Source organism: Armigeres subalbatus, chromosome 3 (genome assembly GCF_024139115.2).
Source record: "Armigeres subalbatus isolate Guangzhou_Male chromosome 3, GZ_Asu_2, whole genome shotgun sequence".
Lineage (NCBI taxonomy): Eukaryota > Metazoa > Arthropoda > Insecta > Diptera > Culicidae > Armigeres > Armigeres subalbatus.
Window position 1 is genome coordinate 63,745,371 of NC_085141.1, and position 268,435 is coordinate 64,013,805.

Here is a 268,435-nt window from a genome sequence, read left to right on the forward strand (position 1 = left end):
CGGGCTCCAGAAGAAACTGCAGTCAAAAAAGATTCACCACCATCAAAGAGACCTTTTACTATAGTAACGGCTTTTCAACTTAGTATTCTATTAGCATTTCCTTAGTTATTAATTGAAAACTTTTCTACGCCCGCCATTATACGAGTATGTATTGTGTGTGGTAAGTACAAAGGATACACTACACAAGCTCCCGGAGCTTGGCAGAAGGAAGGTCGTGTGATATGTGCCATCACAAATATTTGCCCTCCGCTCGCTTTCAAATCGACTTCTATTAAAACATTATTCATGCCTGCCGTATCCTAACGGAACTATCAATTCTATACTTTCGCCTCTAATTCTATCATAAACATGTACGTCTAAGTTTGGAAGATGATATTAGCATTTCCATATCACTGTAAATCGTTTAACTTCACGTAGAAGTAACACACACAAAATCATCAATTTAGGTTACCATATTCATTTTTTCGGATTCTGTGCAATTGAAAATTACAAAAAAAATAATGGAAGTATCTCATCTGAAGGCAAGCTTGGACATCAGAAGAATAACTGAAAGTTGAATACATTCATTTGAAAGAATTCATATTTCGATATTCGATTCTATGCTTGCCTCATAGCACACTATTTATAATATATGTCACTCGAAAATGAAATAAAAATGATCTAGTGACAACACAAATTGGATCAGAAAAAAGATCTTCTTAATGTTTGTACCTCACACACCCCACGTACTAAAAGTTAGAATACGACTAAGTAATAAACATTAAAGAGATTTCCTTATATCAACTTCATAAAAACTTTGAAGAATTTTAAATTTAACTCGGCGAAAAATTTGTTTTCCACGGTACAGGTCCTGAATTCCCGTTTTTCCGTTTTTTTTCGGAAACTTATTTTTCCCGCTTTTCCCGTTTATCCCGGTTCGATGGCTACCCTGAGAACTATATAATTCATGGTCTAAAATATATTCTGGATAGGATGGTGTCAATAAAGGAAACTCACATTGTACTCTTTTTTATACTTTATTAAAATTGTACTCCACTTGAATAGTGTGCCAAATATAGCCAACGACTCATCAAAAAGAGCTCTGTTTGAAGATAGTTCCCTTTTCTATTTACTTTGAGGTAAGTTATGTGCGAAATTATAAGAATAGAAATATGGCACCATACACCACTTGATAATTCTCTGCTCAACATCAGGGAGGGCAATTAGGTACAGAGCCGTAAAAATGGTAGCATCTGATCATGTTGTAAGATATGCATAATTAAAGTGGAAAAACCATATCGGAATGGGTGAACAAAGGGATCCGTTTTGCTCATCTTGTCAACATGGATAAAATAGTGTAAACATGTTTGTTATTTGCTGCATTTAGGGGGAGATCCCCAGTGCCCAATCACTACATCTCGCAGGGACTTGAAATTTTATAATTCTTTTATCTTTTTACTTTCGAAAGAAAAAAATAAAGAAAAAATATTAATGAAAGTTTAATTTTTGGTTATTGGTACCCCCGAATCCCCAAACATGGCATACAAAATTGGTTTTAGCAACTTTATGTAACCCTTTACATTTACTTATCCGTGTACGTTTTTGTGTACATTGATTAGTATATACATTGAAAATAATATTTCGTGACACCATCCTTCTGTGAGCATTTATATCAAAAATCATATCTTTTTCTTTTGAATATTGATATAGGAGGAAAGACGGCTTTGGCAGGTTTTGTTCTATTATTGGCAGGGGGGTTTTTGTCGACCAAATTTTATGAAATTTGGCCACAATATTCTTTGATATGCAAAGAATGTTTAGCCCAAATTTGAGCCTAAACAGTCATAAAAAACCCCCTGCCAATAATAGAATAAAACCTGCCAAAGCCGTCATTACCCCTATTGAATATTGAAAAATTGCATCTCAAACAATTTATTTCAATATTTTTTCTTCGGTCATTATATTATTAATAATAATTACTTTTCCACATATGATTTATTCTAACAAAAAATGTAAACATAAGGTCAAAACTAAGTTTAATGATTATGTAAAAACAAATGAGAGAAGAACTGTTCATTTGCTCGGAATAATAACTATTGTGTAGTTGCTTAGACAAAAAAAAATTACTTACACTCAGGCACCAAAATATAGCAATCTTCATAAAAGCCGCAGCATAAAGACTTTATACTCCGTTTGGCTTGATGGTCTTTTGGGCTGATTCTTTTGATGTTCGGCTTAATCCTTTTTAATATCAGCTTAGCAACACAAAACTTCTTTTGATTGGCACTGTTCTTTTATTTTCGCTTCTCCTTCGCAAAATCACTGCACTTTTTTCAGTAATAATATCTTCTTTGACTCGACACTTAGCACGGACCATCCAAACCTCCTTGGCCTCTTTCCGGATAATGCTCTGAGCAACTGATGATTTTTTCACACTGTACACATGACTACGATGCTGCTGATTTCTGTGGAGAAAAAAAAAACACCCTAAAAACCTCAAGAAATCTCGCAGGTCACAGAAATTTCGAACCACAACGTAAAACAGAAGTACCAGAGAGATCAGTCGTTGCCACACGAAAGAGAGCAGCATAAAATAAACATAAAAACAAATCGTACATATGTGTATGCTGGTGCACTATTCTGATACACCACGACTTCTGCTGCCGTGCTATGCACCGAATGTCTCCACATTCAAAAATAAAAACACTCCTGAAAAACCGCACAAAACTAGCTCTCTCCCGTATCGCGACAGCGCTCGACAGGCGATGCAGATCTTGAAACAAATCCCGAAGCAGTCGAAAACTGCACCATAAGAAGCAAGTTGAAGTTCTGCTTTCCTCCCGCGCCAGCTCCACTTTGCGACGACATCAAATATGCTGAGATTTTCCTTTCTGGTCACGTCGTTCGCCAACAGCAGCACTTAGTCAATGCCGAGAACACTGTTTCTTCGAAGCATAGACTGAGATTTTTCCACCACCGTACGATCATATACATTTCTTTTGGGCACCAACTGTTTCACCGATCTGACTAGCAGTTAACTGATAAGAACAATCAGGAACTAAGAGCTTCGAATCGTGCACACTAAGCTTCCAAAAACTTCTCCCTGGTCTATTCTGCGCATTCCACATGTGAGAAAATTAAGAATTCGAATGGACGATTTATGTGATAATTTTCCTTATGATTTCTTGGACTACTAGCAGACTCAAGAGCTTCTTCTTCGTATTACCACATTCAACCATCCCGTAATCCAATAACACTACCAGTGGAGATGATGCCCTCTCCTTGTCACACTCACGGACCCTTATGGCACCAACTGGCCACTTTTAGCACCAGAACGACCGGCCAATGCGTACGTCCACCCGATACGACCGATTCCACTCGACTGCGAGAGGACTGGGCCGACGTCTGTAGATCGCGAGCACGTACCCACCCAACCATTCCAACCAGGACAGCAAGGTGCTGAACTGCACGTACTCGTTCTGCGTTTGATCCGATGTACGCTATTCATCAAAATCGTGTAAACTAACACTCTATGTTGAACTAGGCACAAAAGTTGATTCAAAAAAATCTATTCTTATGATAAATTTTTATGGCACCCTGAATTAGATTTATTTTACCTTTTAGAAAAAACCTACCATATATATAGAAGAACGATAGAAAAGAATTTCTACAATGCAATATTAAACGCATAAGAACCGCAAAATGGAATGCAATATCACGATACAAGCGCTCGTATACCTCAGCATAGTTTTATTTTTAATATTAATTTCAAATAAATAATTTGTTTTTACAGATTTCATTTATCACACTTTTAAGAATACACCCATTATTAAGCTACCGCCCAATTTGTGTTGCAACTGTAACCGGAACGTATCTCAGTGTGAGTATGCAAGATCACTGCCCGTCTGTCGTCGGCGGCAGCCCTGTCTGAGTTAGCATATATTTAATGCGGCATGCTCTCTCGCTATCGCTGTTATGAGCGCAGCACTACGCCCAACATGATCATGGAGGCATCAATGTATTATTGCTGTGCTACGTAAGTAAAACCATGTGCGGCTTTGAATACGGAAAGATCAATGCGCTTGACGACAGGATGGGACTCAGGAGACCATTTCATGATTTTTTTTTATTATACAAATAAAATTTGGATACCGGTAGTAACTAGAACTGAACATAAAGAGACGAACCCCTAAATTTATATATCGCTTTTGACGTAAACATTTTTTTCACAGCTACCGCACTTCTGATACGTAAGTGCAGTGTTGTAATAAACGTATCCTATCCAGATTTTTACGCTAGCTATAAATTAACAAGGGGTGAATCGATTTTGGCACATACTATGTGCAGAATATTTTAGTTTGGCTCAGTAGTCATGAATGATAAAGATATCAATTTTTTCACTTGGAAATGTTTCAACATCACGCGTGCAAGTTTTTCAGGATTACTTAGATTTCATTGTGAATTCATTTACTTAGTTTACATTTAAACAGATAACACTGAATCAACAATTTGACGCCACAATACACGGTTCGAGGCCGCATCTCTCCATCCTCGAATGCGCCCCACGATCGCCAAGTCGTTTTGCATCTGGTATGCCCATTTTGGTCGTTGTGCTCCACGCCGTCTCGTACCTGCCGGATCGGAAGCAAACACCATCTTTACAGGGTTGCTGTCCGGCATTCTTGCAACATGCCCTGCGCATCGTGCCCTTCCGGCTTTAGCTACCTTCTGGATACTGGGTTCTCCGTAGAGCTGGGCTAGCTCGTGATTCATTCTTAGCCGCCACACACCGTCTTCTTGCACACCGCCAAAGATGGTCCTAAGCACCCGGCTCTCGAATACTCCGAGTGCTTGCAAGTCCTCCTCGAGCATTGTCCATGTTTCATGTCCGTAGAGGACAACCGGTCTTACCAGCGTCTTGTACATGACACATTTGGTGCAGTGGTGAATCTTTTTTGACCGCAGTTTCTTCTGGAGCCCGTAGTAGACCCGACTTCCACAGATGATGCGCCTTCGTATTTCAGGATCACGACTAACATTGTTATCAGCCGTTAGCAAAGATCCAAGGTAGACGAATTCCTCGACCACCTCGAAGGTATCCCCGTTTATCGTAACACTGCTTCCCAGGCGGGCCCTGTCGCACGCGGTTCCACCCACAGGCATGTACTTTGTCTTCGATGCATTCACCACCACTCCAACTTTTGTTGCTTCACGTTTCAGGCGGGTGTACAGTTCTACCACCTTTGCAAATGTCCATTTTATCCGCGAAACAAAAAAAATTGACTGGATCTGTTGAAAATCGTACTCCGGCTGTTACACCCTGCACTTCGCATGACTTCTAGCACAATGTTGAACAATAGGCACGAAAGTCCATCACCTTGTCGCAGTCCCCGGCGCGATTCGAACGAACTGGAGTGTTCGCCCGAAATCTTCACACAGTTTTACACATCATCCACCGTTGTTTTGATCAGTCTGGTAAGCTCCGATATCATCCTTACCAGCTGCTTTATTGGTCTTTAGCTATTGGATGGCATCCTAAACTTCCCTCAAGGTGAGGGCTGCTGGTTGACTTCCATCGTCCCCTGAACTGACGTAGTCATCTCCTCCGCTGCGAAAAAAGCGTCAGCAGGTAGATCGAGACCGTGAAGAGACGGAGCAACTGTACCGCACTAATAACACACGAAAGTTCTATGAGAAGTTGAACCGTTCACGTGAGGGCCACGTGCCGCAGCCTGATATGTGTAAGGACATAAGCGGGAACCTTCTTACGAACAGGTGTTCGCCATTCGCCAAGTACTGCAGAAGTGCCGCGAATACAACGTGCCCACACATCATCTATTCATCGACTTCAAAGCCGCATATGATACAATCGATCGGGACCGGCTATGGCAGCTAATGCACGAAAACGGATTTCCGGATAAACTGACACGGTTGATCAAAGCGACGATGGATCGGGTAATGTGTGTAGTTCGAGTTTCAGGAGCATTCTCGAGCCCCTTCGAAACCCGCAGAGGGTTACGACAAGGTGATGGTCTTTCGTGTCTGCTATTCAACATCGCTTTGGAAGGGGTAATACGAAGAGCAGGGATTAACACGAGTGGTACAATTTTCAATAAGTCCGTCCAGCTATTTGGCTTCGCCGACGACATAGATATTATGGCACGTAACTTTGAGAAGATGGAGGTAGCCTACATCAGACTGAAGAGGGAAGCCAAGCGGATCGGACTAGTCATCAACACGAAGTACATGACGAAGTACATGATAGGAAGAGGTTCAAGAGAAGAAAATGTAAGCCACCCACCGCGAGTTGGCATCGGTGGTGACGAAATCGAGGTGGTAGAAGAATTTGTGTACTTGGGCTCACTGGTGACTGCCGAAAATGATACCAGCTTGAGCTTGAGCTTGATTGACTGCTCGTAGTTGCTACTCCGTTATGACCAGATCAGCTGTTCTTGCACAGGGAACCAACAGATGTTTGCTTGGGACTAGCACACATCTTCAATGTACAAGTACTGATGATCTCATTTCTCATTTGTTAGGTCATACTGGCGCCTGCCACGTCAGAATGCAAGTTAATGTAGGGAAGGGGGAGGAAATGGTGATGCAATCACTCGCCCACTGCAAGCCGAATATACCTCTGCACTTGCCACGAGTTCATGCGGAATTTGTTGGAATTTCTGGGTTAGGTTGGAGAGGCAGAGGTCCGTCTTGGTTAACGAGCTGCAAATGTGATAGATAGGAGAAGGTAATTAATGGAATTTCTAATTGGATGTAGTAAACAGATGAAGGAAGCAGATTACTATTAGAATACTCAAGTTGAAGGTATAGGAATAGTAATGTAAACGGTGTGGAAGTCCATTTCCAGTTCTAGCGATCGCTAGAACATGAGAAATAAAGAGAAAGATACAAAGTAGGGGAATGGAGCGGACCTAGGATTGAACCCACGACCTCCTGCGTATGAGGCAGATGCAGTAGCCTTATGACTACCAAGCCCGCTTCAAAAATGATACCAGCAGAGAAATTCGGAGACGTATAGTGGCTGGAAATCGTACATACTTTGGACTCCGCAAGACGCTCCGATCGAATAGAGTTCGCCGCCGTACCAAACTGACAATCTATAAAACGCTCATTAGACCGGTAGTCCTCTACGGACACGAGACCTGGACGATGCTCGTGGAGGACCAATGCGCACTCGGAGTTTTCGAAAGGAAAGTGCTGCGTACCATCTATGGTGGGGTGCAGATGGCGGACGGTATGTGGAGGAGGCGAATGAACCACGAGTTGCATCAGCTGTTGGGAGAACCATCCATCGTTCACACCGCGAAAATCTGACGACTGCGGTGGGCCGGGCACGTAGCCAGAATGTCGGACAATAACCCGGTGAAAATGGTTCTCGACAACGATCCGTCGGGCACAAGAAGGCGAGGTGCACAGCGGGCAAGGTGGATCGATCAGGTGGAAGATGACGTGCGGACCCTCCGTAGACTGCGTGGCTGGCGACGTGTTCCTCGTAGTGCTGCTTCCACCTTTCGATCACCACACGTTCGTCCGTCAAGATGCTCCCTGCTCATTTCGGCTCGCGGCACGAAGCCTTTGTGGAATGCGAATGCTTCTGATAGAACTTGCGTGTTTCTTGAGAACGGTACAGCAGTTCCATCTCCTCGCACTCCGCTTCTTTCAGGCGGTGTTTCTTCTCCTGAAAAAGGCGAGTCTGCTGTCTCCGCTTTCGTCTATAACGTTCCACGTTCTGCCGGGTACCTTGCTGCAGCGCCCGCGCTGCGTCCTTCTCCTCCTGAATCTGCCTGTACTCTTCGTCGAACCAATCGTTCCTACGACTTCCCACATACCCGACGTTGCTCTCCGCTGCTTCCAGCAGTCCTCAAGAGGGGCCCCATCGAGCTCACCCTCTTCCGGCAACGCTGCCTCGAGATACTGCGCGTATGCAGTGGCGACATCAGGTTGCTTCAGTCGCTCTAGATCGTACCGCGGCGGTCGTCAATACCGAACATTGTTGATGACGGATATTTTTGGGCGCAGTTTAACCGTCGCCAGATAGTGGTCAGAGTCGATGTTAGCCTCACGATATGTCCTGACGTCGATAATGTCGGAGAAGTGCCATCCATCAATCAGAACGTGGTCGATTTGTGATTCTGTCTGCAGTGGTGATCTCTAGGTGTACCGATACGGGAGGCTGTGTTGGAAGTAGGTGCTGCGTATGGCCAGATTCTTGGAGGCGGCGAAATCACTTAGTCGTAGGCCGTTTTCGTTCATCAGCCAATGAGCGCTGAACTTCCCAATAGTCGTTCTAAACTTCTCCTCTTGGCCAACCTGGGCGTTCAAATCTCCTATGATGATTTTGACGTCGTGGCTTGGGCAGCTATCGTACTCACGTTCCAGCTGCGCGTAGAATGCGTCCTTATCAACATCAGTGCTTCCGGACGTTGGACGTTGATTATGCTGAAGTTGAAGAACCGGCCTTTGATCCTCAACCTGCACATTCTTTCATTGATCGGCCACCACCAGATCACGCGCCTTTGCATATCGCCCATCACTATGAAAGCTGTTCCCAGCTCGTGTGTGTTGCCGCAGCTCTGGAGGTAAGAATAGGAGTTGCTGGGTAAGAGGATAAAGACCGCGAGATGGTATCTATTTTATTCCTTCAAGTACACGAAGTACCAATGGTACGCTTTACCCAGCATTTGCCAACAATTTGATATCCATGTAGTTATCTTATAAGTCTGCTAGATGTTTGAATGAATTTGACGAACATTAGATATTATGACTAAGAATGTTGTACGGGCTTTAGATTTACCATATGTCTGCCTCGCCAATTCATGGAATCCATTGAGTATTGAACATTTTGTAGGATCGTCACGCTTCTTGCAACTTCCATCCATCCTCAAGCGTTACGTAATTTATTTATGTTCTTTGTCGCACAATCAATACGAGACATTAAGGTAAAATGGTAGATCACACATTTACCACACTATTACATAGTTTCCCGCTAAAGAAGCAACAATCGAAATTATAAAATAGCTTCCTTCTGATTCGCTCATCAATACTCATCACGTTGATTTTATTATAAACAGTACTGCTATACTAACAAAACCGAATAAAAATAAATCACTCATTTTATCGTATAATAACAAAATTCTTTTTCATCTTGAAAAAATAAGTATATCAGAAATAAATTTTATTTATTATGCATCACGTCCAAGACCACGACAGCACGTCAGCTATGACCAGTCTTCCAGACTTCAGTCGAACTTCCAGTCAAACTTAGGTCAAGTAGAACACCAATGAAAAGGACATCTTATTAAATTTGCTAAATTGTTGTGACCATGAACAAAAAACAGAATAACAAATCGCCAACCTTCTCATGCGAATCAGAGTTTCAGTAGGTGCGCGTTCGTTTGTCTAACATTAACGTAAGACCTAAAACGCCTGAAAAGTAACCCCGATCGATCCTCCGAGCAGAGATAGCTATTCCATTACCGGTCGACCTTGAGAACTGTAATCAATTGGTAATTATGTATTAGAATTAAGATGAAAATGTTGAAAACATATTATTAGCAATATTGCTATCCAATAAACAGCTTGAAGAAGTTCGAAGTTTCTTCCGTTCTGCTCATTTTTTTTGTCAACAAATGGACATGAGCAGGATGGGAATAACTTTGAGCTACTTTCAACTTCTTCTTGGTCAGCATTAATATGAAATAATCAACACCAATCGTGAACTTTTTGACGTTTATGTAAATACACAACTTTTGCACACTTCGGTACAATCATGAACAAGGCAAATGTTAGAGGCATGATGACTTAAGCACATTTTGCCCGACGTTTCGGCATTTTATTTTGGCCTTTTTGAAGGGTGAAAATGTCTACCGTATAAAAAACGAAAAACGGTAGACAGTATCACCCTTGATAAAGGCCAAAATAAAAGGCCAAAACGTCGGGCAAAACAAAACACATCGTTTTGAATACATAAGACTGAGAAGGCCAAAAAGTTCCAGAAATACTGAACACTTTGATTCAAATTGCGAACACAACCTTAAATGCACTAAAATTCAACATTTCAACGTTACGGAAGTTCCTCCAGGAGTCCGTCCGTAAGTTCCTCCAGGGATTGCTCCGTAAATTCCTCCAGGAATTCCTCTGGAAGTTGTTACAGGAGTTTCTCCGGAAGTTTCTCCAGGAATTCCTCCGAAAGTTTTTCCGGAAATTCCTCCGAAAGTTCTTCCGGAAGTTCCTCCAGGAGTTTCTCCGGAAATTTCTCCAGGACCTCCTTCGGAAGTTTCTGCAGGAGTTCCTTTTGAATTTCTTCTAGGAATTGCTTCGGAAAATTCTCCATGAATTCCTCCGGAAGTTCCTCCAAAAATTCCTCCGGAAGTTCCTCCAGGAATTCCTCCGGAAGTTCCTCCAGGAATTCCTCCGGAAGTTCCTCCAGGAATTCCTCCGGAAGTTCCTCCAGGAATTCCACTGGAAGTTCCTCCAGGAATTCCCCGGAAGTACCTCCAGGAATTCCTCCGGAAGATCCTCCAGGAATTCCTCCGAAAGTTCCTCCAGGAATTCCTTTGGAAGTTCCTCCAGGAATTCATCCGGAAGATCCTCCAGGAATTCCTTTGGAAGCTCCTCCAGGAATTCCTCGGATGTTGCTCCAGGAATTCCTCGGAGGTTGCTCCAGGGGTTTCTCCGGAAGTTTCTCCAGGAGTTATTCCGAAAGTTTCTCCATGAGTTATTCCGAAAGTTTCTCCAGGAGCTTCTTCGGAATTTTCTCCAGGAATTCCTCCGGAAATTTGTCTAGAAATTCCTCTGGAAGTTCCTCCAGGAATTCTTACGGAAGTTCCTCCAGGAATTCTTACGGAAGTTCCTCTGAGAGTGGTCGTACAGACTGAACATTCAACACCTACATGAGACAACGGACACACACCCAGTGGACCAGTGGAGAATTTTTCGATCACGAGATGTTTCCTCCTTACCGGGGCGGAAATCGAAAACACACCCCGGAGGAATTTCTCAGGAAGTTCATCCAGAAATTCTTCCGGTAATTTCTCCAAAAAGTCTTCAGGAATTCATCCGGAAGTTCCTATATGTATACTTCAGGATGTTTGCTCAGGAAATCCCCGAGGACTCTTTGGATATTACTTCTGAATTCCTTCTAAAATTCACATGGAATTCCACTAAACCCACTTCAGGTATTTTTTCTGGAAAATTGTCCAGAAATTGAAGAACTTCTTATGGGAAAATAATTGCGAAATCTAGATCTAGAAAATATTACACGCATTCCTATGGGAATTCTTCCAGAAATTCCTACCCCAAAATTCCTCCAAGGACTCTCCTGACTTTCCACAAATAAATTATTCTGCAAATTATTTCTCCAGATATTTGTTTAGGAATTCTTCCGATTTTTTTTTTCCATGAACTACTTCACAAATTCCACCAAGTCTCCCCGGCAATGATCACGGATACTTCTCCAGAACAAGCATTCACCCCGAAATTAGTAGAAATTTCAAACACATTAAATTCGCGTGATATCAAATACCCGACGTGATTCCTTGAAATTAACATGGACCCCCTGAGGGTCCATAATAGGAAATTGCTTCTCTATAGTCGATACTACATTTGATTTTCATGTTCCGTATCGGGATGTTCTTGTTCCTTAACCCCCAACATATTCCTTTAATAGACACTCTCGTGTTTATTTTTTACAACATTGTGAAAAATAATCTATTTTTACTTTCTATATAAATTGCAATCCATGTAATCAAATCACTAGGGTAGTCATGTAAGGTAGTTTGTCCCGATGGAATTTCCGAGAAAAAAGTTTATATTATGCTGTAATAATGAAAGTATGGTTTGACGGTCCACTATTGGTAGTGGGCCTCTCTATATGTTCTCCAGGAAATTTCTCTAGAAAGTTCTTCAAGGAACTGCTCCGGAAAATTCTTCTTTCAGGAAGAATTCACGACGGATTTTTTGTAGGAGTATCCGAAGGAGTTCATAAAAGATTTCGATGATCATGCATGAAGTATTTCTTGAAGAAATTCGCAAAGTAAATTCTGATTTGAAACTCAGAAGAACTTTTATATAAATTCTTGAATGATTGTCGTGTGGATTTCCCGAAGGATTTACAGAAGGAGTTTTCGAAGGAATTCCTAAACGAGTTTCTGTAGAAATTCTAGAAGTAGACGTATTAGTCGATAAAGAATTTTTTAAAAAATAGTCTAGTTGGCACACAATTTTTCAATGAAATTCTGAAATATTATCAGACCAAAATATTCTAGTAAGTTCTGTCGAAGAAGTTCTAGAAGCGATTCCTTGAATTAGAACAATTTCCTTATTTTCTAAATAATTATTGTATGTGTATTGTTTCTCAACAAATATTGTTTTGTTTGATACGTTGTACAACAAGCAATCTAGTGGTTCTCCATCAAACAATTCGGGCTGAATAAGCTACTTTTTAGCTAAAAAGGCCTATTTTTAATGAAATAAGCCCTTCGTCAGCTTCCAATTTTGTTGGGTCTAGACTTTATTGGAAATGAGAATAAATGCAGCATAATTTTAAAGAAGATAATTGTCATATGAACTTGGCTGAAAATATGTATTTTTGACAGTAGCTAGATAAGTCTAGACTTAACAGTAAAAATGCCATCGGCGTGGTAAAAAATATTCGGCGGCGTGGTCAATTTTCATATCGCGGCGCGCCGATTCAATTTTGACGGTGAAAGAAAATCGTCGGCGGCGGCGTGGCGCGGCACACAGGTCTGAAAAAAATCACAAAAATGAGAAACAAACCAAATACTTTTTCATTGCTTTGTTTTTATGGGATGGAAATAGGAGCTATGATTTAAAAGTTACAATCGATCTTACATCAATAGTTCCTGAGAGTGTTAGTCTTTCGCAGCAGGACCACGGTGAAGTCGGCTGGGTTCAATTCCCGATCTGGGTTAGGAAATTTTCTTTAACTTTCCTAGGCATAAGAGTTTCAATTCAACGTGTTAGCCTCAAAGTATATGCATGCAAAAATAATATATTGGCTTTGAAGTCGCAGTCAATAACCACAGAAGTGCCTAATAAACACTGAGATGCTATCCGGAAATGCAATTGAAAAAAAAAAAATAAACGTTCAAAATTCTTGTAAATTTTCAAAAGACAATATTTTGAGAATATGGGACTGAGTGAAAATTTGGAATTCTGTACGAAATTCCAGGATTTAAAAGTATTTTATTAGGTATCAATTTTTGACATTTTTTTGTATTCCAAGATATGATAGAAGTGTTGATCTTTGATGGAGTTTTTAAAAATTGCGTTACTTGGGTTTGTAATTGAGAAACTAATATTATAATACAGCGTCGTGCATCTTGAACGGTTCAAGTTGAACCTTCCATAACTCAGTCAAAACATGAATTGCTACAAAGCAGATCATGCTAAATGTGACTGGATTCAAGAGGAGACACGGATTGGGCTAGTCATTTTTCATGCCTAGAGAAGTCAAATATGTAGGTATTTCGACTGTTCAAATTATTTTCATTCACAAACCGATGTAGCAGTAATCTGATACGGAAGCTATGAAATAATAGTTTCAAATGGTTTGAAAATGGTGGTGTTCTGTTGGTTGAGTGGTAAGTATGCCTGCTTCTCATACGAGTGTGCCTGGGCTTAATCTCAGTCTCCGTTGTTGGTAGTTTAGGAGACGAAAAACGTTAGATCATGCCTGCTTTTGGATAAAAATGGATCACAATCATAGACTTTTGACCTCGGTCATCTATTGTACGGTATGGTACGGTACGGAAGTGTAAGAAAATGACAAATCCTTTCGTATTTACCGCATGGTCTCTACACACTTATTTTTTTTTACCGGGATCTCAGCAAAATGTTAAACTTTTACCGAGTTTCGCACAGCCGTGCCCCAGCAAACATGTTTTTTGCCGAGATTTCTGTCAAAGATGCTGAAAATCAGCAAACAATTGTCCGAAAATCAGCTAACAAGCCTCATTTTTGCAGGGATATCAGTTTTTATTTTGCTGGACAGACGGCTGTGCGGATTTTTGCTGAGCGGCAGAAATAAAAACTGAGTGTGTATAAACTCCAAAATTCCAATTTTTAAGAGAATTTGCGTTGAACTCCTATTTAATAGTATGTCAAATTTAGTGCTCGGTTTGTCCCAAACTTCACTGAGGAGAACTTCTTTTTGCTAATACGAAGTAAAAATTATGAATCAGTCAAGATACCGTCGTGCAGGACTTCTTTTGACTCCGAGAGCTACTTTGGATTCTTGATTTTCTAAAAAAAAATTAAACGTAAAAAATACCAAATTTAAAACAAAAAGTTGCCATCCAACTATCAACAAAACACCCGAATGATGATAATGGCAATTTGATATTAATTTTCGTTGTAATTATTGTTTCAAAATGTCCAAAGTGATCCCCAATTTTTCAAAAGAAGCACCGCACGACGCTACTTGTTATGTGATAGCTATGTTAAGTTTAGTTGAGACTGATTCCAAAATTCGACTGCAGTAGCTCACCGCATGGACATGAATCCCACTTTGTTTAAGCAAAGAAGGGTGCTTTATGTATTGACGCCTAACGTCGCGCACTCTCGCGCATAAATATGCTCAACAGTAAGTATTGAAGCTGTTATATTTGGCAACTTAACGGAATAGGCTGAAAAATTACAGTCGTTAAGCGTATTCGAAAAATGTTCCTACATTAGTATTCTTTGCAATTTTAATACAACGTCCGCCATTACGCATTTTTGCCTCAGGGACCCCCAGGGGCACATGTACCCCAGGTTGAGAACCGCTGCCCTAAAGTACCCTCTTATGTGTTTTATGCCTTCTTGGACTTTTCATTTTTATAATGAGTGAGAAAGGCACCACCAATGCTAGGAGGATTAATCTATTGTTATGTTCGTAAGGCAATTTGCTTTTTTTACATACATGAATCTTTAAATCTTAGAGGTTTACCCTACCGAATAGAATAGGTGTTTCAAATAACCAAAGCGGCAAAAATCCAATATACTTATACTCAAATATAACGAGTAAGTTAAAAATGCCTTAAAAGAAGCGGTACGGCACTCACTTTACAATTGTAATGAAATTCCTTCTCTTTATGCTGATCACCGAACAGTTCAATGAATGACGCAAAACCCTTTCATCATTCTCTTTCTGTCCGATAACACAATCTAACGGTCATGATCCTTCCGGTCAGTCGTTGGTGGTTTATTGAGCCAGTACTCCCCATTTGGACAAGCAGGAAGAAATCGAAAAACTACGGCACCGCGCTTATGCCCATCGTTCAAACTCCTGCGATTGGCTCATGTACTGCGATTGGCCTATGTACAGAGATTCCTTGAACGAAGCCACCCAAGCGGAAAGGTTACTCGGGTCTTCACTTCTCTGTTGAGCCTTTGCGATAAGCCCCGCCATGTAGACTGACCCGAGTGATCGTTATAACGGATTCACCGCGGTCGACGATTAGAAAAAGGGAGAATGGAGCAACTTCTACTTGGGTGATGATCCACAATCATCTTTCCGAAATTCCTTAGTATTTCAACTTAGTGAGTTATTTCGATAATTCTCGATGACTGACGCCTGATGATATAACGGTCAAATCCGATCCTCATATTCGGAATATTATCTCTTGTGAACTAGATTCGTCTCGTTTCCTGTTATTCACTCTAACTTTCACCTACTCAGTGACTGAGTAAAATTGTATTGCCATCTCTTTTCTTCCCATGGAAATTTTACTCAATTTCCGTCAAAAGCAGGATTACTCATAGTTTTGAGTTGTCCTGCTTTTGACGGAAAATGAGTAAAATTTCCGTGGGATAGAAAGAGACAGCAATACAATTTTACTCAGTCACTGAGTAGGTGAAAGTTAGCGTGTTCGCTGTATGTACAATTAATGGGTACCGTGAAACGACGAAAATTTGATTACGTTTCAATATGTGAGTACAAATATTGATTCTAGTATAAACATATTTCCAATACACGATAATGGTTGTTTCAAGCTAACTTGAGTGAGTCAAAAAAAATGTCTAATGCAAATGGTGGTTATTTGGCGAAGAGTGATCCCTTGCTTTCTAACACGTTAGGGATGGAATTTATTCTAAATGAGAAATTTGAGAACCGGATGCAATTGACTATTAACAGCTGTGAAAGAAACTTAAGTCTTAATCCCGATAGTCAATTTGTCTCTAGATTACGGTACGGAACAGTTCAAAAGCTTCTCTACCGATAAGAACGACATAGAATCAATGGAATGTTCGATTTGAACAAATGAAACACTTTTCAACGGTGATGTCGTAATTATAAACCGAAAAAAAACTCGTTAATTTGATTGCATATCACAGTATAAGATTCGAAATAGAACGGAAAGTTCATATACAAATTGATGTGACTTGAAACGAGCGATCAACTGTTCTAATCTGCTAATGACAATGAATGAGGACGCCTTATCATATTGAAAAATATTCTTGAATGGATTTTTACATAACATGAAAAATAAGTCAAATACTGATGAATACCAAGAACCCGAGTCGGACCCGTATTCAATTACTACATGGTCCAGTATCCAAAAAAAAAAAAAACATCGTTCAAGTTTCAAATATAGCGAAAAAACGATGTATGTGTCTCTTATCAGTCACCCACCAAGTATATAAATGTTTCAGTCTCAGATCGAGTTGCTAGAATCAGAAAGAAAAGAAAGTATGGTGGTTGACTGTATTAAATGAGAATATGATAACAAAACCGTCTTATCGGTACACGCACTGGTTGTCCGGTGCTTTCGCGTGGTAAAGTGGGAAGATGTTGATTCGTCATTTTAAAACTAGCATAAGGACTAAAATTCGCTTTAATATTACTGCTCTAACATTATATTGCCTCCGTATTAGCCTACAAATATTTGATATTCGTATCATTCTCACACAATTCACCAGTTGTAAGGAAGAACAAAGAAACAATATCTCATTAAACCTTACTCGTGTTCAGGTATTTGTCGCTAAAATAATAAAAAATAGAAAAAGTCGTATCGTTGATAGTTCCTTTTTATCATGCATAATAAATGTTAGTATCATATTATTGTTTTCTATAAAGAATTAGAAAAGTTTCAAAGAAAATATAGAAAGGAGGGAGGAAGCAATAAATCTTCCTTTGTTTTGACATTTTTCATAAACCTAAAACAATATTCCTATAACCAGTAGCGCCGTCACGTCCTGAGACGTGAGTAGGACAGACTGGATTATCATATCTATTGAATACTTTTAGAGACTTTCCGGAGATCCCCAGGAAACATTTCTAGAGATTTTTTCGGACATCCTCAGATAAGTTATAAATTCCCTGTTAAGACAGTCTTTAAATTTTATAAAATATTTGATGGTCTCAGGCAATTATCACTAACTTCTAAGAACTCGAACCCTTAGAAAAATTCGGAAACAGCTACGATCTATCAGTGAAGCTTATGATTGTCCAAAAATCTCTAAGGGAGTTCAATACTATTTCCAGTTTTCAATACTAGTGTTCCAGTTTTCTTTCTAACTTCGAAGATTTTATGCAAACGTGGGTATATTCGTGATTTCTGCAGATTTCAATAAACTCTTAGAAGCTTTCAACATTTTTCTCTCTCATAGGCCTACGACCAGACATCCGCATGGGCTACAATCATTATAAAATGCTTCATATTCGCATATTTCAGCGATTGTTCTCTCATATCTTTGCTTCTTTTTTAAACTTTTGGAGACGAGCTCGGCAGTCTATTGACTAACGCTTCTGCCTTATAGACAGGTGGTTTGGCGAAGACTAAACAACTACATCACATAATGTGAAATAGGCTACATATTTTTTTAAGTGAATCCTCGATCCATATTTTTGGTCATCTACCTTATCAAGATAACTAAATTTCCTTTCCGTGCTAATGTTCGGATTCTAAGGTTTTCTCGGTCTCTAGTAGCAACAATAACCACACTAACATTTCTCTCCTTTCCCAACTGGGTGGACCCGTATGTAGTGAATACCAACCTTTATTCACTTGGATTGTAGCACAATTTACACAAGTTATGACCAGTCACGGAGAAGCAACCATTGAAAAATACAGTCAGTCTTAGCTAAGTTAAGCTAAGCTATATTATTATTTAGATATTCATCTTTTGATTACTTCATCTGTCAGTCTGTCAATTCTTATAAAAATTCAGAAATTTTCTGAGCCTTCCTGAACTAGCAAAAATAATTACGTACTTCCAGAAAACGTTCAACAAATAGTTCCATATATCAGAAACTATTAGAAACTTGAAGACTCTTGGAAAATCTCAATACATCATTAAGAACTTTTTAAAATGGAAAGATTTCTTCATAGACTTTAAGAAGTTTTTCGGAAAAGATTTCCCGGGAACTTCCACGACTGTCAGTTTTACCACTGATTAACTGTGAAACGTTCAATGATATTTTTAGATCTAGAAATTAAAACAGTATAGATAGTATAAGATCTTTTAATCATCCATCTGGTATTTTCTTACCATAATCATGGGTAGGACAATGCTTTGACTGTCCTACCCAGGTATTTTCATGCGTAGGACATGTCCTACTTGTCCCACCCACTCCCGGCGCCACTGCCTATAATCAACACGATATATTTCTAATGTAAAAGTTGCAATTATAAAAGTAAAATTTTCTATAAAAATACATATTAATCCACTTACCCGGTAGGTGGATTAATATGGATTTTTATAGAAACTTTACTTGAATCTACTAATTCAAATGAGTGAATCGGCTTATTCTCCCAAAATGGGTAATTTTCTCAGCGGAGAGAAGAGATAGAAGAGAAAAAGTACCCATTTATGAGTAAACGATTTTTACCGGGTAGGGGCGATGGTGGTGTGTTATAAAATGCGTTATCTCGTGCGTTATAAAATGTAACCAGCTGTATGTACCGGCTTTGCTCGGAATTGCCGGAATTCGCTGTTTTTTCACAATCGGAAAATGAATAAACCAATTGGTCAACAGGATAATTCAAGATTGCTTTGAGAATAGGTCGTATGTGCAAAAGAGAGACTAGAATTGTGCTTTCTTATTAATACTTCATCCACAGACAAACAGACATAACACTCGTCAAATTTTCATCGTTCACTGATTTACTGGTCAATTCAAATAATCATTAGTTGGCCAATCGATCACTCGTGGCGCGCGCATCGCTTTTGCTCCAGTTTGACGTTTGCTCACTACCGTCATCTGGTTCGTGATTTGCCTAACTAACTGAAATCAACAGATGTCGTTAGTGTTTGCATGACGATGAATTTGATGAGTATATGTTCTATGTGTTATGTCTGTTTGTCTGTGCTTCATCATTTGTTTGAAAGAAGGCAGATTTTATTTGAAAACATTGATTGATTTTGAAGAAGGGATCAAACCCATAATTGCTTTGTTCCGGGCAAACGTCTATTTCTAAAGAAGGCAAAACATCCACCGATGCCTTATTCTGGGCAAACGTCTATTTTTAAAGAAGGGATCACATTCACCATTCCAGAAGGAAACACATCAATAATTGCTTTTCACTGGACGGACAAACTATGATTTCACTAAAGGGATGAGGGTTAACTAAACAATACCCCTCCCTTCACACCCTCCCCCTTTTACGAAAAGCATACTTAACCCCCTTATCGTCGTTTCCTTAAGACAAAGATTATGTGTTCCGAATTTGCTGGGAATCGGTCAAGGTGTTCATAAGTTAAACATAAATTGCTCGTTTTCTTATGAATACATGGATGGTCCGCAAATCGTCCTCCACCTGATCGATCCACCTTGCCCGCTGTGCATCTCGCCTTCTTATTCCCGTCGGATCCATTTTCACCGGATTACTGTCCGACATTCTGGCTACGTGCCCGGTCCACCACAGTCGTCCGGTTTTCACGGTGTGAACGATGCAGCTTTTTATAGAAGTTTAACAGGGCCCACTGTTAAACCCCACCACATCCAAGTCAGGCACCACAACTCACAGATGGCCTGGGGCGGGATCGTCAAGCTCTTGGACATAGTCCCTGCTGCTCACGCAATTCAATCTTTCCTATTTATGTGTGTGACTTGAACTTAAATAAACATATTAGAATACATTTAAAACTGTATCCTAAACCGAACAACAAATTAATCACCTCGGCCCAAGAACTTCTAGCCGCACCGTGCTGCCAAATTTTCCAGCAGCCTTTCTAGTAGGTATGAAAATAATCCTTCATCGTTAATTAAATATTAAACAGCCAATGCCACATGAAACACTTTGATCTTTCCGTTGATTTTTTTGTTTTTGGATTTTTTTTTTCAAATTTGGAGTTTTTAAATGAAAATTTTCCGGAATACTTTTTTACGCTGTTTGTGAATTCTATCACATTTTTTAAATTTTCCAAGTATTTTTTTTTTATTCTAGGCATTATTTAGAATTTCCACGGAAAAGTCTGTCTTCAAAAAAAATCTTTGGATTTTCAAAGAATAAATTTTAAGATTTCTCAAGGTTTATGTTTTTTGAATTTGCACCACAAATTCTTCCAAAATTGCATTCTTCTTCGGGAAGTCATTTTTATTTCTTTGCAGGTTCCATGGAACTATTTTGGCATATTCCGAAAAATTTCTTTTGGAAAATAAAAAACTGAATAAACTACTGAAAATTTCTGAAGTTCCCCAGGATTTAAAAAAAAAAATCTTTAGAGATTCTGTAAAAAAAGTCAGCTGGAATTTTTTTTCTAATTTATACTGGGAATTCTTCGGAATTTGATGTTCATTGGAATTTTCATCGTAAATATGCATTTTGGATCCTTCTACGGATTTTTCTAGTTCCTCAAAATTTCTACCGAACATTTTTCGGAACTCTTCGGAATATCGGAAAAAAATGTCGGTGAAATTCTAAAAATATTTCCGTGGAGGCTCCTCAGAATTTATTGTCAATATTCCGAAGGGTTTCTCCCTTGCAACTCCAGAATAATTATTCTTGAAAATTCAGAAGATCTTGGAATTTAAAATTAATCCAAGCAATAAATGTAGGCAATAATTTAGGCTTAAGAAGTTTAGTTTTTATGATATTGAACAATTAGAATAATTGATCGAAAAATTAATTAATGCACCTAAATGTTCTAAATGCACAAAATTGTAGTAGTGCGTATGAAAAAGGTTATGACATAGAGAAGCCTGCATTTAATAAATCAACATAAAATTCTGATAAATATTAATGTTTTTTAAATTCATAAAAGGGTCTTAGAACTAAGGATATTCCTGCGATATTAAAAAAAGTTGCAGTGTTTCAGTACTCCAATTCCTAAAACAATAAAGGTTCAAAAATAATGTAATAATAACGATTAAAACTGAATTCCAAAACAAATCTCAACCCTTTCAGGACTGATGGGTCATATATGCCTAACGTTTTAGATTGTCTATAAAATCACAAAAGAGAGCTAGGACACCATTTTTTTCAGCAAAATTGTTCATCTAGATATTGGCTTTACAGAAAAAATATAGGAGCTCAAATTTGACTGACCCTGAAAACTCAGATATCCGAAACCTTGGGAAGATTTCAATTCTAAGAGCATGCAAATGAAGTTGGAATGTTTGAATCATTCTGAACACTCAGATAAGATGGGTCATCCTGAACTTTAATCTAGTGATTAATATTCAGGAATACGAGATGCTGAAGGTGTGTGTGTTTCCATTCTATCTCCCACTGTCTGGCAGTGCTTTTATGGAAGAAACATGTCTACATCTATTATTTGATATTTTTAGCCCTGGAGATAGAAGGTGATAGCTCTACTGTGCATCCAAAGACCCTATAACAAGAAGCTACAGACCACATCTTGAGGTAATTTTCAGCACAGTAAGCCCCACATAAATACATTCAGATATCAAATGGATGTATGCAATGTATTTACACTTCCGGGATCAAACATTTATACTAGGAATGAACATCAAAGATATAGGGGAACGATTCGCCACTTCATCTCATAGCTCCTATTTCCATCCCATCAAAAACAAAGCAATGGAAAGGGATTTGGTTTGTTTATTATTATTTATTTTTTTTAGCAGTGAGCACGCATCTTGACAAAAAGAAGCAACGAATTTGGTGCCGTATTTCTTTGTTTAGCGATGAGATGGATATATGTACAGTGAGATGGAGATCGGAACAGTTCCCCTATATGTTTAATCCTAGCGCGTATTTAGTAAAATCAGTTTAATCTTCTATATAATAAAAATGAAATCACCTGTCATAAGACGAGTTTATACAATCCCATTGAATTCCACCACTTAATTGTATCTTGACAGATACGTATTTCGACCTCAAAGGTAAGGCCGTCTTCAGTGTCTCGTACTTGACTCGACTTAAAATATAAAAAGATATAAAAATGAAATGGTCTGTGTTCGTATCCGCATAACTCGAAAACGGATGGATGGATTTTATTCATTTCTTCGGCATTTATGTTCGTTATCGTTTCCGACGGGTTTATATCATATTTCCTCATACCAAAATCACGGGTAGGGTTGAGTAAATCGTGAAAATCTAAAATAATGATTCATTTGGAAATTTTGCATGGGCAGTTCACAACGCGCATTTTCGCCTACTATGCAGGACAACGTCTGCGGAATTTCTCAGAAACGAGTTCGGAGAATAAGACGTGGTTTGATTATAGTGTTTGTGAATTAGTGACGATTGAGCGTGTCGGAAAATATCAATACAAACCGGTGAGAAAGTTCCATCTCTACACTGTAGTTTCTGCATTACGGTTGGCGGCGAGTAGTTTCAGACTTGGTTCATGTCTTTCAAAACAAATGGCTTGAGCCTGGTTTCGTACTACCCGTTGCTGATATAAGTAGAGGCGCGATATCGATTTTTCCTATATAAATATGTTTATTTATTTATCTTTACATTTATATATGTATTTTGAATTTTCTCCTTATTATTTGTGGTACGTGTAACCATATAAATAATAGTAAAAACAAATTTCGCTCACTGACAATTAAACTATAATCAGTACCATTCCATATTTTTTTTACTTTTAAAACAGAAATCTTATTAGAAAACCATTACCTATGATGTATCCTGTAACGTACAGTTCGATAATTACACTTTAGCGTGTAAGTGAATTGACAGGTCTGCGCTGCGCGCAACACTGTCTGAGTTCTCGTTAAACAATAAACGAACCGACAGGTTCTTTCTAATCGATCACTCGAACACGACACAAGTCTTTTTTATTATCTCCCGCGAAAACCCCATTAGTCTCGGTACGTTTCGGTAGTTTAACAGGATATATTAGTGGCGACGAGGAAAAATTTTGTATTCGGTGCGGCAGCAGTTATACGGATAGTGAAACATTTCCGAATTTTGCTCCAATCACCGTCGGAAACACCATCGCTATTAATGACGGGCGGACTGTTTCGCCGCTCGCTTAACAGATATAGTGAAAAAAGGTGTAATCGAAGTGCTAATTAATGGGCGTCGTTTCAGTAGTGACAAAAGCACATTTGCTAACTGAACCACCATTTGGGTTTTTGGCGTGGTTTTTCCCGCAACAATAGAACCAAATTCTTAAAACTTAATACGGTTTCTTTCTTTAGAAAGTGGTGTAAAGTTCAGCAATTATATTCTAAACTATTAAGAGTGTTTCTTTTTATTTAAAACAGAAGTTCATCGTTCTGCACGGCGGAAGAATTGTGCCGCGAAAATCGGATTAATTAAGGGTCCACTTCTCGATTGATCGATTTATCGGGCACACTACGGACAGCAGGAGAAATTGAACAGCAGCCAAACCTTTGTTGCTGCGGCTTTTGTTTCACCCCGTCCGGGAGGTTTGATGTTTGTTCGTGGCAACAGGTAAAAGTAGCGGATCAAAAGGGTGAGTGAAAACTTTTTGGTTTATGCCAAAATTATAGTAATTAGAATTAATTGAGAAAAGTGATTCCGTGAAATATTGATGATCGATTTTCTTTTATGACTTGTTTTGATTAATTGGTGATTTTACTTTTCGCTATTGCCAAAGAATAGGCGCGTAATCAAAGGTAATTAAAACGTAATAAATTTGCGCAAGAGAAGTGGCGTATTGAATGTAACAACTTGGTAAATATTCTTTTTGGTGATTTTATTTTTCGCTTATTCTAAGAAAAGCTGTGTAATTAATTAAAACTAAATTGGTGATTTAGCGCGTTTATTTTTATCAATTCGAAGCGCAGTGAACAATGATGCTTTTTGGCTTTATTTACTAGAACAAAAGAAAAAGAACACAATAGGAAAACAATATATTATTTATCCTGGTAATTTGTCAGTGAACATATTGAATGTATTGAAGCATTTCACTTATTGCAATTTTGTGTTGTATTACGACCTTGCGTGAACTTGTATTGTTTTTTAGTTTTTGCTAAAATTTTGACAAATATGTCTTACATAGTAGCTCCCAATATTGAGCCCTACCGTAAGGGTCAATCATTTGCTTCTTGGATTAAACGTTTATCATGCCATTTCCGAGTGAATAAGGTGAAAGAAAATGAGAAAAAATACCAGATGTTACTTTTGGGAGGCGATTTTTTGTTCAATATGGCAGACAAACTCTTTCCTACAGATGAATTGTTGGAAGAACTTTCCTATGAAGTATTAGTTCAAAAGCTTAAGGAGAGACTTGACAATAATGATTCAGTCTTACTCCACAGATATAATTTCAGTAGAATGGTGCAACAACCTGGCGAATCAGCCGGTGATTACATATTTTCGTTGAAAGTTCTGGCGGAAAATTGTGAGTTCGGTGATCAAAAGGATTACCTCATATTGGATCGCATTCTTGTTGGTCTACAAGATGGCTCACTTAAACACCACCTTTTGACTGAAAATAACTTAACATTAGAACAGACTGAAAGGATTATCGCTTCTTGGGAAATGGCGACTTATCATACAAAAATGTTGGCTAACAATAATGTTGACTTTGTGGCTTCAATAAATACCAAGCATCCATTTTGTTATCTGGATAATAAGGATTATAAACATAACTCGCAACTTGACTTCCAACAGTTTAGGTACCGTGATGAGTCTGCTAGTACATCTCATAGCCGAAGGAAAATTGATGGAAACCAACGGATGGTAGACCAGCGTATCTGTAATTACTGCGGACAGCGAGGACACGTGCGAAGAAGGTGCTTCAACATTAAGCGAGAGAAGAGCGATGAAGTCAAACATGTCGACATCCGAAAAACTGGTGTGATTCCGGATAGCTTGTCCCACCAACTGGATAGTTTGAGGACAATGGATTGTGTGTTTATTGGATGTATCTGTTGAACGTAATGTCATTCAAATGCAGATTGATAGTGGTTCTCCGGTAACAGTAATGGGAACAAATTTGTTCAACTCAAAACTCAACCTTTCCTTATGTAGAATGTCTAATCAACTGACTGTGATAAATGATTCCACACAAAACAAATCTGGTGAAATTGAGGTTGCAGTTGAATTGGATGGGGGACAAAAGAATTCAAATTTATTAGTGCCTTTTTGTGATGACCAGTTTATTCCTTTGCTGGATAAAACATGGCTGGATGATTTTTTCTCCAACTGGAGAAATGTTTTTGGCAATTCAATGCCATTTAACAACTATTACAAAATTTTGGAAAAACAAAATGAAGCACTAATTGCAGTTGATCAAATTAAAATTGTTGATGTATTTGTCAATTATTTGAGTAAAGCTGTGTGTAATGCTGATAGTGAAGGAGATGATTTTACAATTACTAAAAAAGATTGTGACATTCCCTACAGTTGGAGGGAGAACATTTTTAAATTGTCGGTGTTTGATTCCAAAATTCAGTATACTCTTTCGTTGGTGATGAATTTTGGGAACCTTTTTTCGCGAATGGCTTCTAATATGTCAGCTCCCACAGCATATAATGAATATTGGAATAGTGAAATAAAGAATTTTCCTGATAAATCTTTGGTCAATGCCAGGGTAAACAAAAATAATATTATGCAAGAAATGATTTATTCTGATTGGCTTGGGAGAACTTATGAAGATAGAATTTTGGCGAATCGACAAATTTTGAGACTTTTTGACGTGTGTTCTTTGTTCCATGACAAAGTGAATATTCCGCAGACAATTCAAGAATTTTTCAAACCTTTACATGGCATCCAAGTTGGTGTCTTTGAAATAAAACGATCAGTAAAACACTCTGTGCACTTTGTTGGAATAAACGCAAATTTTATTGTTGCTTGTGACGTCTATGCAAGTGTGGCAATAAATCCAAAACAACACATTATTATTAAAATTTTAAAACGTAAACCTGCTACAAAACTTTTGGCAGTGAATAAATTCTCCAAAAGGGTGGAGGTAAAGTGGTTGATGGTAAACTGGTTAGTGATTTTTGCAAAGTGTACTAAACTTATTGCTAGTTTTAGAATGCCAGGCGTTATGTTGCTTGACAATGGTCTTCTATGCAAAAGATACAAGTTGAGCTTTCAAGACCTAACAAATTCATGTTTGTTTCCTTATAACTTGACATTGGAGGACAGTTTTCCTTCAGAAAAATCATATTATCATAAGTGTATGTTAGTCTGTTTGATTAACTTTAAGAGGCATAACTTGCAGCATGTACGCAAAAAGCTGAGTAAAGCATTTTTCTGTAAACATGTCTCTAATAACTCATTACAGATCATGATTGAAAGCGAAGCGACAACCACCGTCCATCTCACTCAACTACGACTCGCTAATGATGGACGCGGCATGCCAAGGCGATCGATGCGTGTGGTCGAGACTGGTCGGCCGCTACTGACTGACGACGACACATCCGTGGCTGGTCGGCCGTTACTGACTACTGCAGAATCCACGAGGGCATCCGTACATGACGACACTTTCTGGCAGTTACCAGATCTGAGCGCGAGACAGACCCCAACGCTATCGGAAGTGATTCAGTTATTAAATAGAAATATGAGTAGGAAAAGAAAATTTCCATCAGAACTGGTAGCGCTTTCTGGCCTACCTTGGCGGTCTAAGAGACCTAGAGTAGAAGTAAGTTCGAATATGTTACATAATGAATATTTGTTCATTCTGAATTATTGTTCTTTCCGAAGGGGGAAGAGCTATTGTATATTGTAAATACATATCTGATTAGCTTAAGCTAAGCGTGCGTGACAGCAGTGTGCGCTGTGCGCTACACTGCTGTCAATTTCATTAAATCAATAAAACAGACCAGAAGGTCTTTCTAATCTATCACTCGAACACGACACAAGTCTTTTTTATTATCTCCCGCGAAAACCCCATTAGTCTCGGTACGTTTCGGTAGTAGTTTAACCGGATATATTAACCTACTTGACATTTTATACAGTAGAAAAGTAAAATTGTAGTGTTGTCAGTAACGAACGAAATTTTAGATGTGCCACATTGTATGTATGTTTTATAAGTGCGTGTTTTCTCTTGTTTCGGACAGTAGATCGATCGCGCGATCTGCCGAAATATTGTGATCTGCATTACGCGGCCGGTAATTAAGTTAATCAGTTCAGTGCGTGTTTTTTTCGGAGTAGCTATCGAGCAAGCGTTGTGTAGTGCGTGTCTTAGTCGTCGCGAAGTAGTTAAGATATCGATTCAGTCTTCGGGAAAATTTGTAAGACACGCGTTGCTTTTCCGTTTTTGTATCATCATCAATATGGTTTCGTTGAGTGTATGTATGATGCATATTGCATAAAAAGTGTTTCAGACACGCGCATGTTTGAGTAAGCATAGAGTGATCGATTATAAGCAAGGGCAATGCCCTTGCCAATAATTTGAGGCTATATGAATGCACAAATATGTTCAGCGTCAGGATAAATTGGAACAAATGGTAAGCCGATCTCCATAACCTGTGCAACAATAATGATATTTTTACCACTATATGCCAGAATCAAACGGATTTAGTTTTGATTCAGGAAGTTTGAATACACTTCAGATATCTCTATGATATGTGGGTGAACTCATGCGGGGCATGGGCTTATTGTAAACGACTATTGCTTCGGAATGCTCGCGTTCTTGAAATGGGCTATAGGAGTTGCGATAGAGCTATCACCTTCCAGCTCCGGGATCTAAGATTCTTGCAATTATATACATAAAATGGTTGCACGAATATTCTATCCATAATGCCACTGCCAGACAGTGGGGGTTAGATTGTAATAACACACACACACACACTATGCAGGACAACGTCTGCCGGGTCGACTAAATGGACTCACCATACTTTTCGATTTTTTTAAGAACTGAGCCGTTCAAATCAGCAATTCTATTCGTCAGCATACCTGGACTTCAGGGAACCTCAAAAAGCTCACATATTCCCGGGATAAACATCTGCCCGTCTTCAACGGCTGGTTGTATGCAAACGATTGATCCTCTTTTTGCCTTTCTCGTACAACTAAGTTGTACCGAAAGGCTATCATTTCACTCCGAAAACGAACTTTTTATAGAAGCCTCTGAGACCCATAGTACTATATACCAATCGACTCAGTTCGACAAGCTGAGCACATGTCTGTCTGTCCGTGTGTATGTATGTGTGTATGTGTGTGCACAAAAGCTATAAAAAACATTAGATAACTTTTCGTGTAGTAATCCGTAACCGATTTTCTCGCAACAAGTTTCATTCGACAGGGGACAAAGCCTTGTTGATCACTATTGAAATTTATAACGATCGGTTGATGCGTTTAAAAGTTATGAAGAAAATGGTACATCGGATCATATAAACCTCATATAAGGTTGGTGTCTTAACTAAATGCGAGAAAGGCACCACCAACGCTAGGTGGATTAATCTGGTTTTGAAGTTCAGGTTCGCGTTCTAATTGTTCATAAAATTTTCCGACCTTAAAGTACATTAATCGGAAAACACATCACCACTCCACTTTCAAAACTTCATGAAATCTCGGATCCAATTTTCTTCTTTCAAAAATTATGGCGCAAAAGTTCGAAAATTTATAAAACATTTCTATGGGGAGTCCATTGGGGACAGAAAAAACACTGGGTTCACGGACTTGAATGATTAAGTAGTTCAAACATTACGACTTCCAGGACGTTTTGTATAACCTAAAAAGTCTGTAGTAGCTTGTAAAAATAATAATTGAAGTCATATCAACCCAATGGACCTCCTGGGATATTATATCATACATCATTCATAAGTTGGTTAATTGGATAAATCGAATGATCCGAACTCCAAAATAATAATTGGTCTATAATACATTCATTCCTCTATGAGTTGCTTATGAAAGAACCATTGATTGAAGCATATTCGAGATGTGGAATAGAAGTTCCTTGGAAGATTATTCGAAAGAAGCATCAGGAAATATTTTCAGAATGGCATCATTGGCTTCCCCGAGTCGATATCAAAATAAAATTTCAATGATGAATTAGAAATTTTGAGAGATGAGCCAGGTCTGGACTGAAAATCTCTTTAATAACACAAAAAATTAGAAATTTTCCATAATAAAATAGGAAATTGCCAATAAACAAACCAGGGCATGAGTATTAAATAAATATAGAATTACTACAAATAAAGAAAAATTTCCATAAACAGCTGAAATTTTTTCACAAAACAATAATAAATTAGCACTTGTAAAAGCAAAAATTGCAATTATGAAATAAGAACTATCCATAAAGAAATCAAAATGTTCCACGAAAAATGCAAAATTTCCATGAATAAATCAATATTAGCAATAAACAATAACGAAATTTTTCACAAAATAAATATTTTTTTCCACAAAAAAGTATTTTTTTCCACAAAATCTCTATATACAGTCGACTCTCCACATCTCGATGTTCTATATCTCGATATCTCTCTCTATGTCGATGGTTTCCACAGTCCCTTGAATCTACATACATTTAGGCTTTCTACATCTCGATAACCTCCCTATCTCGATGGGTTCTGATCATAATTCGTTCAGGATTCACTCTCCTTATGTCGATATGGTCAGATTTCTAGGCTACTAGACCATCTTTGGACAATAACAAACACATCAACAACAGGAAACGACATTTGTTTTGTTGTCGTTTTTCATAGCTACGAACTTTTTTGGGTCTAGTACCCATTTCAATTTTCCTTCTATTCCTCGATCTCTCCCTATGTCGATGGTCCCTTCAATATCGAGATGTGTAGAGGCGACTGTAATAAAAATGAGTTGAGATTTCCTTCCTGACGATTTAACTCGCAAACAAGATTTTTTCCCTAATCGATTCGTTTTGGGATCCGCAAGGTTTGTATCTACAAAAAGTTGGTGACTTTAACGGCGAAATGTAAAAAGTCATTAAAATACAATTTTGGGTCAACTGTTGAGGAAAACAAAACAAACGCACGGAAATTGGTCTAGAGTACGGTGCTGCAAATAGTTCATTGTGACATTTGCAACACGTGGGCAATGCTGGGTTTATTTTACATCAATAAAGAGCAATAAAAAATAAGAAAATTTCCATTAAAAACATACTAAAAAGCAATCAAATTGATAAAATTTTCCATGAACTTCAAACGCTTTTAAAGAAGGAAAAAATGCTCAATTTTATTGTTTTTTTATATTTTTTAATGGAAAATTTACTTTTTTTCAATGCTCTTTATTGATTTTCTCGTGGAAAGGTTTTAATTTTTGGTAAAAAAAATATTTATCTTGTGGAAAAGTTTATAACTATTGATTGCTAATATTGATTTATTTATGGAATGTTTGTATTTTTTCCGTGGAACATTTTGATTTCTTTATGGAAAATTCTCGCTTAACTTTTCAAAAGGACCTAAGTAACATTTTTTTCATGAATTAATTTGAATAGCGCAATCAACAGAACAACATGAAAGCTTTTGATTGCAGTACTCAAATTAATTCATGAAAAAAATGTTACTTAGGTCCTTTTGAAAAGTTAAGCGAGAATTCTTCTTTTATTATTGCAATTTTTGGTTTAAAAAGTCTTAATTTATTTTTGTTTTGTGGAAAATTCTTAAGATTAATGAAAAGATCCAGTGGAAAACCCTATATATCCGTCCTGAAAGGGTTAAATACCAAAATATAACAATAAATTCTCGAATACCAAAAGAAACCCAAAGATATTAAAGACTGTAGATTTAAAATGGGCCCTCCTTAGCCGTGCGGTAAGACGCGCGGCTACAAAGCAAGACCATGCTGAGGGTGGCTGGGTTCGATTCCCGGTGCCGGTCTAGACAATTTTAGGATTGGAAATTGTCTCGACTTCCCTGGGCATAAAAGTATCATCGTGTTAGCCTCATGATATACGAATGCAAAAATGGTAACTTGGCTTAGAAACCTCGCAGTTAATAATTGTGGAAGTGCTTAATGAACACTAAGCTGCGAGGCGGCTCTGTCCCAGTATGGGGATGTAATGCCAACAAGAAGAAGAAGATTTTAAATAAAAACTTGCATTTTAACCCAAATCTGTATAATTCAGGCAAAGGAATATAAAGGACATTGTGTTACGGTTCTAATTAGAATCATAGAATCTTGGCATAATGAAGAGAGTTTTGAGATTCTGAATAAAACTTGTATGGCCTCAGCAAAACCTATTAATATTGGAAGGTAAACTAATTTGATGATAATGAAAACAATACTGGACAGGAATGCTACTCAAAAGAAACAACAGTAGGAGGTTTTATTGGCATCTCTTCTTCTTCTTCTTCTTCTTATTGGCATTACGTCCCCACACTGGGACAGAGCCGCCTCGCAGCTTAGTGTTCATTAAGCACTTCCACAGTTATTAACTGCGAGGTTTCTAAGCCAGGTTACCATTTTTGCATTTGTATATCATGAGGCTAACACGATGATACTTTTATGCCCAGGGAAGTCGAGACAATTTCCAATCCGAAAATTGCCTAGACCGGCACCGGGAATCGAACCCAGCCACCCTCAGCATGGTCTTGCTTTGTAGCCGCGCGTCTTACCATACGGCTAAGGAGGGCCCCTTATTGGCATATTATCTTTGTGATTCTCTGATAAACTTTTTGTTGTAAGAGTTCAGTTCAGATGCTTCGCTAAGGTTAATACATCTTAAGAATTTCCAGTACCTCCAGAGGTACGGAAGGTTCCAAATACTTTTAGGAATCTATAGGGATATTCAGTGATGAACTTTATAATTATTTAAAAAAAAAAAAAAAAAAAAAAAAATCACTAAAAAAGAAATTAAAAAATATATATAAATAAAAAAAAAAATATAACATATTCGCGAGTCCACATTTTTTTGTATCCTCCTGATGCATCGAAGGTGTGCGAGTTCTAGATATCCTAATACCTGATACACATTACAACATGATAACATCATCAAAATGTTCGAATTCATGAAAATTTATAATTTCCATGCTGGGTTTAGATTGATTTTGAATCAATTGAAATTGACCATCTTCAAAATTGATGGGATTATGTGGAGGGCGAGTCTGCCAAATGACCACGATACACCTCATGGGGGAAAGGGGAGGTTGAAAATCTTCAAAAATATGACCAGGTGGTTTCTGGATGGCCCCTATGTGAATATGACTAGGGTGGTTCAAAAAATCGATTTTGCTCCACAGCGCTCATCTGATTCTTTATCATATTCTGGATGTCCTCTGAAAATTAGAGCTCATTGGATTAAAACTGATTTACCACAAGTCATTTCAAGTTTGCATGCAAATTAGTATGGGGAAATTCATTTTTTCATTATACTGTTAATGAAGCTTCCCAATTAAGCGCGGGTTAAAAGAAAACCTAAAAAGCCAAAAGGAATACTTAAGAGCTTTCACTCAGCGAAAATCGCATCTTAATTTATCGTTACAATAATTAGTAATTGAATTTAATCTATACCGTCATTTTCTGGAGCTAATTGCATAACTCCTCAACAGGCAACATAGCTGCTCGTGGTGCAAACGAAAGATAGCACATACAAATTCAGGCTACTATGTTGCACTGCACATTTCAGTGATGCCCTCAAAGAAGTTTAACGATCATGACTAAAGATTCGCAACTTGTCTTAAAATCGATTATTAATTACTGGGGCTATTAATCAACCGCATGTTTTCGTTGGGTGAAAGCTGTTGAGTATTCCTTCTAGCTATGTAGGTTTTCTTTTAACCTGTGCTTAATGGGGAAGCGTCATGAACAGTATAATGAAAACCCAAATTTATCCACCAGTGGTGATTATGCCTTTCTCGATTCAACGTGTTGAATTCGAATTAGTATGGTAAATGCAACGTAAATTGCCTACATTTAGGCGGTTCATAGCTTTGATGCGATTATATCACGCTGCTTAAAAATAACTCAACTATGAGAGTAATGGATTGCGTCACGGCTAAATTGATTAATGATTTAAAATGTGCATGTACACAGCGTATTTGATAAAAGAAAAATAGAAATATTATTCAAACCGCATGAGATATTAGCAAACAAAAACAATAGTGTCCAACTAGGAAAGTTTCTCCGTCGAATGAAACTAGTTGAACTCGAATCGGTCAAGTCCTTCTATATGAAACGTGTTTAACAATAAAAAATTCCCGGGGCTACACACACACAAACACACACACACAGTCAGACATGTGCTCAGTTTTTCGAGCTGAGTCGATTGGTATATAACACTATGGGTCTCCGAGCCTTCTATCAAAATTTGGCTTTTGGAGTGAAATTATAGCCTTCTGGTACAACTTTGTTGTACGAGAAAGGCAAAAAAACCCATACTAATTTGCATGCAAACTTGAAACGGCTTGTGCTACATCAGTTTTAATCCAAATGAGCTCAAATTTTAAGAGGACACTCAGAACATGATAAAGAATCAGATGAGTACTGTGGAGCAAAATCGGTGTTTTGATGTTTTGCCTAACTGACTGGGGCGATTTGACCAGTGAAACATATTTTTGAAAAACTCATCATTTTTGAAGATGGAATCAATTTTATATCATACTAGCTTTATGTACCCGGCCTTGCTCGGAGTTGCCAGTTTAATTCGCAGTTTTTTTCACCATCGGAATTGGAATAGGTCAAAAGGATAATTGTGTTTTCTTATTGATATTTCATCATTTGATTAAAAGAAGGTAGATTACATTTGAAAACATTGACTGATTTTGAAAATGGGATCAAACCCAAAATCGCTTTATTCCGGGCAAACGTCTATTTCTAAAGAAGGAAAAACATACACCGATGCCTTATTCCGGAAAAACGTCTATTTTTAAAGAAATGATCACATTTACCGTCCAGAAGGAAACACTTTAATCATTGCTTTTCTCTGGGCAAACCATGATTTCGATGAAGTGTTGAGTTGATCGATCCCTGTCATCTTCGCCTTCTTAAGAAAAAGAATGTTTGTTCCAAATTTGGTTGAAATCGGCAAGGGGTACAGAAGTTATGCTGGAACATTGGATCATTGCATACCTTGCTTTTATTTATTAATCTTGAATCATTATCATATAATTATCATACCTTTTAAAATTTGGAATAAAGGTTACTCGATTATGGATCACTATGCAATTTGATCATTCATAATCATCAATCATTAATCATATCGATCGTTAATCATTAACCATACACATAGTGTGTCAACATTTAATCACGATCGGTAATCGTTAATCATAATCCAACTGTTTTTTCATCTATTATTCATAATCGTTAATTATTGTCAAAAATGAATTTAATCATTAATCATTATCAGTCATCATTTTCAAAAATTATAATTCATTAATCATAATCTTTAATCATAGAGTTGAATGATTTAATCATTTAATCTGCTTAGAATTGGTCCTGGGGTCAGGAGTTACACTGAATTGCCCGTTTTCTAAAGACAACCGCTTTCCCTTTACCCTTCCTCTTTTCTCAACGGCCATTTCACCCCTTTGTTATCTTCTCCTTGGGATAGAGAATGTGTATACAAAATTTGGTTGAAATCGGTACAGGGGTTCAGAAGTTACACTAAATTGCCCGTTTTCTGAACAATACCCCTCCTTTCAGACCCCTCCCCCCTTGTCCAAATTACCCTCCCGTACGATTGGCTCCTCATAGTGAATATATGTACAAAATTTGATTGAAATCGGCCCTGGGGTTGGGAGTTACACTGAGTTGCTCGTTTTCCAAAGACAACACCTCCCCTATACCCTCCCTTTTTTCCAATGACCATCCCATCCCCTTTGTTATCTTTTTCCTTATGATGTAGAATGTGTGTACCAAATTTGGTTGAAATCGGTACAGGGGTTCATGATTTACTTTGAATTGCCCGTTTTCTAAACAAAACCCCTCCTCCAGACCCCTCCCCTTTCCCAAATCCTCCCATATGATTACCTCCTCGTAGTGAATATGTGTACAAAATTTGGTTGAAATCGGTCCTGGGAGTTGAAAGTTACACAGAATTGTTCGTTTTCTGAACAAAACCCTCCCACCACCCTCCCCCTTTTCTACATGACCATCCCACCCCTTTGTTAACTTCCTCTGAGGATAGAGAATGTCTGTACCAAATTTGGTTGAAATCGGCCAAGTGGTTCAGAAGTAGTTAGCGAACATACATACATAGATTGGTTTTTATATATATATAGAAGAATAGAAGATAATAGATAAGAAGAATAGATAGATAGATAGATAGATGAGGAAAGTTATTTTGTTGCCAAACTATGTGCTCTAGGTAGGGCAAGCTTGGTGGACAGTATAGCAGCGTCGCTCCATAATGTTGAGTTCACAAACATTGAAAGTTACTTCAAATGTCTTACGAATATATAAAGGTTCCAACTGATTATAAAACCTAAGTTTGTTATAGCTTTCTAGAAATCACATAGGGGCGTTTTGACCAGGGGTGGGGCACATTATACCGCCTTACCCTTTTCAAAGATAGCTACAAAATTTAAACTTTTTTTTAATATTCTACACCTATACAATACAATACACCGTTAGTTAAATATCTCCTCTTCATCGAGTTCAATTCAGTGATTCCTCTATCCGAACACAGATGTCTCATTCTGTAATACGAATAACCATTTCTATGTTATGTCTATGTCAAAGTATAATGCACTCACTGTCATAAGTAACTCGTAACATCAGGGCAATGCTCGATGTTGAAATGGTTGAAACGTAGAACAACACATGCCTATCGAAAAGCTTATACGCCTCAAGTTTACAATGGCTTACCTATAGAAGAAAGAACGACAGTCTTGCTGTACGAGTTACTTCCTTCCATCGTGTCACTGCCGTTGTCGGTGGCGCTCCAATTCATTCACGTGATTTATATGTATTCATAAATACTGTTTGGTACCACTTTCTGGAAACTCATAGTTTTATTAATCGGATCAGAAATGTATTCATAATTAAACTAGTAGATTAATTGGTTTGTAAGAGAACATGGAACTAGTCTCGTTAGGGTAGAATACGCTTTTCCTTACACCCATCCCTCACTTTAGGCACATTCACATATCCAAAAATCAATTAACAGTATAGCACCAATAACATGAATTCTAATTTTTGTCAAAGCATATAATAATTGTTCTACGTATTTCTACGACCCAGGCCAATAAAATGACTGTCCGTTTAGCGGAACCAGAACGGTAGTCTTTGTGTTGATGTTCATATTAACCGGCATGAATCGGTGGCTCAGTATCCGTTTTAATACAACAACATTAAACCAACCGGCGGCGCGGTGGCGATGTTGATGACCGCCCATCGACGCGCGCGGTGGGTCGAGGCTGTTCGCGTAGCGCTAGTCATTGAGTGGTTCTCGTCGGATTCGGACGCGTTTCTCCGAGCTATCAGCCCGTTAACGGAATTCGCGATTGCGCACACTGTGTTCTTATTCTGGATCACACTGTTTGACTCATAGCGTGTGCATATAAATAGGTCGGTGCTCGTCGTTTACTTCAGGGGATAAAGTTTTAGCGTAGCTTCACTTCTCGCGATGCAGGAATCGGGAATGACGCGAGCGTATTTTTGATGATACACGCTTCTATAGGTTCTATTTGAGCAGGAAAACAGCTGGTCGTGATGTTTTGATTTTTGTTTTGTTTTGTGGTTAAAGTGTGTTGGATGATAGCAATATCACAACTGATCGATAAAGTGATACTAGCTTGTATGACTCGTTTTCTCAGGAAAATGTTTTACTTGCAAGTGCATGAAATACGACAACCAGAACAAGTTTAGTGGAGAAGACGGACTTACTTATGTGTAATTACATAATCGGATACTTGTACAAGCTTTCGTTAACTAGTGCTGATCGTAAGCGGTCTCAGTACATGCAAGTCGTTGCAATTCATCCTAATTGCAAGTTATACATCATTCTGGCTCACGAACGGTTGAAATGTGGAACGTAATTATAAGCAGATAATTGAAAGCAAACCAGAAATCGTGGCCCTTGAACTACAGCACAGAACAGTAAAACAACTCTTTATCAATTATTGACAATAATGATGATTATTATTGACTACGTCCTTGGTTGGCTGTTGAAATCGACGCAATGAATTGAGTTCCCTGATCTTATCAGTGTTGTTGAATGCAATGTGAAAATGTCTTGGTATATCGTTTAGTGACATGTTCTGAATACGCTGTTGATAATACGATACCAAAAAGCAAGTGCAAGTCTTTTACTAAGTTCAATTTATTGGACTGTAACAACAAAAAGTTGCAAACAGTTGCTAAATTTTATCTTTAGTGTTAACACTTACAGACAATTAAAAACATTATTAAATAGAGTTGATCGAAATTTTTAGATAATAAATTTTACGCATGCTGCGACGGAGCAAAGCTGAAATAGTGAAATTTTGCGTTGCTTCTGTATTGAGTGGTGTTCCCTTGAAAACGAGAGTAGATTTAAATTTTAATTCCGAGAGGCTTGTCCTTAACCTTTTATAAGGCAGACGAATCTAAACAATAAATTAACAAAAACAATAATCAGACAAATTGTGAAGAAAATTATTTTGAGACAAATTGTTTACATTGTATTGAACTCAAATTATTTAACTTATATAAAATATAAAATGTAGCTTGGCCTGCTTTCCAACTTAGGTCTCTATCAACATTTCCACAGTTATTTCAATTATAAGGCTGCCTGCCATTTCAAGTATGTGTTTTCTGGGTGACAAACAAAATGATCACACCTATTCCCACGATGTTGTACAAGTTTCTCACTAGAAAACATCCTGGGCTAGACCGAGAATCGAATATACCGAGCCTACGCCTTTGTTCGCAAGGTTAACTGGAGACCTTGTTAGGCGTCCATAACAACAAGTTTTAAAAAAAATGCTTTTGTTTGAAAAATCCTTAGAAATTTTCATTGGATGTTCATTAATATAGCGATGATCTGAGATCCAGTATGTAGTACTTTTCAATAATTCCGTTTTGTAAAAAGTATGTAGATCTTCAACCAAGTTGGCCTCACAAATGGAATGAAATCGTTATATAGGGACAGAAAACAATCACACCTAATCTGTCCATGATTTCATAGTTGACGTATCAACCATTCAAAATTTCAGCGAATTTAGTTTATTACACCTTTACTAGGTTATTAAAACCGCTGTAATATCGATACGTTGCATGTTGCAAGTCTCATTTAGGTGCTTACTTGATGAAATCAGAACGTAAAATATCCATTTTCATGAAGCTACTTCAGTCCGAATTTTGACAAACATCGCATGATTATTCAAAACATAGAATGAAATAGTCAGACGACTACTCCACGAACTCATTCATTCGACTGTCACTGAGTCTGTTTACTATGTGCAGAACAAAATATAATTAGCATTGTTTATATTGATGTTTACCATTGAAAGTGCCTCACGGAACGGATGCAAATCGGATTCAGTTCTATATGATAAATTACTTCACTAATTTAAAACGTGTTTAGATTTCAGATAATTTATCAGTTTGTAGAATGTGCATAAATATTCAATGACCAATATTCAATCGAATATTGACAGTCCAGTGCTGACTATGAATGCGTCTGATAGTGAGCTGACAAGTGAAGAAAGGTGGACTTCACCAAAAAAATTTGATTATTTTACACTCTGGTTGAAATGCTTTTAATCTGATGTTTGTCCTTAAATTATTCGAAATTCACGCGCAAGTGCAATGGTTGATACGTCAACTATGAAATCATGGGCAGTAATCCAGCGCTAGCATATTAAAATGTGAATACACAGGATTCTTTTTTTACACTATTATTTTCCGCTCGTTTTTTTTTTGATCGTGTGACTTCAATTGAATACCAAAATCTTCGCAACTTGTTTCAAAAAATCCTGAATAAATCAAAGAAAAATCACATCAGTTATCAAGTAGCAACATTAGTACTGCAATACATTCTCAATAATTTCTTGAATATTCTTCTTCTTATTATTTTTGACATTACATCCCCCAGTGTTCATTAGGCACTTCCACAGTTGTTAACTGCGATATTTCAAAGCCGAGTTTCCATTTTTTCATTCTGATATCATGAGGCTAACTCGATGATAAATTTATGTTCCCATTCAGCATGGTATTGCCTTGTAGCCGCGCATCTTACCGCACGGCTAAGGAAGGCCCCTCTCAATGACTTATACATTTTTCCAATTTATCTGGACCAGACAACAGTTGATCTGTATGTCTGTACGTCTGTACTATGCAAAAAAAAAAATCTGGCATCCCTTTACAGCTTATAAAATAATTAAAGTACGATCTATTACATTTTTCCATACAAAGTAAACGCGTAGGTACAGAAATGCAGATTTTTTGAGATGCCATAAATCAATTAGGGGCTATGCACAAACCACGTAGACCGATTTCACTTTTTCAAACCCCCCGTCCCCCCTAGTAGATTTTCGTAGACTTTTCCGAAACCCCTTCCCCCTCCCCATGAAGTCTACGTAGACTTTTCCAAATTTTACAAAACATCATAGGGGAAGTGCACCGGTTTTGACCAACCCTGAAAAATACATTTTTTTTTTTTCAAAATAATCTATCAGTTAATAGCAGCGTTGAAGCGTGAGGGATATATCTCTTATTGGAACTAATAAAACCCTTACGAATTGGTTTATTTTTGGAGTTATTCGCAAAATTTGCCAAATTAGGAACATGGCCAAAACCGGTACAGTTCCCCTATGTGATTGGAAAAATATTGAAATAAACCGCGTTTTAAAAAATTCAACTATTCCATTCCATTTCCATTTCCATGTAAACATTACAACAAAACTCGAATTTCAAACAGAACAAAATCCAACAAAACAGAAATTTAATTGAAGAGATGTCATATTTGATCCTCTCTCCATAACTCCTGCAATCAAATCTCAAAGCCAATTAATTTAATTACCGTTGAATTCAGTTCCTCATAGAGCTGTGCGCCACCATCGCCGACACTTTTGCATCGGCACGCCACTGATAAAATCTGTCACGCATCTGACCTATAATTCTCAACGTCGGTTCAAAATTGTGAAAACCGAAGAATTTTCAGAATTTCGAAAAATTTCGAGTTGAAATTCCGAGAATGTCAAGTCTACATTCCAAAAAGTTTTGCGTGAAAAAATCGTAAAATTTCCCAATTGATAACCTTCCCAAGTACCTAATATTTTATATTTTATAACGCTCTTGAAGACCATGATTTACTCTTCAAGAGTATTATAAAACCAGCATAAAATCAAAATGTTACTAGGGTTGAAAGCTCCCAGGTAATACTACAATGAACTCTTCGTGGTAATTCCGTTGCTTTTCTTGGAAATTCCATGCAATATCCCGCTGAATAATCATCGGTTGACATCCCAAGATTTTTCTTCTAAATTCCAAAAGTTTCCCCGTTAAAAAACCACGAGTAATTTTCTGTGAAAATTTAGAATTATTTCCCGAGGTAATTTTAAGTTTAAACGGACATTCTGAAATATTTCCCGTGGAAATTTAGAATGGTTTCCTACGAGTTTTTTTTGCAAATTTGGAGCCATTTCTTGAGGAAATTTAAATAAATCTTATGGGCATTGGAAACAATTTTCTGAATAATTTTCGGTGGAAGTTATGAAGAATTTTTAATTGAAATTTTTGTGAACTTCTCGTAAAAAAATCGAAAAAAATTCCATGAAAATTAGAAATTTTACAAAAATTGCAATTTTTATTTGTGGCAACTCAAACTGTTTTTGGTAGGAAATTGAAACAATTTCTCGTAGTTGGTTTAAACAATTTATTTTGAAATTCGGAAAATTTTCCATCGATAATTCCAAAGAATTTGCATTAGAACTGCCGAAGGAATTTACGAAGAATTTTTCACGGGCATTTCGAATAATTTTGCTTATATGTCCATAGAATTCCTAGCGAAAAATCTGAAGAATTTCCGAAATTAAGAAATTTCAAAAGAGTCCGTTGAAGTACGACATAATTTCCATAGTTTGCAAAAAAGTTTCTGCCGAAAATCAAAAGAAATTCTAATAGAATCTGTAATAAAATCCAAGTGAAGATTTTGAAAAACTTTCGATCGTTTTTATAGAATACTTTGGAAAATTTTCCTGTCCAACAGAGAAGAATTTCCTGGTGAAATTCATGATTGTCTTAAGCCGTAGTTCAGACTTTTACTTCAGTGAAATTCATAACATTTTTATGTAGAAATGCAAGAGATTATTTTTGTAAAGTCATCCAAAGAAAACCGGATGTATAAATGCTGTATAAATCGTTTTAAAAAAAATAAAATAAAAAAGTCTACGTAGACTTCTGGTATATCCCCCCGTCCCCCTTCGTAGACTATCTTAGACTTCATCATTTCTTTGTTAGGGCTGCCTATTCGATTCTGTATACAAGTTGTGTGCAAGTCACTTGTATACAAGTTTGACAAATTTTTTATCATCAGGGTTGGTAGGGGAACTGGGGGTAGGACGCCCACGTTAAGGAAAATGCCATTTTTATCAATGAAAACCACCATTTCAGACAGTTTTCATCAGCGCATACTGAAGAACAGCATATCTGCGACTGACTACCGATAACAGATATCTAATTGTCCATTTTATTGCACAGAAATTTGATTTTTAAAAAGCACCCGAAAAAAAATGATTTTGAAACCATGCGGGGTGAGATGCGCCAGTGGATGGGTTAAAACGCGCATGTGCTTATCGTACTGATTTTCATTTTAATTGCCTACATTAAGGCAATTAACCGAATGTTTCAGCTGTTTCGGTCATACGAAATGAGCATGGGCGTAATGCCCCACACCGACCTCAGAAGTTTGAAGGCCCATAAAATCGTTTTAAAACCATTTTTGACGAAGATTTCGTGTGGAACATAAAGAACACGAGTAAGCAGCATGGCTCATGGCTCAATTATTAATTTATCAATGTATAACAGCGACAGAAAGACTAAATTCCACCGAGCTAGAATTGCATCAAAACACGCAAAAATCGTTTTTTCGAGTATAACTAGAGAAAAATCATGAAATATATGTATCCAATGGCAATATTTTTCATTGCTTTATCGTATAGACTATTGAAAATAATCAAAATGGGGATATTTAACCTTATTCAGGGGTGGCGCGTTTTAACCCCTATGGGCGTGCTACCCCCACTTCCCCTACTTTTCATTTCGGTGAGACGAAAACAAGCGATTTTCGGGCCGAAAGAGAATATTTTTTCTAAGTCTGTATGGCGGAGAAACACCTTTCACTCGTTATTTTTAAACTAAGATAAACGAAAATCGTGCCTACTTAATGACATTCTTTTTTCGTTCCATCATTCTTACGTCCCACTTATCTTTCGCAAAAATTTTCAGGATAACAATAGGGTTAAAGATAAGCGCCTGAAAATTGAGTGACACTTTTGCTTCATTTTGTTGGCTGGGTGCACACAAACACACATCACCTCAATTCGTCGAACTGAGTGGATCGGTTTGTTTGTTTGTTTGTTTATTAATGACACTTTACACCAGAAAGGTGCTTTCGTGTCAGGCAGCGGGGTTTTGAAATACAATTTAGTTTACAATGGCATTACGATCACATTTGAGAGAGAGTTTGTAGAGGACGAACGTAAAACAAAAAAAGTGTTCTTCGATCACTAAGGAAGTCCAACAAGTCTGTCTGGCCTGTCCATCAAAGTCGTTAGTTCGCCAAAGTCGTTAGTCCGTCAAGGTCGTCTAGTCCATCAAGCTCTGATGTTCTGGTGTTCGAAGTCCGGATCCGTCACAACAAGTTCTTCCAGTTCGTCTATTCCGTCCAGTCCGTCCATTCCGTCCAGTCCGTCCAGTCCGTCCATTCCGTCCAGTCCGTCAAGTCCGCTAGTTCATCAAACTCGTTATTCAAGCATTCATTCTGTGTGAAAATCCGGATCGTCAGTCTGAGTCGTCCAGTTAGTCCCACCAAGTCCGCCAAATTGTCACGTCATGGAAGATAGTTGCCTGAACAGCCCAGTTTGGTGCAGGAATGCCAGCAGCTTCGTCGAACTTTCTTCCTCGTTTCCCAGGGCATCGGTCAAGCTGGTAGTGCTGATATTGTTTCTGCGTCGCTCTTGCTCGTACTTCCGGCAATGTAGGATAGTGTGTCGTACGTTCACTTCAGAACCGCAGCATTCGCAAGTGGGTGGCGGGTCTTTTTTTTAGTAAAAATGTGTGGGTAAGCCGAGTGTGGCCGATCCTAAGTCGCGTGAGCGCACGTTGGTCAGCTGCACTACCTCGGTCTACCCATCTTTTTGTGTCGGACTTCACTTCCCTCAGTTTCGAGTCCCTTGTTTCGTGCCATCCCCATCATGCCGAGGGGCCCTCCTTAGCCGTGCGGTAAGACGCGCGGCTACAAAGCAAGACCATGCTGAGGGTGGCTAGGTTCGATTTCCGGTGCCGGTCTAGGCAATTTTCGGATTGGAAATTGTCTCGACTTCCCTGGGCATAAAAGTATCATCGTGTTAGCCTCATGATATACGAATGCAAAAATGGTAACATGGCTTAGAAACCTCACAGTTAATAACTGTGGAAGTGCTTAGTGAACACTAAGCTGCGAGGCGGCTCTGTCCCAGTGTGGGGATGTAATGCCGATAAGAAGAAAAAGAAGAAGTTTCGTGCCACTGGTGATCCTATCGGAGTCGAATTGCCTGCTTTACCGCTCTTAACGCGTCTTCACCCGGAATGGGCATATCTATGGCCGGTTGTCTCCTCTCCTCGTTCGCTAATCGATCAGCCTCGGTATTTCCAATCACGCCGGCATGTCCAGGGATCCAGCAGAATCGAACTCGTTTGATGCGGACCCTCTCTTCGACTTCCTGGATCCATGGGTGTTTTGATTTCCCGGACTGTAGTGCCAACAGGCAACTGGCCGAGTCCGTGAGAACCACGATCTCACCACCGACATTGGGAATTGATACCGCTTTCTTTAAGGCATACGCCTCCGCTGAGAAAATGCTGCATGCCTTTGGAAGGCTGAATATTCCTGCGAGGCGGCTCCAACAGTATCTTCACATTTCGAGGCGTCGGTGTAGACTACTGTCGACCTATGGAACCGGGTCGAAAGCAGCTGTCGGTCGGGCTGTTGTTGCTGTTTTTAGATAAAATCCGGATGGTCATCCTAGCGATGATTTGAACTGCCAGTAGTTCCAATGGAAGGATTCCAGCTTCGGCCATGACCGAGATGATCGGGCTGGTCACGAACGCTCCGGAAGCGTAACGAACCATTTTGTTGTATACAGGAGCGAGTGTCTGTAGTGAGTCTGGCCCTCCTCGGCTCACTAGTCCCACTCCGTACGTCAGCTTCGAAGTGACTAGCGCCGAGCCGACCTGCAGTAACTTTGAACGATTGCCACGCGGCAGTTTTGTTCCGATTATCTGGAGAATCCGTAACCGGGAGTCGCATGCTTTCTTTACCGCTGTACAGTGCGGCTTGAAGGAGGAACCAACGCTTTTCGCCCGATGTATATAACACTATGGGTCTCCGGACCTTCTATAAATAAAATGTTTTTGGAGCAATCATATAGCCACATATAGCCTTTACGTATACTTAGTATACGAAGAAGGGGAAAAATCTATTAGGAAATTTATGTTTTCCGAAAATTGAGAAATTTTGTCAAAAAGCACAACTTCGTTTTTTCAAATAAAAATTTTGTTAAACAGTTTTATATCATACAAAAATGATAGTTGATTGATAATGTAATATAATACACGATAAAGAAATTTCTATCAGTGCATTTCAGTCTGTATTATATTGCCGTGGAAAAGTGTATTTACAATTTTCGAGAATTGTATTTATTGAATTATCAAAATTGTCACAAGTAAATGTTTTCTATACACAAATCGTAGCTTACCATCCATAAATTATTGCAGGCAGCAATCAAGCCTACATGTGGCATTGTGGTTATATTACTCAATTATTCATAGGAATGGGTCAATATTATTCATATTCTGGAAAAAATTTCAACAAAGTAAGATTTTTTTTCGCACAGACAAACACTATCTCGTGGTCCTTTCTCAATAATTTATTTTCGGAGTGAACTCTCCACTATACATTGGTGTGCTCAAAAGGCAAAACTTAGAACCACACCAAAAGACAGCCTTGCAAAACAAGTCCGTGAATTATAGATTTGCCCACATTTTCAGTTGACACCAGAATGAACTGGAAACACAGTTAGTTTGGCTGATCCAATGGAGGATGAAGGAGTGCAGGTTTAGTTTAGCCGTTCGGTTGGCATCCGATTTTTCCGTTACCTTCGAAGGTGAGCGGTGGTTTTACGTCAGCAGCGCCAGCGGTGGTAGTATTAGTTTATAATTTATAGCCCACCTGTCGATTTAGTTCAACTATCTTGATCGCTACATCATAGTGGAAGGATTTTTAGAAAATGGCAAAGCCATTCTAAACTGGTTTTCTGTTCTTTCCATTTATTTTGTGCAGTGGCCTAAAAGGTGACGTAGAAGTAAGATCAATCTTTGAATTCCATCTTTACCGCATTCACCTTGTCTTGTACGCTTTACATTTTCAACGCAACTCACAATTCGATTAACATTTCCATAGAACCATAAATGTTGACAAACATACATAGACTTTAAAAGTTGGTAAAATTACTCAAAATGTTTACACAAACAATTTCTTGAAGATCTGAATTGAAAATATTCGGAGCAAACAAAAAAAAAACTATTTTGATAAAACATTGGGAAATAATTCTCCCAAAGGATCAAGTTCATGATGTCTTTCTATGAAGCCCACAACAAACGAGATTCAACAGTTTTATGCATGACACAGGCAAAATTTTACCTTAATTAGTTCCTTTTTAATTTAGTTTTTCATAGTCTTAACAAAAATAAATTCCATCCCAGGTGCTGTATATTTTTTTTATGATCGAATCCAGAAGATGCCCATTGCATCCTATTATCACGAATTGTTGAAAACCAAAATTATTTTCTGCCTTGCGTATCATAATCACAAACCACAATCTTATTCAACGAACTGGTTTCTTGGCAGAGTCCGCAATCGGAACTAAGCACACTGGGTCGAGGCCGCTGATCAATGATCATTGTCACTAATGTTCGCGTGACCAATATCTACTTCATTGTCAGTGCCGGCGCTGCTACTAGGTGCCGGTAGTCAACGCGTCGCACTAATGTTCCGAACGCTGCATCACGCCGCACATCGTCTGCTACTAAGTTTTATAATAAAGAGAATACAAGTGAACAATGATTCAGCAGAACTGCCGACTATAAACATTTACTCCAGTACTCGGTAATATTATTTACATTTTATTTATAATTTAGTAGTTTATGTGAATCATTATTTATAATGAATATTTTTTTACGATAGTTGCAGTTCCTCGAATATCATTGGAATTTCACACTAGATTGCTAAACATTTCTTGCACTTTATGATGAATTTAGTATGATGCATTTACCAAGCACCAAAAGATCAAATCTCGCGTGATTTTTGAAAATGTCGTAAGTCCAAATGAGAGACTCTTTTCCATTATGCTCTCTTTTGCTAATATCTATGCTAGTTTAAAATGTGTTGCAATATTTTCACCTCAGCATACTAGACAAAGCTATTTTCTTCAGATCAGTGCTGGAAAATCCAATGTAAATGTTAGCATGGCTTTGTAATAATCGAAAGAGAAAGTAAACAAATAGAGCCTCTCTTTTGGACTTACGACGTTTTCAAAAATCACACGAGAAATAAATGTTGATGTTTTTATGGGAATTCGATTTCCTACTAAATAGTAAAAACCTGGAAAATCTGAGAATATATGAAATTAATTAATGCCCCAGCTACATGCTAAGGTACTAGTTTAACTAGAAATAGCGGATGTCGACACGAACGGATCAATACATTGCGTTTGAAAACGGCCCAGCTATACTGTTCCGTAATGATGGGAAAACAAGGGCTTGCTTACTTTTAGTGCTGGAATTTCTCATTTTCATTGGGAGATGTCACGCGATATCTACATAATATAGGTTCCTCATCCTCATACTCACATGATGAAAGCTGTTCTTCTAAATTTTCATCGATTTTTAAGTCATGCAAAGGTATAAAAAGACGGGTTATCCGCCTAACGTATATATCATATAATGATATTTCAATCAAATGCTCTTCTGTTATAGTATAACAGAAATTGCATTTAATTCAAGTGACAACGACAAGCAGATAACAAGCTTAAGATAGTTCAGAAGGTAATAATGCATTTTAAGATGGACACCTGTTGCAAGGATTGATAAACGTGTTTAAAAAAACGTTTTGGAAATCTTTCTGATTGCTAAATTAGTTGGTGTAGATTTGGAATTGGTCAGACAAACTACCCAATCTAGTGGTAATGATTTATTGTGCAATGCAGAGGAAGATATTCGAATGATCCAAGTTCAGTGAAGTTTTCAAGTAAATTCACTGTTAGGACTCTACAATTTCAACTTTTGGCTATTTTTCTCAATTCATGCAAGGGCAAAACAAATTGAATACAGATTCATATACTGCAACGAATGCCAAAGGGTTAAAAATGCACAAGGCGTTTCCTCTACTATTGGCCAATGATAGTCTATGCTTCCTTTTTATCGTAATTTTGTAATTTTCAAATTTATTTCCTATATTTGTCTATCACTTGTCCATCCTGATCCACCTTCAATACTGAATATAAGTCTTCCGTTTAATGATATACCAAAAATTATTAAGGTTGAAAGATTCGGATTAGGTTTTTTTCTAAGTAAAGAATGTTTTATCCACCATCTCATACTATGAAAATGGCCAACTCCTACTACTTCTTCTTCTTCAATAGCTCTACATTCCAACTGGAACATGGCATGCTTTTCAGATTAGTGTTGTATTAACTTAACATTTCCACAGTTATTAATTGAGAGCTCTTATATGTCCTATGCATGAGTATGTATCTTGTGTGGCAGGAACAATGGATACACGATGCCCAGGGAGTCGAGAATGCTTCCCACCCGAAAACATCCTAGACCGGACCGAGAATCGAACTCGTCATCTCTGGAATGGCAATCCTACGCCTTTGCTCGCAAGGCTACTGGAGACCCCAGTAGACCGTAACCACTACTACATCACTAGCATTTGTCAATAAACATCAACGGCTCAGTAAAATTGATTCTAGGATGAATAGAATCGAAAAACATTATAAAAATCGCTATATTTTATCTTAGCAGGAACGGTAGCATTTAGAAAAAAAAAATACTGTACACCAATGGAAATTTTACGTACTTTCATAAAATCGAGTCAACAAAAGCATAATAAAAATATTTCGACCATTTTTGAAAAACCAACTTTAAAAAAATAATAACTTTTTTTTCCATCATTTCATCCATTATGGATATGACCCATAGTGCAAAAAAGTACATATATAATCTGCTACAACATAAATAACATTACAAAAAACAAATCAATCCCTTCACTATGTAAATCAGCGAGTCTGTAGAAGTTTGCAATGCAGTTGTCATAGCAAGGATATTTAATTTTGAAAGAGAAACAAAGGTGAAGCGCAAGGATGTTATCGATCATTAAGAAATTCGCGTTCGATCATTTAGTAGTTTGTCAATAACTCATTCCCCAGAAGCTGAATTTCAAAATGTGTTGTATGGTGGACTTCTAGTGCGAAGGTTTTTCTACAACTCTGCCTTGTGGTTCGTTGTTTGAATTCTAGTAGTAATGGAGTTATAGCGCTAGTTGCGGTAGCTTAAACTAAATAATTGGAATTTTGTTATCATTTAGTCTAAGTTACTGAAACTTTAGTTATAACTCCGTTACTAGTGGAATTCTAACAACGAACCATAAGGCAGAGTTGCAGAAAAACCTTCGCACTAGAAGTCCACCATACAACATATTTTGAAATTCAGTTTCTGGAATGAGTTATTGACAAACTACTAAATGATCGAACGCGAATTACTAAATGATCGATAACATCCTTGGGTGAAGGATCAAAAACAACTTGTAAAATATGAAAAACTGCAAAAAATTTAAAATTAAAATAATTTGATTACTACTAGAAGTGTCTTCCAGAGTCCAAAGTAAGATCGATTTCCGATCGAGCCCAAGTACGCGAACTCACCAACCACCACCATAATGACACAAACTTCTGATTGGTGGCTAACATCCTGTCTCTTGAACTTATTTCTATCATAAACCTACTTGTCTTTGACGTGTTGATAAACAGTCCGATCCGATTAGCTCTCCTTTTCAGTAATCACTGAATAATCATTCAAAAATAAATGGAAATTTGGTATACTATGTTTATTTGGTGTATTTCGGTCGGTACAAAAATTTACCTGCTTTAAGGGAGCTAGTGGCCATTAGATCCAAAAAGATCCAAATCCAAAAATGGTAACTGGGCTTTTTAGTACGGTATAGAACTACTGCGTCCACTGTTCAATGTACGTGTCGCTTATTACTAACCACAACTTAATATATGGTCAGTTATAACCCACGACACGTTACCAGTCCGACATGATGTGGTTTATGAAACCAATCACTTTCCCTGAATGAGCAGACCAAATTTCTCAGGGCGAGGAATTTCGATCCGCGTCTATGTAATATTACCCATGGCTACTGAAATAAATACTGCAGGCCCAGAGATTCCTGCACCAGGTTTCGTACCGATTTTTGAGCCGTCAGTGAAGAATACAATTGTACCTCGACGAACTATAGGACCACCGGCATCCCAATCCGTACGAGTCGTTGTCTCGTAGTTGTCTTCCGCATTCATTCAATCTCCGATCATGTTCAACACCGGCCCTCTTTTAAAGTGTTGTAGAATGCTCAAGCGATCAACGATAAGGTCTCCTGGTAGAACATTCATAGACAGGGTTTGCAAAAATCTTTCTCAATAGATAACGAACAACGATAAAAGAGAGGCAAAAACTGTTCCGAATCATAACCAGCCATGATAACAAATTTATCAAACTTGTATACAAGTGCGAAAAAAACAGAATCGGATAGGAAGCCCGTATAGAAAAATGGTGATTCTCGCTTTGTTTTCGCTCATTTCGTGTTGGTTATTGCACAGCTGTTTAGAACAAGTTGAAATGCATCGTCAGAGCTAGTGCTCCCCGCATTCGGAGCTTTCTAAAAGAAATTTATCATGGGGTATAGCCTCCCGAATCAGTTCTCTATCATGACAGCTTGCGAAAAAAGTCTCTCGTGGTATGCTACATATCGTATATGTATGCAGAGATGATAAGTGAGAGACTAGTTCATTCTCTTTAGGATTCAATCCCTGTCATCATAGATCTTTTAAACCTCAGTGCACTCTTATCCGCTTCCAGTTGCACGTGTTCATGTAGCGGTAGCAGATTTAGGATTGCTCCTAGTGGCTTCGATGGGGTACTGTGCAACGGTCGCGTAATAGCCATACACCCAAAACGTCCTGGAGTTCAAAACATGCGAAATACCCGATAAACCAACTGCTAAACATCCCTGGTCCATTGAGCCAAAAGAGTTTTACTCATTATATTTACTAGCAACTAGAGACCTTTCAGGTTCTCTAAAACGCCCGGGAGTTTAAAAGATGCGATCTACCCGATCAACCAAGTCCTGGACTATGTATCCGGTTAGCGCTAAACATCACAAAAGGTTCATTGAGCGACTCATAGAGGATCAGCTGTATTATGGACCCTTTTTGGAGCTCAGATCATGTGATCTATCCAATGAATGGTGTATGATATGATATCTCAGTAGGTTCATTGAGTAGATATGACTTCAAACATTATCCTTACAGACCTTTTAGGTTCACCCAAACGTCCTGGAAACCATAACGATTGAACTACTTGATCATCCAAGTCCGAATACGCAGAACAAATCGCAGGTTAACCTCATTGTCGGTGTGCATCTTAAGATTATTTAGAGCACCTTGGACATTCAATCTCATGTTCATGGAAATGAGGATCATGAATTTATTACACCGGATTCGGTAAATACCGATGTTATAGATATTGCAAAAGTTTTGATTGATCTGGAAGATTTATTTATTTATTTATTGAACTTCATCTTCAACTTATAAATTGCACACACTGATTGTTTGACTTTTCCTATTTTTAAAAACTAATTTGAAAAAAAAACACACTTCATTGAATAGTCTGCAGCATAAGTCTAATGACCGTAATGTGTGCGGTGGCCACGGATGTTTTTTCCTCTTCTTCTTCTTGTTAGATATAAAAATGAATTGGTCTGTATTCCGCATAACTAAGAAACGGCTGGGTTCAAATTTCTTCATAACAACTTCCGATGGATTTACATGATATTTTCTTATGTAAAAGTCACGACTTAAACTGAAAAAATATGAAAAATTTAAATTAGAATTTGTATGGGTATTTTGTATAGGCAGATCACAACACGCATTCTCACTGTGATCTGTACAAGACAACGTCTGCCGGGTCATCTAGTTCATGATAATCTGATTATAACACTTACGCCAGACCTATGTCTTGTCTTAATGTCCAAATTTTGAAAATGATTATTGAATCGATGGATGTTTTACAGTGAAATACCAATCACCCTTATTCTTGTTTACGTACGAACGCGCTTTCGAACGAAAGCTGATGCACATTCTCGTTTACGTCAGCAAAATCAAATGGGGAAACGATTCGAACGAACTGCATTCGTTCGAAAGTTTCGTTCGTCCGTAAACAAGAATAGAGGTGAATATATCGACATATTGGTATTTCTAGAGAATTCCAAATGAAAAAAAAATTAACTAAAATTTTTGGAACATCTGTTTGAAATATTAATCTGTTTTGCAATACCTATTGTGATGTTTTAGACGTGGCAACCGGCTTTTTATTATTCCGGGATATTTCGAAAAGTAAATACGCAACAAGTTGCATTCGACGGGGAATGTGGTCCCATTGTTTGCTATTGAAAATTGGCCCAATCGGACATTCCATTTCGGAATGAATCCCCCTTGGAAAAAAAAATTCAATATCGAAAAAAAAAAATTGTTTCTAGGATGGTGGCAATGTATAGTAATTAATGCAAAAACATGCAAAATGATATAAAATATGCGATCTATTCCCCTAAAGTGCTTTTTTTACCTTTCTTATGTGATTTTTTCAGTACATGCACGAGAAAGGCATCATCGCCGCTAAGTGGATTAATCTGGGTTTTTTTAATTACACGTTGTTTCTTCCCGCGGAATTTGAAATTCATGTCATTTCTGTAAAACATCCATCAATAATCATTTAGAAAATTTTGTAATTGGCTAAATCATAGGTCTGGCCTAAGTGTAAAGATGACCCTGCAGACGTTGCCCTGCACAGTAGGCGAGAAAGCGTGTTATGATCTACCTTTTTGAAATTTCCATACAAATTTTAATTTAAATTCTTCATTTTTTTTCCAATTTTAGTCGAGATTTTTACATAAGAAAATATTCTATAAAATTTACATAAAAATATTCCGTCAGACATGTTGATAAACAAATTTGCTGAAAGAATAAAGAAAATCTATCCAGCCGTTTCTTAGTTATGCACAATACAGACCAAATCATTTTTATATATAACAAGAAGAAGAAGAAAAAGATGTTCATACGGCACTTATGTCAAGCTATGTCACATATATGTTGCAATGCACCCATTAGTACATGAGATATACTTTCCATTGCCTAAATAAAATTCTCCTCCATTTTGCCCCTAAATGTATGCAGTTAATGTTAGAATGCTCATTTTTTAACCAAAAATCATCAATAACTTCGTCAATATTGAAAATAAAATGAAACTGTCTTCGAAAGGTTCATGTTTTTAATCGCGACGGAAATCTTTTTAAACATTTGAAAAATCTAAAAAAATATATTGACGAAAGTATCGTGAAAAACCTGATTTTTGGTGGTCGTTCATAAATAACGACCCATATCTCGACTTCTATAGCAGATAGAAATAAAGTTTCGTAGAAACTTTTTCTACAACTTTCTCGAAGACACCAATAATGTATCTTCATAATTGGAGGAAACAGAATTTCCATCTCACTTTTAGGGGGATTAGCCAAAAAAAATTTGTTTCCAAATTATGGAGCTTAACATACTGAAGATTTCTCCGAAGTCACTGAGCCTCTAAAATCAACTTTTCATGGCCAAAACATTTTCGATCACGAATTCCTGGGTTAGAAAACACTGTGACCGAATGATCCAAGTAGGTAAGCCAAGTCGATCAAGTTTTCTATCGCTAGTGCATGTGGCACCTTGTCAAACGCCTTTGAAAAGTCAAAATAAATAGCGTCGACCTGGCTATGGTTCTCAAATTCGTCTAGCACTGTATAAGTGAATGCCATTAGGTTGGATGTCGTCGAGCGCTTTTCCATGAACCCATGTTGATACTCGGATATGATAGACTGTACTGCTGGGTATAACACTTCGTGCAAAAGACTCTCAAAAACTTTGGCGAAACAGTTCAAAATTGATAACGGACGGTAGTTCTCTACTATGTACTTTACCGGATTTGTACACGGGAACGATCGAAGCAAGCTTCCAAGCTTCCGGGAAAATAATATCGCTTATAGATCGTTTGTAAATTGAAGTAATCGGCATTGCGATGAAGCACATTGTTTGGTGAAGGTGGGCGGTAAGTGATCGGGTCCCGGTCCTTTCGATGTGTCAAGCGAGCTGATAGCTTCAAAAATATCCGCATTGCCTAAAAGTGACTTGAGGAAGCCGGACGGAATACGACGGAAGGCTTTCGATGTAGCTTTGATCCAATGGAGGAGGATTGTCGTCATGTACTGAGCGGAAGAAGCTGGCAAACAAATTTGCTGTTGCGTCAGGTGGTCGGGAGGAAAGCGTACGATAAGTGACGCCAACAGGGATATTGTTCGACCCCTTCCGTTTTTTAATGTAGGCCCAGAACGATGAAGGATCATTTTTCAAATTTGCTTGCAGGCTTTCCATGTACTCACGGAACCGACAATGTTGCATACGAGTATATTCTTCTTCAGCTAACCGCAGATTAGCCGCGTTCACTTCAATCCTGTTTCGAAAGAACTTCTTCCTACATTTCCGCAGACGATTGCGAAGATTCCGGAGCTGTGGCGTCCACCATGGTTGATTGTACTTCTCAGATGGTCGGCAAATTTTGACCGGCACGTTTTCTCGGTTGATCTGTTCGATGGTGCGATAGAACGCGGTAACAGAATCGTCGATTGAGGCATAATTCATAACATGATTCCAGTCCAGGGCAGCAATCCGTGCATTGACGATTTGATAATCACACCTGTTGAAGTCGTAGTCAACGGCACTGATCTTTCATCGCGAGAACGGACGTCAACGGTTAAAACTAATGGCTTGTGATGAGGGTCAATTTTTAAAAGAGCAGATGGCGACTCGAAGAGATCTATGATGCATGGATCGCTTACGAAACAAACAATGACGTCGGAATCGGCAGAAGATCCTACGAATTAAACTCAACAATATTTTGGAGTACCTTGCAGATCCCATATTTACGAAAATTGGGTTTGCATGATGCGTATATACCTATTGAACCAGATAGGGTGAATATCGACGATGAGGACATTGAAAAAACCTTGATTGATCTGATAGATACCGTGGGCTGGACTCTTGAACGTTTCGGAATACCATGAGCATCTCGTATTCTAAAAATAGGCTTTGCATGATGCGTATATGATTATTGAACCAGATTGGGTGTATACTGACGATGAGTACATTGCACAAGCCTTGATTGATCTGATAGATGACGTAGGCTGAACTCCAGAACGTTTTGGAGTACCTTGAGAATCCCGTATTCGAGAAAATTGGATATGCATGATGCGTATATGATTATTGAACCAGATTGGGTGAATACCGACGATGAGGACATTGCAAAAGTCTTGATTGATCTGATAGATACCGTGGGCTGAACTCCAGAACGTTTTGGAGTACCTTGAACATCTCGTATCATCACAGGCATAACGTTCAGGATGGCTCAACTTGTCTGAGTATTCAGAACTATTAAACAATGTGATTTAGAATTCAAGAAGCGAAATCTTCCCAAGGTTTCGGTTACCTAAGTCTTCAGGGTATAGTCAAACTTGACCCCTGATATTTTTCCTGCAAAGCCAACATCCTGGTGAACAGTTTGGTGACCTATCTCTCATCTGTGATTTTACACAGCCAACCTAAAACACTGGGCATGTATGACGTCCTGGTAGGGATTTCGAAGGAATTATTCTTATCCTAATATTTAGAGTCAACAAGGATTCAATATTAGGAGCGATCAAGTATGCTAAACGTTTCCATCTAATTATGAATATGAAGGGTTTTTTGGTGTACCGAAAAGATATTAAAGATTATCTAATTACCTCAATTATCTAATTACCAATAATTATCTCAATAGAATTATTGAACTCCTATAAGATTTCTTTGACCGGCAGTTAAATCAATCTGTAAAAAATAAATCGTTGAAATCTACCGAGCAACACAATTTGACCACACCTATGTGGTCGCAACAACTCAAATAGGGTATTTGTTCCATTATTAAATACATGTAGGAACATCAATAACATTCGCAGAAGCGACGATTACAATTCAATCAGTATTTTTTGGAGGATTAGAAAGGGAAGATATGTTTTGAAGCACCTCCCCCTTCTGGAAATGAAAATGAAACAGAAATTTCTGCATAACTCAAGCACTAATCAGAGAATAACTCAATTTTAAGCGAAACGAAGTTCGTCGGGTCTACTAGTAATAAACGCTGAAATGGGAATGGTTGTCCTCAAAATCGTAGAATTGAGGGGGTCAAACGCAAGTGTATGTGTATGTGACAAAAACTTTGTTTTGAGAAAAATTAGTGTAAAGTTTTTCGATATTTTTTCTTTTCATGCAAATTGTATGGAAGTTAAAAAAAATACAAATTTTCCGTAACAATATCAACATTTGCGGCAAAGCTCTAAAACCAAAGCATTTTTTACTGTAGCTTCTAACCCCCTCAATTGCAAGTCATTTCTGCCAAATATGTCATCTGCCCGATTTATTAATCCTCTTTTCCCCACCCACGTTTTGGAACGTGGACCCACCTCTGGAGTCCATAATAGGAATATCTCATTTCTACACACTCTTTTATTTTCACTCAAAATCACTATTATGATCTCTGACCTCTTTATTCACGATTTTACCAATTTAATATTTTTATTTATTAGTGTTACTTTACAAGGTAAAAAAATTTCAAACTTCCATTTACTTCCACTATAATCACTAATGTATCATCAGATACGTATTTCGTTTTCTACTTGAAAACTTTTTCAGTGTTTTGTTAGTCGATAACAAAACACTGAAGAAGTTTTCAAGTAGAAAACGAAATACGTATCTGATGATACATTAGTGATTATAGTGGAAGTAAATGGAAGTTTGAATTTTTTAACCTTGTAACATTTTCCCCTATTAATTATTTCAGTGTTTCTTTAGTTTTTCACCCATTGAAATTATTTCTTAAATCTGTTTATCATTGGCGATGTTTCGCTAAGTCATATTCAAAGTTTCAAAATTCAACACACAATACAGAAAACAACATTCGCGTCCTTAACTTTTATTACCCAATCAATTCGCTTGATTTTTGTTTTCTTTTAACATCCCTACAAATCATATACTAATGCTACTAATGAGTATCACTTTGTGTTGGTAGGATTATTCTGAAATCTCAATCATCTAGCCTTCACGCGCGAGCAAACTCGTTCGAAATTTAAAAGAAAAGCATCACGTTTTAGTTTTTCATGCGAAACCGCACCGTTGCGTTGATGCCAAAAAATCAATTCGCGTTTTCAAAGCGCAATAAATCGGGTCGCAATTATTTGCTTACAGATGCAGTTTAACTCACTGAAAAACACTGAAATTTTTAAAATGATTCAAACGAATGAGTCCGCATGATTTTTTTAGAGATGAGTTCGTTTTGTTCAACTTATGGTTGATTTGAATAAAACATAAGTTTTGAGATGTTGAGTATTTCCTAACACTGACTGGTATCACTAATCACTGGTATCACCAATCTACGGAATATACCGTCACAATCCCATGCTGTGCTATGATCTAGCTCATAGTCTGAATGAATAGCCCATTAGAGACCGATAGGTATAACTAGTTTCGTCGTGCCAGACAGAACTTGCCGACACGTGCTGCAGCCAAATGATTACATTGTTCTTGTGAAGGTAGACGGGAAGGATGAATGGGGTGGTTGGCCGTAACGAAGTTGTTGGCTGCTCTATAATCGCACTCCAATGTTACTCGCAGCATAAAATGTATAAGGTCTTATTTAAATGAAACATAATAAATTCGAGTATTGGTTAATTTTTTCAAGCATTAAGGACATAAATTGTTTTTTTATGAGCGAATGTCAATATTTATTCCAACTTACTTATTTCACACTTACTATTTTTTCCTCTTCTGGTTTGTTTATATGTTTATTAAATAAGAAATTGAAGTTTCGTTGCAAAGATATCAACGCACACGCATACTAAGGACTGTATCGAAAATAAGTTATCCACTTTCAAAGTGTTACTACTCAGAAGCTCATGAAGGTATTGGTTCGATTTGCTCTGCATTCGATGTTTTCATATGTTAAGTTTCAAATCAGTATTTGTTTATTTGTTGAAAATTTGTTGTTTCCGATGTATCTCAAATTGAAAGTGATATTGCAATTCGAGTTTTGGACACATGGCTCCGTAAGAAGGGCATCGTGATGGATAATTTGACCAAACGTTTCGCTATGCACCCCCAAAGGTAAAAATTCATGGTCAACAAGCTTGGGGAATACTACACGTTTGCTAATCTGTCGGAAAAGGAAGAAAATCAAAATCAAGTGACCGGAATTTGGACCAGAAAGTAATCATGTTATAAAACGAGGCAATTTTATGCCGATTTGTGACCAGGAAGAAAAATGCTTGAATAAATGTTGGAATAGTGTGATATTTATTCATTATTATATTTTTTCATAAAACTTAACATACAGAATTAACATATATTGCTAGACAAAGTTTAATAAATTTTTAAAATCCATCCGATTTTATTCGAATAAAATAATGTGGATAACTTATTCTCGATACAGTCCTTATATGTTGGGTTTATCATCGAACTTTTCGTCATCGAAGATGACGACGTATTTTTGTAGTCCCCTGCCCCTCACAATCATGGTTACACACTATTTATTATTGTATTGTAATTGTATTTATTATTCATAAAGCTAACTAATTAGAAAGGTTTGGACTATTCGTTTTGACTTTTTATTTCGGGTCCAGGAAGAATTTGTTTTTATTTTTTGTTAAACATCTTGGCTGTACATATGCGCAGCACATGTTTCGAAATCCACGTGTCTTTTTTGCAAATTGAATATCTTTCGGATGCTTGATTTGTCCACTCTCACATGACATGTGCTTTACTGTTGTATATCCACAGTAGACTGGCCCAGGATATAAAAAGTTGTCCGAATCCACGGGGCACCCCCCAGGATTTTGCCTTTGGGTAAGAAAATCATTCTCTGAAAATTTCAGCCTGATCGGTTATTGCATAAGCTGGCGCAATTGATTTGAAGTTAATATGGGGGTTTCAGCCGAAATATATGGGAAAATACACCTCTGTTACTATTTCGTACAGGAAATTGGATGGAAAAGCCCGATTGAGCCCAGATTTGCAGGAAATGAAGTTAACATGCCAATGAACAATTCGACATAAAATTCTACTATGATTAAATAAACTTTAAATTAGTTTTTAGCTGATTTATTTGGAGTTTGGTTGAGCACTTTGAAATTCATTAATTGCCATGAAAACAAGTTTGTGGCGCGCGTGCAGTTACTTATGTTTTAGTGCGCGATCGCAGGCACCTTTGATTGCATGCATATGTTTTCATGGTTCGTATCGCTCACTCAATCTCAGGAGCACAGGATGCTCCCTCACGATAATTTTCGGGGAGAAATCACTTTTCGGGAAAACAAAACAGCCTGGAGAGTGATAACCATTTTTCGCTCACTTCGATTGCCGCCAAACGTTGGTTTGCTCTTTTTCTTTCATATACGAGTCTTTTCGTGGCATCTTCAATGCAAATGGTAGTAGCTTATGTAGAACAAATAACCTAATGCTTTCATACAGATAGCGTGGTGGTGTGGCTAGAGTAAGCGCATCCATGCGGCTATTATTGTTACTATTCTGGGTTCGAATCCCGGCGCGGCCATACAATTTTGTAATTGTTCTGCGATAATTCTCGCGAAAAGTGAGTGAGTGGGAAAAATTGATGAAACGAAAAAGGATTTTCATCTAATAGGCAAGATTTTCGTTTATCATCCAAGGGTAATTGTAGAGAAAGATTGATAGGTGAAAGATGATCTTCAACATAAACAACGAAAAAAGATTCTCCCTTGGCCCGAGAAACGCTTGCCTTGGTCTCATTCAAACGAAAAGTTGAAACCCTGCAATTAATGATTTTCAAAGTGCTCAACCAAACTCCAAATAAATCAGCTAAAAACTAATTTAAAGTTTATTTAATCATTTTATATCGAATTGTTCATTGGCATGTTAACTTCATTTCCTGCAAATCTGGGCTCAATCGGGCTTTTTCATTCAATTTCCTGTAATGTCTAATGTCCTGTCTAATGCTTGTTTGCATATTTCGTTTCCGCCCCTCCATGAAGTATGGCCGACCCAGCCCCACTTCCGATACCGAGTTTCCGTTACTATCGGCCTCGGCCTTACTATCGGACGATGGAGCTCGTTGTTTGAGATCCAGTTGTGAGGCCAGCAGGCACAAATTATGTACCGTAGGCATCTGTTGATAAACAACCGCATAACAGTACAGATTTCACGTTTGAGTTGAAAAATTTTATTTTGATGCATTATATCTGCCTGTTCTTCCAGATATTACTTAAACTCGCAAAGGCAGCCTTACTTACTTACTTACTTACTTGACCCGTGCGTCTATGTTGATCTTGGTACCGCCGTCTGACGCCACTTGGCTTCCAAAATATTGGAAGTTTTCAACATTCTCCACTTATTGCCCAGCTACTGTACTGGAAGAGGTTGCCGTGGTTACGTCCTACGATTTGGTTTTGTTGACGTTGATGACTAAACCTGCGGAAGAGGAGTCGGCAAAGTCGTTGAGCTTACTCTGCATATCAGAGCGCAGTTGAGCGAGAAGTTCAACATCATCTGCCAATTCAAGTCGTTTAGATTCTCCATGGTTAAATGATGCCATAGGTTTGGCACATACCAGAATCTCGTCGATTACAATAAGGAACACTAACGGTGATAGAATACATCCTTGTCTCACACCAGCTACGACCCGGATAGGGCCAATTGTGCAGTACTCTGCACAAAAAGGCCTCGTACTCGATGAGGCCGATGATTTTCTCAGGAACCCCCTTGCGTCTCAGGGTCCCCACACATTCTCGTGATTGAGACAGTCAAAAGCTTTTTCGTAGTCAATGAATACCAAGTAAAGGGACTCTTGGAATTCGTTGACCTGCTCCAGAATCATAGGGAGCGTGACAATAAGGTCCACACAGGATCTTCCGACACGGAACCTGGTCTGCTACCGCCTGAAAGTCGCATCGATATTTTCCTGAATCCGGGCTAGGATAACTTTGCATAGAACTTTGAGGACGGTACACATATCTCGTCAGTTATCGCACACAGTCAGGGCACCTTTACTAAGATACTTATGATATATGATAGATATGCAACTAGTCGACCGGAATAGTTGCGGTGTCTTATATATTACGAAATAAACGATGCAGAAGTTGAGCAGATGTCATGGGGTCTGCTTTGAGCATCTCGGCTGATATGCGATCGACTCCTGGTACTTTGTTCTATTGCATGCATTGGATGGCTGTTTGAACCTCTTAATTGAAGAGTGCATTGCTTCCATCTAGTCCCAAATCAATATCCAGGTTTGTACCACCTACGAATTTGTGCATATTGCTCAATGCTAATGGATGGCTGTTTGAATCTCTAGCAGTGATGGCGCTCCGGTGTTGACGCGCGTTACACGTCGAATCCTGGGCAGATCATGCTGAGGTTGTGGTGGCCTGGTTGGCACTTGAAAAAGTTGTTCGAAGTGCTCGAACCAGCGTTTCAGCTGGACAGTTGGGTCGGTCAATAACTGATCATTCGCGTCTTTCACAGGCATCGTTGCATTCATCTTCGCCTCGCTTAAGCGTCGTGAGATATCGTAGAGGTGGCGAATGTCCCTGGTTGCTGTGGCTCTCTCTCCCCTTCGTCGGCAAGCGAGTCCGCCCACGCATGCTTGTCCCGTCGACAAGCATAATGAAGAAAAAAATTAATATTTATTAGAAGCTTGAATTCTTAGCGTTTTTTTTTTAATTTCTAGTTTTTTGTAGTAGGTAAGGAGGGATTTCAGCAGGAATCATCGGAGGAATTTCTGGAAGGAATTCTTGAAAAGTGTCTGGAGAACCTTCTAGAGGATTTCCTGGAGGTACTTCAGATAAATCTCCTGTGGAGCTTTCGGAAAAAAAAACTCATTGAGGAACTTCCGCTTGAATTCTTGGATGAATTTCTGAAAAAAAACCCGGGAAATTCCTTTGTGGAACTACTGGAGGACTTTTTTACTCATATATTTATCTAGTAGGCACTCCGTGTTCTTAAGCGCTACTGAACCGTTATCTACTGTAGTATTCTGCTGTACAGAATCTATGGATACCGGTAGTTCGATATTGTTGTCGTTGCCGATATCATAGTGAGTACCTTGATGGGCTACAGCTCTTCGATGAACCTACGCCGAATGGAGTATCCTTCTCGACTGGACTCGATCCTGGGCCAATCGCTTCCAGTCGCCTTGAACATTGAGCGCCCTCAGGTCCTCTTCAACTGCAAAAAGCCATCGTGTACGCGACCTTCCACGAAGCCTGCGGCCTCTTCCGGATTCTCTACTAAATATTATCTTCGCTTGACGTTCTTCCGGCATACGAATAACGTGACCAGCCCACCGTAGTCTGCCGTGTCGTATAAACTTAATAATATCCACCCCTTTATACACCTGGTACAATTAGTGATTCATGCGACGCCGCCAGATACAGTTCTCCTGTTTACCGCCGATTATTGTCCGCAGCACCTTACGCTTAAACACTCCGAGAGCTCTCCGATCCGCCTCCTTTAACGTCCATGTCTCATGGCCGTATAAAGCCACCGGAAGAATCAGAGTAGTATACAGCGCGAGTTTTGTTTTCGTTTGCAGACTACGGGACATAAGCTGGTTACGAAGCCCGTAATAAGCCCTATTTGCAGCTGCAATACGCCTTTTCACCTCGCGAGTAACATCATTATCGCACGTCACTAATGTTCCAAGATACACAAATTCTTCCACCACTTCAAATTTTTCACCATCCAGCACCATTTCGCTACCACCACCACTAATGAACCCACGTTGATTGCCAGCGACCATGTACTTCGTTTTGCTGGCATTGATCGTGAGTCCAATCCTCGCTGTCTCCCTCTTAAAAGGCACAAAAGCCTCTTCCACGGCACGGCGATCAATTCCGATAATATCGATATCGTCCGCAAATCCCAGGAGCATATGCGATTTTGTGATAATGGTACCGCTCCTTTGCACACCAGCTCTCCTAATCGCTCCCTCGAGCGCTATATTGAACAGTAGATTCGAGAGTGCACCATCCTACTTTAATCCATCTAAAGTAACAAATGACGTCGATATTTCATCCGCAACCCTTACACTTGATTTCGATCCGTCCAACGTTATACGAATCAGCCGTATCAGTTTCGCCGGAAAACCATGTTCAAGCATAATTTGCTATAATTCATTCCGTTTCACTGAATCGTACGCCGCCTTGAAATCAATAAACAGATGATGTGTCTGCAAGTTGTACTCCCGGAATTTATCAAGGATTTGTCTCAGGGTAAACATTTGATCCGTCGTTGATCGGCCCTCACGAAAACCTGCTTGGTATTCGCCGACGAAGGACTCTTCAAGCGGTCTCAATCTGTTGAACAGAATACGGGACATAATTTTGTACGCCGAATTAAGGAGGGTTATTCCTCGGCAATTGGCGCACTCCAGTCTGTGCCCTTTCTTAAAGAGAGGGCAAATGAGGCCGTCCAACCAGCTAGCAGGCATTTCCTCGTCTTCCCATATTTTCGACATAATATGGTGCAGAACTTCATAAAGCTGCTCACTGCCATGTTTGAGAAGTTCAGCCGGGAGCTGGTCCTTCCCCGCAGCCTTATTGTTTTTCAGCTCTTTAACAGCTTTTTTAACTTCATCTAGTGTAGGTGGCTCCACAGCTTGTCCATCGTCGCTAATATTTATTCTGTTCACCGATGCATCGTCACTTCCTCCATTCAACAAAGTCTTGAAGTGTTGCTTCCACCTGGCAGCCACTTCAGTTTTATCTGTCAGCAAATTCCCTTGTTGGTCGTTGCACATGACGGGAGATGGCGCTGTCTTTCTCCGCACGCCATTGACAGACTCATAAAACCTCCGCATATCGTTCTGCTCAATTTTTTCCTGCGCCTCACTAATAACTTGTTCTTCGTACTCTTTTTTCTTCCTGCGGTGGGTTCGTTTTTCAGCTGCTCTTGCTTCCCTGTACCGATCTCTATTCGATCGGGTACCCGACACCAAAATCCGGCTTCTGGCAACGTTCTTCTCGTCTGTCACTCTCTGACACTCCACATCGAACCAACCCGTCCTGGGTCGCCTCTGTGCAGTGCCTACCACTTCTCGTGCTGTTGTGCTCACCGCTCCATGGATCGACTCCCATAGATCGTTGATGTTGTCGCTAACGTTGATTGCACTTATCCGTTCGTCGAGCTTCTGGCGGTACTTAGCCGATACTCCTTCCGCCGACAATCGCTGGATATTGTAACGCATCGTTCGCTGTGATCTTTCGTTCGATACAGTTGACAACCGTGATCGAATTTTACTGACAACGAGGTAGTGATCATAGTCAATGTTCGGACCTCTGAATGTCCACACATCGATAACATCCGAGAAATGGCGCCCATCCACCAGAACATGGTCTATCTGGTTGCAAGTTTCACCATTTGGGTGTCTCCAGGTGTGCTTTCGGATGTTCTTTCGTGCAAAGTAGGTGCTACTGATGGCCATCCCTCTGGCAGCAGCAGAATTTACTAGCCGTAGGCCGTTGTCATTGGTAGCGGAGTGAAGGCTCTCCCTACCGATTATGGGACGGAAAAAGTCCTCTCTACCGACCTGAGCGTTAGCGTCTCCGATAACAATTTTCACGTCATGCTTTGGGCACTCTCCATAGGCTTTATCAAGACAATCATAAAACGTGTCCTTCACGTCGTCGGATTTATCGTAAATCAGCGTAAACGTTGATTAGGCTGTAATTGAAGAATTTCTCATTCTCTTTACAATACCTCATAATCGTATGGGGTCATGCTAGCAAGTCCAATATAAGAAAACTACAAGTCCTACAGAATAGATGCCTAAAATTATAATTCAACTGCCGCAATTATATCCCACCAGTCAACTATATACAAACGGTTATCATAGTATCCTTCCACTTCGCGGATTATGCAAGTTACATACTTGTTTATTTGTGTATGACATGCTAAAAGATCAAAATATGCACTACAATATCACGCTTACTACTATGAATCACGGGCATAATACTCGATCCGCAAATAATGTATTACGTTCGAGAGCATCAACTTGTCTGGGTCAAATGCGTATCTCTTTCTACGGTCCATCTTCATATAATATACTACCAGAATTTTTGAAAACATAAATAGTCGTCTCTTATTCAAAACCAAATTAAAATTATATTTCAAATCAATAATAAATGATTTCTTATTATAACTTGCCAGTCATAAATATGAAAATACACTTTTATTTAAATTTGTTTTACACTATATCGGCTTATTTTTATTATTTTTGCTACTCTAATAGGGATCCCTTAAAAGGAATTTAATTCCACTGGGTACACCCTGATAAACTTATTGCTGTAATTGCTCATCACACATACCTTAGCATTTTAATTAATTTGTATTATTTGTTAGTCTTTTTTGTTTGTTTAAAATATTAGATGCGTCCATTTCCAGGAAGCTCTCTGTGCGAGTTTTTTGGTGTGGGGGAAGTGGTGGGCCATAAAAAAAAAAGAAAAAGAAAAATAAATTTGTTGAGTTTCTAGTTACGACGATGTCGGTACCAAGGTACGGTGGTTGCGGCAAAAGAATGGGGTGGTGGCTTTTTTCCGCCATCTTGCGCGCGAACGCTTTTTTCTTCCTGCGGTGGGTTCGTTTTTCAGCTGCTCTTGCTTCCCTGTACCGATCTCTATTCGATCGGGTACCCGACACCAAAATCCGGCTTCTGGCAACGTTCTTCTCGTCTGTCACTCTCTGACACTCCACATCGAACCAACCCGTCCTGGGTCGCCTCTGTGCAGTGCCTACCACTTCTCGTGCTGTTGTGCTCACCGCTCCATGGATCGACTCCCATAGATCGTTGATGTTGTCGCTAACGTTGATTGCACTTATCCGTTCGTCGAGCTTCTGGCGGTACTTAGCCGATACTCCTTCCGCCGACAATCGCTGGATATTGTAACGCATCGTTCGCTGTGATCTTTCGTTCGATACAGTTGACAACCGTGATCGAATTTTACTGACAACGAGGTAGTGATCATAGTCAATGTTCGGACCTCTGAATGTCCACACATCGATAACATCCGAGAAATGGCGCCCATCCACCAGAACATGGTCTATCTGGTTGCAAGTTTCACCATTTGGGTGTCTCCAGGTGTGCTTTCGGATGTTCTTTCGTGCAAAGTAGGTGCTACTGATGGCCATCCCTCTGGCAGCAGCAGAATTTACTAGCCGTAGGCCGTTGTCATTGGTAGCGGAGTGAAGGCTCTCCCTACCGATTATGGGACGGAAAAAGTCCTCTCTACCGACCTGAGCGTTAGCGTCTCCGATAACAATTTTCACGTCATGCTTTGGGCACTCTCCATAGGCTTTATCAAGACAATCATAAAACGTGTCCTTCACGTCGTCGGATTTATCGTAAATCAGCGTAAACGTTGATTAGGCTGTAATTGAAGAATTTCTCATTCTCTTTTACAATACCTCATAATCGTATGGGGTCATGCTAGCAAGTCCAATATAAGAAAACTACAAGTCCTACAGAATAGATGCCTAAAAATTATAATTCAACTGCCGCAATTATATCCCACCAGTCAACTATATACAAACGGTTATCATAGTATCCTTCCACTTCGCGGATTATGCAAGTTACATACTTGTTTATTTGTGTATGACATGCTAAAAGATCAAAATATGCACTACAATATCACGCTTACTACTATGAATCACGGGCATAATACTCGATCCGCAAATAATGTATTACGTTCGAGAGCATCAACTTGTCTGGGTCAAATGCGTATCTCTTTCTACGGTCCATCTTCATATAATATACTACCAGAATTTTTGAAAAACATAAATAGTCGTCTCTTATTCAAAACCAAATTAAAATTATATTTCAAATCAATAATAAATGATTTCTTATTATAACTTGCCAGTCATAAATATGAAAATACACTCTTTTATTTAAATTTGTTTTACACTATATCGGCTTATTTTTATTATTTTTGCTACTCTAATAGGGATCCCTTAAAAGGAATTTAATTCCACTGGGTACACCCTGATAAACTTATTGCTGTAATTGCTCATCACACATACCTTAGCATTTTAATTAATTTGTATTATTTGTTAGTCTTTTTTGTTTGTTTAAAATATTAGATGCGTCCATTTCCAGGAAGCTCTCTGTGCGAGTTTTTTGGTGTGGGGGAAGTGGTGGGCCATAAAAAAAAAGAAAAAGAAAAATAAATTTGTTGAGTTTCTAGTTACGACGATGTCGGTACCAAGGTACGGTGGTTGCGGCAAAAGAATGGGGTGGTGGCTTTTTTCCGCCATCTTGCGCGCGAACGCTGTTTTCGCTGCTTGAATGTATTTACAAAGTTTCTGCAGTTCGTGGTTTGAAATTTGTAGTGAATCTAACTATGTGTAAATTTCATTGTGAAGTTATTGAGCACTGGTGCATTATTGTAAACGCTCTGAATTTGAAACTACTATACTGTCGCTGCCAGCATAACAGTCCCATCTTTGCTTTATTTCCTATCCATATGGGATAGTTATGCTTTTATGGACAGTATAGTAAGAACAAAGCATAAAGGATATATCAGAATACCAGAACCTGTTTTCACGGGATCAATCTCCAATATTTATCAATTTTTAACCATCCATTTAATGTTTGTGCATTGTTTACCTAGTGGCAGGCATGAATGCATTATTCCCTACCGGAAATTCGAATAACTTAAATATAAAAACTCTGGGTGCTTCTCAAACATATTTTCCTCGGACACATCAGGAAAAATACCTGTTTGGTAATGTAGGGTCACTTACGCAGTCCGCTCAAATATAGTGCAAATGAAAGCTTTCTATTTGTTATACACCAAGGGTGCCTACATTTAGGCGAGTTTGGTCGACGGTAACCGGTATGGATTTACACAATAATGGAGAAGCACTATACTTTATGACAAATAAAAAAAATACCTTGAAGCAGCTGGGTACAGTTTGTAATCTTTCCAGATAGTCAATGTTAGTGCCGTGAAATCTCAATGTAAATTGAGCTTTTTGACCTGAATGTGAAAATAGACCACGTAGATTTCAATTGAATACAGAGATGTCAATTGAGTAGCACCGATCTATTCAATTGATAGCAGCAAACGAATTCATTCAATTGATCTTTAGTACATATCATGTCAGTTTGAACATTTGCCGTTAATCAATTTATGGAGCAATCTTTACCTCAATTGGCTTCAATAATACATTTGAAATCGGAAATAAAAAATATGTTTTTCGTGCGTCCCACTCTGGACGAAACTCCTGTAATGTTGTTTGTATGCCCAATTTGATTCACGAATCGTTAGGAGTATTGATATATAGGCCGTAAGATATTAGTTTACGCTTGGAGATCTGAAATTCTTGGAACACCTGAAACATGTGGCGATAACATATTTAATTAATTAATTAAACTTGGGTTCGTGGATTGCTTTGTTTCATATTTAAAGAAATTCGAAGATCAATTAAATGAAAAATCTGAACAAAAATTATACCAAAGTGACATAAAAACAGGTTTGAGTGTATTTTCTCAGCGTCGCAAACGACATTTTTCAAATGCTTAAGGGTTTGAACGGAATTTTTCTTCTAACAAATTGCGGAAGGAGGATGAATTCCCAAAACCACCCCCAGGCTACGGCGCCTAAATTATTTCAACGGCGCGCCTTAAATTCACCGGCGGCGCGGTCAAAAAATTGCAGCGGCGCGCTGGTCAAAAATGATGGCGACGGCGGCGCATAAAAATCGTCGGCGCATAGCTAAAGTCTCTAGAGTGGAATATGATTTTATAAAAATACTTAAGTTACACTGGGAAAAGTGGAAAACGAAAATCAATAGTTCAAATTTACTTTATTGTAATACCAGTTTATATGATAAAAATGCAATAATTAAATTTATTATGGGGTATCAAAAACAGTCAATTTTAAACCAAATGGTAATTCATACCATTTTGATTGCTTGAAATTTATGGAAATATTGTATCTGTTCCATTATTATTAACATGCTCCAATATCAATAAAAAAAAAAATTGCCCCGTATCCTCAACACACAGATTCGTTCGCTAATGGGTTTCCACCGCATCACTCGCTTCATCTGCTTGCCCATCACTACGAAACCAACTCCATGCTCTGCTTTTTCACCGCCGCTGTGATAGATATTATACTTGAATGCAGTGTTGGTCGTGGGGTCCACGGCTCGGAATTCACGTTCTCCGGAGCTAGGCCATCGGACTTCTTGAATAGCAGCCACGTTCACTCCAACCTTCTGCAGTTCACGAGCCAGAAGGCTCACTCGTCCAGGTTCATTTAGGGTCCTGACATTCCAGGTACCGAGGTTCCAATCATAGTCCTTATTTCGTTGCCGGGTCGGTTGCCAAAAATAACGTTCTCTTTTTCTTCTATCTCCATTTTTCGTGGTACTTGAGAGGCTTCAGTAAGCTACCTTACCGGGGTCGCGTTACCTACATCGCGATGGTGGGGCTGCCACCTTAGGTATAGCTGACGCGATACAGCATTTCGTTAATCAGCCGCTGGGTACCAGGCAGACACTGTTTGAGCCGCACCTCCTGGTGAACAGACGCTCGAGGCGTACCTTCTCACTCTAGCTGATGTCAGAAGGACAACAGTGCCCAGGCTGCACTACCAGCTAAGTACACAACCCTTAGCTGGCGGTCTTTTGTCATCGGACGACCCGTGGAAGCGTGAGATAGGGACTTGTGGGGACCAGAGCTCTGTTGGGTGCTCCTTCCTTGATGTCAACCCACCATTTTGCAGCCCTCTAACTCATAGTGAGTTATTATGTCCATTTGTCCATATGGTAAATCCAATGACCGTTGCTTTGTTCGGTTGCCATTTATCGAAGTACGTTGGAGGAATGCCTTCAAGATCAGTTTTATCAGTTGTTTTCAGGCAGACGTGTCCGTGAGGCGTGACCCCAAACGCCACCGTAAGGACTGCGCTACCGGTGACTGACGAGGGTTTGGTGGAGGGGATGGGAATCGAGCCCATGTTCATTCGCTTATAAGGCGAACGTGTAGCCTACTACGCTACGGGATCCCCTGCCTGAAGAATTCCTTTGAGGATCTTCCGGAGGAATAACTTTGAGGAACTTTTGGCGAAATTCCTTTGTAGAACTTCAGGAGGAATTCCTTTGAGGAGCTTCCGGAAAAAATCCTTCGAGCCACTTCCGGAGGAAGTTCTCTGAGAAACTTCCGAGGAAATTTCTTCGAGAAATGTCTGGAGGAATTTCTCGCTTAACTTTTCAAAAGGACCTAAGTAAATTGTTTAAATGAATTAATTTGAGTACTGCAATCAAAAGTTTTCATATTGGTCTGTGGATTGCAATATTTAAATTATTTCATGAAAAAAATGTTACTCAGGTCCTTTTGAAAAGTTAAGCTAGATTTCTTTGAGGAACACTCGGAGCAACTCTCGGAGGAAATTTTGGAGGAACTCCCGGTGGAATTTCAGGAGGAATTTCCAGGGGAGTTCTTGGAGGAACTCATGGAGGAATTCCTGGAGGAACTTATGAAGAAATTTCAAGAAGAATTTCTGGATCATTTTCTGGAGGAACTTCTGGAGGATTTTCTGGTGGAACTTCTGGAGGAATTTCTGGTGGAACTGGTGGAGGAATTTCTAGTGGAACTTTCGAAGGAATTCCTGGTGGAACTTCCGGAGGGATTCCTGGGGGAACTTCTGTAGGAATTCCTGGAGGAACTTCTGTAGGAATTCCTGGAGGAACTTCCGGAGGAATTCCTGGAAAAACTTCCGGAGGAATTCCTGGAGGAACTTCTGGAGGAATTCCTGGAGGAACTTTCGGAGGAACTTTCGGATTATTTCTCGGAGGAATTCCTAGAGAAACTTTCGGAGATATTCCTAGAGAAACTTTCGGAGGAATTGCTGGAGAAACTTCAGGAGGAATTCCTGGAGAAACTTCCGGAGGAATTCCTAGAGGAACTTCTGGAGGAACTTCTGGAGGAACTTCCGGAGGAATTCCTGGAGGAACTTCTGGAGGAAATTTTCAGCTGGGTACCGCGTTAATTCGAAAATCCGTGTAAAAAAACGTGCAAAAAAAACCTCGCAAAAAAAACGTGTAAAAAAAACCTGGGTGTAATTGCATTTTATTCGGCAACTCGGCCGTACGAAAACCATTTTTTTGTTAAATATCTTGGCTGTACATATGCACAGCACATGTTTCGAAATTGACAAATTGATATGGAATTTGCGAAAAAGAATTGATTCTAGTTCGATTCTGGGTCCGCTCTAGGATGTTTTCGAGATGGAAACTTTCTCGACACCCTGGGCATAGTGTCTCCATTGTACTTGTCACAAATTATACATATTCATGCAATGGCGGGCATGGAAAAGCTTGCAATTAATCACTGAGGAAATGTTGATAGAATACTAATTTGAAAAGCCGGCCATGTTCCAGTTGAAATGTAGAGCCATTGAAGAAGAAGAATAAAAAATGCCATAAGGAATCGCTCAGACTAGTCACACCACCACGCTAGCTGCATGTATCTACTAGGTTATTTGTTCCACTATTTAAAGCTACTACCGTTATCATTGCACCGAAAAAGCTCGGATATGAAAAAACAAGCAAACCAGCTTCCCACGATGAGCGCTTCCCCGAAAGTTTTCGTGAAGGAACATCCTGTGCTATGGAGATTGAGTGAGCATTACGAACCCTGTAATTAATATACACTTTATATCGGATCAAGGAAGGTTCAAAAAATATTTTACTAAAAAATCACTGTTTTTTTCCACCTCCGCCTAGTATAAGTGACTCATAGTGACCCATATTTGTGCGTTTCAATTCGTGTAGCATTTACATTTAATTTCTCTCGGCAACCAATCTGATCTGGAAATATCTCCTGCAACTGATGCTACGTAATGCTACGAGACTGCCATCAGTCGAAAAAAAAAGACCAATAAGAACACACCGCGAGCGCGTTAGATCACTCGTGGCTCATTTGTACGATCACAAAGCCTAATGATTTATGACCAACGTCTGACGTACGCGCTCTTGGGTAGTTTCCTATCCACAATAATTGCGCTTCCCATGTTCCATCAAACCAGTTAGTTAGCCTGTGCTGAGGTCACAGTCGGACCTAGTGCTGGACAAGTTCTAGCTGCAGCCGTTGATTGTTCGTTGTTCGTTGATTACCCTGTGAACGTAAACGCCTCGTACTCATTGGATCAGAATCAGCTCCTTCATGGAAGCGAATCTATAGTGAATCTGCTTTAGCACTTCCAGTAGCTATGTGATATTCATCGCCAATTTGCAATATTAGCGCGTAGGTTACGGTCAATATTTTCGAAACCATTAAAAAGTTGTTTGATTTCCGCATACTTTGAAAGGGCTATCCACGCTTTCGTTTGGTTTGTGCGTGGCGGGACGACAGACGCGTATATTTGTTCATGTAAATTTCGGTGATCAAAACCATCCGAGTCAAGGATGGTCATTTGAGGCTTAGAAAAATAACAGAAAAAATCGCGCAAGATTGAAGCATTGTGAGCTGGATTGACGTTAAAAACTAACAATTATAAACAACATCCACTCCTATCTAACTCTCACGATTCATGAGAGGGCTGTGGAATCGCAACGACTTTGTAGCGCCCATTAGCAAATAGTGTAAAGTAATTATAGAGATCAATGGCATGGCAAACTTTTCTACGGTTAGATTCTGACACTTAAGTGCTAATCGTTATGAGATAAGTCAATTAGCCGGTAAACTCCAGATCCGTTCGACATCAGACAAAACGACAACAGGTAATACAGAATTGGAATAGGTTGTGCTCAACAGCTATGAGATATGCATATCAACTATTTAAATTACATTTCTAGATTTTATTCGAGGTTATTGATTAGAAGATTGGGATTAGAATCTAATTAACGATTCATTTCAAACGATTGGAAAAAGTGTATCGATTCAATGATTCGAATAACTTTAGGTATTATATATTTGTTTTTTATTCGATTGTCATCGGATTTAAATAAATCTTTTTATCTGCGGTTTAAAAAAATCTGATGTCTTCCTTTTACTTTCACTAATTCGGGTTAGTGGAAGTAAAAGGAAGACAACAGATTTTAAAACCGTGTAACATTTCCCCTAAGACGCTCGCAAATAATTATTTACTTTTTATCTGGTCTAATGGTAGGGCAATAGTTCGATTTTCCTTCTCATGGACACAAATCCATCTCATCTTGATCAAAATAACAGAGTAGTAATAAGTAAGGGAGAATTGTGCAAAATGTATACCCTTAGGGAAAAATGGCACAACACATAAAATCATTCATAAAATTGTTTTTAACTACATTTCTGATCAAATATTTTCATTACAATTCAATATTGATTATTCATTATTGAGCCGCTACGAAAAAAAACTTTTTTTTCACAGGAATTCAACAATGAATAATTATTGGCAATGGCTGATTTCCTACTCGCCGCTACCAGTATCCAGGTGCTAACATATATGCTCAAATAGCCAGCATGAGTTAACCGCCAGAAATTTGTATGGCGAAAGACATCTAACGCGGGTTTTCTCAAAATTAGGAACTTTTTATGAAAAACTATTTATTACCGGTTAGGTAGGAATGTGTCCGACTACGCCTACCAAATACTTTTTCGATAAAGGTGTTCAATTTCAAGAAATTCAACCTTAGATGTGTTTCGCCAAACTGATTTAAGAAAGTTTACTCCTAGTGTGCAGCTGTAAGCAGACGTTCCGACTTTATTTCGACCGAACCAAATTTCCTGGGGTTGTTCAACATGTCGGAACGTGTATGGGGCCCTTAAGGCCGGAGTGGCCTGTGCAATGTATAGAAGACATCTATTCAGCTCGGTCCTAGGCTGCATGTCGCCAATCGCAGTTTGCGGAGGTTCTGCAAATCGTCTTCCACCTGATTGATCCACATTTCTAGCTGCGCACCTCGCCTTATTGTTCCTGTCGGATTGTTGTCACGAACCATCTTCACCGGATTACTGTCGTTCCATTTTCGCAATGTAAACGAACAACCAACAGCTGCAACTGGTGGTTCATTCACCTCCTCCACGTACCGTCCGCCATGTGCACCTCTTAATAAATGGTTCGCAACACTTTCCGTTCAAATACTCCAAGTTCGCGTTGACCTTCACTGAGCGTTGTCCAAGTCTCGTGTACGTAGTAAGCATATGCGGTATTTCGAAAAATTTCGTTTCAGTTAGTTCGAAACGAAATTCCGCGGAATTTCGCGGAATTTTAGCATGGCGAAATCACATAGAAATCACTTATGATTTCGTTTCGTTTCGTAAAATTACAAAAATTTCGCTAAAAAAAACTAGCTTCTAACGAAATTTAACGGAATTTCGAAACAAATTTAAACTTAAACCATTCTTTATGTTATCAAAAATTTTGGCTGCGCCGCTGAACAAAATCGTTAAATTGTTTTCAAAACTTTAGGTTGTTTATTCTATTAACGCTTACTACATAACCCCATTCTTAGTCGACAAATACGTATGTAGTTTGCTTCTATAAAACGTCTTCAGTGTTTCCAAGTTCCAAATTTATATGTTGTGATATTTTTTACTATTTGTACAATATTAATGCGGAATCGATCGTGTTGCTGCTGGTCATGGGACGGCAGCTAGTCCGGGAGAACGCGAAGTGAAAATAATCTCCCTCGCGTTGCAGAGCACAGAATTATTTAGTGCAGAATCGATCGTATTGTAGAAGCTTATTAAACGAAGCACATTGAATTGTGTTGGATTGATTTGAAAAACAGTTTTCGTCTTCTTGTTTTCAAATAATTTTGGTTACAATAAATATTCAGTCGCTTACCCAGGGGCAAGAGGTTCGGAAGCCTCCTTTCAAGAGGCTCGAAAGTCTCCTTTCAAGAGGCTCGAAAGTCTCCTTTCAAGAGGCTCGAAAGTCTCCTTTCAAGAGGCTCGAAAGCCTCCTTTCAAGAGGCTCGAAAGCCTCCTTTCAAGAGGCTCGAAAGCCTCCTTTCAAGAGGCTCGGAAGCCTTCTTTCAAGAGGTTCGGAAGCCTCCTTTCAAGAGGCTCGGGAACCCCCTTTCAAGAGGCTCGGAAGCCTCCTTTCAAGAGGTACGGAAGCCTCCTTTCAAGAGGTTCGGAAGCCTCCTTTCAAGAGGCTCGAAAGCCTCCTTTCAAGAGGTTTGGAAGCCTCCTTTCAAGAGGCTCGGAAGCCTGCTTTCAAGAGGCTCGGAAGCCCCCTTTCAAGAAGCTCGGAAGCCTCCTTTCGAGAGGCTCGGAAGCCTCCTTTCAAGAGGCTCGAAAGCCTCCTTTCAAGAGGTTTGGAAGCTTCCTTTCAAGAGGCTCGGAAGCCTCCTTTCAAGAGGCTCGGAAGCCTCCTTTCAAGAGGCTCGGAAGCCTCCTTTCAAGAGGCTCAGAAGCCTCCTTCAAGAGGCCTGGTAGCCTCCTTTCGAGAGGCTCGGAGGCCTCCATTCAAGAGGCTCGGACGCCTCCTTTCAAGAGGCTCGGAAGCCTCCTTTCAAGAGGCTCGGAAGCCTCCTTTCAAGAGGCTCGGAAGCCTCCTTTCAAGAGGCTCGGAAGCCTCCTTTCAAGAGGCTCGGAAGCCTCCTTTCAAGAGACTCGGAAGCCTCCTTTCAAGAGGTTCGGAAGCCTCCTTTCAAGAGGCTTGGAGGCTCGAAAGCCTCCTTTCAAGAGGCTCGGAAGCCTCCTTTCAAGAGGCTCGGAAGCCTCCTTTCAAGTTGCTCGGAAGCATCCTTTCAAGAGGTTCGGAAGCCTCCTTTCAAGAGGCTCGGAAATCTCCTTTCAAGAGGCTCGAAAGCCACTTTTCAAGAGGCTCTGAAGCCTTCAATAGTCAAAACATTTCGTACAGTAAGTCCCTTGATGTAAAAACTTAATTTTAATTTAAAAGTTTAAAAAAAAATGAAAATTTCATAAAAGTTTATGGAGAGTCATATATTTCGTTAGATTTCAGGTCAATTTTTGATATACTTCAACGGCTACGATTATTTTCATTTACAGCAAAAAAATCATAGAGTACCTCAATTAATGCAAAAGTTCGAAGGGTACCTCTCAAGAAAAAGGTTAAGAACCGCTGTTTTATAACAATGAGTGTTAAACTAATTTTCCTCTTCTAATCCTAAATTGACCGTAAGGACGTGACCAGTATCGTTATTGGTCATGATTTGGAAACTCCGAAGCAAGTATACAATAATAATAACTTTTTTGTATCCCAAGAATATTATTTAATAGGTGAGCTGTGCATATTTGCTGTTTTCCGGACAATCATGATTAGCAATTACGATGTGTACAGTTCATCAAGCTAAGCTCTTCTTTGACTTTTTCCACAATATGTAAGGAACATTGAAGATTTGTGGGCATTTCTAGATCGTCGCATGGAAATTGCAAAAATAAAAATCCAGAACGGGTTGAGAGATTATTAAAATTGCTGAAAGTTCTTTACTTATGATTGCTTTTAGCTCATACTGACCATAACAGCTGTTCTCATGTGCCAAGGACACACAGGCAATAGCTCAGTTCGTCGAACTGATTGTATATAAGACTATGGGTCTGTGAAATTCAATCTGAAGTGCATATCTTTGTGCATTTTAGAAAGGTGCACAGGATTCTTTTAGTGAGCAAATGTATGCTATATATATGTGCACGAATAATAAGAAGGAATAAGTTTTGGCTGTTACGCCCTTTTCAAATATCAATTCTCTATCTGTGTATGCGCCTGGCAGATGTGGATACATAATTGAGTATCCCACTAAATAAAAAAATAAATTTAGGCATTAATTTTCTGATTTTGAGTTAGCTCAATACTATAAAACCTATAAAACCACGCTGACAAGACAATATGAAGTATGCTTCAGCATAATTACATTATTCTTAAGTGAACTAAGGTTTTAAACGAAATTTGAATCCGTATATGAAAAATCCCACAATATCTATATTTTTTATACTTTCTGATATGAAAGCGGCATAAATGCTGGGTTATTGCCTTATCGTCAATGGTGTATGCGGCAAGAATTCGGTGATTTATCACAGACTGCCTCTTCTGTTATTATAACTCTTTTGGTCGTAAAACAGTTATTTGACTTCGAATTAGTGAAGTCCGAATTGCGTACATAATGTAAAACCAATTTAATCAAAATTCCGCGGAAAAAAAATTGTAATTTCGTTTCGTTTCGAAAAATTTCGAATCAAATGAACCTTAATTTTGTTTCGTTTCGAAGTTTCGAAAGTAAATCCATATTTCGTTTCGTTTCGATCCGAATCAACATAGACATTTTAAATTTCGTTTCGTTTCGTTAGGAAAAAGTGTGTTATCGCATACCCTTAGTCCGTAGACAACTACCGGTCTAAAGAACATTTTATAGATAGTTAGTTTGATACTGCGATACGTACGATTTCATGCTACACTTCGGCTCCTAATTTCTCTGCTGGTATCGTTATTGGAGGCCACCTTCAACCACCTCGATTTCGTCACCACCGATACAAACTCGTGGTGAATGGCCAATCTCTCTTGAGCCTCTTCCTATCATATTCTTCGTCTTCGACATATTGATGGCTGCCCGATCGCTTTTGCTTCTCTCTTCAGTCTGATGTAGATTCCTTCCATCTTCTCAAAGTTACTTGCCGTAATATCAATGTCGTCGACGAAATCAAATAGGGTAACGGTACCAATAGTGCAGGTATTAGTAGATCCACAAAAGAAAATATTTTTTTTAAAACTAATAATTCTAGATTGCTTTGAGAATAGGTCGTATGTGCAAAAGAGAGATTCTCTTTGTTCACGCTCTCTTTCGCTAATAGATCGGCAAGTTTAGCATTTTCTGCTACATTTTCACTTTAGCAAGCTAGACAAAGTTATTGTCTTTAGATATCTGCCAAAAAATCCAACATAAATTTGTGTATAGCTTTGTAATAATCGAAAGAGAATGTAAACGAAGAGAGGCTCTCTTTTGCACATACGACCTATTCTCAAAGCACTCTAGAATTATGGGAAATTTACAGCTTTAATATCTTAGTCAATAGAAAAACTAATAAATTTGCTAACAAAAATGCGATAGATGTCATTTAACATCAACAATTACCAAATATTGCTTGCACCACTATGGGTACACTGTTCCTTTAGTGGAGGTAAAAATTAATTTTGGTTCCCATAGTGGTGCTATACATTGGTTTCTTATGAGACTCGCCACTATTGGTACAGTTGCACCACTATAGGTGCAAGGGAGTCAATTTTGTTAAGGAAAATCATTGTTTACAATAGTTTTCCAAGCGAAATATTAGGATAAGTTGCAAGTCGAATCAAGTACGAGACACTGAAGACGGCCTTACTGCCTCAAAAGATCTTGTTCCATTTATTTTTTTGGCGATCTCATAAGGATCATCGAAAAACTCTTTTCCTTTTTAGGATAAAAAAAAATAGATTTAGAAACCAGTTCGTATCAGAAAACATTTCTTTTGCAGCACAATTCAGATCGATTTGGTTGCTTCTCAAGTCTCTTTGATTTTTGCAGAGAAATCTCTCACCTATTCAGAAAACCATAATAAAGCCTCTTCCTAACGTCAGTAACTACAAAAACCCTATGTTATTCTGGAATTTGATTTATGACTCATAATTTTATGACTCATGGAATTAATGACTCATAAAAAACACTTTAGGATTCCAAATTTGTGTTCATCGGTACTTAACTATTTCAGCTCATAGCATACATTTTGGAATTGCATGAATACTTATATTGATTATGACAAAATTTCGTGGAATTTATTCCACATCTAAAGAGTTTCAAAAATTTCAAGTTTCAACAAAATCGAGATCTTTATGCATTAAGTAATCATGGAAATGCTTGAAAACTTTCAGAAATATACTCATATCAAATTTCATTTATAGATAATTCGGAGAAGATTCTTGAATCTTAGATTACACACTTATCCACATTTAGTAACATGGAGAAGACAAGTTGACTCAGACACAGCGTTTTGAAGCAATCACAGCATCATTGGAAATCAATTGTATTATTCGCGATTTTTTTATGTTAGTTCTAGGACGAATGAGCGATAAACTTAGTCAAACAATTTCTATTGCAATTCATGCGCACAGTGCTTTAAATCGCCTTTGAAAATTACATCCCACCAGCTGGTGCCATGGCCCCCCTAGACCGAGACTCTAGTTACGCCTATGGTTTTAACTTAGTTAACCTAATATTTTGGCGATAACTTTTAAGATCAATACAAAATAATGAGCCAACATCGTCAAATGCAACTTGTTGCAATAAATCGGTTAAGGATAAATGTCTGTCAAATTGAAGAGTTTTCGAAACGTATTTTGATTAACAGAAAAATTGGTGAAACTTGCGTAAAAAATGTATTTTGTACATAACTTCTGAGTCCATGGTCCGATTAGCCCAATTTTCAATAGGAAATAATGGAACAAGACTCTCCGTTGAATGCAATTTGCTGCGATTAAATCGGGTTAGGGTAAGTGCCTGAAAAATCGGCTAGACTTTTTTACGTTTTTTATTGTAAAAATGTATTTTGGCTATAACCTCTGATCTCGTAGTCCGATCAACACAATTTTGAATAGGAAACAATGGAACATGATTCTGCGTCGAATGCAACAAATCGAGCGAACGAGCAAATTGGTTAAGGATTAGTGCCTGAAAAATTGGCGAGACTTTTTGCGCACATACACACACACACGCGGACAGACATCACCTCAATTTGTAAAATTGAGCCGATTGGTATATAACAGTATGGGTCTCTGAGCTTCCTATGGAAAGTTTGTTTTTGGAGCGAATATATAACCATTACTCGTACTTAGTGTACGAGAAAGGCAAAAAGTCAAAAGATTCATCCTACTTCTTGCATTTTTCATGAAACAATGTTGTTAAATTTCAAATTAAATGGTTTAGAAACTAAAATACAAATGATAAAAATACATATTTTTATTCTTTGATAAATAGTATATGCGCCCTGGATGTTGAGATTTACTCAAAAACCACCAAGTTTATTTTTATAAATTGTCAATATAGGTTTATCCAGAAATACCGTTTTTCTTAGATGAAAATCTTTCGATTACTTTTCACCAAGGTAAGAAAACACATTTTCTTGGCATCGATCAGCTTCTCAGCACTGGGAATTGCTTTTTATTGCAATAAAATTCACCAACCCCCTTCTGTGTGGTATAGCCAAATCAGGACATGAAAATTGCTGAAACATTCTTAGCTTCAAGACTTGTTTATGTCATGGACCATGGTGCAATATCAAAGAGCAGAAGCATCCAGTTGAAGCCAGCCAAAACCAGCCAAAAATTGCTTATGTCGCCTCTGTTCGCGTGACCAATATCTAGTTTGCCACGGCCCCACGGTCTAACCATAGACAAACAGACCTAACCATCGCGAAATTGCCATCGTTTCACAACTAGTGGCGCTAGTCCTTCTAGTTCGACATTTCACTCCAGCGCCTTTTGGTGACAATGTCATACGAAACATTGTTTCGTGTAACATGCTCGCAAGATGGTGGTAGAGGAGTTGAGCGATGGATTTTGTTTGTCTATGATCGAATATTCAAAGTATAAAGTCAGCTCCATTTTTTTACCACAGCATAAATATTTTAAAATCGAGCCAACAGATTTCAATAATTCCCTTTTATTCATTGCTACAAATTAATGAAGCATATATGTAAAACTGGAACTGGTCGTTCTGGAACCTGTTTTTTACCACATGATCAGCGAAAATCCGCATGGACTTATACCCAAGTGTTCCACAAATCGCTTTCTCCCATCACGGACGGGTTCTCCGCGGGATTATAGATGGAAGTGTTCTGCTTGGGCTTATTCGTAGCTTTTGTTATGATCATCATGACATCGCTGTTTCCAGACTTGAAAGACTGTGGACTTCGGTCGCTCCTTTACGTCTTTGGTTCCAATAATATTTTTTGTTGAATCCTGAAGGGTATCCAAAAAAATTCAGTCGTGCTTTAATGAAAGAGTGGACCAGGAGTGGACTATCTACATTTCGATATCGATGGACCCATTGAGTTAAGGAGAATTCGCTTAATGGAAGGAGCATTTAAATGATCGAAAAATCGGAAAGGGTATGTAGGAGACACGACCGACAGACGTAAACTACGGTCAATAGTTTGGAGCTTTGAGGAATATAGTTTTCCTCCAAAATACGTAGTTTTCTAGACTTACTGTGTGTATTCAGAAACGATTTTTTTTATATGGAATTCGACATCGCATGCAATCTTAGAACTTGGGGAGACTTGATTCCCTTTCTAATCAGGTAGCGAAATAATAGAACTTTTATATAAGTGCTTGTTAATCATATATTATTGATTGCAACTATCAACACTTAATAATTTTATTCTCCTAAATTTTGCCTCAAATGCCTAACACCCATAGTAAAAGTTGTCTCAAATTGAGAAAACTTTGATTCATATTCCGAACACCACAATGCACTAGAATGCAAAATTTCAACGTTATCTCATTGCTGTACAATGTCCTTGATCTGTACTGCCGTCCCAAGCATAGTTGTCCCATATTGATGGCCTTCTGGTCTCGCTTCTGGTGGCCAACAAAAGAATCCATCAAAGGATTTAAGAACTACAAAGGATTGCTGGCAAACCTAGTCATGATGACTGATAGAGAAATAACTTGTCTGAGCTAATGCTACACCGCCACAGTGGGAATGGCATCGTAAAAAAACGACATGGGACAACAGTTGTTACTATGCTTGGCACGGCAGGGTACGCCTACCGATATAATTCGTTTGTTTATGCAATAATAACAAAATGTTTCTCTATGTAAAGAGTGTTCGGAATATGAACTTGTTCGTTATTTGAGTCAAAACGGTACTCAATAAATATTTTTTCGGGCCAACCTTTCATCAAATCTGTCAAAGGAATTTTGCTGCATGGAAATTCCGCATGCAAGTGCAAGTACTATGTACTCGAAGAGCGAGAGTTGTCGGAGTGTGTGCAGAATAATGTAGTGGATGTGCAAGAACTAAAAGAAGAACCAGCAGACTCGGAAGCAGAGAAAGTCCGGAAGAAGAAAGGAAGGGAGAACCGAAAGAAAAATGGACCGTCGCTGCAAATCGTTGCTTATATCGAGAATCCACGGCTCGCAGCGGTTCTCCAGCGGTTGGAATATGTCCAGGAAAAGAAATCCCCGAAAGATATTTGGGACGCTTTGCACCGGGTATTCGAGCGCAGGAGCACCGCCAGCAGGATGCACCTGAAGCGGCAAATGTTATCGATACGGTATGCGGGCGGAGCATTACAACAACATTTTTAAAAGTTTGACAAATTGGTTCATGAATATCGTGCGACTGATGCGCAACTAGACGATCTGTAACGGTGGTAACTGCACTAGAAACTATGCCCGAAGAAAATTCTTCTTCCAAGAACAAGCTCATGGGGTGATTCATCCAAATTGACCTCTCTAGTCCCCGAAGAACCTGTACTGAAGAGGTACTGTTTGAGCTTCTCAATTTGACACCATATTTTCCAGTTTCGTGTTATGAAACATGAAATTGCTTGCAAATATGTGCCCTGATGATCCCAACTGTGTTTGCTATCTTGTATATGCCATTTCTGGGCAAATTTGTCCCTCTGGTGGTCATCGGAGAGCCCGCTGGTAAATTCTAAAAGTTAATCCCAGAGCTTCGCGATTTATTCGTAATCATTCATTCTGGCAAATTGTGGGTGCAATCAATACTGAAGTCTTCAGTGACCTCTAAATGCCCCAGGAACGGTCATCCGGATATTCCGGAAAATTCGTAAAATGGCTAATTCCAAAAGTTTGCGATGACCTGGGACGAACTTTTGGAAATGGCCAATTTACGGATGTTCCGGATCTTCTGAAGAACCATTTCTGGGGCATTTAAAGGTCACATAAGACATTTACTATTGATTACACCCACAATTTTCCAGAAGACCTTCCAGAGGACCGTTTCTGGGACATGTATGGGTCACATGAGAATTTAACTATTGATTGCACCCACAATTTGCCATAATGGATGATTATCAGAGAATCGCGAAGCTCTGGGATGAACTTTTGAGATTGGCCATTTTACAGATATTCCGGATCTTCCAGAGGGCTACCCGTAACGCTGGGTAGACACCTTTACGTGGTGTATTACGGGGTAAGATCTACCACGGTCACATTGCCAGCTACAGGCAAATCCTGACCCAACGAATACCTTCCCAATATCCAACTCCGTGGTACTTATGAGGGTGTCGCTAAGGGAAGAGCCTCTCTTTAAGTATCTCATCAACATTTCCTTTCCCTCCCCTAGTTGCGATACAGATGGGCGTAGTACGGAGTAGTGATCCTCACGCTTTTGTAATTTCTGTCTTAGATTGAAATCAAGGACTACACCTACCTTGATTTCTGATAGCAATCTGGACAGTAATTTCAAAAGAAACATGAGTTTTACTCCACTTTCATTTTTCATTAATTTGGGATTTGAATAATTTCTTATTTTCGTATATTTATTTCCTCACTTTTTCATATTTATATGTTCTATATTTAATTAACTTCAAAATGTCATATTTTTATACTCCCATATTTTAAAATTTGCTATTTTTTTGTCTCTATATATTTTTTTATTTTTATGCTTTCATAATTTCATTATGTTGTATTTTTATGCTGCCATACACTGCTGATACGGAACTATATTTTTGATTTATATATTTTCATATTTGTATTTATATATTTTTCAAATATGTATTCATACTATCACGTTCTCATTTTATCATTTATGCATATCTTCCTTTGTTCAAATTTTTATATTTCCATTTTATCTTATTTTCATATTTTCGTTTCTTCGTGCGTTCATATTTTTATATGTTTATGTTTTCATTTATTTATATTTTCATATATCTTTATTTTCATTTATTTTTATTTTCATATATTATTTTTTCATATACATTTATATTTTCATACTTTTGTATTTTCATATTTTTATTTTTATAGCATGCAAATATAATAGTGTGAAAGTGTAAAGTTATTTTCATATTTCACACTTTCTTATTCTTATGCTTTCATGTGTTATATTCTCATAATTTTGCTTGTTTCAATGTTTACTTCTTATATTTCATATTTCAGTTATATAACATATTTCCATATATTCATGATTTATATTTTCATATATCTATATTATCATATTTTGATATTTTTATTTACTATCATATTCATTATTATTTATATTTTCAAATGTTCATATTTTTTTTTTTAATATATTTTCATATTCTCATATTTTCATATATACATATTCTGATCCCTTCATATTGTCACATTTTCTAATATCTATTTTTCCACATTTTCATTAAAATATTTATTAAAAATTTACTAAAAAATACGGGAAGATCGAGAGGGCATCATTTGCCTAAGACGTTATTATCTGACAAAATTTTAATACGTTCGATGATCAAACTTTAGAAAAAGGGGAGATGCTTACAAGATACAAAGAAAAGGTAACATTTCCAATACAATAGAAGAAACATATTTATTTTAATAATTTTTACCATTTGTATTTTTATAATTTTTGACACACGGTGATCTAGTGACACTGATTTCTTGAACCTGAGGTCCTTCGGTCAGGGACACTGTAAACTATTTTTCAAATAATGTAATCCCAATCTAAATATTTATATTTCCTTTTCAGCTGACACAAGTGTTGCTGGTGAAGTTTGTTTCACACCAAGGAACAATTTGCTCTCCTTTGGTTTTCATAAATTTCAATGTTTTTTATACACTTATTCTTAGGATTCCCATACATTTTCTCAAATGACCATGGAGCTCCATATATTGTAAATAATCTCGCATAAACATTTATAAACAATCATCTTGTCATAAACGATTTACCTAACCAAATGACAATTATCTTCACTTTCAGAAACATTGGGTGCTGACGTAGATTCTGAAGACGCATCACACTACATCACACTCTAATATTACTGCAATTTATTATTTCAGAAATATGCTGCAGAATGCAAAATCAATGGAATTGTTTTGCCAAAATCTATTCATTCATATTACATTCAAGAACAAAACACCACCTTTTACAATATCAATACCAATAAAAATATAATATTTACGCTTTTTCGCCAAGAAAAGCACCCCTTAATAGCCCATCCAAATTCCAACTCCAGATACCTATGAAGGTCGCGCGAGTTCTCCGCATCTTCTTAAGTAGGTATCTAATCAACACTTCCCACCCAACTCCCCACTGATCGTAAGGACCTGGCCAGGTGTTGAACAAAGGGATCGTTGAATGAAAAACATGCCAAGCCCCAGGCTGTTTTTCTGGCGCATCTAACGTCCCTATCGACAGCCAACCCAGGATAGTGTGCGGTCAGATATGCTATGCTATGCTATGCTATGCTAACCTTTCATCAAATCTGTCAAATCCACACAAGAATAACCGCTTGAGAACAAATTTACATTTTTTGTATTTTTTCGCACACATTTTTGTATGGGTGACAAATGGGGGATCAAGTGTCCCCAAATTGACGCAACAACTTGAATTCCAAATATCCTAAAATTGAAAAGGAATGTTGTCATTTTGACCAGTACAGATCATGTAGCATATGTATGGTTTTGTACTGTGAAAAAGTTGCATTTGATTATTATTATTGTCTTTATTAGCGAGGTTTTCGGCCCTAGATCGGTTCACCTTGATATAGCATTTGGTCATTGTTAGGAGAAGTTGTTCAAATTTTGCGTGACCACTAAAAAATATTTAGGAGGGTCAATACAAACAAACCATCCTGCAGAATCAACACGGTTGAAAATCCACATAACGATCATTTATCTAGGGCAGCGGTTCTCAACCTGGGGCTCATGTACCCCTGGGGCTGGGTGCTGCGGATAGAGCCGCTTTTGTGCTCTCAAGCGAGTAGCGGGATATTTTGAAATCAATCCCATAGGCAAAATTATTTTTCAGTTACTTGACTGTCAAACATTTCCCGCTCTTCGAATTTCTCTTTCCATGCTGCATGAAGGCACACAAATGCGCGAGACTCTACATGACTTTACGATGGTTTACGTACATTCCGGCTCCAATCAGCTGTTGTATCTCGTGAAATCTCGTAACGAGTGCATTTCAGTTGCATTCCTACTATTTTTCCACTCGAAATATAATGTGAATATATTTGTTAAAAAAAATGCAAAACTCAAACTAAGTTTATTTTTATTTTTTCCTCAAATGATAACAATACTTCTCAATATACGATTCAAAACGAACATAACCACAATCTTCAATGTTTGGGTCCGGCACAATAGAAAATTTTGGCTTCACTTTGACAACCAAATCGATTCTATCCGCACCACCCAGCCCTGGGGGTACCTTTGCTAGCCCCAGGGGGTACCTCGAATAAAAATGTGTAATGGCGGACTAACTACAATTCCAATCAAACCACATTGATAATTGTGTATTTTCTAATTTCAAAACTTTGTCTTGTACATAATATGCGTAGCGATCAGTAAATCAAAGCGAATTGAATCCTGACTTCCACAACCAAAGGCTACGGTTACTAAAGATCGGACTAATGAACAAATTAAAAAAAAAACTTCTATGCAATCTGCCCGATGGAAATTTTTTTTTTGAAGAATATGTTACGAATATGCTTCTCAACTAAAATCTAAAATTTGAAGGTTCGGAAGCCTTCGTTTGAAACGCATCAAGGTTTTTTTTCCGAAAAGCTCGGTTGTTTCGTTGCAAGAGGATTAAAAGCATCTTTCTACGCTTCTCGGAAGCGTTCTTTCAAGCTGCTCGAAGGCCGCCTTTGAAGAGGCCTGGATGACTCCTTTCAAGAGATCTGGAAGCCTCGTTTTAAGAGGCTCAGAGGCCTCTTTTCAAGAGGCTAGGAAGGTTCCTATCAAAAGGCTGGGAAGCCACTCTTTAAGAGACTTGCTAGCCTACTTCTAAGATTCTTCTCTCAAGACGCCCGCAAGCCTCCTTTCGAAAGACCCGGAAGCCTCCTTTCAAGAGGCCCGGAAGCCCTTCTTTCAAGAGGCCCGGAAGCCTTCTTTCAAGAGGCCCGGAAGCGTCATTTCAAGAGGCCCAAATGACCGTCTAAGACGAATTATTCTTAGACGGTTGAATACATTCCACTAAAAGAGCTTTATATATTTTTTTCGGGAGACTCAAATGCCCCCTTCCTAGCAGCACACATGTTCCACATAGTTTACTGTAACTCATAGGTGAGCACATTTGGTCGCAATCAAGTTGATGCAACCAATTTTGTCGGACTTGTGCTGCTCGGGCTCCTTTCAAGAGTCCCGAAATCCTCCATTCAAGAGGCCCGGAAGCCTCGTTATAAGGGGCCCGGACGCCTCCTATCAAGAGGCTTGGAATCCTCCTATCAAGAGGCTTGAAAGCCTCCTTTCAAGAGGCTTGAAAGCCGCCTTTCAAGAGGTTTGGAAGCCTCCTTTCAAGAATCCCGGAAGTCTTCTTTAAAGAGGCCCGGAGGCCCTTTATCAAGAAGCCCGGATGCCTCGTTTTAAGTGACCTGGCATCCTTCGTTCAATAAGCTTGGGAGCCCTTTTTAAGAGGTCGAAAACCTTTTTGCGAAAAGCTCAAGAGGCTTGGAATGTTCTCTTTAAGAGGCTCGGAAAAAACTTCTTTCAAGGGGCTCGAAAGTTTTTTTTTTTTCAAGTGAATTCGAAGCTTCCTTGCAACAGGCTCAGAAGCCTCCTTTCAAAAGGCTCGGAAGAGGTTAGGATACGTCTTTCAAGAGGCTCGGAAAGCTCCTTTGAAGAAGCTCAGAAGCCTCCTTTCAAGAGACTCGAAAGTCTCCTTCCAAAAGCAAAAATAGGGGGTACCTCAATTAATGCAGAAGTTCGAATGGGTATCTGTCATGAAAAAAGTTGAGAACCGCTGATCTAGGGGATCTATAGTAAAAAATACGCTAGAAAAAAACAATTTTGGTTCGCGGTTAAACAAGGAAGATCAAGTCTCCCGAGGCATCAAGTCTCCCTTCCCCTTCCCCTATTATGTTATCGCTTGGACAAAATTATTAAATTGAATTCATCCGTAACTGTCCACAGAAGGTAATTTGGCTTGGTTACAAGTTTTCGAATGTAGTTTGCATAAAACATATTATTATATAACATTAAAAAAAATCTAGTAGAAAAATATGATTAAATCGTTCGAAATTTATCACATTTCGAAAGATAAGGATGTGCAGTGCATGTGTGTGTACCGTTTTGATTGACTTGACTAAATTGGTCTAAATCATTGATGTCGCCAACAATCAATATGCAACTTGAGATTTTTCGTGGTTCCAGTTTCGTAAGCTATAAACGGTCTTCGATACTCATACTAATTTGCTCTGACTTCAACATCTTGATTATTATACCTATGGTGTTGCGATATTGATTGAGGTGTATCTCAAAATATTGACGTGTTGGAGCAAATCTAAAGTCAGACTCGGGCTCAGCGAACCAAAATCAACTAGGGACACATTATTTGGTCTTGAGCTAGCTTAGCTTAGCTTAGCTTTGACTGACTACACATATCAATGGTTGCTATTCCGTGATTGACCAGAATCAGTGAAATTGCACAAAGAATCAACTGAATGATTGACTGGGATTGTTCAAGCATTCTCAGTGTGTAAGTTTCAGTGACTCTAAAATTCAAATGATCAATAACGGCGCCGGCCACGTCCTTGTAGTCAGTTAGGAAGAAGGAAGGAATCTTAGTAGGTGGTTTTTGCTATTTGAAGACCGTGTTTACCTCTGCGTCTCCACAAAAACCACAGGACCTTGCCATTCTTTATACACAGTGATTTTACCTAGCCATGAATCGGGCGCTAAAAGTAGAACAAACTAACTACCGGCCTACCGGGCGCGCAATGCAGAATACAATATTTCGGCCGATTGCGCGATCGTACTGCTGTTCGAAACAAGAGAAATCACGCACTGAACTGATTTTTATTACCGGCCGCGCAAAGCAGAACACAATATTTCGGCCGATCGCGCCATCGTTCTGCTGTCCGAAACAAGAGAAATCTCGCACTGAACTCTAGGGACACATTATTTGGTCTTGAGGACAAAAAGTTGAGGGTCTCCAATTAGCCTGTGTCAGTGGCGTAGCGAAAAAAAAATTGTTCAGAAAACCCCACCCCCCGCCACCAGACCAATTTTCTGGCTACGCCACTGGCCTTGTGTACAAAGGCGCGCGTAAGATTGCCAATCCGGAGATGGTGAATTTGATTCTCGGTCCGGTCTAGGATGTTTTCGGGTTGGAAACATTTTCTACTCCCCGGGCATAGTGTATCCATTTCCATTGTCATGCAATTCTATCATGCAATGGCGGTCATAGAAAGCTTCCAATTAATAACTGAGTAAATGGTAATAGAATAATAAGTTGAAAAGCAATCCAACTTCCAGTATGAATGTAGAACCATAAAAGAATAATACAAAAGGTTGAAACACAAAAGTTCGAAGGGATAAAAGGCTGAGAGACAAAAGGTCGAAGGACAAAAGATTGAAGAGAACGACATGTAAAATAGGACGAAAACGATTGACCATTTTTCCCCTGTGAAATGGCCGAAACGTCGGGTAGAGTAAAACGCTAATCGTTTAATGGTTTTATAAGACTGAGATTGCCGAAATCTCTACATACGGTTGAAGAGACAAATGGTAGAAAAAAACAATAGGTCGAAAGGGACAAAAGGTCGAAAGGACAAAAAATAAAAAATGGGAAACGTCGAAAGGGACAAAAGGTTGAAAATGATTTCTTTCTTCCATTCCATCTTCTGTTTTTTTCTTTTTTCTTCCTCTTTTCATTTTCCCCCTTATTTCGTCTCACTTTTTCCTTTTTTTCTTATTCCTCCTTATTTTTTTCTTTTTTCCTTTTACTTCCTTTTTCTTCGTCTTTCTTCCTTCTACCTTCTGCCATCCATTCTTTCTTCTTCCTTCATCCTTTTTTGTTCTTCCTTCTTCCTTTTTCTTTTTTCTTCCTCCTCTCTTCTTTTTCTTTTTCCTTCTTTCACCCTTTTCCCTTCTCCCAACCTCCTTCTTTCTTCTTCCTTTTTTCCGCTCTCCTTTCCCCTTTCTCATTCCTACATTTTTGTCCTATCGACCTTCTGTACCTTTCGACGTGTTGCCTTTTCGACCTATCATCCTCTCGACCTTGCCCCTTCGATCTTTTGTCCTTTCAACTCCCAGCTTTCAACATTTTGTCATAGATTCGTGTACCTTAGCGCAATCATGGAACCGTTATCTCGATTCTCTAAACGCTCCATAAATCGAAAAATGTTCAAAGCTAATGAACTTTGATGTATAATCAAACCATATCCCTATGGCATTTTTTTCAATTCATTAACATGTACTTATATTATATAGAACCAGACCTAAGAACTAAAAGATGTTTATTCCTGGGAGGTAAGAGCAGGCATAATCCTCTAAATATTGTATGTAAATTTGTATGCATAATACTTAAATTATCACATACTTCATGTAAAAGTGCTTGAGCTTCAAGTATACTTCCATACAATGGAAAAGAACAACATCTGTTTCTCCTAGAAGTACCTGCCTTTTTTGCTACTGCTGAGAGGAATTGAGCCATGAGTTGGCATGGAGATGAAAATATTCTCAATTTATCAATGGTGCTTATGTTTTACTTCTTACTGCTACTGTTATGGCACTAAAACTTTTCATACTTAACTCATTTAAGTGAATGACTTGCCAAGGTACATAATGACTCAATCATGGTGATTCACTCATTCCATATTAACCTGGAAATACTGAGCACGCAATTCTTCTGTGTGTGCTTTATCGTCTATCACTCACCCAGCTGGGGGCGTTAGACAAACAGTACTGCGAATAATTTGATCTTATCTCATGCACTGAAATGGTGCCCTTCTTGTTATGAACGCTAGTAAAACAAAAAGGATTAACTTCTGGAGCAAGAAAGTGTCTTCAGAATGCGGAATGTACTAGCTGTTCACAAGTGTACCTCTTGCAAAGCATCACAAGGTTGCATTTATTCGTAATAACTACTCAGGGCATAGAAGGTTGAGGAGAGCCACCGCTGCCAAATAAAGCGTGAGTTGGATACCTGATAGGACTTCCACAATATCCGTGGCTAGAGCAGCGAGCCCTGTGCGTATTTAATTATTATTAATGTTTAGGTCAATAGGCATTTAAAGGAAGCGTGAGAAAATAATTAGAACATGCTCACCAATTTCGTCTGTCTCTTATCGGATCCGCTAATATCTAACTACAACAACGCTTGCCATGAAATATCAAAAAGTCACAATCATCAGCGGTAGCAAGCAGCAATGGGATGTCCATTACAGGGTTGATATTTTCGCTTTCTTTTTTCAATCTGCTACTTACTCGGACGATATGGGTATTGCTGTGGTTTGTGCATTTTTCACGCCGGACAAGGAGGTTCTTCCGATAGCGATCCTCGTTTAATTCCATAGTATCAGACTTGGCTGGGGACGATTACTGGCTGCTGGTTTGTTCTTCCACTTTCCTCTTCGGTACTAGGCGCTGCGCTGCCGTTCAGAAGGTGGTGTCTGGATACTTCCACTTCATGACTATTGACCGGTTTATCAAAAGGACACGTTTTTGTTTTCGACAGCATTGTCATTACCCACTTGTTACTCAGCACAACAATTCGTTACATATAAATTTAAATTATACTTAATATTGCTTGCGTAACATGCAATTCTTCTGAACATAAAAAGATCAGCTGTACCAGGTCCGATCGAAATTGTTTGCGTCATTACTGATTCTGCCTAACAAAAGTGAAAGTGAAATTGAAAAAGATATAGTGACTATAATTCTCCCGTATACAAGTGGAAAATTAGAATTACAATTGAAATTTACATTTACAGCGCATGTGCCCGTCGTCATTCTTCATAAACGAGAGCCTTGACTTTGCTGCCCTACCGTATCGACACAGCATACCGTCCCTAATGCGCCCCTAAAGCAAAATCAGATCAAGCGATTCTATTCCAAAGTTTCAAACAGAAAAAAAATATGCCACCAACGGAAGCTACCGTTCCCCTGACCGATGGTATCCGGACCAAACGATTTCCGAGCGTGATTGCTTCCAAGGAGGCCAACCAAGGAGAATCGGCAACGGAGAAGGCAACGGTACTAGCAGCAATGGCGGTCAATGAGAATGGAAAATTGCCAGCCGGAGCGAAGCAGCAGCAACTCAGTTGTCTGGGCCGGTTGTCATACCACGTGTCTCTTTCGATCGGGCAGTCATTCTACAGGTGAGTTAATTATACGCTGTTGTCGTTTATAGGTTGTTTATTTTGTTCGTCGATGATGAGCTTGGCATCGATCAGTATCTGATTTAAGCTGTTAACTTCTTTATTTCACAATATTCCTACTTGAACCTTCAACTAACCTTTACAAATTAATTAATCACGAGGTCCTGAAAGGGGCTTTCAGTCAGGTTTTCTCGTAATGTTTTAATTTATTTATTTATATATGTAGGGTAAGACGGTATAATGTGACCAAAACGCCCCCCTTTGATTTCTAGCAAACTATAACAAACTAAGGTTAAATATGAGTTGGTACCTTTAAATATTTGTAAGACCATCATACTATGCAAATATGTTAGGTTGCTGAACACTATGGTACGACGCTACTATATTGTCCGCAAAACTTGCACTGGAGTACTCATTTAGACAAAAAAAACTTTTCTCGGTGTGAGACGAGTTTAGTACTCTCCATTTAATTCCACCAATTATTAATAATTGGTGGTTAGGATTTGTATGGAAATTTCGCATTGGCAGATCACAACGCGCATTTTCGCCTACTATGCAGGACAACGTCTGCCGGGTCGACTAGTATGATATAAAATTGCTTCCATCTTCACTTGTCAAAACGACCCAGTGAAGGCAGGACGGTATGCCCTTACCAAGTAGACACAAGCGTGGCGAGCTCAGCATCAGTTGCTTCCAAATTATATGGAAACTATCGAAATCTAATTCAAACCTGCTTAAAAGAGCTTATGTTAGTTTTTAAATATCAAGCACATACAAATTTGTAACCTTTTTATTATGGGATGGATAAAATACTAATTAGCCAGACTTGTTGAAATCCATTTTTTTCACGACTTTTCAAACAAGCTTTATTATGTGTTCTCCGTAATATTTTTATGTTAACTAACAACAGGTAATGCATTTGCGACTTTTTGGACTACCAAATAACACAAAAATTGCATAAATTGCGTTGAAAAGTAAAAAGTTATTTAGGTATTGCCCTATAGGGGAGGCATATTATACCGTCTTACCCTATGCTTAACCATTGACGGCGCCAGAGTTCTGGTAAAGGTGGGACACCAGCATTTTTGGTGTAATTGGTTCATTGGCGTGGTAGTAAGAATTATGATTGGAGCCGTGGAGTCAAGCGATGTCTATTTTCTAGCAAGCAATTCCAGAGTCAAAACCGGGTTTTACTACTGATCTGAATTTTTTCGGATGTTCTCAAGAATTCGTGGGGAATTAACTTCTAGCATTTTTCCGAAAATAACTCAAATAATTCTTCAGGAAATACCTCCAGGATTTTAAAAAAAATACTTTCAGAAATTCCTATAGAAACTTTTTTGAAAATTATTCCAAGTATTCCTTCGAATACTATCTGAAATTCCGTTCTATCGGTAATTTCTCCAATTTCCAGCAAGAATTCCTTTCACAATTCTTGGACAAAATTTTGCTCTTAGGATTTCTCCAGAAAATCCCCCGGAAATTACTTCGTAAATATTCGTAAATTTCTCTTGAAATGCAGAGAAGGTAATCTAAGAAAATTTCGAAAATTTCTTCGTTCTTCCGAGTTTCTTTAGGAATTTCTTCGGAAATTCTTTTAGAAATTCTTCTAAGAATTCCTTTGGAATTCGTTTAAAATTTCTTTGGAATTCATTTTTTTTTTCGGAAATGCGTAAGGAAAATCTTTCGGATATTTCTTCAGAAATTGTTAAAATTGTTCCTTTACTTTACCTTCCTTTACCAACATTACTTTAGGGGAAATCCTTCCGAAATTTCATTAAGAAATCCTTCCGAAATTTCATTAAGAAATTCTTTGGAAATTTCTATAGCATTTCTTGTGTAAATTGATTTAGGAATTTCTTCGGGTTATTAAGGAAATCCGTCAGGAATAATTTTGAGAAATCCTTCAGCAAATTACGCCAGGAATTCCTTTTAACACTCTTTCGAAAAATATCTGGAAAGGCCTTTATAAATTTATCCGGAAATTCCTTGGAAACTTCCTCAGATAAATCCTGCGGAAATCATTTTAGTAAAACCATACGAGAGTTCTTCCAAAATTCCCGCAGAAATTATTCCATAAATTTAGTTGGAAGAATTTTTCCGGAAGAAAAACATTAAAAAATGAAATCGGTACCAACATTCCAAAAGGGTGAAACTGCTTTTGTAAACGAGAGCTTCTCACGTCGCTTGTGGGCTATCTTGTGGACACCCACGCAATACAGCGCCATTTAATGAAAGAAGAGGATTTGCGGCTTCCATCGCTGGTATTGGATTACGTGGGCGGCCTTTGAAATGTTGGTGCCGAAATGGGAAGTACTTTCTTCTTGATGGGCTACAGCTCTTCGATGAACCTACGCCGAATGGAGTATCCTTCTTCACTGGACTCGATCCTGGGCCAATCGCTTCCAGTCGCCCTGAACATTGAGCGCCCTCAGGTCCTCTTCAACTGCAAAAAGTCATCGTGTACGCGGCCTCTTCCGGGTTCTCTACTAAATATTATCTTCGCTTGACGTTCTTCCGGCATACGCACAACGTGACCAGCCCACCATAGTCTGCCGTGTTGAATAAGCCTAATAATATCCAGCCCTGTATACACCTGGTACAATACGTGATTCATGCGGCGTCGCCAGATACCGTTCTCCTATTTACCGCCGAGTATTGTCCGCAGCACCTTACGCTCAACCACTCCCAAAGCTCTCCGATCAGCCTCCTTTAACGTCCATGTTTCTGGCCGTATAAAACCACCGGAAGAATCAGAGTAGTATACAGCGCGAGTTTTGTTTTCGTTTGCAGACTACGAGACTTAAACTGTTTACGAAGTCCGTAATAAGCCCTTTTTGCAGCTGCAATACGCCTTTTCACCTCGCGGGTAACATCATTATCGCACGCCACTAATGTTCCAAGATACACAAATTCTTCTACCACTTCAAACTTTTCACTATCCAGCACCATTTCGCTACCACCACCACTAATGAACCCACGTTGATTGCCAGCGACCATGTACTTCGTTTTGCTGGTATTGATCGTGAGTCCAATCCTCGCTGTCTCCCTCTTAAAAGGCACAAAAGCCTCTTCCACAGCACGGCGATCAATCCCGATAATATCGATATCGTCCGCAAATCCCAGGAGCATATACGATTTTGTGATAAGGGTACCGCTTCTTTGCACACCAGCTCTCCTAATCGCTCCTCCTCGCTCCTCGAGCGATTGAAGATTCGAGAGTGCATTTCCCTGCTTTAATCCATCTAAGGTAACAAATGACGTCGATGTTGCATCCGCAACCCTTACACTTGATTTCGATCCGTCCAACGTTATACGAATCAGTCGTATCAGTTTCGCCGGAAAACCATGTTCAAGCAAATTTTCCATAATTCATTCCGTTTCACTGAATCGTACGTTGCCTTGAAATCAATAAACAGATGATGTGTCTGCAAGTTGTACTCCCGGAATTTATCAAGGATTTGTTTCAGGGTAAACATTTGATCCTTCGTTGATCGGCCCTCACGAAAACCTGCTTGGTATTCGCCGACGAAGGAATCTTCAAACGGTCTCAATCTGTTGAACAGAATACGGGACATAATTTTGTACGCCGAATTAAGGAGGGTTATTCCTCGGTAATTGGCGCACTCCAGTCTGTGCCCTTTCTTAAAGAGAGGGCAAATGAAGCCGTCCAACCAGCTAGCAGGCATTTTCTAGAAAAATGGAGATAGAAGAAAAAGAGAACGTTACTTTTGGCAACCGACCCGGCAACGAAATAAGGACTATGATTGGAAACTCGGTACCTGGAATGTCAGTACCCTAAATGAACCTGGACAAGTGAGCCTTCTGGCTCGTGTACTGCAGAAGGTTGGAGTGAACGTAGCAGCTATTCAAGAAGTCCGATGGCCTAGATTCGAAGAACGTGAAATGGGAGGTACTAAAAGAATTTACCGAAGAGATTTTAAAAGAAATTTCGAGATGAACTTTCGAAACGAGCTCTTAAAGATTCTTAAAAGAATTTATGAAGGGATTTCCGAAATATCCGAGGGTCTCAAAGAATATCTAACTGAATTTACGAAGGAATGTCCAAGGATTTCCTGAATAAAATCGAAAGAGTTCCTGGATGAAGTTTTGAAGAAATTCTGAAGGATTTCCAAGAGTTTCTTTCTAGAGGGATCTCTTAAGGAATTACTGGAAGAGTTTCCTGAAATGATTACTGAAGCAATTTCTTTAAAAAGGTCAAAGGAACTACTAAACCAATTCCTGCAGGATATTCTAAAGCAACATTTCGAATGAATTCTCCTAAGGGAATTCCGGGAGGTTACCCTGAAACAATTTCTGTAGGTATTTGCGAATAATTTTTCGTAGGAATTCCTACCAAATTTCCAAAGGAGCTCCCGAAGAAATTCTTTTAAAAAAAATCGTTACAAAAATTACGAAGAAATCTCTTGATGCGTTCTTGAGGAATTCTCAAGATGAAAGTATACTTTAAGGATTTTTTTTAAAAAGATTTTATCATAGCAATTTTCGAAGGAATTCCTAAGGTAAAACCTGAAGGAATTTCTAGAATTTCTTTGAATTTTCTTCTTTTAATTTGTTATAGAATATCTTGATGCGTTCCAAAAAAATGTATGTATCCATCCCCAAGGTGATTTACCGAGAATATGCCGAAAGAATGCCTGGAGGAAGTTCCGAAGGAATTCTTGGAGGAATCTACAGAGAAATTCAAGTTCCTATGGAAACTCCTTTAGGAATTCGTTTGGTAATTCCTGGAAGTAATGCCGGCGGAATTACGGGAGCCAAGGGAATGGAATACCTGAAAGAGTTTCTGAATGTATTGCTAAAGGAATTCGTTAAGAAAATTCCGAAGGATTTTCACATTTTAGACATTTTCGAAAGAATTCCTGAAGAAATGCCTTTAGATAAACAATGTAATATTCCTTTCAAAATTCCTACAGGAATTATTTAAGAAATGTTGTTGAAAGAATTCTTCCGGAAAACTATTGAAGAATGAAATAGGAAGTCCTGAGGGAGTTTTCGTGGGAGTTTCTAACGGAAATTCAAAAGGATTCTCGAAGGAATTCCCAAAAGAATTTCCAAATGAAATTTTCGAAGGACTCCTAAAACAATTTCTGAAGAATTTATTAAGAGATTTCCGAAAGACTGCTCAAAGGAAATCTCCGAAGGCCTAAAGGAATTTCTCGAAGAGTTGCAAAAAAAACCTGAAGGGATTCCTATAAGAATTTTCGAAATAATTCTCTGAAGAAATTCCTGAGGGAATTTTCAAAGGTATTCCAAAAATTTCTTCCAATAGTTTTCGAAGAGATTTCTTGTTAAAGTACTAGCAGAATTCCTAAAAATTCCTAATAAGTTCCTAAATCAATTTCCGAAAAAAATGTCAAGTCAATTTCCGAAGAAACTCCCAAAGAAATTTCCAAAGGCATTCCTTAAAAAAATATCGGAAGAACTAGAGGAATTTCCGGAGGTATTCCTAAACCCTTTTCCGTAGGTAATCCTGAAAGAACTTCAGAAGGATTTTCCAAAAAAAATCTGAAGAAATTTCTAAAAGAATTGCCGAATGTCTTTCAATATTTCTTATAATTCCTTCTTCGAATTTTCGAGGAATTTTTAAAGCAATTTTCCAATTACCTTTCTAAATTTCCTCGAAAATTCCCTCAGAAAATCCTTCGGAATTCTTTATAGGGATTCCTTCATGAATTCCGTTACAAATTCTTCTAGAAATTTCTTAGGAAATTCATTTAGAAATTCCTTCGTAAAATCCTTTAGGAATTCTTTTATGAGATCCATTAGATATTTTTTGGGGTTCCCACGGGAAACCATTCAGAAAATCCTTTACCTACAACCTACAACCTTTATTCAATACGGATTTTTTTTTCGTCGTGTTTCAATACTGCATCAAATACGGACGCAATCCATAAAAAAGTAGAAATATGGGGGAAAATATTTTTTTTAGGTCTTCTAGGGCTTCCAAATCATCCTTGAGTTCAGATCTTGTTGATCTGGGCCCTCCCTAGCCGTGCGGTAAGTCGCGCGGCTACAAAGCAAGACCATGCTGAGGGTAGCTGGGTTCGATTACCGGTGCCGGTCTAAGCAATTCTCGACTTCCCTGGGCATAAAAGTATCATCGTGTTCAGAGGCGCATCCACGTTACGAGTCGTGGGTAGGACAAATAGAAAATGCCGATTTGGGCAACAGTTCTGGTATTAACATTAGCATTAAGCGATTCGCAGGCGTTACAAGACTATTTTGTCACTTACATCTGTTAAATCAAATAATAATTTTGGACTGATCACTGGAAGCAAGACACAGTCGATATCTATTCTGGCCCCGTTCTTGTGAATGCTGAAGGGAAAAGAATGGTTAGTTTGGATACCTATACTTAATAAGGGAACAGAGAACTCTACGTCTTCCCATTGGTGCCATAGTTTTTGGAACTGTTAGTGTGAAAACTGTAACGGTAGGAATCGTTTTGGTAGAACGTGAAACACAGAAAGAACTAAGGCATACAGAATAGGAAAGGGCAAAGCATGTAATCGAACCCATGATCTCCTGCTCATAGGCAGAAACGATTGCCGCTAGCCCACCGATAATGTCACCGATTTGGGCAACAGCTCTGGTATTGAGAAATCGATGCAAATTTTACCGATACTGCCGCTGAAAGCATAACTGTACCATGTTGATATGAAATCCATTTCAAAATGGAAAAGTTATGCTTGCAATATAATACAATTCTTAAAATAATCAGAACGAAAAAAGTTCTTGCGGCCTAAATATTTATATAATTTGATAAAATTTCCTCTATTTTTAGGGAAAATAATGCTTTTCTATTATCGATTATCGAATATATCTAGACCAACATTTAAAAAGGGCGTTACAGCCAAAATTTATTCCTTCTTATTCTTTGTCCACATATATAGCTATATATGTAGGCGAAGAACTAGAAGGAATAAATTTTGGCTGTTACGCCCTTTTCAAATGTTGGTCTAGATATTTACAAGCTTCAAGAAGAGGTACTGGTCACAGAAATTTAAAAAATTCAATGGATTTCAATCAATTATTTCTAACTGCTAGGATTTCATATTACCTCCAGGAATTAGCGATCCAAAGCAAACTACCAAAAAATCACATGATTGTCAAAGAATCTGTTTTCGGAGCTCAGAACCCTTTACGAGCGGTCTTCGGTATGTTTCTGGATCCTCAGATTTCAATCTTGAGGTTTGAAGAAAGCTTTTTTCGTGGGCTTTTAATAATTCATTCAATTGTGCTTTATCATAATTTCTAAAATATTTAAATAATCGCATTTGCCGATTTCACTAACTTCTATTTCACCTCTGTAAAGCCTAGACATCTTTGAGCGCTTTAGGGATTTAAAAGTACCTGAAGTCCTAAACAACAATCAGTAGTCCATTGCTTTAGGGTCCCAAAAACATCTATGATTATTGTTTGGACTCTGATTAGCTTTAAAATCATATTCTGCTGCTAACACACAAATTCTTGCCATTCAATGACTTCATATGTTCTTACCATAATCATGGGTAGGACAATGCTTTGACTGTCCCACCCAGGAAAATTCATGCGTAGGACATGTCCTACCTGTCCCACCCACTCCCGGCGCCACTGATCGTGTTAGCCTCATGATATACGAATGCAAACATGGTAACCTGGCTAAGAAACCTCGCAGTTAATAACTGTGGAAGTGCTTAATGAACACTAAGCTGCGAGGCGGCTCTATCCCAGTGTGGGAATGTAATGCCAATAAGAAGAAGAAGATGATCTACATAAACAACAAAACGTTTAACGGGGCCTCAATCCTAATTTTTTAAGTTGTCAATGGTACATGAGACATAATGAAACTATTTTTATCAAATCGCAGTGTTACCAGAACATCAACGGTACTAAAACTATTCTTCAGTTCAGATCTCGAGGGTCTACAAGATCAACAAAGTAATTTATATTGTAGAAACCCCATGGAACATCATTACATCAGTATACAAAAAATCAACATTCCCAGAAAAGCTATGGTACTGCAAACCATTCTTGAGTTCAAATATTATCCCGTCACTGACCTGACCTGTGCAATATTTTTCCTGGATGGAACAGTCAATTTTGAACATTTTTGCTGAAGAAAGCTATATCTTAAAACTGATTTTTAACAGCTGATTTTCATCTTGGGTCTTGGGTCATATATGACCCAACCGTATTGAATCGGTTTATTTTTTTTAGGAATTGCATCAGCAATTATTTCAGAATATTCTCAAATAAATGCTTCCAGTAATTCCTCAAAAATCCCTTCCAAAACTCTAGAAAGAAATTCTTGGAATTCTTTTGAAATTTCGCTTAGGATTTTTTTCAGAAATACATTCAGAAATTATTTTAGGAATCCTTTGGAAATTGCCTCAAGGAACTGCTTCGAAAACTTCATCCGGAAATTTTTTTGATATTTCCCTTAGAAACCCATCCGAAAATTCTTTTAAGATTTTTCATTTTATTTTTTAATAAATATCCGGAAAAAAAAATTCCAACAAAATATCCGGAATAATTCCTGTAGAAATTTTATATGCTTTTATTAGAAGGAAAAGGAAATTCCGAAGGGATTTCTGGATGAATTTACGAAGGACTTTCCAGAGGATTTTCCGAAGGAATCTCAGGAGGAATGTCAAAAAATTAAAGGCGTAGTATTCTGAATTAACTCTGGAGGGAATTCATGACGTAGAAACAATTTGTAAAAGATTTTTAGAAGAAATTTTCCAAGAAATTTCTAAAGTATTAAAGATTTTTGGATAGATTTTGCAAAAGAATTGCTAAACAGCTAAAGGTATATCCGAAGGAATTCTTACTGGAATTTACGATGGAATTTCCAATAAAGTACCAGAGAAATACCTATTTTAATTTCCAAAGTAATTCCTAGATTTCTCCAAAAAATATTTTGAAAATAAATTTAAGAAATCCTTTTCAAGTTTTTTTCAGAATTAATCAAAATTCTAGGATGGAGATGCGCAAAAATTTCGTAAGGAATGCAAGTTAGAGAAACTTTCTATCATGATTGAATAATAAATAAAAGATGCCCACAAACTAATCCGCAAATTCAATTCCGCAATCGAATTGAAATCTACTTTAATAAGATGGCAATGCAAACAAGCACTTCAGACCAATTTACCGGTCGGATAATTTACCGCACATACGCAAGCAACGAGTTTTTGGTTGGAAATTCCTCCATACCATACGTGTCTTGCCTAAATATTTATCTGATCATTGACCGTTGAAACCCGACGTCATATATTTCAATAGAAATTGAAGACAACAGCAGCCCAGCACCTCTCCATTTATGATCCAATCCATGACATTGAACTTGACTTGGCTTTCTGTTTTGAACTTCGCGCGAAATCGTTTCCTGCACTTTGTACAGAGAAGTGTTTGTGGTTGTCACGCATGGATTGGACCATGGCCTCACCGCGATTGGCATAACGGACTATAACCGGCGCGAACCTGTACGAACTCGGTGGCAAGCCATTGTGACGTCGATCGTCGGAAATTAAAGTCAGCTTTGGCCCAACACGGAGTAACTAATGTTTAAGTTGGGTGTCATACAACACCTCCGAATAATAAGCGAATGATATATCTACAAGTTTTTTGTACTGTCATCTGACATTGCTGCTCATGTTGCGTGACTGAAAGCTAAAAAATATTCGGTGATCACGTTTTATCGAATTCGCCAGTCATTGTTCTGATCTGACTCATCATAATATCTAAATATTTAAAAATAGGCATGCATCAGCCATCCATTAAGCCCCTTTTTGTCGCATTCCCTTTTCCAGGTTGGGCCGGCTCGTAGGCAACAACCCATGGCGTACGATCATCGCCTGCTGGTTGGTGGTCGCCATTTGTAGCTTGGGATTTCTGCGGTTTCACCAGGAAAAGAGTCCCATGAAGCTGTGGATTCCTCAAGATTCAAAGTTCCTTCACGACACCAACTGGGTAATCGATAATTTCAAAGAGGGAAACCGCATCGAAACGGTCATGCTGACTGCACCGGATGTGCTGACACCGGAAGTATTACAAAAGGTAGTTGTTTAAATGATGGTACATAGCTTGCTCTAATCTACATTTATGAATCTTAAAGCTCGCCGATATTACGGACAAAATCATGAATCTGACGGTCATCAACAGCCATGGAAAAACGATTGGATGGAACGAAGTTTGTTTCAAGTAAGAATCTTAACGGCTAAAGCTCTCCTAAAAATCATTAAATCATTCCGTTTGTTTTTTTTCTCATGATAGAGTTCCTCTGATAGCGGAGTACACTGCGAATGAGCGACGAAAGCGGGAAGACGCCCTTTCGCTTATAACTACCAAACGACCGAGAAAGCAGAAAGCTTTCTTCAACCCAAGCGTTGATCTACCGAGTTTTATGTATTGTCCGCTGATCAACAGATTGCCGGTAGGATGTCTAGAGCGTAGTATTCTGGAACTGTGGAAGTACGATCGTGCGGTGATTGCAAATCTCACAAAAGAACAGATCGTGGAGAAACTGAACAACACAAAAATCAGTCCCGTCACGGGACACACAGTTGACTTCGCCGAGCTGCTCGGAGGAATACAGCGCGATTGGACCGGACGGATTGTGTCCGCTACGGCTCTAAACTCCAACTGGATGATACATGTAAACTTTTCTGAGGTGAACTCGGACATCAGTGGTAATGCTGCAGGTACCGAGGATTGGGTTACTGAGGAAGCCATGCTGTGGGAAGGACAATTTTTAGAGGCGCTTGAAGAAATTCATGAGAATTTTTCGGATAATGAAACGCAGTTGTTTTATGCAGCGGGTCGCAGTTATGGAGATATCAGTGCCGATTCGATGTTCAAAGATATTGACAAGCTGATGATCGGAGGTGTTGTCATGTTCATCTACATGCAACTGGTGCTATCGAAATTCAGCTGGACTGAATTCAGAGTGGGTGTTATTTATGTTTCTCTAAGGATCTGAATACTCATATATCCTTTTTCTCCCCAGGTAATATTAGGAACCATTGGTTTACTGAGTATTGTAATGGGTTTCGCTGCAGGAAGCGGAATAGTTTCAATGTTGGGTGTCTCGTACGGTCCCGTTCACACGTGTCTTCCGTTTCTACTTATGGGGCTTGGCGTAGACGACATGTTTGTTATGATGGCTTGCTACAGAAAGATTCGAGAAACTCATGCAAATCTTCCATTAGCGGAACGAATGGGACTCATGATGAAGCATGCCGGCGCTTCGATCACGGTTACGTCTCTCACCGACATCGTCGCATTCGGAGTTGGTTCAATCACCGTTCTTCCCTCGCTACAGTCTTTCTGCATATACGCAGCTTTCGGCGTTCTTATGATGTTCATATTCGTCATCACTTTCTACGTTGCCATATTCACGTTGGATGAGCGTCGAATAGTTTCACGGAGGAATTCGTTCATTCCCTGGAAAATACATGACGAGAAATCAACTCAACTATGGTGCCAATTAAACCTGATGCACCGATTCATTGATTTTGTTTATTCCAAAATAATTCTGACGCCTGTAGGAAAAATTCTCGTAATTGTTGCAGTCATCTCCATGACGGGACTCAACATTGAAAGCTTGATGAAACTTCGTCAAAAATTTGATCCAAACTGGTTTATCCCGGAAGAGACATATTACAGCAAGTTCATAGTTAAAAGTCGAGAACAATACCCAAACAATGGGTACGAAGCGATGCTGCTATTCGGAAATTACAACTACACGGCTGAACTGAAAGAATTGCTGAAAATAACTCACGAACTGGAAAAAAGGACCGATATTCTACACAGCGTAGATTCATGGGTCGAACAATTCCAAGACTTTGTGCACACTAATTATGACACAGGTAAAACTCTTTCAGGTTTATCGTACTTTTATATTAATGATCTCTCCCTTTTTCAGATATTGGAGAAGTCGTGCTTAGTGATGTAGATTTTCGCAAATACCTGTCCAAATTTCTATACAGCCATGAAGGTGGGCGCTATCAAATGAACTTCAAATTCGCTACAAAGTTGCAGTGTGGAGAGCCCGCACCAAACATTACTGTCACTACAATCGACTTTAAGTTCCGTCCTTTCAGTGAGCGTGAAGATTACATTCCTTCCAAGCATGCCGTCGAAGTCCTGCTCGCCGAAAGTCGTTTTTCATCGAAAGACAAATTCAATACACTCTGGGCGAAAATTTTTGGTAATTGGGTCACTGACGAAATAATCGATACGGAAATCTACCGAAACATAGCGTTGGCTATGATCGGTGTGATGTTCTGTTCAGTTGTACTAATTGTCAATCCGCAGATCTGCTTCTGGATCTTCATATGCGTGGTTTTAACGTTAGTAAACGTTGGTGGATTTATGCAACGGTGGGGTCTTACTCTCGACATATGCTCTTGCATTGCTCTGCAATTGGCCGTCGGCCTTTGCGTAGACTACGCAGCCCACATAGGTCATACGTTCCTAACTATTAGTCATGGTAACCGCAATCGACGCTCGCTAGATACCGTATTGCACATCGGTGCCGCCGTACTTTATGGAGGAGGATCGACTATCCTAGCTCTTAGTATTCTATCTGGATCTCAAGCATACACCTATCGGACATTTTTCAAAATATTCCTTCTAGTTATTGTAATTGGTTTGTTCCATGGACTGGTCCTTTTGCCTGTCATCCTAAGCATAGTAGGACCTCCGCCTTACAGTGGTTTCATAGATGATCATGACAGGCTTTCCAGTGACATAGAAAAAGAAATGATGCCCATCAGCGATGATCAGAAGCGTCATAATGGGAAGTTCGCCCAAAACGAAGAGGAGAAACAGCCAATGCAAACAGATTGATCCCAGAATTTGAACAATTGAAAACGCAACAAAACATTGGAATCGTTCCATGACTTAACACGTAAAATACAAAGAATAGATACCCAAAATCAAATCAAAACGTGTTTAAAAAAATCGGCATACAAAACTACTCGTACAGTAGTAATAGCATGCATGGTGATAGATTGTATATGAGGTGACGCGCTTTGTTTGAACATATGGTATTTGATTTGAGCTTTCAAGTGCGCTCCGGCACACCCTAGTAGTCATACCGTTTACCGGGTATAAACCTTAACAAGGTGCATTGTTACTTCTTGAATAAGCACAAAAAAGACGTTGATATTTTTACTATTTATTCGTTTTTGAAATATTTGGCAAAAAAAATTGCCAGTCTGGGTATCTGTTCTTTGTGTTGCAATAAGGCTCAATGCGATCGGATTGGTATAAAGTCAAAAAAAACTTTCTACAATTCTGCATACATGAGCCTTATTATGTGGTCAAATTTATTATAGGCCACGTGATGCCATTGTGATCCTTGTATTATTAAGCTGAGAAAGGTATTTTTAAACAAAGTCATTACATGTGTAAGTGCTAAGAGGTGTTGTAGTTGAAGAACAATAAAATCATTCAAAACATTGCAGTTAGATCTTGACAGAATAAAAGATCCGAAATTCCTAAATCATTTTATTAGACCAGATAATACTTACTTGATACTTGATGGGCTACACTGCCCCTATTCGCATAAGCGTCCCATGTCAGTTTTCTTCAACTTGAGTAATATGCCGTTGAATTTTTCAAACTCGTTTTACATGGAGAAATACAAAAAAATCTAATAAATTGATAAAACCTGCTATCTTTCTGAAAAATTGGCATAATATTCTTGATCTGTATACATCGCTATGGAACTATTGAATGGACCATAATTATATTTATTTTTTGTTCGAAAGTGTATCAAAATCAGGAATGTGACTGTTGTGCGAATAAATAACAAGATGGGACAACACAAGTGGTTTTTGATTTTCATATTTCTAGAATTAGTCAATTATTTTATTAGTTTTTCTCAAATATGAGGGCATTTTAAGCTTATTTCTGGAAGAAAATCAAAATCGTCAAAAATCGACATGGGACTCTTATGCGAATCGCGGTAGTACAGCTCTTCGATGAACCTACGCCGAATGGAGTATCCATCTCCACTGGACTCGATCCTGAGCCAATCGCTTCCAGTCGCCCTGAACATTGAGCGCCCTCAGGTGAAATAGTTTTGCATACAAAATGTGTGGATTTAAACAACGCGGAAGCAACAGCCTTACGTGAGAATTTCTATATATATGTGCCACGACTGCCGAAAAAAGCAAACTACTTAAACACAATAATTAGCAAGCGCGGTAAATTATTGGAAGCAATCAAAAGTATTGAAGTCCTTGTTAAGAAAAGGTTTTGGAGGAAAAGTCATCAGCTGGGTTGAAACGTATCTTAAAACTCATTGTAAATACAACGATGCTATTACTGTGCCTAATATTGTTACACAAACTAAATGGCTAACATTTAAAAAGTTGAAATTGAATATTCAAAAGACTGAATTGATGATTTGAAATCTAGTAAGTTGATGAGTTTGAATATTTACATTTATTTATTTGCATGATCCCCTTCATCTGACCTATGTCTTAATGAAGTAAAAAACTAAACCAAAATAAATTACAAAAATATTCGTATAATCACAAATTATGAAATCAGTCTAAATACATCGTCATTAAAAACAAACAGTTAAGCCAATAATGTTGTCAGAAAGATCATTATACAAATAGCACAAAACATTCATGATCAATATATGGTAACCTAAAGAGGCTGCACTCATAACAAAGAGATGAAGTGTCAAAATTGGAACAGCGCATTTGCTGTCAAATCGGTTGTTCCAATCGAGCACAAGGTTGTTAAAGGTAGGAGTATTGCGTTGTTGTGAAACGACCTTTCCGTGATAAAAGGGGATTAGTCGGCCGGGCTAGTCAACTACAAACGCCACAAAACAAGACTTAGTGTGCAAACATTTTATTATTGTGCTTCATACCCTCCATGCTTCTTTCTGCGGCCCTACTCTCCTGCTCACTATGCATGCTTCTCTTCTTCCCTTTTACATGTTCTTAATCCTAGCACTCACGTCTGCTGCTACCTTTGCTTCGTGCATCTCTCCGCATACCTGTCATCAACCAGACCTGCCCGTCGAAGGTGAGTTGGGGACCCCTGTCTGTGTCAAGGGCTCGTCGATCCACAGGTACCTCGCAGATGGGGCGCTATGTCGGCCGAAGAGGAATTAGATTTACCTCGCCCCCGCTGCTAGGAGCTGACCGAGTGTGATCCCTGCACACCGCCTCTCGAATGAGCTGGTTTACGCCACTCGAACGCTTTTCGCCTCCTACCTCTCACGCAGTGTGGTCCTTACTCGGATCCCTCGGTAGTCCCTCACCTCAATCGTCGTCGCTCTTTGCTTCTCGTTCGGGGAGCCGTTGCTCTTGATCAGCGTGTCTAGCTGCAGAAAGCACAAAAGAAAGAGCCTTCCTGGGAAGGCTCTTCTGTTGCTCAAATGTGGACCACGTTCCGAAAGAGTGATGGCGTGCGGGATCCCGTCAGTTTGCTTCTCCGAACGCCAACAATGTGTGTTCACTTTAGCTTCCTGGGAAAGCACTTCTGTTGGTCGGATGTGGACCGTGTCCGGAAAGAACGACGCCGTGCGAGATCCCCTCAGTGCGCTCCCCCAGTCGATCGATCGTGTGGTAATCGACACTGGTGCTGGATGTCTGGCCCCCCGGAATTTCGATGCTTGCGCCAAACCAACACACGTTGTGTGGTTGTTCCAGGACTTTGCCGCGCTAATTCTGTGTTCTGTCACGCTTCTTCTGTGCACCTTTGATGATGCCGGTCAATGCGTTCCGGTTCACCTTTTTTTTTGCGAGAATGCAACGGTAACACACGCAATGAGCCACAGGTCAGCCCGATTTTCACTTAGTCCATCGGCTTTCGTTCACTCTTGCAGCGGATGTGGTCGCTGTCACTCTCGTGTGACAGAAAATTTATGTGGGTTTCTTATTTTCAAGTTTATGCCCTTTAGCATTTCTGAGTGTTTACATTCAATCGGGTTTACACTGGGTTTTGTGCACGGAACATATTTGCACACTAGATTATTATTAGTCAACATAGCGCAAAATCATAACTTACGTAACAGCGTCTCTTTGTTTTTAATCCAGGCTCGTTATGGTAACCTAGCCTAGGTAACAAAGTCGAATGTCTGGAACCTTTCGTTGAACCTGGATACCATAAATCTAATTGTAAATATTCAAATATTTCAATCCGTAAAACACATGCGATGCATCTGCTGACCAAAGGACACGTCTGGCTTTCACTGAACTTCACAACACAATGAAGATCGGGAAAACGCCGGCCGGCAACGTCGGCAACATCATCATGCTGATGGTTGACTCTTGTCACACAGTGATGTCAGGAGAATGCGATTGACTTTGTGTTGTATAGCGCAAGGCAACGAAACTGATGCAATAAGACTGGTATACACCTCACATCCTAAGTGAAAATGTGCACCACGGTCCAGGAGGAATGGTCCTCCGGAAATTTAGGGGTTTTGGTGTCAGGCGCTGCAAGTCAGCCATAAAAACTCACGCAACGAACAATCAACAAGAGAGTACCGACCGGAACCATCGGCGAAGACCTTACTTACTTTACTTATGGATCCTGTACACCTCCGGTGGATCCCACAAGGGATGCCAGAGGGAGTGTTAGGTCGAATGACTCGAGTAGTATGTGTCAGCGCGAACTGAATGAAAGAGGTGAGCAGTCTCACATGGTACGATAAAGGTGGGCAGGGCATACAAGTTAGTCCCACATGGCATGAGAAGGGTGGGCACACAAGTCAGACCCATAGGAGCGTTAGCGTGTGTGCAAGCATGGAGTGCATGAGCATGAATCAAGGGTTTGGGTGGGCATACAAGTTGGACCCACATGGCATGAGAAGGGTGGGCACACAAGTTAGACCCACACGGCATGACAGAGGTGCAACAGAGTATGTAGGGTGTGTTTGAGGGTGCGATAGAGCGAGCACCCAAGTCAGTCTCGCATGGGACGGGTGCCTGTGTGAGCGAGAATGAGCGAGTACGTTTAGTACTGCCATCCCCCAGAAGTAGTACTGGGAGGTAGTTCCTGGGGGAAACGATGGGAGTTTAGTCGGTATTACCGGTATGGTCGAGTCCGACACTCCAGTACACTTCCGTGTGGTAGTTTGGCAACTACAATGCACGTGTACTGGGTTAGTGTGTAAATGCATTCTCCCTTGTAAAAAAACACCGGTGGTGCAAAGGGCCGACTTGAAAGATCTCCATCCTGTGCGTTGCCCGGCTATCGCTTTAACCTGTTGCCAGGTTAGATTTCGGTCGACTTCTTTTATTTCTTTATAGAGGCTTCGCTGCCATGAGCCTCTGGGTCTGCCTCTGCTGCGATGTCCCGCTGGGTTCCAGTCTAATGCTTGTTTACAGATTTCGTTTCCGCCCCTACGTAGAGTGTGGCCGACCCAGCCCCACTTCCGATCCCGAATTTCTGTTGCTATCGGCCTCTGGTGACAACGACGATGGAGCTCGTTGTTTGAGATCCACCAGGCCCGAATTATATACCGCAGGCATCTGTTAATGAACACCTGCAGCCGTTGAGTGTTCTCCACTGATACACACCATGTTTCGCTAGCGTATAACAGCACAGATTTCACGTTAGAGTTGAAAATTTGTATTTTGGTGCGTTCACTTATCTGCCTGTTTTTCCAGATATTTCTTAAACTAGCAAAGGCCGCCCTTGCTTTCTTGATTCGTGCGCCTATGTCGATCTTGGTACCGCCGTCTGACGCCATTTGGCTACCAAGATATTGGAAGCTTTCAACATTCTCCACTGGTTGCCCGGCTACTGTGAAACTGGAAGGAGTCACCGTGTTTAGATCCAACGATTTGGTTTTGTTGACGTTGATGACTAAACCTGCCGAGGAGGAGCGCTCGGCAAGGTCGTTGAGCTTACTCTGCATATCAGAGCGTCGTTGCGCGAGGAGTGCAACGTCATCAGCCAATTCGAAGTCGTTTAAGTGCTCCATGGTTATAGGCTGCCATAACAGCCCGCGGTTTGGTTCACGGTCAATCGCATCTACCAGAATCTCATCTATTACGATGAGGAACAGTAACGGTGATAGAATACATCCTTGCTTCACACCAGCTACGACCCGGATAGGGTCGGACAGGACCCCATTGTGCAACACTCTACACGAAAAGGCCTCGTACTGTGCTTCGATGAGTCCGATGATTTTCTCAGGAACCCCCTTGCGTCTCAGGGCGCCCCACATATTCTCGAGATTGAGACGGTCGAAAGCTTTTCCTAGTCAATGAATACCAAGTAAAGGGACTCTTGGAATTCGTTGACCTGCTCCAGAATGATGCACGGAATCCGGCTTGCTGCCGCCGGAGAGTCGCATCGATCTTCTCCTGAATCCGGGCTAGGATAATTTGGCACAGAACTTTGAGAACGGTACACAGCAACATAATGCCTCGCCAGTTATCGCATACAGTCAGGTCACCCTTTTTGGGCACCTTCACTAAGATACCTTGCATCCAGTCGACCGGGAAAGTTGCGGTGTCCCAGATATTTCGAAATAAACGATGTAGTAGTTGAGCGGATGTCATGCGGATGTTATTACCACAAAATTCTGCGAACAGCTCTCCGTTTTTGCTCAATTCTCCGAGACCATGGCGTCCCATAATGCGATCATGGTTCAAGTTGTCGGATCCGATCTTCGCATTGAAGTCGCCCAAACAGATCTTGATATCACCCTTCGGAGTTCTATCTACGACGGCATTGAGTTGACTGTAGAAGTTCTCTTTGTCTTGCAGATCGGCAGCATCGGTTGGCGCATAACATTGGATTATAGTTAGGTTTCGGACCCGTGCTCTAAATCTGGCAACAATTATCCTTTCACTTATAGGTACCCACTGCCTGAGCGCTTAGTAGGAAGCCAACTCCGCGATGCCGGGGAGCGTGTTCACCTCGTAAACCAGAGTATAGCAGAACTTGTCGCGACGGCGTTCTGTGTTCTCCAAAGTTTGGCCAACGGACTTCACTCAGTCCCAGGATCTCAAGCTTCATGCGGCGTGCCTCATTGGCAAGTTGTGCTAATTTACCCTGCTGGGCTAGGGTTAAAACGTTCCATGTTCCTATTCGTGTCCGTTGTTTCGCGCTTAGAGTCGTCGCCGTAAAATCAGTCCGTATTCTTTCATTATCGGATTCTCGAACAAATTGATGTTTCGGGAACAGTAGGTTGTTGGCCCAATAGATGTTGTATCCACCGGAATGGGGCTGCCATCTTAGGTATAGCTTCCGGGGAATAGCATTTCATACTCAGCCGCTGGATGCCAGAACAGACGCTGTTGGAGCCGCACCTCCTTGGTGGACAGACGCTCGATAGGTCAGGTCAAATTTGTTTAAAGTCCCACCCAACACCAGGACTAGGCTAGTGCGCTTTGAGCGGCACACGGTCGCTTTGATAGGGCCTGCTTGGGGACACATGCAGCTTTTTATAGAAGTTCAACAGAGCCCACTGTAGAACCCCACCACATCCTAGGCAGACCCCACAGGACGCACCCTCTCACTCTAGCTGATGTCAGAAGGACAACAGTGCCCAGGCTGCACTACCAGCTAAGTACGCAACCCTTAGCTGGCGGTCAATTGTCATCGGAAGACCCGTGGAAGCGTGAGTATTGGAACTTGTGAGGACCAGAGCTATGTTAGGCGCCCCTTCCCGGATGTCAACTCACCATTTCGCAGCCCGGCGAAGACCACTGCGACGAAAAGGGACTAGCAATTGGAAACTCGGTTCGTGGAACTGCAAATCTCTCAACTTCATCGGGAGCACACGCATACTCGCAGATGTGCTCAAGGACCATGGATTCGGCATCGTAGCGCTGCAGGTGGTTTGTTGTAAGGGATCAATGGTGCGAAACGGTTAGAGGTAATCATACCATCTACGGCAACACACACGAGCTGGGAACAGCTTTCATCTTGGCATTATCACTAAAATAAAAGTGCAATACAAATAGACAAAACACAATACATAAACTAGATTACTTCTACTCGCGAAAGTAAAACAAATTGTTTATTCGATGAAACTTTTCTTAAAATCTATCTCAATACCTCTCAACCTCGTCTGACGGTTCTCAATGCTCGATTGGCTTACAATGGCCGCTTTCGCATATCTCTCATTAAAGGATCCCTACTGGAGACTATAGTCCTGGTAAAAAACTTCGCTTATAAGTCTTGGTGAAAGATCTCTGTGAATTGTCAATCTAAACGCCCGAATAGAATGATATTATACATCTATTTTTCTAGTTATCGTTTTTTGATTACAGCGAATTATAATGGAATTTTTAATGGAATCATCAAAAGTATCAAACAATAACTATACTACGAATAATATTTATGATAGCGTCTATAATAATTTGATTTTAGATGATACACTCAATGGGTCGTTAAGTATCGTTACCATTCAAAAAGGCCAATTTTTTCATATATTTTTATTGGGCGATTTTACCAGATATCATTAGATTATCATCATTTCTTTTTCTTACAATGATTCGGAGTATAATCGATTTTTACAAAGAAGATTAGTAGAATGAGATTTCGTAAAACGAATTCCGGACCAAATAATATTCAGTGTTCAATCCAGATTGAAAAGCGTGTAATAATTATTTAATTATATGATAACCGTATTATAGGATGTGTTACGACCCCCTGGTCGACGCGGTCCACCAGAACGATTCGCTTTCTAACCCCTCGCATCTAAACGATCATTCTTCAAACCCGGATCAGTCAAACGATGACAGACACTGAACGTCAGTTGAGGATAAGGGAACGATGAATGAGAGCAAGAAGAAAAAGTAGTGGGATATTCTAGCCAAAACAAGAGTTTATGCGATCTCAATTCCTAAAATTATATATTTCTATATTATTGTTAATCATTACTACAATCTTGAGGTAATTAGATCTCTAACTTGTAAAGCCTCGATGTTTAGCGTTTGCTTGAATTTCTATGTTAGTTTCTTGAATTTCTTTATAGTTTTCTGAATTCTAGAACGGTGACCCGACCAACCAATTATAACCCTAGTTTACACACATGTTGGATACATGAATTCAATGTAAGCCTTATGAATAATTCGGTCAAAAACAATTAAAGCTAATCAAGCTTCTGTATAGTTACTAGGTTTATAGCTAACGAATAGTTGAGGGAAATAGGACGGTAGAAAAGCGTGACGTTATATACTAAACGTAAGTAAGACCAACTCAATGTGGCCTGTATGAAACTGATTTATCCAATTATAGGAATTTTTTAACAACCGTCAATAAATCGTTAAAAAATTGGAATTATCCGTCTCTTCAATTATTCCGCTCCGTTGGCCGGACAGACCACAGGATGTATAATATTATTCTACGAACTACGATACTGGATATGATAGTTAAGAAGGTGTTTTCTCAGTTTATAAATAATAAATAAATGATCATCAAACAAGTTTTATTTATATTTAATTTACCATCTTATATAATTATTATTTACATACCATATTATATTGAAATTATGTTATTATCATCAGTGCCTCTTCGCAGATTTCGATGGTGCTGCATGTTCCTATAAGAAATCAAAGAAAACAATGAATAACAGCTTGAAATCAATCCTGGATGTGTATTTTTCATGCCCCGATTTCTTGATAAGCATGCCCCATGGAATATTTAGAACGCCAGCGCTGATTTTTATATAAAATGGTTATTAAGCCAAGCCCATCATAAATTATTCTCACCTTCGCAAGCGTTTTTTCGCTGCTCAACCACATCCGCATGGCGTAAAGGCGTACTGTTTCCCGGTAGCTCAACTCCTCGATCCACACTCGATGCAAAATGCAACACTTGATCAGGTCTCACATACATGCGAACCAGCGCACCTATGCATGTGTATAAACAGTGTCAACAGATCATCCGAGGGAGCTCACACTCGTGCCTGTTCTGTGCTTTCAATATAACCGTTACAGGTATGAGGTTGATATTTCTGGAATTAAACAATTAATATATATTATTCATGTTTTGCATAGTTGAGTTTATACTTACATGCATTATAATCCGTTATTTTTTTTTCTTTCGCACAAACACAATGCACACCGCCATTGACTTCAATAAAACTTGGATGGCAGTTGGATCTGTTTCCGATGCGATTGTCACTATCACACTGAAAAAGAAACAACTTCATTTCTGTGTTGGTGAATATCTAAATTATTTATGGTTAGATACGTATACAATAGTATGATATCAGGTAATCCTTATTATAACATGTATAATCTGCAAATTATTATATACGATCGTGGTTTTATTTCTGTCAATCATATAATTGTACAAGTATCATACAGTTTAAAATGATTACAAGTGGAATGGAATGCCAATAATATCAACCATTCGGCGTACCATTTATTTCTATTCGGGCGTTATCATGCACTATGGTCAATGGGAAAACGAAAATTTCCGTGTAGGTCTATTTCAAAATTGGGTGAAAAGAACTAACTTTTGAGCACTTTGTTTCTTCCGTGTACACCTCTCAAAAAAGATAACGGCCTATTTCGTAACACGTCTCTGCAAGAAAATTCCAACAACTAGCGGCACCGATCAAGATTCGCACATCAGACGTCCATCTTGGATGGCGGCTTGGAAACAGTGATGGCAAATATTTTCCAGTGAAACCATTTAGGTCGTATTAAAAATATTAAATTGAAATTAATCAACTCCTAAAAGATTTGCCATTTTTTACATCATTTTCTTATTAATTAAACTCGTAAACAAATAATAGTTGATCTGCAAAGAAGTTGAGATAATTATTCTTTTTAGTAAGGGCTATAAGAATATTAGAGTAGGAACTTATTATGCCTATGAAAAGGTAACGCTTCCATAGCTTTTCACCGTTTCGAGCTGTCGATTTTTTGCCAAACGTCCGCTCTTGGCAACGCTGGCTCGCGTGCATTAAAAAGTACAGCGACTCGATCGGGCTCGGCGAAACGGAAATTGGTCGTGTTTTTCGCGTATAATCAGCCTCAAACTGGTGGAAAACTGTAGAATCGTTCGTTACGCGTTCGATCAAAGTGAAAAGTGCCCATTCAAAGCGGAATTTGTAGGTGAAAAGTGTGCGGGAAAGTTTTCGCGATCACAACTTCGACGACGACGAAGAAGAGGAGCTGCTGCTGGACATCTTTCTCTTTTGTTGGTTGGGATTTGCTGCTTTCGGGTGAGACGGTGGAGTGGGTGAAGTAAAGCGGTGGAGGAAGAGTGTGGCAACGGAGAAGGCATCAAAAGCAACGCACTGTGTTGGCCAGCGAGTGTATAAAGTGGAAACGGGACGAACGGCCACCGGGAGTAAGTGAGACGGCAACACGCGGCGGCAGCGGCATTACACGGAGGAAAGTAGCAAAGGGAAGGCGAAAAGTTGTGTAGAGCGTTTTAGCGGAGAAAAATGGAAGCGGAATCAAACCTGGCGGAGGTCGCTGTCTCCAATAATGGTGAGTACCGATAGGAAGAGCTTCAGTACTTGGGGGCATTTGATTGAGTTTTTATTTGGGCTGCAAACTCGGATGTAAATCTTTTCGAAAGTCCAGTTTGGATAAGGATGAAATCGGGTTGTGGGTGAAGTGGGGGTCAACAGGTAATATTTTTTCAGCAAACACCTTTTCTACATCGGTGAGCATTTTTCTTGTTCTTCGATGTAGCAGAGCAAGAGTCAGCTTCTGCAGAAATCATGACAGATGAGTTTGTGTGCGGTTTGGCATTCTCTACTCATCTTCGCGACTTGGGATGTTCTTTTCTATGAAATAAATTTTGTATTATAATGCAAATATTAAGTGAACACAATTTTTTGACACTACATAAGAGTGTAAACGGGAATCAGTTTGTTGGCCGTTTTTTATGCGCGTGATTTTTGAGTCGTTTTTTACGTGATGTTTTACCGTGATGAACTTTTAAAATTCATAAAAAATCGCGCTAATAAAGTACCCAATTGAAAAAAAAACGGGATGTTTTACGTTATTTTTGTGACTCTGGCTTTTTTTTTTACTACGCGGCACCTACGCAAAAACCTTTGACTCGGTGAATTTACATACTTTTAGGGTTTGTAAAATTTGATCTAGTGATATTTAAGGCGGAACAAATGCCAGATTCTTATTTTGCTAAAATCATAAAAATAATCTGCTTTTTTAAATGAAGGGGTTCAATACCAGAAACGACCCCATATAAGAAGTTGGGCAAAGTACCGTTTAGGATGGTTTATGGAAATTAACCAATCAACTGATTGACAATTTCCTATCTAAATGCTACTGTTTTTAACTCCAATGTTGATGATCATTTATAGGAAATTGTTGCCTACCTCACGGCTTCAGAGTCAAAGATTTCCGCTAGTTTTGCCAATTTTAATTTTCAACAGTTGGACAATATTTATCAATAGTTTCTGTTGTGATGTTAATCATGTTAATCATAGTAAGCCGTTCATTAATGCCAACAATGACAAATAATAAATTAAAATCATTCTGTTATCAACCACCATACAAGCAAGTCGTTTTATTGCGCTGCTCTAATAGGTTATGGGCCTATTCGCAAACCATTATTGAAAAAAACTTATGATATTTAAGATGCCGTCTCGTACCTGGTAGTAGGTAGTAGCATAGTCGGTACAAATCTTCCTGGAATCGAACGTTTAACCGGTAGAGATAACTGGGCCACCTGGAAGTTCGCTGTACAAACTTTTTTAGAGCTCGAGGATATCTGGTGCGTTGTGAAACCGAAGAAGAAGGACGACGGAACCTACGAAGACGTAAACGCAAACAAGGATCGTATGGCAAGAGCGAAGATCATCTTACTTCTTGATCCCATCAATTATATTCATGTGAAAGAAGCATCGACGGCGCGTGAAGTCTGGGTAAAACTAGAGAAAGCTTTCGAAGATTCAGGTTTGACTAGGCAAGTCGCTTTACTTCACAAATTGATCAAGACTGAACTGTCATCTTGTGAATCTCTGGAAGTTTACGTAAATCAAATCATATCGACTGCACATCAACTCAACGGGCAATCGGCGAAGAATGGATTGGAACCCTGTTGTTGGCTGGTTTACCTGACAATTATCGTCCAATGATCATGGCGCTGGAGAACTCGGGCATAGCCATCACTGGCGACATTATCAAAACGAAACTTCAAGAGGTGCGTATTTTGTCAAGTGAATCGGCGTTCGCAACGAATAAAAGATATGGTAACCCCGGTAAGCAAATAAAGAAACCGAATCCACCTAAAGGACCAAAGTGTCGAAAATGTGCGAAGTATGGTCATATGTATAGCTAAGGATTGCCGAAGTTTGAAAAAGGAGAACGCATTCTGTGCCGTATTGCAGGGCTGGTAGCAAGTCACTTTTTAGTGACTTGGTCACTATTTTGAGCCTAGTCACTAAAAAGTCACTATTTACATCCAAAAGTCACTAAAGTCACTATTTTTCGAAAAATGGTCACTAAAGTCACTTTTTTCGCACTACCGTTTGCAAAAAAAAAGTTCAAAATAAAAATCATTTGTGCCTACCATTATCATCAACCAAATCAAATGTAAATCTGTTAGCAAAATATATAAAGTTTGAGAAATTGCTCCAAGGCCGTCTTATGAAAGGCAGAGTGGATTCGAACCATGGACTTCGGGATCGAGAGGCCCGTATGCAGACCACACAGCAAAGCTTGGGTTTACGTTTAGGCAACTCCGTTTGTAAAGCGCAGGATTGTTACGACTACGCGGATTTCGAGATTTTCGCGGTTTTTGCTGTTTTCGCGGATTTGATGCGGATTTACATAACGGTTTTGAGGCTTCGCGCGGATTTAGTTTTGGGTGGAAATTTAATAAATAAGGAGCGTAGGCTTTTGTTTTCGATAGCAAAATGGCGTTGAGAAGGGACTCCACATTTGATGTCTATGCTTACACATTTTTTTTTTTTTTGATATTTCCAAGCCATTATTGAATGCATTATACTCTTGAGCACTCGTTTAACAAGTATTATAAGGGTAAGAACTTTGTTGACGCGCGAGACAGATAGACCCTTTTTTGATGTACGGCGCCTCCGTAACCTACCACTACATTCAGCATCAAACGTCGTCGTATAGATGAACCTGTCAAAAGGATACGACAACCCGGGATGACTAGCAGAATATTGTTGATCGAAACAGCAAGCATTGTAATCACGTGAAACAAATTATTGCTAAATTATTCAACAGTTTATATTAGTGCCTAAATCGTAGAAAATACCATACCAATTGAACTCCAGCAACCTCAGAGTTCATTAGAAGGTGAAGTGTAATTAAATAGTCCTATAAATATTCTTACGTCTAATAGTGCGATTACTATTCAATATTCCTAGATAGATTTCCGCACGTATTATATTCTCCAGAAGTGAATTTAGGATGAACAGAATTTTCTTATAGTGAAAAAACCGTGAGTAATAGTATTGAATTAGTCCACTCAATGAGGTACTGTAATTCACCTTGTATAATAATAACAGGCTTTCAACGATAACCCCGAAGCAAGTGTAGGTTTAACAGCTACTCGCTCTATATCAGAAAACTTAATTGTAAGTGAACCGAATTTGTACCTATTAATGTGATTGAACATTCGATTAATCTTAAATATAATTTCAGTCGAGCCGCGCTACGCCCGGGCTACGAAAAAGTTTAACAAACTCGAAATTAACGAGTCACGATGAGCGTGACCAACCCTAACCTCACTCTTCGAGATGGAACAATCAGTTGCAAGAGTTGCAATCGTCCGGATGCGGCCGAGGACATGGTGGCATGTGATAATTGCAACGGTTGGTGGCATTTTGGATGCGCAGGCGTACAATCTTCAATATGTGATCGTTCCTGGCGTTGTCCGAACTGTTCTACGTATTGCGGATCCGAACTATCGACGGCTTCGAGCGCCCAATTGCGGCTAAGACAGCTTGCGGAAGCCAAAGCCCTTGATGACAAAATCCGGAAAGAACAAGCCGACAAAGAACGTGAATTTCTGTTGGCGAAACACCAATTGGAAGCAGAGATCGAAGCTAGGAGATCGGTAGCTGGAAGTCTGCGAAGCCATCAAAGCCGACATAGTCGTCATAGCAGAGTTGGAGACTGGGTAGCAGAACAGGATTTTGCGACGGAAAATAAGGTTATTGAGAAACTACAGCCAGAAACCGGCCAAACCTCTACCCCAATAATCTCGGGTCAGGTAGAAACCGGAGCCAAGGCAACGCCGTACGAACGTCCACAAATGGCCACCCAGGATCAGCAGCAATACACGACTACTCAGCATGAACAGCCAAGAGTCACAGCTTCCTCGGAAAAAGTAGATCTATCTCTTTCTAATACACCGGTCGGATTACCAAAACAGCTGCTTCCTCCAACGAAATCATCGAGGCCTACTGAACCCTTAAATTTCTCAGAAAAACCAACAAAAATTATGGAAAATCTTTTCACGCTAAGCGGAGCAGTGCCAGCAAACACAAACGACCAAACTCTTCCCCCACCTGAATGTACGCGTGTCATGGAACCAATCCAGAGCAATTTCTCCAACATGAAACTAGCATCGTCAGTGCCGATTTACACCGCAGCATCGATGAACCTGGCTGGATGTTCAATGGAGCCTTTCTCCACCAGCCAAATTTTGAGCACAACGGCACTCCCTACATTGTCTTCTTCGAGAATAAGGATGTCACAACTTCCTGCGGCAGGACATTCGGCCACAATGGCGCCAATTGTGGTATGCAAAGCACCTCTCACAATTCCTACGACAACACAAGTATCAACACTTTTCGCAAACGAAGCGGTGGGTACGAGAAAGCCGGTCAATGTCATCGGACAAACTGTATCTACGGCGCGTCAGCCGGTTCTACACAGAAGTAGTGATACAGTAATGACTTCTACGGTAACGGCCAACAACAATGAACCCCTTCTCTTTACGCATCCCCCCGTGAATCAAGAGTTCCGTGAAAGTATGGCAGGGTTAGCCGTGGGAGTGCCCGCGTCGAATCACTACATTCCACACCAAGCGTTTCCTTCTACGACAGGCAACGAAATTCCGTCCCTGCCACCACAAGCGCATCTACCATATCCTTCGTGGTACCAGCAACCAATACCACCGTACTGGCCACCGCCGTACTATCTGCAACAGTATCCGACACCAAGCCAAGCCCATGTGACACTTCTTGAAAACAGTATTGCGGAAAAACTCGGCGTAGAAGGGGAAAAAAGCTCGCTATGTCTACAATGCTATGTCAAACAATGTAACGCGAAATGAACCCACATCCAAACGTGTACAAGTTATAATATCTGGGGATGGTGTGAAAGCGCAGTATGTCTTAACACAAGTACAGACGGTTGCCAGTCTAGGACTTCCGCGGCAAAGCTTGGATTACTCTGAACTCGTAAGTAATTATCCACATCTACGAGGACTGCCAATCAAAAGTTATTCGAAAGCAGTTCCGACGATCTTGATTGGGGCTGATAACGCCCGATTGAAGTTGCAACTCAGCAAGCGTGAGAGACGAGATGAAGAGCCAGTTGCAATCAAGACAAAACTGGGTTGGACGATATTCGGTGGACGACGGGGGACAGTGAAAGGCCAAACTATGATGCACGTTTGTGACTGCTCTCAGGATCAGGAACTTCATAATTTAGTGAAGGCGTTTTTTGAAATGGAACAACTAGGTGTAACAGTTACACCTGCGCAAGAATCAGAGGAGGAGTTACGAGCTAGACGAATACTCAAAGAGACTACTAGGCGAACAGAATCCGGACGGTTTGAAACCGGGTTATTATGGAAAAGCGAAGAAATACAGTTCCCCGACAGCTATCCGATGGCGGTAAGGAGGCTTAAATGCCTTGAACGACGACTGCAAACTGATCCAGAACTCCGAAGAAATGTGGAAGCACAGATACGGGATTATCAGGAACAGGGATACGCTCATAAAGCAACTAAAGACGAGTTGCGACAGCTCAACAACCCTCGAGTGTGGTACCTACCACTTGGAATCGTTCGCAACCCACGTAAACCTGATAAAGTGCGCATCGTATGGGATGCTGCCGCGCGCGTAGGTGGTGTCTCATTAAACACCATGCTACTAACTGGACCAGATCTGTTGACGCCACTCATGTCTGTGCTCTGCCAGTTCCGCCAAAAGCAGTTTGCTGTAGCTGGTGACATAAAACAGATGTTTCATCAGTTGCGTATCAAACAAGAGGACAAACAATCACAAAGATTTCTCTGGCGGGCGGACCCCACCTCAAACCCGGACATTTATATCATGGACGTGGCGACGTTTGGGGCAACCTGTTCGCCCTGTTCGGCTCAATATGCGAAAAATCTGAATGCATTGGAGTACCAAGAAGAATACCCGGAGGCAGCAAGGGCTATTAAGGAGAACACATATGTAGACGACTACTTGGATAGTCGAGACACTATCGAAGAAGCGGTCAAGCTGGCGGTCGAAGTTCGCGAAATACATAGCAAAGCCGGATTCGAGATCCGCAACTGGCAGTCGAACGATCAAGAAATCCTGAGACGCATCGGGGCGGAATACACCACGGTGCAAGCAGCAAAGAATTTCATCGCCGAAAAGTCCAAAATTGCCGAACGTGTCCTAGGGATGCTCTGGAAACCGGATGAAGATCTGTTTGTATTCTCGGCTGAGTTCCATAAGGATCTCCTTCCACTATTATCTGGTAAAATGGTGCCTACTAAAAGGCAAGTTTTGCGTGTGGTAATGAGTCTTTTCGACCCGCTTGGCCTGATAGCTTCCTTTACAATTCACGGTAAAATCCTTATCCAGAACATATGGAGATCTGGAATTAATTGGGACGATCCTATAACCGATCGTGACTTCTTAAATTGGAAACGGTGGATAAAACTGGTTCCCGAGCTGAGCAAACTACAGATTCCCCGCTGTTATTTCCCCAACTATGAACGGGAAAGTTATCGCTCTTTACAGCTACACGTGTTTGTGGACGCGAGTGAGCTCGCTTATTGCAGCGTTGCCTATTTCCGCATTATTGATCGCGGAATCCCCCGGTGTTCTCTGGTAGCTGCCAAGGCAAAGGTTACGCCATTACGACCGCAATCCATACCACGCAACGAATTGAACGCAGGTGTGATTGGCGTACGGCTCATGAAAACCATATCGGAAAACCATTCGCTGCAGATCACCAGACGGTACTTCCACACTGATTCAACAGTTCTTCTGTCATGGCTACGTGCCGATCCTCGCAAGTATCGACCGTATGTGCAGTTCAGAACAACGGAAATCCTAGAAGAAACAACAGTAGAAGATTGGCGATGGGTATCTACTCGGTTCAACATCGCAGATGCAGCAACTAAGTGGGGCAACGGTCCATGTTTCGACTCGCAAAGCAAATGGTATCGTGGACCAGATTTTCTCTGGTTACCAGAAGAAGAATGGCCAGTGAAGAAACTACAACTGGATGAACCGATGGAAGAAATGAGGGCAACGAACCTACACCACAAAATCATGACCGACTCAGTACTAGATTGGACTAAATTCTCACGGTATGAAGATATTATTAGATCTTTGGCCTATATCTACCATTTCGTTAATTGCTGCTCAACAAAACAACAAGTTCGGTCCCGATCAGGCACGGTTACGTTAACTAGTCGAGACTACGTGATGGCCGAAAAGAGCTTATGGCGATTAGTTCAAGCAGAGGAGTATGGAGAGGAGATTTCCATTTTGAAAAACAGCGTATCAACCAAGGTGAAAGAAATAAGGCTACCCAAAACTAGCTCATTGTCAAAACTATCGGCATTCATAGACGACGACGGAGTGCTGCGGATGGAAAGCCGAATTGATCCAAAGGCAGCTTACTATCCCTACAGTTTCCGGAATCCGATAATTGTTCCCCGAAAGCACTACGTTACCGAGTTACTAGTGCTACGCTTTCATCAAAGATACGCTCACGCCAGCATCGAGACTGTCGTTAACGAGCTTCGACAGCTCTACTATATTTCTAAGCTACGTTTAGTGGCGAAGAAGGTCAGTAAGCAGTGTATGTGGTGCCGCGTATACAGAGCCAAACCGGATGCACCAAAAATGGCTCCATTGCCGGAGCCACGAGTTACTCCATTTGTTCGTCCATTTACGCACACCGGCATTGACTATTTTGGTCCACTCATCATTAAACAAGGGCGTAGTAATGCGAAAAGATGGGTGGCGATCTTCACATGCCTGTCTATACGTGCTGTACACTTAGAGGTAGTGCATACCTTGACGATCCAGTCATGTAAAATGGCTATTCGCCGTTTTGTTGACAAAAGGGGAGCTCCACAGAACATTTTCAGCGACAACGGAACCTATTTTCGAGGTGCCGCCAGAGAATTAGCTACAGAAATAAAATCTATCAACTTCGCCATCGCCAGTAGCTTTACTAACGCTGCAACAGAGTGGCATTTTAACCCACCATCCGCTCCGCATATGGGTGGTGTGTGGGAACGGAAAGTCCGTTCAATCAAGGACGCCTTGAAGGTGCTTGCACACCGTGAAAAGCTAGATGACGAAGGACTGACTACATTACTCTCAGAGGCCACCATGATTGTTAATTCACGACCGCTTACATTCGTGCCACTTGAATTTCCTGGCCAGGAAGTTCTCACTCCCAATAACTTCCTCTTGATGAGCTCCAGTGGAGTGAATAGTCCCGTGAAAATTCCCATCAGTGAGCCAGTGTCTCTACATACCAACTGGAAAGTAATGCAGCATTTGCTGGATCAGTTTTGGACAAGTTGGATTAAGTCCTATCTACCAACTATTGCTCGACGAACTAAATGGTTCTTCAATGTTCGTCCACTTCAAAAAGGTGATCTCGTAGTAATCGTCGACGAAACTGTACGTAACGGCTGGCTCAGAGGTCGAATAATTAAAACCTATCCAGCAAACGATGGCCAGGTACGCAAGGTGGATATCCAGACAGATTCGGGAATACTTCAACGACCTTCGATCAAAGTGGCTCTACTGGACGTATTAGAAGGTGGTAAGACCATGTAACGGTTAGGCCTCACGGGTCGGGGTGTTGACGCGCGAGACAGATAGACCCTTTTTTGATGTACGGCGCCTCCGTAACCTACCACTACATTCAGCATCAAACGTCGTCGTATAGATGAACCTGTCAAAAGGATACGACAACCCGGGATGACTAGCAGAATATTGTTGATCGAAACAGCAAGCATTGTAATCACGTGAAACAAATTATTGCTAAATTATTCAACAGTTTATATTAGTGCCTAAATCGTAGAAAATACCATACCAATTGAACTCCAGCAACCTCAGAGTTCATTAGAAGGTGAAGTGTAATTAAATAGTCCTATAAATATTCTTATGTCTAATAGTGCGATTACTATTCAATATTCCTAGATAGATTTCCGCACGTATTATATTCTCCAGAAGTGAATTTAGGATGAACAGAATTTTCTTATAGTGAAAAAACCGTGAGTAATAGTATTGAATTAGTCCACTCAATGAGGTACTGTAATTCACCTTGTATAATAATAACAGGCTTTCAACGATAACCTCGAAGCAAGTATAGGTTTAACAGCTACTCGCTCTATATCAGAAAACTTAATTGTAAGTGAACCGAATTTGTACCTATTAATGTGATTGAACATTCGATTAATCTTAAATATAATTTCAGTCGAGCCGCGCTACGCCCGGGCTACGAAAAAGTTTAACAAACTTTTTGTTGTAATTTTTCATCGTTTCTGAATATCCATTTTTTGTCACGTCCATTTTGACATAATTCCGAGATATTTCTCAGTTTCTAATTGATTAACCCCTCTACGACGAACCACACAGCATGATATTGTTGACGTAGCACCACATTAGAATTCGGATTTCCGAACCGAACTTTCTTCCGAAGTTTTATCTGTCGAACTAATTGATGTGTTGTTTAGCGCATTATTAGGCGAATCCGGCGCACTACTTTCTAAGTTGGGAAAGCTGCCTGTATCTGGAGAAAAATCCACCTTTGTTATAAAAAGCTTCCTAACTTTGGAGGAACTTTAACTGTAATTTCTGTAGCGATGACCGCAAAATCTTCCTGTAAAATTCCGTAAATAATTTTCGGAAGGTTTTACTTAGGAATTCACCAAACAATATCTACAGGAATTCCCAAAAAGATTTCTACCGAAATTCATAAAAAAATCTGCTTGTATTTGAAAGAGATTTTTTTTCAGGAATTCGTGGAGATATTTTTACAATAATTGACGTGCAGTTCCCGCGGAAATTCCTGAAAGACAGCAGGAATGTCTACAAAATATTTTGCCTTGAATTTATGGTATGAAAGAATTTCCGGAAGTTTTTGTGCTGACCTTTGGCATCGGATTTCTGTTGAAATCTCCGTTTGAACTCCTGGAGAAAGATTTCACAAGAATTTTACGCAAAATTTTTGAAAAAAAAATCCTCACATTTTCCGCACAATTTCTGAAAAAAAAATTCCACAAGGTTTTCCACAAAAAAAAACAACTTCCGCTGAAATTTCTAAAAAAAATTCAGAGTTTTCTAAAGTAATTTCTGCATCAACTTTTTTAACAATTTGTCCTAATAAAGATTCATAAGCTTTGTGATTTCAAATAATTCTCTGTCTAGTAATTGATTAGATCATTTTATTGCTTTTTTACCGAAGAACCGAATTTTTAACGTGCCAAAACGAATGTTCACACGTCTAACTACATAAAAATTAGCGAAAGCCTTTTGGATTGGGCTTCGTTCTAGCACTTTTTCACACTGTCTTGCAGCTGAATCATCTATATATGATGAAACATTTGGGAATATATTTTGACGAGACAATATTTTTTGAACGGCAGTACAAGCGCAAAATTTGTTATAGGCTAGATGTACCAGTTGTGGCTATAGCACCAGTTGTCGCACTAGTGCTTTATATGCCAAATGGCCAATCAAATCACCGCAATATATTTATCGATAAAGCATATTCATATGATACGATAACACCTTTGATCTCATTCAAAACAAGCAATGCATAATTGTAAAAATTAATTTTGCTTAATTTTTGACGTCCTTTGCACCAGTTGTCGCACTAGTGGTCTCAATTTGGCCAGTCCCATAAAAAAAAACAATGGGATTTGCCAAATAAGGAACCAAAATTAAGAATAGTGCCACAACTGGTGCATGCGTTCCTATTATGGATTAATCAATTTTAAGGATAATAACAAATTTTATTGTGGTTTTCACAGCTGTTCTGAGGAGCAGGAAATAAAACCTTTCGCTTGATATATAAAGTCCACCCATATGCCTTTTTTTAAAATAATTGTTCTTATGTATGGCGACAATTGGTACACCCACCCTATTTCATTCTGCCTTTTCATACACAAACTGCAGTTTCACGAAAAACTTCGAGCTCATGTTAAACTTCATTACCACAATGCCGTAGAACTTGCTTTACCCGTGACGCTGGGTAAATACCATTAGGTGGTGTGTTACGGAATAAGGTTTACCATGGTCATATTGCTAGCCTCTGGATGTCCCAACTTATATCTTCCTCAATATCCAACTTCGTGGTATTTATGATGGTGTCGCCAAGTCGGTTGCCCCCTGCTAAGATCCATCCTCTCCCTAGTTACGGTGAAGATGCACACGGCCAGCAGTAGTAATCCTCTTGCTTTCGTAATTTTTGTCTTTTCTTGATTTCTGATAGCATTCTAATAAGGATTTGAAAAAAAAAACATGATATCCCTAGTTTCCGGTCTACTACGAGTTACACAGTGACAATACGAATGCACCTCAGCTCATACAAAAGTCACTATTTGGTCACTTTTTCTGCTTCTGAAAGTCACTATTTGGTCACTTTTTTCGTCATCGTTGGTCACTAAGTCACTATTTTGAACGGCATTTATCGCTACCAGCCCTGCGTATTGTCTACTTTCGGGCCGATGGAAGATGAAGCATGGTTTTTCGACTCCAGTGCTAGCATACATATGACGCGAAACAGTAACCTGTTGACAAACGCAAAGCCTTCAAGTGGTACTGTAGTAGGAGCGAACGGAGGTACTATGCAAATAGCAGCAACTGGATCAATATTACTGAAGCCTAGATGTAGTGACGACGAGATTCCTGTTCGCGAAGTTCAGTACTTGCCGGATCTATCAGCGAATCTATTGTCGGTCAACCAGATTGTGAATAAGGGCCACTCTGTCATCTTCAACAATGAAGGATGCAAGGTGATAAATCAAGACGGCGACATCATAGCCACTGGTAGTCATCAACATGATCTGTTCAAGCTAGTAGAACGAAAACAATCTAAGAATTGCGTTATGGTATGCTCATCAGCAGCAAGCTTGAAAGTCTGGCATCAACGTTTGTGACATCTCAATATTAATGGCGTGCGTAGCCTGGCCAATGGATTGGTGACCGTAGTCAATATTGTTGGAGGTAATATGACGGACTGCAAGGTATGCCCAATGGGCAAGCATAGTCGACATCCTTTCTGCAAGCAAGGTTCTCGTGCTGATGGGATACTTGATCTAGTTCATTCTGACATTTGTGGGCCAATGGAGGTCAAGTCGCTAGGAGGAAGCCGCTACTACATTGTTTTCATCGATGACAAGTCGCGTAGAATGTGGACGTATTTTTTGAAAACGAAGTCGGAAGCTGAGGTCATTCAAACTTTTCGGGATTTCCACGCTATGGCAGACAGACAATCTGGAAGAAAGATGAAGATGCTCAGAACAGACAACGGAAAAGAATACGTCAATGCTGGTTTCAAAAATTATTTGAAGCAACACGGAATCATTCATCAGACGACAAATGCTTATACTCCTGAGCAAAATGGTATGGCGGAACGTGCAAACAGGTCGATCACGGAACGTGCTAGGTGCATGTTGCACATGGCAAAGGTACCCAAAGAATTTTGGGCAGAAGCTGTGGCCACGGCAGTGTACTTGTTAAATGGTTCTCCAACTAAAGGTCACAATGTTACACCTCAAGAAGCATGGACGGGTAGGAAACCTAATCTGTCTCATGTTCGGATTTTCGGAACAAATGCAATGGTTTTCGCTCCGAAGCAAAAGCGCAAGAAGTGGGATGCCAAGTCTGAAGAATGCATCTTGACTGGTTTCGACGAAGAATCAAAGGGATATAGATTGTACAATCTGCAGTCCAAGAAAATCGTAATAAGTCATGAAGTAAATTTTATTAACGAAGGCGTTGATGCTGCTGTCCCAATTCATGAAACTTCAAACCGGAAAACGATTATTCTCCTAGAGCACGAGGAAGCGATTTCTTTATCTCCGCAAGAGTGTATTCAAAATGAAGCAGTATTAAGCGATGACGACGATGACGAGTTGTTTACCGACGTCAATGATGAAACTTCCGATGACACGTTCGATGAGGATAGTGCTGATATTGCTAATGACACTGTAATAGACATGACCTCTGTGCTTCCACCGCGACAATTCTCATATCCACCTAGGTCACAGGTGTCGAGGCGCAGCGGTCGGGAGCACAAACTCCCAGGTACAACGATTTTATAGTACCACCAAAAGGTCTTCCCAGTTGCATTCCTTCTCAGAATCAAACTGACTCACAGCTAAAATAACTATTCATCCACGGAGTCGCAGAGCAATGACCAACCCAATGTTGCCGAAACATTCCAACAAGAAACCGGCAGTTCACAAGCGTTTATGGAACTTTTGAGCCAGGGTCAGTTTAGTGGAATCACAGCACCCAAGTTTGACAATAGAAGTTCAACAGTTGATGATCCATACACTCATCAAGATGCACTGTCACGGAACGATTCCGAACGCTGGAAGAAAGCAATGCAAGAGGAATACCAGGCGTTACTGGATAACAATACATGGTCACTGACGAATCTCCCTGAAGGAAGGAAGGCTATAAAATGTAAATGGGTTTTCAAAACAAAAGTTGATGCTGCCGGGAACATCGATCGCTATAAGGCAAGACTCGTTATCAAAGGCTACTCTCAGCGAAAGGGGGTGGACTACGATGAAACCTACTCGCCAGTGGTTCGTCACAGTTCGCTTTGGTATTTATTTGCGCTCGCTGCTAAGCATAATCTTCTGGTCGATCAAATGGATGCTGTCACCGCTTTTCTGCAAGGTGATCTGGAAGAAGAAATATATATGGAGCAGCCTCCGTGTTTTGAGCAACCTGGAAAGCGACCGTTAGTATGCCGATTGAAGAAAGCTTTATACGGGTTAAAGCAGACAAGCCGCGTATGGAATGCAAAACTAGATGCAGCACTCAAGAAGTTAGGCTTGAAGGCATCAAATTACGATCCATGCTTATATTACAAGACCTGCAACGGCAAGATTCTGTTTGTTGCAATTTATGTAGATGATCTAATGTTGTTTTCCAACGACGAAGAAATAAAAAATGAAGTAAAGGTAAAGCTGAGCAGTTCCGCATAAAGGATCTTGGACCAGCGAAAAGTTGCTTGGGGATCCGGATTACGCAAACCGAAGATGGTATAACAATAGATCAAGAAGTCTATATTGAATCGATTTTAGTCCGTTTCAACATGCAAGATTCAAAAGCCGCTACAACACCAATGAACAATACTATCAAGCTAACTAAAGAAATGTCACCGAAGAATGTGGAAGAAGCTAAACAAACGGCAACGGTGCCGTATCAAGAGGCAGTTGGGTGCCTAATGTACCTTGCCCAGTGCACACGACCTGATATCCTGTTTGCTGTAAACCACTTGAGCAGATACAATACAAATCCTGGATCTAATCATTGGCAGGCAGTGAAACACTTGATGCGCTATCTGAGAGGAACTTCAAAAATGAAACTTCAATATTCAGCATCAGGAAACAAAAAGATCATTGGTTTTTCTGACGCAGACTGGGCCGCTGACACAGATGACCGGAAATCAACTAGTGGATATATATTTCTGCTACAAGGCGGTGCGGTATCTTGGTCTTGTAAAAGGCAGTCAACCGTAGCATTATCTACTTGCGAAGCAGAATATATGGCGTTGTCTGCAGCGGTACAGGAAGCATCATGGTGGCAAGGACTCCTATCACAGTTCGGCCCAAAGCAGTCAATAGATTTGTTTTGTGATAATCAAAGCACTATATGTATTGCACAAAATGGCGGCTACACTCCAAGGACAAAACACATCGACATTCGGCACCATTATATTCGTGATGCTCTGGATCGAAAGATAGTAAATATAAACTATGTTAGCACTGACGAACAGGTGGCAGATGGACTGACAAAAGCTCTACAACGAATCAAACTGGATCGAAATCGACAAGCTATGGGAGTTTCCCAATAATCGTCTTAAGGAGGAGTGTTGTGATGTTAATCATAGTAAGCCGTTAATTAATGCCAATAATGACAAATATGTCATAAATTCAATTCATTCTGTTTTCAACCACCATACGAGCAAGTCGTTTTATTGCGCTGCTCTAATAGTTTCAAATAATCATAATAATGCTGGATAGTTTCTGTCGATTGCTATTAAAATTTAAAATATGCATGGCCAAATAGAATGTGAATCCTACATCAAATCAAGCTATAAATACAACTACTTGGCTGTTGTAGTAAAAATGCAAAACGCAATGAAAGCGCATTTGCGGGATTTGACTGATGGACAAAACCTTTAATGGAACTCGTCATATCTCGCAATGGGCAACACATTGGACCTTTTCCTCGGGGCACAGAGAGATCGTCAGTTATTTTAATTTGTTGAATCAATGTGTTCTTAAGTGTTTATTTTTAATGTTTGTAAAAATGATTTTATTGTAATATGACTTTACCCTTTATGCTGTTGTTAGAGCATATGAGATTGTAAGTTCTACTAACGTTCAAAATTTTAGATAATTTCGTAACGCTTTTTCAGAATGCCCAAACGCCCAATTATGGACTCTTCCAGCAATGCATCTCCCCTTTTTATACATAATGGCCATTTGGCATAAGGGCCGTTTGGAATAAAGGCCATTTGACATGATTTGTATGCGGTATCAAATTGAAGGCTGTTTGGAATAATGACCTTTTGGCATAACTATTATGCGGTGTCAAATTGACGGCTGTTTAACATAAAGGCCATTTGGCATAATTCATATAAGTTGATCAATTAATAGCCATTTGGCACAATTCACATCATATTTGTATTGCTATATTACGGTAAAGCGCCCATAATAAAGATTGTACGACAATTTGCGGTATTGGTGTACTACATGGTGTACAATATATAATTGCGCAGTATTCCACTCATTTGTATCATTTGGCGGTATATACACTCTGAAAAATCTTCACGTCACGTTTACCTGAAAACAAATGTGGTTCTCATCCACCATACTTTTCACGTAAGAGTGACCTGAATGACATGTAACCTGAACGAAATTTAGTTTCCTTGAGTTACGTGATTTATCAGGTGAACCTTACTGGATCTTCCAGTACTAATGACGTGAAGCTTGAAAGTAGTTACGTGTTTGCTCAGATGAAACTGAATTGATTTGTACGTACTAGTTACGTGAACTTTTAGTGAAAGCTACATGGCAGCAGATAACCACTACATGTTTTGAAATGTATTGGCAATATAGTGATATTGTAATAAATGCAAAACTGATCAGCGACTGTCCATAAATATGAGACCTTTTCGCCCTGTTGATTTATTGATGCAAAATGATGTTTTGATCATTGGAAAGGAACGCCGTCATTTAGTGCACTTCGGAGTATCCGCAGAAACACTGTTGAAGAAAAAATCAAATATACCGGCGAATGTCGAATATAGTTTATCAGATTTCTGGAGAAATGATGTCAATGAGTATCGCTGAGAATTTGCAACCACTTTCTTGTTAAAAAATTGCTACTATTATTGCTGTTAATTAAACGAAAAGTAATTTTATACTAACGCTATCGGAAAACTGTAATTCTAGATGTCCATGCAGCTTCCTCTGCTTTCACGCCATTTCTCAACGAATCTAATAAGTTTCATCCGACCTTCGTTGACATTTTTTTCCAAGGAGAGAAGATGCAGGCACGGAAAATCTCCGCCTAGATGCATCTGAAATATGACTTACCTCCGAAAAGCCAAATTATGTTTAGGTTATGTGTCATTCATTCTTACGTGAATGCCAAGTCACTCTTACGTGAAAAGTATGGTGGATGAGAACCATATTAGTTTTCAGGTAAATCTGACATGAAGATTGTTTACTATTCAGGTCTTCCGCAAATGCCGAAGCTGCAATCACACTAACACAATCTTACTTAAAATGTTTACGTGGATATACAGTCATGTTCACCAAGATTTTTAGTAAAAGTTACGTGAATTTAAGGTGAGCATTACTAACGTCACGTAACAATCGTCATTTGTTCAAGACAGATCAGTTATGTGATTTTTCACGTGAATATGACGTGATGATTTTTTAGAGTGTACCATTCCGCAGTTAGTATTGTAGGCTGCCAACAATGTGATACACCACTCGCCTGTTGTAATGTTTCCAAAAGCGCATTTGCACAAAATTCCACGCGGCATTCTATATTCGAAAGAAACAACCGCACCTTAGAAAACGCCGCAATGTTATCACCCACTAAGAATTGGCTATACTGGTAGTAAAAAAACACGGTGCGTCGTTCTCATGAGGACCGCCGCGTGTAATTTTTGGCAACTGCGTGAATACTATTTCGCGGTGAACCGTTTTGCGGCCAATACCCGAGCAAATGCGAGTATTCAAAGAAGGCAAAATAGCTAATTTGGCCTTATACCGGGCAAATGCGAGCAGTTAAAGAAAGGAAAATAACACATTTTTGCCTTATACCAGACTGACCCTTACATATACCGTAAAACCGTATAGAGCAAAATTGTGAATATACCCTGCTGAAGACGTATTTCTCCCAATTCACTTTATCACCTTATCGTTTTCACTAGAGGCCTGAATAAGAGAAACGCGGATAGAAAATATGAGTCTGCCAACACTGCATTCAATCTTCTTCATCAAAGAACAACACATGAAAAGGAAGAAATGGTTTATGTAGATAAAGTCTCTCAATCCGCTATTTTATGTGTCCACATTATATAACAATAGAATCCAATAAACAATGGAATTTCATTTCATAATCTATAATTGACTTGCATTTATTATTGCAAACTAATGTAAAATATGTTCAATTTTGTTTATTTAAAAATGGCATAAAATCAAAATTGGCCGTTTTCAGTATATGAGCCAACATTTTGGCTGCTTGACAGGTCTCCTGCTCGATTGGCTGCTGTTTTTTGACGGTTCGATTGGCGGCACATACCTATCCGCGTTTCTCTTATTCAGGCCTCTAGTTTTCACTACCTATAATATCCTAGCCTATAATATACCCTTCTTTGAAACGCGAGCAATGGATTTTCGAACCGGCTATTTGTTAATAGAAAAAAGCTTTTATAATTTTTCCTGTCATTTACCCTCATTTATTGCATGTACAGTTATTTGACTTTCAACTTTCTATTTAATCATCAACCTTGATGCAAAATGGCATAAGTGTTTTCAAGATTAGATTAACGACGTTGAATTTGGTATTGCAAATGAATTATGCCAAACGGCATTCAATTTGACATCGCATACAAATTATTAGCAGGCCTTAGTACACTCTAAAAAATCATCACGTCATATTCACGTGAAAAATCACATAACTGATCTGTCTTGAACAAATGACGATTGTTACGTGACGTTAGTAATGCTCACCTTAAATTCACGTAACTTTTACTAAAAATCTTGGTGAACATGACTGTATATCCACGTAAACATTTTAAGTAAGATTGTGTTAGTGTGATTGCAGCTTCGGCATTTGCGGAAGACCTGAATAGTAAACAATCTTCATGTCAGATTTACCTGAAAACTAATATGGTTCTCATCCACCATACTTTTCACGTAAGAGTGACTTGGCATTCACGTAAGAATGAATGACACATAACCTAAACATAATTTGGCTTTGCGGAGGTAAGTCATATTTCAGATGCATCTAGGCGGAGATTTTCCGTGCCTGCATCTTCTCTCCTTGGAAAAAATGTCAACGAAGGTCGGATGAAACTTATTAGATTCGTTGAGAAATGGCGTGAAAGCAGAGGAAGCTGCATGGACATCTAGAATTACAGTTTTCCGATAGCGTTAGTATAAAATTACTTTTCGTTTAATTAACAGCAATAATAGTAGCAATTTTTTAACAAGAAAGTGGTTGCAAATTCTCAGCGATACTCATTGACATCATTTCTCCAGAAATCTGATAAACTATATTCGACATTCGCCGGTATATTTGATTTTTTCTTCAACAGTGTTTCTGCGGATACTCCGAAGTGCACTAAATGACGGCGTTCCTTTCCAATGATCAAAACATCATTTTGCATCAATAAATCAACAGGGCGAAAAGGTCTCATATTTATGGACAGTCGCTGATCAGTTTTGCATTTATTCCAATATCACTATATTGCCAATACATTTCAAAACATGTAGTGGTTATCTGCTGCCATGTAGCTTTCACTAAAAGTTCACGTAACTAGTACGTACAAATCAATTCAGTTTCATCTGAGCAAACACGTAACTACTTTCAAGCTTCACGTCATTAGTACTGGAAGATCCAGTAAGGTTCACCTGATAAATCACGTAACTCAAGGAAACTAAATTTCGTTCAGGTTACATGTCATTCAGGTCACTCTTACGTGAAAAGTATGGTGGATGAGAACCACATTTGTTTTCAGGTAAACGTGACGTGAAGATTTTTCAGAGTGTAGGCTTAGCAGGCCAAATTCCAGTTGGAATACAGTGTTGACCCGATTTTGTCTACCCCCGATTTTATTACGTTTTCGACCCGATTTTGTCACGTTTTCGACCCGATTTTGTCATTCTTTTTATTTTCGTAAATAATACCAAAAACAACATTGATTTTCATGAAATAACTTTCACCACCTGTAGTTTATTACGAACGACTTCTGAGTATCTGGGAAATATTCTGTAAGCAATTTCGACAATAAATAACGGGTACCGTTCACGCATTTGGCCTTTCCAAGGCATAAAATGTTTCATATTTGTGAAACGAATTAAAAAAATGAAAATATTTTTTTCCAATTTTGTCACATACCCTGTTTTATCACCCAAAAATTCATCAGGGGGTGATAAAATCGGGATATTACTGTATATAGAGCCATTGAAGAAGAAGAAGTTCAGACTATGACGGGAGATGTCTCTACAGTACATCACAGTCGTCTCCTTTCAGCTCGGTTCATGGCTGCACGTCATCAATCACGAAGTCTACGATGGATCCGCAAATCATCTTCCACCTGGTCGATCCACCTTGCTCGCTATGAATTAAACCTTTTTGTGCCCGTCGCATATCGAGACCCCTTTTCAGCTGGTTATCGTCCGACATTCCGGATACGTGCCGGCCCACCGTATTAGTCGGATTTTCGTGGTGTGAACGAAGGATGATTCTTCCAGCAGCTGATACAACTCGTGATTCATTCGCCTCCTCCGGTCAAATAAGCGTTTCGTAGATAGTACGGAGTCGAACCGTTTTCAATCCGTCTTGTGGGGATCAGTATTTTGCGCTCAATAATGGCGGTCTAGTGAGTTCCAAAGAGTTACTTTTTGACATTTAAGATGTAGAAAATATTTACATATTTTGATCAATTTAGGCTTTGATCTTTAAAAAATATTGGCACTCATCATAATTCCTAAAAACAAACGTCTAACAAGTTGACGGAACAAAAGTCTAAAACAGATGAAATTCCTAGAGTGCAAAGTCCGTACTGGAGCGTAGATTCCAAGATGTCTCCATTCAAAACTTTAGCGGGGAAAGTCGCCTGACAGGCAACGCGCCTGTTTTCGAGGGTAGCAAGGCGTAGCTGTCGACACCGGTCGGCATATGGAGGAAGTCCGATCCGCTTAGCTTCCTTCTTCAGTCTGATGTGGACTTTCTTTATGTTCACAAGTTACGTGCCATAACATGAATGTCTTCGGCAAAACTAAATATCCGAACGCACTTCGTAAAAATCATACCACTCGTGCCAATCCTTGCCTTTCATATTACTCCCTCCGAAGCGATGTTGAACGAAAGGCACGAAAGACTATCAGGGAAGATCCAATAATTACGTAACGCAAAAATTGGACACTTTCAACCCCCCCTACCCCCTATGTCACATTTTTTGTATGAAACATCTAAAATTTTTGTTTGGATCGTTACACTTCGCTCAACATTTGTGGACGCTCCCTCATTTTGCCACAACCCTCTTCGCGTTCCAAAAAGACTGGCTGCTAAACTCAAACTAAGCACATCATGCGATCTATGGTTGCATTGACCAACCATGGCAGTGAGTTTATCCGGAAATTCTTATGGTACTATCACTAGGTTCGATTCCCAGTCCGATCTAGGAAATTTTTGGTTTGGAAATTGGGCATGAAAGTATCACCGTCTTAGCCTCATGAAATACAAATACAAAAAAAAAACAATATGGCTTAGAAACCTCAGATAAGTATCATAAAACAAACTGCAAATTTCAAAGTAGGTATAGGCTCTTTGTACATCAACAATAATAGACGAACGGCGATCCCGTATATCCAAGGTGGAAGACATGAGCTCCTGCTCTGTCTTATGCTCGTTGTTTAATAAAGCTTGCCTTCCACCGCTATGTTCGCTAACGTTTCAAAATCATGGAAGGATCACATTCCACGACAAAGATGCCTATATGTTATGTGCTCGTAATTTAGAACTGTGGAAGTGCTTAGGGAACAGTAAGCTGCGAGGCGGTAATGTCCCAGTGGACGATGTATGATCCACCTTATTTTTAATAATTATTTGTGTGAAAAGTTTTCTGAAATATTCTGGCAGAAAAAATGGGAATTTGAAAATCAATTGTGTCACATAGAACCGTTTTTTCAGATACCTAATGTGGAAGTAGAGACTGTGTTTAAGACGCCTTTTCTTACAAATGTTGCAAATGTTGATAGCATCAACTTGGTACTACCTACCAGTGATTATATTCCATTTGTTAGAATTCCCTGCTGAACACTGATACTTGTCGTAGCGTAAATAACTTTTTGTTTTTCATTTTCAACAGGTGCAACTTCCGGAGAACCACAAGATCCAACTGTTCTGAAAGAGAAATTGGCGGACGAATTGAAATCGGCCGCTTCTCTCAAAGGAGGCGGAGATGGGTCAGCATTGGATGTTCCGCTGGAAAAGGATGATCTGTTGGAACGATTGGAGAAGATTGAAACCGATTCTAGCGAAGCAGTAAATAAACCAGCCGGTGGCGGAACTGCCGCATCAGTAAACGATGCCGACATGGAAAACGATGACCTCATCCAGAGGTTGGAGGCCATAGAAAAAGGCGAGGAAGAAGCTGCCAGTGATGCCACTGTCGAACAGAAGAAGCAAGAAGCAGCTGCCGGTGCAACTGAGGCTGCTGGTACAAATCACCAAAATGGCTTGGATAAAGATAATGAGGAGCAATTGCTGCAGGACGACGACTCGCGAGAAAAAGAGGGTGAAACAATGGAGGTGGATTCCGTTGACGACAAGAAAGATGAAGTTTCTTCGACGGCACCTACATCGAATGGTGCTTCGAGCTTTGAGCAAACAGAATCCCCTACAAGCTCGATAAAGCGTCGTCACTCGCAGGATGAAGAATCACAGACCACCGAACCATCTTCAAAGAAGGTTCATGTTGACGAGGAAGTTGATTCTGCTAAACAGTTGGATGCCAACGAAGAGAAATCGGACGAAAAGGCTGTTGAACCATCAGGAACGGAAACAAAAGAAGAAGTAGTCAAAGATGCAGTCGACAAGGTGGAAGAATCTACTAAACCTGAGGAAGTGGTTGAAGAGTCGACTGCGGTTCAAAAAGAAACAAAACAACCAGAAATTGTCGAGTCTGTAGATGACATAGAAAAAGAATCGGAACAAACAGTCACCGATGATACCACTTTACCTGATGAAAAGCATTTGGAGGAAAAGAGTTCACCCGAAGTAAAGTCGAACGAAAAGGAAGATGTAGTAAAGGCAGCAGAAGTTTTGAAAAGTGGCAAAGACACCGAGCCAGACACAAAAGAAGTAGAGAATACTACAGCTGCTGAGAAAAAGGAAAGTGGTGAATCTTCTGCCACACCACTGGCAGAGTGTTCCGAGGCAACGGTCGAATCAGAGAAACCCTTGGAACCGAAAACTAAATCCGATGCAGACAAGAAACAGGAAGAAACTAACGCTAAGGAAATAGTAGAAAGCGTGTCAGAGGAAAAATCTGCTGAGCCAAAGCTGAGTGGTGGATCGGCTACGGCGGTTGTCGGCGAAGAGCAGGAAAAAAATGAAGATGCCAAGTAAGTTTCCAGCAATCATCGGTTAATGCCTAGGCTAGAATAAAGCCTGTTCACGTTATATCTCGGACACCCATCTTCTAACGCAAATTTTGAAAAAATCACAAACCACTGACACGATCCATTTTCATAACAGATGAATCTTTACACTTTGTGTAAGCATGCTTCAGCTCTCATCCAAATTGATGAAACGGCGACAATTTACTTGGACATTATCTAAGTGTCCGAAATTTGACGTTGACAGGCCTTAAATACTATTCTTATTTTTTCTAAACCCATATCCTTGTAGTTGTAGTATTATCTGATCTATGACTGATTCCGGATCGGACGTTGTTGCTATCCTTCTTTCTATTCTACTGGAAAATCAATTTTATTGTCGTTTGTTCCATTCCATTTGTTCCAACAATTTTATTGTTGCTGAGATTCTCTCTAACAGGTTCCTAGTTTCAGTTTGAAAAATAACTGGGAAAGATATTTTGATTACCATGAAATATTCTGCCTTGGTTGGAACACTATTCCTATTTGTAAGAATTCGAGGCCTAAAAATTAGCATTCATATCATCGGTTTTACTAACTTATTTAACTTATTTAAATCTATTTTCCCACAGGGAAACAGTTGTTAAGTTAGCAGAAGAACCTACTACATCGGATCCGGTAACGGAAAATCCTAAATCATCTGAGGAATCACAATCAGTTCCAGAATCATTGACTGAACAGCCAACAAAAGAAGCTGAATCCAAAGGTGAAACCGATCCTGATACTGAGCCGAACACCGAATCACCACTAGAAGAACAACCGACAAGTTCTTCTCCAGCTGTTGTCGAAGAAAGATCCGATGAAGCCATAAGTTCATCATCTGAACAAAAAGAAGAACAGGTAGTTCCGTCTTCTACTGAAGTTGATTCAGCGGTTCCCGAACAAATCGCCCAAAAACCTAGCGAAATTGAGACTGTCACAAGTTCAGACGAAAAACCTCCAGCAGAGCCCACTGTATCGCAGGCCGTTGATTCAACACCGGAGGTTGATGCTACCACCGCTGAAGCGAGCAAACCTGCCGAAGACGATGAACCAATGGAAGTTGATAGTGAACCTGTTGTCGGAGAATCATCTCAAGTTGATGCTTCAGAGCCACCATGCACCAAGAAAGAAGCATATGAATGCACCGACAAAAGTGAAAAAGAATCTCCTGAGGCCAAACCACAAGAGCCAGCAGTAGAACTAGCTTCCGAGTCAACTTCTGCCCCAGTTCCAGAAAAAGAATCAAGTCAGAAACTTCCCGAACAGGAAGTTGAAAAAATGGACGTTGATTCTGCTGCTCCTAGTCAGAGTAAAGCCGATCTGGATGTCACAGAAAGTCTGAACACCACCAGCGAAGAGTTAATCGAATCCCTGGCTAAGGATGACACATCCACGGCCGCCGACAGTCAGAGCGACACCGCAGCCACTGTATCTGAGCACAATAAGAACATGGATGCAGGTGAAGCTACTGCCGAAGACTCTAAAGTGGATGCATCCAAAACATTGGACGACAGTATTGAATGTTCTTTGCCGACTTCCAGTTCGGACAAAATGGCAGATCGGTTAAAGCAGCGACTAGATCTCATTTCTAATGGAAGTAGTACGCCCAATGCAGCAGTCAGCTCCAGCAATGTTTACAACTCGACTCCCATTCAAAAACAGTTTGAAATCAGCTCGGAAAATGTAAGCAAAATTTCTCGACACTCGGACAGCCATCAGACTGAAGAGGACCACAGCGCTATTACAGTGGGTGATCAATCTATTGCAGACGAGAAAGAAGCAGCTGTTGCCTCGACTTCAGGAGTTTCAAAACCTCCAGCAGTAATCACAAAGCAATCGACCGATACAAGTGACGATACAAGCGTTACTGTAAAAGATGAAAGCAGCTCCAAAACGGAATCATCGGAAGTCGATTCTTGTACAGGTAAGATGCTAATAACCAAAAAAATGCGCCTTTTTTTAAATATGTAACGTGTTTTTGTGTTTGTTTCAGCTTCTTCTGCCCTCAACACTGCTGATGAGATCAACATGTATGCAGCTAATGCGCGAAAGTTCAACGGAATTTCTTCTACTTCCGGTTCCGAGCTGGAAGAAAAAGCCACTGTCACGCAAACCAACGTCTCCACAACGGATACCCCCTCCACGGTGGTCCACAAATTAGATCTTTCAACTGCCGTAACATCGGAGGAGACATTGTATGAAGTTAGTGTTTGGTTTGATGGTTCAGAATTGCAATTTCTATCCGTTGAAAAGCTGGACAACAAATCTCCGGCATCGATTGTCACCGCGGGTTCCACTCAAGACCTCACCGGAATTGATTCCTCTAAACAGTCCTCCAATGGCAGCGTCGGTAGCCTAGGACCTTTCTCGCTTCCTCCGGCACGCCCGGCTACAGATTCTGCCATGTCGCATTCAACCGCCACCGAGTCATCCTCCGGAAACAGTCAAATAAAAACGTCGCTACCGAAAATGAAACACACTGTACGAGGTGCGAAGGCGTTGGCAACTCTAATGATCGATGAGTTCACCAAGATCAAGAGGGCACTTAGCAAGGAAGACGATGTTTCCGATGCCGAACCTGCGACGCCGATGAAAACGCCTAGGGGACGACCGCCTGCTTCTGCTAAAAAAGCCACCACTGCAACACCTGCTTCCGCAAGAGGTCAAAAGCGATCACGCACTGATTCAGAAACCACAGAGGAAGAACCTCCGAAATCTAAACAACCCGCAAAACAAGCAAAGAAGGGGGCAAAAACAGAAGCTGAAGTACCCGAAACAGCTGAACCACCTGTCAAAAAAGAAGACGAACAATGCTGTCTTGCTCGATGGTCCGATCGAAAGTACTACGCGGGTAAGGTTGCCGGATTCAAGGGAGACAACAAGTACATGATTATTTTCGAGGATGGCGCTTCCAAGGCTCTATCGAAGGATGTTATAGTCTTTGGCGAAAAGGACACCTTGCCAATAGTGGGCCATCCAGTCCATGCCCTCACTGGGGACGATACTTACGAAACGGGCATTGTCCAGGAATTCAAGCGAAATGATTCAAACGAAGTGGTCTACAGTGTGAAGGTGGAGAGCGATGTAGTCGAGGTAACGGCCTCCGATTTATATCTAACAGAGGAGCAGGCCAGAATCATCAACAAGGCATGTAAAGCGGCCGAGAGCGCCGCCGACGAGAAGAACACCTCAATGCAGTCTCCTCAGACCACTGGCAGGCGGGGCGCCAACACACCAGTCATGCAAACACCGGAGGAAGCGACCGCGACAAGCGCCGAAAAAGGGTCCAGGTCGTCGCGCAGACGGGGCGCGGACAAACCACAGACACCTGTCACACCGGAGGCTGGCTACTCGGGCGGTGTTGGCAAAAAAGGAGGACGCCGGGGTCGAAGGTAAGTTAATTGGTGGAAGGAAGCGTATTGCTTCAAGCGTTCTCTGGAAATGCTTAAATACTGTAGAAACATCATTGTCATTGGCATTTATTTGTTTAATGATCCTGGTAACGAACCTATGGCGCTCAAATGTGCTTACAACTTTGTCGAACAAAGAAATCTGTAATCTGAGGCGTTTAGAGCAATAGTTGTCCACAAAAATGTAGGACTGCTCAAGCGTCATCAGTACCTAACCTACATAAAAAAAATTATAAGTGAATTGGGCTTCTAGGAAAAGTTTTTATCAAATTAGTCAAATGACACGCACATGACGTTTTACAACATTTGTAGGGAAAATCTGATGTCCTACAAAAGGCTGAAACGCAACACCTGAATACTCCTAAGACTGAAATGTATCAAAAAGCTGTAATGTAACGAAAGGCTGAAATGATTCACCAACCATACGTTGGAGTGGTCAAATGAATATAGAATAAAAAAATTGTTTTAGCAAGAATTTGTAACCAAGAACCTATATATACAAAAACTGATGAAACAGAGCTTTGTTTTCGGTAATTTAGCAGAAATGGGTCGATGGCAGCATCTTTCTTCGCAATAGATGGTAAAAATGAAATCCTACAATGATGCATGTCTCTTTATTAGAGAAATCGATCCTGAGGAAAATGAGGAAGTAGAAGCAAGCTTACAGCAAAATATGACTGAAGAAATTTTAAAGAAACAGAGAAAAATAAGAGCAAATCATACCAAAGTCGGGCAGAATTGCAATATTGAATGACAACAATATCTTCTTCTTCAATGGCTCTACATTCCAACTGGAACTTGACCAGCTGTTCAATCAAAGAATCGAGAATCGAGAATCAAACTCGCCATCTCCGGATTGGCAATCCTACGCCTTTGCTCGCAAGGCTACCGGAGACAACAATATATGTGAGCCTAATTCTGCCAAGTAGTGTTGTAAAATTTCATCTGCATATCATTTGACTAATTTGTTCACAACTTTTTTTGAAGCCAAATTCAGTTCATAATTTTTGTTGTACTCTTAACGCTTGAGTAGCCCTATATTTTTGTCTAAAGGTACTACATTGCTTTAAATAAAACACCTGAGGCTAGAGAATGACATAATTTCATTTGAATGACATTTTGCCTCCCACGCTTCAGGTTACATATTTAGTAATATTAATAGTAATATTAATATTATTTACAGCAAAGTCTTGTCTGAGTTGTAGGCTCGTTCAAGCGCTATAAGTTTGTCATACTTCATGAAGGATATCTTGGTCCTGAAAAAAGCTCTGGGAAAATTATACAAACGAATGCCAATCACATTTTACACCACTGCTGCCAATAAACGAGGAAGTGGCACAAAAGCCTCGGCAAGCCCTATTTTATATGGGCTCAAAAATATAATAGCCTAAATTTCGATGAGATCTACTACGCATAAGCGTCCCATGTCGATTTTGATTTTATTTCAGAGATAAGCTTAAAATTGCCTCCTGTTTATGAATAACTAATCGAATAAAAGGCTTCGTACAAGAAATTTAAAAATTTAAACCCTTTTGGGTTGTCCCATCTTGATATTCATTCGCATAACAGTCACATTCCAGATTTTGATGCTGTTTTACAAACAAAATAAACATAATGATGGTCCATTTAATAGTTTCATAACAATGTAGGGGAACTGTTCCGTTTTCCAACTCACAGAACATATATTAATCTTATCGCAAAACAGAGAAATACAACACTAATCTTGTTGCTTTTTTTTGTTGCTAACATGCGTGCTCACTGTTGAAAAAAAATCACAAAAATAAAAAACAAATCAAATTCCTTTTTTGTGCCAAATGGTCGTTATGCCAAATGGCCTGAAATTAGAATGTTTTTATAGAACAGCGAGCGGAAAGGCAATATTTATGATGGTATAAATCTCACGACCTTCCTTCTGCCAAGCTCCCGTATGAAGAGGGAGGGAAGAGTATCAGTGTGGAAACTGATATCTCTCCACTGGCAAAAGGCAGGTGGTTTGATTTGCTCATATACCATCGCGTCCGAAGGGTTTAAATCGACGAGTACTGTCTCTAAAATTCTAATATTAAACTGTTAAAAAAAAACGCTAAACAGCAAACTGGTTGTCTAAGGTTGTCACTGGTTTTTTTCTGCATTTGATAAAAAAAAGAATTGAAGTGTCAAATCAAGCATAATTTTTCATAACGACGTATGTAACAAAAGTAAACAAAACGGGGTTTTTAATACAACGTGACAATCACACGCGGCTTTATATAATACGCATCGATTTTACTGATTTCAGATCTTAAAATTCTTTGATTCAATCTTTTTGCGAATCGACGTATGTAAAAATTTCTATTTTTGAAGTCTCACTGTTACATACGTCGCTTTAACATATGGGAACTATGAGCGACCTATGTAACAAAAAAACCAAAACAAAACAAAACTGCAGTTGCGTCAATCGTGCACTATGGAAAACCGACCAATGTACACCGACGTGCGTGTAGCATACCGGTGTATGTATAATTTTATTGTTTTTCACAGTGAATTTGAATGAACTGAACTTTGCTGTGAAGCACGCTTATTACGTGTCATGTAATGATGCATGCCAGCGGAAAAAAGTATTGAAAAAAGATTTAGTTTTAAAACAGTTTTAGAAAAAGTTTTGCCAACTTTCTGCAAAGGATTTCTCGAATCCTCATAATTGTTACATACGTCGTTATGAAAAATTATGCTTGAAATATTTTATTTTTTGTGAGAATTTCCTCGCGTGCTGCGTCTGGTTGGGTAGTCACCGGACAGACAAACAGGGCTATTATATCTGAAAAAATGAAAAAAATAAGTTGCTAATGATAAAACAGTTGCTCACTTCCAAGTTTGGGAAGCTCGACAGGGATTTATCAATCCATTTAAGACTTCCTTAATCTTATTCAGCGTTGATGGTTCCACAGCTACTGTCATTGCTTGCGTGAAATACAAATAATAATATGTGTTGTTCTACGAGAGGCCCGTTTTTCTTTGGCCCGAATAGAGCACAAAATGGTGATATGATACACTCGGCGATAATTTCATAAGGGTGAAAGTCGCAGCCGTAAAAAATGTATTTTCTGACAAATTTCTTAACAACAACTATCTTAGCTGGGGTCTCCAGTAGCATTGCGAACAAAAGCGTAGGATTGCCAATCCGGAGATGACGAGCTCGATTCTCGGTCCGGTCTAGGATGTTTTCGGGTTGAAAGCATTCTCGACACCCTGTTAGCTTTTATTCTCAAATCCCAATGAAGTAACAAGCAAATGAACCGTTACTTATCTCAAAAACATGTTTATTGCGTTTATCGCTTTCTCACTTGGTCTCTATTTAGCCTCCTGTCTTTCCTTAGACAGGGTGTCGACTACCTGGAAAAACCTGGAAAGTCAGGGAAAGTCAGGGAATTTCGTTTTGGACCTGGAAAGTCAGGGAATTTTGATTAAGGTCAGGGAAAAAATCACAAATCCAAAAATTGAAAATTTATAGTGATTTTTTTTTAATTCGAGCAATATACTAATCCAAGGACACACACCATTTATAACGATTAATAAAGGTACTGAAACGTTGGATCAGAATTAATATTGCGTTTTATCTGGTCATCAGACTGCATAGCCGATAAGCAATACTCAGAGCAGCTACAGTCGACAACCACCTCCACTATCAAGCTATAAAGCTTATTTTTTGTGTGGCCGTTAGCAGTATTTAGACTAAAAGTCTACTCCGGGCCCTTTTAATGTTCCCCATGGTAATCGAGTTTGTTTCTATTAATCTTGAAGACATAACAGAGGTTCCAAAGTCGTGTTACTCAAATGGTCACTGTTGAGACCTGATCCAAATAGTCCCCCTTCATATTTTAGATTATTTAGTTTGAGTGGTTTTGTGCCGGAGTCGTTTTGATTTTTTTTTTGCAGTTTCCTTATTAGTAGAGTTTGAGTTATGGCCCAAAGTTCAGAACTGTTCAACAATCAATCATCAAACATGTTTAACCTACAACCAATAACTGGATATTTGCAAGTTTGTTGAAATAAAATGCTGAATAGTAACTTTGTGGACCTGTGTCGACCCTCCACTGCATCAGCATCATCTCCAAACAAAATTATGTAGGTAATGTTTTAACCCTATTTCCGCCCACGACATTTTTTGAAGATTTCATTAGGAAGGAATCATCTTTGAAAAAAATGCTAGAACAAAAGTTATTCGGCATAGATAAAATTGGTGGAAAACAAAAAAATGATTGTAAATCAATATTCAACCGATTGTTTTCAATAGTTCAACTATTTGTACTCAAAATTGATTATATTTGCAGTCTAATGAAACCATAAAGATGTGCCTAATATTACTTTTTGTTGTTGGAACAATACGATGAAGGTTAGAAGGTGCAAAGTTTGATAATGATTCACAGACACCATGGGCGGAGATAGGTTTAAAAACATTCATGAACTTCCATTTGGTGATGGGCTTCTAAAATCGATTCTCACATCCTTAGGTGGTCATGTAGAGAGAATGCTAGTGGATAAACGCATCATATGGTCTAACTCGTGTACGTAGGTGGCGATGGTCTCAATTAAACGTTACTCGATACTGCATAATCATGCTCGGATGCAAGAGGAGGATAATGTTGTTGTCAATGGTAATGTTTCAATATTACATTCGCTGCTTTAGATGATTATAAAACAATTTCATCAGGAAATATTCAGGTTGATCTTCGAGAATTTTGTCCAGAAATTACTTCAGAATTCTCACTGAAACATAAAAAAATCCCATGGGATTTAAAAAAGCTGTCTCGATAGGTTTTATCCTGGAGCTCCTCAATGGATGTTCAGTTGATTTTTTTTTTCAAAAGCTCCGCTCCAAAAACTTTGTATATTGTATGGTATTCACTCAAATTTTAACTAAATGTCTTCGTGAAGGGATTCATATAAAAAATATATAAAGGAATCTTCAAACATATTTCCACGAGTTCTTCAAAAAACTATTAGATGTTCCTTATTAAGTTTCATTGCTTGTTGCAGTTGTCTCACATCTAGTTGATAGTAGTTAAACTTTCTATAAATAAAACAATGCTGGAACTCCAAGACCATTTTTGAAAAAAAAAAACAAACTGAAAATCGATCAAATTACTGGAGTAGGTGAAGCTCCCCTCAGCATTTGAGACTAGTTATGGCACTTCTTCACAAACATTCCCTATTTTTGATATTTTTCCATGGTTTATTTCCATGGTTTTCCATTGATTTATTTAAACAGAAATTAAACGACCTGAGTGTATTCAGACCAAATTATTTAAATTATTGCAGTGGTTAAAATGTTTTGCTGGGCTTAATGTAAGTGCTGCATATAGATTTATTCGAGCTTGTAGGGATTGCATTCTTGATTATCTGGATGATACCAAGCAACCCGTAACTATTTTTGGAAGTCCATAAACTCTACAGAATAAGAATTCTTACTCCGTAAGTATACTTGAGAGCCATTAAGGTTTCTCGATGTTCACGAAAATAACTTATCCGGAAGATTTTTTAACGGCATTAGAACGATCGCTAGAAGCTTTCACCGATGTGAATTTTGAAAATCTTTCAGGAGTTCTGCGCATTTACTTAGATCTTTGCGAACGACTTGAATTACCTATCGATATTCTACGAATCCTTAATGTTCTATTTCTAGAAGTGATTAGACTTCCAGTAGCTCAGGAATTCATATGGACTTCAAGGATTCACACATGCAGAGATTTTCATACGCTTTAAAAAAAAAACATTTTTCATACCTGGAATTTTTCGAGGAATGGTCTGGAAAGTCAGGGAAAGTCAGGGAATTTTATTCTCAAATTTGAGTCGACACCCTGTTAGACTAACATTGTTATTACTCACAGGACCTCGTTGCATCGCTCCACCCTAAACGACTCCAGCACCGACATCAGCACGCAGCTAACTTCAGTCAAGGCTACCGAGGTGTCCACCGATCCCCCGCTTAGCTGGCCTCCCGCCCTAGAGCCCGAACCACTGTCCTCCGATTGGGCTTTGCCCTCTATGCTCTCAGTCATCCGTCAACCAAAGTAATTCACACTGCCTACGTGCGTGTAGGTAGACGTGGTGATCTCTCGAGCGTTGATGCTTAGCTGTAACGACAAAGCCCTGAGGCGAGTCATAAGTTAATTAGCGCTCGACATTCTCGACAGGCCAAATCATACTTCTTGTGAAGGCTTTGTTCCGTTTTCCTGAATGCGGGTGAGAGACTTTGTAGGCGTGCTAATCCTTTGCCAGCTTTCCCGGTGTGCGAGCTTCCCAGTCTAGGATGAAAGAGTACCTGATCTACAATCCATTATTTAGGTGTGTACGACAGTCTTACCTCGCCTTCCAACCAATTGTCGACTCGGGCTGCGCTTCTCGTGGCGATTTATTTCCCAGGCTGCTAAACCGAAGATCGAGGCTTGTGAGCTAACGTTTGCCGCGACGGTTCCCTCGACTCTGCATGAGGAACATGTAGGTTAGGTAATTTCACCTGGGGATGCTTTACATTTACCTTTTGGGTTTCCCACCGTGTCGTCAGCGGGAATGCTATCAGCGTCTCACCGAGGACTGCGTGTCTTGACTCCGGTTGCCGCTTGGCCTAGGGACTGTTACAAGCTTCGAGCTTCGAAACACCGATTCTGCACGTGAGGAACTTGGGTTAGGAGTTTGTTTCTTCTACAAATGTTACGATCGATGATTACCTCGGAAATACTCAGTTTCTTTCAACGTGCGACAACGGACGAAACGGATTACTGGGTTCAAGCATGCAGTAGTGAGCGCCCAGTCAGTGAGCAATCTGTATCACTTACACTTCACCGTATTCTATACTCTCGAATTTCACGACCACGCGATTTTGGAACGTCTTTGCTTCCCTACGACTGACCGGAGCATTTTTCTCTGCTCCACTCCTCGCTGTCATTGTATACCAGTGGAAGCCAGTTTTTCCGATGTGTACACGGTTGGAAAAAAGTACCTAATATTAGGTACTTTTCACTCAAATCGGAGGTTCATTGTGGGAACCCAAAATTAAGTAATATTTCTTTGAAATTAAGTTAAATTCACTTATTATTAAGTAAAATATACTTAATTTTAAATAGAAACTAACTAAAAGTTAGGTAAATTTCATTCAACTTTTGTAAACATGAGATAACTCAACGTTGGGTTCCCGCACTTTAATGTCCTTGTTGAGTGGTTTTGCTCTTCATTTTATGACAATACAGGAAAGAGGGAGGGAGATGCAAGAGAAAAAAAGTACTTAAAATTAGGTACTTTTTTTAACTGTGTATGTGTAGTCGGAGTGGGGGGCAATGCGATGATTGTTTGGCGATCAAGTTACACGGAGAACAATTTCTTGTTGTTCTTATAATTATTAGGTTTATTTATAATTCGGTTTATTCACAAACTACTTTGTACAAACAACATATTGTTATGCTACAACCCTGGGCATAGTACTTGCCCATACTTGCCACACAAGATACATATTCATGCATTGGCGGGCATAGAAAAGCTTTCAATTAATAACTGACGAAATGCTAATAGAATACTAAGTTGAAAAGCAGGCCAAGTTCCAGTTGGAATGTAGAGCTTCTTTCTACAAGGTAGTGGTTCGAGTCAATGTTCGGGCCTCTGAAGGATTTGACATCTACAACGTTCAAGAAATACAAATGAAGGCAAAAGTCACAAGTCGCTGACCATATCGTTGGTAGCGGAACGAAGGCTTTCCGTAACAAAGAAACTTTCTTTCCTGATCTGCACATTTGCTTCTTCTTTTTCATTGGCACTACATCCACCACTGGGACATTGCCGCCTCGCAAGTAGTGTTCATTCAGCACTTCCACAATTATTAACTGCAGGGTTTCTAAGCCAAGTTACCATTTTTGCATTCGTATGTATATCATGTGGGTAACACGATGATACTGTATGCCCAGGGAAGACAAGAACTCGAAAATTTACTAGACCGGACCAGGAATCGAACCGATCCACCCTCAGCATGGTCTTGCTTTGTAGTCGCGTATCTTACCGCACGGCTAAGGAAGGCCCCCGATGAAAATGTTCACATCGTCTGTGCAATTTCAGTAGGCTTTATCATGTGTGTCATAGAACGCATCCGTCACGTCGTCAGTCTTATCGATTGTAAAGGCCAATAAGATGCTGATCTGACTGTAGTTGGAGAATGTGCCCTTCATTTTCAACATCCATACACGGTCACTTATCATCACTAAGCAAACCCAGGCAACACCGCTATTATAGTAGATGTGGTACTTGAACAAAGTGATTGCGGGGAAGTCCACCGCTCGGAATTCACGTCATCCGCTTTTTGGCTCACCGATACCACACTCATGCCGATCTTCTTGCAACACATGCGGGTCTATTTAGAATACTCCCGTTCCAAGATGCGACATTTGCTGTTGAATTCTCGGTTTGCTCTATTTCTCCCATTCTTGACATACAGTATTACGACCTATATTTGATACATTTTTATTGAAATTTCCTTAGGTTTAAGCTTTTAGTGTCTGTGTCATTCGACATATTCAAAATTTATGACTAACCTCCTACTAATATGTTTTCTGTATATTTTTAGGCTCTCGTAAACTTATTTCGACATACATCCTGCGTTTTTAAAAACAGAGCAAGTAGTTGATAAACGCTATAAATAAACATTATGCAGATATAACAGTAACAGCAAACAACAGCAGTACACTTTATAGTCAATAGGGCAAAATAACTTTGAGCTATCTTCCAATCATTATCAGAGTCGAGAGGCGACGAAAAGAGAATATGTGGACAAAACAAAAGGAACCATGATGTGTCGACATCACCTGCCTGGAAGTCACCGCAACCAATCGAATATTTAGTATTACCGAGTCAAAAGAAAATGTTCAAAATTCAGTACGTGACGTAACTATCCATGGTAGCCGAGACGTTGAAGTAGTATCAAAAGCAAATGCATGAAACGTTCCAGCTTACTATCACTCCATGCATTTCTAATGTTGCATTTGCGATAAGTGGTTCAGAAAAAAAAACGATGTTTGACCGCCTAGAATCACGCGAAATGAATTTGGTCAAAATTTTTGGCATTCCTTCAAATCAACAAATTATAACTGCTAAAAACTAGGAACTCCCAGACTTATTGAGATAGTTTCTTGCTAACTCTTATTTTACAGTATAGATTATAGTTTTATTCAATTAATGGATAGTTTCTTTCGGGCTGCTAGGAAGTTTGAAGTGTTCTCGTATTTATCATTGACGGAAGAAAACATACCGTCTTCTAAATGTGTACCATTTATAGTGCTAGGTTTGACGACAGGTAACGAGAGTATTAGATTTTAGAAATCTAGAATTGTTTAGTAAGAACAAAATTATGCTTATTACTCTGTGTTTTCGAGAATAAACTACAATACGGAAGCGAGCGTCTAGGTTGTACCTACATTAAATCTCTTCATTTCTTCCGCATTGCCAACGTAAATTTTAGACCTTCAAGGCGAATGTGTTAGACCAAATCGGTAAGATGTGGCAAACGGCACAAGTGTCCCACAATCGATTATCGCGAACCGACCGATCATCGTCTGAGCAACTCAGTATCGTCTAAACTATCAAAAGGTGCACGGATAGGTAACGTTGAATATCTCCAATTGTCAGAGCTACAATCTCAACACAACTTATCCATCGTATAATGCAATTTAATTGTGTATTAGCATTTAAAACATAAAAAAGATTCAATTAATGCACTCGTTCGAATAGCAGAACGAGCAGAGATCCACCCGAATACAGAATTGTAATTATGCTACACAAAGGGGTGAACAAAATTCATTATAAATGTTTTAAACTGGTGTGTGTTCCATAGCGATAACTGAAATTCTGGCTGGAACCGAAAACAATAATCGTATCCCTGTTCTCTGTAAAAGTACATTTAGAAAAAAATAATTGGCACTCTCTCTACATTGAAACATGTTAAGTTGAAGCGTCCAGGTGGTGCAAATCATCAATCGCTCGGTATTATGAAATGTTAGAAAAGGGTGGAACATAAAATCTCATTCAACTAGTAATACCGGTATTAAGCACACACAAATACATATATAAAAGGGAATAGATAAAAACAAAAATAGAATATTCAGCAGCAGCAACTACAAGCGAAATGGTTTGTGCTCGAATGGAGCGCCATCAGCTGAGAATGAATAAACCTATACTGGAAATAGTAATTTTAAAAATTGAAGGATACAAAAATAAAATCGTAATTATTCTTAACAAATCACAATACAAAAGTGTTTGTTTTGTTTTGCATGTCTATTTATAACTAGAGAAAAGTCCCTTGCAGGTGAGAGCAGAAAAGTTAGTATAGAGAATAATCGGATGAAAGGAAAAGAGAATATAGACAAACATATTGTACTGTTTGGGAATGCCAAATCTGTTTGACCATTTCGTTTATTTACTTTACTTAGATTATTGGTTTGGCAAAACAAACCACTTCCAAATACGGCACAACATCTTTCATTGTTCTGTAACTTTATTCTCTTTTCCCGAACCTTTCTCTAAGTGACGAGCTGCCTCTATTTATTCAGTCTTACGGTTATCATATTGATTGGTCTTTCGATGGTTGAGTATATAGGGGACATGTTCCGATCTCCATTTCACTGAACATATATTCATCATACATATTCTATTGCTACTGGAAAAACACGTGGTTTCCAAGATGTACCATTTTTCATAGGTCTGAAACGGAACTGTACTTTTATCTAAGATCTAAGTACTACTCACAATTTTGAGTAGTTCCGCTTCCAACGGAAATTGAGTAAAATTTCCGTGGGTTAAAAAGAGACCGCAATTCAATTTAACTCAGTCACTAGCTAGATGAATGTTAGCGTGTATACGACGTCCGGTAGACGTGTATACTCTGGCAGACCGCTAATACTATGTTCGCACTAGGGCCTTGTAACATGTTATTCGGCTATTTTGATGAGCGGTAATTTGAATAACATGTTATTCAAGCCGTAGTGCGAACATAGTATAATATTACTAATGTCGATCTATCAGCCAAAGCACCGATTCAGAAAGTGTTAACCCTTTCCCTCATACGACTTTTTTCAAAGATTTCAATAGGAAGGAATCTTCTTTGAGAAAAACGCTAGAACAAAAATTTGGGGAATCCCAAAATTAGTGGAAAACGAAAAAAAAAAGTTTTTGATTGTAAATCAATAGTTAATTGATTATTTTCAATAGTTTTACTATTTGTACTCAAAATTGATTATATTTCCAGTGTAATGGAACCATAAAAATGTGTCAAATATTCCTTTTTGTTGTTGAAACAATTCGATGGAGGTGGAGAAAGTGCAAAATTTGATGGTGTCCCACAGACACCATGGGCGGGAGAGGGTTAAACTAATGAGGTGAAAACTCCAGAGGGGGGATAACGATTTTATTTTCATGTGGAGTTTGGCAAGTATGACAGTACCCTCTTATTTGGCGCATAAATTTATACTCCAATGTCAAAATGCTCATATACTTACATAAATTGTCGTGGTATTTGAGAAAATTTGTATTGTTTACCATTTTTACAAGAGAGAGTGGTGTCGAAAGCACATATTAAATTAAAGATTGCAACGAACAAAAATACACCAAATCTAAAAAAATGTAGCGTTTCCACTTTATTCCGTACGCGAAATATGCAGATAAATAATTATGTTGGTAGAAAAAACTCTGCTGAGCAGAAACAGTTGTTTCTTGCATTATCCGAACTTTGTGCGTTTCAGAACATTCTCACTCACTGCAGTGTTTATTTTTCATATACTACGGCGTAGTGTTAGTGCCGTCGGCATTCGCTTGATTTGAGGCAACAAACATTTGACAGCTTAGCACCCGCCTGGTTAAAAGCGGTTCCAAATCGACTTGTTTACATTTTGCATCCATACGAAGCAAGTAAAAAGTTCAAGTGCTGGCAATATTATTTTCACAATTTCATGCTTTTTCATACATTGCCATTTCGACAGTTTTTCACTCCGCCGGTCTCTGGTTTAGGGCCGATGCCCACGTAGCGTTTTTTCAAGCTGCGTGCACGCCGCGTCCACGCAAAGCACCCAGCATCAAATGTAGTCGTGCACACGTTTACGTGTTTTTTTTTTTACAAGGAAGAATGCATTTACACACTAACCCAGTACACGTGCATTGTAGTTGCCAAACTACCACACGGAAGTGTACTGGAGTGTCGGACTCGACCATACCGGTAATACCGACTAAACTACCTTAGGCTCCACCATCGTTTCCCCCAGGAACTACCTCCCAGTACTACTTCTGGGGGATGGTAGTACTAAACGTACTCGCTCATTCTCGCTCACACAGGCACCCGTCCCATGCGAGTCTGACTTGGGTGCTCGCTCTATCGCACCCTCAAACACACCCTACATACTCTGTTGCACCTCTGTCATGCCGTGTGGGTCTAACTTGTGTGCCCACCCTTCTCATGCCATGTGGGTCTAACTTGTATGCCCACCCAAACCCTTGATTCATGCTCATGCACTCCATGCTTGCACACACGCTAACGCTCCTATGAGTCTGACTTGTGTGCTCACCTCTATCATGCCGTGCGGGTCTGACTTTTGTGCCCACCCTTCTCATGCCATGTGGGACTAACTTGTATGCCCACCTTTATCGTACCATGTGAGACTGCTCACCTCTTTCATTCAGTTCGCGCTGACACATACTACTCGAGTCATTCGACCTAACACTCCCTCTGGCATCCCTTGTGGGACGTTTCGCTTAGGTTCCCACTTCTGACATACCATGTGAGTCTGACTCACCTCGTTCATGCCATATGAGACTAGCTCAACTCGACTCAACTCATTCCTTTCGTACCATGTGAGACTGACTTGGATGCTCACCCACACTCCTCTGCCACGCCGCGGGGTATCAGTAGTCACAGGAACCAACATTCCTGCGCTACTCCCAGCGCGGCGTGTGCAGTCCATACATACACCTATTCATTCACACTTCTGCCATGCTTCGAGGTGACGATCTCGGTTGCCACCCACTGCGCCAATACCTCTGCATGGGCAGATCATTCACACACTTCTCCGCGTTCGGCACTTTCGCTCTAACTAACCAATCTCAAGTTAGTCATGCTTGTCGATTGTTGCTCGGCGCGCCAGATTCTCTGCAAGCTGCAGGCAATCTGAGTGGTTGCAGTCGAGACTGCGTTCCACTTCTCCACCGCTTGACACATCCTCTGGATAAGATTATCCGGAGTTGTGTCCCGGCCGCAAACGTCTAGCATTGCTCTTCTTTCGACGTCGAAACGGGGACATACGAACAGTATGTGCTCTGCAGTTTCGTCAACACCTGGGCAGTCAGGGCAGACGGGGACCTCCGCGTGCCCAAACCTGTGGTGGTACTGTCGGAAACAGCCATGGCCTGACAGGAATTGTGTCAGATGGAAGTGAACCTCCCCATGGGGTCTCCCCACCCAGCTTGATATGTTAGGAATCAGCCGGTGGGTCCACCTACCTTTCGAGGAGTTATCCCACTCGCGCTGCCATCTGGCAACCGAAGTCACCCTGGTACGCTCGCGGGCTCCTCTGGTGCCACGTAGGTCAAAACACTCCTCGTCTTCCCGGATGACCAGCCCGACTGGCATCATACTCGCTATCACGCAGGATGCGTCGTGCGATACCGTGCGATAGGCCGATATCACCCTGAGACACATCAAGCGGTAGGTGCTCTCCAGTTTCCGCAGGTAACTGGTTACCCCCAGTGCTTTTGCCCAGGACGGGCCGCCGTACCTAAGAATAGATGCGGCAACGCCTGCCAGTAGCCTACGTCTACTGGCGCACACCTTGGAGCTGTTGGACATCATCCACATCAGTTTACCCGTCGTGTCGATCAGGCAAATTGGTCTGTACGCCGATGGGTCACCCGGAGGCTTCCCGGCCTTCGGCAGCAGTACCAACTTCTGCCTTTTCCATCTCTCAGGGAAACAACACTCATCCAGGCATCTCTGCATAGCTAGCCTGAACATGTTCGGGTTCGCTATGATCGCTGCCTTGAGTGCACTGTTTGGAACTCCATCGGGGCCTGGAGCTTTGTTCATCGCAAGGGTGTTAGCCACTGCGAGTAACTCTTCGTTCGTCACCGGAGCCACCATTTCGGCCACACTCCCAGCGCCTGGCAGCGCATGAGGAGGCCAGGGACGGGAAGAGTACTTAGATAATCCTCGCCAACCGGTCCGGTGACCGTTCGGGGGGTGAAGAGCCCCCTTTGGTCTTGGCCATCACGATCCTATAGGCGTCACCCCACGGATTCGCATTGGCACCCTCGCACAGGTTGTCGAAGCACGCTCTCTTGCTGCTCTTAATGGCCTTGTTAAGGGCCAGTCTCGCAGCTTGAAACACTTCCCGGCGGACCGCTCTTTCCTCCTCGGTGCGGGCTCGTTGCGTCCTACGTTTAGCCTTGAGGCAGGCTGATCGTAGGGCTGCAATTTCGGCACTCCACCAGTATACCGGGCGTCTGCCATTTCTTGGCAGGGCTTTCCTCGGCATAGTAGCATCGCACGCGCGTGATAGGACAGCTACCAGCGCATCCCCGCTTAGACTGTCCGTGTTGGCCTCTAGTCCCAGGGCCGCGGTGAAAACTTCGCTGACGAAGTGATTGGTCTTCCACCCACGGACCTGACAGGGATCACCCGCCCTCGGACGCTGCACACCATAGTTGATCTTGAAGCGAATTGCTAGGTGATCACTATGGGTGTAGCCCTAGTCTACCCTCCAGTCCAGGTCCGAGACCAGACTGGGTCTGACAAACGTTACATCTATCCATGACTCGGCCCCATTCCTACGGAATGTGCTACTGGCTCCGTCATTGCCAAGCACTGCGTCGAGTTTTGCAAGTGCCTCGAGTAACGCTTGTCCCCTCTGATTGGTGCAGCGGCTGCCCCATTCCACTGCCCAAGCATTAAAGTCTCCCGCTATAACGAACGGGCTCCGACCTACTAGGTCGGCCGATAGCCTGTCGATCATCTGGTTGAACTGTTCCATTGGCCACCTTGGTGGGGCGTAGCAGCTACAATAGAACACCCCATTGATCTTGGCTATCGCGACACCCTCCGCGGAGGAGTGTACAACCTCTTGAACGGGGTACCTTCCCGTTGTGCAGATTGCCGCCGACCTAGACCCGTCCGCCACCCAGTTGCCATTGTCGGCAAGGACGTTGTACGGGTCGGACAGGAGGGCGACATCGATCCTCGACTCCGAAACCGCCTGCCACAGCAGTTGCTGGGCAGGTGCACAGTGATTCAGATTCAACTGTGTTACTTGCACGGCTTTTTCCGATTGGCTTCTCCGAAGGGACACGCAGGCCCGCCCATAGCATGGTTCCGGGCCTGCTTCTTACTGGCGCAGATAAGGCACCTAGGTGCCTTGTCGCATTCCTGCGCCTTGTGTCCCTCCTCGCCGCAGCGACGACACATCTTGCTTCGGTCTGGGCCCGTGCAGTCATAAGACTTGTGCCCGGACTCAAGGCACCGGTAGCACCTGTCCACTGAAGGTGGCTGGAGCACGCTTACTGGGCATATTGACCAGCCAATCTTCAGCTTCCCTTTCTCCGTGACCTTTTTGGCGTCAGCCACCGGTAGTCTGAGATAGGCTACCTGCGTACCAAAGAATCCCCCTCTTAGACGTACAGAGGACCGCTCAACCTCTGTGCCGCACTGCTCTTTGACGGCAGAGACGACGTCTTCCGCGGTCGTGACCTCGTCCAGCTGCTTACACTGGAGGGTCACTTCCGCACCCAACGACCTGAGCTGAGCGCCGTCACCCAAGACCTCCTGGGCAAGCTTTTTGTAAGCCACCCCGCTGGATTGCGCGCCACGCTTCAGTACCAAGATCATTTCACCGTTCTTGGTACGTCTAACGCTGCGCACGTCCTGGCCCAGGCCCGATAGGCTATCGGCCGCTCGCAGCGATTTAAGGACATCGGCGTATTTGTCCTTGTCGGTTTTCACCAACAAGGCCTCGCCTCTGTCTCTCACCTTCTTCGTAGGTCGAGGGGTGTTTGATTTCCGCACCCTACTGACCAGTTGCCAAGGATTCGCATCCCCTTCGGCTGGCTGGCTGGGGCCAGCTTGTGGCTCAACAACTTGTGCCTGTCTAGTGCCTTTTGCCTTCTTGGGCACACGCCCTTCAGGCTCCGGTGCACCATCCAGGCGACGCTTCGCCTTAATGGTAGCGCGTTTGGGTCGCTTCGAACTTGGCGTTTTCTTGCCCTCACTGGCCGTAAGGGCGGTCGCCTCTTTCACCGCCGTAACACCGCTAGGGGAGGAGAGGGCCTTGGTCTGCGTACCTTTGGCTACCTTCTCTGTTGCCGCTACACGCCTGATATAAGCGTCCTGTTCTTGTCTTGCGACACGAACAGCTTGTCGGAGCACCAACAGGCTCTGCTTAAGCTCCTTGTTGGTGTTCTGCCGCTTACGAACTCGATGATCTCGTCGAGTTGCTCGGCCACCACCCGTATCCCTGGTAGTGGCTCGTCAGGCGTGCAGGCAGGGCTACTCCCCACCACCACTGGAGACTCTTCGGTACTGCCAATAGCAGCAGCCGTCACTCCACTCGCCCCCTCTTTAATAGGGGACCTCGCTAGACCCCTTTTGGCAAAGGGGTCCGTCACCTCCAACTCCAAAGACTGATTGCGTTCAATGCTCATTGCTGTATGGGTCCCCCTTGCGGCTGCCGCCGAATCCTACTGGAGTAGTCGCCTTTAGTGATCCCATGGTTATCTATGCCTGCCTTGCGGCAAGCAGGGAGGCCATGCGAGGGTTGACACTTGCGTGTTCAGAGCCAGATCAGCGCATGCCAGGAAAGGGCATCTGAGCCTATTCCCACCCAGTAGGCAAAACTGGATGGCAGGATTGGGCAGCGTGTTACAAGGCCCGCCACGGTTTTATGGGACGGAAGACAGCCTAGCCATTGGCCCACTCGCCGTTTCGAGTCGGTGTCACCCGGCCCTACTAAGAGAGTAGAATGTCAGACTGCCAGCCCTCGCTTCACAATATAACAATATCCAAATACAAGACCAATACACGCAACCAGTATGCCATAATCAGGGTCTTACTGGTATCAACCCTGATGTGCCAGTAGCACTCCCTGGGCTTGTGCTTTTGAAGCGGCACACAGTCGCTTTGATAGAGTCTGATTACGGGCACTTGCGGTTTTTTGGGAGGGATTTTAGCAGAGCCCACTGCTAAATCCCACCACGCCCTAGGCAGTTCTCCCTGACTCACAGACAGCTGGGGAGGGGTCGTCAAGCCCTTGGACATGGTCCCTACTGCCCCCACACGTTTACGTGTGCATTACTCCATTTGATGCTGGGTACCTTGCGTGAACGCGGCATGCACGCAGCGTAAAAAACCGCTACGTGGATATCGGCCCTTAGGGTTGCTAGAGTTCAGCTGCTCATTTTAGGTGACTGGTTCGTACGCAGTTAGTGCTAATTATGGGCAATTAACTTTTCCTGGCGAGAACTTGAGATTATTTGTGGTATATCGAGCCTTTTGTGTTTGTATGGCTTTTTTCGAAAAATAGCCCGTCGTTACTTTCGAAGCTTCATTATCATGATTCATGAATTAAACGAAATTAAAACAAAAACATTGACCGCCATATCGAATGAATGGTGGGTAGGCGTATTAGCCTTCTGTTCAGTCCTCAAGATTGATACAACGATTGCAACAGAGCGGAGTGACCGAGCAGTATGCTTATTGAGAAGGTACGTACAATGCTTTTAGATTTTCAAATGTCGAACGGATGTGGTGTGAAGCTGCGTTAACTTGGTGTCTACCCACTGAACCGAAGACGAATGCTCTGTCGTTGACTCCCCCTGAGTCATGGATGAGAGTGAAGTCCAACCTGGGGAAGTTTGAACTTTTGAATCCAGAGCTTTTGTATGATCCAGAGCTTTTGCAGTACCGAAAGAAAATATATTATGTCAAACATTTTGAATATTATGTCAAATGTGTTGAAGTTGTGCTGATTGGCTATGCGCAGAACGGTTAACGGCTTTGGGATCGAACCCGTTGGAGGATCATCGTGGTTCGTTTTCCGTGTGGAGTTGACGCAGAAGCCAGTAGAGAAGCACCGCCGTTTGTGCCGTGAATCGGAAAGTCAGTCCCATCTAGATATGGGCTGACTTGCAATGACGGCTGGACATTTCTACGAAAAAGAGCAGAAGGAACAGAAGACACCAGAGAAATTGAACAGGTAAACCGAGTACACCAGCATAAAGATACCAATGATGACCAATCGAATGAAAACGATGATGACAAGTCAAACGAAACCGATGATGAGATAGAGGCTGGCTATCTACAGATGTACCCGTAAGGTTCGGTCAAATTACTCGCCGAGATGACAGAGACGATTGGATACATGCTGTGGCAAGCGAGTTGGAGTCGCTGAAGAAAAACGATGTCTAACAAATGGTGACTTGTCTCAAAGATGCGAAACACCTGAAATTCATGTTCGATCTGAAGTAAGATGAAAACGGCAAACATGTTCGCTTCGAAGCCCGTCTAGCATCTAAAGGAATACCTCCAAACGCAAGGATACGACTATGAAGAGCTATAACGCGTCAATAGCTCGACTAGCTAGTATACCAATTGACTCAGCTCGACGAACCTAGTTGATGTCAGTCTGTATGTGTGTATGTTTGTATGTATGTGCGCAAAAAAGTCACTCATTTTTAGGTACTTATCATTGACCGATTTGCTCGCAACAAGTTGCATTCGACGTGGAATCCGGTCCCATTTCTCTTATTGAGAATTGGCCAGATCGGCCATTGCGTTTCGGAGTTATTTCCAAATTACTGTTTTTCCCCAAGGGCCCCTTGTAAAAAACCAATTTTGTTTGGAGAAAAAATGTTTAGAAATGGATGCAAACAAATGGAAATTGTTGAAAATGATGGCATCTATCGCCCTAAAGTGTTATTTTTACCTATCTTATGTACTTTTCTTAATACATTTTAAGATGCACAAGAAAGGCACCATCGCCGTTAGAGGGATTAATATGTTTTTTTTTTATTGAAGGTAACGGAAATCTGCAATCATACACCTGGGGAGGCGAATCCTGGTAGTATGGGGTTGGAACACTGCACTACTTCCGTCCTACTAAAACCAACTCCTTCTCCAGTTAGGTCTCTCGGCCCGCAATTAAGCAATATTTCCGAGGATGGCGATTGAGCATTGTAAAGAAATGTAATCTAAGTAGCTTTAAGCAATCGCAATATTCCTAGTTACGCCCCTTAGTTATTAGCAGTTCGTTATTTTTCCAATTAAGGTCAATGGTCCAATAGTGGAGGTAGCATAGTTGGCTACACGATCGCTTTACAAGCGGATGGTCATGTGTTCGATTCCCAGCCCCTGCACCAAACCTTTCCAATCGCCAGATGAGCAAGTCCATAGGGTGGCTTTAATTTGGGGAACGCGCCTCGCCGTCACGATGAAGACTGATAAACTGTTCTTCTCGGAGGCATTCCTCCAACGTACCTGGATAAATGGCAACATTGGCAAACAAACAATACAACGATCATGCATGACATGGACAAACGGACAGAATGGACTTACGATAAGATGGGACTGGCAACGAGAACAATTATGATCAATGGAAATCTAAGTATAGATTATGTACAGCAGAACACCACAGTAGATCTCGGCACAATAGCGGTTAAATAACACACATAACACTAATTATTGGTACAATAATTTTTAATTTGTATTCTATTCGAAACGCCTTACCTAAACGTAGTATGTATAAGCACAATTCGGTTTAAAAAAATATGATTTCATTACGACTTTATAAAAAAAAAATTATAATAAAAATTATAACTTCAGAATGTGTAAACCAATCGGGCCAACAACTATTTAGGGGTGAATCGTTTTCCAGGAACACGGTAACTGGTAGTGAAAAAAATAATCATGATCTTCTTTTCAGCAAAGTTCAACAGTTATTACTGCAAACTTCAGTCATCTCTGAGTCTAGCGACGTTTCAGACATCGTTGAAGATGATATTCCCATTCCTCCAAGTCCCGAGACCGGACTTGAACTAGTCAATGGGGTTCAACCAGAGTTACAGCGAACTGAAAAGGAATCAGAAATCAGAAGTATAAATATTTAAACTTAGTTATTTATTACGAACAAGGCTACGATAATTTGGTATGTTACAGAAATGTACCTCGTCGCCGAATACTTGGGGCATGAAAGAGAACTAGCTGAACTACTGGGGCCGCTACCTGGAAGTAAAACATTATTCAGAAATAAGCACTTCATTCTCACCTGTACCATCGCACCGAGGACATTTTGCAATACGGCAGTATGACGTGCCCAAAAAAATCCATTTCACTTTAATGAAGTCAAGGTCACTTTCAGGATAAGAACGACATGCAAAATAAGTATCGCAGGTTTAGCGAAGTACCCTTCGTGAAAGGACACTTGCAGCAACAAATTGAAGCCGGAGGCGGAAAAGTGTACCAACACTTCGAAGACATTCCGAAAACCAAGTACAAACAGTGTAAGTTGATTGCACCACATCCTTCGGCAACGGCCAAGTACGTGCAGTGTTTGGCAGTAGACATTCCGGTAAGTGTTCGACTGCAAACAAAATCATGATTACAGCGTTTATACACTGATTCATTATTACAGGCCGTCTCGCATGAGTGGATAATCAGGTGTTGTCAAACGATCACATGTGTGGACTTTAAACCATACGCTCTCCCGTCCGGGTGGTCTCTGATAGAAGATCGTTACATACGTTGGAACTGTGGTCGAGGAGCTGACCAGCGATCGACAGTGAATCCTTTCATTGGTCACTGTGTGAACATCGCCAGCATGGACAACGACTTCATACAATTTTGGAGCCGTGTGTGTAAGCTGGCCGGAGGTACCGTTCGTTTAATCAAATCAGAAATGGACCTTACGGAAAACCTGTCTGGTTACATGCTAACGGATCAAGAATTCCCCGAAGATGTAAAACTCTGGGCTACCCAGTACGGATTAATAATCGTTTCTACGGTGTGGGTTGTGCAGAGTCTGATCCTAGGACGCCTCTGCGTGCCTGACAGTCACGAGAAATTGACTCAAATTTACCAAGACGACGATTATTAGCAGAAAACTATATACAAGTTAGATTCTTCCAATACAATATTTTTATAGCAATTTAGGTAGCTCTTTTGAAACATTCAATGTTCTGTAGAAACTCTATGTCTTAAACCATATTTCAAATTATATTTATGATTGTTGCTTTACCTGATTATTAGTTACATTTTGTATGCTAGAATATGTGAAATTTCAAATAAACTGTATGCTCTTAGTACCATGTTAATAAAACAGATTGTTATAGCTCTTCATAACAGAAGAACTACTGCTTTGTCGGTTTATTAGACCTATTACTTATTAATAGCAAATAGTAGTCTTTCACAAGACTTCTAGTACTTCAATTTGGCATAGACATTATTAAGTCAAATCATCCTGCTGCCAAGTGTCAAAGAGGTTGACAAAGCACATACTACACCCAGTTCTTTTTTTTACACGGGTGGCTTTTAGTCGATTATGACCTTTCGCGTTGATGAAACTATGAGTTAACCCCATGAAAAAATTCACAAAAAATCAAAGAAAATTCAGGTGGTATTTAAAAAGCTGTGAAAAATCAGTTAAACCGGGAAATTAAAGAATACCAACCGAGTAAAAAAAATATTGGGTGTATCCATGATAATAAATAGAAAAAAAATCTGCAAAGCATGTAACTCTCTTGAATTAGCAACATTGTTTAATGGTTAGATATCACATAAAGACTCTCTACACAAGACACTAGTCTTCCATTCATATTGCCACGAAAGCCTGTGAGTAACATTTCAACATACTTTTTTTATAAAAGGCTCGGCGAATCAGTGTAATAGCCATTTGATTTTGTTAGCATCTGTATAGAGTATACATCCTAGGAAGATTAACAACCCTTGGGGAGGGGTCGTCAATCCCATGGACATTAGACCTCTCCATGTTTTCAAAAAGTATCAGAAATTCAACTGGCCAACTCAGAATCACAATTTATTTTGCTAAAATTACGCAATACATGACTCACTGTAATCTGCCGTATTTTATCGGTCTGCCTATGTCTGCATTTATGTGCACTTGAGTAGAGACTTCATGTAGGCTACTTATCAACACATGTATTTTCAATCAGAATAATTCAACTTTCGTGTTGTTATTCTAAAAGTAAATCAAATTTCTAACACGAAAAATTTTAATTATTTTCGGCTAAAATGTGTTTTAACGTTTTAAGAAGCATTTCAAAATTGACGTCCTATATATGCCATGCCGGGTGAAATATAAAAGCAGCAAACCAGCCCCCATTTTGTTTTCGCGTTGCTGTCAGGGCCAATAATGGTTTATTACCTCTATTCATGTATTAGCGAACTGATCTGAATGAAAACGACTTCAATGTAAAAGCCGCACTCCGGCCTAGGTCTGAATAAATAGCAAATCAACTGTAATGGACAATATCCAATAGAAAATCTATGAAACCCCGAATAATTCTTGAAGAAACACTCAACAATTATTAACTCGTAAACAAATAATTATTTATAGATATTGTGTGTAAATGTTGAAATTTTGGGAATGTTTTTGCTATTTAAATATGTTTTATAGCGATTTTGAAGGACCTAAATTTTTGGGGTGATTAGAATATTAACGATATGAAGTCGCCAGACTATAGCAAATTTACTACATTTGTGACACCCCTGCGAAATGTACACGTTGGAAGAAAATCCTTTCGGCTTCCGAACCCGAAGTTGATTTGAACTGTCATTCATGTTGAAATTCGTGAGTCAGTCAGTGAAGTGAGTTTGCTCTCATTGATCCCTTTTTAGATCGTCGTATTCGTTGAGAAAACCAATCGAAAGTTGTTTTTCCAAGTGTTTCGTACGATTGTAATTTCCTTCCGCGTTCGGTAAAAATCAAGTTCCCTGGTTCGACGGTTGGAAGTTGGATTTATTGCTTCGCAGATTTCGGCAAAAAGTGCTACGCCTTTTGTGGGTGAAAATCATCGGGATACCAACACAGCGAAAGTTGCATCATTTTCGTGTTTGCGGGGTGCGTTTAGTGCTTGAGCAAATTCTCAGAAAGACGTGTTTGTAAACAGTGTGTACGAGTCGAAGAAAATTGGTTTGTGTTGTTTAGTTTGATTCAACGGCCAGAATTCAAGAGTGTTACCTAAATCAAACGTGCATTTTCTGGATACTTCATCAGATGATAAATTGGAAATAACATGGATATGGAAGAAGCGGTTGATTTTTTGGTAAGTACATTACAGCATACGAAAGCCATAGATGAATATGTTTTATTTCCAATGTTCATATATTAAAAAAAATTATAAAATATGGAAAATTTTCTTGACCTGCTCAAAAAGTTTTGTAACTCACAATATATTATAATATATATTCATATGTATACAATTACAAAAATTTCCATCTCTACTAATTTAAGTTTTTAAATTAGTAGTATGATAAGGTAGTATGAGGTAGTAATTAAGATACGATAGAATAGTAATCAATACATTGAACATTACAGTTCCCTGTTTAGTAAAATGATTTGAATTGCCCTTTTCTATTATAATCACGACTAAGCTCGGTTACTGACGTGTCTTTTTGGACTGTTTGCAACGGATTGCATCATGTATAATACTTTCAGGTAGTTCACCTGTATCGCATATTATTTCGTTGTGCGCATTGTTGCATGATGGTGCTCTTAAATGTTTGCATTTCTCGTAGGTGCAATAGGATTTGAACCAGTAGTGTTTCATATTGTTCAGGACCATTAATTTTGGGAATATGAAGCATGAATTTTCCATCAGCTATTCTACTAGATCCATTTTTATCATAGACGAGATTTAAAACTTAAAGCCGTACAGATCTATTTTCTGCAAATTTAAACCACGTATGAATCACTTCATATCTTTTGCAATCGCTTCAGTATGAATGTTTCATTTTGTCTACGGATCAATCCACTTTTTAATTATGGGACTTATCTTCTTAGCTGCAATATAATTATTTTGTTTGAAAACATTTCTAACTTGAATAGAACACTGCTGGGAAAACCAGTGAGTTTAAGTTCTATTTTACTTTAGATTCAAACTAGGATAGTGTTAAAAAAATTGCAATAAAACTGAATCACTACTGATTTTACTCTAAGTGTATGTAAAGGATATGTGTTTATTCCAATATCGAACATTGTTGGCGCTTATCATTTTTGCCAATTTACTCGCAACAAGCTACATTCAACGTGATAAGTGGGCATCCATAAATTACGTAACGCTTAGAGGGGGAGGGAGTTGTCAGAAGTGTGACAATCCATACAAAAAGTGTATCATAGGGGGGAGGTGAATTTTTGCGTTACGTAATTAATGGATCTTCCCTAATTGGTTCCATAGTTTTCTATCACGTAGATCGGCTGTTTCGCTGCATTGCGTTGGAGGCTTTGGGATTGACGCGGTTTTGCTTTACGCGGTACGTATCCCCCAATGAGCTAGACTAGATGTGGCATATCAGTGCTCCGTGTCACTAGATTGTCGTTCAATCCTTTAAGACAAAACAAACCATGCGTTACCCATTATTTTACATGCAATTGAGTCAGTTTACACCATCATTCGGGCGTTTTTCCCCAGGCCCATTTTTTAAACTAATTTTAAATGCGTCAGAAAGTGATAAAAACCTTGTTGTTTTGTATAAGAGATGATTGTAATATCTGAAAGTCTCCTAAATAAAGACATAAAAAAAATGATTGTAAAATGTAGCTGGTTTTATAAATTTTGCACGTTGAAATGGTTCGATACTCTTGTTTAGGGGAACGGTTCGATTTTTTTTACCAGTGAGCACGCGTTTAAGCAAAAAGATGCATCGAGATTGGTGCTGTATTTATTTTTTTTGCGATGAGATGAATATATGTTCAATGCGATGGATAACGGAACATTCTGGGGTGCATTTTAGACCGTTCTCCATTGTTTTATTTGTGAAGGGGAAATTCGGAACATTAGTTGACATAAATTAAATACAAGTGCTGTCGGCCATAAAGTATTTTCAGTGTCAAATATATGTAACGAAAAAATAACGCCTGTTCTGCCGTAAACAGATGAAGTAGGTACCTATACGCCTTTTTGCCTTTCTCGTATAACTAAGTATACGTAAAGGCTATATGATCACTATCACTATCACTATCAAATACTATTTTCTATGCGCAAAACACGCCAAATTTTTTCTTTGTGTTTTTTTTTGACGAGAAAGGCACCTACACCGCTAAGTCTATTAATCAGGTTTTTTGGAAATAAAAATGGTTTCAGCTAATAGTACTTTAATAGAAAAAAAATTATAAAATAAACTATGTATGTACGTCAGTTCGGCAGGTTATGGCAGTTACTGTTAGTATCGAGTACACAGTACGTGATAGCAACAAGCTTCTCGACTCGATAGAATGTGGAAAATAAAAATTATGTCGATTTATAATCAAAAAACAGATCAGTACGTAATACTTATGACACACTGGTGGTATTCGTACCACGGTTAAAGAACCACAAGTGTTTCATCTTGTATCATGCTGGCACAACGTGTTATACCCTGGTCCAATATGTACTAGGTATAATGACCGTGGTATACTACAAGTGTGTCTTAAGTAGGGTAGGATGGGGCAAGATGGGTCTTCTAAGGCGAACCCTCAATGTCTCAATACATATACATTTCAATTTAACTTTTCAACATGGATGCATAAAAATAGGTATATAGGTAAGCCAAAGGTATGAAATAACGAAAAAGAGTTACGTCTGTTTGTCTGTGGTTTTACAGTTTGAAAATGTCCGAATTTTTTTCATTTCTGTTTATTTGTATTGATTTCTTAAAGGCAAAAGTATACAATAAACAAATTGACATCATTATTCCAAAAAATACCCTCATAATGATTATTATCAGCACTGAAAAATATTTTATTGGATACTAGGTTTGCCGTTCTGTATGTGCGGACGCATTTGCAAGTTCTTATTAGAATGTCTAATTTTCATACAAATTCATTTATTTCAGAGCAGTTAGTACAACATCACCTACATTACATATGATCAGTTATGTAAAAGTTGGTGATCGTCATAAGACAAAGAGCAAATCGCCTTTTTCTATTTCAGGCGACCAAATAAAAAAATAGGGGTTCTTTGATCAATTTCGCATGAAAGGCAGTCAATAAAATAATGTTGTGCTTTATTTTAAAATTAAAATTCATAAGTTATTTTAATAGATCTATGCATATTCCTTTAATTCACCGAGTTAAAAGTGATAATAAACACAAAATAAAGCAGATATTGCACACTTTCATGCCCTATTCGGCTGTTCGGCCACATTGAGAGTTGATGTAAAGGCAATGTCAACTTCTCTCCCCGAACAGCCAAGATAGCTGTGTGGTGTCGGCAGCCAGTTATCTGGCTAAGAATAACGCTACGGATTGCCTGTTCCGGTGGTAGAAGTCCACCATACAGGCATGGTTGTAAATATTCGGCAGCACTGGATGAAGGTGATGTTTTTTTATATCATTTTTGCCTTTCTCGTATACAAAGTATACGTAAAGGCTATAGGATCACTCCAAAACCGAACTTTTGATAGAAGGCTCGGAGACCCATAGTGTTATATACCAATCGACTCAGTTCGACGAATTGAGGTGATGTCTGTATGTGTGTATGTATGTGTGTGTGTGTGTGTGTGTACAAAAATGTGAGACACACTTTTTGGTACTTAGCATTATTCGATTTGCTCGCAACAAGTTGCGGTCGACGCGGATTGCGGTCTAGTTGTTTCCTATTGAAAATTGGCCCGATCGGTCATTGCGTTCCAAAGTTATTGAAAAAACATTGTTTTTATGCCAAGGGTCCCCCCTTGGGAATTTTTTTTTTCAAAAACAAAAAAAAATGTTTTTTCAAATTTTGCAGCAATGCATTCAAATGACCGCAAATGCATATGAATTGATGGAAAAAGTAAAATCTATCCCCCTAAAGTGCTATTTTGACCTCTATATGTGTTTTTCTAATTATTTTAATGCGCGAGAAAGGCACCACCAACGCTAGGTGGATTGATCTGGGTTTTTTATTTTCTTCCTGCTTTGAAATCAACCGATGCGGCTTTATGCTTACCGTGCCTACGAATGAATGGTTAGGGGGGTCTAAAAAGAACCTAACCGCTAACGGAGCCTGTGAAGCACCAGGGCACCCTTCACAGTATCTAGCCCTTACTGCGCTAACCGGAGCTATGGCGTAGTTGACTTTTTGCTTCTCCGAAATAATCGGCTACTCTTATTCAATCTCAACTTGAGGTTAAATAAAAGTGGGATTATGAGCATGTTTTTATTTAGTTTTTCAACAAATTGTCACCTATATGGATTCGCTTTATGCGTTATACACATTGTACTCTGTGTTTCGTCTTTGACTTTCTTGATAAGATACCAATTTGGTTTCATCGTTGCTGTTCATATTAATGCTGAAGTTGTGGAGTGCATTATCTTAATTTGCAATGGCTTCAGTTAAGATAGCTCAAATCAATCTTCAGCATAAAAGAACAGCAACGATTAATCTTTGTAGACTCATGCAAAATGGCAAATCCCAAGTGGCTTTGATGCAGGAACCCTATTTTCGCAAGGGTAGCTTCTACCTAGGTAACCTAGTGAACCCGGTTTTTGCTGCTTTCAGTAAAGAAATGGCAAACTCTCGAGTCTCGATCAATGCCGCGTGCATGTGTGCTTGTTGACAATGCTATTGTTGCTACACTTATCTCTGAACTAACAACCAGAGATGTATGTGCTGTCACAATTGATGCAACTGGCGGAACCCCCGTCAGGAAATACGTCTATTGTTCGGTTTATTTACCACATGATGAACCATCCCCTAAGGATGCTTTCAAACGAGTTGTCATATATTGCACTTCAAAAGGCCTTCCGCTAATTGTCGGCAATGATGCTAATGCTCATCACATCATCTGGGGTAGCTCGGATATCAATCTGAGAGGCTCCAGCTTGATGGAATACTTAAGTAGTACCGAACTTAGTTTACTTAACATAGGCAATCGCCCAACCTTTATGGTATCTAATAGAGCAGAAGTGTTAGACATAACCCTTTGCTCCAATAGAATCAGTCACGAATTGACGAATTCGCATGTGTCAGAATCAGGAATCGATATCTGACCATCGCTACATCTACTTTGATCATTTGAATGTTACTTCGCAGACCTTGCGTTTTAGAAATCCCCGTTCAACGAACTGGGATATTTACACAGAGTTGCTCTGTACCAAATTTCATGGATATCTACCTTCTATAGAAACTCCTACCGACTTGGATGATGCAGTTGATACTACAACGTTGCACATCGTGGAAGCTTTCGAAGAAGCTTGCCATTTACGCTCTGTAAAAACCTCCAGAGGAACCCCTTGGTGGAATTCCGATTTGGCTAAGCTAAGGAAGCAGTGCAGAAGGAGTTGGAACAGACGCTATTCAGCAGGGACGGATTCTTTCAAGTTGGCTCGCAAAGCTTACAAGAAGGCTCTACGATCTGCTGAACGATCCGGCTGGAAAAACGCTATTGAGGTTACTCAATAATGGCGGTTTTCCTACCTATGGATTTGCCGACGACTATCTAACATTGATAGTGGGTTTGTGCATTACTACCTTATTCGACCTGATGCAAAATGCTCTTCAGGTAGTTGAAAGTTGGTGTCGCCAATAGGGCCTTTAGGTCAATCCGAATAAAACATCTATTGTTCTTTTCACGGAAAAACGTAATCGTAATGGTATTCGTCCATTACATCTTTTTGGTTCTGAAATCAATGTAACTGATCAAGTAAAGTATGTGGGTCTAATTTTGGATTCAAAGCTTTCCTGGACTCCTAACATTGAGTTCAGCATCAAAAAGGTGTGTATGGCTTTCGGCCAATGCCGACGAACCTTTGGTAAAACTTGGGGTCTTAAACCCAAATATATCAAATGGATTTACACAACAATTGTACGACCAATTTTGGCTTATGGATGTCTTGTGTGGTGGCCATCTTAGGCCATCTTCAAAGGATGTGCCTAATGGCAATGACTGGTGCGTTCTCTTCAACTCCCACGGCTGCTCTCGAAGTTCTCTTCGACGTGGCCCCACTACACATACATCTCAAACAAGAAGCATTTTCTTGTACTTACCGACTATGGGTTCTCGGTTTTATGGAAGAGAATCCTGTAAACCGCAGTTCTACACACACTTCGTTGTTACCGCTTATGGTTAATTGGGACGAAATTTTCCTTGCTCCAAGTGATCTCACACAAGTTAGTAGTTTTCCTTATAGGACATTTTCGACACAATTCCCCTCGCGGGATGAGTGGACATCTGGCTATTTGGAGAGAAGTATGTCGGACAGCATTGTTTGTTACACTGACGGCTCCCTCCTCGAAGGTAGAGCAGGTGCAGGCAGTGTTGTGCTTAATCATTATCAGACGATCATGATTGCAATTTTCATGTGAAAACTTTTCACGTGAAAACAGTTGGCGAGTTGTCGCCGGCGACAACTTCTCAAATTTTGTACTCAAACGATAATAAACACAGAATTTTCATTCAATCATTAATCTTCACTAATAATAGCTAATTGTTAACAGTCCCGTTATACCTTCTATTTGGCGTTATAGTTTCATGCTAGTAAGGAAAAATAATTTAAAAGGTAACGGTAAATGCTTCAAATCAAGATACGATTTTCAAACGATTCTTAATCGCTGGCGAGTTTTAATCACTTGATAATTTAAAAGTAAAATCGCGAGTGAGTTTGATCACTCTCGATTTTTCGAAAATTTGATTTTTCCCAACCCTGGGTGCAGGCGTCTATTCGCGTGAGCTGAGATTGGAACAGTCACACTCACTGGGTACACACTGCACTGTCTTTCAAGCGGAAATATTTGCCATCATGTGTGGAGTGCAATCTGCACTGCAGCAACGCATTATGGGCAAAGTAATATACTTCTGTTCAGATAGCCAAGCAGCTATTAAAGCTCTCGCCTCGGCCAACTCAAGGTCGAAGTTAGTAATCGCATGTCGAACTCAAATTGAGGAACTGAATTCAGTAAATACTTTACACCTTATATGGGTACCTGGCCATTCTTCCATAGCTGGAAACGAATTGGCTGATGAGTTAGCTCGTAATGGAGCATCGCATGACTTTATTGGTCCTGAGCCAGCTATTCCAATATCCAAGTGTTGGGTGAAGCTTTTGATCAACTCTTGGGCTGTCACTCAGCACAAATGGCATTGGAGTAGTCTGGATTCATGTCATCAAACAAAATTGTACATTCGGGAGCCATCTCCGGTAGAAGCAAACTATTTAGCTAATCTGTCTAAACAGAATTGCAGTGTCTTAGTCAAGGCCTTGACAGGTCACTGCCGACTGAACTATCACATGGCAAATATTCAACGCGTTGAATCATCTGTTTGTGATAGTTGTGAATCCGATTATGGAACTTCTTATCATCTAATATGTAACTGCCCAGTCTATGCACAATTGCGCTTCCAGATATTTGGTAAACACTTACTTAGTGAAATTGACTTCAGAAACCTGAACCTTCAGAGTATTTTGTTGTTCATAACCCGGTGTGGTAAGGAGCTATAAGCTCTTGTACGCTTATGCGTTGTATGCCCTCTTCAAGGGCCCTTTTCCAAACATTCCCTTTGTTCTCCCATCCACATTCCTTTCCTTTTGTTCACTTCCTTTTCCGTCAGGTGTGTGATGAAAAAGGCTGTGAAGGCGATGGCACAAATCTCCCAAATTGAGGTGAACGTGCCCCTGGAGCCGACGTTCTGATACCTGATACCTGATACAGTTTGAAAATGTCCGAATTTTTTTCATTTCTGTTTGTTTGTATTGTTTTCTTAAAGACATAAGTATACAATAAACAAATTGACATCATTATTCCAAAAAATACCCTCATAATGATTATTATCAGCACTGAAAAATATTTTATTGGATACTAAGTTTGCCGTTCTGTATGTGCGGACGCATTTGCAAGTTCTTATTAGAATGTCCAATTTTCATACAAATTCATTTATTTCAGAGCAGTTAGTACAACATCACCTACATTACATATGATCAGTTATGTAAAAGTTGGTGATCGTCATAAGACAAAGAGCAAATCGCCTTTTTCTATTTCAGGCGACCAAATAAAAAAATAGAGGTTCTTTGATCAATTTCGCATGAAAGGCAGTCAATAAAATAATGTTGTGCTTTATTTTAAAATTAAAATTCATAAATTATTTTAATAGATCTATGCATATTCCTTTAATTCACCGAGTTAAAAGTGATAATAAACACAAAATAAAGCAGATATTGCACACTTTCATGCCCTGTCACGGGACAATTTTTTTTGAGATTTTCGTAGCATACCATTCATTCTTCGTGTTTCTATAGATATTGAAGATATGTAAATATCGCGTGACATCTCTCATTGAAAATGAGAAATTCCAGTACTATGTATGATACTTTCACTGTATTACTAAAAATGTTTAAATTTCACATTGCTCGACGAGATAACACAGATAATAAGAAACAGCTGAAAAAAATGTTCCTTACCATACTCTACCAAAATGCAATTTCACCCTCCAATCGAGTGGCAATAAAGTAGAACCAAATTATTCTTCTATGCGTTTAAATGTATACGCTGCTCAAGAACGGCACTTACCCATCTTACCCCGTGATCCATCGACGATGATGATTGATTCAAAGTTATTTAGCATATCTGCTTCCAGAGATGAGTAACTTGCCGATTACTGGGATATAGTGATGTATGTTTATTTAATAAATTAGCAATATACCATCAGCGAAATGTGTTTTGATGCGCAGTTTTAGGCGATACATATTTTTACAAGTGGCTTTCTTTTTTACGGTTATAAGGTCCAGATACATCGATTATACTTTGGCTTATTCCTGAAACTGGCGACGCTCAACAAACAAACAAACAATTTTATCAGATAATAAAAACAGAATTTTGTTTAAATTTCATTTAACAGAAATAAATAAAAACAAAAATCGTCAATAGAATATATTCAGCCAGTTCAAGGACAATCATATTTTACCTGATTTAGCAAAACATGATGCAGTTGCATCTAAGTTAATACTCGTGTTCCATGGGCTGTGTTCGTTCCAAGCTTCAGTTGATAAGTCCAGCTAATGACGTTTGGTTGGAGGTGAAATGACTGTTCGTGTTATCAGTGGTGAGTGAATTCCTACTAAATGTATATATGCACAGTTACAACAAAACTGTGAGAGCTTATTAATTGATAAGAAATTCCCATAGATGGCAAAACCTGGGTGTTTTTTTCCTTTCTCATGCCAAAAAAGTAACTGAAAGGTTATGCTTTCACTCCATTTTTATGGGGAAATTTTGCGGTTTTAATTCTCATAGGTTGCATGTTGAATCTACCCAATGCAAGGAGGACAAACAAATGCTTTATCAGCTATTGAGTATGAGATCGCTCTTCGGGTGGCGTAATGAATGGTACCATGGACCACCGATAATTTGAACGGTACCTCATTCATATTAACAAGGTTCACTTTTTAATTTGAACTTCTGGTTACTCCATCAGCATTGGATAAATATTTGTTCTCTTTGCTGTTTTGTTTTGATTCTACGTTCACTTTCATGTTGTTCCATTCTTCTTTTCTCCAAAACACATGTAGAATGACGTTTGAGCATTTTTTAATTTGAACCAACGGGGCTCAAATTAAAAAGTTTTTGAATAAAAAAACGGTCAAATCGCCAGAGGTCCACGTTATTAGTCCTACAGCAGTGGCGTTTCCATAACCTCAATCTACCTGTGCACTGGACTTATATTTAAGGAATTGGTGTGCGGAAATGCATAGAATAACTAGATTTTGATTAGTTTAAATGACTCTGATAATTTTATTTCCCATTTGGGATGTCAAAATATCAAATTTATCATTGTTTGGGTATAAAGGTAAAATGAGTAAAAAGGTAAAAAGTGAGGTTACACGGCGCCACTGTAGTACAGTGACTATAATAACAGTGTCGTCAAGTGTCAGAATTGGAATAGAATAGTCTGTCAGTTTCATACAAATGCGCGTTCCAAACGTGCAGGAGACCTGCCAAACGTGGCACATTACGTTACTCTTCTTTTAGGACTCTAGTTTATTAGTATTTTAATTTTGGAATGGATTTATGCCGAAATTCAAGGTTCCTTCCGGCTTAATAGTCCTGTTTAATTAGCAGGATGAAGTCGCTCGAAGTTTCTCCCACTCTGCTCGTTCTTTTTGTCAACAAATGGAAACGACATGGATGAGAAAAACTTCGAGTTTCTTCAACCTGCTCATTAGACAGGACCTGGAGACGGGGTTACAAAGAAGATTCTTCTCCCTTGTTTTAAATTTTGTTCTTTTCATCACAGTTGACTTTTCAATTAAAATGTTTCTAATTCGTGAAAGTGTAAGCTTAGTTTCATTATGATTTTTTTCATAACTGTTTGGAACTAAGCTCCCCGGCTATTTTGGAACACTTTCACAAGTGTGTGAAAAGTGCTCGTAAAATAAGAAAAAAATTCAAGACAAAATTTTCAAAACGACTTATCTGCTTTTGTAAACAAAGATTCAAACGACGATTTGACAAATGAGTAATTCTTGCTGAAACCGGGCCACTATTTGTACGAGGTTCTTAAAAATGCCTAAATTTACATTCTTTCGAAAGCTTTCGGCGAGTATATTAAGGATCCGAGTTAAATTCATCATAAATATGAACCCCTCGTTAGTTATAAACGAAATCATTTTTATGGACCCCTCGATTTTTGTCAATTCTTGACTCACCAAAACTGTCATAACTCCAACATTTCTCAACCGATCGTAGAGATCAGCATATCGTTGGAAAGAGGAAGAGTGTATCCTCAACTTGCAGTAATAAAAATACAAGCAGCCATATTGAATTTGGTCGCCATCTTAGATTTCTTTTTGAAAACCATTTTTCCGCCAAGTTCGCAACCACCGATTTTGAATATTAATACATCGATGGAAAGCTTAGCTTATATTGTGCATTTTGTCCGAAAATCTCAGGTGTATGTTTTTTCTATCAAAAGTTATGTATGATTTCCCAAATTATTTTTTGAAGGGCCATCTGACCAACGAACATTATTTTTATGGTTAATATGGTAATACGACGTCAGTTCCTTGATTTCATACACTATTCTAAGCCAAATATGTTTCAAAAATCAAAAGCATTTCTACAATAGCCTTCTATTTGAAGGGTTCAAAAGTTTTGAGCATAACGGAGCCGTATTCAAGTTATTGTATTAAATAATTCAAGAATTTTTGCTTTGGTAAATCGTGCATAACTTTTGATAGAAGAAACATACACCTGAGATTTTCGGACACAATGCACAATATAAGCTAAGCTTTCCATCGATATATTAATATTCAAAATCGGTGGTTGCGAACTTGGCGGAAAAATAGTTTTTAAAAAGAAATCCAAGATGGCGGCCAAATTCAATATGGCTGCTTGTATTTTTATTATTGCAAATTGAGGATACACTCTTCCTCTTTCCAACGATATGCTGATCTCTATGATCCGTCGAGAAAAGTTGGAGTTATGACAGTTTTGGTGAGTCAAGAATTGACAAAAATCGAGGGGTCCATAAAAATGATTTCGTGTATAACTAAAGAGGGGTTCATATTTATGATGAATTTACCTCGGATCCTTAATATACTCGCCGAAAGCTTTCGAAAGAATATAAATTTAGGCATTTTTAAGAACCTCGTGCAAATAGTGGCCCGGTTTCAGCGAGAATTACTCAAATCTGATGGCTCTCCCACGCAAACCAACCAGAGTCTCTTAATTCTCGTGTATACATGGATGAGACAGTGTTCCATGAGCTACAAAAGCTCACGTAGCACCGATTCAGTGCGACGAGAGAAGCTAGCGCGCATGAAATAATTAAGTGAGCGTGTCTCAATGTACGTCTCATGAGACTCATCTCATGCGCTAGAAATGCATAGCCGGCGTTACTTAGGCGACGATATTATTGAATGAAAATTTCCCGCCCAAGCTGTTTTACGCATCTCCGTTGTTGTTTGCAAAGGTTTGCCATGGCAAACAGCGCATGAGCAGGTCGCATTGAGATGTCTCAATGCGACTCACCAATGTTAATGTGAGGTACACAAGCTTCGTGAGACTCGCGCGCGCTAAATTTTATGTGCGCGTAGCAGTCGTTGCTCAATCTCATCCTTTTTTGTACGCGTGCATGATGTCTGAAACCAACACTATCAACAGGTAGCGGAAACTTTCACCTACCGTCCGGTGGTGTTGGTTTGCGTGGGAGAGCTATCAGATTCGTTAAATCGTCGTTGGAATCTTTGTTTACAAAAGCAGATAAGTCGTTTTGAAAATTTTGTCTTGAATTATTGAATATCAATACTTTTGCATAAAACGCTGCTGTTACAGGTGTAGTTTCTTTTTTTTCTTTGCCTTTTCTTCATCTTTTCCAGGACAGGACAGGACCACTTGTTTTTTTTTCAAAAACCCATCCATACCGATCATAGCAATCCTATGGGGGAAAAATGCTATTGAATACAAAATCAATCACTTATTTGTTTATCGTAAATGATTTTAATGTTCCGTTTCATAGCGGGCCTGGTAGTCATATGGCTACTGTTTCTGCCTCATACGCAGGAGGTCGTGGGTTCAATCCCAGGTCCGTTCCATTATCTCCTACTTTGTATCTTGCTCTATATTTCTCATGTTCTAGCAATCGCTAGAACTGGAAATGGACTTCCATACCGTTTCCATCTCAATTCCTATACATTCAACTTGAATATTCTAACAGTAATCTGCTGGAGTTGGAAATGAACTATAAAGCACATCCAATTAGAAATTCCATCAGTTGCTTTCTCCTATCTATCACATTGGCAGCTCGTTAACCAAGACAAGACGGACCTCTGCCTCTTGAACCTAACCCAAAAAGTCCAACAAATTCCGCATGAACTCGTGGCAAGTGCAGAGGTATATTCGGCTTGCAGTGGGCGAGTGATTGCATCATCGTTTTCTCCCCCTTCCCTACATTGACTTGCATTCTGACGTGGCAGGCGGCAGTATGACCTAACAAATGAGATAATCAGTACTTGTACATTGAAGATGTGAGCTAGTCCCAAGAAAACATCTGTTGGTTCCCTGTGCAAGAACAGCTGATTTGGTCATAATGGAGTAGCAACTACGAGCAGTCAATCATACTCAAACTCAAACTCAATGATTTTAATGTTCTGTTTCGGAACGTTTTGCTATGATGTTTACATTGTGCTGTAATAATGCAAAAATGGCTGGAGGGTAAGGTGGACCACACTTATATGAAAAAGTTCAAAACCTCCCTTTCTTTAGAACTTTACAAAGATCGGAACAACTATTCATAAATGAGGGGGTTAGAAGCAGAGGGATGTAAATGTCTAGGGAGAAGAAGGAATTTCTGAAGAAATTTCAAAAGGTATTTTCGAAGAATTCACCAAAACAATTTTTTAATAAATTTTTGAAAAGATTCCCGAAGGAATTTCGAAGACATAAATGTATTTTAAGGGAATTTATGAAGGAATTCCTAAAGGTATATCCGAAGGTTCAAAGGAATTTCTGGAAGAGTTTCTCTTGGACTGTTCGAAGGAATTTCCGAAGTTGTCACTAGAAAAATTTGTAAGGAAATATCTGGAACAATTTCCTTTAGGAATTCCAGAAATAGTTTCCAAAAAAATCCTTTGACTTGAGGAATATCCAGAGCAACTCCTTAAAGCGTTTTCAAAAGTTTTCCTAAAGAAATTTTCAAATGAATTCCTCAAAAAATCGCAAGAAATTTCAGAAGAATTTCTGTAGCATTTTCCGAAAGTCTTTTCAGTAAAAGCATAAATACTAGAACGCTAGTGGCGCTGTAATCGTTAAGGGAATATCCATAAATTACGTAACACTTAGACGGGGGAAGAGGGTGTTGTCTGAAGTGTACAAAATTAATACAAAATTTTCATATGCTTCATATAATATTGTGACATAAGGAAAGGGGTGTTGATATTGCCAATTGTTTGCGATAGGTACGTAAATAATGGATCATTCCCAAAATTATTTTGGCAAAATATGCTTCAAAAAACTTGGACGTTTGTTGTCCATCATGTTGTAGTACATGTTTGGGTTCATCACCAGCATCGGATTGATTCTTAAAGTACCTGTACTTTGGCTGCTAGGTCCAAGCAAACTAGCTGTTGATCACGCTAAAATGTGCGATATTAACAATCTTATACTTTTTTATCTACTGTACTTCCAAAAGAGTTTTCTATAGGAATTTTCAAAGGAACTAAAAAACAATTCCTTAAGAAGTTTTCTAAAATTTCTCTGAAGAAATTACCGAATTAAAATCCAAAGGAATTCTAAAAGAAATTTACGAAAGAATTTCTCCAAAGTATTGCACGAAGGATTTTCTCAACAAATATTCGGAGGAGCCCGTATAGGAATTTCTAAAGAAATTCGCAAATAAATTACAAACATCCCAATGAAATCTTGGAGGAAGTTCCGAAAAAAAAATCCTGAGGGAAATGTCGAAGCAATTCTTAGAAGTCGCTCTCTGAAGGAATTTCTGAATTCATGTCCGGAGGATTTTCCGAAGGAATCCCTGGAGGAATTTTCGAAGGAATACCTGATTGAATTCCAGAAGGAATTTTTGATGAAATTCCTAAAGATATTTCCTAATACTTACTTGTTTGAATTGATTATTTAGCTGCTGAAATCAATTCATTACAGGTTTGTTTTCACCTGGAAATAAATGTAAAGTACCTGGGAAAAACCTGAGAATTTTGTTCTGAGTAGACACCCTGTTTCAGTATTTTTTTGCCAAGTTATCAATTTGATGTTGAGCTTTGCTCGCAACCTGCTAAAGTCATCATTTCTCTTAATTATAATTATATTAGCTCAGAATGCAATGAATATCAAAACAAGACGGCCTTACCAGTGTGCGTAATACACCGAATGTGTGAAAGCTTCTCTTCGATTTTAAAATGAATCCAAAAGAAATCTGGTGATAAATATGTATATGAAAACGCCAAGTGCGTAATAGAAGCAACAAGTTGAAGGCAACCATTCACAGTTATGTCCGAAGAAAGAGAAAGAGCCAATGGTATAGGTAATAGCCTTCCTAACTTGGATCAGCGGGCTTCTTGATAGGCGCGTGCATTGTAGAGAGGAAATAAAGCAAAAGGCTTAAGCACCGGCGACTGTGCCTTGAGCGTGGCTCACGCCAACGCCGTAGAAGCAGCGTAATGCCTGAATATTTTGAAACTCCGCGTCTTGAAAAAGTCATGTGCCTTCCCTAGAGGAGCGATGCGATGGTCAATGACTGAAATTGGATAGAATTTCTTCCATTCCTTCATTCTCCCGCACTACAAGCCAAGCCAACCAGTAACCAAAACCAATTCCACTGTCGAACTGAGAAAAGAGGAATCCTATGACTGGATGTTCGGCTCTGCTGGTGCCTATAGCGATTTATGTCCGTTGTTGATACCTTTTTCAGAACTTTATAGGTTGGAGCAAAGTGTTTCAACCTCAATTTCATGGCTTCGGTCAGTTCCATTCGGTGAGTGTAACAAGTGTGACGCAAGTGTGCATGTTTTGCTATTCAACAACTGAACAAACTATTCTTGTGTCCCCATATTTACTGGTTCGCGCTTTGGTTAAACCGCAGAGGTGGTACCTACCTACCCAGTTTCGATTTGGTAGATGATAAAGTAGGCCAATGCTACACACTTAAATGTGTGATGTGATTCTATGCCTACAAGCTTTTCGACTGATAACGAAATGGATCTCGATACGTATGTTATAACGCTGAAACAGCACTAGCTTGGGGCAAATAAAGCAAAATGGAACCTGTAAGTATGGCAAGTGATAATACTTCCATTCTGTTGAGAATAATTTTGATTGTTGTAGATGTTTCGTTTTGATAATACCCGTTTGCGTCAATTTCGGGGTGTCGATGTTAAAAATAAAGCCATATGTTATTGGAAGTCTATGGGTTTAGTTTCTCAAACAAGGTTTTCCTACACACATATTTTGGTAAATATTCATTCCGTTGTACAATTGTATCTATTTATTCTTACGATACGACAATAGTTATGCTATGCTTATCAATGGTTTTCTTTTTGTCTTTGTCGTATAGATCGACATCACTAAAAAAATGCGTAACAACAGACTGAGTTTATGTTGAATGCATTCCAGATACATATTTGAAATTAAATACATTTTTGGCAAAGAAATCATCTAACGATATGGCATTCCAATGGTTGTTGTAAAATAATTTGAAAAGAAGAATAACTACTTACTTACTTTTTAGCTCATAAAGCCTCCAGTAGACTTATCGTTTAATTGTCAAATATTTGAAAATTTCATCCGGACATCCAGCAGACTGGTGGGACATTGACATAAACATAAGACTGGCTAGATAAATATTCACAAATATTCCTCAGTTCGTGTTTGATCAAAAACATATAAGGTACACTGGGGGAAGTGGAAAAGGAAAAATCGATAGTGCATGTTTGAATTAGTGTAAAACCAGTTTAAATGATTTAAATGCGTTCAATCAAAATGGGCTATCAAAAACAGTCAATTTTGCACCAACTGTGCGGTAATTCATACCATTTTGGTCGCTTGAAATTTATGGAAATAGATTTTAAAATTAGGAGTTGTTTTTCCACTTTTCATAGTGGGATGGGGTAAGTGGAAAACCGATGTTGCCTTGACCTTAAATATTGATGAGTAGTTACATATAATTAAAATCAATACTATAATTACTCTGAGTATCTTTTGTGGAATAATTTCATTACCTTAACGGAATAGATCCTCAAGGAATTCTCGTAATAGCTAGGGGAGGGCTGGTTTTGCCTTCTCGGACACTAAGTGTACGTAAAGTCTATATGTTCGCCCCAAACATGAACATTTTAAAGGAAAAATGGGACTTACAGGGTTATAAACTAATCAACTTAGTTTAACGAATTGAGATGATGTCTGTATGTGCGTATTTGTATGTATGTGTGTTCGCAAAGCACGTACAAAATTATCAGCTATTCTTAAGCACTTGTCCTTAACCGGTTTGTTCGCAAAAAATTGCATTCAACGGCGAAACTTGTTAGGAATAAAAATTAATGTGAATTATACAATATATTTACCTATCAGTGTTATTTTTAACTTTCTTATATATTTTTTTTCATATGGAAAACATGTGAAAGGCATCAGTACCGACAGGTGGATTAATCAGGCATTTTCTCATTTATATGAGTCCAATCACTACTGGAATCACCATGATAACAAATAAGGAACATATTAAGATTCACAGGTATCTAAATAAACACTGGAAGGAAAAAAAAATTGCGTAATTAGAACATTATCCACTTCCCCCGCAGTGTTTGATACCTGGGGTAAGTGTAAAATCTTTGAATTATTTGCTTTCTTGGTACAAACCACTACCAATTGAATGGGATTAGTTTAATTGTATTGTAATAGTCACCTGTGATATAAATTCACTTGAAAAAAGAACAATTGGTGCAAATAAGAATTAATTTTATGAATGCAAATATCAATTTTTCGCGAAATCTAAAATTACAGTTCAAGCGATAACCGTGTTAGTGCATGTGTTATACAAATGTCAACATAGTATTAGTGTGAGCATCAAAGTATAACATTGCATGATGCTATGATGTGGTAAAAACTGTAAAGTATGTACAATTCCAATTTTTCGAGTCGATTTTTACACTTACCCCCTTTTTCCACTTCCCCCAGTGTACCTTACAAATTATTATCATGTTTTTATTGTTATTCAGGGTGTCGACTACCTGGAAAGTCAGGGAATTTCATTTTGGACCTCGAAAGACAGGGCATTTTGATTGAGGTTAGGAAGGGCTCTTTTCATGTTCCCCATAGTAATCGAGTTTGTTTCTATTCATCACTAAGTAATAACAGAGGTTCCAAAGCCACGTTGCTCAAATGGTTACTGTTGAGACCTGATCCAAATAGTTTTAAGTCCCCCTTAATATTTTAGATTATTTAATTTCAGTGGTTTTAGCACCGACAAACCGACGTGCCTTCCCATATACAGTTCTTCAAATTTATTGGCAATTACTCTCCTTTCATTATCTAGCTCCATCTGTGCGATGGTTTACACAACAGCTCTCACAAATGTGCGGGCAAACTTGGTCATGCACTCTTTTATTTTTTTCATCAGCTTCCACATAATAATCAATATTTGATATTATAAATGTCAAGAGTTTTATGATAGGATTCGTTAGCCAAATGAAAAACATTCGATTTTCAAAAATGTGTTTAATGCTCGTAAAGACTTAAATGTCGATTAAGGCATCGAAAAAGATTTTCTATTACTTGGTTATTTTTATCTTCATCGCTGTGTAGATTGTTTCAAACGTGCATATAATGTTTACGTCGACCAGCTGGTGGATTGCGCGCATTTTGCTTTGTTTTTCTTGACTTTTTCCATCAAAAGAACGTTAATGTCACTAATGTCAGTAATGACAGAACTAGTTACTATAGGGTAGAGAACCATTTGGGCAGCACCCCCTATTCCCGTCAGCAACGCTCATTACTCGAGCGCATTACAATCGAATTGCTTGTTGTTTAGTACATAATTAGTTTCTGTCGATATCTAGAGATGTACAAAAAATCAAGCCATTTGGTTGGAACGAGGTCGAGTTATTAACGTTGCAGACGGGAATAGGGGGTGCCGCCCAAATGGTCCCGCTCCCTACTCGGGGTAAAACGATTGTAATTTTTGTTGCCAATTTTGGAAACAGAAAGGCCCGCCGGTTTGTTGGTGGTATTAGTCATTCCTTATAGAATTATGTTGACGTACTTATGATATAGGAAAATTACATTTAAAGCGATATATCTTAGATTTAAATTGCTGACTACTGCTAATATCAGTCAGTGACTAGTAACCAACTGTAATGAAAACCCTAACATTTCACATTACCTTTTGATGAAAATGTAACGCCCAAATGTTTGAAAATTATCTAGTGAAAGCAGTCGAAACTGAATCAAATGGCTGAAATAGGCCATAGGTCAGAACCGTTCAACAAACAATCATCAAACATGTTTAAACTACAACCAACAAATAGATATTTGGAAGCTTGTTAAACAAAAACCCCGAATAGTATTTTTGTTGACCTGTGACGGCAATCTACAGCATCGGCATAATATCCAAACAAGATTCTGTGGGTAATGTTTTAAAAACATTTCGGGAACTTCTATTTGATGATTGTCATTGGTCATTATAAAGTCCTTGGTCGATTCTCACGCCGGCCCTTAGTTGGTCAAATCCATCAGTAGTATTGGAGGTCCATTGCGACTCCAGGGAGTCCGTGAGAATTCCAAATGGTGGATGAAGGCACCAGAAAACTTATAACATTATTTGAGCCAATTTTGGAAAGATGTGATTAATGATAATCTTCTGAGTTCTGCGTATTTGAATATTAGTGGATGACCAGAATTGCCTACGATATTCTACAAATCCAATGTTCTGTTCTAGAAGTGATTAGGCTTCCAGTAGCTCAGGTACTCATATGGACTTTACGGATTTACACATGCAGAGATTTCCATATGCTTCTAGGAATTAAAAAAAAAACATTTTTCGTAAATACCTGCAATTTTTCTAGGAATGGTCTGGAAAGTCAGGGAATTTTATTCTCAGATTTGAGTCGACACCCTGTTATTTTCCCTGGCTTTTTTTTGCCTTTCTCGTACAACAAACTTGTACCGAAAGTCTATACGATCACTCCAAAAACGTTCAGAAAATTATTTTGAGCTTTTTAGTGGAATGTCTTCACTTGTCATAAGATGAGTTTGTACAAACCCATTTAATTCCAATGGTGGAATTAAATGGGATTGTACAAACTCGTTTTATGACAAGTGACTCCAAAAACGATTTCTCGATAGAGGGCTCGAAGACCCATAGTGTTATATACCAATCGATTCAGCTCGACGAACTGAGGTGATGTGTGTATGTGTACAAATATTGTAGGCACACTTTTGGAAACTTAGCAAATTCCATTTGACGGGGAATCTTGCCCCATTGTTTGCTATTGAAAATTGGCCAGATCGGACTATGGGATCAAAAGTTATGGCCAAAACACTATTTCAGTAAATCATCGATCTTGGTTTATTTTTGTGCCGCAGTATCAAGATACTCAAAGAAATGAATTTCAAATAAAATTTTCGAGAAAAAATGTGTGCCAAAATTCAATATTTGTCGCTTAAAAATAGCCCCTAAAATGATTAAATTTAGCCACGTAATTTTATCAAAAAAGCAGTAAACTATTTGAGTACAATTACGTTAAGTTTGACAAGCTATTTCGTGTGCCAAATATTGTATCTCAGGTACCCCTTGGAACCAGCGACAGTACCACTTGTAATACATGTAGTAACCCAGGCTAAGAACTGCTGCCTTAAAGTTATCCACTTAGTAGTCATGAGAGTATATTTTTCGTTTGCAGTACACCCGATTCTTTTTTTACACGGGGGATGCGTTCCGTGTAAAAAAAGTTTTCAGTTCAAAATTTGAAAATCCGTGTAAAAAAAGTTTTATGATTTCTCGACAAATCATGCAAAATGGAGCAACTTTGCAAAAATGTTGTGTGGGATTTTTTTTTACACGACCGTGTAAAAAAATCCTTGTAAAAACAGAATCGGGATGAAATAAACCACGAGACAAGTTACTCCGACGAAAATGCACCTATATTCACTTCATTGTCACTATATGAGTTTAGTACAATGTTATTGGAAATTTGCTTCATTTTGGATTAATTTATAAAAGAACTTTATTGTAAGTAATCTTCACGTATATTTGCGCAGCGATAATCTACATCTTCTTCTCATTGGCATTACATCCCCACTGGAATATTGTCGCCTCGCAGCTTAGCGTTCATTCAGCACTTCGACAGTTATTAACTGCGAGGTTTCTAAGCCAAATTACTATTTTTGCATTCGTACCGTCGCACAGAAGTGTAACTAGAACAAATTCGTAGACAAAACCCAAAAACAAAATTTCAACATTTCTCGGGTACTTATTCAAAAGGACGTATGTGATTTTGTATACAAAGATTCAAACGTCGATTTGTCCAATCTGATGGCACTCCCACGCAAACCAACACCACCAACAAGTAGCCGAAGCCTCCCCCTATCTGTCTACGGTGATGGTTTGCGTGGGAGGGCTATCAGACCGGACAAATCGACGTTTGAATCTTTGTTTACAAAATCACATACGTCCTTTTGAATAAGTACCCGAGATTTATACATTCTTATATATTTTTTAGATACTTAAAAACATTCTGCATACTGTGACTATTTCAGAAGTGACCCAAAACTTTGTAAAAAATATAATTAGGGCTCAAAAATGAGGTATTGAAATGGATTTTATCTACTTTATTTGTGGCGTATTTGGAAAATTAATTTTTACACAACATAAATGTTATCAACAAGCTATTGTTAGTACACAATGAGTAGATTATAGCTGTATGTCTCCATTTTGTTCATGTTTATGGTAAAATTATAAATTTTATGTTTCAGTTGATGACCACCTAAAAGTTACTATTTTTTTCTTATTTTTATGTTTTTCTTCATAAGAAAAGTTAATCTATACGGCAAGATCCGGCAAAGATACATCACTTGGGTGTCACTTCAAGATGTGGACTAAGCATGCCACGTGAAAACTCGTCCGCAAATCAGTTTCTGAGCTATTTGAATAAAATGCGATTTTTCATCATTTTAAAACATAATTTTAATATTTGTTCATCACATATAACGAATCCAGGAAAAAAATGTAAATAGCATGCATTTTGTCAAAACATAAATATAATAATGGGTCTCCCATGAGGCGCAATGATATTTTTTTGAAAATCTTATATTAAAATCGCTTATCTATAAATTCTGCATTGTAGAAAAATCTGTTACGACCTAGATTTAGGATGAACCCGTTTTCATTAAAGTGATCATAATTTATGAACGGTGCCTTATTATGATAGCTTCGTCATAGCCAGCTATGATATTTTGTGGGCTTCGACTCGGACATGATAACCAATGTGATGTAATTTTGGGTCATCTTAACTGTTCATAAGTTCAGAACTAGCGGAACTTTTTTTGTTACGCAAATTATGGATATATTTTTATTTATATTCACAGCATCTCCTGGACCTGGAGAGTATTCAAGCAGAAAACATTCAACCGTCTAAGACGAATTAAGTACTCTCCATTTAATTCCACCAGTTAATTTTCGTTATCTTTGCAGATACGTATTTCGACCACAACCAGGGTGTCTACTACCTGGAAAATCCTGGAAAACCTGGAATTATCAGGGAATTTCTCCACACCTGGAAAAAACCTGGAATTATCAGGGAATTCCTGACATAATCAGGGAAATTTCAATACCCGGTGTTCATGAGTGAAATTTTCTCAAAAAAAGAAAAAAAAACATCATTACAAATATTTGAATAAATATGTTGAGTTGATTGGTCTCTATTAAAAATTTAGTAAACATTAATGGATCGTTGTTCCGCAAAAAAAACCTTTTGTCATCTTCAAAAGGAATCCTTGAGAATTTCCAAAACTATTCTTGGTGGAATCTAGGAATTCGGGAAATCAATTAGGGATTGCTTTGTAAATTCTTTTGAGTATTCTCTCGGAAATTCTTTAGAAATATATTAAAAAATACTAAATTAGTTAGAATTTTTCAAACCAATTCCTGGAGGAACTTCCGAAGGAATTTCGGGATCAGTTTTCTAAGGAATATCTGGAGGATTTTTCAAAGAAATCACCTTAAGGGATTTAAAAAAAGTGTAAGTGATTTGTGGATAATTTTTGCTAAAGGAATTCTTGAAAGAATAGCCGAAGGAATGCCGAATGGATTTTTCAAAGGAGTTTCTAAAGGTATTCTCGACGAATTTCCAAATAATTCAGCAAAATAACCGGAAAAACTCCTCCAGGTGTTTTCTAAAGTTTCCATCAAGATACTTCTTCTTTCCGAATAAGTAATAGAACGCTAGTGGCGCTGTAACAATTAAAATTATTCTACCAAAATATGCTTCAATAAGCTTTATAACCTACTCAGATGACGATTAGATTATTTATCGTAATAAATATCGTGTTAAAGTGGAGAAAGAGAATTGAATGTATGGGGATGGCATCAGGTTGTTGTTTATCATGATATTTATGATCATAAATGGCATTATCTGAATCGGCTATAAATTGACCACATGACACTAGTACCGGTACCTTGGCTGCGAGGTCTAAACAAACTAGATGTTGGTCACAAACTAGAACAAACTAGATGTTGGTCACGCAAACAAGAGCAACAATAGTAATCTCGGGTATACCCCGTGTCAGGTTCTTCTTCTTCTTCTTATTGGCATTACATCTCCACACTGGGACAGAGCCGCCTCGCAGCTTAGTGTTCATTAAGCACTTCCACAGTTATTAACTGCGAGGTTTCTAAGCCAGGTTACCATTTTTGCATTCGTATATCATGAGGCTAACACGATGATACTTTTATGCCCAGGGAAGCCGAGGCAATTTCCAATCCGAAAATTGCCTAGACCGGCACCGGGAATCGAACCCAGCCACCGTCAGCATGGTCTTGCTTTGTAGCCGCGCGTCTTACCGCACGGCTAAGGAGGGCCCACCCCGTGTCAGGTATAAGGACGTTAGGCATGAGTAAGTTAGGCATAAAGGATGTTAAGCATAAAATGCCCAAAAATCAGCCCACGACATAAAAAAAGGTAGTATTACGCCTAAAGTCCTTATGCCTAACGTCATGAACCCAGACCCAGAAATCTCATATTTTTGCATCAACCCATTTCCTGAAGAAGTTTTCGCAAGAAGTTCTGAAGGAATTCCTGAGGAAATTCCCAAACATATTTCCGGAACAATTCCTTAAGAGGATTTCTTAAGTTTCTTTTAAAAAAAAATAGCTGAAATAAAATTCAAAGGAATTTCCGAAAGAATTTTGAACCAAATTTCCAAAGAAAGAGTTAAAAAAAATCGTAAAGGAATCGCCAAATGCATCTCTAAAGCAATTTCCGGAACCATTACTTGAGATGTTTTTTAAAGTTTTTGCAAAGAAATTTCCAAATGAAATCCTGGAGGAAGTTCTAAGGGAAATTCTGAAGCAGTTCTTAAAGTTCCCTCTTTGAAGGAATTTCTGTAATCATTTCCGGAGGATTTTGCGATGGAATCCAAGGAGAAATTTTCAAAGGAATCCTGGAGGAATTTTTGATTGAATGGCTGAAGTTATTTTCTGGGTGAATTTGTGAAGGAATTCGTGGAAGAATTTTACAACATTGGTTTTGTGAGGCAACCAAATTTTTTTTTTAAATTGTTTTCGCAATATTTAGGGTAAAATGCCCAATAGTGGACCCCCTAGTAGCGAAAATTTGCTCTTCCTGGCATAAGGAGTGGAAATTTTCAAAATATTAATTTTGCGTGTTATCTCATATCAAGCTCTGCATCTCCTCTTCACGATACATACATTAAACACTCAAATACACGACGTTATTCATTGAAATTAACTTTGTAAAGTCGGACTAAATATGCCCTATAGTAGATCTCCTGGGGGTCCATAATAGGAAATTGCTTCCCTATAGCCGACACTTCATTTGATTTTCATGTTTCGTTTCGGGACGTTCTTCTTCCCTATTATGGACCCCCCAAAATATTCCTATAATGGACACTCTTGTGTTTAATTTTTATAGAATTGTAAAAAATCAACTAATTTTACTTTCCATAGCATTTTCAATGCATGTAATCAAATCATAGGATTGTAATGTAGGTTCTCCCGATGGAATTTCATAGCAAAATGTTTCCATTGTGCTGTAATAATGAAAAAATGTCTGGAGGGTCCACTCTTGGTTGGGGGTCCACTATTGGGCACTTTACCCTACTTGTTTGAATCGATTATTCTGCTGCTAAAATCTATATATGGCAAGTTTGCTTTTACCTGGAAATTAATGTAAAACACCTGGAAAAAACCTGGAAAAATCAGGGAATTTTGTTTTTGCAGATGAGTAGACACCCTGACAACTGTGTGGTCGAAATACGTATCTGCAAAGATAACGAAAATTAACTGGTGGAATTAAATGGAGAGTACTTAATTCGTCTTAGACGGTTGAATACATTCCACTAAAAGAGCTTTATATATTTTTCAGAAAACATTCTTTTGTGCATGCGAATTTATACAACAGTTTTTCTTTTGGGATCTTGGGTCCGAATAAATTAAAATGAGTTAGATTTTTTTTCCTATGTAAATGTTTGAAAATCCATTTAAGGATAGAGACTATGGGTTTCTTGGTACTCTGTGAAATATAGCCATTTTAGAATCTTTCACGTAGCGGAAGCAAGAGATTTTACATAAAACGCGAGGTTTTATTTGAAAACATATGTATTTTGAGATTTTTATCTGCTTTTACACTGTTAGGAGGATAGATTTAGTCATAATTGGTAATTAATACTTTGTCCTAGAAATATCAGGCCCAAATAACCGCAAAAAATAGTTTTGGCCAAGAATTAGCCGATTTACTCCTATGTGCGTCGTGCGGGGCTTCTTTCGACTCCGGGGGCTACTTTGGATTTTTGATTTTCTAAAAAAACTAAGCGAAAAAAATACTAAATTTGAAACAAAAAGTTGCCATCTAACTACCAGCAAGACACCCGAGTAGTGATAATGGCAATTTGAGAGAAGTTAACGGTGTAATTCTTGTTTCAAAATGTCCAAAGTAGCCCCCGATTTGTCAAAAGAAGCCCCGCACGACGGTATATCATGAGACTAACATGATGATACTTTTATGCCCAGGGAAGTCAAGAATATTTCCAACCCGAAAAATTGTGTAGACTAGACTTAAAATAGAACCCAGCCATCTTATCGCACTGCTAAGGAAAGCCTACATTTGCAATACAAATTTGATGTTTGTGTTGATCTTGTTATTTCATTCACAAAAAACGAATTAAGGTATAATCTATATGCTCGCATCATAAGCATATGTGCCCATCCTCAAAATCAATGACTGTGAAAGGTGTATGTACCTTGTTCAAAAAATAAACAACGAAGCTACCTCAATATCCTGATTTCATTCATGAGAAAGATACCTCAAGGCAATTACGATTGAAACGACTAGTTTGTTATGTCAATGAATCCCAACAACGAAGGTAAATTTGAAAATCATAAATTCCAAACCTAATCCGCCTTGGCTTCCAATGTCCTCACTGACGTCCTTCTTTTTCCTGACGACAAGTCGGTTACCTGTTACTTACATCATTTGCCTTTCCCATTCATACCAGGGTGAAAGGGAGGCACCGTTCGAAAGGTTTGCCGTGGTTTGACTGCAGCATATTTGTTTTTCGTGCTGCTCCACTCTAAACAAGCGTGTCTTCTATGCTATGTTACCTTGGCCGGGGCGGTGACGTTGTGAACGTCCCACCGCCGCCGTATTTCTTTGTAGTAATTATTTTGGCTAGACTTTCCGACTTTCAAGCTTGAAAAAATACCAGAACAGGCTATGTGGTTTTAGTATACGCTGCTACAAGCGTCACCAACAGACAAAACCACAATGTTTGCTTTTCTTGTATTATACTAAGTAGGGGAACTGTTCCGTTTTCCATATCACTTCTTTTTGGTAACATGCGTGCTCACTGCTGAAAAAATCACAAAAATAAGAAACTAACCGAATTCCTTTTCATTGCTTTGTTTTTGATGGGATGGAAATAGGAGCTATGAGATGAAGTGCCGAATCGTTTTCCTACATATACGACGTAAATGCTATAGGATCACTTCAAAACCGCACTTTTGATAAAAGATACGAAGACCCATAGTGTTGCGTTCGCAACAGGTTGCTTCGACGTGGAATACGGTCTAAAAAATTCATTTATTTCTACTATCTACCAAAAATTATAGTGAAGTCTTTTAACTTTGTAACCTTTCCCCTAAAACGCTCAATAATAATTAATCTCGGTCTAATTGTTTCTCGATGAAATAAAAAAAAAAATCAAAATTGATTTTTTTAGTTGCTGCAATGCATTAAAATTTACCCAAATAGATGTGAATTGATGAAAATAATGGAATCTGGTCTCCCTACAGTGCTATTTTGACCTCTCCAATCAACTCATGCATGAGTTTTTAGGAAATGAGGTTAGTACGTTTCAACGTATTTTAAACATAGGATAACGTCTCTGTTTTCGATGCTTATATGGGAATTTAGAAAAATGCGATCGGCAATTTTAGGTTTTTGAGACTAATAAGTCGATCATTTCTCAACGGATTTCCATGATTTTGTCTTCAATCGATTGCAAATTTATCTAAGACTAGACAAACCTATTCGATTTCGCTCGGGTGATTTTTTTTGCAGAGATAAATGGCTCAGCACATACAATCTGTCCAAAAATCGTTTCACTAATTTTATTAACAAATATTCCAACGCTAAGAAAATCAACAAATGCTCTTGCAAAAGTTTGCAAGTTTAATGCGTTATAAAGTCACAAAGGGCTAGTAACGTCGAGTAGAAGATCAATATGATATTCATTCATTCATTTATTTAGCATACATCTAAACAGATAACACTGAATCAACAATTTGACGCCACAATAGACGGTTCGAGGTCGCATCTCTCTATCCTCGAATGCGCCCACGCTCGCCAAGTCTTTCTGTGACTGGTCAATCCACCTCGCTCGCTGCACTCCACGTCGTCTTGTATATCTTGTATATCAAATATAGGAATGGGATGAGATAAATAATTAATAATAAATAAAACAAATAAGACAAATAGACCAGATAAGATAACTACGACAAATAAGACAAGTAAGTCGAATGGGAAAAATAAGACAAATAATTGTCGTATTAGTCTCATTTGTCTTATTTGTCTCATTTGTCTTATTTGACTTATTTGTCTTCCCAAACCCCTTTTCAAAGCTTATGTCGAATCCTTGTACAGAAATTATCTCACGATATTTTCTAATGTTGTTCTAGAAACGGCTCATGTTTGAATTTTCCCAAACCAGCTGGAGTTTGTTTATTTTCATCTCCTCATTGCGTGATGGGTCGGCGCTGCTGCTGTTCTCTTGCCGAACCACCCCATTGTTGCCAATTCCTTTTGTTCTCCGTTTACGGGAAATTCTAAAGCAATTGTAAACTGCATAATGATGAAATAATTTTGGCGACACTGACATCGTCATTCTGGTGGGCTGAATTGGGCAATTTTCTCTCTAAAGAGAGTGCCACCACGTGCTTTTTTTAACGGAAAACCCTTCCCTCAGACCATAATATATTTTACTATCTTTCGTTTCAGAGAGCGAACAATGCATTATTAGCCTATGTTTGAGCGCCATTGCAATGGCGCCTAAACCTAAGCTAATTAGTCAGGGCAAGCTTAACAGCTTCGCCCTATCCCAAAGAAATCAACAATGGAGTGACATAAACTTCTTAGCATTGTCACTCCCATCGTTTATTTAAACTCATAATATCATTTGCTTATGATGATATTTCTAAACTTTATTCCCGACCAACTATCCAACTCCTTAACATCTATGAGGGCGTGGGTGAGTCGCTGGCCTTTCGTTAAGTAGATGCCATATCATCATTTCCTTCCCTTCCCTAGTAACGGAGAAGATGGGCGTGGCCGGCAATGGTAGCCTTCATGCTTTATCATTTTGGACCCCGAATTGGGTTGCTATTGAATCCCAAATATTAACCCATAAGCAATTTGGGTAAGGAAGCTTAGGACACTCCTCACGGAATCCACCACAGCACACCACTCGATACAGAAGCAATGTTAAACTGTAATCGACTCAAGTCGAGTCAAGTACGAGACACTGAAGACGGCCTTACTTTTGAGGTCGAAATACGTATCTGTCAAGATACAATTAAGTGGTGGAATTCAATGGGATTGTATAAACTCGTCTTATGACAGGTGATTGGTTAATAGTTTTTTCGGTTAATTACGTTTCTGCCATTCTTGACACACGCGCCTCTCGTATAACTTCGGTGGAAGCCAGTCAGTATCGTCACACTCATCTGTTTCTTAAAAGTGGAGGGTTCATATTCAAACAGTTCCCGCAACACAAGGCACTCGGGCATTCCTAGGTTTTCCAAAGGCTGTAAGCCTCAACCCCCAGTGACTAGGCAGACCAGAGAACTTAACCCGAGTCCTACGTCCCTCTCAACAGTACCTATGAACTTCAACAAGGTAAGCTGGGAGGACGGGGCTCGCCTAACTTACTTTGTCTTATTTTTTCCAATCAATTGAAAATGCTGCTTTCCAACAATGCAGTGACTACTATCAGATTTATCCAAACAGTCTCAGAATTCACTTCCGTTCGGATGACCAAAGAGAGTATCAGGTTAGTTTGCGACTTCTGGGGTAAATTCCATGCTTTATGTTATCGTATGTAATCAGGACCCGTGTCTTGGGCACCATAGGATATCCGGATTTCATCGTACTATGTTTCCTGGAATCGGGGCCCTCCTTAGCCGTGCGGTAAGACGCGCGGCTACAAAGCAAGACCATGCTTAGGGTGGCTGGGTTCGATTCCCGGTGCCGGTCTAGGAAATTCTCGGATTGGAAATTGTCTCGACTTCCCTGAGCATAAAAGTATCATCGTGCTAGCCTCATGATATACGAATGCAAAAATGGTAACCTGGCTTAGAAACCTCGCAGTTAATAACTGTGGAAGTGCTTAATGAACACTAAGCTGCGAGGCGGCTCTGTCCCAGTGTGGGGATGTAATGCCAATAAGAAGAAGAAGAAGATGTTTCCTGGAATCAATGTTGCCTGTCACTGTTTTCATTCGTCAATCAGTTTTACCCATAAACTGCTATTACTCAAATTTTTAAGTAATAGTATTAAGTTGTAAAATGTTATTATTAAGTTTAATTTAAAATTTTGCCAATGGAACGTCCCACGGTTGGATCTGAGGTTGCCTCCTCTCATCGCCAAGTACTTCTGACCTAGAGACGAGCAAGTATCTCTAACGAAGACAAAAAATACTTATAAACTCTAAAAATCGTTTTGTTGACGAGTTGAGTGAAGAACTTTCAAACTCTAAAAATCACGCTAATAAGGAAAGATAAAGAACATTTCTCGCTTAACTTTTCAAAAGGACCTAAGTAACATTTTTTTCATGAATTAATTTGAATAGCGCAATCAACATAACAACATGAAAGCTATTGATTGCGCTATTCAAATTAATTCATGAAAAAAATGTTACTTAGGTCCTTTTGAAAAGTTAAGCGAGATTTCTACCATTTCGCGATTTCTTGTTTTTTTTTCGCTTGCTTATACCTGAGCACATAACATCCTCTGAACTCCTCTGAACTGCTAACTTGGACGTATAATCTACTCAGACTATGAGTTTTATCATTTGATAAAATAATGTATCCTTGATATGAATCCGCATATAATTTATTCGTAGTAAAATTAAGATCTGTGAACCTGCACATCAACAAACAAATTCACAAATACAATAATTTTTCAATTTTTCAAAAATTAAGATCTGTGAACCTGCACATCAACAAACAAATTTACAAATACAATAATTTTTCAAGTTCTGAAGCCTGTAGTTGACTAGGCTAATAGGAATGCAAGGATCCATTTATTTATAAACCATGCAATTAGTTCTGCTTTTCCATACAATACATGGTTGCGACAGTAACGTAGAAAACTAAATTTCAAGTTACTTTTTTACTCCGGGCGTTATTTTATATCGAAATGTTTTTCAAGGTACTAAGACTATTATTTTTGTTAGCCGCGGTTTTGTTTTGCAGTCGCGGATTTCATTTTGTGAGTCGCAGATTTCGTGAATTTGGAATTTGTTCAATTTGCCCACGTTTTTATTTTTTAACTTCAAAATTATTTCGGGAATTTTTCAAAAACTATCAGAACAAATGCGGGAACTTTAAAAACTAAGTTAAGTTGGCACCCGCACAAGAAGCCCAACATACAACACATTTTGAAATTTAGCATTTGGAATGAGTTATTGTCAAACTACTAAATGATCGAAACCAAAATACTAAATGAACGAAAATATCCTTGATGATATCATAGCTTTTACATACAAGGAACTAATATTCATTACGATACAGATTTGTTAAGCCCTAAACAAACTGACCTGCTTTCCTCCTTTTTACTAATTAGTTTACAGTCTCTTACGAGAAAGGGAAACACCTTTGGCAACCCTGGTGTGTGTACGACCTAATCATTCATATAGTCTTCACGTAGCAGCAATCCAAAAGTAATCAGCTACGACCACTCTCCACTACCGTAACAATTCATTATTGATATCATGAAGTACAGTTTGTCAGTAGAGTCCGAGAGTTTGCGTTTGTGGCAATTTCTGTTTCCACTTGAACCATATCTCTGGGTCGGCGCTGGCTACACTGCGCTCTCTTTCCCCTCATTCATACCAGGCAGCAGCAGTGCCCCGTCGTCGGCGCTCCATCAACTACCAGACCCGTCTATCCGCCAGCATAGCAGTCAGTGTCTGATTTTGTCCGGGTAGCAGTTTCGAGCACGTTATTGGTAGAGCGCGAGAGCAGTACGCTAAACCACCGAGCGTGCCGCGGGTGTTCAGTGCTTTCGAGAGTTTCGCCAGTGAAAGGTGACTTAGTTTCCTAGCGAATGCCGAGCTGCCAAGTGGTGGAGATTCTAGCTCTGAGCTGAACGCCGGTCGGTCGTTAACGGTATTGTGTCTGGTCAAGTGCCTTTCCCAGTTTTGAGCACATGGCTTACGATTTTCTGTGAAAAATAGCAAATGAGGAAGATTTATCACGAGTCAGTCACGATTTGAGGTGACGGGATCAGGCAACCTTAGGAAAACCCCCACCGGATTAGTAATACCGTGAGCTACGTGTGCCTTTGGTGAGCAAAGTTCAGGTCGCAAAAAATAGTTTCAATGACAGAGAATTGAGATTTGTGGAATGCAGTTCAATTGAATACGCTACAGTTCGAATGGAACTGACATCATCGTAGATCGTGCGTGTGTGTCTTTCATCAAAGTTGAGTGTTCCACCCGAATTAAGTCTTGTGTTGCACCGTATGCTGCAAGTTCATGCAATCTTCGTCAACGCTGGTGGTGAAGGCAAGAAGAGAAATATAATAATTGCCACGTTAAATAATTTTTCGAGCGCAACGACCGAAACGAGTAAGCTAGAAAATAAAGTGTGCGATTTTATGTTTGTGTGCTGGTGAAGTTTTACGTTTTGTGTTTTCGGTGGATTCCAGCGACGCTCCAGGGAGTGTCGAATTTTTGACTGCCTGCGCTATCGTTGGTCAGGTGAAAATGTGCCTTCGCAGCGTGGCCGATCGAAACCAGCTGATATTGGTCAATTGCGGTTGCAGTGTCGGCGGCGGTGCAGTCGAGTAATAGTGTCTCTAGTTTCAAATCACACTCTCTCGCGGTAACCATCTGTGTGTTGAAAAGGGAAGGAAAAAATACCGCGAGGGAAAACCAGCAGCAGCGAGCGTGATTATTAGAAGCGATTGCTTCACAACTCCGCCAAGAAGAGGAAGTAGCGGCCCACAACAATCTGTTCAAACATTTACACAACCAGTTGAGCGAGCGAGCGTCAAACAGATCTTAGCGAAGGATTGCTTGTCTGGAGTTAAGTTGGAAAAGCGAGACGGCTACGGCGAAATTCGGAAAAGAAATTACGATCTATAACTGCGCAACAATGGATAGCGTTATGAACGACCTGCTCTTCAATGTACGTATATTGATGAATTTGTTTTGCAATATAGTAATGAACTATGTAGCCTAACGTATGGTGTTATGGGTGCAAATCGATAAGATTAAACTATTTATTGCTCCGGCACGTGGAAGGTGGAAGGCACCTGAATACACTTGTCGCCTAATTGAAAAGTTTATGATATTTACGAACATGTGTCAACGTGCACTTAGAGGAAAATTTATTTTTTATATGCTTTAAAATTTTCAATTGAAGGGCATAGTTGCTTATCTAATATTGAACGTTATGTTCTTGAGCGACATTGAGGTATCATAGTCAGAGCATAAAATATTCACCTTCGCGAAGCAACGTCAGCCCGAATATTAACAAACGTCGCAAGATTATTCAAAACATAGAATTCAATTTTCTTCCCAACGGCGTTGAACTTTATTTAAAATTTAAAAAAAAAACGCGATTAAAAAGTTAAAATAAAATACTCAGTTTTCCTCTTCATATATTCACTCATATGATTGGTACTGAGAATGGTCACTGCACTTGAAAAATAAAATAGCGTTTATTATATTCACGGTGTCTCTATGGGGGAATATTATTTAAAAAAAATCAGTATCTGAAACACCCACCACCACCAAACACCAAAAATGAATGGAAAAATGACGCTCGATGGAACGTTTTATAATTGCACTTACGTGAAAAATGAAAGCCTTTACTATCGTGTAGTGGCTGTTTCAGAGATTCTGATTTATTGAAAATAAGTCTCTTTAGACAAAGACACCGTGATTAACTTGTTTGTGGGAATGGCGGATTTGTATAGAACAGCAAAGGAGATACTCGCGTCACGAGTACAAACATTACACTCTCCCATATACCTTCCAAAAACACCTCATGTGTGTTTTTCTGACAGTTTCTTTGTTCGCGAGAAGATATGTGGCAGAGCAAACACAAAAAGTATAACTGAATTTTAAAGTGAATCGTGGTTGCGAGTTTTTGTGGCCCCTTCTACCAAACTCGAATAAGAGACATCATGTAACAAATATTTTTTAGACAGAAATCTCATGCCCGCAAAATTATTTTTTAGAATTCATTTCAGTTACAGATTACAGAGCAGTAACACTTCAATAATTTTCGAATTACCCTTGCCTTTATTTTATTCGAGACATTGTGGAGATTGGGAAATGTGATCCTCTTTTATTATGATGATTGGAAGTGGTTCCCTCAAATGCGCCTCAGGGCTCAGAATTTCTATACTATGGTTGCGTACTTGTTTGAACTCATCAACCATTTCAAATTTGTCATCAGTAATACACCACACACCACACCCGTATGTATCCATCTAAAATTGTCTTCTCTTGAGCTTCTTCTTATCATGTACTATGTCTTCGGCGTATTGACTTAGTCCGATCGCTTAGCTTTAATCTTCAGTTTGATGTAAACTTCATCACTTTTCTGTAAGTTACGTGTCATAATATCAATGCTATCGTCAAAGCAATGAGCTGAACGGAACTAGAACCAAAGTATTGTTCAACAGCAGGTATGAAAGACCATAAACTTGCCGTAACCCTTTACATGTTTCAAAGGAACTCGATAGCGTCCCTGAAGATCGGGAATCCATATTTGCGCATTACTTGTCATAGGTGGCCTCGCGATCGTAAGAGAATGCGACTTCGGACATCCTCCTCCCAAATTTTGGTAATTATACAGTCCCGCTCTAGCACTAGCCAATGTGTTTAAGTAGCTTTCTTTGGTAGATCTTGGGCTGGAAATGTATGTACCACGAGCAGGGTAGAAATATTTCACAGTCAATGCAGTGAAAAACATGGATCTCAGTATAATCTGCAGTCGCCTTCCTCGCCGCCGTGGTGAGTGCGACTGGGTGCAGCTGAAAAATCATTTCCAACACCGACCATTCAATTTCGCATTCAGCCACTCACAAGTCGCTCTGACAGGCTGCTCAGTTCGCGCCTTACCGTATGACTGTGAGTGGCCCATTTAAACGCGTGGTGAATTTTTTCAATTTGCTGGGTGAATGTGTACATTTTACTGTGGTAAATTTCATCTTCGCGGCGCAGTGGGTGATGTGAGTTCTGTTGTTTACTTTTCTGCCTCTCCGGGAATGTGAGGTTGATTTCAAAGCAGGAAGAAAATAAAAAAATGAAAGAAAAAAAACATCACCTTCATCCAGTGCTGTCGAATATTTACAACCCTGACCACGAGATCTAAAGCTTAAAAATAGTATAGAACTGTATGTCCAAGTTCGTCATCATACCGCTCACTATTTCTGCCACTTCATCTTTCAGGTGCTCTTCTCAGTGTTCTAGTGCAATAATTCGCCACCTCATACTCGTGAGAAGATTTCCGTTTGTTTTGCACTTATAATACGTTATGGGTAGTTTTTGTATTTATAAACCATGTGCAATTTTATTTACAAAGCTATTACATTTTTCATAACATCTACACTTGCTTGATACTTGATGGAATGCAGCTCCTCCTTGATATGCCTACACCGAATAAAGTATCCTTCTCCACTGGACTCGAACCTCAACCAATATCTTCCATCTCTTCTGCGAAAAGTCACCGTGTACGCGACCTACCACGAAGCCTCCGGTCTATTCCAGGTTCTCTATTGAATATTATCTTGGCCTGGCGCTCTTCCGAAATACGAACAACGTGTCAAGCCCATCATAGTCTGCCGTGCAGAATATGCTTAATAATATCCATCCCTTTACCGTGAATGGTTTGATAAACCATTGATTTGTAAAAATGACCATAATGCCCCACTCTCATGTTTAACAATGTCCATCCCTTTCCATTTCGTTCTCGTGTTTGCAGCCGAGTATCCGCAGCACCTTACGCTCGAATAGTCCGAATGCTTTTCGATTGCCGTGGGGCATAGAAATCCGTGCACTTAAGCACCTCAGTATGTAAAAAAGGATCTGGAAGATTTGAAATGTATGCAAATGAAACGTTCATCGTTGATACAGGAGCACGAAGGCTTCTATTTTCAAAGTGTTGCGCATTCACGCATTAGAAATAACAAAAAATATGTTAAAATTATTAATAAAAGCCACAACTCTTGAACCGAAATTCGTCCACCGTGGACGGATTTCGAATCAAAGGATCAAAATTCGTTATTTATTTATTACCAGACTAAGGCCGGAGTGGCCTGTGCAATACATAAAACTCTTCTTCATTCAGCTCGGTCCATGGCTGCACTTCGCCAACCATGCAGTCTGCGGAGGATCCGCAAATCGTCTTCCACCTGATCCCACCTTTCCCGCTGTGCACCTCGCCTTCTTGTTCCCGTCGGATCGTTGTCGAGAACCATTTTCACCGGATTAGTGTCCGACATTCTGGCTACGTGCGCGGCCCACCGCAGTTTTCCGATTTCCGCGGTGTGAACGATGGATGGTTCTCCCAACAGCTGAGCAACTCGTGGTTCATTTGCCTTCTCCACGTACCGTCCGCCATCTGCACCCCACCATATATGGTACGCAGCACTTTCCTTTCGAAAACTCCCAGTGCGCGTTGGTCCTCCACGAGCATCGTCCAGGTCTCGTGTCCGTAGAGAACTTCCGGTCTAATACGCGCTTTGTCGATTGTCAGTTTGGTACGGCGGCGAACTCTATTCAATCGGAGCGTTTTGCGGAGTCCAAAGTACGTACGATTTCCTGCCATGATGCGTCTCCGAATTTTTCTGCTGGTATCGTTATCGGCGGTCACCAGTGAACCCAAGTACACGAATTCTTCAACCACCTCGATTTCATCACCACCGATAGAAACTCGTGGTGGGTGGCTTACATTGACCTCTTTTGAGCCTCTTTCTATCATGTACTTCGTCTTCGATGTGTTGATGACTAGTCCAATCCGTTTATCTTCGCTTTTCAGTCTGATGTAGGATTCCTCCATCCTCTCAAAGTTACGTGCCATGATATCAATGTCATCGGCGAAACCAAATAACTGGACGGACTTCGTAAAAATCGTACTACTCGTGTCAATATCTGCCCTTCGTATTACTCCCTCCAAAGCGATGTTGAAAAGCAGACACGAAAGACCATCACCTTACCGTAACCCTCTGCGCGTTTCGAAGGGACTCGAGAATGCCCCTGAAACTCAAACTACGCACATCACCCGATCCATCGTCGCCTTGATCAACCGTATCAGTTTATCCGGAAATCCGTTTTCGTGCTTTAGCTGCCATAGCTGGTCTGGAACGATTGTATCATATAGGATAAGATAAAGTGTTTGTAAATTAATTACTTCAAATCTCCTATTATTTATTGATATCTCTCGAAGTGGACGGATTTCGGTCCCCGAGTATTGCCATTCTCGTGCACTAAGTGTACGTCTACATCTTCATCTTATTGACATTACATCCCCTACTGGGAAATTGCCGCCACGCTTAGTGTTCATTAGGCACTTTCACAGTTATTAAATGCGAGGTTTCTAAGCCAAGTTACCATTTTTGCATTCGTATATCATGAGACTAACACGGGAATCCAATTTTTTATAGCAGGTCCGGAGATCTATAGAGTAATATACCAATCGATTCAACTCGGCAAAAAACGATTAGAGGCTAAATTAAAGTAATGTATGTAAATAAGTGGGAATTAATGGAAACAATGGGATCTATCTCTTTTAGTGCTATTTTGACCTGTCTCAACGGCTTTTCTATATAAGTTTTCAGACACACGAGAAATTTGACATTACTACTAGGTGGATTAACATGTTTTTTTTTGTTTGGTATTTTGGTTATATTCCTAGCGCTTATCAGTTTGAAGATTAAAGTTTTCGAAAAACATTCAACATCACAATAAGAGCAACGATAAGCATTCTCGAGAAGGGTACCATTTTTGTGATAACACATTTTACTTGTCATTTTTTTCTCGTGTATGATTCACGTTATCATATCACGCATACAAAAAGAATACCAACAAGGTAGAACGTAATGATTCAGCTTCAAGTAAGGGCTTCTCGCCTTCGTAGACAGGCATAATCTCATCACACACGCAAACCCAACCCCACAGGTCCGGTTCAGTTATCGTGTTTATGGCTGGTTCTACCAAGCCTACCCCTACACCATTTACAAGGTCATCTCCATGAAAGTAATAACATCGACAGTTCATCAACCAGTAATTACCGCCATGTGCACCCAGAACGGATGGACACGGGACCTACCTACTAGTATGCGCTGATAGAGTGGAAGACTGTGAATGATACTAGAGTAACATCTGTAATGGGCCATCGAATCTAGTTTGCAGTTTAATGCCAATATATAATGAATGAATGAATGCATAAATAGCATAAACATATTGGTGGAATGATTTGGCATTTGAAACAGTTCCAAAGCAATGTTAAGCGATGCTCGCAATAAAGTCAAAAACTGAAAAGTCAAAACTTCGAGAAAACTTTGCAAAAAGAATCAATAGTCTATTTAGTGATGTTACACCGGATCTCATCGATTGCCACTTAGCAGCACCGCAGGCAGCTCTTACTAGTCTGTATGAAGCATTATCTCTAACCCGCATCCAGTCCTACACGCTTGCACCCGCCGTATAAACATTGAGTTCATTGCATTAATACTGGCCCGCTTGTGGTGACCCTTCGATCGCAATGAGATTACGAAGGAAATGAGAAAAATTACATAATCCTAACCTCGAAGAAATCGACACGCTTGACGACGACGGTTACTTCGCTTCGCACTTCATTTATTAGAGCCGCATCACAATTATGCATCTTTTAAGATAAGTTTGATCAGTAATAATTTCAGTAACAATCTTACATTTGCTACATTTTTTTTGTTACATTTGCTTTTTATTTAAAATTTACTTGAAAATTCATACTCTACACTGGGGTCGTGTTTTACACAGTTTTTGAAAATTATATCCAGAGGTAAAGCTGATTTTTTGCGCCCATATGTTGAATTACTCAACCGGGAGCAAGAACTTGAAGTACAGTTTCCACTACTCTTTCAATTATACCAGATTAAAAACAATTTCAATTCTAAGCTAATCAAAGCTCGCTTAGTTATTGTGGACATCAATTCCAGGATATGAACTTATAATTGATAAAATATCTCGAAAAAAAAGCTTTAAAACAATCCAGGGTATTGGATAGCCTTGAACATTCTTTCACAGCCTCAGTCACAGTTTTTACACGTTTTTTTTTGCTCGTAATTTTGATCGTGTGACTTCAATTTGCCACCAATGTCTTTGCAACATGTTTCAAAAAAATCTAAATAATTCAAAGAAAAATCACATGGTAATTAATATGCGTTAAACATGCGTGTAAAAACAGAACCCATTGTACTTTATGGTTTTTAATATTTCCCAGGAAAATCGTGGGGAGAAGGGCAAAATTGACCACTTGCCGAAGTCTTGTCAACACGAAACCATCACTATTCGAATCTACGCATTGTTTACATTCGGAAACTCTATTTTGCAGAGCTTTCATGTAGCGGCCGTTAGGCTTCATTTTGGGGTCCCTTTTTCCCACTGTGCAACGCATGATTAAAACAATCATTCAGTAGAATATCACGCCGCATCTGATAAGATTTGCATCGTTTAGAGTAGTTGAGTAGTTGTGTCTTGTGGCATAATTATTGAACTATTAATTGATAGTGTTAGTAGCAAGAGTTAGCATTCATATTCAGCATAAATTAAATTATAATAACACCTGATAATCGCTTAGGTAGAACTCATCCGACTAAATACAGCGGATGGACCTTTGGAAACAAGCCGAACTAACCGACTTGCTTCCAGTCATTGCCGGACACAGTTAGGGAGGGAATCTTCTTGTGCAATAACCCTTATTCCCGTCCTCTTCTTTTTACTCAGTAGTTAGGGTAACCGGCGGTTATGCTGGCCCTGGATGTAACATTGGCTCATCACGCAAATTAATTAATATTTCAGCGATAATACGTCGATTTGTAGGGAGATATTAACCACTGCTTCTTTAGAAAAGTGTATCAAACATATATCTGCTTCATAACTCTAGATTTATACACTTCTTAAACTATTAAAAGCAATTATCTTGCGTGAAAAATCACTTTGGCTCGGTTTTTTAGCAGCCATGTTTCGTTGACTTATGCAGGCTGGCTGTGTTAGAGTTTTTCTTTTGCCCAATAAAAGAGTTTTCTGAATGAACATACCTGCTTTCGCACATCAGATGAATGGATAACAACCACACTATGTCAGCTATCATTTTTATTTCACAATTTCCATTAGTATAGCGACATAATTAACCGAAACTTTTTTGGACAATACTGGGGGCACCCGTAGCCAAATGGTGGCATGCGCTTTCGATTTGTAGCACTACGTTAGTATAGGTGAAACTCTCAAATCAAAACATTCTCACCAATAACCCGTACTGGAGAAAATAACCGAAAGCTGCAGATAGAATATCCGATGCTTGTGATTAGGTTGCTATTTTTTTTTGTAAAAACAGGTTAATCCACTCAGCGGTTAAGTTTCATTCGCAAATTACCCGCATAATAAAAAAAAACATGTTATATGGTCAGAATCATTATTACGATGTAAGATATAGCTTCACAGTTCACGTTGCGGTTATCGAATACTTTTCGATCGATTCAACCATAACTGCTCGACATCATCACTAAATGTCAAATTATAACATGCTGTCTCTAAAATGTTCTTTATTTTCTGCATTATATGTCAACATTTTATCATACTGTTGAGCGAAAATTTTGCACGCGAAAAAAGACGATTTTTACACTTAACGCTAAACTCAACCCACACCACGCCTCTAGTAATGCTTCATGTATGGTAGGATTCTAAAATTTATAAAGTCCTTAACGCTCAGACAAGAACCTTCCCACAACCTAAAACGTCATGTAGTAAATGGGCCCTCATGATGCTTTTCTCGAATCACGATATAATCGCTTTCATTCGCAGAACATACCAAAAATAATTGCCTACCTTACGGCTTCCAAACACGATTCAAGCAAAAGCGATTCAAGCATCAACCTTTCGTGGTTCGATACACCATTTTCTTCATAATTTCACAAATAAATGATTCAATTAGTATAAGAATATTTAGTTTTATCATCTTTCGCACGAATCTTACAAACATTTTCTCATTTAATAATGGAAAGATACAATGGATCGTATGTTTTATTAGATAAACTTTCAACGTCATTTCATGGGAATAATTTCAAGTAGGTATTACTTGACAAATACCTACATCATAATTTAGATTTATTATTGCTTGCAAAAAGTATTCTTTCAACTCGGGAAGTTGAAACACGTGAGAGTTATGAGAGGATTCACAACAGCTGATCGATATAGAGAGGAGTGGAATCAAACGCACGTACCAATCATGAAATTTCAATGCAGGCAGAGTTAAAAACAAGCATCCAATAATTGTATTTATGAATAATTGTGTAATAAAATCAGGTAGTTGGCACAGTTATAATTGTTTATGCACAGTACAAAGCAAGGAATTGCCTAGAATAAGTTTTACAGTTGTCTTTCTTCAATAGTGCGTTATGCATCATCACCACCTAAAGCATTGTTTACGTTTTGGAAAAAAGTTTCTTTGAGAGTATCGCGAGAGCGAGAGCAACACAACTGCCATGGTTTCAACTAGCAGTAAATCTCAAAATTATGCGGCAGCCAATAATTAACGTATGCAATTTGTTTGAAGGCACAACATGAGGGCTAGAACATGTAGCCTTTTTGCAATTGCAGTTTTAATACAGTTTTCATTTTTCTAAACTTCTTCACTTGCAAATATGGTAAATATTTGGGAAATAAATGATTCATATAATAGTATTTTCGTTAGCATGTCCTTGGTAAGCGTGCTATTGGGGGAATCTAAAACGCACTCTCACAATCATTGTGGTAGTATTTTACATGCAACCAATTAGAAATCACGCTCAATAAGATGATTTGATTTTCTCTATTTGTTTGCATGCTGCCTTTATTCAACGCAAGCAAAATGACTGGTACTATAAACAGCAACCCATCTTTATCTCTCGTATGTTCGGAATCAACAATCACTCGTCCCAAGTGGGCTGAAAAATTATCCACCTGACAGGGACAAGGATGCCGACATTTTGTCCATTTCTCTCGAGACTTTCGCTGGTTTTAATGAGATATTGCGGACATTCATCGTCGTTTTTTGCTATTTGGCGTCAAAACCAAATGTAAGCAAGCCGGCTGGTGGAATAATTCTGGTTGGAAATGCAATATATAAAGATTTATAACGATAAATGTGCTCAACCGTAGCATAATGGGCCAAGGTTTGAGCCGTTACCCCTATACGACCAAAAAAATTATTATTTTACATACCCATCAATGCGGCTGAGTAAAACACGTTGGAAATGGAAAAGCTGCCCAGATCATCTCTCCGTGTCACATATTTGAAATTTTTTCGGCTTTTTCGTACGTACGTACGTATTTTATTACAAACGATTCATATTGTTTTTAAATTTAAATGTTTGAACGAAAAAGAATCAAAACATTTTGTTATACTGATAAAATACTTGCAGATTAAATTATATTCTACCCTGCTTGTCACTTCAGAAGATTGCAGTGGTTTGATACAGTGAGATATCGTTGTCCCGAAGTTCGAAGTCAAAAATAATATTTTACATTTATGAATAAAAAATACCTATGGATAAATAGTCTAATTATTCGTGCCCTCTTCAGGAAAGGAAACTCTGAAAGAAAAACATAGGTTGGCGTGTGTCAACGCCTATTTGAAGTGTTTTTTAGGACAACAATGATTCCAATGAAAATGAACCGCCATCAGTTAAACCACTAAATCTGCATTGCTAAATGTCAAGACCATTTATCGCTCACATTCGTAGTGTGTGCCATTTGTGTGAATTGTGAAAAATGTTCCTCTGGAGTCAGCCTAGTCGGGTAAAAAATAAATTCGCCTCAATATGAACGACTGTTGTCAAGCAATTCTTACGAAGTCAAAGCCCAAAACTAGTTTTTCACATCGACGGCTCGTCGATGAAAAAAAAATGACTCGATAAACTGATATGGAGAGAAGCAAACTGTTTGGTTACAAGAGCGCAGATTAAAAATAGTCCTGTCAAGTGTGTCAAAGTACAAAAAAAATCTACTGAAATAAGAAGTTCTTTATTCATATGCGATAACTTTCTTCTTTGAGTTTCACCACGTACCATGCAAAGGTAACACTATCCAACAAAATTGAACTTTTTTTCGCTCCCTTCTACCATTTTTAATGTACTCAATAGATTTTTTTACGCTGAATTCAGGTACGTATTCAGATTTGCTGTAACACGTCCAGTTTTTGAGAAAAACGCATTTTAATTCATGAAAGTACGTATTTTCATAGAAATTTGGTTTCTCTCCCCTGCAAAGCTGAATTTTGGCTCCTCACTTTCAGAATAAAGTTTGAATTTGGTAGAATGGGCCTTGTAGAATGCATGTGGGTAGTTGGATTTCATTTGGCACGTACATTTGTTTAAAAAAAGGAATTTCATTCACAAAAGTACGTATTTTCATAGAAATTTGGTTTCTTTCCACTGCAAAGTTGAATTTCGACTCCTCACTTTCAGAATAAAGTTTGAATTTTGTAGAATGGGCCTTGTAGAATGCATGTGGGTTGTTGGATTTCATTTGGCACGTACATTTGTTATGTAAAACGGAGTTTCATTTACAAAAGTACGTATTTTCATAGAAATTTGGTTTCTCTCCTCTGCAAAGCTGAATTTCGACTCCTCACTTTTAGAATAAAGTTTGAATTTTGTAGAATGGGCCTTGTAGAATGCATGTGGGTTGTTGGATTTCATTTGGCACGTACATTTGTTATGTAGAACGGAATTTCATTCACAAAAGTACGTATTTTCATAGAGATTTGGTTTCTCTCCTCTGCAAAGCTGAATTTCGGCTCCTCACTTTTAGAATAAAGTTTGAATTTTGTAGAATGGGCCTTGTAGAATGCATGTGGGTTGTTGGATTTCATTTGGCACGTACATTTGTTATGTAAAACGGAATTTCATTCACAAAAGTACGTATTTTCATAGAAATTTGGTTTCTCTCCTCTGCAAAGCTGAATTTCGACTCCTCACTTTTAGAATAAAGTTTGAATTTTGTAGAATGGGCCTTGTAGAATGCATGTGGGTTGTTGGATTTCATTTGGCACGTACATTTGTTGTGAAAAACGGAATTTCATTCACAAAAGTACGTCTTTTCATAGAAATTTGGTTTCTCTCCACTGCTTTCTCTCTTCCAAATCCAATCTAAATCCAATCCAAATCCAATCCAAATCCAATTCAAATCCAATCCAAATCCAATCCAAATCCAATCCAAATCCAATCCAATCCAAATCCAATCCAAATCCAATCCAAATCCAATCCAAATCCACTTCAAATCCAATCCAAATCCAATCCAAATCCAATCCAAATCCAATCCAAATCCAATCCAAATCCAATCCAAATCCAATCCAAATCCAATCCAATCCAAATCCAATCCAAATCCAATCCAAATCCAAATCCAATCCAAATTCAATCCAAATCCAATCCAAATCCAATCCAAATCCAATCCAAATCCAATCCAATCCATATCCAATTGAAATCCAATCCAAATCCAATCCAAATACAATCCAAATCCAATCCAAATCAAATTTAAATCCAATCTATATCCAATCCAAATCCGATCCAAATCCAAGATTTTGAGGTACTTAACCGAATTGGCAAACTTATGCAATTTGATGCCACCAAGTAGATGAATTGCAAACAAAACTATCTTTAATTCAGCTTTTTTTTAAATTTTTTTTTCCACAACTTTTGAGATTACGAAAACTTTCCAAATCTCACCGACAAAGAGATATTTAACTCAACCTACTATCTTGAACAACAGCTCCGTCAATCAGATAAATTTAAGACTTAACAAATATTCATCTCATTAATTTTGGTTTTCTCAACGACTCTGTAGAAGACAACTTTCCAAATCTCACAGATGTCAAAATATTCAACCGAACTGCCAATGTAACTGTCAATCTAACGCACTGCATAGCGGATGAGTTCCAAACATAACTGATAACTGATTTCAGAATGATTTTTTTTATTATTTTTATTATCAATATTGCTTATTTTGCTCATTGAAACACAATCTATTTTTTGCTTTTTTCACTATTCTGTCAAAAATCTCTCTCGTCTATTGACACTCCTTATTTTTTTCATATGTGTGTAATTTTTTTATGACTTTTCTTAATTTTTTTTTTTTGCCATATTATTTTCTCGCGTTCTCTCTCTCTCGCTTTCTATTTGCCCTTAGCATATCATGGCTTATCTTTTTTTGCCGTTCTCTTTTCCAACTTAGGCTTAGGGGAGACTGGGTAGACTTGATCCTCTTTTCTGATTTCCGATGTATCACATCCAAATTTAAATAAACATACGCGATTTTCACACAGACTCTCTAAGAAATATAGTATTTAACTTTACTGATGTATGACAGTCCTTAAATTATTGTTGTTATTGATGTACAATCGATTTTTTAGAGTGCTGTCAAAACTCTACTTTTAAAATATTCGGGGGAAATTGATCCCTCTCCAAGAACTTGCTATGATTAAATTAAAAGGTGCCCTCAGATTTTTTAAATATTTTTCCTTCAAAATACGCGCAATTTTCGAATTGCTGTGCGTATACATGAACGATTTTTGTAATTGAATTCGACAGCACATACAATTTCAAAATTTGGGGAGACTTGATCCCCTTTCTATGATATCTACGCAATAAATATTTTTTCCTGCCAACCCTTTATCAAATCTGTCAAATCTACAAAAAATTAGAAGCCTGAGAACAAATTTATATTTTTTTGAATTTTTCTCCAAATTTTTGTATGGGTGACTAATAGGGGATCAAATGTCCCCATATTGAGGCAATAACTTCAAATCCAAATATCCTAAAACTTTGATGGAATGTTGATATTTTCATCAGTACAAATCATAAGGCACGTTTATGGCTTTGTACTGTGAAAAAAGGAGGCATTTGGTCATTGTTATGAAAAGTTATTCAAATTTTGCGTGGCCAATAAAAAAATCTTTAGGAAGGTCAAAACATACAAACCGCCCTGCGGAACAAATAAGGTTGTCAATCCAAAAAATAACTCACCTCATAAAGGTCATTTGCCTAGAGGATCTATACTAAAAAATACGCTAGAACAAAACTACTTTAGTTCTCGATAAAACAGGGGGTGATCAAGTCTCCCCGGGGATCAAGTCTACCCACCTTCCCCTACCATTATTTTGTTTTGCCTTTTATATAGCATGGCTTACCATTATTTTTTGCCATTTTTTCAGACAGAGGCTTACCACTATTTTTTGCCATATCTCGTCTGGGTTTTACCTTCTTTTTTTACCATTCACCAATCATAGCTTATAATTTTTTTTGCCATATTTTCACGTCGGAGGCTTACCATATTTTTTTTTGCCTCATTCAGCTTTTCTTCTACTGCTGACCTTTCTTACCTTCAGCTTTGTAGCTTCTTCAGCTTTGTAGAGGAGAGAAAACAAATTTCTATGAGAATACGTACTTTTGTGAATTAAATTTCGTTTTTCACAACAAATCTAGACCAACATTTGAAAAGGGCGTAACAGCCAAAATTTATTCCTTCTGATTCTTTGTCCACATATATAGCTATATATGTAGACGAAGAATCAGAAGGAATAAATTTTGGCTGTTACGCCCTTTTCAAATGTTGGTCTAGAAATGTACGTGCCAAATGAAATCCAACAAGCCACATGCATTCTACAAGGCCTATTCTACAAAATTAAAACTTTATTCTAAAAGTGAGGAGCCGAAATTCAGCTTTGCAGAGGAGAGAAACCAAATTTCTATGAAAATACGTACTTTTGTGAATGAAATTTCGTTTTTCACAACAAATGTACGTGCCATGAAGTCCAACAACCCACATGCATTCTACAAGGCCCATTCTACAAAATTCAAACTTTATTCTAAAAATGAGGAGCCGAAATTCAGCTTTGTAGAGGAGAGAAAACAAATTTCTATGGAAAGACGTACTTTTGTGAATGAAATTCCGTTTTTCACAACAATTGAACGTGCCAAATGAAATCCAACAACCCACATGCATTCTACAAGACCCATTTCACCAAATTCAAACTTTATTCTAAAAGTGAGGAGCCGAAATTCCGCTTTGCAGAGGAGAGAAACCAAATGTCAAAGAAAATACGTACTTTTGTGAATGAAATTCCGTTTTTCACAACAAATGTACGTGCCAAATGAAATCCAATAACCCACATGCATTCTACAAGGCCCATTCTACAAAATTCAAACTTTATTCTAAAAGTGAGGAGCCGAAATTCAGCTTTGTAGAGGAAAGGAAACAAATTTCTATGAAAATTCGTACTTTTGTGAATTAAATTTCGGTTTTTACAACAAATGTACGTGCCATGAAGTCCAACAACCCACATTCATTCTACAAGGCCCATTCTACAAAATTCAAACTTTATTCTAAAAATGAGGAGCCGAAATTCAGCTTTGTAGAGGAGAGAAAACAAATTTCTATGGAAAGACGTACTTTTGTGAATGAAATTCCGTTTTTCACAACAATTGAACGTGCCAAATGAAATCCAACAACCCACATGCATTCTACAAGACCCATTTCACCAAATTCAAACTTTATTCTAAAAGTGAGGAGCCGAAATTCAGCTTTGCAAAGGAGAGAAACCAAATGTCAAAGAAAATACGTACTTTTGTGAATGAAATTCCGTTTTTCACAACAAATGTACGTGCCAAATGAAATCCAATAACCCACATGCATTCTACAAGGCCCATTCTACAAAATTCAAACTTTATTCTAAAAGTGAGGAGCCGAAATTCAACTTTGCATAGGAGAGATAATAAATTCCTATGAAAATACGTACTTTTGTGAATTCCGTTTTCCACAACAATTGAACGTGTCAAATAAGAATCAACAACTTGCTTAGATCTTGTACGATTTCTTCTATATAATTCAAACCTTTTTTTCAAAGTTATAAACCGAAAACCAGCTTTACAGAACAGAGAAACCAAATTCCCATAAGAATACGTATAGTTTTGTGAATTTAAACCCGTTTTTCTCAAAAACTGGACGTGTTACAAAAAATCTGAACACATGACTGAATTCAGCGAAGAAAAATCTTTCAAGTACACTAGGAATGGTTGAAGGGAGTAAAACACTGTTGACTAGTGTAATCAATAAGAGCGACCTTCGTAATAATACAAACATAGGGGTCGACCACACAGGTTAGTTAGTTATCCACGTAAGTTGAAGTGGTAGAACTACTTTCTCCTCGAATTATTGAGCCATTCTTCCTCCAATCCGCTTGACCAAAATGATTATTTGGTTACGTAAAAAAATTTAAAGAACGGCAACCTTAAAATTCGATTTAGTCATCTGTGACTTTAACTCTGACTAACCAAATCTAACCATTCTCAATGTGTACCTTGACTACTAAATCAAAACATCGAACCAAAATCCCCTCGCTGGGAAGCGAAAACATTCAGAAGAATTTCAGGTCCCGTTACATTCGTTGCCACGAATTTTGTATGCCAGTCCTATATGCTGTAATTAAGTAAACAGACGCGACGCGTGCGTATACGTCTGCATGTATCGCTGGTGGTAGTTCCATACGTTATTCGTGACAATGCAGTGCACCATGACCCATTTATCGTAGACAATCGAAGTTTCACCTACTCTTCGACAGATCAGAATCGACTTGGTTCGATCATAGTTGCCCCGCAGATACAATTATGCTTCGGTTTTGTTTAATCGCTGTGCAGAAAAATTGCGTCATAGCCTGGCTGGCAGTGGCAGATTGACGTTGCCCATGTCTCCCAGCGGGCGCACTGCTTGTGTGAGAGAACGAGCGGCTTCTCGCGGTCACCTCGGCGTACGATTAAAACAGGTTTCCTTTCCAATTTGAATTCGTACAATCTCCGGACATATACGACTTGCATACGTCGGCAGTTTCCAGCCACGTGCTTTTTATCAGCTTCAAGTCACATTCGACTGCGAGAAAAAAAAAGTTTACAGAGAGAGCTTATTCGGTCGCACGCAAATGCTCTTTGAATGCTTTGAATAGGTAAATGTTTGAGTAGCGTGTGTGCGATTGCCGGTTGTTATCCACGGTTGGGGAAATACCGGTTTACTACCACCGACTAGCGAGCAGCGTAGTTACTACACATCATTGACTAGCTATGACTATTTAATTTATATAGAAGAAACCCTTACACTAAGAATATTGAGGAAAAGACAACATTGATAGGCTTTGTTCAATCATTGATGAATTAATTGGTTTTAGTCAAAACACTCTGAACGGAGCCTGATAAAGCTTGCTCTACAAACATTCTTTTGCCAATAATAGAACAGAAACTAGTAAGCCGCATTATTCTCTAATGTTGGCTACAGCTTGTCACAGGTCAGTTAGTCTCAGTTAAACTCTATTTTTATCCATTCGGCTTTATTAATAAGAAAGAAATAATTAGCTGGGAAAGACATTCTCATGACGGTTTTTTTATTCAATTGGAATTTGTTTATCTTTTCTACCAATGAATAAGGGACAATTTTATTAACACTTTTTTGAAAGAAACTCCACAATAAATAAAAAAAGTTTATCGTTTAGTAGTGCTTTACGTAAGATAGGTGCTTTTCTTTTAAAATGAATAATCAGAAGGGTTGTGTAGAGGACACGACCGCCCGACGTAAACTACGTACAGTTTGGTGCATTAAGGCATTTAGTGCTATCATGCTTGAATATTATAAGATAATTCATTTGATTACTTATGTCACTGGTTTCGAACAAAACTTCTGGCGTAACTTAAAATATTAAAATTGTTTATTCCCCAATGGTGATGATGCCTTTCTCGATTTCATATCTGTTGGATTCGATGTAGTGTGGTTAATGCATCCCAAAGTTGATTGCTTACATTTTGATGATAACATGCTTAGAAGGGTTTCATATTTTTGTTAATAGTTTAACTTTGACTATTAAAAGTTACGATACAACTGGCACATTGGTAGAGAGTTTCCAAGTCGATTCTCTTCTCGATAAAAATCTCAAAAATCAATCGAAAGAGGAACGCGCTTTCAACGTTTAGAATCTTACATAATTTCGTGATGATCCGCAATTTTGAATTTTTCGTTTTACACCCTGTATCCGAGTATCTGAGACGTAGGTCACGTCAAAAAAAAAACTTGGCCTCTGAAAAGCCTTTAAATTAACCTAATTTAAAAAAATAGAAATTAAAAAAAATATTTGATTCATGTGTTCACGGATGCTTCATCCTGTAAAATATCTCAATATTTATAAAATTTTTGTTCCTTTTCCATAAAACATAACAAAATTGGAACATACACAGGACACTCGGAAAGTATATTGTTGGATTAGTGTGCGAAATATATCAGATCTCGTGAAATCGAAGAGATTCACGGATTTTTTCATACACCTAATTTAAACAAAATCGTTCTAAATTGACAAAAACCAAAACTGATCAATACATCTAGCTCTAATGATGCATTTAAGAAAATGTATTTCGACAATAATTTTTGAGCCCCCGGTGCGATCTGGCCAATTTTCCAAGGTTCGTTTTTGAGTGATCCTACAGTAAAGACGCTCAGTTCATGAAAGAGACAACACATATGGGGGACTTCGACAAGCTTTTGAGCATACTGAAATAACACTGAATTCTTTTTTTTACACGATTGATGTGTGTGTGTGCAAAAAAAATCGTGTATTTTCGAGAAATCGTGTAAAAAAACGCGTATTTTTGAAAAATCGTTTAAAAGTAAAATGCATATTTGTTGGAAGCTACAAAAAAATATGCACGAGATCCTATGCTTATTATGTTGCTACATGTGATCTACTGCTCCGGTTATCCAAGAATTTAATGGAATAAAGCGTTCTTAGTTATCCGAGAAGTCCCTGAACTAAGGCCTTGAGCTCTACCGGCGTAGCCAAAGTTCATTTGAGCTGTTCGAAATATAGTACATGCCCTTTGTTAAACATTTGATATAATATGTTCACAACAGATGTTCTTAGTCATCCGAGAATTCCATGATGTAAGGCCTTAGGGTCTACACGCGTAACCAAAGATCATTCGGCTCGTTTTGAACACAGACCCCATTCGATTTTGGCAACACGATCGGAACATTTATGTTGCCAAAATCGAATGGTTTTATCATGATATTTCAACATTTCTTCACTTTTTGTGATGCTAGAGACACTATGAGTCTTTTTTACGCGAGTTTTGAAATCTAAAGATTAAACTTAAAAAAACAAAAAACAAAATTTCGTCGGTTTCGGGGTGTAATCAATTTGTTTTACGAAAATTTCGTTATTTAGGCGTTTATCCTTAAAAAAATAACAAAAATTTGTGTTGCCAAAATCGAATGGGGTCTGTATGTTACATGTCCTCTTGTGGAGCATATAATAGAATGTGTTCACATCAGATGTTCTTAGTCGTCTGAGAAATTCCTGAAGCAAGGTCTTAAGCTCCACCGGCGTAACCAAAGATCTTCATTATTGCTTCTCTATTGAATATTTATAGATATATAATAGAGTAATATTTGACCGAGGGCCACAAGGCCGAACATGAGTAATTCTCGCTGAAACCGGGCCACTATTTGCACGAGGTTCTTAAAAATGCCTAAATTTATATTCTTTCGAAAGCTTTCGGCAACTATATTAAGGATCCGAGTTAAATTCTTCAGAAAGATGAACCCCTCGTTAGTTATACACGAAATCATTTTAATGGACCCCTCGATTTTTGTCAATTCTTGACTCACCAAAACTATCATAACTCCAGCATTTCTCAACCGATCGTAAAGATCAGCATACCATTAGAAAGAGGAAGAGTGTATCCTAAATTTGCGATAATAAAAATAGGAGCAGCCATATTGAATTTGACCGCCATCTTGGATTTCTTTTTAAAAACTATTTTTACGCCAAGTTTGCAACCACCGATTTTAAATATTAATACATCGATGGAAAGCTTAGCTTATATTGTGCATTGTGTCCAAAAATCTCAGGTGTATGTTTTGTCTATCAAAAGTTATGTACGATTTACCAAATTATGTTTTGAAGGGCCATCTGAACAACAAACATTATTTTTATGGTTATTATGGTACTACGACGTCAGTTCCTTGCTTTCATACACTATTCTAAGCCAAATATGTTTCAAAAATGAAAAGCATATCTACAACAGTATTTTATTTGAAGGGCTCAAAAGTTTTAAGCATAACGGAGCCGTTTTCAAGTTATTGTATTAAACAATTCAAGAATTTTGGTATTGATAAATAATACATAACTTTTGATAGAAAAAACATACACCTGAGATTTTTGGACACAATACACAATATAAGCTAAGATTTCTATCGATGTATTAATATTCAAAATTGGTGGTTGCAAACCTGGCGTAAAAATAGTTTTTAAAAAGAAATCCAAGATGGCGTCCAAATTCAATATGGCTGATTCTATTTTAACTATTGCAAATTGAGGATACACTCTTCCTCTTTCCAACGATATGCTGATCTCTACGATCGGTTGAGAAATGCTGGAGTTATGATAGTTTTGGTGAGTCAAGAATTGACAAAAATCGAGGGGTCCATTAAAATGATTTCGTGTATAACTAACGAGGGGTTCATCTTTCTGAAGAATTTAACTCGGATCCTCAATATACTCGCCGAAAGCCTTCGAAAGAATATAAATTTAGGCATTTTTAAGAACCTCGTGTAAATAGTGGCCCGGTTTCAGCGAGAATTACTCACGTGTCGTTTGACATAAGCCCATCTAGGCTAAAATTATTTCGTCGAAAATGTCATTTGGTCGTTCCTTTGGCTTAAAAAAATCGGTTGGTCGAATAGCTCAGTTTGTCAAAAATGCCATATAGTCGAAATAGTCGTTTGGCAAAAAATGTCGTTTAGCAGAAAGGACATTCTAGGGCCAAATGGCTCTTTCTGCCAAACGATTATTGCTACCAAACAGCGTTTTCGTCCAAATCATCTATTCGATCAAACGACCTTTTCGGCCAAAAGGCAAACAACTTTTTGTGGCAAATGCCCCTTTTGGCTGTATGTAATTTTTGCCAAATGAAATGTTCGATCGAACCATTTTCAGTCTAATAACCGTTTGGAATTGGTCGTTTGGCCAAAAAAGTTGTTTGGCCAAATAAGTCATTGCTGAAATGGTCTTTTAGCCGAAAAGATCATTTGCCCGAAATGGTCGATTGGCAGAAAGGCCATGTGACCAAACGGGTGAACATTTTTGACCATATGCCAATGGAATGTATGACAAAAATTTGACGGTCGAATTTCACAAACGGGTAGTGCTCAAAAGTTCTATATCCTCGAAAAAGGTCCCTAATGCAAAATTTCTACACAATCGCCCTTCGTTATGGGAAAATATTCAAATCAAGTTTTTTTATGCCAGGTGCATGAAACATCAAGGTCTGCTGGTGTAAAACCGAAAAAACATATTTTGAAAAAAAATGACCTTTTGAGACAAACGAAATTTTTGGGGCTCGATTTTTTTATGTTAAATATCTTAGAAATGCATGAAATGTCGAGATCTGGTGTTATCCCAATTTTTTTTTTATTTAATTTGATATTTTAGGACTTTTAGGACTGACTAGGCAATCAAAAAAATAGATTTCAAAGGTCCCAAGAAGATTTGAAATTGATTTTTTTCTGGTTGACACCAGATCTCGACGTTTCATACATTACCAAAAAGTTACTTTTTTCCAATTTTTTTTAGATGGCATCAGATCTGGCATAAAAAAATCTATTTGAAATTTTCCCGTAACTCCCTCCTCCCCTTAGGAAATTTTTCGTGTTTCAAAACAGTCAAACTTTGACCGCTTTGGTCAAACACTCAACTAATTCCGATTTAGCTGACATTTTGCATTACATTAGGGACCTTTTTCGAGTAGATGGAACTTTTGAGCACTACCCGTTTTTGAAATTCGAAAAGTTGATTTTCATTGGCACCCTAAATATACAGACATCATCGTAGTTCGTCGAACTGAGTCGATTTGCATAACACTGTCGACCGAATGGCCTCCTAATTGAGTTCGTTTTTGAAGTGAACGTGAAATATAGAAATGTTTGCAACATTTTTGTGATATTAAATTTTTAGGCTTTGTTGTTTTATTTGATTCTTTTTACTGTTTGAATTTTAAATGAAAACTAAACCTTACATAATACAGAATGGTTGTACTAACTCTAGTATAACTATAGAATCTCTATGTGTTTTAATTTTATTGTGAGGTAAAATTCAATATTAGTATTTATTTCAACCAATATTTTCAAGCCACAAATTCAGAGCTTATTATAACCCAAACCACCGTCAGCATTGCTTTCTAGTTTATTTACATACTTCACTTCATCCAACTGTACTCCCCTTTATAACTTCATTTCTACTTTATCTTATTCACTTTCGTCGATCGGTCAACCGAAAACCGATTTTTTCGTTATTTCGTAACGCTTGCATTCAACCGTGGCCTTTCGTAAGTTTTACTTTCGAATTTCGGTGTTTCTTCTTCGGTATCAACCGCAATGTTGTAAAGGAGTAGCTGTCTTTTTTCGCAATGATTAAACAATTTCAGATATAGATCTAGGGTGTCGTGGCCTATTATGGTTACGGCTATTTATTGCAATAGAAGTGTATATGCTCTCTAATATTATGTTTGTTTAACCCTTGTTCTACTGCAAACCATTTAGTTGCGCTTATTTACTGATAATTTATTGATATCGCAATATAAATAAAATATATTAGTAAAGAGATTTTAAAGCAAAATGGTTAAGGCTGTTATTTAAAAAAAAAATAATTCGCTGTTAAAATTTAAATGCTTTATTTAGAAAGGTTTACTGGAGCTTTAATTCTTCTGGATATGTATTATAACATTCCGAAAGAACTATATTCTTACTTTCGGTTAAATTGCTTGTTTTACCCTATACTACCGTGAATCGCATATTTGTCCCATATTAATAGGAAATCCAGCAAAGATGGGACAGATATGCCATTCACGGATACTTGTCTCAAATTGGATCACTTTCTTACCGATATAAATATAAAGAAGTAGGTATACACACATGCTTCTCACGTATCTCATAGGTGAAAGAAAGGGGAAACCTTTGAAGCGTTGTCGATGGCGTCAGTTGACGAAAATCCTATACCGCCGTCATGGCCCATGAAACAATCAAAATCCTGTAATTGAGTTATGCAATTCCTGGCATGACGTTAACTTTCATCGCATCATAATAATCGAGTTTTCTCCACATTCTCCTTTCTTCCATTATAGCCGGCGGAGTGGCCCTCGAACTCGTCGGAGGATTTTATGGATCTGTTCCAGATGGACACGAACTTGCTGTTCAGCGAAGGTTCTGTCGGCGCGACCGACGACATAGCGTCCAGTTTGATCAATAACCTGCAGAATGGTTTCAACTACGAAGATCTATGTGGACCGTTGAACGGGGACGGTTCGGCGATAGGGCCGATTGGCCATCAAGCCATGTCACCGTCTTCGTCGCTCAGCTCGGATCAGGAATTCCATGGTTTTCCGAATAGCAACAGCAGCGGCAGCAGCAGCAACGGCTTCGAGGATGAGTTCATCAGTGGATCGCCTCATGAAATGACCGGCATTGTTAAACCTGGCGTCAAGGTCGAAGTCGATGAGGCCATGAATGAATTCAGCGCCTTCGAACGGAATGCAGAGCAGCAGGTTCGTTCGTCGGCCTCGTCCGATAGTGGACTCTCGAGTGATAATTTGGATTTGTAAGTATTTTTTATATGATACTGAATTAATTTATCAAAAACATCCATCTCATAATTGAAGTGAAACGCGTTAGAATTAAATTTGATACATCATAATGTAATTGTTCTTGCGTTCGGTCTTGTATTGTTTCTCGCGCCCTTTATTTTCTCAGATACGACAGGCTTTTTTAGTTCTACAAACCTTGAGAGCAGCTTAATTAACGGAGGAATTAGTCTCGTGTAGTTTCCTAGCATAAACCAGAATTTTTCATTTAGCGAAATTTATCTTCAATTCGTTGTCCTTCAAAGCTAGCGACATTGTCCGAATGTTCTCGAAAGAAAAATTTTACAGCAGGATTGCCACTTGAATATCTTCTCTCAAATATTGCCTTGCCAGGTGTCAAGAATTAAGAACAGCTCCTCCAGCTTGTAAATGTGTGCTTCAATATCTTCACTTTATGAAAGCTTTTTATCACAGGATGATTGATACTCTAGATTCTAGAACATATTATTGTCTTCAGAACTCTGGTGTTGTCATTTCTGCCGATTCCAGTTTCCTTTTCAGTTGTGGCATCTCGAAAAAGCGGAGGTTAGCGTTTCTCCACCAGTAAAGTAATCGTCGCTTGAGCCTTCCGGTCCCCTGTTGCCCATCCATCGTGGTTGGAGCTAAATCAACGATGAACTTCCACAAGTTTCACGTACCAATAACATTATTGCCCCGAATGATCACTGAGAGTAGTCCTCGTTCGGGAGTTTTTCAACACCGACTTTCGACTTCATTTCGCCTCGTATTTCTATCAAGATTGACTTTTATGGCTAAACCATTGGGTCCACAATAGGGTGTCCCAAAATTGGACAAAGTCTGGGATTTTGGGGGCTCAACCTTCAAATGAGAGCTTAGGGTAAAACAAAAGAAAAATTGTTCTACGACAACTCTGGGAAATGACGTTTAGGGGTGGCCCCGACGCGTTTTATGAAAAAAGTGCATTTTTTATAGGTAACATCGAAAATACCGGTATATCGGAAAGAAATTCGATGAAACCCATCCATTTTATATTTTTTAAATTTAACTTAGGGTCTATACTTTATGGTATAACTTTGATACCGCATGTTTTAGGTCTATATATTTTTCACTGATGCTTTAAATGCCCAAAAATGATGAATTTTTCTTAATATTTTTTTATTAATGCATCCAAAACGGGTATCCATCATAATGCTTTCGAAACTAGATATACATAGATCCAGCCGGATTAACTTCACATGATCGTGCTGGTTAAAAAATCAAGTTGGTCAGAAAACAATTAATTTCCATGTTATCGTGAAACATTGCACAGCTCACCAAACCATGAAACGATAGCTGAACCTACCTATGGGTAGTTTTGAAACCATATTCATCAATGTATTTGAGCACTCACCCAGACTAACTGAAAAATTTGTAGTCACTCATGTTACTGCTGGTCCATCGTTGGGTTTCCATTATAACACTCAAATAAGTATTAAAATCAATTTTATGCAACTCATATGAATACTATATTGGTTATTAAAGCGCTCATTTGGTTGGTATGGAAAAGTAGGCGTTTTTTTACTTAAACATGATCCAGGTATTATGATCCGAAATTTCAAAAAGTCTTTTTCCAAGCTGCAGTAAATCGTGAATAACTTTTAAACGGATAGAGATAGAAGGTTGCTATTTTTAGCAAAATATTCGTTATAAAATTCCCCATCTTGTATATCTAGTTTCGAAAGCATCATGATGGATACCCGTTTTGGATGCATTAATAAAAAAATATTAAGAAAAATTCATCATTTTTGGGCATTTAAAGCATCAGTGAAAAATAAATAGAGCTAAAATATGCGGTACCAAAGTTTTACCATAAAGTATAGACCCTAAGTTAAATGTAAAAAATATAAAATGGATGGGTTTCATCGAATTTCTTTCCGATATACCGGTATTTTCGATGTTACCTATAAAAAATGCACTTTTTTCATAGAACGCGTCGGGGCCACCCCTAAACGTCATTTCCCAGAGTTGTCGTAGAACAATTTTTCTTTTGTTATACCTTAAGCTTTCATTTGAAGGTTGAGCCCCCAAAATCCCAGACTTGGTCCAATTTTGGGACACCCTAGTCCACAATCTCTTAGAGTTAAGGGAAAATGCGTGTAGCTAGGTTAATGGTCTACAATTTTCTTCTTCATTGGTAGTACATCCTCCATTGGGACATTACCGCCTCTCAGCTAAGTGTTCATTAAGCACTTAAGCACCACAGTTATTAACTGCGAGGTTTCTTAGCCAAGTTACCATTTTGCATTTGTATATCATGAGGCTAAACATGATGATACTTTTATGCCCAGGAAAGTCGAGAAAATTTCCAACCCGAAAATTTCTTAGACCGGACCGAGAATCGGAATCAGCCACCCTCAGCATGATCTTGCTTTGTAGCCGCGCATCTTACCGCACGGCTAAGGAATGGTCTACAATGGACTTAACCACGAGCGTCTTCTTTTTCCACGATCCTTCTTCTTTTCGCTCGAAAAAATGACATCCGCTGCGGGCGATGAACATTTGAGTGAATTCGGAGCTTTTAGTTCACCGGATGTTCACGTTGATGTTCATTTTTTGTAAACTTTGCCCTCAGATGAGGTTTTCTTCTTACTGAAAATCGACGCGTGACGTCATCGTGGTCCATGGATTGAATATTGTTTGTCTGACATTATACAAATAGACTACTATGATTGAATATTTTATTGCAAGCTAACTATGATGCATATCTACAACAGAAATGATATTCCATTAATCGATTTTCGGAGAATTGTCGTGCATTTTATGCCTTCGGTGCATTTTATGCCTTCCAATATTTAATTTGAAAAAATAGTCAAAAAAAAGCCTTTACGTATACTTTGTATACGAGAAAGGCAAAAATAACGGTTCTTTTGATAAGTGAAATAATCACATATTATTATTGTGTTTCTGGCGCATTTTATTTGGTACAGGTATTGCCTGATTTTCTCAAAATTGCAAAATTACCGCCGCGCTTTTTGCACCCCGTTTACTTGATTCTTATGGGTGAATAGCATTGCGGTGTATCGTTTGGCGCGGCCGTACCTTTCGACAGTCATTCGCCGCGTGAAGTTTTGTGCAAGTACCCATTTGGGAACATTACAAACGCCGCGCAGTGTATCATATCCAGAAAATCTGACAATATTTGCTGTATGCAATATCCGCGCGTTTCTTGACTTTGTATCTGGTGGCAGCACTGAAGGTTTGTATGATATGCTGCACGCTTGTATGTCTTGTATGTTTTCGCTGTTTGGCGGGCTGGGTAGAAGATGATGATGATGGCTTTAAAATGTGTACATTCAGCTGCGAATGCATTTGTCGGAGCACACTGCTACATATCACAAAACGCAATCTAGGTCAGAGCGAAATAACAATATTAATAGCAACGATTCACTGGTTGATGGATTATTTTTTGTACTGCTATTAGGCAGGAACAAATATTATATTCTCCTGTCCCCGTTCCCCTTAAAATTTCGTGGCCAAATTCAATTATTTGGGGGGGGGGATTTCAAACTATGGCCGAAAAAAGGATTAAATTATCAACTTTCCCAGAAAATTCTTCAAAGAAACTAATGAGTTTGATGTTTTTTTTTCTTTCAGTTTTTATTTTATCATTATTATCGAAAGAAAAATGTGACAAAAGAAGAAATATCATTTGTTCCGGCCATGAGAATAAATTGATCTTTCCCGTCCAAAATTTTATCTCTTTTTTAGTGTTTCATTCTATTGTTTAAAGTTTTTAAGGACAACTTTAGCAAAGAACTCAATATTTAGGTATTATTTTTCATTTATTTAGTGTACATCTAAACAGATAACACTGAATCAACAATACACGGTTCGAGGCTGCATCTCTCCATCCTCAAATGCCCCCAAGTCGTTTTGTACCTGGTCAGTCCACCTCGCTAGCTGCGCTTGACGCCGTCTCGTACCTGCCAGATCGGAAGCGAAAACCATCTTTGCAGGGATGCTGTCCAGCATTCTTGTAACATGCCCTGCCCATCGTACGCTTCCGGCTTTAGCTAATATCTGGATACTAGGTTCGTCGTATAGCTGGGCGAGCTCGTGGTCCATTATTCGCCGCCATACGCCGTCTTTTTGCACACCGCCAAAGATGGTCCTAAGCACCAGTCTCTCGAATACTCCAAGTGCGTGAATCTTTTTTGACCGCAGTTTCTTCTGGAGCTCGTAGTAGCCCCGACTTCCACAGATGATGCGTATTTCTCGACTAACATTGTTATCAGCCGTTTACAAGGATCCAAGGTAGACGAATTCCTCGACCACCTCAAAGGTATCCCATCTATCGTAACACTGCTTCCCAGGCGAGCCCTGTCGTGCTCGGTTCCACCCACAAGCATGTACTTTGTCTTCGATGCATTCACCACCAGTCCAACTTTTGTTTCTTCACGTTTCAGGCGGGTGTACAGTTCTGTCACCTTTGGAAATGTTCGGCCGACAATGTCCATGTCATCCGCGAAACAAATAAATTGACTGGATCTGTTGAAAATCGTTCCCCGGCTGTTACACCCGGCACTCCGCATGACACCTTCTAGCGCAATGTTGAACAACAGGCACGAAAGTCCATCGCCTTGTCTTAGTCCCCGGCGCGATTCGAACGAACTGAAGTAGTCATCTCCTCCACAGCCTTGACTTTCACTGCCTGTGCCCTCAGTGCCATTTAAATATTCCTCGCAGTGCTGCTTCCACCTTTCGATCACCACACGTTCGTCTGTCAAGATACTTCCATCTTTATCCCTGCACATTTCGACTCGCGACACGATGCCTTTGCGGGATGCGTTGAGCTTCTAATAGAACTTGCGTGATTCTTGAGAACGACATAGCTGTTCCATCTCTGCACACTCCGCTTCTTCCAGACGGCGGGCAGCAGGGACATCAGGGACAGCATGATGTCCAAGGGCTTGACGACCCCTCCCCAGCTGTCTGCGAGTCAGGGAGAACTGCCTAGGGCGTGGTGGGATTTAGCAGTGGGCTCTGCTAAAATCCCTCCCAAAAAACCACAAGTGCCCGTAAGCGGACTCTATCAAAGCGACTGTGTGCCGCTTCAAAAGCACAAGCCCAGGGAGGGAGTGCCAACTGGCATGTGGAGTGTCCCTACTTCGGTAGGGTAGTGCGTGAGCTGCTTCGGCAGGGAGTGTGTGATCTGTTTGTGCTGAGGCAGGAGTGTCATAGCGAGTCGCCGCCGCTATGGCAGCCTCGAAGCGCAGCAGAAGTCTGAGTATGGACTGCACATGCTAAGGTAAGAGTGTCGTAGCGTTGCTACCGCTATCGACACCTCGAGGCATGGCAGTGGAGTGTTAGAATAAGTTGTGGAGTGTACCTACTTCGGTAGGGTAGCGCGTGAGCTGCTTCGGCAGGGAGTGAGTGATCTGGTTGTGCTGAGGCAGGAGTGTCATAGCGTGTCTCCGCCGCTATTGTCACCTCGAAGCGCAGCAGAAGTCTGAGTATGGACTGCACATGCTGAGGCAGGAGTCGAGGGACCTATCGACACCTCGAGGCATGGCAGCGGAGTGTTAGAGTGAGCACCCGAAAAAGGGTCACATGGAGCGAATGGTCTTTGGAGAAGCTGCTTCGGCGGCAGGGTAGCAGTGGGTTGTACCCACACACCTACAGTTGTGCACATGTGGTGCATGGGGAGTGTCCCTGCTTCGGCAGGGTAGCGTGTGGTCTGCTTCGGCAGTGGTGTGATTGATCTGCTCGTGCTGAGGCAGGAGTGTCGTAGCGTAATATCTGTAGGCCCAGGCAGTTACCGCTATTGACACCTCGAGGCATGGCAGCGGAGCGCCCGGGAGAGCATCCAAGTAAGACTCAAATGGAGTGAATGGGGTGCGAGCACCCAAGTCAGTCTCGCGTGGGACGAGTGCCTGTGTGAGCGATAATGAGTGAGTACGCTTAGTACTGCCGTCCCCCCAGAAGTAGTACTGCGAGGTAGTTCCTGGGGGAAACGATGGTGGAGCCCAAGGGAGTTTAGTCGGTATTACCGGTATGGTCGAGTCCGACACTCCAGTACACTTCCGTGTGGTAGTTTGGCAACTACAATGCACGTGTACTGGGTTAGTGTGTAAATGCATTCTCCCTTGTAAAAAAAAAAAAAAAAAAAAAAAGACGGCGTTTCTTCTCCTGAAAAAGGCGAGTCTGCTGTCATGTTATTGGAGGCAGCTAAATCAATTAGTCGTAAGTCGTTTTCGTTCGTCAGCCGGTGGGCGTTGAACTTCCCAATAGTCGCCTCCTCTTGGCCAAATTGAGCGTTCAAATCTCCTATAATAATTTTGACGTCGTGGCTTGAGTAGCTGTCGTACTCACGTTCCAGCCGTGCGTAGAATGCGTCCTTATCATCATCAGTGCTTCCGGAGTGTGGGCTATGGACGTGGATTATGCTGACGTTGGACCGGCCTTTAATCCTCAACCTGCACATTCTCTCATTGATCGGCCACCACCCGATTACACGCTTTGATTATCGCCCACCACTATGAAAGCTGTTCCCGGCTCGTGTGTGTTGTCGTAGCTCTGGTAGAGCTGATTACCTCTAAACTTTCGCACCATTGATCCCTTCCAACAAAACCCCTGCAGTACTACGATGCTAAATCCACGGTCCTTGAGCACATGTGCGAGTATGCGTGTGCTCCCGATGAAGCTGAGAGATTTGCAGTTCCTTGAACCGAGTTTCCAATCGCTAGTCCTTTTCGTCGCAATGGTCTTCGCGGATTGTTCCGGTCCGTACTCTCTTGTTGATTATTGGTTGCCTAAATTTTTTATTAAGGCAGTTCTGCAAGGCCTGAGACCAACCCCCTAAATTTTTGAAGGACCTTTCCTCCTTATTTCCGGTGGACCATGGTGCACAGTTTCACTTAGAGTCCATCGTTGGTACTCGGATGATGATCAACTGCTTCTAACATAGAGAACAGACGCTCAGTAAGATTTTGGGTATCGCGTCCGCGCCAAAAAATAATGGGAACTTTGGGAAAATTGATCATCGTTCGATTCCGATACATACATATATAAAGTGCGAAATATTGCTAAAGTAGGATTAGATATATGAATACTGGGTATTGATTGATATCCCACCGTTATTAGCTAGTTATAGAAAATTTTCTCGCAAGGGCAGCTGTTTTATAATGAGTAATACCGTTTACTTAATGGAATAGTGTGGGTTCAGCCTAATCTTTTTTTCGCAATCTTCTAAAATGAATTTCTGTCTGTTCATCCGACACTTACAGACTCGGAAACTACTGAACCGATTGACGTAAAAATGTGTATGCAAGTGTTTTGTTGGCCGGGGAAGGTTCTTATAATGATTCTAGACCCGTCCCACCACTGGAAGGGGAGCTTCCATACAAATAAAACACAAATTTTTACAACTCGAGAACTAATCAAGCAAATAGAACCAAATGGTGGTAATGGTTTAACCTCACCTCAATCACTTTCTAGCCTACCGAAGAACGACAAACAGCAAATGAAATCGTTAAGGATTTTCCGAAAACCTCAAAAACTTAGAAATACATGAGCATGAGCATGAGATGATCGTACAATTATTCGTAGTTGCTGCTCCGTGATTGACCAGAACTAGCGGAATTGCACAGGGCACCAACAAATGGGACTTAGGATTAGCTCTCCATCTTCAATGTGCACGTTCCGAAAGCTCAACTTTTAATGGGTCAACAACGGCGCCGGCCACGTCCTTACGATCATCGAGGGAAGGGAAGGAATGTTATTGTAACCGTTGTTTTAGAGACCGACCAATCGTCTGCATCTCTACGGTTGTTACGGGAAGGAGTATTGTAAGTAGGGAGAGGAAGTGTCATTACTTAGATCAGGATTCACCTTGGTAAGTGATGTAATCCAAGTAACTATCATGTTAATGTTGACGCGAGAACAAAGTAAATATCAGTTACGACGTATTTTGTTCTGTCATTGTTCACCCAACGTAAGGGCAGACAATCAATCGCTCCGGTAGAGCTATTGCTAATTTATCTTTTAACTGTCCGCGATAATCAGTAAGCGTGTCAAAAACTTTTAGAAATACACATTACATACAAAACTGTATAATATATCGAATGATAATTTCACTCAACTCTGCAAATGCAAATAGAAATTTCTTTATATGAAATTTCTTTATATGATTTATATGATTGCAGAACATGATTCAGATATATCTGGCAGCACTGGATATGTTTGCTGTAAACTTCAGAGTTCATTTACAAATTACATAATGCTAAAAATCACAATGTTCAACTCCCACCACCTACTCCAAAAAACATTTTTTGATAGAAGGCCCGGAGATCCATAGTGTTATATACCGATCGACTCAGTTCGACGAATCGAGGTGATGTCTATATGTGCGTATGTATGTGTACACATTTTGTAGACACACTTTTTGGAACTTAGCATTGCCCAATTTACTCGCAACAAGTTGCATTCGACGGGGAATGCAGTTCCATTGTTTGCTATTGAAAATTGGCCCGATCGGGCATTGCATTTCGGAATTATTGAAAAATCATTGTTTCAAATCAAATTTCTAAACCGAAAAATGGGTGTGGGTTTTTGCCTTTCTCGTACAACTAAGTTGTACCGAAAGGCTATCATTTCACTCCAAAATCGAACTTTTGATAGAAGTCCCGGAGACCCATAGTGTTATATATCATTCGACTCAGCTCGATTAGCTGAACAAATGTCTGTCTGTCCGTGTGTGCGTGTGTGTGTGTGTATGTGTGTGCGTGTGTGTGTGCACAAAATGCCATAAAAAACATTAGCCAAATTTTCACATAGAAACTCTTAACCGATTTTCTTGCAACAAGTTGCATCCGACAGAGACTAAAACGCTGTTGATCACTATCACTAATTGCAAATTGCAAAAAATAGATAATATTAAAATAGTGATGAGACATAGTCACATAGAACAATAATGTGTTATGAAAAATGCCTTGCATTTATGAATATTTTATCCGTGGCTTCCCATTAAGAGTTTCATCGTACTATAAAGATGCTCGTGTTGCACGCATTTAGGCGTAGTATGCTCTTCGTTAAGTTTTATAGTACTATGAAATTGTCCGAAAGTCAAAATTCGAACATAGGAAATTCGAGAAACTTTTGGCAGCGCCATCTGTCGTCTACTAGTGTAAATTTTCTATCATAACATTAGACGGTGTAACTGTTTTGCCTTTCTTGTACATCATCGAGGTGTAAGCGTAAAGGCTACATTTATTACCTTTTGCGCGAGAAAGGCGCCATCACCGCTAGGTGGATTAATCTGGGTTTTTTGTATAGAAGGGTTCCAAAATTCCCTTCCACCCCCTAATGCGTTATGTAATTTGTGAATGGTTTTATGATTGTCTGTATGTATACTAGAGTGGGGCGCAGTTGTATTGAAAAATGCAAACTTCGTCCAATTAAGTGAGATCAAGGTTTTTCTGAATCGTTTTGGGACCCCTATCAACTGTGCAAAATATGGGCTCGATTGGTTGCGACCTCGCATGCCGCATTGCGTTTTAAATTTATATGGAGATTAGTATGGAAAAACGTACTTTTTTACATTTTTTCTACTAGTGGCTTCAATTTATCATTAATCACGTGACTCAATACGTTAGCATATAGTCTTGAAGATGCCGAAAGACTTTGCCGAAGAAGGTACGTAGCTGGAAGGTCTACAAAAAATGTTATTACGTTTCGAAAATTGATTGTTAAAACCATATGCAGGAAATCAATGTTTCTGCCAGCACTACCGGAGGACCTATGAATATCGAAGGGCAAAACCCATCTTCCTTCTTGTCGGATTTTTTTTTCTTTGTGAAATGATTCCGGATAGCTCCCATTAGCTCCAAAGCCCTATAAGATCAATTATTTTGAAATAATACTCAATTAAATTATTGGTCTACGTAGTTTGGCAGTGCTGGCAGAATAAACGATTTTTTGCATATGGTTCGAACACTCAATCTTAGAAGCGTTATAACTTTTTTCGTGGACGTTCCAGCAACGTGCCTTCTTCAGCAAAGTTTTTCGGCATCCTTTGGGTTATACTTTAACGCAATGTGCCACTTGGTTTACGATGAACTGAATCCTCTAGTAGTAGAAATGCAAAAATATACGTTCTCCCATACTAATTTTCATACAAACTTCAAACGCGATGCGGAAAGCGAGGAAGCAACCAATCGGTCCCAAATTCTGCACAGTTATTCAGGACCTAGAATGGCTTCGAAAAACCATTGATTTGAAAAAATGACCATGACGCCCCACTCTAATGTATACACTCTCGATATGTAGCATACCGTGAGAGACGTTTTTCGGAAGCTTTTGCGATAATTATCTGATTACAGGCTATACCCCATGATGAATTTCTTTGAAAAAGCCGCAATTGCACCGGTTCTGATGATGCATTTCAACTTGTTTTACACAACTGTGCGGCCCCCCTGATTCGGTTCGAATCAGTTTTTTTTTCAACTTGTATTTATCATACAAGTGTGATAGACTTGTTTTCATGGCTTGTTATGATTCGAAGAAGTTTTTACCTCTCTGTTATCTTTGTACGTTATCTATTGAGAGCGATTTCTGCAAACCCTGGTTATTGCACAAAATCGTCACGCATCCTATACATATAAGAAAAATTACAACATTTTTTAAAAATCTATTGAATTTATCCAATCTCATCATTATTCTCAATGTTCCATTTCTCCTCTATAGTGACCCAACCGTGGATTATGAAGCACTTAGCCCAGCGATCTCATCACCGGGACCTTCGATAAGCGAACGAGGTGGTCTTAACTCTCCTCCTCGCTATGTGAAACAACCGATCCAGCAATCCATTCAGAAGCAACAGATTGTAGTCCAACAACCGATTCAACAGCACACCCTTACTGTTCCAGTTAATACGCCGCCACCGCTATCACCTGCCACATCGACGGTCACGAAGAATGGCAAAGTCTACCAAACAGTCAAAACCGTAGTTACCAGCAGCGGTCAGCAGAATAGAAAGAACCCCACAAAGGTTATCGTTGAGAAGGTTACGCCGGAATACGAGACCGGTGCCAGCATGGTTATCAATAAGGATCAATTGCAAACAACTCAACTGGCTAACGGAAAAGAAGTTAAAATTTACCGCGTTGCTTCACTCAAGAACGGTCAAACGGTCAACGTTGCTTCTGGGGCCAATGCCAACAAGAAAGTTACCCTGCAACTCAAGAATGGAGCATCAAATACGGTTGCTGCTAAAACAGGAGGAACCGTTTTCCTGAACAACAAAAACGTGGTTGTAACATCTTCACCCAATGGTCAAACAGGTGTACGCAAGATCATTCGTGTTCAACAGCAGCAACAGCAAAATGGACGCTCAATCTTGGTCCCAGTTTCGATTCAAGATTTGCGCACCATAAAAATAGTGAACTCGGCTAACCTTAAGCCTAAATCCGCTAATATTAAACTGGCCGCAGCTAATTTGTTGCAACAATCAAAGCAGGGTTTAATCCAGAAGAATGTAGTTCTTCCCAAGGAACAGCTGATGATGGACGATAGTGATACAGCACATACTTCTGACAACGAAAGTTTCATTTTCGAGGACATTATGCAGCAGAGCAACTCTGTCATTGCCCAAGTAGAGCGGCAACAGAAGCAACAACAGCACCAAATATCAAGCGATTCGGACGCCGACATGGACCAGGACGATGATTTAGACGTCGACGATGATAGCCTAACCGGCGGATCGAAACAGAACGGTTCCGGAGGTTATCAGAAGCTGATCTTGACGACGGAAGAGAAACGTTTGTTGACCAAGGAAGGTATCAGCCTGCCAACGAGTTATCCACTGACGAAACATGAGGAGCGAGAGCTGAAGCGAATTCGACGAAAGATTCGCAACAAGATCTCCGCCCAGGATTCGCGCAAACGGAAGAAGGAATATGTTGATGGATTGGAGGAACGGTGAGTAAATTTAGCTAAATGCTGAATAGTATAAAAAATATATGATACTTTAAGTAATATTCGTTAGAAAATCATACCCCAGAAAACCATTCCTCAGAAAACAACTCCCCATAATGTACCATTTCTTAGAATATACCATTCCCCAGAATGCACCATATTTTAGAATATACTTCTTCTTGGTCTTCAATGGCTCTACATATCAACTGGAACTTGGCCTGCCTTCCAACAGGATTCTATTAGCATTTCCTCAGTTTTTAATTGAAAGCTTTTTCTATGCCCGCCATTGCATCAGTATGTATCTTGTGTGTACAATGGATACAATAGCCCATTTATGAATACTAAATCATCAAATTGCGTCTATAAAAGGTAGCTAATTGTTTCCTTATTGTATCTTCTTCACAGAGTAAAACAGTGCACAGAAGACAACCAAACACTCCTGAAGCGCATCAAGATCCTACAGAGCCAAAATCACGATCTCATGAGCCAGATGAAGAAGATCCAGTCGCTTTTAACCAAGGGCACCGGCAAAACTACCCAACCCGCCACATGCTTGATGGTACTGCTGCTCAGTATGGCTTTAGTGGCCGTGCCGAACCTCAAGCTGGGTGGTTCCCATCAGCAGCAGAACATTCAGGATTCGATCGAGATGGCGGAACTATTGCAGGAAGCTGCCAGCGAGAAAATGGAGGTCCCAGCCCACGCGCAAAATCGGCGCTCGCTTCTGTTCGATACCAAGGAACAGCTCGGCGATGCATTGGTCGATGAAGAAATGAACTTCGATGAGATCATGGCTTTCAATGTGAACTCTCTGATTGCTAGCGAGCACGACTATTCCTCGGAAGAGGAGCCCAGGGCTAAGCGGTCAAAGGCCCAATCCCTGATTGAGTATGACGTGGACGACGAAATCTGGAACGGCAGCAGCAAAATACGCATCAAAACGGAACTGAATGAACCTGTGAATGGAGTATTCGATCAGAAGGCAAAATTGTTCCAAGAAGTATTCGAGAAAAAGCTGAATGAACAGAGCTCTGGATTCAACATAAAACCAGAACAGCCGAGCGAAGTGATCATCGACCGTGAACTGCTGGATGGATTATCTAAGCAAGGTTCGGCATCGATATACGACAGTTTGAATCTTGACAACCTTAAGAACGGTGGTGGAATCGAACTGCAACTAACGAACGGTGGCATTTCGGCAACGGCCGGAAGTGTTGAAGAGATAGCTAGGAAGCTGAATGCTTCACAACAAATTCAACAGCAGAATAATAAGAGGAAACTTCTACTTTAAACTGATGATAAGCTGCTTGCATCTTATCCTAACATATTTTTAATTGGGCTGTTATTTCTATGTGTACATAAGTTCTATTTAGTTAAGAATATATTATATACTATTGAAGTTTAGATAGTTCTAGACTGTATTTCTACACACTGTGTAGCTCAATTGTGAACTAGCATTTGTGTTAAGTGTATTGAGACAAGGATATCTTACATTACACATTTAGTATTGAAACGTACTGGTATAAGTTTTGAAATTTTTCTCCTGTTTTCAAATTAGATAGATTCTCTATTTAATCCTCCTTGTTGCTTGTTTAAGACTTTATATTATGTTTAGGTCAAATTTGATTATTGTGCAATTTAATTTTGTTTTCCTTATTCTATTCACTATTACATAAGTATACCTAGTTGCTTAAAAATGATAACTTCTTTCCATTGAAAACTTGTTTAATATTACTTATGTTTATGTAAATCATAAGACATTTAACAGAAAATTAAACAGACAGAAACATTTCTTCGCATTAAGAAGTATGTAAGCATTTTTTTATCAACATCTCTAATATGATAAAAAAATATTTTTGCGTATTCTTCAGCAGCCTGTTCAGACTACGAGCCATAACATATGATATGGTGTAGCACGCGGTAGCACTGTTATAGCTTCATGTCAAACTTCACACATCTAGTTTTCACTGGGAAACGTTTATCTCGCGCTTAGGATAATAAGGGCGTAACTGTATTGGTCGATTTCTCTTCATTGAATTAAAAGTTACAAACTATGATTGTTGCCTCTGGTGCAAGTTGCAACTATCCTTTATCGCTCCAAACCATAAAATCTAAGGTCATCTGTTGAAATTAGCTGCATTGATAAGAAGAAAACATCGATGAAGTGAATCAATCAATGCCAATACACCCCTATCATCCTAAGCGCGAGATATGACGTTTTATATCAACATACACTGTACCAAATGATAAAGCTGGTAATCCGAATGGGTTATAATTATGTCGGTGGAAAGATTTGGAGCTACTTCTAAAGCATGTAGATTTCATATTTTCTCTACTACCTACCTGTGAGAAAATTGAACATAGCTAAGCACTACCTGTGGCACTACCATCAATTTATCAGAAAGGCCAACTGCAAATTAGGCAACTTTGAATGCTAGCTGTATACCAATGTTTGTCAGCAAAATACAAATATCCTGTGGTTAAGTAACCCACAACAATAAACGAATTGAATGTTGTTAACACTTAACCAGGTTCAAATTAAGCTCCAACGCGGTCTATGTGCAGGACAGGAATAATTTAAACACGCCGTCAAGGAATAGATGTAAATGTTATTGTACACCACACACTACCGTATAATATATATTGTTGTATATAAACAACAGCAGATCGTACTGATATACTTTGCTTTAACAGTATCCGAAAGCTTGAAAGCATGCGGTACCACTGCATTGTTAGGAGGGCTTTCTATAACTAATTATGCTCAAACTTGGCCTAAACATTCTTTGCATATCAAAGAATCTTCTTCTTCTTTTTATTGGCATTACATCCCCACACTGGGACAGAGCCGCCTCGCAGCTTAGCGTTCCTTAAGCACTTCCACAGTTATTAACTGCGAGGTTTCTAAGCCAGGTTACCATTTTTGCATTCGTACCTATATCATGAAGCTAACACTATGATACTTTTATGCCCAGGAAAGTCGAGACAATTTCCAATCCGAAAATTGTCTAGACCGGCACCGGTAGTCGAACCCAGCCACCCTCAGCATGGTCTTGCTTTGTAGCCGCCGCGCATCTTATCGCACGACTAAGGAGAACCCCCTCCCCCCCAAATATTGTGACCAAATTTCATAAAATTTGCAACCTTGTCGATAATAGAACTAAACCTGCTGAAGCCGTCATCCGTCATTTCCCCTATAATATTTATATCTAGTTACTTTAATAAAGTCTGGCGAAGTAAAAATCATAAGCTTTGGCAACCAAAAAAATCTTGGCAAATTTTAGCAACCGCAAAAAAAAAGTTCAAGCTGTCGCACGGCTATTACCTTATACAAGTTGCTTGACAGCATGAGTATTATGACCGCACAATTCGTAGTTGCTACTCCGTGATTGACTAAACTTGCGAAAGTGTACAGAAAACACAATGAATGGGGCTTAGGGATAGCTACCCATTCTCAATACACGTTTCGAGAGCTCAAATATTTGAAGTCAATAACGGCGCCGTCCAAGTCCTTACGGTAATATAGGATGGGAAGGATTGTTAGTCCGACTCTCGTTGCTACTAGAAACTGAGTATACCTCTGTCTTGGGATAGGATATACGATTGTCTTGGGATAGGATATTGTTTTAATTACAAAGGAAAATTTATCTGGATTCACTTCGGTAAGCGATGCGATCTATGGGATGGGAAATAACACTAATACCACCGACAAACTGACGTGATTCTAAAATACCACCCCTGACCGAAATAGAACGGTCGATTCGAATCTCGAGTGATCGCCAATGTCAAATTGATTGTGACATTTACGAAAGGTGGTTAAGCCAAGAAGAAGAAGGTACAATTATAGATAGTGGAATATATAGATATTCCGGAAGGTGGCAGCCTGGAAGACCAATGGACCGCCATCAAGGATGCCTTCATCACCACCAGCGAGAACAATCTGGGTGAACTACGCACCCAGAGAAAACAATGGATCACCGATGAGACCTGGAGGAAGATAGAGGAGCGAAGAGAAGCCAAAGCCGCGATAGAGCGATCGAAAACCAGAGGAGCCAAAGTCTTAGCCCGTCAACGATACTCGGCTCTTGAGAAGGAAGTAAAACGCTCATGTCGACGGGACAAGCGCGCATGGGCAGCCTCTCTGGCCGACGAAGGAGAGAGAGCCGCCGCAACCGGGGACATTCGCCTCCTCTACGATATCTCACGACGCTTAAGCGGGGCGAAGATGAATGCAACGATGCCTGTGAAAGACGCGAATGATCAGTTATTGACCGACCCAACTGACCAGCTGAAACGCTGGTTCGTGCACTTCGAACAACTTTTTCAAGTGCCAGCCAGGCCATCACCACCTCGGCATGATCTGCCTAGGATCCGACGTATAACACGCGTCAATACCGAAACTACATCACTGCTAGAGATTCAAACAGCCATCCAAAGCATGAAATCGAATAAAGCCCCAGGGGTCGACCGCATATCAGCCGTGATGCTCAAAGCTGACCCCATGACATCCGCTCAACTACTGCGTCGTTTATTTCGTAATATCTGGGACACCGCAACTTTCCCGGTCGACTGGATGCAAGGTATCTTAGTGAAGGTGCCCAAAAAGGGTGACCTGACTGTATGCGATAACTGGCGAGGCATTATGTTGCTATGTACCATTCTCAAAGTTCTGTGCAAAGTTATCCTAGCCCGGATTCAGGAGAAGATCGATGCGACTCTCCGGCGGCAACAAGCCGGATTCCGTGCCGGAAGATCCTGTGTGGACCATATTGTCACGCTCCGCATCATTCTTGTGCAAGTCAACGAATTCCAAGAGTCCCTTCACTTGGTATTCATTGACTACGAAAAAGCTTTCGACCGTCTCAATCACGAGAATATGATGTTGATGTTGCACTCCTCGCGCAATGGCGCTCTGATATGCAGAGTAAGCTCAACGACCTTGCCGAGCGCTCCTCTTCGGCAGATTTAGTCATCAACATCAACAAAACCAAATCGTTGGATGTAAACACGGTGACTCCTTCCAGTTTCACAGTAGCCGGGCAACCAGTGGAGAATGTTGAAAGCTTCCAATATCTTGGTAGCCAAATGGCGTCAGACGGCGGTACCAAGATCGACATAGGCGCACGGATAAAGAAAGCAAGGGCTGCCTTTGCGAGTTTAAGAAATATCTGGAAAAACAGGCAGATAAGTGAACGCACCAAAATACGAATTTTCAACTCTAACGTGAAATCTGTGCTGTTATACGCTAGCGAAACATGGTGTGTATCAGTGGAGAACACTCAACGGCTGCAGGTGTTCATTAATAGATGCCTGCGGTATATAATTCGGGCATGGTGGCCTCACAGATCTCAAACAACGAGCTCCATCGTCGTTGTCACCAGAGGCCGATAGCAACATAAATTCGGGATCGGAAGTGGGGCTGGGTCGGCCACACTCTACGTAGGGGCGGAAACGAAATCTGTAAGCAAGCATTAGACTGGAACCCAGCGGGACATCGCAGCAGAGGCAGACCCAGTGGCTCATGGCGGCGTAGCCTCAATAAAGAAATAAAAGAAGTCGACCGAAATCTAACCTGGCAACAGGTTAAAGCGATAGCCGGGCAACGCTCAGGATGGAGATCTTTCATGTCGGCCCTTTGCACCACCGGAGGTGTACAGGATCCATAAGTAAAGTAAGTAAGAAATATATAGATGAGCGAAGATAAATCCTCTGTCTCCAAATGAACTGTCAAACGTGTCTCCAAACGAGCATGACGTCACGATTTCAATGGAAATGTTAAGGGCTGTGACGTCATGTGCGCGTGTGCACGGTCAAAAAAATCGACTCAGCCATGCTTTCGCTCATCTATAGATTCTACTATCTATAGGTGCAATCTGCAGGAAAATTCAACAGCTGTTCGATGTAAACATAACGTACACTCGCAAAATATTTTACTCAATGACTGATGCAAAAAACTGCAACTTATAAAAATGTCTCAGATTACTGGAAATTAACATTAAATTCCTTATACTTTTCAGATAAAACTTAATGTGTGAGACATCGAATCAATTCTCGGGTACTTATTCAAAAGGACGTATGTGATTTTGTAAACAAAGATTCAAACGTCGATTTGTCCAATCTGATAGCACTCTCACGCAAACCATCACCACAGACAGGTAGGGGAGGCCTTCGGCTACCTGTTAGTGGTGTCGGTTTGCGTGGGAGAGCAATCATATTGGACAAATCGACGTTGGAATCTTTGTTTACAAAATCACATACGTCCTTTTGAATAAGTACCCGAGAATTGATGTATTTAGGTGCTCAATTTCCGTAGTGAACTGAAATTGGATTGTAAAAGTCAGTAATTACTTACTCAGAAATGAGTGAAGCAAAGCGCAACCCAACAAACATTGGAAGCTGAAGAAGAGCTTGTTTCGTGGCAAAAAGGCCTTTTCAGCTGAAAAACTAGCTTGTTCAGCTGAAATTGTTTGTTGGGAATACATGCGCATGTGCCACCAAACACAAGATATATATTTTATTTCTTTCCCGACGACTAAAACAAAAGATATTTTAGTTACTACACTGAACCCAAACTCAATCTTCAAAATGAATGTTTGGTCATTCACGGCGTTCGAGAATCGCATCCATCTGTTTACATATGACGAATTCGACTGTATGCTTAAACTCTGTTTAATCGTAACAAAATCATCCGTAATCCATCTGTGGTTATTCTCCTTTTTGTTATGCACTTTCATTCACTTTTCGTTTTGCTGTACTGTGCAAGAATAACATTCAATAAACGGATGATGAGCGATTTCTTCGTGCCCCACAATAATTATCATTCGCTTTTGAAATGATTTTTAGATGGTCTCTTTCGTACCGCTTGCAAGAGAATATACTCCGCCATTAGATTTCAATTGTTTGAAGCGTGACGATGTCATCGGAACTTTTTGATAACACTATTTTAGCAAAATCATGAAGTTGTTTTATAAAATGAATAAGAAAAAAGCACCTGGTTCTAACCTGAGACTCTACAACATGTAAGTTAATTAGAATATTTAGAATTACCCGCAAAAAGTGGAAACCTGATGATAATAACGAATGAAATTATTTTTCAGATTCGTGATATTGAGTGGTGTTTCTGATTCAACTGGCCACTTCGGAAATAAGAGGTTGAACGAATGCCGAGTCCCGAATTCAGCTTGATTAGTGGAAGTGGAAGCAGGAGAACGTTGAGTGATGTGGAGGATCCAACAATGATCGAGCAAGCAATAGGGAACAGAGCTTTTGTACCGGAATCAGGGACAGCTGCAAATATGTGCCCATTTCGTATTTCCGGAAGCTACACGACCGCTGTCGCTTCGAATCCTAAGTGAACACTCGTTTTGCAAATTTGATTAGGCAAATTCATTAGTTTTAAAATCATTACCAAATACCTGCATTGCTTATCCTCATTCCTCAATTTATGTTTGTACTGGAGATTGTGATGTGAAAAATAAGTATTATGTAAATATACATACAATGAATGCAATAAAAATATGATATAAAACTTGTTTATTTTCATTTTATTAACATTGATTATTTTAGCACGAATCAGCATGGTGTAAATTTGCTTCCTCCCATTTGGAATCGGAATTTTCTTCCCTTGATACTCATAATAAAATTAGACAAACATAATCTCACAAATCATTCGTATTCTGTTTACAAATCATTCAGTCAACGTATGATTCACATCCAAAAGCTTGTCATTTATTGTATGCATTCATCGAATGGAAATCATCCGAAATTTGAATGACGATCGTAAAGGGGCGGGAACGAATCACTTTTCACTAGGATGAAGTTTGGGTTCGGTGTAGATAAAGATGGTCGCTTCGGTTCCCTTTGTTCTGATATGTCCGGAACATGTTGGATACCAAGCTGTCAAATCGTATGGATTTTCCTTCTTTGACATTTAGCTCCCCTATCCTCGCCAGCAAAAGATGTTCTGGACAGCGACAATCTTTATCTGGTAACTAAAATATCTTTTACTAAAACACGCACTGCACTTATTTGTACCATGGCTACTGCAAACTCCCTTATACAAGTTGCTTTTACACAATAAACAAACTTTTCTCACATTCTATTAGCGAAAATTATTTTTGTTGTTTTTATGCTGTAGTTGTTTAAAAAACTGTTCGAACTCTTTCGAATGCCATTTTAACGTTTTCCGGAGACTAGTGCTATGAAGAACAAATACATTTGATCAGATCTATGCTACCGCTGTATTCCCGGAAAACGCCAGGTTATGCAGTGTAAGTTAAACTGTGACTCAACACATCTGTTTTAGTTTCACCAACATTGTCATTGTTCTTACCAGCTACCTGGTGTTAGGTGAGATACTAAACAGGCCTGACACGACGGCCCTCCGACATTCATTTCGAAAACTCCCAGTCCTCCACGAGCATCGTCCAGGTTTCGTTTCCATAGAGAGCAACTAGTCCGGTTTTGTAGCGTAGAGAACAACTAGAAGCGTTTTGTAGATACATAGTCAGTTTGGTACGGCGGCGAGCTCTATTCGATCGGAGCGTTTTGCGGAGTCCAAAGTACGTACGATTTCCTGCCATGATGCGTCTCCGAATTTCTCTGCTGGTATCGTTATCGGAGGTCATTATTGAGCCCAAGTACACGAATTCTTCAACCACCTGGATGTCGTTACTGTAGTGATGGATAGAGTGCTTATAATAGTAACCATAGGAGGCTTTGGTTTGTTAGAAATGTCAGAAGAATAGAATTGTAAATCAGTCTTCCAATGATTGTCAAGAAGGATAGAAGCAGGAAATATGAAAAGACTGCCATACTCATCCCCGGTCACAACATTGGCGTAGTTGAGTCTCCCTCTGCCGGGAACGTGGAACTATGAAGCAATTCAGAAGAAATTCGAATGGAATCAAAAAAATGAACCTGGTGTCTTCAGAAACAATATACCTAATTCAAGTCAAGGCTCTCTGTGTTTACTGAAAAATGACGGAAAGTGGGGAGTAGTTTGGCCTCTGAGTTGTAGATTACCGTGTGGCTTTGATAGTGAACTTTAATTCAGGAACTATAGAACTCCAGTAGACGTTATGCTGTGATAGAGAAGATAGAGGCAACAGCCAAAGCCCGATGGGAGTTGATACAGAGTTGCTATAGAACTGTCTAAAACAAAAGCCTTCAAATAATAGCCAACACCCAAAATAATAGCCAGAACGAAAACAGAACAATGAGGATGATTATCCAAAGGTCGATAGAGATTATCAATATATCCTGTTTTTAAGACTCTTTCGTTGACATAATAATCGGTTTGGGCTTACAATTTCCTTGAGAATGAGAAGTTGAATGATGGCCATTGTATTGGAAAATATTCTACAAAATGTGTCATTTGTTTCACTAAATGAAACCTGGAATACTGGCTTCTAATTACAGACCTATGTCAAACAAATACTACCTCGGTTTTTTCAACGATAATAATATTCTTCAGGAACACAGGTAAGTTAAAGCTGTGAGAAGCAAAGTACCTGAATGATGAACGCACACCGTTCACCTTCAGTACCACAGTTCTAAGCCTTCTAAGCTTTCATCTATGAAGCAAAGTTAACTTCAGATAAGTCCGATTGAGAAGGCGGAATATCTAGGTAGTTGACACTAAAAAAATAATGATGGCCCCTATTAGGGAAGTCAGAGTAGTTTTATGATGGTTGGTCCAATTGAGAAGGTGGAGAACCAAACAATCAAACTAGGCTCTGCTGGAAAAGGCATTGTGACCTTTTGACAAGTCCGATAGAGAAGGCGGAATAATCGTAGACGGAGTATTGAGTAATGAAATGGTATTCTTACTTAGCTATGACGAACTACAATGAAAATATTAATCAATATTGATCATATTATCATAGAGTCGATAGACTATGGAATAAAAGAAGTGTTTTAGTTCTGATAATGATAAAGAAGTCTTCGTTGCAATTTGAAAGATTTCAAGACTTGTTTGGATATGAGATTTAACATGCGTAACATGCATCATATATTTATCTCAGAAACAAGAGTTACATGTAGTTGCAGTAGTCATGCACCCAAAAGAAAGAATACGTAGACATCCAGAAAGATTATTATCATTATGCCGACGATTATCACAAAGATGACAGAGTACCTGTGACCGTTTTCCTAAAATGAATTGGGTCAAGTTCACATTTTTCATTAACACACTAATTTAAATGATGGTCACTGTAAAGTAAAAAAAAAATGTCCATACATCAGAAACACTAGTAACAAAATAACACAGTTAAAAACATGTGTAATTCGGATTTTTTTAAACATTAACGTTGCTCGGTACTATGATTGTTGATGATAAAAACGTATTTTTCAAATTTTGGTTCTAATGAATTCTGTTATAATAGGATTGATAATTATGATGAGCATAACGATGAATTTATAATATACTAGCAGAACTAACCCAGCAAGAAAAATTGGTAATTGATTTTAACTTTCAAAATTTAAAATGTATGCCGTTTCTACAATGAATTTAATCATGACAAACGAGCCTTTAACTCATTTTTATTTATTTAGATTGCTATATTCTATGAAATAGAAGAAAATAAAGAGATTAGAGAAAGGGAGTAATGTAGTGATGGATAGAGTGCTTATAATAGTAACCATAGGAGGCTTTGGTTTGTTAGAAATGTCAGAAGAATAGAATTGTAAATCAGTCTTCCAATGATTGTCAAGAAGGATAGAAGCAAGAAATATGAAAAGACTGCCATACTCATCCCCGGTCACAACAGTTACCACCAATACAAACTCGTGGTGGGTGACTTACGTCTTCTCTTGAACCTCTTCCGACGTGCTGGTGACTAGTCTAATCCCTTAAGCTTCGCTTTTCAGTCTAATGTAGGCTTCCTCCATGTTCTCAAAGTTTCGTGCCATAATATCAATGTTGTCGGAGAAACCAAATGACTGTACGGACTTGTGTGTCCCTGACCTTCGTATTGCTCCCTCCAAAGTGATGTTCAATAGCAGACACGAAAGAGCATCACCTTGTCGTGGAGGAGGCGAATGAACCACGAGTTGCATCAACTGTTGGGAGAACCATCCACCGTTCACACCACGAAAATCGGAAGACTGCGGTGGGCCGGGCACGTAGCCAGAATGTCGGACAGAAATCCGGTGAAAATGATTCTTGACAACGATCCGACGTGAACAGGAAAGCAACAGAAAGCACGCACGCCAAGTAGCGTGGGATTGCATCGTGTGGTGCCTCACCTCTGTCTTCCCCAGTGATTATCTTTTTTGTTTATGTTATTGTCATCGGACATCGGATAGTCTGGATACCGTATCGAACGATAACGGCCAACGATGCATAAACTTTGCAGCCTCCCGCGGAATGGTAGTCCTAAGCACCTTCTTCCCCCGCAAAAATATCCACAAGGCCACATGGAAATCACCTAATCAAGTAACGGAAAACCAAATCGACCACGTTCTAATCAATGGTAAATTCTTCATCACTAACGACATCATGACATCACGAACGTACGCACTTACTGCAGTGCGAATTTTGAATCCGACCACTACCTTGTTGCAGTATGTCTGCGCTCAAAACTCTCGACGGCATACAACACGCGTCGGAGTCGTCCGCCGCGGCTAAACGTTGGGAGGCTACAAAACGGTAGACTAGCCCAAGACTACGCGCAGCAGCTGGAAGTGGCACTCCCAACGGAAGAGCAGCTAGGCGCAGCATCTTTTGAAGATGGCTGGAGAGATATTCGAACCGTCATTGGAAGCACCGCAACCGCTGCACGGTGTCTGCGGATCAGAGAAACGACTGGTATGACGGCGGTGCCCACACATCATCTATTTATCGACTTCAAACCCGCATATGATACAATAGATCGGGATCAGATATAGCAGCTAATGCACGAAAACGGATTTCCGGCCGGATAAACTGATACGGTTGATCAAGGCGACGATGGATCGGGTGATGTGCTTAGTTCAAGTTTCAGGGGCATTCTCGAGTCCCTTCGAAACGCGGAGAGGGTTACGGCAAGGTGATGGCCTTTCGTGTCTGCTATTCAACATCGCATTGGAGGGAGTAATACGAATGGCAGGGATTGACACGAGTGGTACGATTTTCACGAAGTCCGTCCTGTTATTTGGTTTCGCCGACGACATTGATATCATGGCACGTAACTTTGAGAGGATGGAGGAAGCCTACATCCGACTGAAAAGCGAAGCTAAACGGATTGGACTAGTCATCAATACGTCGAAGACGAAGTACATGATAGGAAGGCGCTCAAGAGAGGTAAATGTAAGCCACCCACCACGAGTTTCTATCGGTGGTGACGAAATCGAGGTGGTTGAAGAGTTCGTGTACTTGGACTCACTGGTGACCTCCGATAACGATACCAGCAGAGAAATTCGGAGATACATCATGAAAGGAAATCGTACATACTTTGGACTCCGCAAAACGCTCCGATCGAATAGAGTTCGCCGCCGTACCAAACTGACAATCTACAAAACTCTGATTAGACCGGTAGTTCTCTACGGACACGAGACCTGGACGATGCTCGTGGAGGACCAACGCGCACTGGGAATTTCGAAAGGAAAGTGCTGCGTACCATCTATGGTAGAGAGCAGATGACGGACGGTACGTGGAGGAGGCGAATAAACCACGAGTTGCATCAGCTGTTGGGAGAACCATCCATCGTTCACACCGCGAAAATCGGAAGACTGCGGTGTGCTGGGCACGTAGCCCGAATGTCGGACAGTAATCCGATGAAAATGGTTCTCGACAACGATCCGACGGGAACAAGGCGAGGTGCACAGCGGGCAAGGTGGATCGATCAAGTGGAGGACGATTTGCGGACCCTCCGCAGACTGCGTGGTTGGCGAAGTACAACCATGGACCGAGCTGAATGGAGAAGACTTTTATGTATTGCACAGGCTACTCCGACCTTAGTCTGGTAATAAATAAAAATAAAATTATGTTATTGTTGTAAACCAAAACATATAAAAAAAATTCCAAAACACACAAAAAAAAAACTATTACATTATATGAATATTATTTTATTTGCTCTTCAACAAAATGCTATCATTTCCCACATTTAACAACACTCTCTAACAAGTCGCACCCAGACAGCATAGTATCCGATGCGAGAACAACTTTTCCGCCGGTTAGTTTCTCAACGAGCTGGCAGGCAGCTACTTCGGCATAGGTAGCGCCCCCTATCACAAACACCAAAATCGTTCGGACCTTCAGAGGCAGCAACTGATTAACCTCCGCTTTTGCACTGGTTATAGAGAGCTCGCGTATCGTTTTGAGGCCGAAATTTTTCCCGGATAATTTTAACCGTTCCAGGTGGCCGATGCGGCTGTTCAAATCTTCGAAGCTAGTTGCACTCAGTATCATGTGGCAGAGTTGAGCGATCAACGGAATGTAGTTTCCGTTGAACACATAGCTGGGACACTGCTTTTTGCCGGTGGATGCAGACGTCGGACTACTCGGTGAAACCGTCGGCTGACTAGCGTCATTTGTATCCACAGGTAGTAGCTTTAGTTTGTTCGCTTCAATTTGGAATGGTGTTTTGAGAATAGGTATTGAGATTTGTGATAACATTTTAGCTTTTGTTAGATTGGTTGTGTCGGGAAACAATTTAGCTTGGTATAGGTCATTGAACACGGTGAGATGCTGGTATCCAAAGGCATTCAAATAGGCGGTCATGAGTTTAGTCATGTCTTCGCTAGTTAGGCCTATCGTCACATGATAAAGACAGATTAATCGAAGCGTATTGTACTTATGTACATCAGCGGCAAGCAATTCATCAATATAGGCCATAATTTGCTTTCGATTCGTATTGGTCAGGATGCTTTCCTCGATGAGTTGAAGTTTTTCGAAATTTGCGCCGATTTCTTCCATGATGGTTTCACATAAAAGAAGGTGCTTGAAAAGTTCTTTTTTCTGTGCCGCAACCTTCGGTAGTTTGTTAGTGACGTAATCCTTCATTTCTGAGAGTTTCATGTCTTTTGAGTACAATTTTCCTTCCAGTCCAAGGGCTTTTGCCTGCGCACTCAGAAGTCCTATGACTTCCGAAAAATGACGATACCGATTTTCTTGGTAAATAAGATCCTGTGCGCCATTCATTCTTAGATTTGTTGTCCCTTGTTTAGATGATGTATGTTTTTCATTTCGAAGAATTGCTAACTTACCATTTTGGATTTTATTCCCCGTTGGCTCAACCGTCAATGAACCCGAATTATATTTATGTATTTCTAGCAATAGCCCAGAATAGATAACCGGAGTTAATAAACACGAATGATAATCTTTATCTCGATCAACTATCAGCATTGCACTAAAGTCGGAAGTGTCCTTCGCTTCGCCACTTTTCACCTTTCGCCCAGCTTCTATTTTTTGCATCATTTGCAGAACGCTTTCAGCATTCTCGCCCATACTAAACAATAAGTTGGGCCTTCCCATTACCATGTTGAAAATCCTCAGGCTCTGGGCAATCGCTCCCAATAACGAACCATCTTTTTTGACGTACACGTCAGCGAAAACGCTCGGCATCTCAAGGCTCAAGACTCCTTGGTCAAGTGATATAAAGTCCCATTGATAGCTGTACAGATCAACCAATCCGTAGAGACCTTCCTCTTCCAGCAAGTGGTCGAAGCTGGCAAGAACCTGTGGGAAGACCATTACATGATATTCCCGACTGTTCCGTTCTGTTTCCGAGGTCAGTAAGCTACTCGATGCTTGACTTTGGTAGCTGTTGATTTGATCTAAGGCACTCTTGAACGTCAACAGGTTGTTGGTAAGAAAGTAGAGAATCTGTTTCCGTTTAGGTGGTGCATTTTTGGGATCGAATTTGTAGATCTTATCGATTCCTTTTTTCCTGAAAATAAGAATAAGCGTATTCAGATGTATTTTGAGAAAACTTTTAAAATATACCTTAACCAGGATGCCCCTACAACGTTTTCTAATGGTTTTATCAAGGCTTGTTCAATAATCAGATCCTTATCTAGTGGAATAGAACACAGAATGTTTTGAAGCTTTTCCTGGGCTATTTGACGAAAGCCAAGAAGTTTTTTGTCCAGCGTTGTATCCATTTCAATAAGCCATGGAAGCTTAGAGACATCAAAAATGAAAAATCAACGAAAAATGTTCAACGCAACTTATCTGAATGTGTAAACAAAGATTTAAATGTCAATTTACGAACAAACAAACTCACACCAGAGTGTACACGCTTATATCAGTTTACCTATTTATGGGTACTTTAATCACCCATATTTGGGTATTGCACACATTGCCCTTATTATGGGTGAAATGTACTGATAAATTCAGTAAATTTCACCCATATTATAAGTCAAATGGATTCACAGATATATGGGTAAATTGATTTACCCATATTTGGATGAAAATAAAAACATTTGGATCAGAATCGCAGACTAGTGTAGCTCGCAGTGGAACTCTTACTAAAAATCTAAAGTCGTAAATCGGCAAACTGAAATTACGAGGAACAAGTAAGTTTAAATAATACGTCTCTTTGAATTCCATGATGATATTCCATCTTAATCACTCTACCTATAGGAGAAAAATCAAAAGCCATGGAACCGACCAGTCCAACATCACGGAGTTTGCCGCTGCAACTGAGAAAATTCAACAAGAATTGTGCTGTGCAATATGCGCTACATCTCTGTACTCAAACAGGTGCACTTCCTGATCAGCAGGTTCTCTGCTATCTGCAAATTAACCAGTTATTGCCTCTGCGAAACAAACACCTCCGTTCGGTTTGGAAATTTGGCCGAGAATTTGGCTACACATAACGATAAGTGAAATGGGATAAATATCGCACAATGTCCCTTCCTGTTTATACTCAGCGGACCACTTATCAGCACCTTATCACCCTGAGGGTCGCACTCAAAATCCATAGTAAAGCGAAACAGAGCATGTGGTAGCACCAACGGAAAATATAGCTCTTGGAGCCTCCGAAGAATTCACCTTCTGAAAGCCTCCGAACCATTGATTTATGGACCATTACTTCGTCATCAGGTAAGTTTCAATTAGGTAAAATTTTCATCTCTACAATAGAATTAATGATAAATCCCTTCTCCTCCAGACGTCAGGCGTGTAACGGCTATGAAAAAAACGAGATTTGGGGCTGAGACACGTGCACAACGAGAGAACCCGTTTCGTCGCTCAGCAAGCGAGAATATCCGGTAGCTTTTCGACGGCACCAGTAATTGCTGAAATAAATGCGACACCTTTTGTTCTCGGTACGATGGTCGTGAATCGTAAAATGCGGTCATACATGTTAAATATAATAGAACCTAAAGTCTGATAAAATGTGCTTATAACTTTTATTGATATTTTGAATAAAATTATTTAATTCTTTGTTTATGAATCAGAGGCTATTTTATGAGATTCATGAAAAAAGACTTTGAAATCACCCAAATATGGGTGACATTTACTAATAAATTGCTTCTGTTTAAGTACCTATATATAGGTAAACTGGATTCACCCATAAATTGGTAAATACCATTTCACCCATATCTAGGTATGTGCACTTTTTGGCGATTTTAGGTACTCTTCACCCATATTTGGGTGAACTGAACTAAGCGTGTATGTAATTAAGAGTGGCGACATGCACGCTTATATCAGTTTACCTATTTATGGGTACTTTAATCACCCATATTTGGGTATTGCACACATTGCCCTTATTATGGGTGAAATGTACTGATAAATTCAGTAAATTTCACCCATATTATAAGTCAAATGGATTCACAGATATATGGGTAAATTGATTTACCCATATTTGGATGAAAATAAAAACATTTGGATCAGAATCGCAGACTAGTGTAGCTCGCAGTGGAACTCTTACTAAAAATCTAAAGTCGTAAATCGGCAAACTGAAATTACGAGGAACAAGTAAGTTTAAATAATACGTCTCTTTGAATTCCATGATGATATTCCATCTTAATCACTCTACCTATAGGAGAAAAATCAAAAGCCATGGAACCGACCAGTCCAACATCACGGAGTTTGCCGCTGCAACTGAGAAAATTCAACAAGAATTGTGCTGTGCAATATGCGCTACATCTCTGTACTCAAACAGGTGCACTTCCTGATCAGCAGGTTCTCTGCTATCTGCAAATTAACCAGTTATTGCCTCTGCGAAACAAACACCTCCGTTCGGTTTGGAAATTTGGCCGAGAATTTGGCTACACATAACGATAAGTGAAATGGGATAAATATCGCACAATGTCCCTTCCTGTTTATACTCAGCGGACCACTTATCAGCACCTTATCACCCCGAGGGTCGCACTCAAAATCCATAGTAAAGCGAAACAGAGCATGTGGTAGCACCAACGGAAAATATAGCTCTTGGAGCCTCCGAAGAATTCACCTTCTGAAAGCCTCCGAACCATTGATTTATGGACCATTACTTCGTCATCAGGTAAGTTTCAATTAGGTAAAATTTTCATCTCTACAATAGAATTAATGATAAATCCCTTCTCCTCCAGACGTCAGGCGTGTAACGGCTATGAAAAAAACGAGATTTGGGGCTGAGACACGTGCACAACGAGAGAACCCGTTTCGTCGCTCAGCAAGCGAGAATATCCGGTAGCTTTTCGACGGCACCAGTAATTGCTGAAATAAATGCGACACCTTTTGTTCTCGGTACGATGGTCGTGAATCGTAAAATGCGGTCATACATGTTAAATATAATAGAACCTAAAGTCTGATAAAAATGTGCTTATAACTTTTATTGATATTTTGAATAAAATTATTTAATTCTTTGTTTATGAATCAGAGGCTATTTTATGAGATTCATGAAAAAAGACTTTGAAATCACCCAAATATGGGTGACATTTACTAATAAATTGCTTCTGTTTAAGTACCTATATATAGGTAAACTGGATTCACCCATAAATTGGTAAATACCATTTCACCCATATCTAGGTATGTGCACTTTTTGGCGATTTTAGGTACTCTTCACCCATATTTGGGTGAACTGAACTAAGCGTGTGTGCCGCATTTGACAGGTCTCCTGCTCGTTTGGAACACGATTTTGTATGGGAATGACAGATGAATTTTGTTCCAATTCTGACAGTGTCGCCACTCTTATGTCGTTTTCGTTTTTGCGGTGTAGCTACACTCGTGCTACACTTTTGCACCGAAAATGTTCGTTTTTGATTTTCGTGCTACACCACACTGAAACTAAGAGCGAAGTAATTTTAACCATGGTCGTGTAGTAAAAATAACAATTCTGTGTATTGCTAAATAAATTGATAGATCTTATTAATAACAACATTGTTGTTAAATTCACTATGTTGTCATGACATATTTTACTATGCCCATAGTAAAAAAACTGCTACTCCTGTCAACTTGATATTTTTTTTCAAAGCACTCAATTTTATTCACTCTGTGCTAGCAAATTTTAGTTCATTAATTATTTATATCATATAATGATGAAATCTGTGCACCAAAAGGCAATCAAATTGTAGTAATGGATGCAGAGCAAATTGATGGTTTGTATATAATCATGTTTCAGACAAAATTTATCCTCAAACTTCGTTCCTTTTTTCAGCCCGTGACAAAAACCCGGAGCTCTGGAAAATGTTCAGTGGATTCATCAATTTATTATATTTTTACCGGTAAGATTTTTGTTGTTGCATTGAATTGTATTGAATTCATATGTACTTTTCCATAGAACATGGCGTAATGACGGATTTTGTGATCATCTCAGCGGCCAATGATGCGGCCGTGAACTCGGCCGTGAAGGATTTTTTTTCGGTGACGAGAAAAAAAATGTAGCAACGAGATCCGAGGACCGGTAATTCCGGTGTTTGCATCCAAACAACATCTCTCGTGAACACCTTCTCATATTCTGTCTACACAAGTTACTTTGACTTTCTGAACAACAATCTCGGATGGAACGAAAACGGAAAATTGGGACCCAGTTTCATAAAATGCACCTGCGTTAAAACAACCAACATAGCGAACACCAGGTTTACCGTGGTTGACCAAGTGGTCGAATATTACAATACGAATGGCAACGTCAGATATTTTACGATTTTACTAAAGTATCACGTAGAAAACTTTACCATTTCTACTATTAATTAATCTCGTTATGTAACTTGTTGTGCAATAATTGCAATTCGTAAAGAAAAAATAAAATATTATTTGTGATTTAATCATTGTGTATATTAGTATTACCAAAAAAAAAAGAGACAAACGAAAAATTTCCATTAAAAAAAACTACTGCGTAGTGCAGTTGATTTTACCGCACAATTATTATTTTAAATGCAACAAATTGTTATTTTTTTAACCTTTTAATTCAGTTTAAATAACCATGTTTCATGGTAATTTTGACATTTGTTTGTACATTTGTCGCCATGGTAAAATTCACTACAGATTATGTTTGAAATGAACGCGGTATGTAGTCTGCACAAATCAATTGGTGCTGTGCATTTAAATTGAACTATCAATATGGTAATTTTTACCACAATGCTGTTTTCAGTGCAGTGTAGCATTTTTCTTGCACTGAAACAAGCAGTGTAGCACCAGAAAAAATCAGAGTGTGCCGTGTAGTGTAGTTTGTTTTCAATTTTTTCACGTTGTTATTGTTTTCTTTTTATGGTATCCAACAGGTATCCATAACAAACAAACCCAACTGCACTCGAAACGTTCGTTTTTGCCGTCCAAAATGCTGCACCAAACGGTGTCGCTACACCTCAAAAACGAAAACGACATTAATTACCCCATAAAAAATTTGACAGCTCCGAAATTTCACGATCATCCGACGAAATCGGGTGCATACCAAATCGTCCTATTTTTACACCGACGACGTCGATTGTCGTAGGATAAATATTTTCGTCGCCAGATTCATTGAACGATTATAACGTGAGCAATCGGTTGCCTATTTCATCGGTAAAATAATCGATTGATTGTGTACTTAGTGCTTATTTTGATAGATTCATGAACAGACGAAATCGAATCCCCGTGTTCATAAACATAGAGTGAAAAAAGTAAGTATTTGGTATTTAATAAAGTGAGGATGATCTTTTTTCTAACATTTTCGTGACATTTTCCGGAACATCATAGAAGGAAGGTTCTTCGGTAGTAAGCGATTAATAAAGGTAAGTGATCACTTTTGATTGATATTAACATATGTTTCTGATTCCCAGAGGAATTGAAATGTTAGAATACAAACCATTGCCAAAATCAACAAAAATGCAAATGCTACAAATATGCGATTATGAGTTTTTTTTTATATCATAACATTTAAGTGTTCATAGACATGGCCAGCTTCGTGGATGGCCACGTACACAAGGGCTTTTTTGCAGTTGAAGAGGACCTGAGGGCGCTCAATGTTCAGGGCGATTGGAAGCGATTGGCCCAGGATCGAGTCCAGTGGAAAAAAATACTTAATTCGGCGTAGGTTCATCGAAGACCTGTAGCCCATCAAGTAACAAGTAAGTAAACATGGTCTCATACAATTTCCGCCGGATTTCAATTCCCTTTTATTTTAAAAAGTTTTGATTTTCCGCGATGAAGAATTCGTGTATCTCGCCACTTTGAAAATACATGAGGATAAGATCCGCGTACCAAATTTCCGAGGCGTGAGACTATTCCAATCCAGAAATATCCCCAGATAATACCATAATTTCTGCTTTTTTACAGAATCATGAAGTTCCTGCGATGCCACCCGATTTGATAAACCAATTAATCCCCCTATTTCGTCGGATTCCATTATTTTCCACATCGATGAATTTATAGATTTAATCTGATTTGCTTAATGATAAAATTAAATAAACCGATTAAACACCATTTTTCGTCTGATTTTATTATTTTCAAAACCGATCAATCCACAGATTTAATATGATCTGCTCCATGATGAAATGTATTAACCCGATTAAATACCCTATTTCATCCTGATATAATTATTTTCCGCATCGATCAATCTATAGACTTAGGCTGTGAACCATTCCACCGATTCGTTTAACTTTTAGTTAAAATTTGATACTTCGATGGTTATTTTCCCATCGTGGTTAAAATTTTACTCCGAAGCCGACCCATTTGAGTTTTGACAGATTGGTAGTTATTCGGAACAAATTGATTTGGCGCCAATTTTCTCGCGAACAAAGTTTAACTATTGAACTGTCAAATCTAACCATGCTCCGGAGCAGGGTTATTTTTAACCATGGCGAAATAACCATCGAACTGTCAAATTTTAACTAAAAGTTAAACGAATCGGTGGAATGGTTCACAGCCTTAGGCTGTGAACCATTCCAGCGATTCGTTTAACTTTTTGTTAAAATTTGACAGTTCGATGGTTATTTCTCGGTGGTTAAAAATAACCCTGCTCCGGAGCATGGTTAGATTTGACAGTTCGATAGTTAAACTTTGTTCGCGAGAAAATTGGCGCCAAATCTATTTTGTTCCAAATAACTATCAATCTGTCAAAACTCAAATGGGTCGGGTTCGGGGTAAAATTTTAACCACGATGGGAAAATAACCATCGAACTGTCAAATTTTAACTAAAAGTTAAACGAATCGCTGGAATGGTTCACAGCCTTAATCTGATTTGCTCTATGATTAAATTTAATAATTCGATTAATCACCCTATTTCGTCTGATTTCAATAGTTTCCATACCGATCAATCTATAGATTAAGTCTGGTTTGCTGTATAATAATATTTAAAACCTCGATTAATCACTCAATTTTGTCTGGTTTCGTCACACATCATTGAAATCGAAATTGACCTATTATTCACTCGCTATAGTAGACGTTAGTCTACCGATTTCGTTTGGCGTCGCGTCAGTTGTAACCCCTGTAATAATCCCATAAGGCTCGGTGAAACAATTTATAAATTCGTCGAGAATAAAATAGGTCGATCCTACCGACGAGAACCGATTTAGTATGGGGGAAAATCGGGAGGATTTTTTATGGGGTACATACACTCTGACTCACACCACTGACATATGAAGTGAAGAAGGTGAAGAAGACGTAAATATAACACGGAACATATAAATATAATTTTTAAAAGGTTTTCATTAAAAATAATAATCCACTTAGCGTTGGTGGTGCCTTTCTCGCGCATTATAAAAATAAGAAAACCACATAAAAGAGGTCCAAACTCCAAATAGCACGTTGAGGGGATAGGTTTAACTTTTCCATCAATTTATATCTATTTGCGGTCATTTGAATCTGTTTTTTTATCCGGAGACGAGCCAGCCTCGGGCTGAAAGTCTCCTTAGGGGCCATCCACAAAGTACGTCACGCTCCTAGGGGGGAGGGGGGGTTCCGAGCAGCGTGACGACTCTTACAAAAATTTTAAAGGTTTAATACAAAAAGTGTGACGAGGGGGGGAGGGGGGGTCGAAAATCGCCGATTTTTGCGTGACGTACTTTATGGATCTTCCCTTAATAAAGACACAAAAAAAAAAAAAAAAAAAAATCTGTTTTTTTTCCAATGGGTTACTTGGTTTTGTTTATTAACGCATTTGCCCAAAAGTACACGCGGCGCTCCTCAGAGGAAACGACGCACCTCGCTTATTGCTGCCCGTATACTCGATTCTTATGGGGAGATAACATTGCGGCGTTTCCTAGGGTGCGGTTGATCTTTTCGAATGTGAAACGCCGCGTGGAATTTTATGCAAATGCGCTTTTGGAAACATTGCAACAGCCGCGCGGTGTATCGTATTGACCGTATTGACAGCACCCTTTAATATTGTCAGATTTTCTGGATATGATACACTGCGCGGCGTTTGTAATGTTCCCAAATGGGTACTTGCACAAAACTTCACGCGGCGAATGACTGTCGAAAGGTACGGCCGCGCCAAACGATACACCGCAATGCTATTCACCCATAAGAATCAAGTAAACGGGGTGCAAAAAGCGCGGCGGTACCTCTCATGAAGGGTTCGCCGCGTGCAATTTTGAGAAAATCAGGCAATAATACCTCTGGAAACGTTTGCACCATTGATCCCTTCCAACAAACCCCCTGCTGCGCTACGATGGCGAGTCCACGGCCTTTGAGCACATCGGCTAGTATGCGTGTGCTCCCGATGAAGTTGAGAGATTTGCAGTTCCACAAACCGAGTTTCCAATCGCCCTTTTTCTCCGAATTTCTCTGCTGGTATCGTTATCGGATGTCACCAATGAGCCTTAGTACACAAATTCTTCAACCACCTCGATTTCGTCACCAACAATACAAACTCATGGTGGGTGACTTACGTTGTCCTCTCTTGAGCCTCCTCTGGGCACGTTGTATTCGCGGCATTTCTGCAATACCTGACAAACGGCGAACACTGGATCTGCGGTAGAACGTTCACCTATAAATCCCGATGATGAAAAGATGATTATTTGTTGATTGTTCGTGCTTCCAGTATTACGGTAATACATTTAGAATTATTTATCTAAAAACTGTAATAGTTTTGCCTTTCTCGTATCCAAAGTAATACGTAAAGGCTATATTTGTCTGTGGCTATATGTTCGTTCCAAACACGAACTTTTTAGGGTCTGTCTCATTTGGAGAATTAAACTGAAATTAAACTTAGAAGTGACATTTCAATAATTATCGAATAACCCTGCTCGCAGAGCATGATTACTTTTGACAGATATCGAATCATTTTGCATCGATGTCTTATTGGAATTGCTGGGTAGCACCAGCCATTCTTATAACCGGGTTATTTGTTAATTTTCGAACTGTCACTTTTAAGTTTAATTCTCCAAATGAGACAGACCCTCAATAATTATCAAATAACCCTGCTCGCAGAGCATGATTACTTTTGACAGATATCGAATCATTTTGCATCATGTCTTATTGGAATTGCTGGGCAGCACCAGGCATTCTTATTACCGGGTTATTTGCTAATTTTCGAACTGTCACTTTTAAGTTTAATTCTCCAAATGAGACAGACCCTTATAGGAGTCCCGGAGACCCATAGTGTTATATACCGATCGACTCAGCTCGACGAATTGTGGTGATGTCTGTGTATGTGTGTATGTTTGTGCGCAAAATAATCTCACTCATTTTTCAAGCACTAATCTTTAACCGATTCGATCGTAACAAGTTGCATTCGACGCATCATTTCCTATTGAAAATTGACCGGATCGGACTATGGGCTCAGAAGTTATGGCCAAAATTCTTTTTTTTCTGCCAAAGTGCGTAGAAATTACTCACTCGAAAAAAAAAACGAGAAAGGCACCATCACCGCTAGGTGGATTAATCTGGGTCTTTAATTCAAACTTAACTATTGGCCGTGGAAGCACCATATTTGACGCAGGTCCAAACTTGGCGCACTTTCATATCAAATGATTCATAAGACTTATTTTCGCCAAAAACATATCAAAGAATCGAGCTAGGCCCGAGCCTAGGCCTTATTTGCTCTTTTTCTTTGCATATACCGTGAAGTACCCTAATTTCGCGCAATTATGATCTGACAAAGTTAAAACGTCCATTAAAAATCATATAGTGGCCATTTGGAAACATTTGCTTCTGCATCACGTAGTAGAAGGATTCTAGGTTCTCAAAAAAATGTTACTTGCAAATTTTGCTGCTATTTAAAAAAATTGGAGTTTGAATCTGAGACCGTTGTATGCTCCTTATTTCGCGCATGAAAATAGGATAGTTCCTAATTTCGCGCAAAAGTGTTCCTAACTTCGCTCATGTTTGGAACTGAATATCGTTATTGGTTTGATGAAATATAATCAATTGACCAATAGAAGCATGCATCCATTGTTCAAAATATGCAGATAACGGTATCAGACGGCTTCAGTGACCCATTCTTTAGTCGAAATGGTATGTACCTATATTTCGACCCTGGAGGTTTGCTTAGATTTTACTTCATGAATTTTAGTTGACACAAGTCATAATTCCTAAAATATCGTTTTCTTCTGAAATACAAACCAGATTTTAAGAAAAAAGGCATTGTATGAGCAATGTTTAGCTGTTTTTTTTACGATTCTTTTTTAAAATTTTGCCACAAGAAAATGTATTGATTTTCATACGATTTATACTTTTCGTATAATGAAAAAAAGTGTAATCTGGTTTCGAACCTTCTACGTCGTGATTAGGATGCGTGTGATCACACCACACGCCCACCGACGCTTAAAGGAATCGTTTTGTTGGATATCTAATAAGGCCGATACAAATATTTAAAAACAATTATGTCTCCCCCCCCTCGGAAATTTTTGCCTCAAAAAAATATTTGCAGTTTGCAGACTACGGGACTTGAGCTGTAACATCATTGTCGCACGTCACTAATGTTCCAAGATTATTCTTCCACCGCTTCAAATTTTTCATCATGCAGCACCATTTCGCTACCACCACTAATAAACCCACGTTGTACTTCGTTTCGCTGGTACATATTAATCGTGAGCCCAATCCTCGCTGTCTCCCTGTTAAAAGGCACAAAAGCCTCTTCCATGGAACGGCGATCAATCCCGATAATATCGATATCGTTCGCTTAGCCCAGGAACATATGCGATCTTGTGACAATGGTACCGCTTCTTTGCACACCAGCTCTCCTAATCGCTCCCTCGAATGCTATGTTGAACAGTAAATTTGAGAATGCATCACCCTGCTTCAATCCGCAACCCTTACGCTTGATTTGAGGTAATGCTTAGAAACCTCAATCATACTGTTAGGAAAAGCCATATGTATTTATTTTATTTTAAATAAGTCTCTACTACTTAGGTCTTAGAATATTAGTCTAGTCCGGCTCATGGTTTTGAGATTCTGGCGAGAAAATAATATTATATAATAAACTAGCGAAAGAAACCCAGCTTTGCCCGGGTGTTGCAAATGTCACAATGAACTATTTGCAGCACCGCACTCTAGATCAATTTCCGTGCGTTTGTTTTGTTTTTCTCAACAGCTGACCCAAAATTGTATTCTAATGATTTTTTTACATTTCCCCGTTAAATTCATCAACCTTTTACATATACAAACCTTGCGGATCCCAAAACGAATCGATCACCCCATTCGCGAGTTAAATCGTCAGGAAGGAAATCTCAATTCATTTTTATTATATAGAAGATTTAAATCATTCAATTCAATTTACTATCTTTGTACGAAATTCTAACAAGCCAAAAAAAATGAACACATTTTCAATTTGTTACTCTGTCGCTACTACTACTACAAGCTACTAGTCGGGCAACCCTGAATAGGAAATCAAACAAAAATATGCCTGGCTTTCTCTTATAAGCTTCAGTTTGTGTTAATAGTTTTGTGTAATTGATTAAATGTATATAGACTTACTTTTACTTACTTATGGATCCTGTACACCTCCAGTGGTGCAAAGGGCCGACTTGAAAGATCTCCATCCTGAGCGATGCCCGGCTATCGCTTTAACCTGTTGCCAGGTTAGATTTCGGTCGACTTCTTTTATTTATTTATTGAGGCTTCGCCGCCATGAGCTTCTGCATGGGTCTGCTTCTGCTGCGATGTCCCGCTGGGTTCCAGTCTAATGCTTGCTTACAGATTTCGTTTCCGCCCCTACGTAGAGTGTGGCCGACCCAGCCCCACTTCCGATCCCGAATTTCTGTTGTTATCGGCCTCTGGTGACAACGACGATGGAGCTCGTTGTTTGAGATCCAGTTGTGAGGCCACCAGGCCCGAATTATATACCGCAGGCATCTGTTAATGAACACCTGCAGCCGTTGAGTGTTCTCCACTGATACACACCATGTTTCGCTAGCGTATAACAGCACAGATTTCACGTTAGAGTTGAAAATTCGTATTTTGGCGCGTTCACTTAGCTGCCTGTTTTTCCAGATATTTCTTAAACTCGCAAAGGCAGCCCTTGCTTTCTAGATCCGTGCGCCTATGTCGATCTTGGTACCGCCGTCTGACGCCATTTGGCTACAAAGATATTGGATGCTTTCAACATTCTCCACTGGTTGCCCGGCTACTGTGAAACTGAAAGGAGTCACCGTGTTTACATCAAACGATTTGGTTTTGTTGACGTTGATGACTAAACCTGCCGAGGAGGAGCGATCGGCAAGGTCGTTGAGCTTACTCTGCATATCAGAGCGCCGTTGCGCGAGTAGTGCAACGTCATCCGCCAATTCGAAGTCGTTTAGGTGCTCCATGGTTATAGGCTGCCATAACAGCACGCGGTTTGATTCACGGTCAATCGCATCTACCAGAATCTCATCGATTACAATGAGGAACAGTAACGGTGATAGAATACATCCTTGCCTCACACCAGCTACGACCCGGATAGGGTCGGACAGGACCGTGCAGCACTCTACACGAAAAGGCCTCGTACTGTGCTTCGATGAGGCCGATGATTTTCTCAGGAACCCCCTTGCGTCTCAGGGCGCCCCACATATTCTCGTGATTGAGACGGTCGAAAGCTTTTTCGTAGTCAATGAATACCAAGTAAAGGGACTCTTGGAATTTGTTGACCTGCTCCAAAATGATGCGGAGCGTGACAATATGGTCCACACAGGATCTTCCGGCACGGAATCCGGCTTGCTGCCGCCGGAGAGTCGCATCGATCTTCTCCTGAATCCTGGCTAGGATAATTTTGCACAGAACTTTGAGAACGGTACACAGCAACATAATGCCTCGCCAGTTATCGCATACAGTCAGGTCACCCTTTTTGGGCACCTTCACTAAGATACCTAGCATCCAGTCGACCGGGAAAGTTGCGGTGTCCCAGATATTACGAAATAAACGATGCAGTAGTTGAGCGGATGTCATGGGGTCAGCTTTGAGCATCTCGGCTGATATGCGGTCGACCCCTGGGGCTTTATTCGATTTCATGCTTTGGATGGCTGTTTGAATCTCTAGCAGTGATGGAGCTTCGGTATTGACACGTGTTATACGTCGGATCCTAGGCAGATCATGCCGAGGTGGTGATGGCCTGGTTGGCACTTGAAAAAGTTGTTCGAAGTGCTCGAACCAGCGTTTCAGCTGGTCAGTTGGGTCGGTCAATAACTGATCATTCGCGTCTTTCACAGGCATCGTTGCATTCAACTTCGCCCCGCTTAAACGTCGTGAGATATCGTAGAGGAGGCGAATGTCCCCGGTTGCGGCGGCTCTCTCTCCTTCGTCGGCCAGAGAGTCAGTATATAGACGGGCGCTCATATTTTTCAGATAGGGGAACGGTTTGCCACTTCATCCCATAGCTCCTATTTCGGTCCCATCAAAAACAAAGCAATGGAAAGGAATTTGGTTTGTTTATTATTTTTGTGATTTTTTTCAGCTGTGAGCACGCATGTTGACAAAAAGAAGCGACGAATTTGGTGCCGTATTTCTTTGTTTAGCGATGAGATGGATATATGTACATTGAGATGGAGATCGGAACAGTTCCCCTATATCTCGCTTTCACGTAACATTTGCATATTGGTAGCTTCAACGTTGTTCTACAAGAGTTCATATATAGGTCGCGTTCTTTGTATCCTACTCAGTTTATAGATTCAAAATATCAGATTATCAAAGAAAGTGATCAGTTCAATCTAAGTTAATTGCCTATTTTCCGGATATTAGACCACCCGACTTGGACATTAATGTACAAGGTTCCGAAAACTCAGATGTGAATATGTACATTATGTGAAAGTTTATAATTTGAAAAATGTATTGGAGGTAACTACTTTCCTTCGATGGGACTCGAACGCACTAAACCGAACTGGGGGTCGTGGGTTCGAGTCCCATCCAAGAAAAGTAGTTACCTCCAATACATTTTTCAAATCATAAACTTCCTCATAATGTACATTTTCATATATGAGTGTTTGGAACAAAGAATGTGATGTTTTGATTACAAATGCGACAGATCATGGTAGGCTGGTGACGTAATGAAATGTCAAAGTTAAGTCTCCTGTGAATATATGTTTTGACATGATTCGTATACCTAATTGAAAAGGATTTTGATTGATGTGCAGGGTACTTCAAACTAACAAAATACTTACATGCCACATAGAATGTACCCAAATATAGATACCCCGAGGGAAACTGGTTGTTTTTCAATGTTTTATGTGGACCGACAAAATACAAGTCCATTTCTAAAAACTGATATCAGTGGTTGCAAACGCAGTGAAAAATGCATAAATTGACAAAAAAATACTATAGTGCAGGAGAATTTCTTTCGTAAAAGAATCTGCGATTACTCTTTCAGAACTTTTTTTTCTATTGTTCAATCACAATTAAACTTTCATGTAACAATTGAAAGGAAAAAAAATCATTTATGGCCAGACTGACCTCCCATACCAGGCACTCTATAGAGGAACTCACCGTCGTCATCGTAGAAGCAATCGTCTAACTGATACGTAGCGCCTCTCTTATACAACTTACGAGGTATTTGTATGTTCTCTCGGATGTCAGGTTTTAAAGGCATGGACGAGTCTTTTACATCGGACGATACCAATTCCGTTTCATATTTCTTAACATCAATTAAGCATTCACGGCTCGAAGTAGATGACCCATCTGAGTCATTGTAGTTTTCTACTTGACCTGGTGCCACATCATAGTCTCGTTTCAGCTGTCGTAGTGTTTTGGGATGCTTGTCGATGATGTCATTCATCACGAACATGTCCTGGTTTGAAGACCTGAGAGGAATTTTAGGCATGTCAAACTCGGTTGCATTATCTTCCGCACCGATACGCTTAACATCCTTCTGGTCCGATGCATTCGCGTATTTTTTACAACTTGTTATGATCTGCGCGAACTCCCCATCTCCTCGAGTATGTTGCTGTATTTCGTAAATGCGTTTATGCTCAACCTTCGGTTTTTGCACTTCTTGAAAATTACGGTGCACAAACTTGTTTAAATGTTCTGCAAAACCATCATCTATGTTCTTGATTCTATCTGATTTGAAAAGCTCCCAGTTCTCTTTTACAGCTTCGTCGTGTCTTTGAACCCGATCGGCATCGCGTGGTATCCATTTGGATTTGATAATCTTAACAACAGTGTACCGATCCGCCGGAAAACTTTCAACCAGTTTATCGACACTCCATTCCTCCGGATCAAAATTATGTAGGTAACGTATTTGCTCCTTCTCCGACCAGGTCAGAAAATTGAGTTGTTTGGTTTTGAAGTATTTATTCCCGACAATCCAACTCTGCAGTCGCTCTCGATAATGCTGCGTTTCCTGCTCATATTGCTTGTGTGATTTGTGTACTTGACTGAAATCGACATCGTCCAACTGTTCCAGTTCATCCAAGTTCGTCTGCAGTTGGTCTCTGTTCAGCAGAGCCATTTGGCGGTCGACACCAGGATTACGACCACGGCGGACATAGTTCCGGGCCAACGATTTCTGCTTATTGTAGGCAAGTTTCAGGATTGAACGAAGCATTGATTTTTGGGGACGATTTGTTTCGCTAGGCGAAATGGAAACGTTTGACGGCACTGTCTGCAAAATATAATTACGATAGTTAAATAAATAATTTATTATAGTCGTCACTATCACGTTTGTTTTGAATAAATAAACAGAGCGCAGCACAGCAACGAAAATCCAGAAGAGGAGAAAGTCAAATAAGAATTTATTATAGTCTGGCGGATAAAATGGTGGGGCGGGTGGGGCTAAATTACTTTTCTCGCGTAACATATGATTACGGCTTATAAACCAAAACCTTGATTTTTGATTTTTTTTTTTACCATAAACGATTGCTTTGTAAATGATTCTTCATGCTAGGTAAAACTCCGTTCCTGATATCTCTTAAAAAAACATTTATTGCTATTTTGAGTGAAGGTCTCGTGAACCATTCGCACCATTGCTTGCTTTTCGGCCCTAATCATATGTTGCTCGAGGTTTGTTCATTATGATTATACTTCTATATAATTGGGCTTATTCTACGAGTGGAGTGACGTGAGATTGCTCGAATGACGTGAGAAGAGTCGTATAGCCCCATTTGAATAACATGGTCACCTCACGTGAGAATTGCTAAAATCGACTCACCTCACGTCACTCGACTCGTAGAATAAGCCCAAATGACTCGAGAAGTGCTACGTTTTGACAGGGCAAGTGAATTGAACAAATGTGTTTACACGTTCAATTCGCGTTCGATTCAAGCGACTTGCTCAATTCATTTGCCTTGTCTAAACGTAGCTTAAAGGAGGCAGTCAAAAAGTTTAATGCAAGAGATGGCGTTTTTTGTGTTGTCTAGTTGACGGCTAAGACCGATCACTGTCCATCTCGCCTTTGAGGTTGTCCAGTTTACATTTGTGAGTGGATGTCATGGGGTATGTTTCAGATTTGTACCTTCGCCGATTTCAAGAACGAAACTTTATTTGTTTTAGGTCTTCCTCGTTGTTCTAACACAGGGTATTCAGATCTCTCTATGTTGTATTTTGCACAGTAGTGCAGAAGATGCTCGAGATCTTTCACTTCGTCACACTAGGGGACCGTCCACAAATTACGTAACGCTTAGAGGGGGGAGGGGGGGTTGAGCGAAGTGTGATGGTGTGTGTGTGTGTTGTTACAATCTAACTCCCACTGTCTGGCAGTGGCATTATGGATAGAATATTCGTGCAACTATTTAAATTTAATATAATTGCTAGAATCTTAGATCCGGGAGCTAGAAGGTGATAGCTCTATTGTAACTCGTATAGCCCATTTCAAGAACGCAAGCATTCCGAAGCTATAGTCGTGTACAATAAGCCCCGCGTGATTACACCCACATATCATAAGGATATCTGAAGTGCATTCACACTTCCTGGATCAAAATTTAATTTTTCGATCCTGGCGCGTATTTAGTAATAAACTCTATCAATATGAAAAAAATGCATTTATGATATATCAAAAATTACTTACCATTTTTCCAACATTATCCGTACACTAAACATGTTTGCGCATTTACATTCCTTGATCACATTATTAGTAAAGGCATTGCCCGTGCTAACAATCGATCACTCTGTGCTTGCACAAACATGCAGGCTTCTGTTGCGCTTTTAATACACTATAATGAACAGGTTGTCTTGCTTCTGATGGAAATTGTTCAAAATCTCCATGTAAAAAATAGACGGCAAAACAACCCTACAACACTGAGTAGATGAAAATTATTTATGAATTTGTTTGATAAAAATAGAAAAACACCTCAGGGGCGAAACGTCGTCCTCAATAGCTCTCAATTAGCAACCCTATAACCAGAGACCGGCGGAGTGAAAAACTGTCGAAATGGCAACGTATGAAAATGCATGAAATCGTGAAAATGATACTGGCAGCACTTGAACTTTTTGCTTGCTTCTTATGGGTGCAAAAAGTAAACAAGTCGAAATGGAACCGCTTTTGACGGTTCGATTGGAAACAAGATGGCGTCTTCGCCGATCTCTTATTCTAGTATTTCTACTCTCAATGACCCAGTTTCATTACAGAAAAAAAAAACAGAAAAAGTGTAGAAAAATTATACTTAAGGATTTTTGATCCAAATGAATGAATAGGGGTTGAGCGAAGTGTGATGGTCCATTCAAAATTTTCAAATGTTTCATACAAAAAGTGTGACATAGGGGGGAGGGGGGGTTGAAAATGCCCAATTTTTGCGTTACGTAATTAATGGATCTTCCCTAGTCGCAAGAGGTCGCAAGTGTTATTTGATTCGATTCCCAACTAGTGTCTTCTCTCCTTGGTAGAGGTATGTCCAGTTCTGATTCTGCTAATGATTTTCTCTTCCGTGTTTAGTTCTAATCCATTGAACCATATTTTGTTGGTTGATTCATTCATTAGGTAGGTTGAAATGCTAGATTCCTTTTTTTTGTGATGTCTCTATGTATTCGGATTTCCAATCAATCCAGATCTCTTATTTCGCGAGACGGATTGCTTCAGATAGCGTTAGGGTGTTGAAACTTGTTTGGGGACCTGCGGTTGCTAGAACAGCTTCTTCATCCGCTTTTTCATTCCCTGGTATTCCTTGGTGGCTTGGGATCCATTGTGGTATTATGATGCAAGATCTATCTTCCTTGATTTTATTTCAGATTTTCCATGCTAGGAAATTTTCTTCTGTCTTTGATTTGTTAAGAATGGTTTGGCAGGCTACTCTAGAGTCGGTGAATATGACTGTCTTCTTGTATTGTTTTACTTGAATGATTTCAATGACTGTCCAGATTGCCAGTAGTTCGGCATTTGTAATCGAGAAATTAGGATTGATATTTCCTGCGATCACCTGTTCGTCTAAACTGTCATAGGCTGCTAGAGCGGTCCCGGATTCTGTTTTAGAGGCATCTGTATACAAATGGTGGTAGTCCTGGTAATCGAGGTTTTTGGTTTTTAAGAACTTCTGTTTCCAAAATTCCCGGTTGTGTTCTGCCTTCGGTTGCTGTCCTTCGAAAAGGGTTTGTTTGATGTAGCTGAAGATGCTTCGACCAGAGTATTGTCGTCTCGAGGTGTATGCTATTGTAGGATCGTTGGGGTGCGTTTGGTGTACAACATAGTTGTATTTTATGGCGATCTCTGTGAAGTATGATCCATTTCCAGCGTACATTTAGATGGCTAACTTATTAACGATTTTTTTAGAAATCGTTGGAAATATTTTTAACGTAAATAACCATTGTAATTTTTAACAATAAACGTATTTTCTGTTTGTTGTTTTAAAACAACATTGCGCAACAACACTGCTAAAAAAAATTTACACACAAAAGACTTTGAAGTATGCTCTTTTGAATATAAAGTATTCAAATATAACTTGAAAGTACGCTCTTTCGTGGGAGAATGGGACTACACACAAAAAGGAATAAATATTATGCACAATTATGGCTAACTTTTATTCACAAATGATTATCTTTTATGCATAAAAACAGGAAAAATTTGTAAAACTTATGCCTTTTATGCATAAAATTCTATTCCTTTTGATGGTAGTCCCATTCTCCCGCAAAAGAGCATACTTTCAGTTTTGCGTGAGTGGTCATCTACTCTTTTGCCTTATTCCGGGCAAATGCGTACTTTTAAATAAGGAATCATAAACTCTCCGCCTTACTCCAAACAACTGCGTACTTTTTAAGAAGAGATCATCTACTCTTTGGCCTTACATTTGCCTGCGTACTTCTAAAGATGGAAATCATATATTCACACGATTAATTTGTTTTTATGTGGCCTTTGTGTCAAATGTCTTGACGTACCCAACATGTTATGCCAAATGGCCTTTCGACATTTAAGTTGTTATGCCATATGAACTTCTCCATTTTTTTTTGCCCCTTAGGATTGCTATGATCGGGGTGGGGTTTTTGAAAATTGACAAGTGATTATGCCGGAAGAACCAGTCTACTTTGACACCTACTTTGACACGAACACCGGACTGTGGGAATCAGCTAACATAATCCTCTTGAAAACTTTCAGGAATATAGTATAGCCAGTCGCTTAGGACAAAGTCTAGTCAAAATTTAAATTTGAATATGTCAGTATTGTTTGTATGTACGTTAGGCGTTGATTATTTATTGAGTCATTTATATAATTGTGAGTCGTATAATTAATGTAAATTACAACTTGTCTTCTATATTTTAGATCTGTTATTGTCACTGTGTTGTTGTCGGTTGTCTGTTAGGTTTCAACATAAAGGTCTTATATAACTGTCTTATTAGTGTTTAGTCATTGTTAAATACAGTATGTATAAAACTATAAATGAATTGTTAAGTATTGCCTTACAAATCATATGTCCTTCCTCTATCTATCAATATCTGCTTTCTCCTTTTATCAATCTCTATTTTCTTTTTCATAGCTCAATCTCTACTTTTTTCTGTCTCTCTTCTGTCTTAGAATTTCAATTTATTATTTTTGTATCCAATAGATCACTAAATTTCTTTCTTGGCTACTCTTAACAATTTCTCGAACACAAATTTTAAAAAAATCCTATCTGAATATCTAATTTTTTTCTTCTTTATTAAAGAGGCTTTCAGCTCTTGGCTGCTTCACCTCTGAAATATCTAAATCTAAAATATTCAACATTATTATTTCATTTTATGATCAATCTAATTTTTTTATCCTACGTTTTTATCTTGGCTGATTTCTAGTTTGCTATAAAGTTAAGACCAATGCAAAGAGTATGTAAGAAATATTCATTGTTATGGAGAAACATAAATTCAGATTCCTATCATTAAGCTATTTTCTATTCATTCAATTGTATCGGTATTAGTATTTTGAAATTTTCCAACCTGATGCAAATCCTGATAGGTCTACATAGTTCTCCACTCCCAATTGGAAACATTCTGAAATCTGAGTTTCTCTAAAATATAAGAATGATCTCTAATTGTGATTCATGACTTCTCTTCAATCTATATTACAACCTATCCTATCCTACCTGTGGCCACGCGTTGGCTTCGCTACTTCCAGTTGACGAGAAATTGATTAATTTCCCGACCCCTTGGAAAGTGCTAATGAGCCCTACTGCCGTAATCTGAAAAAGTGACGTATGCGCCATTTTACAACATGCATGTTTTCCATTTTTCTGTTAAAGAGCTCGATGAGTACTACTCGTTAACACCATTTTTGGAAAATGGCTAAAACGTCACTTTTTCAGATTACGGCAGCCTAGCGGATTCTCCATGTTTAAAGAGCTATACCTGATAAGTATGCCGGGACATACGGTCAGGGGCTCAGTCTGCAAAGCAGCCGATCCACTGTGAATCGTTAGAGGCGCACTGAAGTGCTCCAAATGTGATATGATACACAGATGAATATTATCTTCAGTGCCGTCAACCCCCGTGACCTTGACTAGGGCCATATGTACTTCCCCATTTTAGAACAATAAAAATATTATAAATAAATAATCGGTTTTGTATTTTTTTTTCTTGACCTAAATCGGAATTCCCTGACATTCCAGGTCCAAATTAAAATTCCGTGACTTTCAAGGTTTTCCTAGGTAGTTGGCAGGGTGTGTATTTTAATGTGTATTTTTTACACATCCTAATTATTATTTGTCGAAAATTTTTGCATTTATTAAATATTAAAATAATAAAAACCACGTGATTTGTCGGCCATTTTCTAGGCCCCATCGGGTGGTTCACCTGACTGGGTGACGTCTGTCACTAACCACATCTACACCCTTCCTCTCCTTATGTATAACCACTATGTTTCCATGAAGTCTAGCAAATAAGGATTATAATAGATGTTTTATCAAACATGAAACATCTAATCTACGAAATGAATGCATATAATAGACCATTAGCAAATAAAATTAGTTAAAAAAGATATCGTTTTCTGGA

General features: G+C 39.4%; 7 protein-coding genes and 4 long non-coding RNA genes across 20 annotated transcripts in view; 7 read left to right on the top strand and 4 right to left on the bottom strand.

Annotated features, from left to right (window-relative positions):
• LOC134223813 (laminin subunit beta-1) overlaps positions 1 to 3,368 on the bottom strand; it is a 74,598-nt gene extending 71,230 nt beyond the window's left edge. For 2 of the 5 annotated variants that reach the window (XM_062703020.1, XM_062703016.1), the window contains exons 1-2: positions 3,206 to 3,359; positions 2,111 to 2,444 (exon numbers count right to left, since the gene is read on the bottom strand). The gene's annotated coding sequence lies outside the window, so the exon portion shown is untranslated. Of the gene's footprint in view, positions 1 to 2,110; positions 2,445 to 3,205 lie in introns of all 5 variants that reach the window. The other 3 variants (XM_062703018.1, XM_062703017.1, XM_062703019.1) reach the window with 3 other exon arrangements.
• Positions 3,369 to 23,171: 19,803 nt separating this feature from the next.
• LOC134219258 (uncharacterized) lies at positions 23,172 to 27,250 on the top strand. Of its 3 annotated transcripts, none has more exons than XM_062697968.1 (2): positions 23,172 to 23,227; positions 23,627 to 27,250. In XM_062697968.1, the coding sequence occupies exon 2, from the start codon at positions 25,282 to 25,284 to the stop codon at positions 27,064 to 27,066; it is 1,785 nt and encodes a 594-aa protein (XP_062553952.1). In that variant the 5' UTR covers positions 23,172 to 23,227; positions 23,627 to 25,281; the 3' UTR covers positions 27,067 to 27,250. The 3 variants fall into 3 exon arrangements, with proteins under 3 accessions (XP_062553952.1, XP_062553951.1, XP_062553953.1); XM_062697967.1 differs by having other exon boundaries at positions 23,178 to 23,413; XM_062697969.1 differs by lacking the exon at positions 23,172 to 23,227 and adding an exon at positions 23,263 to 23,286.
• Positions 27,251 to 36,599: 9,349 nt separating this feature from the next.
• Positions 36,600 to 105,561, top strand: LOC134219257 (patched domain-containing protein 3-like). Its single transcript, XM_062697966.1, has 7 exons — positions 36,600 to 36,746; positions 91,701 to 92,087; positions 101,903 to 102,149; positions 102,208 to 102,293; positions 102,366 to 103,038; positions 103,099 to 103,960; positions 104,017 to 105,561. The coding sequence occupies exons 2-7, from the start codon at positions 91,846 to 91,848 to the stop codon at positions 104,940 to 104,942; spliced, it is 3,036 nt and encodes a 1,011-aa protein (XP_062553950.1). The 5' UTR covers positions 36,600 to 36,746; positions 91,701 to 91,845; the 3' UTR covers positions 104,943 to 105,561.
• Positions 105,562 to 112,751: 7,190 nt separating this feature from the next.
• LOC134223400 (uncharacterized) lies at positions 112,752 to 114,154 on the top strand. Its single transcript, XR_009982562.1, has 5 exons — positions 112,752 to 112,982; positions 113,065 to 113,143; positions 113,202 to 113,273; positions 113,328 to 113,863; positions 114,029 to 114,154. It is a non-coding gene; the product is annotated as an uncharacterized LOC134223400 (long non-coding RNA).
• Positions 113,501 to 114,474, bottom strand: LOC134223401 (uncharacterized). The gene is made up of 4 exons (XR_009982563.1): positions 114,456 to 114,474; positions 114,105 to 114,222; positions 113,801 to 114,045; positions 113,501 to 113,631 (listed from the first exon to the last, which is right to left on the bottom strand). It is a non-coding gene; the product is annotated as an uncharacterized LOC134223401 (long non-coding RNA).
• Positions 114,475 to 114,962: 488 nt separating this feature from the next.
• Positions 114,963 to 163,189, top strand: LOC134219697 (TP53-binding protein 1-like). 2 transcript variants are annotated; one of them, XM_062698528.1, is made up of 8 exons: positions 114,963 to 115,537; positions 137,120 to 138,377; positions 138,983 to 140,316; positions 140,386 to 141,784; positions 161,767 to 161,936; positions 162,000 to 162,145; positions 162,202 to 162,411; positions 162,475 to 163,189. In XM_062698528.1, the coding sequence occupies exons 1-8, from the start codon at positions 115,492 to 115,494 to the stop codon at positions 162,934 to 162,936; spliced, it is 5,025 nt and encodes a 1,674-aa protein (XP_062554512.1). In that variant the 5' UTR covers positions 114,963 to 115,491; the 3' UTR covers positions 162,937 to 163,189. The 2 variants fall into 2 exon arrangements, with proteins under 2 accessions (XP_062554512.1, XP_062554513.1); XM_062698529.1 differs by lacking the exons at positions 161,767 to 161,936; positions 162,000 to 162,145; positions 162,202 to 162,411; positions 162,475 to 163,189 and adding an exon at positions 150,390 to 151,218 and having other exon boundaries at positions 114,968 to 115,537.
• A 1,456-nt stretch (positions 163,190 to 164,645) lies between these two features.
• LOC134224697 (probable basic-leucine zipper transcription factor J) lies at positions 164,646 to 234,985 on the top strand. Of its 3 annotated transcripts, none has more exons than XM_062704220.1 (4): positions 164,646 to 165,124; positions 219,892 to 220,364; positions 231,091 to 232,323; positions 232,726 to 234,985. In XM_062704220.1, exons 1-4 carry the CDS (start codon positions 165,095 to 165,097, stop codon positions 233,609 to 233,611), a joined length of 2,622 nt encoding a protein of 873 aa, XP_062560204.1. In that variant the 5' UTR covers positions 164,646 to 165,094; the 3' UTR covers positions 233,612 to 234,985. The 3 variants fall into 3 exon arrangements, with proteins under 3 accessions (XP_062560204.1, XP_062560205.1, XP_062560203.1); XM_062704221.1 differs by lacking the exon at positions 164,646 to 165,124 and adding an exon at positions 180,476 to 180,750; XM_062704219.1 differs by lacking the exon at positions 164,646 to 165,124 and adding an exon at positions 196,482 to 197,618.
• Positions 234,986 to 245,354: 10,369 nt separating this feature from the next.
• Positions 245,355 to 247,499, bottom strand: LOC134225619 (vacuolar protein sorting-associated protein 33B). Its single transcript, XM_062705826.1, has 2 exons — positions 247,244 to 247,499; positions 245,355 to 247,187 (listed from the first exon to the last, which is right to left on the bottom strand). The coding sequence occupies exons 1-2, from the start codon at positions 247,399 to 247,401 to the stop codon at positions 245,390 to 245,392; spliced, it is 1,956 nt and encodes a 651-aa protein (XP_062561810.1). The 5' UTR covers positions 247,402 to 247,499; the 3' UTR covers positions 245,355 to 245,389.
• A 3,011-nt stretch (positions 247,500 to 250,510) lies between these two features.
• Positions 250,511 to 251,418, top strand: LOC134227780 (uncharacterized). The gene is made up of 3 exons (XR_009983755.1): positions 250,511 to 250,824; positions 250,884 to 250,950; positions 251,007 to 251,418. It is a non-coding gene; the product is annotated as an uncharacterized LOC134227780 (long non-coding RNA).
• A 456-nt stretch (positions 251,419 to 251,874) lies between these two features.
• On the top strand, positions 251,875 to 253,120 carry LOC134225233 (uncharacterized). The gene is made up of 4 exons (XR_009983203.1): positions 251,875 to 252,324; positions 252,401 to 252,435; positions 252,586 to 252,771; positions 252,980 to 253,120. It is a non-coding gene; the product is annotated as an uncharacterized LOC134225233 (long non-coding RNA).
• Positions 253,121 to 261,419: 8,299 nt separating this feature from the next.
• Positions 261,420 to 262,806, bottom strand: LOC134223923 (uncharacterized). Its single transcript, XM_062703147.1, has 2 exons — positions 262,716 to 262,806; positions 261,420 to 262,658 (listed from the first exon to the last, which is right to left on the bottom strand). Exon 2 carries the CDS (start codon positions 262,599 to 262,601, stop codon positions 261,489 to 261,491), a length of 1,113 nt encoding a protein of 370 aa, XP_062559131.1. The 5' UTR covers positions 262,602 to 262,658; positions 262,716 to 262,806; the 3' UTR covers positions 261,420 to 261,488.
• Positions 262,807 to 268,435: the final 5,629 nt, after the last annotated feature.

Excerpts from the sequence above, each read along its gene's own strand:
- LOC134219258 (XM_062697968.1), top strand. The coding sequence starts at position 25,282 with ATGCAGATTGATAGTGGTTCTCCGGTAACAGTAATGGGAACAAATTTG.
- LOC134219257 (XM_062697966.1), top strand. The coding sequence starts at position 91,846 with ATGCCACCAACGGAAGCTACCGTTCCCCTGACCGATGGTATCCGGACC. Across the intron at positions 92,088-101,902 it reads ATCGGGCAGTCATTCTACAG|GTTGGGCCGGCTCGTAGGCA; the intron begins GTGAGTTAATTA and ends TCCCTTTTCCAG. Across the intron at positions 103,961-104,016 it reads GCACACTAATTATGACACAG|ATATTGGAGAAGTCGTGCTT; the intron begins GTAAAACTCTTT and ends TCCCTTTTTCAG.
- LOC134219697 (XM_062698528.1), top strand. The coding sequence starts at position 115,492 with ATGGAAGCGGAATCAAACCTGGCGGAGGTCGCTGTCTCCAATAATG. Across the intron at positions 115,538-137,119 it reads GGTCGCTGTCTCCAATAATG|GTGCAACTTCCGGAGAACCA; the intron begins GTGAGTACCGAT and ends CATTTTCAACAG. Across the intron at positions 138,378-138,982 it reads GAAAAAAATGAAGATGCCAA|GGAAACAGTTGTTAAGTTAG; the intron begins GTAAGTTTCCAG and ends ATTTTCCCACAG.
- LOC134224697 (XM_062704219.1), top strand. The coding sequence starts at position 197,586 with ATGGATAGCGTTATGAACGACCTGCTCTTCAAT. Across the intron at positions 197,619-219,891 it reads TGAACGACCTGCTCTTCAAT|CCGGCGGAGTGGCCCTCGAA; the intron begins GTACGTATATTG and ends CTTCCATTATAG. Across the intron at positions 220,365-231,090 it reads TCGAGTGATAATTTGGATTT|TGACCCAACCGTGGATTATG; the intron begins GTAAGTATTTTT and ends TCTCCTCTATAG.
- LOC134225619 (XM_062705826.1), bottom strand. The coding sequence starts at position 247,401 with ATGGATACAACGCTGGACAAAAAACTTCTTGGCTTTCGTCAAATAGCC. Across the intron at positions 247,188-247,243 it reads GTAGGGGCATCCTGGTTAAG|GAAAAAAGGAATCGATAAGA; the intron begins GTATATTTTAAA and ends TCTTATTTTCAG.
- LOC134223923 (XM_062703147.1), bottom strand. The coding sequence starts at position 262,601 with ATGCTTCGTTCAATCCTGAAACTTGCCTACAATAAGCAGAAATCGTTG.